We start from the raw sequence: 251,502 nt of genomic DNA, 5'->3' as shown, positions 1-251,502 counted from the left end.
TTCTAAACACTCCATGTGGAGGGGAGTCCCCCTGGAAATGCAGCTGTTTGGAACACACACACACACACAAACACCCCTTTCTGGTTCATCTCACAGGTGCCTCTCAGCATGAAGTTCATTGTGCTGCACCTGTATGGGCAGGAATTCGTAAATCCTTTCGGTGAACTCCAGATGGGTAGCAGACTTCCAGCTGCTGGGAAGTTGGAAACTTCGCCCGTAGAGGACAAGGGCTGGTTATTGCAGGGGAGGCGGCCATATGGGGAGCAGCACAGACACCCTTCCTAGTCCCACCCCAGCCCTGGCACTATTTGGGGATCCCTCCATCGTACTGGCCCTCAGTGGTTTGGGACCCTTCTCCCTCTCCTTCTAGAAAATTCACCGGAATGGCTTGAACCCTGAGGAAAATGTGAGAGGTTTCCTGCATAGATTTTTCTTCTTGCTTTATATATATTTTCATTGGAGTATAGTCAGTTTACAATATTTTGTCAGTTTCTGGTGTACAGTGCAATGCTTCAGTCATACGTGAACATACATATATTTGTTTTCATATTCTTTTTCACCATAAGTTACTGGAAGATATTGAATATAGTTCCCTGCACTGTACAGCATGAACTTGTTTATCTATTCTATATATATATATCAGTTAGTATCTGCAAATCTCTAAATTTCTTATCTTTGGAAGGACCCCAGGGCTTAGATAGCCAATCTGGGAGAATTTCAGTGCCCATAGGGCAAAACATACCATTTATTTACTATTCTTTTTTTTTTTTTTGGTTTGGCATCCACTGCGGGAAATTTGCAGTGTGATTTTTATGAGGTATTGCAGCTTCTGGATTTAATTTAAACTTTATTCCGATGTCATACACACTTGCCCAGAGACTCAGAGACAGCTGAATGAGGCTGACATGATTTATAGCAGGGACATTTGGGGGGGTGGCGATCTGGCAGACCCCTTGGGATCCTTAGCTGTCTGGAACAAAAGGCACTCCATCTACTGGAGTGTGGAGGCTCCCGTGGGTGGGCAGGAGGGATAAGCTAGCTGCACCTTGGCGTCAGCCTGGCAATTGTGTGGTGTTTCCAGTTTGTGAAACGTCTTGACTCCATCTCTCTTCTAAGCTAGTGGGCATTAGTGTCCCATTTTATCGATGTGGAAACTGAGGCTCAATAAGGTTAAATGAGGAGGTTAACATGTGGTCTGCCTATGGTCCCCTTTCCTTCATGTTTCTGAGGAAACTTCTGGAATGAAATATGGAGACATGGGGACTCCAAGGGGAGCAGGTGGAGGAGTGGGCAGGGGGGGCTTCCTGGAGTTGGTGAGGCCGTTCCTGAGAGTGGATATGGGTGAGCAGGAATGTAGGGGAGCCATGAGGATGGTGTGACTTCATCTCTGAGCCTGGACATCACTGGTGGGTGGAGAGGAGGGGAGAGAGTCGGGAGGTGGCCAGCTCATGCAGACCCTGGGGTTTGGACGTCATCCTCTGGATGGTGGGGCAGCACCCAAGGATATGAGCTTGCCCAGTGACAGAGATGGGGGAGAAGGCCAAGTTTCAGGGTGGAGAGTCTCAAAGCCAGATGAAATGGGGAGAGTTTGGGGATGGAAAGTTTGGAGGTGATGAAATGAGGGAAATTGCTAGGCAGGAGGGGCTGTGATGGTGGCTCACAGAGACGAGGAAGGGGTTGGCTGGGTGGAAATGAGGAACCGAATGTGATGGGCAAGGCAGGTGAGAAGCAAGTTGGGCCTCAGGGATCACAGGGGTGTCTAGAACTCAATGTATGGAGGTGGGCCATCTCTTGGTCACGGGCATCCTCTGCCCTGAACTGAAATCTTCAGGGGTCTGGTCTCTGTGCATCAGAAGGTCAGGGACTGAAGAGGGAGGAGGAGCCTCCAGGATCACCTGCCCAGCCCCCATGGGGCAACTGAGGCTTTGAACGGCTGTGGCACAGAGAGCGGTGTCCCTGCAGCCAAAGTGACCCTGGCGCAGTGCTCTCTCCCCATAGTGCTCTCTCTGGGACCAGGGCTTCATCACCAAGGTCACACCATCCTTACACTGGGAAACCCTTGGCTGCAAATGGCCCAGCTGTGTCTCATTCCTCATTATTCCTCTTCTTGCCTCTGCTTATTTTGAAGGGCCCACATCACTGCACGCGCCCACTAGAAATAGCCTTGCTCAGGGGAGCACAGGGCACTGCGAAGGCAAGCACCTATTAAGGCAGCTGCAGAGCCCTGCTCTGTCCTGGTCTTAGAGTCACTTCCCGGCATAGCTGCCACCTGCCCGGCCCAGAGCGTGGTCACTGGCTGCACTCCCAGGGGACTCCAGCTTCCCAAGGTGAGGAGGGATGCGTCCTCATGAGGAGGAAGGAGGGTGGAGGGACAGTGTTTGGGTGCTGCAGTGAGTGGGTGGGCTGGGGAGGGGGGAGGGGGGACACGCCCAGAAGGAGGGGTTGGACAGGTGGCACCAGAGGGGATAGCATTGGGGGAAGATGGGAGAGCCTAACGTGTGAATGCACAAGAGGGGACACAATCTAGGCTGAGAAGGGTTCATGAATCTTTTATCAGGGGTGAGTGTGAACACAGGTTAAGGCCAAGGTTGAGGGGAGCCCAGCCTTTCCTGACCACTTGCCCCGGGCCAGGAATGCTGCTCGGCCTGGTCATACCTCAATGAGTAAAGCGTATGAAGTGAACCGCGGGGATGATAAGAACGCAGTTTAGCCCTTCCCACGGTGAGGCCCTGATCCAAGCACTTTCTTCCCACAGGTCTGTGAGGGGGGCAGTGTTACCCCCATTTTCCAGATGAAGACACTGAGGCACAGAGGGACAGGGTGCTCTGCCCCAGGACACAGCTGCTGAGGGACTGAGCCAGACTCTGAACTCCAGCAACCTATCCAGGGTCCATCCTCTCAGCCACTGAACCAGCCAGTCTCTCTCAGACTCAGGCAACAGGGCCATCAGGAAAGAGTGGCCGAGGGTGGTGGGTGCTGTGAAGGAGAAGGATGCAGAGCCAGGAAATGAGGGCAGAAGGGGAAATCCTACATGAAAGAGAATTTTCCAGAAAGGGCTCTCTGAGGAAGTGCCATTTAAACTGAGACCTGAAGGCTGAAAGGGATTTTATTTATGTAACTATTAAGTGCAAAGGTTTCCTTTGAAAAAGAGAACGTTGTGTATTGATTTTAATTGTTAGGCTATTTTTATTTCACTTCATAGTCTCATTAATATTTTTCTCCAAAGAGGGAGCTGAGAGCTGCATTACCTGAGGTGGGTGGGCGGGGATGGGCAGGAGAGGTGCGGGTCCTGGCCAGGCTAACCCACCCCAGAGGCCGCGAGCTCCTCACCCCCGAAAATCTCCTATTTTAGTCAGGTTATAGCTACGCCTGGAAAACTTTGTTTAACTTGGATCTCTAGGGTGTTTAAAAAACTAATTGATTTGGCTCTGGCTTTTCCTTCTTTCCCTCTTTGAGAACAGATCCATTGTAAAATTTCAAGTGGCTGTGCCAGCTCTTGGCGTTTTGCAAAGTCCACTCCCCCAGGCTGCAGGCTCCATCACTGGGAGACGAGGAGGAGGGTCCCCTGGTCTCCTGGGAGTAGCCAGCTCTTCTTCCTCACTTCATGCACCTGTCGCTGGGAAGGCTTCACCCACATCAGGGCAGGCACCCTGAGGACTGGGTGATGATAAAGGCACAGAACAGGACAGGCCAGTGCCCCGGGTCCCGGACTGGATGGGCCACTTGAAGGAAAATGCAGTCCCGGTGAAATGGATCTTGAAAGTCAATTTCAATGCATGACTGTTTCTTGAGAACCTACTGTGTGCCAGGCATTGGGATAGGCGCTGAAGGGGGCACAGAGAGAAATAAGGCTGCTTAGTTCTTTTCATGCAGCCATGCAGCCGGCATTTACTGGGCACCTTCTGTGTGCAGGAGAGAAAACAGCTGCTTTCCAACACACTCTCCTCTGGAGGAGCTCCCCGGGTGGTGGGGAACTCACTGCCAGGCCCCCCCTCCAACGCTCTGAGGGTTGTGGGAGCCACGTGCAGGGTGCTGTGGGAGTCTGTGGCGGTGGAGAGAGGACCTGAGTCAGGGAGGGCTTCCCAGGAGGGGACTTTGATGCCCAGTGGGAGTTTGCCAAGAAAGAAAGGGCCAGAAAGCATCCAGGTAGTGACAACAATGTGTGTAAAAGTAGGGGGCGGGTGTTGGGAGGGCGACGAGCAAAGAAAGAAGGGCACAGTGTGGGATCTTATTCTTATACGAGGAGTGATGAGCTCAAGATATTTCCAACAGGTAACAAGAGCAGCCGCTAAGCTTCACTGAGCACCTGCTGTGTGGAAGTGTTAGGCTAAGCAGTGACCTGCATCATTTTTTTTCTTATGGGTGCATCATATTAGTAAAGTCTCATCTCTGTTAGGTCAGGGAGGGACTCTCCCACTTTACAGGTACATAAACTGAGGCTAGGATAGTGCAGTCAATCCCTGCTCCAGGCTGACAGCTAGTGAGGGGTAGAGTCAGCATGAGGGAGGCCCTCGGGCCCACGTTGGTCTGACTCTCATGGGTAATATCTGTGCACCGGCCGCACATCCTCAGATGGGCCACTCTCAGATCAGTAACTACGTTTGGAGGCTGTTTATATAGTAACATATAAAATTAAAACACTTCAATAATGAACAGCCCTCACCCCTACCTCCAGGATGGAGAATGGAAACAATAAACAAACACATTTTCTGTTTTACCCTTTGGAGTTTGGAAATGGGTTTAAAAAAGATTTAAGAATTTTATCCAGGTTGTTACAATGGTTGCCAGCTTTCGTTGGATACACAAAGCATCAGATTTTCAGCCTAGTTTGTAAGTCAGTCTTCTTAGAAATAGAAATGGATTCTTAACTACAGACTTTATACCTGGATATGACAGCTTACCTTCCTGTCCACATGAGGGAGAAAATGTGCTTGGGTGGAGGAAAGAAAGTATTTGCTGCTCCTGAGAAGGGGGCCTCCATCCTATATGCCTGAGTCCCTCTGAAGCACACTGCATTTTGGCATGTGATGTACAACTTGGAGGGGTCGTGAGGGAAATCCGGGTGTGAAGGAGTGAGCCAAGACTTAAAAAATATTATGTTTCCTGATTGTACCCCTAAGGTAATTAAATTGAATTTAAAAAATTATTGGGCCCTGCCTTTAGAATATATTCAGTATTGTGATCTAAGTCAGGTCATTGAAGTTTGAGAATAGGAGTCCATTTTTCTTACTATATAGAGTTATTTATATAATATACTCTCTCCATGGCAAAAAGGCGTATTACAAATGGTTTTAATAAGCTGCATTTGCTTATCTATTCCTACATCTATTACTTTCTAAAAGTAATCAGAAAGTTATGGAAAAATAAGATTAATTGGCAGTACCAAATAATTAATTTGGGCTGACTCTAGAAAGTAGTGCCATAAAACTGATTGGTTTACTCAACTCAGTGGAAAAGAAAAAAATCCGTGAAGCCGGTTGACTTCTGTTTGCAAATGGCAATGTGCAAATTGCTTCTGTGATTTGCATACTACATTCAAGTAATAAAGGTCTCTGTTGGCACAAGTGTTTAAGCAGAAAAAAAAAATACTTCTGAGTTAAGTTTTTCTGTTTTTTGGGGTTCATAATCTTTAAATTTTCTCTTATACAAATAATGAGCCCAGGCGTGGATGGACATGAGTTCACTAGGAGTGCACCAGGAAGCATTAAGTCTGCTTTCCAGATGGAAGTCACCCACCCCCGGGCCCACCAGCAATGGTGGGGGGTCTTATAACCCCAAATTGTCACCAACACTTGACACTATCCACCTTTCTCATTTCTGCCCAGCTAATAGTTGCCAGTTGATACCTCATCATTTAAATTTATATTTATCTAATTACTAAAGACTTTGATCATCTTTTTATACATCATTAGTCTTTTGAATTTTCTCTTCTGTAAGTATCCTGTTTATATCCTTTGCCTATTTTTCTGCTGGGGCTTCTTTTTCTTCCATACATATCATGGGTATTAATTTTTTTCTCAGATTTAAACATTGCTGGCTATCTTCTCCCGATATGTTATCTGCCTGTTCATGTCATCCTGGGTGTCCTTTGTGGAGCATAAATCGTTTATCTCAATACAAGCAACTTCTCATTTTGCCTTATGGTTGGTCCTTTTGAGGTTGTATTTCAGAAGTTTTTCCCCATCTCTTGGTCATGAAGATATTTTCCTCTATTATCTCTATGATTTTGCTTTTCACATTTAGCTCTTCAATCCATTTGAAGTTCACCTTTGTGAGTGGTCTTAGGTAAGACCCAGTTTTACTTTTCTCCATATAGAAAGCCAAATTTCCCAATGCCGTATTGTGAGGATTCTACCTTGATTGATAATGTCCTCACATTGTGTACGGTTCCCAGTTTAGTATATGTAAGTCTGTACCTAAGCTCTCTCTTTTGTGACATTAGTTTGTGGTCTGCTTTTGTGCCAATACCATGATTCCTATTTCTTTTTCTTTTTTCTTTTTTTTTTTTTTCAACTGTGACTTTGTAAGTTGTCTTAATACCTAGTTGGACAAGTTAAGGATATTTTAGCTATTTCAGGACTTTTTTCCTTCCATGTATATTTTATAATAAGTGTATTGAATGTCTCAAAAATCCAAATAGATTTTTATTGCATATATTTTACTGATATTTATAATTAATTTATTTGTATATTAACATGTGGGGGGAAGAACTGAATCTTTATATTAAGTTGTTCATGAAAGATTTTAGAATTCTATTTTGCCATTTATTCAGGATATCCTCTAAGCTCTTTATTAAAATTTCAAAGTTACCTTCTTACAAGTTTTCTGTATTCTTGGTTAGATAAATTCCAAAGTAATTCCAGCCATAATTAGCTACTGTTGTGAATTTATCTTATCTTGTGTTATATTTTCTGATTCGTTATTACTGGTGTACAGAAAAGTTATTGATTTTTTTTTAAATTATCTTTCATCCACGAATCTTGCAAAACTATGTTTTCTTTTGTCTGATGTTTCAATGGATATTTCTTGTATAAATGATCAGATTATTAATTTAATAATGAAGATTTTTTTCTCTTTCCTTCTTAAATTTACATCTTTTATGTCCTTTTTCTCCCCCTTTAACATTGGCCACAGCTTCTAGGACCATGTGAAACAATAACTGTGATAGTGGCCATCTGGCCTTGACTCCAGTCTTAAAGGGAAAGCATCTAAATTGACTCCATTAATTATAATGTTTGTTGTAGATTTTTGGTATATAGTATTTATCAAGACATGGAAGTTCCCTTTGATTTCTAGTTTGCTAAGAGATTCTTTCTTGATAAGTGTTGAATTTTAAGATATGCTTCTTTGATTCAGATGATTCATTGACAATTCATTGATCCAGATAACCATACAGTTTTTGACTTTTGGTCTGTTGCTGTGATGAACTACATAAGTAGATTTTCTTCTGCTGAACCATCCTTGCATTCCTAAAACAAAGCTGGCTGTCTTATATGATGTTTAAAAAATAAGCTGTTGAATTCAGGTAGCTAATATTTGACTTTGGATTTTTTACATCTATGTTCCTAATAAAATCAGCCCATTATATTTTTTTCATATATTTTCATTCTCTGGTCTTAGAATTAAGATTACACTAGCCACATATAGTGATCTGAACTGCTTTTACTCTTTTTCTGTTTCTAGAATACAACTGTTAATGAGATGGGAATTTTGACCTTTTAAAAAGTTTGGTCAACCCTTTTGTAAAACTATTGGAATGTCTTTGTGAAGACTGGCTGACTCCCATTTTAATTTCTTTAGTATTGTTGGTCTGTTTGAGTTCTCTCTTGCTGGGTCAACTTTGGCAGTTTGTATTTTTCCTAGGAATTTATTAGATTTTCAAATTTGTTGAGTTCGTAATACTTTCTTGTTATATTTTTGGTCTCTGTTCTATCAAGCTCAGTGTCTTCTGTGATGTGTGGAGGGGCAGGGATTTCTCTTGCAGAAACAGCAGTTAAGTACCCTGGTTTCAGGTTTGGTTGCCTGAGAATAGGCTATAGGCACAGGTGGTCCTTTCCATTCGTCAAACAAACCAAACAATGACATCAGAATTAAAGGGCTTCTGCCACCTCCTTTTTGTTATGCCATTGTTTTTCTTTTTCCATGATTCCTGGGGCCTCCCTGAGTTTGTGGACCAAGTGCATTTGGCATGTTTGTTTCAGAGAGCCCTGAACCCTGATAGTGGGGAGAGAAGGGGGAAGGCTTGAGCCTCAAACCTTCTAAACCCTTTCCTCTGATCTGGGCTAGAGTGTGGCAGCCCCATGTGCTCATGGTGGTGAGTTGGGGGACCGTGAAACATCTTCCTAGACTTTGCTTCCGGCTTCTCACAGTGAGTTCCTCTTCATTCAGTGATTCCTCGAAGATTAATGCTCCTTCTCTTTCAGGTTCCATGCATTAAGTGACCACAGGAGCAACTCCAGAATTTCTAAATTTCTAGATTTAGAATTTCTAAATTTCAGGACATCCTAAGCAGTTCCATTGGAAGGAGGGGCTAGAGATTTGCCAAAGGTTAAATCTACGCCCCAGAACCCTCATGACCAGCACTGGGGGCCCGTGCCTCAGTGCATCTTGGACTGTGTGATGGGCCAGGATTACCTTTGGCTTGAGATTGTAACGGTTATGATGGAGGCAGAAGTTTTGGAGCCATATAGTTTGGGATTAAACTTCTAAGCCAATCATTTGTTAAATCAATGACCTTCAGCTAACTATGTCTAGCTTCCTTAGCTGTAAGATGGGGGAGAATCACCCTAATATAGAAAAATGTGGGGTGAGCAGATGGCCCTATCCCAGATCTCAGCTGAGTCTCTGGGACGCACCCCGCTAAGTGTAGGTCCTTGGCTTTGCTCTGGAAAGAATTCAAAAGCGAGCAACAGCTGAGTAAAAGTAGATTTATTCAGAGAGATGCATACTCCATAGACAGCGTGCAGGCTGTCTTAGAAGGCAAGAGAAAGGCCACGAGCTGTGGCGTTGGGTGTTTAAAGTACAAGTAGATACATACTCCATAGACAGAGTATAGGCTGCTCACTCAGAAGGAAGAGAGGCCACTGACGTGTGGGATTGTTCGTTTTTATGGATTCAGTTATTTTATGTGTTAACAAGTGGGAGGATTATTCCAACTACTTTGGAAAAGGGGTGGGGATTCCCAAGAATTGGGCCACTGTCCACTTTTTGACCTTTGATGGTAGCCTTGGAACTGTCATGGTGCCTCTGGGAGTGTCATTTACCATGCTAATATAGTATATGAGGCTGTATTGGGCTTAAGGTCTACTGGAAGCCAAATCTCCCAACATCTTGGGCCTTAAAGTCTACTGGGAGTTGAATCTCCTGCCACCTTGGTGCTAATTGATGTGTCATTCCTTGAATGGATGTGCCCTGTCCCCTTCCTTCCTGTCTCAATCCTCCCCTCACAAAGCCTTAGGAGGGTTGTGTCAATCAGAGACCCAGCAGAAACAGAGGCACATACAGATGAACTGAAGTAAGCTGAATGATGCCCAGAGGCATGGGTGGGATTAAGGGGACAAATGGGGTATAGAGACACCAGAGACCAGTGGTAGCAGGCTTAGACCAGGAGGCAGTCATTACTGCTCATTGGTCTGCAGAATAGGAGTGGAGGAGGGGGGCTTTAGGTCAGCACAAAATGCAGCCACCGACAGGACCCCTGGGGCCGTCATAAGGAGGGATGTGGAAGGGTTGAGGGGAAGGGGAAGAAGTACCCAGATTCCTCTCTCTCCTGCTCTCCTATCTCCTGCTGGCGTCTCTCATTGACCACACCCAATCAGAGACCAGAGGGCAAGGACACTCATTCCACAAGGTTTAGCTTTCAGGACACAAATGACTGAGAGGAACAGAGATGGGAGGGGATGTACAGAGAGACACGAGCACAAAGTCAGATGTGATCATATCTAGACCTCGTCCTGCACGTACTAGGTGAACAAGAAATGCTGGATCTCCAGGGATGCTGAGCAGTCTCTGACTAAACTGAGTTCAGTGTCTCCCCAAGTGTCTGTTGGTGCGATTTCCTAACAGTTTTCACAACAGCATCTTACTGTTTACAAATGGAACATCTCAAGCCAAAGCAAGTTTCCCCAGGTTAAACTGAAAATGAAATCACAGAGCAGAGGAAAAAGTGAGGAGAGGAACTGAGTTGCAAGGTTGTGGGGTGGGGAACCCATGAACTAAGAATAAATCTCATCAGAAGATGCCAAATGCACAGAGTATAAGAGTAATAACAAACATGCTGAAAATTAAATATGAAATGGGCAATTATGTAGTAATGAGACTGAGGACATTACAAAGGACACTGCCATTTAAACCACCACATCCCAACGGAGTAATGAACAGGAAAAACCCTCCAGCTTTGTAATTATAATCATAGTTGCCATAACAACTTAGTATCTCACTCCGTGAGCATCTATCTCGAGACTCTATTTTTAGCAATGACTGTGCCTGAACATGTATTTTTCTTTATATAGCAGCTAATTTTTCAAATTACCAGTCTTAAAAAAAAACAATTCCATTTCGTTCTCTCTGAGCGTAAAAGTCTCGGGGATAATTAGGGAAATGAGCAGGTGTGAACGTTTGTTATGAAAAGTGCTATAAAAGTATTAATGTCTTGACAACATTTGTTCCAACAGAATGTTCTCTGGACCTGTACACGCTATTGTTTCTTGTCAAGCAGCTTAACATAATCTTCTCCATGGGGCTCATAAATATTTGAAAAATTATGAACTGTGTAAGGTGTTTGAGGATTATTTGGCAAGTACAGATTTATACTGTGTAACAGAAATTGGCTTAGCAGAATCCTGAGTGGCAGGAATGAATGACTGACTGAATGAATGAACGAACATTGACTTAACTTGCCTGACAGAAATGCACATAACAGATTCCCAACTGAAGCAAACAATAAGTTGACTTTTAAAAAAACACCATTTGAAGCCAGAAGGGATTCTGAGCTGCCATTCTGGTTTCCAAATTTGCCCCAGCTGCTACGCCCAAGGCAGAGGATTTGGTTTTACATAGCGTGGCAAATATCCAGGATAAGTTAGCACTTTACCAGGCTCCACTTACAGTACTGGGAGATGATAACAGCCCTTTGTTTGGGTCCTAGACTTTAGTTTAATACATGCATTATCAGGTTGAGAACAAAAAATTCTTTGCTGTTGCTGTGAGTGACCCTTAGCCAAGATTAGTCATGTAACAATGATTTATTGAGAATTTTCTGTCCATCTTTTACTATACTGTGTCTGTGGAGGATGTAAAATTAGCAGACTGGGTAATAATTATAAATAATAATTTATAAAGAGTTCGTAAAAATCATGCAAGGGGCAGTGAAGACTATGTCTTATCACTGGTGCTTGCTGGAGTACTGAGGAACTCAGTTTGGGCGAGTATGTGAGCTTGAGTCCTACGCAGAGGGGCTGGGCTCATGTGAGGTTGGTAAGTGCTTTGGGTTCTTCCATAGGAGAGCAACATCATAAATGGGTGTTTCAGGCAGAAAGCTGGAACTTCCTGTGTGATATGAACAGCAAATCACAGAGGCCAGAATTGGGGGTCCTGCTAAGCAAATGTTCCAGTAATCTGGCATGGGGATCTGAACAACGGACCAGGATACTGCCAGTGGGAAAGGAGGAAGAGGGGAATCACAGAATATGCCACAAGAAGCAACAAGACTTAAGAGACGTGTCGGGTATCTTAGACGGTAAAGTGTAAATGGGGCAGAGTCTTCATCTGGGAAGCTGGAGTTTGAGGGGGTCCTCCCTGGCAGGTGGGGTGCAGAAGCAGGACCAGGCTGGTGAACAAGAGAATGAGGTCAGCTCTGCCGTCCCATCTTCCTAAACTTCGTGAACTCTGGCTGTGCCCTGCAAATTTCCAGGCGAGCAGCCCCAGAGGGAGAGAATCGGAGGCAGACAAAGGCAGCTCCAGGAACCGTGCAGCAGGCTGCTTCGTGTTGGGAGAACTGGCATCAGTGCCCGCTCTCGTTCTATTTGTTCCACTTGCTTTAATTATGTGTCTCCACAGAAAACAAACAAGCCAGCAACAGCAGGGAGAAGAGTGATGAGTGGGATTCGTTTCCTGATTCGAGGGATGCGTTGAGAATCACGTTTGAGGGGGACATTTTCTGAACGTTTACCAGACACTACAGAGTAGCTGTGTGCTGTTTTATTCACCTAAGAGGTGCCAGGAATGTAAAATGTTTTTAGAACTTATGGATTTGGGGCCATCAAGATTGATGCAGGGTTTGGTCTGACTGCCACTAGTTTGCTTCATGTCCTTGGGTGAGTCTGAGCGCCCGTCTCCTCCCCTGTAAAGCAGGTTAGTCTCCAACTTTAACTGTATCAGAATTATGTGAGGAGCTTCTAGACATTTTGGTGTCCAACCTCACCCCTCGGGAGATCCTGTAGGTCTGGGGTGCGGCCTGGGCGGCTTCATGTTTAGCAGGATGGATAGTACAGGGTGCACCCCTGCCTGGATGGAGGGCCCTTCTGGCCCCGAGTCCAGGTGATCTCTTGCTTGCACTTTGTACAGCTAGCTGGGACTTCTGACTGTATGACTTGCTGCTTTTTTTTTTTTTTTTTGCCACTGAAGCCCTGTGCTGACTTCTTTTGTTGTCTGGAGGGCCTGGCTTTAGATCAAAGAGCCCTGTGTGTGAGCCTGGGGGATATATTCTGGGGAGGGGTGGGCAAGCATCCAGAAGAGGTCGTGGACCAGACTGGCCCAGCCTGCTTGGAGGGAGGGGAAGGGGGCCTCCTCCTCTCTCACTCTGGAGACCTCTGCTGGATTTGGGTTCCAAATGTTCTGGGGTGTTGACAGCCAGGTTCAAGGCCTCCTGGAGATAGAGAATCACCCCCCCTCAACCTGCCCTCCTTCTCTCACTGCTTTGGCTTGAGGCCCTGGAGCCCAGAAGACCTACCTTAGAAGATGGCCTGGTTAATCGGCCCGTGTGGGGACAATGAGAGAAAACGAGGTAGAAGATGAGGGAAATCAAAAGCCAAGGGTGGCCCAAGCCTGCCCTTTCTGTGGGCTCAGCAGTGGGACTCTAGGGAAGTGGGGAGGCCTTGCCTGGGTGCCCAGATCCAGCTCAGAGGCATCCTGGAAGGGTAGGGTCCAAAGGGACTGGGAAAGTGATAACCCAACCCAGGGTGGAAGGTCACTCCGTCCCGGTGGTCAGCAGAAAGGTCTCTTTTCAAAGCCCTCCTACCTGAATCCTGGGAACCTGTCAATCAACTTACGTGGCAAAATGGACTTTGTAGATGTGGCTGAGCTCACCACCTTAAGAGAGGGGTAGTGTCCGGGTGGGCCCATCCAATCAGAGGAGTGCTTACAAGCAGAGAATTTTCTCCAGCTGGGAAGAGAGACGATATGGCAGAAGGGAAGAGAGAGACTTTAAGCCGTTGGAGGGACACAGCATGCCGCTGCTGGCTCTGAGAGGTAGGGCCCACATGCAAGGACCAGAGAGAGAGGCTGCTGGGAACGCCTCATGGACAGCAAGAGAAGGAACCCAGGCAGCACCTGGGGGTAAAGGCTGGCCTGGCTGACAGCCAGCCAGTAAATGGGACCTCAGTGCTACCGCTTCTGGGAACTGAACTTGGCCAACATCCCTGTGAGCCTGGAAGATTCTTCCCCAGAGGCTCCACTAGGGAATGCAACCTGCTGATGGATGCCTGCATTTTAGCCTAGTGACACCTGCTCAGACTTCTAACCTGCAGACCTGTAAGATAAATACGTGTTGTTTTAAACCACTAAATTTGTATTAACTTGTTACAACAGCAATAGGAAACCAATGCAGGCCCTATTTCCCCAACATCCCAGCCTGAAGGAGGAACACAAAATTGTCCAAGGGAAGAAAGTACTTTTTCAAAAGGTAGTGAGCTCCCTGCCTGATCCCAGAGGGCCTTGGAGGTAGGAGCCTGCTCTTTGCATGAACCGAATGTGGCCGTGCCTCCTAGGACGGCTGCCCCAGGGTAACTCCACTTTCTCTCCCAGACCAACAGTGCCACGTCTCAGTCTGGAGCAGGGGCCCTCTAGGGTCACTAGGCCCTGCCCCTACGGAAACTTTACTCCTGGGAACCCTGGGGACTTAGGGGCTCAGGAATTCCTCATCCACAGTTCCTGAAACAGGATCACACTCAGGTAGCGAGAGAGGTTTGTACCTGCAGCGGGAACCCGTGTCTGGTGTGGAGCCAGCGACGGGGCAGGGGTCAGGAGGGCTGGAGGCGGAGCTTTGGATTCTAATTTGCTTTAGGACCTTGGGCGAATTCTTACTCATTGCGGGTCGTTACCCCAACCTGTAAAACTGCTCGACCTTCTTTCTAGATGGAAACTCCTTTGAGTCTCTTGGGAAGCAGGCGCCCACCACCGGCCAGCTTCAGGGGTGCGGGGAAGGGGGTAAGTTTGGAGACAGCTGATGGGATGGAAGGGGCCCCAATACCCCGCTCCAAGGGCGGCCTCTGCGGGGTCGACGGGGAAAGGGAGGCAAAGAGGAAGGAAGGAAGGGCGGGGCCGCCCCCCTGCGCCCGCCCCGCGCCTCGGCGCGCCCCTGCCCGCCCCTGTCGGTCCCGCCCGGCCCCTCCCAGCCCAGCCCGGCGGGCGGGTCACACGCGCCGCCGGCCGGCCGCCTCCACGCCCCGCGCGCCCCGCTGCCGTGCCCGGCGCCCCTGCCTCGCGCCGCCGTCCGCGCCCGCCGCCCGCCCGGGGCTCTCGGCCGCCGTGACCCTGCCGAGGGCGCGGGGCGGAGCGGGCATGGCCCGCCGGGGGGCCGCCGCGCTGGCGCTGTTCCTCGCGCTCCTGACGGTGGTCCTGGCCGGGGCCGGGGCCCAGCGCGCAGCCGTCGAGGACCCCGACTACTACGTGCAGGAGATCTGGAACCGGGAGCCTTATTACGCACGCCCGGAGCCCGAGCCCAAGCCCGAGCCCTTCTCGCCGCCGCTGCCCCCGGGGCCCGGGAAGGAGGAGCGGGAACCGCGCCCGCCCGAGCCCAGGCCGCCCAAGAAGGCGGCCAAGCCCAAAAAAGCTCCCAAGAAGAAGTTGGCTCCGGAGACGCCTCTCCCAGGTGAGTAACTTTCTGCGCTGAGCGGCCCGAGGGGGCGCCCGTGGCCGTGCGCCTCTCCCAGTGGTGGCCCGCTGGGTCCCAGACGACATCTGGCTTCCCTGTGCGTCCGTGTGCCTGGGATGAGAAAGGCCCGTGAACCTCCCATCACTGCCCTCCTCCCCCCCCGCCTCCCTAGGCACTGCACTGCGCATGGCCCGGGCCCCTCCGAGCGCCCCAGAACTTAAACCTGCTCAGCATTCCCCCCTCAGGTAGAGAGGGACCCTGCCCTTGGGAAGCTGCCTGGAGAACTAGTCCCTCTGCCCCAAGTTTGAAATTTACTGGGCACAAAATCTTTCTGCTGGACACTTCTTCCGACTCGGTCTACTTTTTCAGTCTTCTCACAGGGCGTTTTCTTGAGACTGAATTTCCGATTTGGCGATGTGACCGGCTGGTCTGTTTTGGCGCAGTGGTCTGGGGAGAACTCAGCAGTGGGCCTTCACCCAGCCGGTGTCCCCTCTCAGCTCCCTCCCTCCCGCTTTCTGTAGGTCCCTGGAATCCTCTGTCCACTTGGGGCAGGATGGCAAAGCTTCTGCTGGGGAGTCTTGGGCTGCAGCCGGACTCCCGTGCCTGCGGAGGGGTCGAGCGGCAGGATGCCAGGGAAGCCCAGTGGCACCTGGTGTGCCCGCCTTCTAGCCTTATCACTCACCCTCCTCAAATCTGTCCCCACTTTCTGCCTACCCTGTCTTGGGGACATGACTTCCATTCGGTTTCTTACACTCCTTGTGAAGAGGGAACTTTCTCTTAATTGGTCCAAGTGTTCTTTGCTTGAATTGCAAGGGGCTGGGTCCTAGGATTTCAAGACTGAGGAGTGAGCAGGATTAGGGCCAAATTCTCCCGCCTTGTAATGGCCCTTCCCTGAAAGGAGATACATGCCAGTGGCACCGTGACACGGCTCTCGGCTTGAAAGGCATCACCTTTGTTTGGTTAAACTGTTCATGAAAAACAGCAGTGAGGCGGCGGGAAAGGAGTGAAGATGGGGACACAGAAAGCTCGAGTGCGTGGGTCCAGCTCAGCAACCCCGTTGTGCTTCCCTGAGTGGTGGTGGGGGGCGTGTTGTGGCATATTTCACTTTGCGGGCAACTCTGTAAATCCCCAGGCAGTTCTGTGAGTTGTGTAACCGTGAACAGAACCATTCAGAATTTCCCGTATTTTCTGGGGAATCATGGATGTTAAGATTTGTAAAAACCATACTGATTTAATAACCGGAGTAGAAGTGGGAAAAGATCCATTTGCAGAACATCCACTGTGACTCTCTTAGGAGCTTTATGTACGAGTGTCTCATTTAATTCTTTCAGGGGCTCCGAGGGGTGGATATTCTTGTTACTTTACAGGTGAGGAAGCATGCTCAGACCATGTAAGCAAGCTGCTCGGAGTCCCTCACAGGCTTGGGAGATTTGAAAGCCTGTCTCCTGCGCTTTTAACCCAAGGCCTTTTTCGTTTGGTGGTTTGAATCAGGCTTGTGGGTTTTTGGTTTTCAGCATCTGCTGTGTGGTTAGCCTGGCACTGGGCATGGTGGGGCAGGGTGGGTGGGAGATACGCTTGTTAGGTTCTGGTGTTTACTGGGGGTGGGGGCTTGGCAGGGGGAACGTGAGAGAAGACTGAGGACTCCTAGACTGAGGGCTGCACTTAGCACCCGGGTTTGGGGCTCAGCGCTCAGCCTCCTGGACCTCAGCTTCTTCATCCGAGCAGGGTGACCCGCGCCTGCTACCTCACTTTGTCAACTGTTCTGCGAGGTTTTCAGCAAAAGCTCGCAGTAGTGTCAGCTCATGGTTGTGCTCGTCCTTCTGGGGCTGTTCATTAGTCCACAGGTGGTTACCAAGAACCTGTTCGACACCAGGTGCTGGGTGAGGTCCTGGGGGAGGGGAGAGCACGACAGCCCCGGCCCCGCCCTCCCGGAACACCCCAAAGTTGGCGGGCTTGGAGGAGGTAATTGCAGGTGTGTTGAGGGCTGCGTGGCTGAGCACCCAGACTGAAAACAGGTCCCTGGATCTGCTCCGGGAGCGCTGCCTTCAGGCCTGCTGCCATTTCAGTGTGTGCTTCTAATACTTGTGTGGGGCTTTTCTGAACCCCCAACTCCGACAAGGCAGGGGGCACTTTTATTATATTCTTTTAACTCTGGTTCCCCCCACCTTGCTTTTTTTGCATTTGACCAGAGGACCTGAAGTCCACCCTGGACCTGAAGTGAGGGAGCTTGGCTTAAGAATGATCTTGATTAGGGGAGTTGGTGATTGCTTTGTGCAGTTAAATTGTACTAAAAGAAAATGCATTTTCCCCTCCTAAGTGGTGACTTGATATATGTACTTCGCATGATGTAATAGAAATAGAAGCATTCATCGCAGCGCTGGACCATTCCATAAGAAGGTTGTCATAATGTCGCAGCAAAGCATTTATAGAGGAAGGACTGCTGGGCGTGTTTATTGTGAACTTCTGGGCTGGGTGGGTGGTGCCTGCTACACTCCAGGCACTGTCTTGGCACTGAGGTGGGAGTGAGGGGGTGGATTTAGAGAAAAATAAGAATGTAAAAGCATATATAACATCTCATCGATAAAATATTTTCTGGATAGGCTGTGTCTTGCATAAAGGCTGGGCTCAGGGGAAGATGGAAGACAGATGTTCTGTGCGCTGAGGAGGGAGTCCTACTGAATCCCATAGGAAGTCTGACTTAAGGAGTCAAGGGCACTGGGGATTTGATCTTGGTGTGAGTTTGGCTTTGACCCTTGGCTGTTTCTTCACGCCACCATAGAAATGCAAAGTGGATGTCATGGGCTGACATTTTCCTGGAAGTGGCGTGGACAGCTGAGTCCTTAGTTAATTGAGAACACTGCATTTTTCTATGAGTGGCTGACAGATTCCCGGAGAAGTAGTGCCCTGATACACTGCATAGAATGGAATCTTAAAAAAAAAATTGTTTGAGCTTTTATTTTGAAATAATTATAGGCCCACAGGAAACTGCAAAAATAGTACAATGAGGTCCTGTGTCCCCTTCCCCCAGTTTCCCCCAGTGATGGTAATGTTCTTCAGAACTATAGCACAGGATTTCTCAGCCTTGGCGGCATTGACGTTTTGGGGCTAGTTGTGTGTGGGGGGCGGGGAGGCTGTCCTGTGCGCTGCAGGGTGTTCGGCAGCATCCCTGGCCTTGACCCACCAGATGCTAGTAGCATCCTCCCCCTAGATGAAACAACTGAAAACGTCTCTATGGATGTTGCCACAGGTCTCCGATGGGTTGAGAATCACTGCTGTATACAATATCAAACCAGGAAATTGACGTTGGTCCAGTACTTCTAATTAGCTAACATACTCCACGTTTCCTCGGTTTTCACATGCACATGTGTGTGTGTGTGTAGTTCTCTGCACTGTCTCTCATCTGTGAATTTATGGAGCCACCACCACCATCAGGATGCAGAACTGTGGAATCCTTTTCTGAGGCTAAGTGGGACTTAGTATTACACAGTTTCTGAGGTCCTCACTGTGAGCATCAGTTCATCCCAGAATTTAAGAACTTGAAGGGACCCAAGTGTTCATGGCATGCAAATTCTTGTTCATTGCAAGATTCCGACAGTCAGCGCCCCCAGTATCAAAAAATGATTAAAGAAGGTAATTTAGGTGCTGCAAACTTTATTTAGTTCTTCATGAAGTGGACAGTCTCCTTGTGGAGAACTACAAAAGGGGGCAGAAGGCAGGAAACTTTTTCAGGATAAAGAATAAAGAACAAGGAAGAGAAAACTAGAAATTATCTGGTTGGCAAGGGCTACACAGTTAGCTTTGTTTGGGCTGAGAATGCCCAGGGTTGACTTGGCATTTGGGAATTGGCTGACTGTGTTTCTGGTCAAAAGAGGAGATTTTTAGGGACAGGAAGCTTATCTCAATTTTGGTTTGCTGATGTGGCACTTGGGCAGGAGCAGCTCCATCTTGGGCCTAGAAATTTATTTCGACACCAGTCTGGGCTCATACGCTTCCACTGACGGGCTGTCACCACCCCCCCCCTTGCCATCCATTCTGATTGCTAGAATATTCTTCCTCATGGGAACCTGACAAGCTGCTTCTCTCTAATTCCATTTGTTCAACAGTTTCCAGCCAAATTCAGTCATTTCTAGATCCCTGCTGTTGGAATGCTTTGAGGTCCAAAGAATGAATCTCCGAGCCCCAGTGTGCATCATCTCAGGGTGAAGAGTGAGAGGAGGGACCACATCTTGGGCATGCGAGTGGATGTGGGGTGGACTTTGCACGTCATCTCCAAATTAACAACCTTGGTTTGGGGCCATTTTCAGAGAATAAAATGGAACGGAGAAGTAAACCATGGTTACGTAACTGACTTGCCTTCTGCCTCCTGAGTGGCAGTCAAAAACAAACCAGTTGGTCAACAAGACTCTAAGTAGGTGAAGATGTTAAGGGTGTTTTGTCGGAGGTGTTCGGTTCTTCTCCCTCCATGGGGTTCGGAGTCGCCTGTAACTTTGGGGTTCCTACTTGTTTGCTGCTTTCCTCGCAGCCTGGAGAGAATCCGCCTCTGTTGGAGTGCGCGCCCGCCCGCATCGCGGCCACGGTTTTGGTCCATGGTCCTGAGCCCGTGGAATTTGCCGAGCGGGCAGCGAGCCACGTTTGTACATCTGTGCCCAGAATCGGCGAGTTTGCACTCTGTGCTGTGTTGTGTCCCGGCCTGGGCCGGGTCGGGAGGGGGGCGGCGATAACCGAAGAGTTGTTATTTAAGCATGTTTGGTTGTAAACAAAGCCCTTTCTGTTGTGCGCTGCAAGCCAGTGGCTGGAAAGAGCTTCACTTTTAAGCTTTTGCTTCAGCACTCTTCACGGCGTCTTGCAGGGTTTGGCCTTCACGTGAAAATAAATGCCTTTCTTGGGCAAAGCCGGAGCGCGAGGATTAGGAGAGTGTGTTTGTAAGTATTTCACTACGTATTTTAAAAACAATCACTCGGCTATCAGCACACCTAAACAAATAACAAGAAATCTTTATATTAGGATATTGTAAGCTCTCTTGAAGAGTTAAATCCAGAGTGTTTTTGCCCGGATCAACTCCCTGCAAAATTCCAAGGGAAAGGACTTTTTATTTAAAAAAAAAAAAGGTCTTCTCGTGTACATCAGCAAGCAGCTTTCTAAGACACCACCTCTGTTTCCAAAATGCTTTCCAAAGTCAACTCTTCGTGCTGGCAGTTCTCCTGCCGGTGCCCATGGTTCCAGGAGCCAGGGTTTATGTATGCGTGGGTGATGACGGGAGAAGCACTCGCATGTTTGGGGAAGCTGGGCTGGACACTGTGGTTCTTGAAAAGAGCCATTGCGTTTCCTGTGTGCCCTGAGCCTCCCTGGCTGCCACATCTCACAGGGGATGATGCCCTCAGTCCCATGACAATGGCAGCCTGGGCCCTTGAACCTGGATTTTTGAAGTGGGGGGTGTGCCTGCTGGATGTCCCTGAGGTGGCCGGGGAGCCTGAGCTCTCAGGCTTGGCATCTCCAGCAGCGGCTCTGCCCTCTGTGAACTTCTGAGGCCCCTGCCACCAACGCTGCGTCTCTGGAATCCTGAAACTCATAAAATTAGGGTGCCTTTGGATGGCTTCTGAAATGGCTAGTGTCTATTCTGGCTGGCATCTATTTGGCTACTGACCTGGGCATCATAGAATGAATGGTCCGAGTGGCACAAGACCTCGTCAGATGTTAATTTGAGACTCTATGTCAGATTTTTATGGAATACTTGGCACACACACGAGGCATGGGTAGGTGTTCGGTAAAGTTTGTTCAGGATTCAGAGAGATTCAAAATCTGGCTCTGCCACTCACGGGCACACGTGACTTCCCCATGCCTCGAATTCCTCTCTGTGACTCAGGAATAATAATAGACCAAGCTTCTGGAGATGGTGGGAGGTTAGAAGGGTCAGTGCACAGTCTTCCGAAGGATGTGTCAGAGGCAGCTTCAACCCTGGTCCCCAGGTCCAGCCACGTCGGTGTCGCTCGGTGACACAGCCTGGGTTATTGGCATTTCCTTCTCATTCCCTTCACTTCTTCACTTGTGCTTCAGAGAATCATCTCCCACATGCACCCTTGCACCCATGGCCTTGTCTCAAGCCAGTTCCAGGCAGAACCCACAGCGAGACAGGCAGGTACCCACAGTGCCCTGCTGCTGTGATGCCGGTGTCTCTTGAAAGGCAAAGAGCTTCTTGTTTGGTTGCAAATCAGGACGGTGGCTGCTTCTGCACAGAGGCTGGGAGTGGCTGTCCGTCCTGCTCCAGGGACCCTGGTGGAGACTAAGTCTTCTGCACTGGAGACCAGCCCAGAGGAGGACACAGGCTGACCAGCTCCTTTGCCAGGGAAGACACAGCTGACCAGGAGCAGGGGAGGATTTCTGATAGATTGATCGATTGATTGGTTGATGGATCAATTGATTTTGGTCCACCCCTGGTAAAAAGCACTTAGAAAATTGCACTGGTGCCTCCATCTCCAGCCCAGACCATTCAGGTCACTAATTAACAGAAGCGTGCGCATCATTCAGCCACTCAGCCCTTTTTTTTTGAGGCGTCACTTGATCCCTGAGAAACATGTTTCCACCAGGAGCTTGACTTCTCAGATTTGGGGACTGGATAAGGGCACCAGCTGTTCCTTCCTGGTGTCACAGCCCATTTTCCCGCTGACACCTGCAGGGAGCACACGTTTTGAACCACTTTTGTTTCGGCTTTTCGCATTCACCTGCAGAGCCCTCCTTGCTCCCCCAGTGTTCAGAAACCACGAGGCTGCCTTTCTGGGAGAGCCCGCAGTGTCTTGGGGCCAGAGCCTTCCTCCTTATGTGGGTTCCTTCACAAGAGCCAGGTAGAAGCTCAGATCCCAGGGCTGAGTCCTTCCCGAGCCGGAGTGCAGATGCCATTGGGCTGGAATTTCCTGGGGAAAATGCAAATATGCAGCAAAGAATTTTTTGAGTTTCTGGGGTTGCTACTGTAAGCAGCTTGTCTAGAGAGGGGGAAAAATAGTTTGCTATCAACCAGGAAGCCTGATATTTGTCACCAGAGACCGGAATAGATTATGTGGTCCGCCCTGGCAGTTCAGTTTGCTACTTGTAAGGAATTCAGTTTTGTCACGCCGCCCAGATGGAGATGTTGATTTGATTCTGGCTCTTTCTCTGGATGCTGTTGCCACTCTACTCTTTCTTTCATCTGTACAGGCCATATGTTGCCTTTCTTGCTGAAAGAGAAGCAGAGGCTGGGAAGGGCCCAGGCTTGGTGTCAGGCTCCTGCTCTGCTACCTCCTGGCTCTGTCTGTGAGCCTAGCTGGGTCTCTTCTCCTCTGAACCTCAGTGTCCCCAGCTGGAGGATAATGCTCCTAGCAAGCTTCCTGCCCCAGAGGGGCCTGGGCCAAGATCCAGTGTTTTTATCTATGCAGAAATGCCTCGTAAGTTGTGACCCATGCTCCCCTTGTTGGCTGTTCCAGCAGCTGGATGGTGCTGTGTGACGTGGGGGGATGCAGTACTAATATTAATGATGCGAAGGCGGAGGCTGTCTTTGTTTGGGGGTCCCTGCAGGTCAGGTGCTGCCCGACGTGCTGTGATAGGCGTTGTCTGTTTCCTCTTCCCAAGTCCCGCTGAGGCAGGTGCTGTGTCTCCTCGTCTTACTGGTGAGGGGGCGGAGCACAGAGGGGTGAAAGGACCCCCCGAGGACACACGTGGTCAGTGCGGTGGCAGAACCTGGCCGCGTCGGGCTGGCACCAGATGCAAATCCTGGACGTGGATCTCCCCTAGAGAAGGTGACAGGGCCTCTCCTGTTGTCTCTGCCACTCTGCAACTCCCCGGGAGGGTTCTGTTCCCCACATGTCAGCCTCGGGGTGATCGCACATCTGCCCCCAATCTGGGCCTTCATTGGATTCCCAGGGCTGAGCAGGGATGTTTTCCTTGTGGGCGTGGGTCTAGCCCAGGGGAAGGAGGCTGAGGGTGTTCGGGGGACCATGCCCCCCTTTTAAAAAAAAAATTATTTATTTATTTATTTATTTGGTAGGGGAGATAATTAGGTTTATTTATTTATTTATTTATTAGTTTATTTATTTAATGGTGGTACCGAGGATTGAACCCAGGACCACAACCATGCTAAACACACACTCTTCCACTGAGCTATACGCTCCCCCTGGACCATGCTCTTTGACTCTCTCTCTCCCATGATGTTCCTGGAGGCTCGTGGGGTTGCTCTGGCAGGGAGAAGGCCTGCAATCAGTGGCCGACTTCTGAGGAGGGTTGGGTGGAACATTCTTTTCCAGAACTTTGGCTTTTTCCTCTCATATTTTGTAAAACTTTTTCCCCCCATAACAGCTTATCTTTCTACCAAATCAGACTCTGCATTCTCAAAAGTTATGGCACCTGTTTCCCCTGACAATCAAGGTCTTTGCATTCCTTCCATCAGGCTCTTTCAGAAGAGGCTGTCTCTGGAGGTCACCCACAGGACCGGGCCAGAGGCCGAGGTGACCTCAGGCTGATGTCAGATGCACTCAGGTTGGCAGCCTTCCTCCTCTGGCCTTTCTGAGTGTTTTGGTTCATTGATTTCCTTGACCCGAGGAGACCATTGAACTTTGTGTTTTTTCTTAGCTTTCATGAAAAAAGAAAGGTACGCCCAGCAGGCCTCACCCAAGAATGTGGTGGAGGGGGGACTGGCCTTGGCTGGGCCCAGTGCACCCTCGAAATTGTTTTGAAGATTTAAGGCTTTCTTGAGAAATATCTCTTTTGGGTGACTCTAGTACTGTCTGAAATGATTTCATTAATTGGCACAATCCGCTGGATGCTTTTGGTATTCCAACTTGCCTATTAAAGTTGAAACTAAGTGTCTTTCTCCACAGACCTTCCCTGCTCTTATTTTTGTCTGGTGGTCATTCACTGACTCATCATCATTCATGGTCCTTCTTTCATCATGGCCCATTATGTAGGACTCAACCATTCTCTGGAGATGCAGCAGCGAGCAATAGCTAACAAGTTCCTGCCCGCACGAACAGAACACGTTACAGGTGTGTGATGGTGAGACACAAGACAAGGGTGTGGAGCTGTAGTGCGGGCTGCCGACACCCCACTGTGGGGACCCACCCTTCCCTCGGGCACACCTGTCCCACAGCTGCCGGGGTGTTGGCTGTGCTGGCTCATGGCTGCTCCTTTCTCTGGAACATTGCTTTGGAGGGTGATGTTTCCCACTCCCCAGTTGATCAGTCTGTAGCCAGAGGCTGACTGGCACAAGAAGGTGGCTCCTTATCTCAAGGTGGGGACAGCACTGTGTGCAATTCCTGCCCCAGAGCTCCCTGCGGGATCAGGCTGAGTGACCCTGGTGAGGAACACAGCCGAACTTAGCTCCTTCCTCTGCCCCATCCTGTTTCCTCCTTCCCTTTCCCCTTAGAGCCCTCCCTCAATAAACTACATGCACTGAACCCTTGCCTCAGGCTCCACATGGAGACAACCTGACCAAAGATGAGTGTTATCCCAGCCCATCAAAGGAGGTGTTCATTTAGTTAGGAAGTTCAGGAAAGCTATCTCAAAGAGGGTACGGCAGAGCTGGGATTTGCAAGATCAGTGGGAGTTAAATAGATGGAGAGTGAACGGAAGGGCGCTCCAGGAGGAGGAACAGCCCAGGCCAGGTTCTGGTGGGCAGGAAACGTGGACTGAAGGCTGAATGGTGGGCAGGAATCGTGGACTGAAGGCTGAAAGGAAGCCAGCTTTCATGGAGCAGAGAGAGAGGGAGAGCACAGTGTGAGAGGAAGTTGGAGGGGCCAGTGAGGCACGAGCAGGCAGTGTTCCTGGGCTCCAGTAAGGAGTCCCTCTGGGTGGTGGGCATCATCACCCTCCAGGTACCAGCCAGGGCCTTGGAGGGAATTAGGTGGGAGGAGCCCAGCAGGGTAGGAGGTCTAGCTCTGGGGTCAGAGTTCTGGAGTTCCAGCTCCATTTAATCAATTAGATGTGGTGTCACGCTCAGGCCCCCAGGAGGGCCACAGGTACTCCACAGAAGGTTTGGTGTCTGAGAACAGTAACCGCCTGCAAGTGTACATTGTTTTTATTAGGAGTGCTGTTTCCCTGGGCGTTCACAGTAACACGCTAACTTTCCTTCGACCACAGGGACCTCAGAGTCCAAGGTGCCATCACTGGGTTCAGAGGATGGAGACGGCTGCCTTGCAGGGGAAGACGTTGAGTCTTCACCATCCTGGGACGACCTGACATATGTGGAGATGAAGGCATCTGTCTTTTTTTTTTTTTTTTGTCTTTTTAGGTAAAAATAGCAACAGAAAAGGCATGAGAACCAAGAGCTCTGAGAAGGCTGCCAGTGATGATCACAGTGTCCCGGTGGCCCGTGATGTGGTCAGAGAGGGTGAGTGAGGCCCCGGCTCCGACACTGGTCCAGGGACGACCCAGGCTGCAGAGTCCCGAGCGTGGGGCCACGTGGGGGCTGCTGCCTCTTCTGTTTTTTTATATATTTATTTTTAATGGAGGCACTGGGGATTGAACCTAGGACCTCATGCCTGCTAGACACGCTCTCTGCCGCTGAGCTATATCCTCCTGACTCTTCTGAACCTGCCATGTACAGGGGAAAACATCCACGGCTGCACTCTTCTGCAGAGCAAGTAACTCACAGCCATCTTTTCCCAACTGACATGACGAAGGTCACTTCTGAACTTCCTGGGGCTCTCAGTTGCCTTCCCTTCCCTTCCCCCTTCCTCCTCAAAGATAGCATCATCCTGCTTCTCATGGGGTCTCACCACTGCCCACGGCCTTGTGCCTGCCTTTCTTATAGAGGGAGGGTGCTCCCCGGTCAGAGATCAAGTCTTGTACTTCCAAAGCATGTGCCGCTAGGCCTGGCGTTTCACCATCACGTAAAAAGATCGGTCCTTTAATTCCTTACCTTAAGATGGTCAAAGCCATTATTTCCACACTCATGGGCACACTCTGGCCCACTAGCTATGGCCATTACTAGTATTATTAACTACTACTCTTACCATCATTGTGTCTATTACTCTAAAACTGTGGTATCTAGGATGATGTTTCTGCTGAATTAGTAATAGTGAACATGTATTAAGCACTTAAGCTCTCAGTAATTGCCGGGCACTGGGCTTCACACTTGCCCTCTCCGGATGTCCCTCTGAGAATTGTGGATATTATTATTATTATTATTATTATTAGCAGCAGCAGCAGCAGCAGCAGCACATATGAGGAAAATGAGACTCGGTAACACGGGTCATTTGTCTGCCGTCCTGCAGCTCACCAGTTGTAAAACAGGGAATTGACCCCAAGATTTTCCGGTTCTAGACTTTCTGCTCCGCAGCTCAGCTGCTTGAAAGAAATAGAGCGTTTCAGAGATTTGCATTTATAGAGGCAGGCTCCCTTTTCAGCGGCCGCGTGAGCCCATAAAGCGTGTCACAGAGGTGATGGTCACAGAGGGAAGCGCACGTTCCCTGAGGCGCAGTGTAATGATTTGGGGCCGTGTTTCTTGCCGTGAACTTACCATCAAAGAAATCATCGATGTGACTCACAGTGCCTCCTAAAGTAAAAACACAAGCTCCACAACAATGAAGTTCAGAGTCACTTAATAAATGAGAGTTCTGCTCCACCGTAAAGTGGGCAGGCGGGCGCCGCACTGCTTGCCCTTGGGGGCCCCGCACGTCAGGGGGGTGTGTGGTGGATGCAGGAGAGGCTGGGGCTGTGCTTCTGCCGGTTCGCCCTGACGTTGTGGTCCTCTGGGGTTTCAGCGAATGGGTGGTAATGAGACTCTCCCCTCGGGTGGGCCTTGGGCATGACCATTGGTCCCCTTGCCCCACCAACTGTGTCTTCAGCATCACCAGCCAGAGGGCTGGCGCGGCTTCCAGTGCGGGCCGCGCCTCTCTGGGTTCTGCTGCTGTCAGGTCTGGGCCAGGGCGTTCTTTCCTACCTTGTTCATTCTTAGGTGCTTTCAAGCATATTTAAAAAAATATTTTTCCAGATTTTTTTTTAGTAGCTTTAGCACCAAGGCTGATTTGAATGATCTTACTTCTTCATTACCAGAACTGGAAGGTATTACAATTTGGGGAGGCATTTTCACAAAGATTTTTCCAGGCCCGTTTCTCTACACATGTGTGTACATGTGTGTACACACACGCATGCACATGCACACACTCTGAAGTCTAAACTTGCCTCCTTGCCACACGTACATCCCCCTCCCCCTACTCTGGCCCACTCAGGGTTGTCCCCCTGACTTTGGCCTCAGAGCCCTGTCTGAACAGGTTGGGCCCACCCGTCTCAAAGACAGCCATTCTGGCTTCGATTCCCTGGGTGCCGTGGAAGTGATTTTGGTCTGGAAAACTTGTCCACGTTGTTCTGCTATTAAAACAAAATTGAGGCATGGAGGACATGCTGGAGGGAAGGGAAACTGTGAAGGTCCTGATAGGCAGATGTGGCGGGGAGAGAGATGGTGACGGGGACGGGGTCAGGGTCAGGTGCAGGAGGCAGGTGGCACAGCATTTGGGAACACGGGTCTGGGTCAGGAGAGGGCACCAGTGGGGGGTGCCAGGCCGAGGAGGGCCTCTGGTGACAGCTGGTTATTCTTAGGTGCCTGCGTCCATTGTTCTCTCAATACTGGGGGCCTTTCTAGAGATGTGGCAGAATGAAGGTCAAGGTGGCAGGTGGAACAAATGTCACTTACATCATGAGCAAGGTGACAGGTGGAACAGATGTTACCTACTTCATTTTCAGGGTGGCGAGTGGTACAGATTTAACTACTTTGAGTTCTGTGAGTGGATGGCATCAAAGGGCTTGTGTTAGATGTGGATTCGCCCCTAGACAACCTTAGCTTTGAGGGAAAGGTTATGTACACGGCTGTCCCTTTGACTAAGGAGAGGTGTAGCTATGGCAAGTATCCAAAATACATCTTGGATATTGTTCCATAATATCCTAGTTCTTCATGGTTGAATCATTGGCCTAGTTCTTCACCTCTCCCTGTGTCCACACCCTTTGCCATATAACTTTTAAGTTCCCTTCACGAAAGGAGAAAGCCCCTTGACTTTAGGCGGGTCCATGTGCCTTGTTGAGGAATAAGGTGGGGTGACAAGGTGTAAGTTCTGCACTGAGGGCTTGCAAGACTTTGCCTGTTTCCATTTGCTCCTTCTGTTTTCACAAGAAGACTGTATGCACTTAGGTCACTGGTCCAAGGAGCCTGAGAGATGAGTAGAGCGGACACAGGCTCAGGCTGTAGCCTGGAGCCCCCAGCTGAGCCCAACTGATTTGTAGGAGACCAAGAAATCAGTGCTTACTGTGTGCCACTAGGAGTTGTGGTAGTTTGTTACACAGCAGTAGCTGACGAATACAGTGAAGATGAAGACTCTCTTTTTTTAAAACTTGCATCATGTTCTGTTGAATGGATGTTCCACAGTTTATTTAACCACCAAGTGATGGACATTTAGGTTGTTTTCAATATTTTGCTACTATAGTGTTGCAGTGAAATTACCATATACACTGTCATTTACCAAGCACTGGTTGCAGAAAATTCCCTACTTGGCATTCAGATCCCAGCATGAATTGACCTATTTCTGTCCTCTGCCTCCCTTTTTTAATTTTAATTTTTAAAAATATTTATTTATTTATTTAAACTTTTTTGGTGAGGGGAGATAATTAGGTTTATTTATTTATTTAGTTTAATGGTGGTACTGGGAATTGAACCCAGGACCTCCTGCATGTCAGGCAAGCACTTTACCAGTAAGCTATACCATCCCTTCTTCTGCCTCCCTTTTTTCACAGCCAGACCGGAGCTTGTTTCTCAGACATGCCCTGTGGTGAAAGCTGGCTCTCATGTTTCCTCCAAAGGGAGCTGGACAGAAGTCTCAGTCAGCGATGGGGAGGCAGCTTTGGGGTCAGGCACTACTCTCACTGGCTGTGAGGCTCTGGGCAAGTTACTGATGTCCCTATGACTCAGTTTCCGCCTCTCTAAAGAGGGGATAAAATCTCCTTTATAGGATTTTCGTGGACACAAAATAAAGTGTGTACAGTGGAGCACACACAGTACACAATAAGCTCTCGGCCAGCGTGAGCTATGATTTTCACATACTATCTGGGGATTGTTTTTGTGCCTCAGTTATAGGAGTTGGCAGATATTTCTAAAAGATCAGATTGTAAATATTATATACTTTACTGGCCAGAAAGCAAAGTTGAGGATATTATGTTGGTACTGAAATAACCATTAAAAATGTAAAAACTGTTCTTATCTCATGGGCCACACAGACACAGGCGGTGGGCTGGATTTGGCCCTCACTTGGGCTGTAGCTTGCCGACCCCTGTCTTAGAACTTCGTGGTTCTGCAGATGCTGCCTCCAGGAAGCCTGCCTTGATCATCTTTCTTTTGCTTTCCTGTATCTCTTCCTCATGGTCTTGGTCCCCTTCTCTCTCACATCACAGTGATTCTCTTGCATCCTGGGAGGTTCTGAATGTCTAGGGGCAGGGTCCCTGTCTGATCCAGCTCAAGATGTGCCCAGTGTTGGTAGCAGCACTTAACAAGAAAAATGAACCTGTTTATTGAGCACCTGCACTCTGCCAGAACTAATGTTCTGGGGTAGAGAATAGGTTTCCGTGTATGTTAAAGTGGGTTTTCCATGGCCCGGATGAGCAGGACTGGCCCTCCACAGGAAGTGGTCTCTCATCTGTAGGAAAGACGCTTGACTTCCCACCATCATGGAACTGGGATGGTTTTCCTGAAGCAGCTCATGCCCTCAGTGCTCTGCCTCATGCCTGGGTTGGGTGAGATTTGAAGCCTCTACCAACCAGATACCTCGTGGATTGACCTTAGTGTGTGTGTGTCTTTGAACCTGGAGGTTTGTCATTCTATCACAGACAGTGTGGTTTTTCATCCAAGCCCTTGCTGTGAGCCTGGCCCCATTGCTGCAAGGCCAGGCGGCTCTCTGGGGCTCCACCTGGTCATCACCCGATGTCTGGCACAGCTGTGGAGGGCAGTGGGGTGAAGCCCAGATTCCTGGCTCTGGAGGAGGTGGGGCGACATGGTCTCAGTGGCTGCTCAGGTGCTGTGATAAACAGTCACACCTGTATTTCAGACTCCTTTGGAAGTGAGAGGGGAGGCGAGGGTCCAGAATTGGGACAGAGTGACACTCCTCTTGGACAAACCTCGGTTAGGAAGCCTGAGACGTGGACACTGGGAAAACAAGGGCTGTTTTCTCTTCTTTTTGACTCCATCTCAAACGTGCCTATAAAGGTCTTCTTCAGTCTAAAATGAAGCATTTGTCCTGTGAGGTTTTTCTAGTCTCCCCTTGCGATTTGGAGAGATTTATTTTGTTCCTCCAATGGTTTTGTGGTGGCAGGGTCTTCACTAGGTCTCATCAGGGGTCCTGGCCTCGCTGCTGCCTACAGCAGACAGTACACTGAGTGTGTTGATTAATGCTGTGGGGGCCGGGTGGCCAGCCCAAGGCTGTGGGCTCCAGAAGCCTCGATCTGAAACCAGAGCCACAGTGGACTTGCTGGCCAGACCAGGGCAGCACTCCCCCAAGAGGAGCAGAGCCCCTGAGGAAGAGTGGGACACGTGCTCCCTGAGAGCATCCTGCTTCCAAGAGGGAGGAAGTCAGGGCAGAGCTGAACCACACGCACCATTTATTGGTGTCCGTGTGCCAATCAGACAGGCTACCCCCAGGGCGGAGTGAGTCGGGTGGCAGAGAGCTATACAAACACCCCTCAGGAACACCTCTCCTCACGGAAGCCAACAGCAAAGAAGTCTTCTCTTCGGCATATGCCTGCAAGTTTAAAATCATTCCATCTTCCTGGAGAATTTTTTTTTGCAATTGTGCATTGACTTTCTTTATGGACTAATACTACTCTTTGACTTAAAAAATCAAGTTTGTGTGGCATTAAAGAAGCTATACGGCAACTTAAAAACTAGGGTAGGCTTGGATGGTCTTTTTTAAAGGTCTGGGACGTGTAGGAACATAGAATGTCTATTCCTTGAAAGTTTGAATGAACTGGACTGTAAATTCATCTGAGCTGGACACTTTCCGTAGAAGAAATTCTTGCATAATTCTTTACTTTCTTTCATGGTTCCTGAACAATCAGATTTCCTGTTTTTGAGTATATATATTAATATATATATATATATATATATATATATATATATATATATATATATTGAGTTTATATATATATATATTTTAACTTCAGTATATCCTTTTTATGGCAAGTAGAGGCCATGTTTCTTGCACTATACTCAGGATGAATAGTTTATGAGAAAAACATTTTCCTGATTATTCAATCAAATCACCTTATTTCCCTGGGTCTTTTGGAAGGCATACCTCTATTCATGTTCTTCTTGTGGAATTTTTGTTCCTAGCAGACTAAACTTCAGTGTTTGTTCTTTACTCATCTTTGAATGAGGCAACATCTGGTCAGATTTTCTCCACTAGGGGCAGTCTAAGCCCTTCCTCAGATCTACAGGTGTTGACCAGGCCAATATGCAAACTAAAAGTAGAGCTACCATATGACTCAGCAGTTCCATTGCTGAGTATATATCTGAAAAAAACAAAAATGCTAATTGGCAAAGATACATGCCCCTCAATGTTTATAGCAGCATTATTTACCATTGCCAAGACATGGAAGCAACCTAACTGTCCATCAACAGATGAATGGATAAAGAAGATGTGGCATACACACACACACACACACACACACACACACACACACACACACACACACACACACACACACACTGGAATACTACTCAGCTATAGAAGAAGAATGAAATTTTGCCTTTTGCAGCAACATGAGTAGACTTGGAGGGCATTATACTAAGTGAAATAAGTCAGAGAAAGACAAATACTGTATGATATATCACTAATATGTGGAATCTAAAAAGTACAACAAACTAGTGGATATAACAAAAAAAAAAGCAGACTCCCAGATCTAGAGAACAAACTAGTGGTTACTGAGGAGGAGAGGCAAGGGAGAGGCAACACTGGTAGGGGATTAAGATGTTTGTATGAAATATGCTACAAGGCTATATTGTACAACATGAGGAATATAGCCAGTATTTTATGATAACCATAAATGGACTATAACCTTTAAAAATTGTGAATCACTATACTGTACACCTGAAACTTATATAATATTGTGCATCAACTATACTTCAATTAATAAGAAAACCCAGTACAGTTTCCAGTTTCTAGCAGCCTTTTATCTTTTACATGTTTTTTCTCTTCTGAGGTGCTCACTTCTTCCCTCCGTGCTGGTTCTTAGACATCCTGATTTGTGGGGGGCTGTGATTATCCTCTTGTGCTCCCATCAGTGTTCCTCTTGACCCCACACTCTCACACCTCCCCCTACTTCCTGTCCAGTTGTTTTTTAAGACTCTCTGATCCAAACAGGTGCAGGAACTTGGCTAGGGGGAGAGGTGAGCGCCTGACCACCTCAGAAAGCCCGGACGACATCTGGGCTCTAGAGGCGGGTGTCCAGTTTTCTAGCAGCTGCAGACCTTGGGTTTCAAAATGGAGGCATACCAGAGACATGAAGGGTTTTTTGGTCCCTCCTCTGGTCATCTCCATTTTTTTCCCCAACTATCTCCATCAGATTCGTAGGTGGTGAATATTCTTCCGCACCTGGCATGAGGTTGATTCATTGTTGACAGTCTTTCCTTACCTGCATCTTCGTAGGTTTTTAGGATGAGTTTGGGAGAGGTTGCAAAATCTTACACCAAAGTTCCCCCAAGTCTCCTGTCCCTCCGCACAGCTGGTGACTTTATGGGTTATGTTAAATAAACTTTCTTAGATTGTGAGTAAGTTTTTCCTTTTCACATCTCTTCAAAAAACTTTTTATTTTGAAATAAGAATAGATCCAGAGGAAGTTGCAGACAAATGGGGTCTTGTGCACCCTTCACCCTGCTTCCTCCAGTGCTGCATAACCGTGGTACAATAACAGTGTCAGGCCACTGGCATTAGTACAATGCACAGACCATCCTCAGATCCCACCAGTTATACCTGGGCACGTGTGTGTGTGTGTGTACACATTCCTGTGATTGTACCATGTGTGTAGTTTCATGGAACTACCGCCACAGACACAGAACAGTTCCATCACTCAAAGGCTTCCTTGTGCTGCCCCTTTATAGCCACACCCCCTCTCCTAGCCCCTTAACTCTCGGCAACCACTGACCTGTGCTCCGTTTCTCTCATTTTGTTATTTCAAGAATGTTCGATAAATGGAGTCATACAATATCCAGCTTTTGAAATTGACATTTTCCTCCCCTCAACATAATTCTCTTTCACTCTTCCTGAATTGGATAAATTGGCTTAGTTTGGTATTAATGTGATGTAATAGTCAGGAAACACCAAGCCTTTAAAAATTATCACGATTGAAGTGTAAGTACCACACACACACAAAAGTCTAGAGCTCATAAGGGGTGTGACTCATTGGGTTGTCACCTACACCGCTCCCATGTAATGTGAATGAACCATTATAACTGTGATTTGGATCAGAGATAGAACATGACCAGAACCTCCGATGCCTGCCTTCTGCTCTTCCTCAAAGATAACCACTGGCAGAGGTTCCTTTTGCCTCTTTTGAACTTAATCTTCATGGAATCATACACTGTATTCTCTTTGTGGCTGGTTTCTCTCACTCGGCAGTACGTTTATGAGATTCGTCCGTGTCACCATGGAGTGCTGTGGCTTATTTATTTTCATTGGTTTCTAGGATTCTACTACATCACTCTTCCACAGTTTATTAATTCATTCTCATATTAGTGGACATTTGAATCATTTTCAGTGTTTGGCTATTACACATCTAGTAATATGCTAGGATAATTCTTGCATGAGTCTTTTGGCATACGTGTGAATGCTTTTCTACCTAGAAGTAAGGTTGCTGGGTCACAGGGCGTGAGATCTGTAGTAAATAGTCCTAGACAGTTTTCCAGAGTGGTTGGACCTGTTAACACGTGTGTCGGCAGTGCTGCCTCGCTTCCTCACCAGCATCTGATACTGTGTCTTTCTAGCCGCATCCATGTTGCTGGATGTGGACTGGTATCTCGTGGTAGTCCTAATTGCAATTTCCTGAAGATTGATGACTAATGCTTACTCACCGTTAAGATATCTTCTTTGGTGAATGCCTCTTCATGTCTTTTGCTCATTGTTTTTCTTATTAATTTATAAGAGGGTTTTTTTGCTTATTTGCTTTTCTTAAAAATACTGTGGATATGAGTCCTTTGTTAGATATATGCATAGCAAATGCCTTCTCACACGCTTTGGCTTAACTTTTCATTCTGGAAATGTGTCTCCTGAGTAACAGATCTTACATTTAATATAGACCATCAGTATTTTCCTTTAGTACTTTTGTTTCACGTTTAAATTATTTTTTCTTATTTACCCCAAGATCATGTATCTTTTTACGTTATCTTCTAGTAAGGTTTCTTTTGACATTAACATATTTCTATTAAAATTACTTAGACTTAAATAAAAATTAAGTAATGAAGTAACAGTGCATGGAGATGATAAGCGAGTGATTGAGGTTTGAGAAATGCTATTTTTTTAAAAATATTTTTTATTGATTTATAATCATTTTACAATGTTGTATCACATTCCAGTGTAGAGCACAATTTTTCAGTTATACATGAACATATATATATTCCTTGTCATATTTTTTTCTCTGTGAGCTACCATAAGATCTCGTATATATGTCCCTGTGCTATACAGTATAATCTTGTTTATCTATTCTACAATTTTGAAATCCCATCTTTCCATTCCCACCCTCTGCCCCCTTGGCAACCACAAGTTTGTATTCTATGTCTATGAGTCTGTTTCTGTTTAGTATTTATGTTCTTTTTATTTTTTTAATTCCACATATGAGCGATCTCATATGGTATTTTTCTTTCTCTTTCTGGCTTACTTCACTTAGAATGACATTCTCCAGGAGCATCCATGTTGCTGCAAATGGCGTTATGTTGTCAGTTTTTATGGCTGAATAGTATTCCACTGTATAAATATACCACATCTTCTTTATCCAGTCATCCGTTGATGGACATTTAGGCTGTCTCCATGTCTTGGCTATTGTAAATAGTGCTGCTATGAACCAGTAATTCCTTTTTTGGCTTTACAGGCGATATGTAGGGAACAGACTTAATTTTCCATGATGCTGCTGGCATAGTGACATCAGTTATATGGGACTGTAGTACAAATTCATTCATTTACTTGGGAAACATCGATTGGGCTTTGGGAATTCAGTGACAAGAACTCATCGTTGCCACCCTGGGACATTGACAGTGTGGCTGGTACCTTTTTTAGGTGGGGGTGCGTAGGATGAGAGGGTGGGTGTTGGAGGAGGAAGCCTTGGGAAGCTCAGGGGTCAGAGCCTCCAGAGGACAGGCGGCTCTGGGCAAGAGCCACTTCTGCCAGCACAGACTGATATCCAGCTCCCTGAGTGTCCTCTGCCTGATCCCCTGAGGCCTGGGAAACAGAATCTCTAAGGTCGTGTAGCCATAGAGGTAAGAGACACCAGCTGGGTTCCGAAGGTCTCAGAAGATTGACTTGGGAGCTTTTGACTAGGGTGTGGCCCCTCTGCATCCCCATGGGTCTGAGTCTCCAGGGAGGGGTCTGGGCATTTTGTGTTTCTCCCCAGAATATTCTGACGTTGAGTCATGGTGAGAACTGTGGCCTGGAGGAGCCCAGAAGTGAGGGAGGAGCTATCTAGGGATTTAGATAAGGCTGGGATTAGCTCCTCTGCAAGGTCGCAGGGGTGGGGGGTTCCCCTCTGGGGAACCACTGACGTCTGAGACAGCAAAGAGCCACTGCAGACACTTTCCCCAGTGCACCAGGAAGCTGCTGCCACACTCTCACTGGTCAAAGGGAACACCAAGTTCAGAAAGGCGAAGGAAAGAATGTCCTAAAAGTCAGAGCTCTTCTGTTTATAGGCGACAGTGAAAGCTAAAGTTCAGGATGGCTGTGAGCTTGTCCCTGGCAGTGATCTTGAGGTCCTGGAGAATTCTTTGCTCTGTTTCCAGCAGACATCACAGCAGGCCACAAGGCCTCGGACTCCAAGCTCTCCTCTGCCAACTGGTGACGCCTGTCCCAGCGCCTCTTCCTTTCTTTGATGTGACCCCCAAATGCCACCATGCAACTTGCATCTGTGTCACACTGTTGGGTTTCCAAGGCACAAAGAGGTGGCGTAAAGATTGTGCCTGGGATTTTATGTCACGCTAGATTTTAAAATTCTAACTCAAGACACTTCGGTGCTGCTTAACTCCGTGTCAGCCTCTTTGAGTCTTCATTTGTTTATGTATAAAATGGCAATGGTAACGAGACAGGAGGGAAGGGGGCAGGGCGCAGCCAATAAGGAATGACAACAATTAGCACCAAGATGGCAGGAAATTCAACTCCCCGTAGACCTTGAGGCCCAGGATGATGAGAGGCTGACTGCCAGGAGACCTTGAGCTTCAGTATGCACTGACTGTAATATGTTAGCATAGTAAATGGCACTCCCACAGGCTTCATGACAGGTCTGTGGCTGACAATAGAAGGCCAAAAAGTGGGCAGTGGTCCAGTTTTTGGGACTCCCTGCCCCTTCCCCAAAATAGTTGGAATAATCCTCCCACTTGTTAGCATGTGAAGTTACTGAGCCCCTAGAACCCAACATCCCCGCACCTTGTGGCCTTTCTCTTGCCTTCTGAGACGGCCCGCGCGCTGTCTGTGGAGTGTGTGTCTGCTTTTACTTTAATGCTTCGTGGCCTCTCTGGCCTTCTGAGACGGCCGGCACTCCATCTGTGGTGTATGTATTTCTCTGAATAAATCGACTTTTACTCAACTATGGCTTGCTCTTGAATTCTTTCCTGCGTGAAGCCAAGGGCCCTCCCTCCTCTCACACCCCACATTTTCCTGTATCAGTACTGCCCATCTTTCATGGTCCTTATGAAGATTAAATGACAGGATGTCTTCAGAGGGTCTGGCTCATGCTTGCATTGCTCCCCAAATCACTACTCTTATAAAATCATTGTCATGACTTGACTGTCATAACAGCCTCCCCTCCAGGCAGATTTAGGGTACTGGGGCTGGAGTGTTGCCACTGATGCTCCAGATTCAGTATTCCAAGCTCTACCCTGTATTCTGACTGTGCCCTGTAACTTCTGGGTCACAAACTCCTTCATGATATGAAATGCAAAGAGCTGGTGTGCACACAGGGTCATTTATGGTGGTGATTGGAATCAATATATGCCATCGTGCTAATAACCATTTTGGAAAGTGGCCGCAATGCAGAGAATTTTGGCAGGGGACAGATTTAATTAAACGTGTGTGCGCTTGTCAAGGCGGAGCTGTGGAATGAGGCAGTGGGTCCCGTCTTTGCCTACCTCCTTGGGAACAGAGCACAGGCCTGGGAAGCCACGCCCCTTTCAGCACAGGGTGCCTGGAAGAGAAAGTCGCATCATCTCTGATGACTGTCACTCTTTCCTCCAGATTGTGACACATCGCCAGTCTCTAATTAATATTTTCCTGAAGTGTTCTTTTCACACCCACATGCTTCTCAGGATTAGAGTCTTTTTCCTCTTAGAAGTAACGCGAATTTGACTTGATGATAGAGGATTGCGTTTCTGTGTTTCTGTGGGAGGAGCAGGGAGCTGTCTCGAGGGCTGTTCAGTGGCTGCTGCTGGAACAAACTGGCCCAGGAGCCGAGTCCTTGCTGAGTTCCTGCCAGAGCCGCTTCAGAGCAGCCTGGCTGGGGACTGAGAACACAGAGGAGGGGTGAAGAGCTGGGAATGAGTTTCCTATTGATTTCAAGCACTCTTTAAACCTAGTAATTATCTCCTCAATTGACATTGCAATCTTGACTGTAGTACCAACATATTACATTCCAACCAGGATGCCGTTGCTCTGCGGTTCTGGCCTTTTGACTTTCCCATTGCGGATGTTTAAATTAAGCTTTGAAACACGTATGTCTCCTCCATTTTACTTGATCCTTGAGGCCACACCCCGACTTCCTCAATAATGTTTTCTAAAGATGGAGAAAAGTCCTGCTTGTTGGCAGGTGGTACAATGATTGACAGGTCCTTGGACAGGGGCTAGATGTACCTTTGAGGATTTGAAACCAAGGGAATTCTAGCTTCTAGATCAAGCTTTGCATTGCTTTTGGGGTTCTTTGGTGGGTAGAGCGTTCTGGGCTCTTTTTGGGGAGTCACTGCGCAGAACTCAGGTCTTACTGAACCACGTGCACATGCATGTCTGTGTCTGGTGCATTATTCCAGCAGTGCATCAGCAAGAATCTGAGGTTATGATGGAAGAGGGGTTAAATCTTCTAAGCATTTGTCTGAAGATGCCCTTTTGACTGTTGACAGACAGTTGGTTCTAGATTCTGATTTCTTTCCCTCAGCCCTTAGACGCAGGACTTGCCAGTGTTAGTGTGGTTGTCACTTCCTAATCTGCTGAAAGTCGTGGACAAAACGGGACTGTGGCTGGATGGGGCTGTTTGTCTCCTTTCTGTCTCCTCTGCCCTTGAGGAGTTTCCATTTCAAAGGTACGGAGGTGTCCTTGAGGGTGGCAGACTCATTCTGTGGGTTCAGTTTGGCCGCTCACCTAGTGCCTCTGGGGCTGTACTGTCAGCAGCCGTCCTCCGCTGTGTCCAAAGTCCAGGCAGCCAAGCGGCTGCGGCCCCACCCATGTCCCCTCACGGACCAGGAGGCGGCCTTGAGCACCAGCCGGGTATCTTAATCATCGTATGTGGTGTTCTTTCCCGTGTGGTTTTGTTCCATGTTGCCGGTGAGCCCGAGGGGGAGGAGCACCTCATTTTGCTCATTTGGGGCGTTGAGTAGACCTGCCAAAAATCTTGAGAATGATTTCCCAGGGTAGAAGAAAGAGGAGAAAGATGGGTCAGGTTGAAATACAGATGCACCTTGTTTTATTGCACTTCGTTTGACCGTGCTTTGCGGATAGTTTTTTTTGTTTTTTTTTTTTTTTGCAAATTGAAGGTTTGGGGCAATCCTGCATCTAGCAAGCCTGTCGGTGCCATTTTTTCCGACGGCGTTTGCTCAGTGCGTGTCTCTGTCACATTTTGGTAATTCTGTCGCTACTTCATGCTTTTTCATTATTATTATTATATTTGTTATGATGATCTGTGATCCATGACCTCTGTTGTTCTTCCTGTGACCTTCTGAAGGCACAGATGATAGCATTTTCAGCAATAAGGAATTTTTAAATTAAGGTACGTACATTGCTTTTTTAGACAATGCTATTGCACACTTAATAGACTAGTATAGTGTAAATACAGCTTTTATATGCACTGAGAAACCAGAATATTCTTGTGATTCACTTTACTGCAATATTTGCTTTACTGTGGTGGTCTGAAACTAAGGTCACAGTATCGCCGAGGTCTGCCTGTACTGAAATTCCTCGGAGTTAAGTGTTTAATACAGACATTTCAGTGCTCTGTATTTTTAGTTAATTTAGAATTTTTAAGTCAAAGGGTAATTTTTCTGTCCTTTGTTTTCCTGCCTTCGTAATAGGAAAACCCTTAATTGATCTAAACATGAGATGACTGTGTCAGACTTTCAGTATAAAGTCATTGAGATGAGCCTTGGAACTTCAGGCAGGGATCGTGTGATTCTGACCTGAGATTTTTGCCACATTGATCTTTGCATAAAGGAATGTGGGATAGAGAACTTGTATTTAAATGTTCTATAAGTTTAAAAAGTGTTTTAAACTGTGATTTGGGGAAGGTGGGTGGTGCCCAAATGATTTGGCTTGTAGTTTTTTCTGAGCCTAGCGGGATACCGCATCGTGGAACCAGGATGCAGTAAACGTTTGTTGAGCGGCATTGCATTGATGGTTACGGGACAGAGTGAAAGGCAGTGTCAAACAGATACGTGGTGGAAAGAAAGGAGTGGAGGCTCTCCAGGAGAAAATAAAGAATGGAGGATTGAGGAAATAGAGATAAACCTCCCGAGTGAAGGTCCGCTCGTGCTGTGCCTCCGTGACCCCCCGTGGCGCTGCAGCGGAGGGGGAGGTCGCGCAGCCCGGGAGCGCCGCTCCGGCAGGGGACCATGGAAGACGGTGGGAGCATCTCCTGCAGGTGCAGCATCACATCGCAGCTGAGAGGAGCCACCGGGGCTTCTGCTGCCAGCAGGCTTGACGTGTGGGAGGTTGTGGAATAGACTGACCTCCAAGTACTCTTGCTGGTGGGGTCCTGAGTTTAAACCTCATACGTGTGCTTCACCTCCTGCTGGTGTGGATGGCTTCTGGGAGCTCATGTGGATTGTTGCAGGGAGGGGAGGGAGGACCCTCAGTGATGAGTCTGAGGGCTACAGCCCTGCACTGCAGAGGAGGAAAAGGCTCCCCTCAAATGAGGAAGAAGGCAAGGGAGACCCAGAAAGCTGTCATGTCATGGAAACCTTGGGGTGGGGCTGGGGAAAAGCCAAGAGGGAGCAGACTGAAGGGAGCCCAAGAAGAGTCTGAAGAGTCCAAGAGGGTCGCCGACTGAGAAGAGCCACTGTGCTCTGAGATGGAAGCCAGAGCGCAGAATGCAAAAATTCAAGGAAGGGACGGATGGAGAGGAAGTCAAGACAGAGGTGCAGACCCTTGGGGTTGGGTAGAGAGGGAAGGTGGCCAGAGGAACTGGTACAGCATGGCTTCACAAGGCTGCACGTGGTTGGTATTTCCTGCCACGCTGGACTGGCAGCTCCACATGCCCATCGTGTACGTGAACTTGAAGCCCAAGCATCCATTCCCTCTGCTAACGGCACTCAGATCCCAGTGTGCAGACACGCGAAGAAGCGAGTCAGGCTTTCTTCAGAACGTGTAGAGTGTAGAGACCCCTGAGAGCTGTGGAGGAGCAGGAACATGTGGGGGGAACCCACCCGTTCCTCCCAGCACCTCCTCTGTGTCCCTGCACCTCCCCTGTGTCCCTGCACCTCCCCTGTGTTCCCGCACCTGCCCTGTGTCCCTGCACCTGCCCTGTGTCCCTGCCTTGGTCCCTTCTGTGAGTTTCCTGCCATCCCTGCAAAGATTCCTCTTCCTGTTTAAGTTAACTACCGTTGGTTTCTTACAACCAAAGGAGCTTCGCTAACCTGTGCATGTCAGTAACTTCACTTTTGTCTGTCAAGGACAGTGCCTTTTCTCTAGTTTTTTTATTAATGGCGTGGACGACAGAAAAGGCTTCCAGACAAAACTAAATTCTCTAAAGATAGTGTCTTCTGATCAGGAAAAAAGAATCCTTACTCAGTTTCCTGGAAGGCTACGTTTGTGAGCAGGCTGAGCGCGTGTGTTCGTCTGGGCGGGTAGCTGTGCTGTGGATGGAAGGAGTGGCTTTCCTGGCTTCTGCTGTCACACCATCTTGGGCGTGAACAGGAGTGGACATTCGTCTGATGGGGCAGCTGACGGCGCTGCCCCCTGCATGGGACTCCACTCTTGCCACGTGTACACCACGGTCCATCCCCTGGAGACGGAAGGCATTGTGATTTTGAGTTGTCAGATGTGGACCCAAGAATTATCCCACTTATGGGTGCTTTCTTTTCACCCCTTGGGTATCTCAGTGAGAGGATGTGGTGAAGCTTCCACATATCAGCAGAAGAGCAGTTTTGATGATGATGAAATTTTATTTAGGTAGCTCTTTTTTAAATGAACATATTCACATATATACAAGATTTTTTCTGGAAGAAATGCTTTGGACAACAATTACAGCTTTATTTAGCTAGTAAATAAAATATACATGTGTCCGTCCATCTATCTGTCTGTCTGTCAAGGAGCTGACTGTGTGCATGATACAAACAGAAGGCGTTAGCTGGATGCAGTAGGTGGGATTCGCCACCTGCCAGGTTTTCTGCCCAGAAGGAGGGACCTCAGGGATGGGAACATGTCCAGTGTGGCTATGAAACAGGTTCACCGCCAGGGCGGCGGATCCTTTCTGCATTTCTGATGCTTGGTTTATGTGGGAATGTTGGGGACAGTACCAGGCAGGAGGGGACAGAACCAGTGCCCTGTTCCCTGTTGGCTGTGAAACCAAAGCTGGCACGGCTGGCAGAACAGAGGTGTACAGAGGCTGCTACACGGCCATGGGGGTCGTCCAGCCACCACTGCCCGGGCAGCAGGGGTTCGGGGCCCTAGAAGTGCCTTTATTCTGCTGCTGTGTCTGGAGACAGGGTGACCAGGAGAAGAGGTTAGCTAGTAAGAGGCAGATGAGAGCTGGGGGCAGAGGAGCAGCAGCTCTGGCTGAGGGAACCTGCAAGCCTGGGTCAGAGCCAGGCCCTGAGGGGCAGGTAGAAGGACCTCTGGGAGGCCAGCCTCCGAGAGGATAGGCAGTGACCTTGACCCTTAGGCCTTGCCTTGAATCTTCACCGGGGCCTCTGGTGTGTGCCAGTGACCACTGGGGTCTGAGAGCCCGGAGGCCCCTGGCCCAGAGAGGCGAGCAGCAGCAGGCGGAGTTCTGTCCTGAGGCCGAGCGGGGCAGTGCTGGGGCTCGGGGCCCCGCGCCCGTCTGGGCTGGGCTGGCACTGAGCTGCGAGGCCGCAGGCCCCGAGGAGGGTATACGGTTTGGCTGCTGCCGAGTCCACATCACAGGGCCCAGGACCAGGCCGGCTAGTGGAGGCAGGCGGTATAGGTTTCTGAGTAAGTGACTCTGTCACCAGACACGGAATCCGTTTCTGGTGGGCACGATGAACAGCTCATAATTCAGTTAACCTTTGGAAGCAGCAAGTACATTCATGTGAGTCAGACCCACGTGACCTCCAGGCTGGGAAGCTGTCCAGGGTAGACCCAGTGAGGGAAGAGGGTTATGGGAACTAGATTGCCCTGTGTGGGGTCAGCCCCGCTGGCTACGTGCTCCTTCCCAGGCTCGCTGCCTAGACCCCCGTCTGCCCCACGGCCTGCCACTCACTGTGCAGGCTCCCCCTTCACTCTGTGGTCCCCACTCACTGCACACCCTCTGCCCCTGTTCACTGCATGGTCACTGCTCACCGGGCATGGCCCATCTCACGGAAGTCAGACGGAGCACCATTGCTCACGGTACCCCCTGGGGTCTTCCGAGTTCCCGGGCAGCATGAAGCAGGCGGCAGCAGACCCATTACCTCCCCCGTCGTGCTCCTCGCCAGTACCTCTGCCTCTCTGTAGGCAGCACAGATGGCTGGTAAATATTTACCAATCCAGGCAGCCTCCTGGCAGATGTGGGCAAGGCCGCAGTGTGGCATCGTCTGAAAGCCTGGAGACTGGGATCCGAGGTGCAGCTCTGCCGCTGGCGGGGACACCTTGGATGATTCACCTCAAGTCTTGGGGCCTCGGTTTCCTTTTCTGAGAACCCAAGGGGAGGACCAGAAGGCATCTCAGGTCCTGGAAGGTCTGAATTCCTCTACCTGCAGCACCTGGGCAGACTTTCTTACCTGGTGCCTGCAGAGCATCCCCTGCGACTGCTGTCTGGCCAGGCTCCTCCAGCCTCAGGACCAGAGGACCTCTCCCCTGCAGGGGTTTGTCATGGATGGACAGACACCCCCACGTCTCCAGGTGCCCCTGGGATGCCTGGGGCATTCCCATCTCAGCAGTGACCCACAGGGCTTTTCAAATTTGCTTTTCTTGCATTAGGGATGTCTGGTACTTTTAGTAGAAATATATCTGGTTCACTTCTATTCCCGAGTGTTTGTTTTCTTTCCCCAGGGTCAGATTTGAAGGAGATTGCATCATTTGGACATTTCTAGCCCCACTCCAGGGTGGGTATTGAGAACGGCAGCCCAGGAGTCAGGAGACCCGGGGCCCGGCCCCAGGGCTTCTGTTAAAGCTCTTATCCGCAGGGACAAAGGGCTGGACTAGGATAATCGCCAAGGGTCTGCCCAAGTGCCAACATCTTCTTCCAGGGCCGCTTGGACCAAACTGTGTGGAGTAGCCGTTCTCAACATTACTGATTTTGCCAAGAGTGGAAGACAAGACGCTTTTTCTGTTTATATTGCTCTGCTCATTAGTATGCACAATACAAAGCCCGAGTTGCTGAAGCAAAATCAACAAGTTCTGATTAATTTGCAGAACCCAAGCATGGGATCGCTCTGAAATTTCTAACTCATAATGCGCCCTGGCTCAGTCACTCTGTGGAAGGGTCCTTAATTGGAAACAGCCTCAGACAGTAGCGTGGACAGCATCAGAGACAAAGAATATCAGAACCAAAACACTCAGAAAGGAAATGCCGGCAGAAAAGAAAATTGGCATCACGTTGATAGTGGAGCTGAGAATATTTGTCCGGAAACACTGGGCATACCAGGGGGTGGGGCTGCGAGGCTGAGTGGGGACTTCAGGGGAAAAACAGAAAAGCAAGTGGCCAGATTTAGAAAGCCAGGAGTTCGTTTCTGTCCACATCTGTCCTTGTTTTTAACAAGCATTGTCCTTTCCAGGTTGCCCACCCCTTGGTCTGGAAACCTTAAAAATCACAGACTTCCAGCTCCATGCGTCCACTTCGAAGCGCTACGGCCTGGGGGCGCACCGAGGGAGGCTGAACATCCAGGTACCGGCGCCGTGGGGAGCATTCTCGGTGCACTGCTAGTTGCTCTGGTCACGGACACAGCGACGGTTCCCTGAGCACCGGGCCAGCCTGTGTCTGGCCTGTAACATGAATTAGCTCTGATTCTCACACCAGAAAGGGCATTGCTGCAGAATCCTCACTTGACAGAGAGAGCCCCGAGACTCAGGACACGTGCCTTGTCCAGAGACTAGTTAGTGACAAGGATGCTGCTGGTTCCTGGGCCCAGGTCGGTCCACCTCCACGTGATGTCTGTGGAAAGGGCAGGAGGGAAGTGGAACCCCTGTGGCCATGAGCAGGCAGTGGCCTTTGTCCTCCCTTGCCTCCCTGCTGGTGCTTCCTCGCTGCCGTCAAGGTTCTGCTCCGGGAAGGTGGGCTCCTCCTGGCATCCTCCATACACCGTGAGCTTCCGGGCTGTGGGCCTTTCCCCTAGTAGATCCCCTGCCCGCAGCTCCCTTCCCCTCCACGCTGCCCACGCAGTGTAAACCCTGGTCCACCGCTGGGGTCAGTGTCCTCGTGCCGCTCCAACAACATGTTGTAAATGTAGCCACTTAAGCAGCACCGGCTTACTCTCTAACAGTTCTGGAGGATAGACATCCAGTGGGGCTCGGATCAAGGTGTCAGCAGGGCTGCGTTCCTTCTGAAGGCTCTTGGGAGAATGTTTCTTTCCCTTTCCAGCTTCTAGAGGTGCCCTCATCCCTTTGCTTGTGGCCCCTTCCTTCTTATAGGCTGGCAATGGCAGCTTGAGCCCTTCTCACGCTGCCATCTCTCTGGTTCCCTCCTCTGCCTTCCTTTCCACTTTCAAGGACCTTGTGAGTGCGCTGGGCCCACCTGGATGATCTGGGATCACCTTTCCATCTCAAGCTGCCTTAACAGCACCTGCAGACTTCCATTCCCTTTGCCACATAACCACGCGTATTCACGGGCTGTGGGACTAGCATGCGGACACCTCTGTTGGGGTGGGGGTGCTGCTCTGCCCACCCACTTGGGATGCCTTTTCCCTCCTGCTCCAGCTCCTGCTGATCCACCCCTTCTCGGTTTAGCATTCGATCCTGCGCCGTCCCACGTGGTTCTCTAATAGTGTAGTTCTTGAATATTTTAGTTTTTTTTTTTTCCCAAAACTGATTCATGACTGTGTGTGGTTTCCAAACCCTTTCACACGTGCACCCTCTCATCCATCCTCCTGGGAGGGAGGTGGTCCTTTCACACCCACGACGTGGGGCCATCAAGGCTGCACTCAAGGCTCACAGCTTCCAAGCAGCAGAGCTCGTTCCCCCAGCGGTCACGTGCTGCGGGCGCTGCTGTGCTGGGAACCGGACAAGAGTGGGCGAGCTCCCCGTTCCCGGGGCGCCCGTGGGCTCAGGGACATCTAAACCGAGCTCCGACTCCAACCTCTTCTCTCCACGTGATCACATCAGATAAACTTTCAAACCACTCAGCCATCACCACTTTTCCATTCAGAAGAATTCAGGTAGAATGTTTCCAGAACTAACTTTAATGAGATCTAAAGTTTCTTTAAAAATATTCATTCTTCTTTTTATTTTTTGATAACAGCTGTTACGAAACATTTGGTTGTATAAAACTGTACAGTCTTTTACCAGAGGATGAACTCTCAGAGTTTGAACAAGGGTAACTGTTAACAATCCGAGGGCCTCCAGCAGCCTGCATGGGCTCCAGCCCTCCAAGCAGAGAGTCAGTGTCAAGCAGGGTGGGATCCGAATGTGTGCAGGGCTGCTTCCTGCACTGGTCAGAAGAGCTGTCATCTGATGCCTCAGACTCCTTCTCGATAACGGGAGTTATCCTTAACGAGAGAGGAAGTGTTCGTGTTTATCCACACTTCTGGTCAGAGATGGAGAGGCCCTGTTGTCCTAAATTGTGGGGTGGGGGTAGAGGGTGGGGGTCTGTGCTGCCAGTCGGGAATCCCATGGGCAGGGTGGGCAGGCTGGGTGCGGCACCTTGGCCATGACTCTTCTAGATTTTGGCACCCTTGGAACAGTTATCTCACTGAGTCTCAGTTGTCTTATCAGAAAAATGGGAGTCCCAGGCCCTCACAGGATTCCTTGACAGTGAAATTAGGTGATTTGTAATTTTAAAACATTTACTGAATCATCTCCTTCTTCTGCTCTAAGTGTTCGGTGGCTTTAAGGGCCTCTGTTTGCAGGTCCCACCTTCCAGAATCAGGGCCACGTGCTGCGTGATTCCACCACCACGGGTGCCCCAAAATGCATCTTCCCCCACATGCAGTTTGAATGCCATTTAAAAATAACCACATTTTGTCTCACATCTGAGTATTTGGTAGGCGTGTCAAGCTAATGGGATTTTATGTGTGAAAAACACCAAGGTCTCAGAATTAGAAACTGTATTTAAATGCATTTAGTGCAGGATGTGAGTGAGGTGAGCCCATCCCTTTGCTGGCCAGGCTCTGCAGGCATGAATGTGGTCCACTCAGAACGCAGGCTTGGCTCGCGTCCCGGTCCTTCTGCTAACGAGCTGAGAGGCTTAAGGCGAGAGGCCCACTTTTGCTACCTTTACAGAATGTGAGGATCCAAAGGAGGAAGAAAGAGAATCGTCCTCAGCAATTCTCAAATGCCACATTTGTGCCCATTAGAATTCAGTCATTCTCCTGACCATGGCGAAGTGCCCTTTATGTACCGAAAGAGCAAAGATGAAAAGCCCCCATTTACTCCCTTTCCTCCAAATGCCTCAGTCTTCAGCAGGAGAACGGGAATCAGCTCTGACAGTTACCGGTGCTGTGCTGAGCGCTTTACTTGCATTATTTCGTTTATTCCTCGACGCGAGACAAGGGCTATATTATTATTACCTCTGTCTCGTAGGAAACAGCCATGTGGATCAGTGGGATAACTTGGTTAAGATTTCCTGGGAGAGGCAGGATGTGAATCGAAGCTGCTTTAAACCTGGAGCCATTGCTCCAAATGACTCCATAAAACTGCCCCAGGCAACAGCTCCAAAAGTGTTCTAGGCCCCCCGGGAGGATTATTAAACCATGTGCGTGTCTCTTTTCTGACATTTATCTCACATGGATTTACGCAAGGGTCACCGTCCCCAGGTTCAGTGAATCTTGTTTTGCTGAGATTCCCACGCTGTCTCAGCACCGTGGCTGCACATGTGTCTGGGCCTCTTAGAAGTTCCCGGGGAGCTGCCGCGATGCCAAGGACACCGTGGCTGCCGTAACGAAGTCTCCTCAAAGGGAGGAGCGGTGCTGGCTGGTTGGCCACCTCGGCGTTTTATTATTGCAAATTTGCTCATACGTGATGGGCAGATATGGAATGATGTCATTATGACACAGAAGTCGGGTCAGTTCCTGTACCGTCTTAGCCAGGACATCAGTGTTTTCTGGGACCAGGTGCCAGCCCCTGACCCCAGGGAGCACCGACAGCTGACGCCTCAGAGGGACCCTGTCCACGGGGCCCGTCCCTCCGCACTGCTCTGCTCAGGGTGGCCACGTGCTCTGTTCTAGGGTGCTTACCGCTCAGGTCCTGGGTTCGTGTGCCCTGGTTCCCACGACAGCAGCTCCCACTCTTCCTTACACCCCATCTATTGCACCACCTTTGCCGTGTTTTTCTAAGGTCAACTTCTATCATTATAACAGTTTAACGTCTCCTTAAGTGTGCTGGTGTTTTTAGGATTAATTGCTTTTCTAGTCTTCTGATTACAGAGCTGCGTGGGTTTTGAACCTTGTTGTTCCTGTGAACTTGGTTTTCACAGTGCATGATTTCGCAGATGGTGAGACTTCACTGAATCGCGTTTACCGCGTTATGGCAAAAATACCTGTCTCTTTGTCTTGGTCCGTTCTGGCTGCTGTAACAGCGCCATAGACTGGGTGGCTTATAAGCAACACAGGTTTATTTCTCACAGTTTTGCTGGCCGAGATCAAGGCGCTGGTGAGAGCCTGCCTCCGATTTATAGATGGCTCTCTTCTCCTGGATCCTCATATGGTGAAAGGGGCAGAGGAGCTCTGTGGGGTCTCTTTTTTAACTGAAGTCGAGTTGATTCGCAGTGTTGTGTTAGTTTCTGATGTACAGCGTAGGGGTTCAGTTATACCTACATCAATATTCTTTTTCACATTTTTTTCCTTATAGGTTATTACGAGCTATTGGCTATAGTTCCCTGTGCTACACAGTAGGATCTTGTTGTTTATCCATTTTATTTATAGTATTTTGTATCTGCTAATCCCAAACTCTTACTTTACCCCATCCCCACTTTCCCCTTTGATAACCTTAAGTTTGTTTTCTATGTCTGCGAGTAGGTTTCTGTTTTGTAAATAAGTTCATTTATGTCAGTTTTTTTAGATTCCACATATAAGTGACATCATATGATGTTTGTCTTCCTCTGTCTGACTTCCTTCACTTTGTCTGATCACATCTAGGCCCACCCATGTTGCTACAAATGGCATTCTTTCATTTTTTTTTTTTTGTGGCTCAGTGGTGATAAGAGTGATAATTTCATTCAAGAGGGCTCTGCCCTTCTAACCTAATCACACCCCAAAGGCCTCACCTCCTGATGCCATCACTTTGGAGGTTAGGTTTCAAGATATAAATATTGATGGGACATAAACATTCCATTTGTAGCATTCTTTTCTCATCATTTTAAGCATAGGACTTTGAAAGAGTAAGAGCATCTTATAACTCAACTTACAACTTCTCTTTTTCACAAGTGGAATTTTGCTTATGTTAATTTAATAATATAAGTTTAGAGAAGAAACCCAGGTTTACACTTCGTCAGTACACTGGGACAAACGAGATCTTCAAGAATTCAAGGGAGAGACCCACTTCAGCCGGGAGCGAAGCTTTGTCCTGTCACCTAGGATCATTCTTCCAGTGCGCCCGGAATCCTTTTTCTTATAACACACTTGTGAGGCTGTGATCATATGAAGAAACACTCACTGGCTGCTTCTGTTCTGGGACCAATCACGGACAGATGGGAGATTAACATTGTAAGTCTCAAAGGGGAAGTTTCAGCAGTGACCTGTAAAATCACGATTTGAACGCTTGCCTGTGGTTGGTTTTAGGAGGTAACCTTGTATTCAGCTGGGTCATTAATGGCAGTTCATCATCTGTCTGTCCCAGCAGAGGCCTCTAAGGACCTCGAGAGATTTTCTGTTGCACATAAACTAAGCAAGGGAGATACGGAGACATCACTACACCTTGAGTGCCTTATCCCACCCTGATTGTTGTGTTGGATGCTTTTTTGGCTACAAGGCCTTGAGCAGATGACAGCAACGCTTGCCATTTCAAAGGGCTGGGTTTCAATTTCATTCTTCAGACTCAAAAGTCACGGTAAGTATAAGCCTGACCTGTGATCCAAAGAAATGAAATCGTGAGGGCGTGGCTGGACCGCAGGATCTCACCGTGATTCTTGCCTATAATCGGGAACGTAAGAGAGCTGATGAGCAGATCAGAGTTTTGAAGTCACAAGAAAAACAATGGGGCATTGGCACCCACAGATGTATTTGCGATGCCTGGTCACCGTCATTTGACTCTCTGTGGCCGAGGTCTCGTCTCACGGGTGTAGACCTCTTCCATGAAGAGAAGTCTGGTTATAAAAAAGGCATCTGTCTGAGCCATTTCTCAGCACCACTGGAATGAAACACAGCTCCTCTTGCAAGTCATCTCATTAAAGGAATTCTACAGAGCACCCGGATGCTGGTATTAGAATCCACTCCCAGCATTCTGATCATCTTTTTACAGGCAGTGAGGTCCCAACGTTCTGATCATCTTTTTATGGGCAGTGAAGTGTAAGCTGTGAAGATGCCCTTGGCTTCAGATACACCCACAGAGAGTTGGTCATAGAACATTGAACCAAGTGCTATCCTGGGTGTCAAAGTTCCTGAGCATGGGCACGTCCCACACGTCTGTCTTTCTGTCCCCTTTGACTCTGAGGCACCCGGCGCCCTAACCTGCCCAAATGTGGAGACCACGTTTATCCTGGCGGGAAGTGTATGGGGACCACCCAGGGAGGCACTGTTTTCTCAGGCATCACGTGTCTGTTCAGTCACACCATCCCAATTCTCTGGGTGTCCGCCTCCAGCCTCTTTCTGGCTACGTACAACCTTGCTGTAGCTCAGCATGTCCTCACTGGGGCCTGGTGTCCTAGGTGCTGCAGAGGCAAAAATAATCACAGTGGGTATAGTTTCCAAACCACGGAATGTCATGCTTGTTCTGATAAAGGGATTTTTGTTCTGCATCTGGCTTCAAGAAACAGTCTGGGAGACAGTGTTTGGAAGCCAAGATGCTGGAATTTGGGTTATTTGGGTTTTTATGGGAATAACAGGACTAAATATTTTAAGTCATGACTTTCGGAAAATTGAAAATGAGCATTTGCCATAATGAGGTTAAGGTGCTGCTTATTCTCAGAAGCTTGCATCACAAACACAAGTGCAGCAAGAAGTCGGAGTGGAACAGGGTAACTCGGAGTAGAAAACGGGAGCCCCGAGAAGCAGAGACGCCTGGCCTGTGCATCACAGGGCGTTCCGGAACCACCGGCCGCCCCGGTGCAGAAGACTCTGTTCCCCTGGCTCTGTGAATGTTTCTTTCCTATTTCACTAATTTCATTAAATTACTGTTTCATTTCATCCTCAGTATGCTCAGAGGGAAACTGTTTTAGAGAAAAGGAATTAAAGTCAGAGGCTAACTGACCTGCTCTAACCCGACAGGTAGTCAGCGCAGAGCTGAGACTCACGTGGAAGGTTTCTGGCTGCAGGTAAAGCCCGTGCTCTTTTCTTCACATTTTAGGGGCCCACTAGAAGGTTCGGTGTGTTCACCAGCTTGTGGTCTCCCCTGGCACCCACCTTCTGACTCATCTTTCTCACCATTGGCTTGAGTGGCCCCTCGTACCCTCAGGCCCCCATCCTAGCAGGGCCCAGAGAAGTTGGTGGGGTGTCAGCAGTCACCCCAGAGGGCCTCATGTCCATTCCGGTGGCACAACCAACTGTGCCTTCTCAAATGATGCCTCGTGGGGATGGGCCCTCCGGGCTGCCTGCCCAGCCGGACTGTCCCCTGGACACGTACTGCTGGGAGTCGGGTGTGCGGGTCATCCTGAGCTAGGGCCTCAGTGCACACGACACATGCTGCCCGAGCAGAGATGACAGTGTCGGGGTCAACGATGAAAGACAGGGAAAGGTGAGGAGGAGGGAAAGAGAGATCAGAGCAGATTCTTTCTTTGGTTTATTCATTTAATTAAAAACCCCACCACCTCCAGGGGACTTTACTGGTGTGAGGCAGGCCCTATCATAAGTCCTGGGGAGACGATGATTAGCTGAACCGGAAATGGTTCCTGATCTTTGAGCAGACATTTATGGGGGACTTCCTGTGTGCCGGGCCCTGTTCTAGGTACCGGGGGTGCCTTAGTGACCAAACAAAGAGCCTCGCCAAGTGGAAGCTTACAATCTAGTGGGAAGGAGGCATACAAAGCAGGAAATGTAATAAAATATCACTTTTATAGTATGTTAGAAGGTGATAAGTGCTATGGAGAGAAGAAAAACAAACTTGAAGCTGGCGGTAGGGTCGGGAGGGCCAGCTCTGGGGAGCGGGGCTGGTTTTAGTTAAAGGTGATTCAGGTAGGCTTCATTCAGGAGGTGATGTTTTGACCAGATTGGCTTGAGGATCAGCAGAGGGTTAAGTGGCTGTGGGAGGAGCATCCGGGCAGTGGGAGTGGCCTGAGCAGAGGTCCTGCGGTGACAGCAGGCCCGAATTATCAGGTACCTGATAATACGGAGGAGCAGCGGGAGGCAGGTGTGGCCGAGCCCAGTGTGTCTTGAGGGGAGGAGATGCTGGCCCAGAGGTAACACTGGGGAGACTGGCTTTTATTCTTAGGTCAGCTGAGGGACCTGGAAAGGTTTGGGGCACCAGAATGACATACTCTGCTTTACGGGTGCAAAGAAGCAGTCTAGTCACTGGGTTGACGTAGGGGAGCAAGTGTCCAAGCCGGGGGCCTGGGAGGGGGTGCCTTCAGCATCCCAGACCAGAGAGGGTGCTGGCTCCGGCCAAGACAGGGCTGTGGAGGTGGGGAGAAGCGGGTGAACTTGGGATGTATCGAAAGTAGAACTTTCTGATGAGGAGGTGGATGAGGTTTGGACGAGGGGCGTGAGAGATAAACAGAGGAGTCAAGGATGCTGCTGATGGTTTTCGGCCCCCATGACTTTGATAATCTCATGGGGAAATGAAGTTATTTTTGAAAAGCTCACCGGGGAATGCACAAGTATAAGCTATAATGAATACGCAGAAGGAGAGGACCAGGTGCATCAGATTCCTGGAGCTTCCATAGTAAAGCGCCATGAACTGGGCAGCTTGAAACAACAGGAGTTTATTTTCTCCTGATTCTGGAGGCTTGAAGTCTGAAACTGAAGTATGTGTAGGTCTGCGTTCCCTCTGAAGCCTCTAGGAAAGGCTTGCCTTTTCCGGCTTCTGGTCCCCAGGCATCCCATGCTGTTCCGTGGCTTGTAGTTGCATCCCTCTGTCTCCATGGTCACTGGGGGGTCTCCCTACATGCCCCTCCGTCATCTTCCCGCTCGGTGTGTCTGTCTCTGTATCCAAATTTCCCCTTCTTATAAGGACACCAGTCATCAGGTTCTTTAGGGCTGTCTTCTAAAATGAAGATACACCTTTAAAAATTTCAGAGGAAACATGCAGTTAAAATAAAGTAAACTGGTCGATATGTAAAGATAAAGCAAAAGCAAAAGAAGCAATAAAAGCAGACTAAGAAAAGTTGGTGATTCATTAAAACAAAGAACATCTGTCAATGAGCTAAAAACTTAGAAAACTGAGAAGTAGCATAAAGTGAATGCAATCACAGGTTCACAGGTGTGTTTAACATCCCTAAGACGAAGTGGGTCAAGCCTGTACCCGCAGTGGCTTCCCTTGACGGAGTGCTTACTGTGGGCCAGGCGTTACACGGTACTTCCCGTGTGGCTTGTCAAACAGTCCCATCAGTGGATACTGTTTCCACCCGTTTTACAGACAGGCTGACCTAACTGGGGGGGTACGTAGACAATGAGCTGTGGAACCTGGGCTTGAACGTAGCCTGGATGGGGCTGCAAAAGTGGTTCCACACTGTGCTGCCTCCCTGGATCCTGGGAGCACACCCTCTGTCTTTAAGTACATCACTGATAGGTGAATCAGTAATTGTTTATTTTGAGAATTAAGCTACATATTTAACAGACACCCAATAATAGTGACCCAAGTGCTTCCCAGGTGTTAGCTGAATTGAATTAGAATGTTGATATGAAAGACTTTTACTGTCTATTTCAATTAATGCATTTCTTTCCCAATCTTTTTATTTTTTTAAAAAAACTTAATACATGCTTTAAGGTGTACTTATTAGATTTTCTACATAATTTTTAAAATTTCAAACTCTGGATGCTTATTGGTTTCCTTGGCCAGTGCAAGGAAATGTTTAAAAACCGGTTTGGGGTTTTAAAAATGGCTTTCAAAACGAGTATTTCTTTTTAACCGACTTTGCTCATGATTAAGGTCTGAGCTGAGGAGGGCGCTCTGCTAATTTGCAGAAGGATCAGTTGATTTGCACCCAGGCCATTTTATGGGTTTATCATGTTTATCACAGAGGTTTCCCGAAGGTAGATTTTCAGACCACATTATAGCCTTTTATGGGAGATTAGTTACTTAACTATTAATCAGATGAACATCTAACATTTTAGGTAACCCCTCCCTCCAAGGGAGGTAACTTATTGGTAACTGTAAAGTTTCAGCCTCTGCTTCTAAGATTTTTTCTCCCTCAGAACTATTTAAAAATCACTCTTACTTTATTCTCTTTCTCTCTGAATAGCCCTGCGCTATGTCTGCAAAGTGGTAACTGTGTCAGTTACCCTGGAATTGCTAACTAGTTACATTCACTTGAATATAACTTTTTAATTTGTTTCCAGATGTTTCTGTGTAGAGGCAGCCCATGGTCACGAAATGTGCAGATCCGCGATTTTACAACAGCAGAGGTTTTAAGATTCCCAGTTTCCTATGTATGCTGTCAAGCAAAGCACTTTGCCGGATGCCTAGCATGTAGTAGGATCTCTATAGACACCTGGAAAATTAAAGAATAACAAAGTAGGTTTTATATCAGTTACCCTCTATATCTGGGCATCCCCTGTGCCTTTTTAAAATTAAAATGGATTTGAATCGGTTTTACAAGCAAGTGGTTAAAGAAGTCAAAGTATTAAGGGATTATAACAAATAAACAATAGAATGGTCCTTGCCAGGGGTTGATGGGGAGGGAAATGAGACATAGGTTAAAGGGTGTAAACTTTCAGTTATAAGAAGAAAAAGTTTAAAGGATCTAATGTACAGCATGGTCATTATAGTTAATAATACAACATTTTATAATACTTCAAAGTTGTTGAGAGTTAAATCTTAAGCATTCTCACCACGCAAACAAAAAATGAGTTAATACTTAAGGTGATGGATGTATTAATCATCTTGATCTTCGTAATCATTTCATAACGTATATGCATAGCAAATCATCACGTTGTCCACTTAAACAGGTACAACGGTATCTGTCAGTTATTCCTCAAAAAAGTTGGAAAAAACAAAAACAAAAACAGAGCAATGGTCCCTGTCAAGGTGTTCCACACCCCGTCCCACCCATGGATACCATGAAACGCTGTGAATGGGGCAACTACTTTCAACTTTTTTATTGTTTCTTTGGGCATTTAAATCTTAACTTCTAAATAATATGCACATATATATATGTATTGGTTTATAAATTTTCAACTTTATCTTTAGAAGATGAGAATTTAAGCTCAATTTTTTATTACCTCTTTATCCCTCTTTAATCTTCTCAATATGATTGTATCTCAAATTTTGGGTAAATCTACATTGGAGGTTTGTACTATTATGACTGTAAATATTGCTTACTACTGAGCAAGAATTATCATCATTTTGAACCAAGAAATAATTCCTTTTATATAATTTCTTGACAACTTTCTATTTTCCTGAAACTGCTCATGTTTTTGGAAACAATCTCCCATACCCTGCAATAGTCTGGGTCTGTAAAACACCCTCTGTGTGACTTTCTATACTGTCAGATCTGTACAATGGTTTTTAGTCTCACCTTTGTTTTTATATGTTTCTCTAGACATCCTTTCAAGAGCCCTTTGACCTGCTGAACGGGGTGCTTTCTACATCTTCCACAACATGACTGTCTTGGGACTTGCTTTTCCATCATTCTGAGAATCCTGTGTTGGAACCCTTGGTTGCTGGATCTGACATCATCCTCTTTTTGGTGTTCTGCCTCATTTTTTGTGGGGCACATCCTGTAGTAGCTTCATGGCAATGGTACCTGAGAAATTTTTTGAGGATCTGTGAAACTGAAAACTGTCTTAATTTTGCCATCACATTGATTGGTAGTCTGCATCAGTTTAAAATTCTAGGATGGAGAATCCTTTCCTACAGAATTTTGCAGTCATTATCTTCCCGTTCTTCAGCTTCAGAAGTTGCTGTTGAGAATTCCTCTCTTCTTACTTTTTTTTCTTTTCTTTCCTTTTTTTTTTAAAGTTGAGTTATGCTTTATTTGGTAGGAGGAATGGAGCCAAGATGACAGCCTCTCAGATCACTCTAAGGGATTACTCTGTTTTTCTTTGTTTTATTATTTGTTTCCTCTTTGGAAGCTTTTAGGATCTTCTCTTTATTTCTGATGTTTTGAAGTTCACCATAGTGTCTCTTGGTGTAGATCTTATTTTATTCATTGTATTGTATTCTTAGTTCTTCAGAGACTTAAATCTTAGAGATCTGGGATGTTATCACATAGTATTTTTTGTAATTACTTTCCCCGAAAAAATCTCTGATTTCTTCCTCTGCCCTTCTTATTTTTCTCTTATTGTCTATTGTTACTGGAATTTTCACATTCCAAGAGCTCTTTCTCACGCACGACCTTTTCCTTTCTAAGAACATCCTATTCTTGTTTCATGCAAGTAAGATCTTCTCTCTCAAGGGATATTAATTGTAGTTTCTTTGAGGTTTTCTCCTGTTCTCCATTATAGTTTTAGTTTATTTATTTTTTGTTTGTCCCGGCTGCGTTGTGTTCCAAAATTGCATGGAGGAAGGGAGGTGGGTCATCTGCGGATACCCACTGAACTCCCTGTTTTTATTTATTGTATCACACCTGCCCTCCTCTGTGTTTGGGGTCCCAAGTCCAGAGCATCTCTGGTTTGGTGTTTTTGTTCTTTTTTTAAAATATGTTTTTATTGAAGTACAGTTTACAATGTTGTGTCAATTTCTGGTGTACAGAACAATGCATCAGTCATGTAGGGATGCACATACATTTGTTCTCATATTCTTCTTCACCATATGTTACCACAAGATATTGAATATGGTTCCCTGTGTTATAAACTTGTTGTTTATCTATTTTATATGTATTAGTATCTGCGAATCTCAAACTCCCAATTTATCCCTTCCCACCCACTTCCTGCCTGCTCCGCCATAACCATAAGTTTGTTTTCTATCTCTGTGTGTCTGTTTCTATTTTGTAAATAAGTTTGTTTGTCTTTCTTTAATTTAGATTCCACACATAAGTGATATCATATGATATTTTTCTTTTTTTGTCTGACTTACTTAACATAGTATGACAACCTCCAGGTTCATCCATGTTGCTGCAAATGGCATTTTATTATTTTTTATGGCTGAGTAGTATTTCATTATATAAATGTACCGCAACTTCTTTATCCAGTCATCTGTCAATGGACATTCAGATTGTATCCATGTCTTGGCCGTTGTAAACAGTGCTGCTATGAACATTGGGATGCATGTGTCTTTTTGAATTTTTTTAAGAGAAAAAATTCAGGTCTTCTGCAGAGTGAGGATGGGGACATGAGAATCTAGATTTTTTAATACACAGTTTGAATCAATTCCCCGTTTTCAGCCCTGCCTGACTCTCACCTTCCAGGATGCCCGAGAATCTGGTTTCTGTGCTTTCTTGGGTTCTGTGTGGCTTCTCATTGGTGTGTTTGTCCTAAGTCAGCACTTCCTTCTCTTGCTGGGTCATTCAAGATTCCTCCATCTAATTTTTGCCTTCATATGTAGTAACTTGGGTATGACAAATGTCTCCTAGTCTTATCAGAGATCAGGGGTTGTATTTCTTTATCTTGTTTTCTTTGTTTGGCAGAATTTTTGAGAAAAAACATAAACAAATCAACATATTTACTCCATCATTTTGAAACAGAAATATCCTATTTGATTGATCTTAAATGGGTAGTGTCAGGTTTTCTGTTTGTTATAGAATTAATAATTCCCACGTTTATCTTACGTCAAATGTAGTCTGTTAGATTCATTGGTGTGGACTTTTAAAGGTAAAGAAATGATGCCTGTAACAATTGCCTTGAGAAAATTACGTTAATTCTTAATATATTTGGTACTGTAGTACAAGTAATCATTCCATGTGAGTGGGGTTTTCAAGACTAGACTATACTTTAAGGAATCAAGCCTTTTATTTCAACAACTTCTGATTGAAATTCCTCCAAAATTTATGAAGTATTTCTCTGCATTATTAGACAGAAAAGGATATATGTTTCTTGGTTTCTCAGACATTTTACTAATATCATTTTTGGCACCCTGGTGTAATTTGGTGACGTCTCTAGGGCTGGCGCCTCCTCTTTTATTGAATTCTCCCGGACGCTTGCTTTATAAATTCATAATTGATTTTGCAGAGGTGGATGTCATTTCCCAAAGAGTCAGCTTCAGCTCTTCAATCCCCTGACACCTTATTACATTTAATTGTCTGTCTAGTATGCTCAGAAAGAACTGAGATTGGAGCAGAAGCTAAATATCCAGGCTGGCAAAACCAGGAACTGTAAATTGAATTCCAGATCCCAGTTTGTAGACTTGGGTCAAATGGCACGAGACCACCTGCTCGAAGCTTCCATGATCCCGCAGGGTAAACATCCTGGGCTGCGTGGCAGCTCTTTCTTGTCCGCTTAGCCCATGAGCCGGCTTTTGCAACCTCGGCATGATCGGCATTTTGGGCTGGACAACTCTTTGTGAGGGGGCTGCCCTGTGCATTGTAGAATGTTCAGCAGCATCTCTGGCCTCTGCCTGTTAGTTGCCAGTTGCACACACCTCCCTGGGTTGTGACAGCCCCAAACCCTTCCAAACATTGTCAGATATCCCCTGGGGAGGGAGGGGGTGCAATATGGATTCCTGTTGAGAACTTTAGACAGCGGGCCTCCCCGTTTTTTAGATTTTATAACTCTATTCTGGATATTTGGGGTGGTAGAAAATGTGACATCAATTAACTGGAATAGTATTGCAATTCCCTAGCATTTTGTAAAATGTGAATTAATTCGAAAACACCCATATTTCCGTGATGTACCAAATATTCACTGTTTCAGATGTACTGATAACTAACGTGTTGAGTATTCTTTTTGAGCCCATGCGAACTAAGTGCCAGGCCTTGTTGAAAGTAGAAGTGATCACTGCGCCCACTTTGAACAGATGAGGAAACAGAGGCACAGAGCATGTCAGCAAACTGCCTGAGTTTATGCAGGATGGGGGCTTTAGAGCTGAAATTCACACCCAGACGGGACCTGGGAGCACAAGCTGTTAATGGGCACACTGTGCAGTGGGTGATCTGGAGATGCCAAGACCGAGACACGAGACCACAGGAGGGCCTCAGTCCGTCTGCCCGTCCCGAGCTCCGGGAAGGCAGGGCGGCCCGTGGTGTCTACCTTTGTATTCCTATTGCCTGGGCCATCACTTGACATTTATCAGAGGCAAGGTGAAGGTTAATTTCGGTAAATGAATGGGACTATCCTAAGCACCAGTCTCATGGGCGACTTACGAGAAAAGAGGAAACACAACAAAAACGCAGCGTGTGTTACGGTTTCTTGAAAGAAGATGAACTGTGATGTTGTAGGTCATTACTGTGCTGCACGTCTCCTCCCTTGCGGGGGATAAGTGCCTTAGGTGAAGGAAGGGAGCAGTGGTGTAATGATAGCCTTTAGGCTGGGATGGTGAGCTCCCTGCTGACTAGCCGTGTTGGGAAATGAGAGGTTATACTTAAGAGTCGCCATCACTTTAACAAAACGCACTGAAGCGCAGGTAAGGACCATAACACACACTTGCAGAATTTAGCCTTTCTTTGATGGCTCTAGAAGGCGGAACCTTGCAGCACCTCTAGGTCCTTATTACAGACACCTCGTGCACCACCAGACACGGAGGTGCTGGTTAATCGAGAGCTTGGGTTTCTGGAGAATGTTGACTGACAGCTTTTTTATTCACCTGTATTTGAAACGGCAGTGTTGCTTTCAGAAGACCGTATGAGTTAGCATTCTGACATTTGCTTTCAAAGCTCTTTCAAGATTGTTTCCAGAGTGGACTGGGAATGCATACCCTGTGTTGGTCTTGATGCAAGCCTTCTGTTAGCTGGTGCAGTGGTGGGTGAGTTCTGCTTAGTGGGACGCTCAACCCAGCTGTTCCTCTCCTATAGCTGGGCTCTGAGTTTCTCATCGCTGTTGGCCATTCAAAGTAAAGCTGTCACAGAATTTAAGCTGAAAGTACTCAGAACTAGGGAAGATGGGCTGGCCTATCATTTTTTTAAATTAATCTTTTATTATTTTATTAATTTATTTTTAATCAGTCTTTTTTGGGGGGGGTAATTAGGTTTTTATTTAATTTATTTTAATGGAGGTACTGGGGACTGAATCCAGGATCTCGTGCGTGCTAAGCATGTGCTTTACCACTGAGCTACACCCACTCCGCTGGCCTGTTACTTTTATTTCTTGAATATCGTTTAGACTTTTTCTCATCTGATGACGTACTTGTAAAGTAGCCTTGAGGAAAATGGGATTAATGCAGAAAGGGTCTTAGTAAATTAGGAAGTTTCTCTGCTCACATTTGGTTTCCTAAGATCAGGGAAATGTCTCTTCAGATGGTGATAATATAGGGAAAATTCCAGAGCAGAAACTTCACCTCCCTTGTCAATTCAGATCAAGAGAATCTTTGGTGACAATAGCAGCTGATATGCAAACCCATGAAATGACTTAAATGCTAATAAATAGATTTTTAGTAGAAAAATGCAGCCTTCGACACCCAGTTCAAATATCGCCTCTGCCTTGGGGCTTTCTGTCTGTGCTCTCCCCCGGCCCAAGCTCTGTGCTCTGCCTGAACGCTCCCGGAGCAGCTTGCTCCTATTCCTGAAATAACACGTGCCCTGTTGTGTTCTATTTTCATGTCTTTCTTCCTGCCTGGATCTTGAGGTTCCAGGAGGGAACGATTCACCTTGTACTCCCAGCACCTGGCGTGTGTAGGCTGGTACGGCGGAGACGGTCTGTGTCTGTTGGATGAATGAGTAATGGGAGAACTCATTAAATCTCATCTTTCACATGGGGCAAGAGGAGGACACATCATATCGGAACATTTCCAACTTGTTAATAATAAGCAACTCCTTTCTATGACTTAGAATCAGGAATTCAGGGCACAGAGATTTTTTTCTTTATCTCCTTCCTCATTCTCTTCTATCCCCTCCATCCCCCTCCCTCAAAGTCTCATAAAAATTTTGTCTTAATTTTCTTCTATTCTGGGTCTTTCTGAAGAACACCCCTCTCTTTCTTTCCAGGCAGGTATTAATGAAAATGATTTTTACGACGGGGCCTGGTGCGCAGGGAGGAATGACCTCCGTCAGTGGATTGAAGTGGACGCCAGACGTCTGACCAGATTCACTGGTGTCATCACTCAAGGGAGGAACTCACTCTGGCTGTAAGTGTGGCTGAACCTGGGCTTCCTAGACTCTGGGCCTTGGGTCTAAAGTCCCAGGGTTTAGACAGAGTCAGGGAAGTTGCAGAGAGGCATCTGGTGATGGGCAGTGGAAGGGAAGAAGGTGCAGTGAGGATGCGAGCCTGGGTTTGCTGCAGACATGCCAGGAAGGCACATGTTTTGGAATAACACCTTCCCCTGGTGCAGGAACAGGGAGAGGGGGCCACAGGTTAGGCTCAGTAGACGAAGGTGCTGTCAAAACAATGAGGTTTAGGCCGGGAGCTGCCGTCTTGGATATGGGGCGAGTTCTTGGTGCCCTGAGTGGTGGACTGAACATGGCTCAAGGTAGGAGCTCTGTGCAAGCAGTGAGCGACAGGTAACAGGCTCCAGCCACTGTCCTGGCCTAGAAGGTATGAATCTTTCTCTAGACTCTGGGAGGAAAGATGACGTCTAAGCAGGTTCCCAAGTAATGACCTACTAGAGGAGTGGTAGAATCAAAGGATAAGCCAATGTGGGCCTGAGAGTGAGATGGAAACATGTTTTTCAGATTTGAGCTTGAAGCAGGACTGAGTCAGTCACCATTGTAATCTCAAGAGAGATGGACTGTAGCCCCTTAGAACTTTCCATCTCATGGTGCATACATACAATGGAATATTATTCAGCCTTAAAAAGGAAGGAAATTCTGAGACGTGCTACAACCTGGATGAGCTCTGAGGACAGTATGCTGAGTGCAGTAAGCCAGACACAAAAGGACAAGCACTGTAGGATCCACTTACGTGAGGTTCCAAGAACAGTCAAACTCAGAGACAGAGTAGAACAGGGGCTTCCAGGGTCTGGGGGAGGGAGCATAGGGTGTTTTTGTTCAGTGGATGTGGAGTTTAGTTTGGAATGGTGAAAGTGTCTGGAGACGGATGGAGATGATGGTTGTACAACAGTGTGAATGCACTTGATGCCCCAGAGTTGTGCACTTACCAATGATGAAAATGATGTATTTTATGTTATGTACATTTTAGTATAATAAGCAAGAAATGTATATGTAAACAAAACAAAACCTTTCCACCTCAGCCCAGGGCCGGTGGTGGAGACAGAGGCAGGGCTGCCTCTGCAGGGTGGTCCTGTGGCTCGAGCCATGCGAACAGCAATCATGCAGAGGCGGGGCCGAGGCAAAGACTGGGATGGGCTGCAGGACCTTGGGAGTTTTCTAAATTTAGACAAGAAATTTTCAGTTCTGCTAACGTCTGTCTACCCTGAGAAGCCAAGAGCACCGATGCCCTGCACTTAGACATTGGGAAACTGACCGTGGATCTGGTCAGCTAAGCATCCTCCTGCCCCCCACCCTTCCCCCACCCCGCCCCGTCTACACTGCACTTGCAAATCCCATGTCTTGGTCCCGTTCAGGTTTTACTAATCACCTGTTGACACCCAAGTACAACTGTCTGTAATGTGTTGATGAGATTAATTTTAACTCCTGGAAATCAATAAGTAAACTGGAACACGAAAAGGGAACCTGGCATCTGTGCTCGCATTTAACTGCCTGTCGTTGTGACCATAAAGGGGACTTTCTTACAAAACGACAGTTGTCAGGCAATGACTCATCATCTGTTTTCCTCGGGACCTTTTTTTTTTTATTGTAAAGACAACACTGTAACATCTAATGACGTTTAAAAACATTGCCCAGGAACCCGCTGTCCTTACGCAGACATAATTTTTCTGTGTATCGGTAATCATAGTACATACGCCATTGTTATTTTTAACCTAGAGACGTATCCATAACATTTTTCATGCTGTTACTCAGACTTCGTAATGATCGTTTTTAATAGCCTGTAATTTACTCAGCCATGCCTCTATCACCGTCTCCGGTTTCTACGATCATACCTCATTTGGTAGGAAAGCTTTTACCTGCTTTTTTTCTTCCTTTGAATTATTTCCGTCAAATACATTTCCAGAGCTGGGATAACGTGTGCACACTGACGTCGTTTGGTTATGTGTTTGTGCTGCTTTGTGTGTCACATCTCATTCACTTTACTTTTCAGTAGCACTTATGGATGTGTTCCTAGAGGCTGAGTTTTGCTCTGTGGTCTGCAGTTTTGCTTCAATCAGAGCCTTATTACCATAACAATTGTTTTTGCTGTTTAGATTCTGAAAGGCAAGAATTTTAGAAGGAAAAAAGTTGAATTGCTCGAGGAGAACAGAAACTTGGAAAGAAAGACTGAGCTGAGATTATCCATGGCATGAGAGCAGGAATTTCACCTTAGTGCTTGGATATTAACCTCTGTAATCGCTATCATTAGGGATTCAGCGGTTGGGTTATTACTGGATTAGAAAGACAGAGCAGGGTAGGAGTACCGCTCACATTTTGTTTCTGCTAGAAGCACAAGAGGGCTTGGGGTGAATAAGAAATTGCAGTGGAACAGTATCTTTCTTTGACTTAACCCAGGAAGGGAGCATCTAAGAGGGAGACAAGGGATAGAATTGCTTGTAAGAGTCAGGTTTTTTTTTTTTTTTTAATGTCTAAATGTATTTCAAGTCAAGGACAATGAAAAGAAACGTGATGAGTTTCACTTTATCTCACCTCCTGGAATAGGACTGTCTGCACTAAGGAGGAAGAGGAAATGGACCAGGGTGCATTTTGGTACCTGAGTCCTTTTCCCCAGAGGATGACTAACACTGAGGGCACTAGGGTCTCTTCCCGTCTGACCAGAAAACATGCCAACAACAGATATCACCAAATACTAATAGTAAAGATAGGAGCCGTCCCTCTTCGCCTCTCCCGTGGCCTCTGTCCCCGCGCTGTTCCCGGTTCAGCCATCTGTGGTACCATTTTTAGTATTCCTATTTGTTGCTTTCTGTAGTTTTCTGCACTAGCCTGTGAGTATTTGATACAGACAATGCCTTGATAGTCTGTGTTTCTGGGCCCTTGTCCAGTAAATACCAGGCATCTAATACATTGTCAATCAATGATTCTTTAATGAATGAAAATTGTTAGGAAGTAAAACTTGACAAAGAGTCATTGACACTGAATGGTGACGAGTGAATTTAAGAGTGTTAATGACTGAGAGCAGGTTTCAGTTGTAAGGGGAAGAAGGAAGGGGTCGTGGAAAGAGGTTGAGAAGTGAAAAGGATTTCTAGAGATGGAGACACGTAGAGCAGTGTGGCTTTGGAACCACACCATGGCTGACTCACTGTCTATGAGATTTCTCTTCCCCGAATCTCAATTTGCTCTTCTCTAAAGTGGGTTAACTACAATCCATCTCAAAAAGATGTGCTGAAAGTTAAATGCAGTTACGTTATGATGTTTTAAAATTGCCCAACACATAATAAGTGCTCAACAAATGGTACTTTCTTCCCTCTGCACCTCCTTGGGTTTATCTAGAAACAGCGGCTTTCAGGCTTTGTTTTTGTCTACAGATCTTCCTTCATATAAAGTCTTTCCTGGAAAGATTTGGAGCATACGGACAGGTGAGGCTGCTTCGTGTGAATCTGGTGGCAGGGGTAGGGGAGCACTGCCTGCCTGGCCCTCCCCTCTCCCCATCACAGGGGCATCCCCAGAGGACGCGTTCATCCAAGTATCTCTGTGTAACGAACACATTAATCAGCAGAAAAGTGCCTCTCTGCAGGTTACAATCCTGCCAGCTCCAGGTTCTGATTGCTTCTTCCTGAATCCTGCGTGGAATTTAGGCAGACGTGGAATTCAAACCAAGCAAGCAATAGCAAGAGCTGGAATTAAGAGTTTGATTTTTCTGGTTAAATGGGCAGAACATACCCGCATCTCAGCATGCTGCGTTTTGGTTGGCGATATTGTAGAAATAGAAGGGAAATGGGGCGATGACTCCTTAGGGTTGGCCAAATGGTTATTGCTTTTTATGAATATTGTCTGTCTGGTTTTTAGAATGTACAGGCACTTTGGAGTTACAATGTATATATTTAAGAACGCTATTAATATTTTTCATTTCTGAAACCTTTGTAGTTGGTACTTTTCAATGAATATCCATCGTCTAATTTGTTCTGGACATCCTTTTCATTTGTTTAACCCTTGAGCACTCTGTACAGGAAGTGGCCTGCCTGCAGGGATCTCTCAGTCTGGTGGAAGATTGCACTGTGTTGACAGGTCCACTAGAATTAGCACAGAACACATGTGGGATGGCAACAGGAGGGCTGTTGTCAGGTGTAAAGGATGTGATGATCTGAAGGCAGGTCATGACACTTAGCCGTGGTCTATGACTAGTTAATAACCAAGTTTATGAAAACCTCTGTCTTCTAGTTTTAATAATTTTCAAATAACTCATGCTGTTTGAAAGTAATAAAATGTAATTGTTTTCATGATATTGAATAGCTTGTGTTTCTCACTAATATAAATGATCCTTCGCCACTGCGCTGCAATTTAGTGAAACGTTAACATACTAGTAAAAGCCAGTCTTTCACTTTCCTGATTTCAGAAAGTATGCTAGATCTGTGAGCGTTACAATTATAACCAACGTGATGATTGAAAAGTTCATTATTCTGCCTGGGATGAACAGATGCTTCTAATGACGTGGGCAAAATACAGGCGATTTAAAGTAACCAAATGTTTGAAATTTTAATTATGTGATAAACAGAACAATTCTCATCCTCTCTTGAGAGTCCGTAAATGTGTCCTTAAAGAGAAGCAGCGATTTGGTCGACGGGTTTGTAAGGTGAGGGCTGGGGAAAGTTTGACTGGTTGGCTGGATTTTGTAAAAGCAGTTAGGCTAACGAGAGCAAGATGAATGGCGTGAGCTGTGAGCCGGGCTCGTGGCTGAGGACACAGAGATGGAGATGAGACAGCCCCAGCCTGCAGAGGCTTGGTTTTCTGTTGGTCAAGTGCAAAGTCTTAGCCGAGACTCCGAATGTAGGCTTCCCCTTTGGGAATTCTGATGGTGAAGCAAAGGAGCAGATGCGGTTCCCAAACCAGAGGGAAACAAGGTCAAGGAAAGGCCATTCTCCTGCTCTTTTCCTGGAGACAGCTGTGCTCATAGGAGGGGCAGGTGGCTGATGGGGCTGGTCCCTGAGGGGCGCTGGCGGTGGTGAGGAGTGGGGCTGACATGGTGCAGGGGCTCATCCTGGAAGGTGGAGCATCTCCTGGTCCTGAGACGGTAGAGTAGGGCAGTAAGGGTTTTCTATTTTTGGTGAAGTAGGGGGCAGGTCCTCTGCCGACAGTGAGTATGGCAGATTTAGGGGTTGGAAACTTCAAGAAAAAGGACAGGGAGATTATTGGAGATTATCTGTGCTGTTGCTGGGAGGGCTTGGCTGGCGTCCTGAGCTCACGGAATTGTAAGGGTCCCATTTGGCACCCAGTTCTCCACTGAGGGGGCGGTAGAGTTGATGGCAGTGCAGCTGGAGGGGGTCCAGGGACAAGGGCGTCAGGGGACCTTTTAGGACACACAGTGTTCGGAGTGAAGGGCTCTGATGTTGAAATCCAGAGCTGGTCAGGAAGGAGCCAGAGCCAGAGGCCTGATTCCCTGGAAGCTGAGGTCAAGTTAAAAGAGCCCGTGGGGGAGATGAGGCTTCAGAAGGGATAGAAACTTGGAAGCAGAGGACACTGGCCATCTGGGGACTCCGCGGGGGGCAGCAGAGGTGATGACTGGGGTCAGGGAGGGATGGGGAGAGGGTTGGAGAGGAGCAGATGTCGGAATCTTGAGGTTGTGGGGTTGGCTGCTCAGTGCTGCTCCTGTTGGAAGAATCTCCAAGTCATGCTGGACCCAAGCTCGGGAGAAGGGGTGGGAGGCAGCTGAGGAGCTGTGGGGTCTGTGTGAGAAGAGGCAGAGGCACATACAGAAGCGGCTGGAGGAGGTTGATCTGGAGACGGCAGCTGGAGATGGAACCTGCCCGGAACCTGCCCAGCACCTTCCTGGCCAGGGGTTCTGCCCAGTCCCTGGACCTCTGGTTTCCACAGTGAGAAGTGTGCACTCGGTCCCTCCCTTTCTCTTCAGCTTCATCTGGTTTTCCACTCCCAGAGGACTGATCCATTGCATTCTGGGCTCCCGGACCGCAGCAGCCTGCCAGGGCGCAGAGGGGAGGGGCGCCGGGGCCCGGCTGGGAGCGCCGAGGACGCCGGCAGCCCCTGGAGTCAGGGCTCAGAGGGAGGCCCTGGGGCCCCATCTGCTCATCTCCTCGGGAGGGACTGTGCCTGTTTGCAGAACACGTCCTTCTGTGTCTACTCGCTTATTGGCAAAAGGGAGTGTTCGGCACCTGTGGGGGACGGCGGAGATAAGTTTCCAAACTCCTTTCTAACCTCTTTGAAAACTGTCAGTTTTTGAACCTCTGAGTTTGGCTGAAATGGAGGGGTTTCAATGAAAACATCTCCAAGTTCAAGTAGAAGGCCAGACATGCAGTCATTTCTTCACTTTGTGTTATTTCCGCCGTGCAGGGAGTTATCTGGAATTAAATAAAGCTCTGCCTTACGGCTCTATGGCTCATACTTGGTCCTCTGGGTGCCAGAGACTAAGGAATAAGTTCTCTGAAGGGAAAATCTCTGAAAAGGAAACAACTCTGAAACTCTTTCCTGGAGATGAATCTTCCACTCTACTTTATTAAGGGTCCTTGTCCTCTGTCTCTGACTCCCCAGGAGACCCTCCAGAAGGTTGCTGGGCACACCCACCTTTTCTGTCATCTGTTCCTGGTGGAGAAAGAACATTCCTTCAGTGGGTGCCTTCCCCTGCTTAGCTCACATAATGCTCCCACACCTGCACCCACAGGGTCCTGTGTGGACTGGCTCCCACTGTCTGTCTGACCTCCTTCCCTTTGCTCGATCACTCTTAGCCCAGGAGGTTCCTCTTTGTTCTGAAGATACTGCAAGCATGCTTCTGCCTCAGGGCCTTTGCACCTGCTATTTCCTCTGCCCGAAGGCTCAGCCCTCCCTGCATTCCGTGGCTTTCTGTGACCATCCTTCTGCAGCTCACTCTCGATCGCCCTGTGTCTTCACTTGGCTTTATTCGATTCCCTGTTTATTTGTTTGTGCTTGCACTGATGTCACTCTCAGGAAGCAGACAGGGCGGGCTCTTGTTTGCCACTGAATCCCCAGTGCTAGATCAGTGCCCTGCCCCGGGAAGGTGTCTGTGACTGCCCTGCCACCCCTGCCCGTCATTCAGAGCGGCTCAGATCATGTCCTGATCCTCTCCTCTCCTGAGTCCGGACAGCCCCCACCAGCCCAGAGTCGCCCACCGGAGGGGGCTCTTTAGTGAGTGCATAAAACACTGAGAGGAAGCAAGCCACACCCTGTGGGGACACAGCTTCGTATTTCTTCCGTGTCCCTCTTTTTCAGATTTCCGAGTCTTCACCTGGAATAGGAGAGTGGATGAGAGCTCAGATTCCAGAGTGAGGCTGGGACTGCAGACTCCCTTGTTGTATCCCCTTGGGTGTGTTTTTGAGCCCTTCTGTGCCTCAGTTTCTTCATCTAGAAAATCAAGATAATAGTGCCAGCCTCATGGGATCTCCGTGAGGATTATGTGAGTCAATACATGTCAGGCACTTAAGACAGTCCTGGGCCCGTGGTGAGTGCTCTACAGGGTCTGCCCTTGCTGCTGTTTTCGTAGGATTCCTTCCCTTCTTTGGTGGAGGGTCCTGCTCACATCCTCCCCCCCGCCCCCCCCCCCCGTCCCTCTCTCTTCTCTCCAGCCAACCCTCTTGGAGCGCTCAGACCACGGTCTCTCCTCTCCCTGGTGGCCCTCGCTCCCTCTGTGTGGTCTTAGGAGACCCGAGGAGGTGGGTGGTCAGTTTGCTGGTCGGTAAGCAGAGCCTGTGAGCGGTCAGTGGGATGCGGATGGAAAGCACTGGCACGTTCCGGACACAGCAGCTGCGCAATGAACCGGGGCTGCTGGTGTTCGTGAGCTGGCCTCATCTCCCCCCTGCCTGCCTCCGAGCCCCCCAGTGCCTCTGAGGGCACCCAAGAAAGACTTCAGAACCGAATCGGTCACGCTGACATTTTGCGAAAGTCTTCCTCTGACACATCTGTCTTTTGCTGGACACATTCAGCCAACAGGAAATTCCTCTAAATAAGAAGTCCAGACTGGGGCTGCTGAGCGTTCTGTGTTAGCTCACATGGGGTCCCAGTGACTCTGCCAGGAATGTCCTTTCTTGTCCCCATTGTGTGGATGAGGAAACTGAGGCTTGGAGAGCCCGAGGAACTTGGTTCTCTCTTTGCGTCAGAGTGAAAGCGCTTGTCCCTTCCGCCCCCTCCTCCCCCCGCTCTCACTCAGTTTTCTCCTCACGCCCGTGAATGGGCTCGTGTGCACGTCATCTCAGCGCTTCCTGAGGGACACTGTGCGGCTGTCCCCAGAGCTGACCTGTCCGTCAGACACAGCAGGCACAGAGCCTTGGGCCTTGCGACCTTTAGGGGCCCAAGAAAGTGTTGAACTTTCATAATCTGGAGAAAGTAAATGAACTTTTGGGTCAAAAGAAATGTTTTAATATATAACATTAATGTATTCATCTTTATACCAACAGAGTCATAAAATGTGATTTTTAATTTTTTTAAATGTTGGAACGGGGGCTCTTCTTCCTCCATGGAGAGGTCCTAGTCCCAAGAAACTGTGAATATGTTAGATTTTATAGCAAAGGAGCCTCAAGGTTGCGGGTGAAATTAAGGTTGCTAATCAGCTGACCTCAAAGTTGAGAGAGGACCCGGATGATGTGGGGCGGCCCCAGGTGATCACAAGGATCCTTCAAAGTGGAGGAGGGAGAAGAGAGAACTGGAGGGAGGGCAGCGTGAGAAGGATGCCGCTGCTGCTGGCTTTGAAGGTGGGGGAAGGGGCTGTGAGCAGGGAACGCGGGCAGCTTCTGGAAGCCGAGGAAGCAGCTTCTGCCCAGGAGCCTCCAGAGGAAACACAGCCCTGCCGACACCTTGATTTCAGGACTTCTGACCTCCAGAACCATAAGATAGTAAATCTGTGCTGTTTTGTTTAAATCACCAAGTTTGCAGTAATTTTACAGCAGCCACAGACAACTAATAGCCCCACAGAGGCAAAAGGCCCAGAGGCCACGAGGGCGCGCAGGTGGCCTGGCTGCCCCACCTCTGCTCCCTTATGCAAGGCCCTGCCACGCTGGACACTTCGGGCTGCAGCCCGGGCCTGCCAGGCAGCGCCAGGCTCCACGCATCGCAGCTGAGCGGCCTCGGGCCAGTCCTCTCCTCTCCATTCTTTAGGATTCCAGTGAGCCATTTCTTTGGGTTTTTCTCTCCCCCTCATCTTTCAAGTGTCTCCTTCAGATTTGGAGGGCTTTAAATACCATTTTTTAAAAAAAATCTTTTAGTTCTCTGCAGTGGGACTTCTTAACTGGGAACTGCCTCGCCCTTTACCCAAATTTATTGGACTTGGCCCCCAAACTGGCGTTTTTTTCCCCTCTCTTTTCCTGGTAGACAATTTTTACTGGAGGTAATGGAAAATAGATAATATTTCTAAGTTTATAGCATTCCCTCCTATGGTCTGAATTCTCAAATAGCCATGGTAACCAGTCCAAAGTGAAAAATCCAGTAAATCAATGGGCTGACTTTTCAGTGTCCAACATTTGTCTGCACTGAGAGTGTGGCAGAACCATTTAACTGGGTGATTGTGGTTCCAGGAGCCGGGAGGGGGGGCGGGGGGGGGAGAGAAGGAGAGCCAGCATCACTTACGCTCTTGCGCGTCAGGCGTGCGGTGCTTACTGAAGCGCAAAGGGAAACCTCCCCCCACCCCCCATATTGTTTCTAGAAGCTACAGAAGGCAAGTTTAGGCCTCTGGGGAGTGGTGGTCTTGCCCAGAGTTGTAACTCAGCCACCGCCAGGATCTGAGCCTGCTAAGCTCTGTCAAGGAGGTGATGGACAGGAAGAGGAAGCTGCCAGCTTCCAGCAGAAAACTGGGCTAAAAAGCAGGAGCGACTGTTGGATGCTTCTTCCTCTGACTGAAAGGGATCCAATAGTGCTTTTCCTCCTTGTACGAGGAAGTGGACGCCACCCAGCGCTATTCACAATGGGGGCTGTGGGTTAGGAGCGGGCTTCCAGTTGATGCATGCTCACTTGCCGCATCCAGTGGTTTGTCCCGAAGCTGATGGTGATTATTTTCGAGGATTTGGGGAGGGAGATTCTCCCTCTTGTGAGGTGGAGGGAGAGAAGAACTTGACCAGCAAGGCCAATTGCCATGAAACTCCAGTTTGCTAGACCCCCCAGTAGGTGTCGCTAGGTCTTACCCTATATCCGCTCAAAATTGATTGTGATTTGAGCTACTCATGTTTTCCCCAGTTCTTCTCTTTCTTGCCACTTTGCTTAGAGTACTTTTGGTGTACAAATTTTTTGAATTTTTATATGATTACCATCATCAGTCTCTCAAGGTTTATGTCCTGCCTCAAAAGACCTTGTCCCTTCTGAAGATATAAGTAAATTTCCCCATGTTTTCTTCTAGTACTTTCATGATTTCAAATTTTACATTGAAATCTTTGAACCATATGGAATGCATTTTGGTGCAGGATATATGTAACAGATCAAACTCTTTTTACCCTGAAGTGGCTGTTAGGATGTCCCAACGTTATTTGTTTTTCATGTTTTCTCCGACTGCTATGGTCTGGAAGTTTGTGTCCTTCCAAAATTCACATGTTTATATCTGTAAAAACAATCTTCCAAAATTCACATGTTTATATCTGTAAAAACCGTCTCCCTGGGATTTAAAAAGAATCACATTAAATTGTGTATCAGCTTGGGGAGAGCTGACAACTTTACCTTGTTAAGTCTTCCAGTCCATAAACACAGAATGTTTTCCTGTTTTTTCAGATCTTCTTCAGTCTCTTACATCAGCGTTTTGTAGTTTTTAGTCCATGAGTCCTGCACATGTTTTGTTAGATTTATACCTAAGAATTCCATTTCTTTTGAGTAACTGTGAATGCTATTGTTTGATAATGTTATATTTAGGATTTTTGTATCAGTATTCAGATGTGACATTAAGCTAATGTTTCCTTTCTGTGAACAATCTTTGTTACTTTTTGGTATCAAATCTTCCAAATGAGGGAAGACTTCCTTCTTTTTCTGTGCTTTGAACACATCCAGGCATTAGGTTTCAGTGGGGCTGGTGGGGAGCTCTTTGATGACTGGCCCTTTTTCTGCTCTGGTACTCAGGCTGTTCAGATTTTCTGTCCCTTCACTTGGTTTTGATAAATCCTATTGTCCTAGAAAATGTGTACTTTTAAATATGCTTTACTGGATTCAGCCAAATTGTCTTATCGATTCTTTTAATTTCTTCTGATCAATGATTATTTTATCCAATTATTTTAAAGTATTTTGTGAACTTCCTCTTTTTCTTCATTAAGTTCACTTCATTAAGTGGTTCATCTCTCTCATCATTTTAAAGAACAAGCATTCCTTGGAGTTATTTATTACTTCTGCTGTTTTTCTGTTTTTGAATTTGTTAATCTCTTTGTGAGATTGATTCTTTCCTTTTGCTTCTTTAAGATTTATTTTATTGTTCTGTTGGCTTCCTGAGTTGAATTCTTAATTTATTTTTCTCACTCTTATTTAGTGATGTAAGTTTGTAAGGTGGAAAATGTGTGCTGAACACTGCTTTATCTTCATCTTGTGGGTTCTGACATACAGCGTTTTTATCATTGATTTCTAGACATTCTGTGGTTTCAATTTTTGATTTTCTCTTTCATCAAAGAGTGTTTAGGACACTGGTTTAAATTGCCTGGGGCAAAAGGGTTTTGGATTTTCAATTTTATACATTTTCCACTGTGTCAGATAATATTATCTCTATTTTCTAATTTCATATTTTGGAAGTTTCTTTTGAGATCTAAAATAGGGACAGTTTTTTTTTTTAATGCTCCATGAATGTTTGAATAGAAAGACTACTTTTGTTTCCAGACTACAGAACTCCATGCCTAGTAATTAGATTTACCTTATTGATTATGGCATTTAGTCTCCTTTATACTAATTAATGATCCATCATGGCCTGGAGGGACCCTCTCTCTTGCCTTGTGTCTTCTGTAGTTTGTTTTGTTAATGTTGATGCCGTGTTTTAGTGCATAGACGTTCATGACTGTTTAATGCCTTATTGTGGTCTGTGTCTTTTGGAATCCTGTATTGCCACTGTTTGTCTGGTTTAATGTCTCTTCCCCCTGAATTCCACCTTCAGATTTTACATTTGCCGTCTCAGTTTTCTCTGTATTTGCCTTGGCTGCTATCTAGGTGCCCATTCTTCCATTTCAACCTTTCTGAACCACTTTGTGTGTTCCTTGTGTGTATCCGTGGAGTTGTGTGTCCTCACATAATCAGGAAGGGCTGTAATTAGGCTCTCTCTCTGACTGCAATTTTACACAACATTCCTAACACAGTATTTCTTCAGAGACTATCTATTAACACCCTATTATGAACCAATGATTAAATTTATGTTCTTCTTTGAATCCTATCCTCTCCCTCAACTCCTTCCAATTTTAGCTAATTAGCTAATTATCTTTCTTAGTGTTTACCTTTGCATATTAAATATTCCTAAACTCTATCTAATCCTTTACCTTTGGTATCTTTTAACCACTCTTCCTCTTCTTCGGCTATTAAGGACAGATTAAATGGAACCAGGGTGTCCAGGCATGGGGTCCCATTCCTCCTCTAATGGCTGGGGAAGCATCTTAAACTGTCTGTGTCCAGTGGCATCATCTCGCAGAGGAGAGGCAGGAGAGCGCTCTGCTTTCCCAGAGCAAGTGATTTGACTTCACGTGCTTCTGCTTCCTTCCCAGTAAAATGAGAGTAATAACAGCGCTTACCTCATGGTGTTGATTAAATGGAATAAAGTAGATAACATGGTGAGAGCTGTGTCCGGTCCACAGTCAGCATCCCATAGGTGTTCACAGTGACACTCTGATGGTCCTGATTCCTGGAACCAGATGAAGCTTTATGATGTGGAGTGAGGGTCACAGAAGATGTTCACCCCAGATGCAGCTGAAGGCTGTGAAGAAAACCATGGTGCCCTTCTCGCCCCGTAGAGCCCCTTCTGCGGAACACACCAGTCTGTAAAGACCTCACATTCTACAAAATTGTGCGCTAAAAATAACAGAGCTTATTTGGGCAGACCTCACTAAACCCACGCAACTTGGAATCAAAACATAACTAAAACTGACAACAATCCTAACAAAAAGTGCCTGAAGCTAAAGACATGCTGCATCTGTATTCAGATGCACAAAGGGCACTATTAACGACAGGATGAAGTGAGCTTGGAAGGCTCGAGGCTGCTGTGTTACGCTTGTGGAGACAGGGATACGCAGGCATCACCGTCTAAAGGCAAGGAGTGGGTGAGCAGCTGCAAACTCTGGTGAAATATTGTGATGCCAGAGATGAGGGCTCTGGCTGCATGTCTTTTGTACATCCTTTCTGCACTGACATAGTAAATAACCAAGCAATCAACACATCCAAGTCAGAGCATGTGGCCAAACTGAGTGGAGAGGAAGGTGGGACCATGAGCATTGAGCACGATGCTGGAATCTTCCGTGGCCTGTGTGTTCAGCTGAGTTAGTGTGTCTTCCATTTGGCCGCTGTGACTTGGTGGTACAAGCATTAACATGGTGGGAAACCATCATATATGAACCAAGGTGACTTGGGCCTTATATGGCATTATTCCTCCCTCTCTTTCTGCTGAGTGTATTATACACACACTGAATATCTGTGTGGAACACATGGTGTGAGAGGCCTGTGTGAAGTCTAGCCAGTGGATTCTTCACATTGTGAAATCCATTGTGGATTGTGGTTAAGTCACAATGACGGTCCAGGAGACGAAGGTTTTCCTGTCATCATCCTCTACCCAGAAGCCTCTGGTCTTCCTGGAATTTCTGGTAGGTGTCCAATCCATGTCAGCAGAAATTTCCAAACCATGTTTGGTAATTTTGACGTGGGAGCAAAGGAGGCTTTCAGACAGGGAAAGACAAGATTCCTCTGGGCGCATCTTCCTCTGTCTTGGCCCCGCCCCTTCCACTCATCTGGCCAATGGCAGTCAGTTGGGTGCCGAGCCTTTGATGCCTCGGGTCACTCAGTGCTGGAAGATGTCTCATTTGTCTCATTACAAAACCAGGCACTATGGAAATATCTACCACGTGTTGAGCTGCCTCAGTACTAAGTGCACTGAATGTGTTAACTTTGTTCCTCGCAGCATCCCTGGCAGGTAGCATTTAGCAACTTACTCTCGGAGACAAGTGCAAGGGGCCAGAGGAGGCATGGTTAGTACGTGGCAGAGGGAGTCTTTGAGCCTGGTTCTCCTGTGCGTTTCCAGGATGCCGTCCAGTACCAGGAATTGTCTGTAGCAGCTCTGCCTGCTCCCTCCGGATGCTCCAGCTGGAACTGAGAGCACACGACTCTCCTGGTGTGGGACCTCCTCCCAGTGGACTTTGCTTCCTTGAGTCTGTCTTTCGTGCCTGCTGGGAAGCATCCTCTTCTCCATCAAGATCTGTCTGTTTAGGGGGACACCTTATACAGCAGTAGCCCCAGTCCAGGTGGAGGGAGTGCTGAACCCATGATTTTTCTAAGCATTTTCAAACGTTGAAATCTTTGCTAAGTTTCATAGATGTCGCTATTTTTCTTCTTTTGAAATAACCTTCCGATCTCCGGTTTTTCTTTAAAGTCTGTCTGAAAAATAACATGAGCGATGCCAACAGAGCAGTCAGTTGGCAATACCTTTAGAACACAAGACGGGCAATGGGAAGTAAAAAGCAAAATGCTTTCCAGTTTTACTCACATAAGACTCCACTGGTTTTCTCTCCAGAGTAACATAGTAAAATGCGAACTCTTAAAAGAAAAAGAAAAAAGAAACTCTGCTTTTCAACCCTGCCTTCAGTTTACAGCTGAGATATAAGTTGGCCTCTGTTCATGCATGCATTGGAAGAAAATGGCCTTGAGCTGGGTGGAAAATTTGAGAAGGTGCCAGGGAGGTGAGGCAGAAAAGAGAAAGAGAGAAATCTGGGGGTTTGTTTTCTAATTAACAAATGGTGTGTGTAGTTTAAGAAGTCAAATAGCTCTACTTATCATTAAAAATAGTAGCCCGTGTCCCATCCCCGCAGTCCTGATTCCTGGTGTCCCAAGGTGACTACAGCAGGACTTTTAGCTGTTCTTCTATTTTACTTTCTTAAGCTCTGTATTTCTGAGCAAAATGCTCTTAGTACTCTTTCTTGATTTTTTTAAAAAATTATTTATTATCTGTTGACTTTCCACTATGAAAGGAGAGAATTTGTCTCTTACTGATGTACGTCTAACACACACACACACACACACACACACACACACACACACTGTCTCTCTTTTTTTCTGTCTCTGTCTCTCCTCCCACCCTCTCAAAGGAGTTACATGATCAGTTTTAGCTAAATCAGCATTTAAGTTTTGCATCATGAATTGTACATGTTGCATTGTAATCTATAGCGGGGTCACATAGTATACAGTAATTACATTTCATTTCCAGTGCAGCTTTTTTTGCTTTTACTGGAGGTAACAGTCACTGCTTTTGAATGGTTTCCTTGGTTTTCTAGGTGCTTCTCATGAATTCATTCCAAAGCCTTCTGGTACATGTGAAAATCTCTGAATGTATCTCAAATATGAACCATTCCCTCTTGCATTTTCTTCCTGGAGCTGTCCCTCCTGGGGCCGCCGGGCCTCTGCTGGCATCTGAATTTGTTTGGTCTCCAGGCCTGTTGCATAGCTCTTGTCCCATCTCCACGCCTGTGGGAACGCCCTCCCCATCGCGCCTGGGTCGTGCGCTCCTTAGATCCCATGTCTCTGTTTTTTCTGGTTGTTTTCGTGGTACATAGCTTCTGGAAAAGGAGCTTAAGAGATCGAATTTGGGTTCCTTGAATGTCTGAAAATGCATTTTGTTGACCTCACCCTTGGATGGTAGCTTAGAAATAATTTTCCCAAGGAATTTTTAACAGATTTATTGAGATGTAATTCCCATACCCAGTTCATCGTGTCTAATATATTCACACAGTTGTGGCTGCATCACGATAATCAGTTTATCTTTCCTCATTCCCCAGGCACCACGCTTCTTATCCCGTACAATTGGGAACCATTTTCCATGGCCTCTTTAGCTTCAGTTTTACCATATGAATATCTGAGTGTATTTATAATTACAAACTTCTGAGTTATTTTTCCTAAATAAAGTTTCAGCGTCATTTCTATATCCCTTGTACTAAAAATCGCCCAGTGTTATACCTTGTTGTCACTGGCGCGTGATGTGACCTTGAAATATGGAAACTCATTTTTCAGGTCTGGGAAGTTCTAATTACTATTATTATTCTGCTTTCATTATCTCCTGCTCATTTTTTTTGAAATTGTTATTATTTGCATGTTGAATCTCTTGTACTAATTTTTTTCTGCCTTAAAATGCTAACCAACTCTCACCTTCATCCTTCACATTTCAGCTCAGACCTCACCTGTCCAGGAACATCTTCCCTACCCAGCCCTAGACTAAGTCAGCACCACCCCCTCCATTTATAAGCTCTCTGTATTGCTCCTCTGAACGATATCCCAGTTTCAGTTTGATCATTAATTGTATAAGTAATTATGCAGTCTCTCTTGTCCCACTGGACTGTAAGCTCCCTGAGGCCAGGGCTCGGTTTGAGAGCCACTCTGTCCCTGGCGCACTCCCTCCCCCTGGTGCGTGAGTGAACCCAGGCGGCGGCCGTGTTAGGACAAGCACCTTGTGAGCCGAGGTTGTCACCGTCGACAAAGACACGTTTTGATAAGCAAAGGCACGGTGTTAGCCTCGTTCTGGAGCTGTCAGAACACGTGGGAGAAAACCAACTTCTGTTCACTGAACGGCTGTGTTGCATGTTGCCTTCTGTGAAGACACTCAGCCGCCACCCCCTTTGCTGGTCACCTGTCTGTTTTCTGAGTCCTTCTTGTTATTTAGGCAAATAAATTAGAGAACGTTGAGGAAGTTTGCATTATCTAATATTCCTCCTGGTATTTAAAATGTCACAAACCTCTGAAAACTCTGTGTCTTGGTTTCCTCACTAAGAAATTGCCAGGAATATTTGCCTTAAATTAGTTTGAACAGGTCAAATGGAGAATTAACATCTTGTGTTGGAATTGTTTGGAGTGGGGTTTCTCAGCCTCAGCACTCTTGGCATTTTGGGCTGGATAACCCTGAGCCGTGGGAAGGCTGTCCTGGCATCCCTGGCCTCTGTGTACCAGGTGGCCCTGTTGTAGTGCCCAGCTTAGCACCCTGCCCCAGTCGTGGTAATCAGAAGTGCCCCAGACACTGCTAACTGTCCCCGGGGGTGAAATCACCCCCAGCTGAGAACCACTGTGGTAGGTGCAGACTTGGGGTCTCTTCCCAGTCACATACAGTTGGCAGTGCGGCCAAGGCTGTTGGCCCTCCACGGTGCAGGGCGGGTACACTCACGTGGTTGGTGAAGTGCTCAGAAGAGCATATCGGGTCTTGGGCTGGAACTGGAAGTGTTTTCAGGAGCCTCCAGTGGCCGATACAATGACCCACTTGTTTCTGCCAGTTGACTCATGATGGGTCAAAAAGCAGAGGGCACCTCTTCCTGGCACATGGCTTCTAACATCACATAGAAGGAACCAGATGTTTTGAAAAACACCAGGAGCTTCAGCTATGAGAAGTAGACCATGCAGTCAAACACTGATTTGTCCGATGGGAAGGAATTTCTTGAATGTTTCTTTGAACTCTAATTCCACCTTGGGAGAGGGACTGGTGTGTTGGGGCAGGTGGGGTGACAGATTTGTGTGGCTCTGATTTGCTAGCTAAGCTCTAAGCTTCCTATTCTTTGAACAGAATTAGGGAACCATTGTTTTATCCTGCTGGGATGGAAGCAGAAGGGAATATCTGGACCCACAAGCCTGGGGAAAGGGAGAACGGGTCTGGAACAAGCCTAAGAGTGGAGCTGGAGTCTGAGTGCACAGTGGGCAGTGTCCTCCCACAAGATGTCCACATGCTAACCCCGGACCCTGTGAATATATGACCTTAAATGACAAAAGGGACTTTGCAGTTGTGATTAAGTCTGAGATGGAGAGAGGGTCCCGGACTACACAGATGGGCCCAATCTAATCATGTGGGTAAAAGGGAGAACCTTGTCCATCTGTGCAGAGGAGACGTGACTGCTGAAGAATGGTTAGAGAGACGCAACGCCACTGGCTTTGAAGATGGAGAAAGGGGACCACTAGACAAGGAGTGTGGGGGCGGGGGCTGTAGAGGATGAAAAAGGCCAGGAAGCAGATCCTTCCCTAGACCTCCAGAAAGGAACCAGCCCTGCTAACACCTTGACCTTAGACCAGTGAGACTTCCGTTCTACAGGACTGCACAATGATGAAGTTAGCTTGCTTTAAGCCACTAGATGTTTGGTAATTTCTTATAGCCATAGAAAACTCACACAGCTCTCAAAGTCCAGAGGTCAGAAGGAGAGTCCAGTGATCATAAAGCCCAAAGCGGGGGCACTTGGGAGCAGACACTGCAGAGCGAGCACTGAGCCCTTGCTTCATTTGGTAACCCTGAGCCTCCTAGACGTGTGCATGTGTGTGCGCGTGCGCGTGCGTGTGCATGCTTGAACTGGCCAGAGTACAGAGCTTTGCAGGCTGGAGAGACATGACTTGCTCTGGGCAGAAACCAAAATTCCAGATGACTTGGAAAGCTTTGTATCCTATTACTTACAGTGCCACCATCCACACATGTCTGTTCCAGTTTGGTGTTTACATATTCCTTGTCTGGTCCTATTATTTTCATCGGGAGGTTGGAAAGAGGGTGGGATTATAGTGACAGTGCCTCTGCTTTGTTCCTGAGTGCCAGAGCTGATGCACACATTATATACTTGAGCTCATTTAATCTTCCGCAAATGGCAGTTGTTGGAGTCTGGTAATAAAGCTGATCTGTTCTCTGACTGCAGTCAGTTCTGCTCAGAACCACAGAGAAAGGTGTGGGGGAGGATTTGGGAGACCAGGCTTCTCTGATTCTTCTGGCTCTTCTCAAATGTCCTCGTTGTAAAGGTCGTGATCTCCGTTTTCTAGTCCACGTGCTTTCCTCAAGCTGCAGTGGGAAATCTGGCTGACGCTGTCTGGCCGGGCCCTCGGTTACCTGGCCCTCGGTTACCTGGCCCTCAGCAGGCTCAGATATGCTTGGTGGGGCCCACAGGGCTTTCTAACAGCAACCTGTCCTTGCCTGGCTGTTCCTTACCTGCTTCCAAGGGCATCAGCCCATCAGCCTGGACTGAACATTGCCCCCCCCCTTACAATAACTTTATTGAAGCTACAAGATGTAGCCAACCCACTCCAATATCCTGACCTTTTCTGTGTTATCCTAGCCTGGAGGTGGAGTTGGCTCCCCTGCGGGAACCTGGGGTCAGAACACTGCTGGGACCGGCTGGGGGTCTCTCCCGTGAGCTTCTCGGTGCTTCCGGCTGACTCTCCTCTCTCTGTAGCCTGGCCTCTGCTTCTCTAGTCACATGATGGGGAGTGTCACAGCTGTCAGCACCCAAGGTTTACAGCTTACAATCACAGCTATCCTTAGGTCCCACACCCAAAATCCCAGGGAAGAATGTATGGGCCCCTCTTGGGTCAAGTGTCAACTGTAGGCAAATCAGCTGGGGTCACGTTGTCAAAGTGGTGGCCTAGTGCTTACCGTTAGGCCACTCAGCTGTGGCCGAGGTGCAGGTCCTGCTGCCTGAAACACCTGCTCCGAAGGTAACCATGTAGAAGGGTACAGGTGGAAAGATACAGGCTGAACACACAACACAGTGTGTCCAGACGGATAGAGTTAGAGCTGGTTGTATCTGCTAGGCTGCTACCACTTGGGGCCCATATTTTCAAACATTTGAATGTCTCATCTCTACGTATGGAAAACAATTGATGTTACACAGCATTCATTAGAAAAGTTAATGAAGATCTAGTTTTCATGTTTAGTTTATGTTTTTGATGCTCGATTTTTTTTTCAGTTCTAAATGTTGTTTTTGTGATAATGCGATCAATGTTTGTGTTTGTAGAAGGTGAGATGATTGGCAAGTGATTAAGAGGTGCTGATTAGAGGTTTAAGTTGTAAGTAGTTTCTGACTGAGAACAATGACTACCCCTCATGTGCAGCCCCAGAGAACTTGTTTAAATACCCTCAAAGGTGGGTGATTGTTCTGGGGAAACTGAAATCCTGCACCCAGAGCTGAGGGAAAAGAGGAGTATGATGAGAACCGAAGGATGGGAGACTGGAGCATCCAGCTATGGAGAAACAGGAATAAAAGTAATCTGACCCCTTCCTCCTACCGGCCCAGCTCACGGCCACATCCTTAATGAGAAGCTTGACATGTTTTAAGATAAAGTAAGATCACGTGGGTGGAAGCATTTCATAAACTGAAGGCCGTATGAATTGTTATTAGGAAATGTTAGTATAGTTGCTCTTCCAAAGAAAGAAAAAATCGTGTATTTATAAGACGTTACGAGGGCAAAGATTTTGTTTTTTCCTTAAATTATGTCTCTAAGGATGAATGTAGTATCTTCACATACATCCTGTCACGAGAGATGACTGGAACATTTCCCTGTGCAGAAAGAAGTCTATTCCTCACCATTCAAATAAATATTTTATCTTTCTCATTGTGTAATACTTGATGGAAACAAAAGCATTGATGTAATATACCCGTAAGGCAGTTAGCGTTGCGTTAAAACCACGCCTCCTGAACCCCCTGCACACCTGAGGAGCTGCGGCATTGCCGGTACTGTCGAAGCCGTGTGTTCTTTCCTCATCCCGCCTATTTGCCTCTTCGGAGGTGAAACCACTTTCCTTTTTAGGGGCTTGTTATTCCGTTGCCTTTTACACACAGTCTTATCATGTCTGTATCACACATGCAAAAAAATGTCTTTCCTTTGGGCTTTATAAAGCTGATTCTGTGCCCTAGTGTTTCCGGCTTGTTTTCCACTCAACGTCATGCTTCAGAAGATCGTTTGTGTCGCCTGTAGGTGTAGTTTGTTCCTTTGTGCTGCCATTTCACCTTGTGAATAGGCTACCGTTTATCCACTCTTCCTTCTGGAAATTGGATTGATCCCTTTTCAGTTTTCACTGTTTTATTTTAGTATACTCTTTTTGGTCTTAAGAATAATGCTGCCAGGAACATTCTCGTATCTGTCTTTTGGAGCATGGGTACAAGGGAATCTCCGTGGTCTGCCCTTGGAGCAGAATGGCTGAGCTGGAGGGCACACAGATGTTGAGTTTAATGGAATGATGACAAGTCATTTTCCAGAGCAGTTGTCCAAGCACCCTCTCTTTCTCCAGTGGTGTTTTCTCCTCATCCTCACCAATATTTGATATTTCCATTCTCTTTAATTTTCAGTACAAAGAGTGTCTTTTCAATGTAAGGCAGTTATCTTTTGTTGTAGTCCAAACTTGCATTTCCCTAACGACTGGCAGGACTGAATCTTTTCCTGTGTTTACTGGCCATTTGTGTTGCGTTTACTGTGAAATACTTGTCATGTTTCTCCATGTTTATATTGTGTGTTTTGCTTTGTCTCATTGATTTACAGAATTTTTAAAATACATTTTGAATATTAATCCTTTTGTCAGTTAAATATGCTCAAAATACATTTTCCCAGCTTAAGGTTTCTCTTACTGGTTTATGATGTCTTTTGAAAAGTGAAAGTTCTTATTTTTTAGTGTGGTTCAATTTATTTGTCTTTTATGATTAGACTGTGTCTTATATGTAAAACCTTTTCACACCTCATGGTCATGAAGTAACTCTCATATATTCTTTAATTTTTTTAAGTTTAAGTTTTACTTGTCACATTTAGGTAGTTAATCCAGCTGGTTATGGTTTTTGTAAAAGATGTGAAATATAGGGTCCAACTTCAATTTCTTTTTATATTACTATCCAATTGCCTTCAGACAAATTATCTAATAGTTTATTTTCTATTGATAGCCAAGACTTCTCTATTGAGTTTATATATGTGCATGGGTCTGTTTCTGGGCTCTCACTTTTGTTCCACTTATAAATTTGTCTATTTGTCCACCAATATCACAGTGTCTTAATTACTGAATCTTTCAAATACATTCTAATATCTTGATAGGGCAATTCCCTCCACTCCCTTTCATCTCATGAAGTATTTTGATTATTTTATTCTGTGTAAATGTTAGTTATCAGTTTGTCAAGTTTCTTTAATATGTTATTGGGATTTTGAGTGAGTGTTGACTCACTCAAAATTACAGTATTTTTCTATCCATGGACATGGTATAGAGCCCCGCTTATTTGTGTCTTTTAAGATGTCTTTCAATGAAGTTTTCTCCATAAATATCTTGCACATCTTTTGTTCGTTTTATTTCTAAGTATTTTATTTTTATCTGTTGGTGTATAGAACTGTCATTAATTTTTGAACAGTGGCCTTGTGTCCAGTCCTCTTGCTGAATTCTATCAAGTCTAATAATTTTCTAGTTTTTTTTTCTTTTTTTTTAGTTTCTTTGTAGACAGTTACAGTCTTTGGAATCTAAATTTGTTGCTTTTTGTCTCTGCTGTTTCTTTCTTATGGAGAATATTTTCCTCTGTGTTTAGTGATTTTTTTTTAATTGTGAGCTCCTATGTGATTGAACTTAGTGAAACCTCTGAGAACCTAAATTGAAGACACTCTTCATTAGAGGGGATTTGTGTGTGCTGCTTTTGGAAGCCAGCTGGATGCTACTGTTCTGAAACCATGTCAGCCTCCTTTGAGGGTCCAGGAAAAAGTCCCTGGTTCAGCTTTCCTACCTCTCCTTGTCTCCAGGCTTAGTGTTTTGATCCCAGCACTGATACGTGCATTTTTCCCTAGGGCAGCTCTGCCCTTTTTCTTTGCTCACTGTTCATGTTTTTTTTTTTCGGTTCACAGCTCTTTTTTTTTTTTTTCCTCTTGGAGATTTCCTTTACTCGCTTGCAAGCCCACTGATGGTTTAAAACATTTATTTGTTTTAATGTAACCAGGATCTAGTTGTACAAAAATAGAAGACTCTGTAAGCGTTTAGTCTACCATTTTGTTGATGGTGGACATTCTGGGTTTTTATTCACATCAGGTAGTGAAATATTTGAATGTGTTCCAGTTTTCCCCTTTGTAGCCCACCTTCTCTGTTTTCCTATTCTGAAGGAGGGCGGGATTTGTGGGAAGTGTGGTAATCTCATACAAAGGCAGGGGGTTTTTTGGAGGTAGGGTGGTTGTTTTTTATTTCTGTTTTTGTTTCAAGTTGGGGAGGTGGCTGGAGCCCAGAGGAAAGCCAGCATGGCCCCTTCACTTTCTGCAGTCAGGAGATCTTTGACACAAACACTTCTTTACTTAGGCTGCAATGCTTTCAGTTGAAATCTCCAGTCACAGAGGATTAAATGTCAAGGTGGTTTTGTGATGTGGAAAATCTCTTTGTGGGAAGTGGAAAAAAGCCACAAAGTGCTGTGAATTTCAGACCTTCCCCAAGGATTAGGAGACCAGGAAACATGGACATTATAGCTCCGATCTTTGAATCTGGCTCTTTAATAACAATAGATGTGTCTGTCACAGAAGAATAAAAATATGCAGCTTTTATGTTGGAGAAGGAGTATGTTGCACTCATTAACCTGCCCCCTGCCTCTGAGCCGCACACCTTTTCTCTCCCCTCCTACAACTTCTTGCCTTGGCCTGTTAACTGCACTTAATCATATTCACCAGAAATTTCCAGTTTACTTCCCTGAATTCCTCATTAACCTGTAAAAATCTTGAGTAAATAGATCCTATAGAATTTATGTTCGTATTTTCAGAGGCTGGCATAGTGTTTGTAATTTAGTAGCTACGGGGTTAGGAACAGGACTTAACACTCTCCATGGCCTTAATCTTTTCATGCAGATAGAACTTTCCTACACAAGTCAACCCCATTGCAGCATTGCTGGCTGGCAACTATCTCTTCTGTCACCCTCGATGATCAGCCATCTTAAGCTTATTTTAAAATTAATGAATTAATTCTTAATTTCTTTATGGCTATGACAGATTGTTATTATTACTAGGGCACAAAGGGTTAAGCTTGAAGCTCAGTCTCTCTCTGAAAGTGTCTGAATGGAGCGTCTGAATTATGGTACTCCTGTATGTTGGTATAGCATTCGACGTTGTCTTAATTGTGACATTATTCTTATTAAGAGCTCAGATTTATGGAGCAGTTATTGTGTTCCAGGCACTAGGCTCAGAATCTACGTGCATTACCTCCTTCAATCCTGATTCACTGTGCAAAGACTTAAGAGTTGTTACCTTAAGTTGTAAGACAGATGTTGTCTTGAAGCTAGAGCTCAGAGGTCACATGACTCTCACACAGGCTGCAACTAATCAGTGGAAGAACTCAAAGTTAACTTTGAGCTTCTTGACCTCAAAGCCTGAGGTCTTAGCCAATATACTATAGAATCTCTTAATTCATGAATTAATATATAACATCCTTGTAGGTACTCTTATTATTTTCGGAAGGGTTAGGCAGTTTGTCAAGTTCATGTAGTTAGCAAACAATGAAGCTGGATTCAAGTTCAAATGCTTAGCACTCTTTACTCATACTATTATTAGGCATTTACTAAACGTCACAACAGTGGTTTCAAAATGTGTGTGTGTGTGTATGTGTAAAACAATGCCTCAAAAGCCAATAAAATTAAAACTTTAAAGTCCTAAAAGAAAATAAATGTTAACCTAGAATTCCCAGAAAAAATATCATTCAAAAATAAGGATGAAAGTAAGCCTATTCAGACAGTAAGCATGGGAAAAATGTATTGTCAAAATATCTGCTTTAAAAAAAAACTAAGGGAGGAGTTCTTCAACCAGAAAAATTATTCCAGATGGAAATATGAAAATGCAACAATAAATGAAGAATACCAAAAAAGTTAAATAAGTTTATGAATATTAAATGTACAAAACAATAATAGTAATGTCTTAGAAATTTAAAATGTATATAGAAATAAAAATAAATTCCAAAATAATGCAAAAGATAGAGAGATAAATGAACTTAAAGTGATATATGGTTCTAGTATTATCATGGAAGTGGTAGAAATTACAATTTGAATAAGACTAGTAACTCAAGGATACATATTATGATCTTTAGGGTAATTATGAAACTATTAGTGGGAAGATATGATTAGTAAGTTAATAAAGAGAAGATAGAATAATAAGAATATTTGATTATAAAATAAAAACTCAGAAAGAAGAAAAAAGGAAAATGAACTAAATGGGTCAAATAGAAAACAAATAGTAAGATGGTGGATAAAAATCCAAATATAACACTAATTGCATTACATTTAAATGAACTATATTCTCCAATAGAAGAATAATGTCATATTGTACCTGAGGAAAAAACCCAGAAAAATGAACTATATGTTGTTTACAAGAGACACGGTTTAAATTTAAGGAGTCAGAAAGTTAAAAGTAAAAGGATGGGAAGAAATATATCATAATCCTAACCAAAACCAAGCAAGGTTAGCTCTCCTAATATCAGACAGAAATGACTTTAAGGTAAGAGATATTGATAGAAATAAAAAAGGATATTTCATAATCATAAAAGAGTCAATCTACCAGTAACATGTCACAGCTTTAAATCTGAATGCACTGAACAACACAGCTTCCTAATATATAGAGCAAAGCTTGAGAGAGCTAGAAGGAGAAACAGATAATTTCACAATCAGCTTGGTATTATTTTTACACACCTCTTTCTGTAGCTGAATAAGCAAACAAAAAACCATTAAGGATACAGAAGGTCTGAACAATACAATAATTTGTTTAAAATTATACATGTGGAACACTGCATACAACAGTTGTAGAACTGTGACTAGTTTAAATGCACATAGAATATTAGCCAAAATTGACCATATGCTGAGCCATGGAGGAAGTCTCAACAAATGTCAAAGGATTAACATGATTCAGAGTGTGTCCTCTGTCCACAATGGAATTAAACCAGAAATCAGTAATAAGTAGATAACTGGAAAGTCCCTAGTACCTGGAAATATAAAATTATACTCCTAAATAGGCCACAATCAAAGAAGAAAACACTGCTGGAATTCTTATTTTGAACTGAATCATAATGAAGATATGACATATCAGAATTATGGCATGTAGTGAAAGCAGTGCTCGGACAGAGCTTTATAACCTTAAATGCACGTATTAGAAATACAGAAAGGCTGAAAATCAGTGATGTCAAGAAACTATGCAAAAAGAACATCAACTCAAAGCTAAAGAATTACCAAGAAAAAAAAATAAAGACAAGAGTAGAAGTTAATAGAATATTAGTTTGAGCCGTGGGAATTTGCTGATACTCAACCATTTTGGTGTATAAAAATGGGAGTTTCATATGGTTCCTAATAGGAAAAAAATAATAGAGAGAGTAAATAAAGCAAAAAGTTGATTCTTTGAAAAGGTTAATAAAATTATTAAGTTCATGGCTGATCAGGAATAGAGGGAAAAAATCAACTACCAATGTCAAGATTGGAAAAAGAAGCATCTTTAAAAATCTTACAGACATTGTAAAGACAATAAAATGATACAAGAACAAGTTTGTGTCAATAACATCGAAAATAGCTGAAATGCAATAATTCTTCAAAAAACAAGTTACTAAAACTGACAGAAGGAGAAATAAAATATCATAGTGGTCTGATATCTACTAAAAAAGTCAATTCATTATTAAATATTGTCCCACAAAGAAAGCTCCCAATTTCAGAAAGTTTGATAAAATTCTCCCAGACATTTGAGAAAGATATAGTACTCAAAAGTCCAGAAAAAGGAAAAGGAGAAGCATTTCCCAGCCATGAGTTGGCTTTGATATCAAAATCTGATTAGGACATTAAAAAAGCAAAATTATGAAAAAATTTCTTTCATGAACATAGATACAAAAAATTTTAAGCAGTATATTGCCAGATTGAATCCAGCAATATGCACAACACCCCAAGTGGGATTTATTCCAGGAATATAAGGGGGGTTTAACCACAGTTGTAACCAATCACTATAATTTATCACATAAACAGAACTAAAGAGAAAAATTATTTGATCACTCTGATAGATGCAGCAAAGTTATTTGTGAAAATCCAGTAACCATTTGTGTTTAAAAGAAAAATGATCCTTTTAAACTAGGAATAAAGAGGAAACTTCTTAATCTGAAGAAAAGTATCTACTAAAAACCCATGGCAGAGTGTAGCCAAGCCCTTGCAGGAGAGGCCCCGGGGCTCACACTGCAGAATCTGCTTGGAGCTCCTGCTGTGATTCCAGAGCTTGTCTGTACTGACTCATTTTAAGAACTAAAAAATTTTTATAACGTGAAAACCACAGGAATTGCACTTCCTCCTGTTATAACATTAGAAAGTGTTTCAATAAAAGCTGAAAGACTTTATTCAATATTTTCTGAACACAAACATGATATGGAGCTGCAGCAACTATCTGCAACCCAAAGACAAGAAGTGTGAAAAATGAATATATGTTAACATTTTCTTAGAACTTTGAGACAAGTATGATAAATGAATAGATAAGGATGTCTTCTTAGAACTTGGAGACAATGAGTATGAAAAATGAATGTCTACTGATGTTGACTCTGAAACAGTCATCCAGCTGAATGAATTCCAACAGCTGCAAACATCCAGATTCTCTTGTTATGTGAAAAAGAATGAACTCACAGTTGGTTAAAATAAAAACAAATAAACATATAAACAAAGGAAAGAAAACCCTATGGGAAACATGGTGAAATACTCAAACCTTTCCTTCAAGGAGAGACAAAGATGTCTATTATTACCACTTCTTTCAGCACTAAACTGGAGATCCTAGCCAGTATAATAAATAAGATGAGAAAAAAAAATAAAATCCCTAACAATTAGATATAGAAATAGAACTATCATTGTTCTCTGATGACATAACATGTCTATAACAACATCCAAAGGAATCCCAAACTATTAGAATTAATCAATGAATTAGTAAAGTGGCTGGATATACAGTCAACATACAAAAAGCCTTTATGTTTCTACATACCAGCAACAAACAAGGAGAAAATAAAATTTGAGGTGATATCATTTTTGAAATCACCAAAACATCAACTATCTAGGAATAAATCTAACAAAAGATAAATAAAATAAAACCTAAATAAATAGAAGGCTATGCCATGTTTGTGGATTGGAAGAGTTAATACTGAAAGATGTTAATTCCTTTAAAACTGACCTATATATTCAATGACATTCCAATTAAAATCCAAAAAGGCTTTGTTTTGGAAATCGACAAGCTGATTCTAAAAGTTATATAGGAATGCAAAGGGCCAAGAATAGTCAAGGCGAACGTGAAAAGCAAAAAACAAAGTGGGAAAATGTACATAACCAGATATAAAGACCTGTCATAAAGCTACAGAAATTAAGACAGGGTGGGTTTAGCATAAGATAGGGAACAATGGAACAGAGTAAAGCATCCAGAAACATACCCACATGATTTGTAGCAATGGTGTCATTGATGTGCAACAGTCACATGATTTGTAGCAATGATGTCATTGATGTGCAATAAGAAAGTAATCATATAAATGGTTCTGGGTCAATTGGAAGCCCATGTAGAAAACAGTGTATCTTAACCCTTATCTCACACCATGCAATAATCAATTCCATGTAGATTGCAGATCTAAATGTGAAAGGCAAAGCAATAAAGCTTTTAGAAGAAAGCACAGGAAAATATCTTTATGATCTTGGAGTAAGCAAAAATTTATTGGAAAAGGCTTAAATACTGCAAACTGTAAAGGGAAAAACAGTTAACTGGACTATATAAAGATTAAGAAGTTCTCTTCATCAGAAGATACCTCAAAGAGAATAAAAAGGCACAAACTGGAGAAAATATTAGCAATCCACCTATTCAACAAAATAGCTCATATCTAGAAGATATAAAAAACTCTTATGAGTCAATGTGAGAAAGACAAACAACTTCATTGAAAAAAAGGAGAAAACTTGAGTAAGCATTTCACCAAAAGATGATAACGCAAATGCCCGATTAACCTGCAAGATATTGAACTTTATTAGTCATCCAGTAAGTTAAAATTTACAAAAATACAATGAGGTAACAGAACACACTCACCAGGATGGCTAAAATGAAAAAGACAATACCAAGTGTTGTCAAGAATGTGGAGCAACTGGAACTCTCATACTCTGCTGGTATGACTATAAATAGATACAGTTAATTTGGAAAACTACTATAGCCAAGCAAATGTATATCCTAGGACCTATGATCCAGCAGTTCTTTTCCTAATTTTACACCAAGCACAGTTTGTATAAATTCATCAAAAGATACACACAAGACTCTCCATAGAACTACTGCTGTTCATTATGGTCCAACTTGGAAACCATTCAAGTGCTCATTAGCAATAAAGTGGACAAATAAATTGTCCATTCTCAGAAAGCAATGAGAATGAAAAAACGATAATTATGGGCAATAATATGAATTGTCAAAGTCAAAACTAAGCCTGAGACAAAATGAACAAAGGCTGCTTATTGGTAAACTTGTGGCAAGAGGACCCTCTGCTGTCACTTACATTTCATCGGTGAAATCACCATTACCCTCACTTTCAGAGATGGTAGAAAGAAGAGTTGGTTTCATGAACAGAGGAAACACTGAAGTAGTCTCCGATTTCTAAGTGTTCTATTAAGGTAGAAGTTTTAGAAGGGAAGAGACTTTCTAATTTGTCTTAAAGTACTATTAACAAATACATGCTAGGTGGGCAGCAAAAGGGCCAGTTCCCTACTGCCTGGCAGAAGTTCCACCTCTATTAAATGGCCTGTGGATCCCACGGAGCCCCCGTTCTGCTGCCCTGTCCCTCACCCTGCCCTCCAGGACATCAACTTCCTTTCACATCCGCCAAAGCACCACAGCCTCATCTTCAACCATCTGTGAGGTGCTTATGCTCCAGTGGAGGATAAAGACACTACCAGATAAATCTAGAAAGATGTAAAAATTACAAATGGAATTAAACTGTGAAGGAAAGGAACATGTAAGAAAAGAAACTGGCTAGATTGGAGGATTAGAACAGGCTTATCTGATAGCCTGAGGTGTGAGTAATTCAGAGACAGATGGGAGACAGGAGAGGAGGAGGAGTCCAGACAAATGGAGCAGTACATGCAAAGGCCCTGAGGTAAGAGAGAGCATAATCAGTATCAGAAATTGAAAGAGCCTGGAAAATGAGAGATAATCAAGGGTCTTGTAGAATGTGATGAGGAATTTGGTCTAATACTAAATGATATCTTAAGCTGGGGGTGGGGGGCAGCAGTGACAATATTTCATTAGAAAAGTAAGCCTCTGGCTGCAGAATACATTGGGGGGCAGTTTAAAGGCCAGAAGACCAGTTGGAGGCAACTGTAATAATCCTGGCCAGAGAGAACGGGCTGGATGGTGGCAGTGGAGATGAAGGGAATTAGATTCTAGTAAGACATGGGAGGTAAAACTGACACAACTTGGTGATGGATTCACCATAGGGGAGGGAGGGAAAGTGGGGTGCCAAGGATGGCTCTGGGATTTTGTTGCCGTGGGTGGGTGGCAGTAACTTTTCTGAGGTAGGGGCTCCGTTAGACCCCAGGTTGGGGCACAGAGTGAAAGAAATGATTCAATTTGGGTGAGTTAAATTCGAGACATTCAGCAGAGAGGTCAAACAGGCAGAAGGATGCAATGTAGGTGTGCAGTTCAGGAGAGAGGGCTGAGCCACGTAAACAGTTCATTTCCCTTCAGACGTAAGTGTTGAATTTCTTCTCATTTGGGTTGTTTTTTTTTTTTAAGTTTGAGAAACTGTCACCTGGTTTTCATTTCCTTTTTTCTCTCTCCCCTTTTCTTTGGAGAACTTATTTTAACTTTTCTTCCCACCCCTCTCATTGTTTGTGTGCTGCTTCTGACCGAGAGGCTTCCTAAACTCACCCCATCCACCCCTGCAGGAGACCCCCCTCACCTCTGCAGACTGTCTGCTTGGATCCCTGTGGGGCATTATCAGGGGAAAACAGATGGCAAACGAACTGCAGATGCAAGTCATTTGGAAATGATTTGAATGTGGGAAACAGGTTGCTATTTTGGGTGAGGATAATTTTCCAGTGCAAAGGACATGAGCTTTTGCTGAGGCGCCTTTCAAAAGGCATGCTTCCTGCGTCGCAACCTGCAGGCGTGGGCTCGAGCCCGCGGCCTCCCAGGCAGGAACTGTTGTTTGCTAGATCCTGGCCCCCGGCAGGTCCTCACCCAAAGCTGGTGGGCAGGCGAGAGAAGAAGAGAGAAGGTTCAGCCCAGGGTTTGTTTGCAAGCGCGTGTGAAAGCACCTAAGAGTGATTTGTCCAACTAGTCAGACGAACCAGAATGAATAGAACCAGCTACTCTTTCTAAACAAACTTTACAAGACACTGTTGATTTGGACTAGAAACTGGGAACCTTACGGGGATCTGTCTGGATCCTGAGTCCGAGGAGATTTTGCAGGAGGAAAACATGGCTCCCAAAAGCTACAGCTGGTTGCATGTTCTAGAAGATTAGTACACTGGCACTTAGTCCTACTATTTAAAAAATTTAACAGGAAGATGCTGGGGAGACTTTTCTATATTGCTTAACAATTCAAGTTATGAAAAACTGAGGCAAAAGGGAAAAATGTGTTTTCCACAGGAAAGTTGTTTTTTTGCCAAGTCTATCAAATTGACCTCCACTCTGGGAAGTTGAATTACGGCTTTTTTACCCTCAGTGATTTCTGTGCAGTAGGAGGTGATGACAGGGGTCTGGCCTCAGGCCCAGCTGTCACTGGATTATTGTTACCGCTGGGGGCGGGGGCGGGGGAATTATCTGTGTGGCTGTGACAGCCAAGGAGAAGCCGACTGTCTCTTAGAGACTCGCGCTGCTATTTTGGGGGTTGGTGGGATCGACTTTGCCGGATTCCCAAATCAGTTTTCCAAATGAAACTTCTAAACCGACTTGCCTCTTTTACGGAGATTACTTTTCCACGTGGACTTCTCGTACTATGTGTGATGTAAGTGTTCAGTGTCAACAGATAGTAATTATTTGTGTATCTGTGTGTGGAATCAATACTTTGTGCTGACTGGGGGCCAGGCATTGTCCAAAGTGTTTAAAGGGTATTAAACCATTTAGCACTTACATCAGTCCTCTAAGCTTTTATGATTCCCATTGTTTGGATGAATAAACTATAGCCTAGATGGGTCAGGGACCTGGCCAAGGCCACAGGGAGGGTGAGCGAGCAGTGGGGCCAAGGTGTGACCCAGTGCCATCCGCCTCTGGGGTCTACTCTGCATGTTGCCACACCTCTGCATGAAAGAGGTAAACTTTTTTCTTTTGGGAAGTAATTAGGTTTGTTTGTTTGTTTGTTTGTTTGTTTATGTATTTAATGGAGATACTGGGGATTGAACCCAGGACCTTGTGCATGCTAAGCACACACTCTACCTCTGAGCTATACCCCCGCCTCCCACCAAGAGGTAAACATTTTTAAGTGTGTGGTCCCACTGGTGTTTTGTTTTCCCTTAGGAGTGACTGGGTGACCTCCTATAAGGTCATGGTGAGCAATGACAGTCATACGTGGGTCACGGTTAAGAACGGATCCGGAGACATGGTGAGTGTCTTCTCTCCTCTGAGCAGCCCCCAGTGGCTGCCTGCGCAGGGCTCTGCCAGCTTGGGCAGCGTTTGTACCTGGATGTTTGCTGATTCTGTGTGAACTCAAACCAGCCATCCAGTTGGATCGAGAATGGCCCCCTTTCCATGCTCTGAAGCTCAGAACCAAGTGGCCCACGTTTAGGGCTTATGTAGAACTCAGAGCTGCTGGGAGGTGGTCCCTTCCACGAGTCCCAGGTCAGCCCTGGAAGGTAAGTGGCCCATGGGTATGCTGGGGCCCGCACAGCTACTCAGTGTAATAGTTCCCTGACTTTCTTTAATGACCCCGATCTTTCAGCTCCATGATCCTTCCTGGTTGGTCAGTTCTGATCCTTTCACCCTCTTCCTCGGGTTCTGAAGTATAAGGTCCTCACGTGGTATCCAGCGCCCCCCACAGTCGGACTGCAGCCTCCGTTGCAACCTCCTTTCTCATTCTTCCCCCCTCACACACTGCTTCGTGTTCCAGTAAAAGCGAGTCAGTTGCTCTTCTCCCCCTGAATCCCATCTCCGGGCTTCTCCAGCCCTTGCTTCCTTTCCCCTAGAATCACTCCCATCCCTACCCATCTAAATCGTTTTCCTTCAAAGCCAGTTCAAATGGCGCCTCATCCCCGAAGCTTCACCTGGTCCTCTCCTTCTTCCGAAATCCCAAAGCTCTGTGGCTATCTCTCTGCCACGGCACTAATGGATTTCATCTGTGGTCTCGAAGTATTCCCTTTCTCCTCCTCCCTGCCCCCCACCACTAGATGGGGGCTTCCTGGGGTCAGGGTCCCGACCGGATCCATTTCTCTTCCCCCCTCAATGCCCAGCTCACATTAGGGGTCCTCAGTGAGATTTGTGGAATGAGTGAGTTACTGAGTCTTCCATCCCTTGATAACCAAGCTCTAAAAGATTCTCCTTCTCCCCCCTCATGCGTAAATAGATATTTGAAGGAAACAGTGAAAAGGAGATCCCTGTCCTCAACGAGCTGCCCGTCCCCATGGTGGCGCGCTACATTCGCATAAACCCGCAGTCCTGGTTCGACAACGGGAGCATCTGCATGAGGATGGAGATCCTCGGCTGCCCGCTGCCGGGTGAGTTTGCCCTTCCGACGTCCTGCAGGACGGGAGAGCCGATGGAGGACGGGGCCTCGCCAAGGGGAATGACAAACAGCCACCCGATCTTGTTCTCGTGCGAAAAAATACCGCATCAATCGCAGAATATTTAGAAAACGTAGGTACACAAAAAGAGGATAAATAACAGTATCCCATAATCCCACTCAGAGCACCACAGACACTGGGGGTGTCAGAGTCCAGTAATGCCCGCTGCGGTTTTGCCCACTGGGACTTGAAGATGCTGCATGTTTTTAGATTGAAAACTCACTCGATGCTACGACTCAGAAGCAGGTGAAAAAATGACCTAACATTACTTTGATAACATGTTCAATCGTCCTCGAGTGCTCCGCTCCACTAGGCAGAAGAGGTGTTTGTTAGTTCATTTTAAACTTGACCGTGTCCATAGTCTCTTTCTGTTTAAGTAGCTTCATTTGGATGCTTGTGACTTTGGGTGGGTGCTTGTCCCTTTAGGCTGTATTCTCCTTGCCCTATTTTCACAGGACGGTATCTGGGTGTGACCCCAGGGTGGGCAGGAAGAAGGGGGCTTGAATTCACACGTGGATCCTTGCTGGTGTCTGCTCGAGAGAGGCTGATGTGGTCTGGCTTGTGGCTGGCTCTGTCGGCCATTCAGAACTCCTGGGTTTGTGCCCATACGGAGCCTTAGGGAGCCTCTTCATCCTGGCCAGACATCTCCAGGGCAGGAAGCTGGCCTCCAGAACATTCCTAAGGCCCCTTACTAGAGCCTGTAGGAATTTCTACCTTCCTGTCCACCCACAGTCAGGCCACAGGGAGCAAGGAGCACGGCTCTGGGTCATCTCTCCTGTACTTTCTTGTCCAGTGAAGCCTCACCACTCTTGTCCAGCATGAGATTCAGGTCTTGCTCCCTCAGGGATTCCCCCTTTTGTGGGGAGGGTACCACCAGCTCTGATGCTCTCAAGTGCCGCTGTATCCATCACGCTGTTTCTATAGCAGTCCCACCCCGCACCATGAACTTCCACTTAACTGCATTTTCAAAGTATGTGTAATGTCATTTATTGCTTTTCTCTCAATCCAATAATATCCCTGATCTTGCCTTTTCAAGTATGAATTTTTACTACACAAACCCTCTATGAGTGAGAAAAATGGGTCTATCTGTTTACCTCCTTACCCTCACGCCAGACAGATTCTTTGTTATATATGTGTACTTACTAGATTGCAGACTTTTTTCATGTCATTAAAACTACTAGAGACCATCTGTCTTCTGGCTGCCTTTATTCTCGTCTGTGGACAAGATCCTGTATCTTCAAACTGCCTCTTACAGTTGGAAGTTCGGTGGTTTCCAGTGTTTTGACTCTAAAGGACCCCACAGCGAGCACCTTTTTTCCTACATCATGGTGTGTGTCCAGAATTATTGTGCAAATTATGGGATTATTCAATTATGAGATTATTGCTTAAATTAAACTGTGATAGGTGGGATTGCTGGTGCAAAGGATGTGTGTGTTTTCAAGGCTGATCCAGAGAGAATGTTGAAGGCCTCCTGATCGGGGATTTGGACCTCCTTTTGTGGCTGGTTCATCCTGGGAGCGGCCCGCCAGTCACAGGTCCTTCTGCTGCCGCCCAAGGCCTGCTGGGCTTTTCTGAGCACCCTGCGTCTGTGAGGCCCTCTTTGTGCCAAGTCGCTCAGCGCAGCCTCTGTCTGCTTGCTTTAAAGAGCAGGGTCACGGTTTCTCTCTGAGGGCAGGAATTCATCTATTGTTGGTAAAGGGCAAAGGGCAGCCCGTGAGAGTCTCATGAAATAAATATTTCCCTGTGAAGTTATTCTTGGTGTGTGTGTGTGTGTATGTGTTTGAAGATCGGTCCTGGGGGCAATTTAAACACAAAGACAGAGTTACAGTGTGAAATCTGGATGGGTTTCAAGTATGGACTTGGAATGGTTCTATTTTCCAACCTGGAATATTTAGGGCCATTTTTCTTCTAGAAATGACTTAGCAGTCTGCCCAGAGGGGAGCTGGCCCTGGTGCACGCCACCCGGTGGTGGTCACATCTGAGGCCCTGGGGCGGCACAGGGGCCCCCACAGCCGTGTGGGCAAATGAGTCTTGCTCAGCTGCCTTGTTGTGTGCACAGTTCTTTTGTGCAAGTTAATGAGGCCAAAGGCAGAGGTGACCCAACCAACTTAGCCACTCAAACCCAAGGTGACTTTGTGGTCTAAGTGGAACCGCCTGGAGTCTCTTCTTCCTGGAACTCCTGTTTATGAAAAATTCATTTACCTTTGCTTTTCTTCTGCTTCTCTTTGTTCGGCCCTTACTGTCATCCTCTGAACTCTCAGGTCGGGGCAGAGGAAGGTGGTGATTACTTGTAAGTCTTCGTGAATAATGTTTCCAGGAATTTTTGAATTGGAAAATGAATTACTCTATAACGTGGTCTAGTAATAGGATTTTTAAAGCTCAAAACTAACAGAAAATGAGGAGAATTTTTGTTCTGTTTTTTGGGGGGAGGGGAGATAATTAAGTTTATTTATTTATTTTATTTTATTTTTAATGGGTTCAAACCCAGGACCTTGTGCATGCTAAACACACACTCTACCACTGAGCGCTACCCTCCCCACCCACCTCGGGAGCGTTATTTAATGGCTATAGTTTCAGTTTTGTTAGATGAGAAAATTATAGAGATCTGTTTCTACAACAGTGTGGATATAATCAACACCACTCAACTGGACTCTAAAAAATGGTTAAGATGGTAAATTATAAGTCTTGTGTATTTTACCATGATTAAAAATTTTTTGAATTTGAAAAGATCTTATTAAATGTGGTTTGTTTTTTAAAAAGCAAAAGAAAATCCTTTCCCCCACATTTGAATGGTCCTGTCCATTTTGGGCTAAGGATCTCTGCATATCAGAAGCTAGGGAGAGCTTCTTAAGATAAATTTTCAATAATGAAGAATTCAGACCCACACCAGCTGACTCCAAGATCATAGTGTCGGTGGTTTTCAGATACTTCGCTGTTGCAAACAACTCTGCAGTGTGCTCTGCCTGGTGCTGAAAAGGGCCCCCCTGTTCTGCAGACGATTCCCCACAGGGTGACAGGACTGTGCCCAGGGTCCTGGGAAATGACCCACGGTGCAGGGGGTGGCAGTGCTGGGGCCCCGGGTGCTGTCTGCAGCTTCTGTTATGAGTGCGTGACTCCGCCCTCCCTGGGGTAAGCCATCACTGCCCCCACCTCGTCTTCCTGGCCACCGGGTCGGAGCCGCTGCCCTCCCTCTGCACGGTGCTGAGGGGCCCCGGGTCTTGAGTTCGGCTCAGAGGAGCTTGCGGTGTGTGGGAAGGAGCTTGTGTCCCTCAAGCGTGGACGAGCTGGTAAAGGGCAGTGTCCCCAAGTCACTCCTTCGGGTGGGCCAGGACCAGCTGAGAAGCTGTGTCCTTCCTCCGAATACATACACACTCCAGTCATAAGTCACTGAGAAAATGTTTCCATTCTAAGACCGCCACCAATCCTGCTGAGTCGTAATGATGTCACAGCCCGTCCCACCCCGTCTCATCGGTACGTACAGACCCGGGGGAGCTTGGGCTCTGCGGGGCCAGCAGAGCTGCGAGGACTTTTTAAGTCTGCTTGCTCTGCTACCTTCCACTTTTCTTTACTGCGTTTGAACACCCTCTTGTCCTGTGGAATCGAGCATTAACTTGCAGGCCTGGGCTGTGGAAAGATAGGAATCAGACAGCTGAGCCAGAGTTGCTCCATGTCCCCCTTATTTATCCCATCCTTTTGCTAAGGGTGATGTTGGCAGCCGCTTTTTGGCAAGGATGGAAGGGCTCGCTGGAACCATGTGTACCAGCCGCAAGCTCTCCATCGTCACCAGTGGCCCAGGCCTTGTCGGATCTGAAAAAGGAGATGAACTCACATTCTGTGCAGGGGAGCCTGGTGGACAGAAAGGGCATGAGCTTTGATTTAGGTCACACCTGGGTTCCAATTCCACTTGGCAGCTGTGGTCTCAGGCAGCTTGTGGAAATACTCTCTGCCTTGCTTTTCTCATCTCTGAAATGGGGACAATACCTTCCCTGTAGAATTGAGATTAGGTCTTTCAATTCCTGTATCACCTTTCCTAAAACATCCCAGTGAAGTAAGTGAGGTCCTCATGTACCTACAGGAGGTCCTGAGACTCCCTCCCCAACCCCAGTAGTGCCGGGGGCGCCTGGGGCGGCTGCCTGCCTCCTGCTTCAGCTGCCGTCTCCCAGGGCTGCTCCTGGTCACCCGAGGCCACTCCTGCCAGTTGCCCTCGATTTGGGAACAGCATTCTCCACGATGCTGATCCGTCTGAGGGGTTATTGCTAAAGGTTGGGGAATAGAAAAGGGGCTTTATTACCTGTAACACCGAGAGCCCCACGGACCTGACAGTCAACGTTTCTGTCTCAAAGGCTCCTGCTCATCCCAGCAAAGGGGACCCAAAGCTTGCCCCCTTCTCCCCGAGACCAGCTGCTGCCATGTTGCTCTCCCTCTGCCTCCCATCTCCTGTCTGGCTGTGTCTTCCTCTGACTTCCTGTCTCTTGGGCATCCAGGTTAGAGGGTGAGGCGAGTGGGACTGAAACATCTGTTTCTTTCTGAGACAGAGACCGTGAACTCCCATCTTCCCCCTTCTCCCACCCTGGCTGGATGGAGCCTTGTTTTCTGAAACCACGAGCTCCACGAGGACTCCACTTCGCCCCGAGCACATGCCTGGGCTGCCCTCGTTCTTAGCTGTACGTTTTCAGCTGCTCTCCTACCCCCGATTCGCAGACATTGTGAAGGCTGACTGTGATCAGTCTGAGGGCTGCCAGCACATGGTAAGTGCAGAACACGTGTTGTTTCTCCACCCTCCCTCCTTCCTTCTTTCACTGCCCTTGGTTTGACCATTTGGTGCTGTGGCTGGCTCCAGACCCCTCGGATGGTGGGTGGATGAGAGAGGATGTGTCATTTCTTCTCATCCTGATGCTGCCTCGTCCTCTCTGTGTCGTGTGTTCAGGCCACTGGCCGCTCTTGGGACTTGCTGATGAGGCTAAACTGCTGCTTTTCCAGAAACCAGAACGCCTCTCTCTCAAGTCTCAGGATGCTGAGATGGAGGATGAGAGGGCAGGTCCCACAGGGAACCACAGATTCCCCCCGCCCTGGGTTCGACTACACAGCAAGAAACCCACCTCTCACCGTGCAGACGTAGCTCAGTTCAGAAAGTGGGGGTGGCCCTCTCCCAGTGGACTTCAATGCAAGGCGTGCCATGGCTGACCGCATTGGGTTGAATAGTGTCCCCCCAGAATTCCTGTCCACCTGGAACCTCAGAGTGTGGCTTCATTTAGAAAGAGAGGCTTTGCAGGTGTGGTTAGTTAAGATGAGGTCATGCTGGGTTAGGGTGGGCCCTAAATCCAATGACTGGTGTCCTTAAAAAGAGACAACAGAGACACAGAGACACACAGGAAGAAGGCCTTGCGATGACACAGCCGGACATTAGTGATGTGGCTATGAGCCAAGGGTGGCCGGCGACCACCGGAAGCTAAGAAGACACAGGAAGGATCTTCCGCTAGAGCCTTGACGGAGCACGGCCCTGCTGGCACCTTGATTTCAGACGTCTGTCCTTCCGAACTGTGAGGGAATGCACTTCTGGTTCAAGCCCCCTAGTTTATGTTGCTTCGTCATGGAGGCCCCAGGAAGCCAGCACACTAACAAACCCGAAGATGGCAGAACACTCTGTAATGATCCTCAGTCCTGAGGACGCGGCTTTCCTTTACCACCCCCCCCCCCGCCCTACCCTCCATCCCCTGGTCTGCTATGGAGGTAGGGTAACAGCATTGCAGCATAAAGTGGCCTCTTCTCAGAGGTCCCCTGCGCCCTAGAAAGCGTTAGCTTTTTTTTTGTAACTCCCTGCCTAAATAACTTGATTGGAATATCCATCCATCCACCCATCCATCCGTCCGTCCGTTCATTCCTCACTCCTTCATTCATATATTACGCATGTAGGGGGTGCCTGTTCTGAGGCAGGACCCAAGGATTCCGAGGTAAGATGCTGCAGCTGCTGCGCCCAGGTCTCTCACAGTGCAGCGGGGGGACCTGTCGGCATCTTTTCCCCAGTGAATCCCTCTTGGTCCAACTGCCTGATGCTGATTATCTTAGGAAACTGTCAAAACAGCAACATTCTTGAAAACTGTCTTTCCTGACAGTTCCTCCTGTCAGTCTGGCTGCAGATTGGCCCTGGGACTGTCTGGAGAAGCAGCATCAGCCAAGAAACCAGAGTTTCCTGGACGTCTGTGAGCAGCACGGTGGAGATGCCACGTGGCAGGGTTACGTGAGATGAGGCAGAAAGGAAATAAGCACGAATGATGTACTGCTCCCTCTCTGGAGCCACGCGAAGCTGTGGGTTTGATGCTTTTACTGACAGTGATGATGTAGGGTCAAAATGGGCTCTGCCAGGGGGTCCACTTCTCCGGTGCCCCTCTTAGGGTGACCGGGTCATAAGAACAGTCAGATGGGGCTGGACAAGTGTGACTTCTTTTCACTGGGGAGCGAGCTCTTTGCAGAAGAGGTTTGCATATGGTGCCAGGTCAGCTGTGCTCAGGGATGTCCATGCTTAGGGAGGTCACCAGGCCACAGTGGCGGGCATTTCCTTGGGTGAGGGTCTGACCTCATGGCAGGTAAAGAAAGATCTGTGGTGGCTGTGGTTCCGATGTAAGAGAACACTTCAAGGCCAGCAATTTGTTTTTGTTTTTGTTTTTGTTTTTGTTTTTTAATAAAGTGAAACTCACGTAACATACAGTTAAGCATTTTCAAGTATAAAGTTCAGTGCGATTTAGTGTCTTTACAAGGTTGTGCAGTCAGTAGCTCTCTCTAGTTTCAGAACTTTGTCATGGACCCAAAAACATCCTGGACCCCCTGAGTAATCACTTCCAGATCTCCCTCCACCATCGGCTGGTAGCCTCTAGTCCGCAGTGTCTCTGTGGGTTTGCCTGCTCTGGGTAAAAGCACATCATGAGCCCAGTGATTCCAGATGGCAGTGAGTCCCCTTTCCAGCAAAGAGAGCCTTTCCCTTCCAGCTGAGCACTTGCTCCTGCCCAGCAAGAGCCCGACCCCCAAAGCAGCAAACAGCAAAGCAGAAGGGTCCAAGAATGTTGCTATGCCCTCGGATGTCCAGTGGTGGGCTTTGGTCCAGGATCATTGCCGTCCTGGGTAGGGAGCTGGTGCCTGATTTGGGATGCGAGGGGCGTGTCCATAGCAGTGAGGAGGCAGGGATGTTTGGGGTGTGTAGTTTTTCTAGGAACTGCGGTGACAAAGTACCAAAATTGGAGGGCTTTAGAATTTGAGGGAGTTATCGTCTGACAGTTCTGGAGAAGTCGGAGATCAAGGTGTAGCAGGGCTGGTTCCTTCTGAGGCTGTGAGGGAGACTCTGTTCCTTGCCTCTCCCCTGGCCTCCGGGGGTTTGCTGCCTAACTTGGTCTTCCTTGGCTTGTAGATTCATCACCCTGACCTCTGCCTCCATCGTCACATGGTGGTCCCCAGCGTGCTTCTCTGTGTTCACACTTCCCCTGCTCACAGTCCTATTGGAATGGGGTCCACCCTAATGACCTCACTGAAAGTTGATTACCTCTGTAGAAATCTCTCCAAATAAGGTCACGTTCTAAGCTGCTGGGGGTTAGGATTCCAACATAACCATGTGGGGGGAGTGGACATAATTCAACCTGAAATAGGCTCCATGAGTAGCCCCACTGGGGCAGAGCAGGACTGTGAGTGGCTGAATAAGAGAAGTAACATTGGGAGGATAGTGTTAGTCTCTGTGTGCCTCGTCTGAAGTTTGTCTGTTCCCGTAACGAAGGTGTCCAGAAGGAGTCAGCTGGTTTTCAGGACATCTGACGTATGAAGCCAACTACATGAAAGGAAGCATCCAGAGCTCCATCTGGGAGGATAAAGGCCTTGCAGACTGAGTCAGTCAGGACTTCTGCTGTTTCAAATGTCAGAAGATCTACTCATATTAGCTTAAAGGGTGGGCTGGTGGGAGTGTCGGGAGAGGGATATTGTGGCTCACAGAAATGAAAGCTCTGGGGGGCAGATCTGACTCTGGCTTCAGGCAGGAATAGGTCTGTCATCTCGGGGCCTCTGGTGCAGTCAGGGCTCCCTTACCTTGCAGGCAGGGAGAAGGCCATTCACACCCCAAACTCATCCTCCGTGTGAGTGACTCCCGCAGGAGAGAGACCCGCCTCTGTAGCTCTGGGAGGAAAGTCATCTGTCAGCCCAGCTTGCATCCTGGGATCCCGGGGTCATCTCTGAGTCAGCGACTGTGGTTAATTGGCTGGACTTGGGTTACACGCCCACACCTAGGAGTGCTGGCCAAGCCAATTCTGTCGGAACCATCTGGGATAGAGTCCCCACAGGAGAAAAAGATTCTTTTGCCTACAGAAGAAGGAGGGACAGTGGGTTTGACTGTGTCTGTTGGGCTGTGTCTGTTGACTCTGGCCCTGGCGGGAGCGAGCCAGCAGGCCTGGCTGGGCTTGGTTCTCAGTCTTTCCCTGCAGTGCTGGGCTCCTGACAGGTTCTGAGTGAGACATTATCCAATCCGAGTAAGTGGACAAGTAAATAAGTACTTACTCCAAAGGTGGGAGACTGAGAGTGGTGGAAAATGCTCACCTGCGGTTCTGAGACTGTGCTGGAACTTCTTCCCCTGACCTTGGACAAATTAATTAGTCTCAAGGAAGGAGGGATGTTGCCACACCTGGAGCTCTTTTGTACACAGACATCTGAGTTTTCCTTCAGTCCTTCTTAAGAACCTTCAAACACATACCTTGTGTGTGAAGACAAAAGGGGCTTTCCATAAAGAGTTTGGAAAGACACCCCTGGGGTTTGGGGGTGTTAAATAGGTCTTAGGAAAGAGCAGGTAGGCAAATTAAGTGTAAATTAATGGGAAAAAGCTCTTTACCTTGGCTTTGAAACATACAGGTTTGGAGATCAAAGGGCAGGAGGCTTGCCCGAGGGTGTGGTCAGCCCACGCTCCACAAAGGAGAGAACCTGAGATATAACTGGGGGTCTCTGCCAAACCCGAATGGCTTTTGCCTTCTTTCCTGAACAGAAAGCCAGTCTGCCCGCCCACATGATTTCTCTTTCAATGGCGGTTATTTGTTTCTAACGGTGTCGCTGGCAACCCTCTTGTGAATATTAAAGTTTTCTTGATGTTTGGTGCTACATGTGATTTTCAGCTTCTTGCACGTGGCCCCCTTTTCTCAAGGGTGAAGCCAGTCTTTACGTGAACCCTGGCAGGCAGGTTCTGTGGTGGCATGAGCTAGGACTCCCTGCTCCCGATACCACTGGGAGCAAGTGTTCATACGTCCATCACCTGCCACTGCCACCACCTCCAGAATTGTCCTTCAAGCCGCTTGGATCAAACTGACAGCTGCTGTGGTTCCAACCTTACTTTGTTGATTCCTGGGTTAGTACGTCCCCCCGTCTAAAGCACCACGTCCTCCCTGCGCTGAGGGGAGCTCTGGGCTGGCCAGGGTTTCTGGCTGCATGGAGGCGGAGCTGGTATGCCTGTTACTGAACCAGACTTGGGTCTGCTTACCCGTGCGAAGTAAAGCCAATCCACTGACACCGGGTTGTAGTGAAGGAAAGTGCAACGTTTACTGCAGGTGCCAAGCAAGGAGTCCAGGGAGCTAGTGCTCAAAAGGTCCGGACTAGTCAGCATCATCAACCTTCTGGTTCCAGTATCACCCACCTTCTGGGGTCTCTGTGCTTGTGGGCAGCATGTAGTTAACGTCTTCCCCCTGGTGGGGGTTCCAGTATCTGCAAAACCACTCAAAGGATATGGTGCAGAATATTATCTATAGCTCTTGAGGAGAAACTAAAATGTCCTTGACTTTTTTTAATGGCTAAACTGTCATTATTTTGTCTTGCTTGGCTGTTTTCCTTTCTTTCTGCATTTTCTCACTTCTCTGATTCAATGTACTCTTTGGAACCAGGGGAAGGCCTAGGGGACTGAAGAGGCAGGCAGAGGACATCGGGGTGGGGGTTCTGTCCTGGAAAGATCCCATCGGGTCCTGCTCGGTTATAAGCCTGGCTGAGGCTCTCTAAGCCTCGCTACTTTTTGTCAGGGCAGGAGAAAGTCCTCAGGGCCCACTGAATTGTCCCTTCCCCCTAATCCTCTTCCTGTTCCCAGTCCCCTCCTTTCTTTTGAGTGCTGTTTGTTTTTGTAATTCTATAAATAATATAGGCTTATAAGAATTCAGAAAAGTTCATTTTATATGGAAGAGAATCAAATCAAGAGTGGACATCTCCTCCCCAGTCCCCACTGTTAATACATCCTACTTATGTCTGTGAGGGTGGCTCGGCTCCAGCGAGGGCCAGCCCAGCTCCCGCTGGCTTAACAGTCCAGGGAATTCCTTATCTCATGTGACTGCAGGTCCCAAGGGAAGTCGGTGGGGGTCCAGGGTTGGTTAACTTCATAGCTCCTGATTTGGGGTTCTCTCTGTCCTCTACACTGAAGAAATTCTCACTCACTCCTCTGCACTGTTAAAGTCCTTCCCTTCAACCTGGACCAGTAAGAGTGGCCAGGAGATGCTGTGCTCTGACTGGCTTAGATCAGTCATGTTGAACCCCTGGAGCTGCGGGCATGAGGTTGGTTACCGGAAGTGGAGCAGCAGGGCCCCCCACACAACACAGGGCTTCTGTTAAGACGGATAAAAGTGGACTGGGTGCTGGGTGAGCAACTAATAGTGTGCACCACACTTCTGGAGATTTCCATTTATCCGAGTGGTTGTGATACTCATTCATTCATTCATTCATTTATTCATTCATTCATTATTCCTTCATTCATTTAGTGTGATAGTTTGCCAGGCACGTAATACTAACAGTAAACCAGCAACGGAGGTACCAGGGTCTCCCTGTTTTGGGTGAAGACACCAAGGCAGAGATGGCCCCAGTGACTTACCCAAGGTCACACAGCACATGAGTAGGCGAGCAGAGATTGGAGCCAGGCAAACTGGCTCCAGGCTCATGCTCCCCACATTGGGGAGTTCTGACTCTTACGATGCTTCTCGAAAGTTGGCTCTCTCACCTCTGTGCAAATGTTAGAAGCTGGAGGTAGGGCTGTGTTCCCACACAAATCGGCACCTCACAGAACCACCACAAGTGACAGAATGGTGCGAATGAGTTCAAAACCATATTTCTGTCCCTAGATCCAAATAACTATTATCACCGACGGAACGAAATGACCACCACCGACGACCTGGATTTTAAGCATCACAGCTATAAGGAAATGCGTCAGGTAAGGTCCGGATGTGTCAGAGAAATTTATCCCTCACCCAGAGGCACACAGGCATTGGTTTTTGTGTTTTTATGATTTGCTGAAGCCACAGTAAGTGCTTGTAGTTTTGAAGTTGAGGATGCCTCGTTGGGGTTCAGGTGATAAGAGGAAGCCTCCCTCACCAGTAAATGATTGAAGCAGAATTCGGATCAGACTTTCTGATTTAATACTGTAGTTCTTCCTCCTGCGTGGTTAGTGGGAATGTAAATGGGTGCAGCCACTGTGGAAAACAGTATGGAGTTTCCTTAAAAAACTAAAAATAAAGCTACTGAATGGTCCAGCAATCCCACTCCTGGGTATATATCTGGAAAAAATAAAAACTCTAATTTGAAAAGACACATGAAGCTCAGTGTTCATAGCAGCACCATTTACAATAGCCAAGATGTAGAAATAACCCAAGTGCCCATCAACAGACTATTGGCTTAAGAGAATGTGTATATATGCACAGTGGAATATCATTCAGCCATAAAAAGGATAAATATTGCCATTCATAGCAACATGGATGGACCTAGAGAATAGTATACTTATTGAAGTAAGTCAGATAGAGAAAGACAAATACATGACATCACTTATATGTGGAATCTAAAAAATAATACACATGAATGTATGTACAAAATAGAAACAGACTCACGGACATAGAAAACAAACTTATGGTTACCAAAGGGGAAGGGACAAATTAGGATTAACAAACTACTATACATAAAATAGATAAGCAACAAGGATTTACTGTAGAGCACAGGGAATTATATTCAGTAGCTTATAGTAACCTATAATGGAAAATCATCTGAAAAAGTATATGTGTAACTGAATCACTTTGCTGTACACCTGAAACTAACACAATATCGTAAATCAACTATAATTTAAAACAATACTGTAGTTCTGAAGAATCACCGTATGTTTGAGTGGTGTCACTGATGTAGGACGTTAGTGTCATATGCAGAGTTGAAGAAGAAAAAGAAGCCAGAATACCACTGGTAATAGTAACTGCAGGAAGCCCTCACACGGGACGTACATCAGCTTCCCCACATTAGCAATTTCCCGGCATTAACGTGGTCAGTCCCTCTAACCACCCTAGGAGTGCGGAGCTGTTCTTGTCCTTACCTTCCTGGTGGGGAAACTGAGTCACCAGGGGACTGTACAGCACTCTGCTTGTTACTCTGATTCTCTAATTCTCAGTATTAGAATCCCTGGGGGGCGTTTGGAAAAGTACCTGTACTTGAACTCTGCCTTGCATCCGTTAAAGCAGCAGCCTTGGGAGAAGGGTCTGGGGAAATAAATTTTTTAAAGCTCTCCTTGTGATTCTAAGGCATAGGCAGATCTGAGACCAGGTGGTTGATACCTTATTAGAGCTCTTAGTGCTTTAGTACTAACAGGAGGAAGAGATATCCCAAATGAGATGGTCCCCAGACTTAATTACAGAAGCCAAGTGATGCTGAGCTGTTGACAGCATTTGCATACTGGAGGGAGGGAGGGGACCTCGCGTTTAGGAGGAGGAGCTAAAGGAGCAGCCCCTATGCTGAGCGCTCTGCCTGTGAAATCCTGTTCAGTGTTTGCCCTCGGCCTGGTGGGAGCAGGGACCACGCGTTTAGGAGGAGGAGCTAAAGGAGCAGCCCCTGTGCTGAGCGCTCTGCCTGTGAAATCCTGTTCAGTGTTTGCCCTCGGCCTGGTGCTGGAAAGCACAGGGAAGTGCTGGCAAATGAGAAATCCTTAGATGGCTAAGACTCTGTTTGAAGAGACAGAACAAACAAAGAAATGTACTCATCAAATATGTTTGATGAACAAGGGTTCACCACAGCCAAATAACTGTGACTCAAACGAGGGCTCAGAGGTGCTAAGGGAAGGGACCAGCCACGTGGTACAAGGACAGGAGATGTGCCTGAGGTCGGAGCAATTAGGCTGAGCCGTGAGGGCTCTCTGCCTCCTCCCAGGCAGTCAACAAAGCCAGTTAGTCTCGGTGTCATTTAATCTGATATCCTCACACACAGCTTTCCAGACACCTGTCAGCACAGACTTGGAGGTGGGATGTGCTAAAGAAATTGTCTTGCTGTCTCGCCCTGCAGAAATCAGGATAATGTGCTTGGACTTGAGGTCTGTGAGTCATCCCTGCCACTCCCCACTGTCGGGCCTTGATGTGACTCTGCTCACCATGCCATTTGATGAAGCACTTGTGTCTTAGCTTTGCTCAGTGGACATCCCGGGACATCTTCTTTGCCCAGAAATTAGAGAAATAGCAACTCAGTTGGTGCAGTTAATGTCAAAAGCAGTGTGTCTAAATGCATTTGAAATGAGCTAACTGCACAACTGCATATCTGGGTCGCTGATATCTTTAAATAGTTGTCCCGCGTGGAGAATGGGGCTCTTCCCACACAGGGAGAGCTAGCGGATGGGCTTCATGACCCCGGGGACTCTGGTCACCCCCACTTGGTAGATGTGGGAGCTCAGAGGAACTTGGGGGTGATGGATGCAGCCCCTGCAGGTGACGTTGATTGGGTGAGCTCTCTGAGGTCCCAGGACCCCACAACACTCCATTGGAAACTGTCCGGAGTGGGGTGGGAGGGGCTCTGTCAATCCTGAAGAGTGTTCAAACCAGAAGTGATTTGCCATTTGGCTTCCTGGCTCCTGGGGATGGCGGTGAAGCCAGCACTTTTAATAATTCCCTGTATGGAGTCTGCTAGATTGCTGTAGAAATCTTTCTGCTTTGGGAAGAAAATGTGAGTTAATCCTAGGATTGAGAGAGACATTCACAAAAAACAACAAAATGAGAAGCAGACGCAGGAGCAGGAAGTGAGAAGAGAAAACAGAACAGCTATTGCATTGGAGGGGAAATCGTGAGAATGTGAGTGACTCTTGTGTGCAAGAAATATTTCAAGAGCGTCGACTTATATGACACTCTTCTCCCGGTAAGGGGAGCCCCGGGGGCTGGGGGGTGGGGGTGGGGGTGGGGGCAGGAGACAGTGGCACAAACTCTGGTGATGTGAGGCAGAGAGAGTTAATTGTTCTGCATGCCCAAGGCCTCCACAGCGTGTCACCGCTTCTCATGGCTTCATCATCTCTGTGTCCGCGTGTGCCGTGCATTTCTTCCTCACCTGGGACCACAAGGGCAGAAGCTCTGTCATTTTACCTTAAATTCATGATGTGTCCTGGATACCTGTGTACATCTGAGGTCGTTACAAGGGAGATATTTGGGGAACAGGAGGGAGAAGTGAGTGGCATGGTTGGCCACGGTTGGGAAGACTTGGGGGTGCAGACGAGGTCAGCTGTCACCCAGGGCCTGCAGCGGGCAGAGACGGACAGAGGCGTGCTCTGAGCAGCGAGGACCGGGAGGGCCAGCGTGTGTCGGTGGAGGGAGTGCGTGTTTCTGGGGCAGCTGGCAGTGCCGGGAGAGGAGGCTGGCTGCGTGCTGGGAGAGCATCTTGTCCTGAGTCTGAGAACTGGGGGGTTCCCTCTGTGAGCAGAGCTGTGTTTGGGGACCTCCATCTGGAAGTTGTATGACCTGTAGACTGGTGACCTCTGGCTCTGTCCCCAGGAGAGGGATGGGGTGGACTGGCCAGTCCCAGGTCTCCCCGATGAGTAGGGACGAGAGGGGGGCCTAGTGTGCTTCCCGGGGGGTGGAATACCATCCACAGTGGGAGAAAAGAAGCGGCTCTGAGGAGAGGGTAGAGATTTGACTTTGGCTGGGGGCCTGGCAGTGTCAGGTCCCAAGTGCTCAGGAAGTCTGGTTGGCTGGTTGATAAGCAGTGTGGATGCAGTGGAAAGAAGTCAAGTAAAGACGTGGATTGGAAGGCAGGCAGCCAGTGGTTCTGACTTGCAGGCAGCTAAGGCTGCTCGTGGGCAGTGGGCTGTGTTGCCGCTGAGCTCCTGACCTTGCGCGTGGGTGACGGGCAGGAAGCCAGGGCAGGACCATAGGCTTGCGGATCCAGACAAGCCAGCTCCTCGCCCCTGGGATGCCTCCTACCTCGGCTCTCTCCCTCCCTGCTCTGTTTGAAATTCCTTTTGACCTGATCAGATGCGTTGTCTGTTTCTCAGGCAAATGAGTCAAGGTGTTGGAAGAGGAGTTTTTCTCTTCTCCCCTCTTTATTTTATTAAACATTTTCATTCATTGGATGAACAACCTTTTATCCATATCAAATGCAAAGCAAAAGTCTCAAGGTTAATCCTCCATGAACTCACTGCCCTCAAGAATCAGCAGTTTACATGTTCCCCTATTTCTAGCCACGGTTTGAATTTCTCTGTTCACAGAATTCATACGATTTTGATCAGAGGATGGTTACAGCTTTGCCCCAGGTTTTCTCAGTTAACCTGGGATCAGTAGCCAGGGCTCATGCTGTCTTCATAATTGTCATTATAAGGCTACAGGATGCTCCAGTGAGCGGGTGCATCATGGTTTTCTCAGCTACTTTTCTGCTCTGGAGCATCTGGGTAGCTCCCCATTCTTCATGACTACTGAGAGAGGATGAAGCATGCCACAGCAAGTATCCTTGTGCATGTAATTGACCGTTCTTTATGAAAAATGTCCCTGATGTGTAGCTAGAAACTGAATTACTAAGCAAGGAGCTCTTTCCTCTGTCTCCTTCAGGACAGGAGGGACGCAACAAAGCCTGGAATCCAGTAGCTCCCAGGATGGGATTTACTCCCACCTCAGAGATGAGGAACCAGTCCTAAGGATGCTCAGAGTCTTACAAACCTCTCTACTCTGTAGGGCAGTGTTTCTCAACCATGTTTCCTTACTGGCCCTTTTTAGATACTTTTTTAAATTACCCATTATACTCACTATATTAAATGCTAGGGCTTAAGATTTTGTAGGGTAGGGCTGAGCTTTGGAGGATCACAAAGCATTGTAATATCCAAGATTAGGAGCCCCCAAGAACCAATTTTCGCCTCCTTTAGGGTGATGTCACCCCTGTTGAGAAAGCATGCTTTCAGGCCATAAAGAAAATTCTGTTCCTTTCTCTCACTTTAAACATCAAGACCCAAACATTTACTGCTAAGACCTAAACTCCAAAAAATCCTTTTTGACTCTTTTCGGGAATAAGCAAAGTGGATCACCACCTCGGTCTTTGACGGTGCTGGTGGCCACCAGAGAAACCCTGCCTGGCACACCTTCCTAACGGGGGTCTTCAAATGCCCGTGTTCTTGTTCTTATGAATGGAAAAGATGCTTGTGATATCACAACACAAGGAAAACGTGACTGGTATAAAAATACCACAAGAGTATAAACAGGTGACTCCGATGACTCATGGCCAAGAGTCACCGCATCCCAAGAGACTGTATCCATGGCTAACTGTGCATCCAAGGGAAGATGCTATGTATCCTTTTCCAGTGTCAAGGTCATGATCTCTGGCATTTTTCCAGCAGCTCATTGAAAAGGGAAGGAGGGTAGGTATTCAATGACAGCCAGGCTCTGTGCTGAATGCTTGTGTTGATCCCTGAGTTAAGGATGAGCTGAGCTCTGTGTCTGCAGAACTGGTCATTGATCTGACTTGCTGATCAGGATTTGCCGAAGTCCAGGCTGGCAGCTGAGGATGACTGTGCGATCAGCAGGGACTGGTATGCGAGGCCCCAGATCAGATGGTGATTGTGCTGTGGCCGTCTTTCAGAACAGTCACCCTGTGCAGCAGACCAGAGAGGCAGCTGGGTGTGCTGGTTCTCACTGCTTTGCTGCGCCTTCATGGACAGATAAGAACCCCAAGAGTCCAAAGCCCTGGCTCCACCTGGTACCAGTTGGGTATCCCTCAGAACCTCAGTCTCCATACCTGTAGAATGGGGACAGTACCCTCTGCCTTATCTGCCTCAGTGGTGAGATTCAGTAGAGAAATAGAACTATTGCTGCCACAGTCAACATTACTAGTGACATTATTACTGGTCTCTTGTTGAAACATGGCGCCTCTCATAGGTGGCTCCACGTCAGCCCCACAGCAGGTCTCCCTTGCGGTGAGAGGGGTGGAAGCTGTGTTCATCTTGCTTGCATGTGGTTTCTCCACTGATGGTGGGTTTCTGCCTCTGCCCTCTTGTGAATGAGAGTCTTTTAGAGTCAGCTTTCTTTTTCTCTCACCTGGACAGTGTAACACACAGTGAGTTATCCTAAAATGAAGCATGTTTCCCCTCCCTGGAGCCATAGGAGAATGAGACCCCGCATGCCTGAGCAGGGCTGCAGCTGTCACACCTTGTAGGTGTGTCCTAAGGGCAAAGTGCCAGCAGCAAGAAGTCCCACTGTTCCTTTAGAAATACTCCTGGCTGCTCCGAGAACACATCTCCCGCCAGGCAGTGCAGGAGGCTGTGTTAGGAAGGATGCACGGCCATGTGATTTCGCTCCATCAGAAATTCTTCATGATACCAAGTTTCCAGTTCTCATAGATTTTAAACCTAACCATAAACATTTGTGACAGATTTGTTTGTTTACAATTTACAAGGACATTTTGTGGATCATTCAGTTGATGGAGAATGTTTTGAAAGGTGGTTAGAGTCTGCCCAGGCCCACGCCATCCCTCTGTGGGCCACGACCTTCCTCTCGGCACCACCAGCCCAGCTCCAGCTCATCTTGCAAAAGGATGAAGCCCTCCCTACTGGGCACCTGCCCGCCCACTGCGCTGGCTGGGATGTCCTTTCCCGCTGCTTCTGTATCATTGAGATTCCCTCCTGGTCTCTGACACAGTCACGAAGGTGTCTTCTGAACGTTCCCACCCCCACCGCGGGGAAGTGTGGCTAAGCTGGTGCCTGGCTGAGACAGCCTTGGAACCAGAGCTAGACAGTTTCATGCAGAAACTCAAGGCGACTCAAAAGCTCACTCACAGGCACCTGCTTAGAGATGGGAGGCACGGCAGCCTCTGGCGAGGGTGTCTCTGTCCTCCCCCGCCAGGGTGACATATGCTCCTACAGCTGGCAGACCCTCCTCCCCTCCTCTGGCCGCTTGTCTGATGAGCTTGACCGAGCATCAAAGCAAAATTCAGGAACCGACACCTGCATGTTTTACTTCCTCGTGGAAGCCTGCTCCCCTGCCCTCTCCCTGTACAACTCCCATCACCCTGGCCTCCTGGGCCCCGTGTGCAGCATCAGTGCAGCGGTGATGGGATGTCTCTGCCGCTGTGCTGCAAGCTCCAGGGCGGGGGGGGGGGGGGCAGTGGGTGTCTCCTCAGCCTGCCATCATACATGCTCATTCAGTTGTAAGAAAAAAGTGATATTCAGGAATAAATGTTTATTTAGGCAAAGATACAGAGAGAAAAGGCTCAGTCTGTCTCTTATAAGACCTGCAGTCTAATGAGGGGACAGTAGGAAGGTGGGAAACTGAAGTGAAAAGGTAATACAGCCATCCAGGGAGGTGATACCACAGCCAAGGGAGGTGACACCACCACAAAGGGAGGTGATACCACAGCCAAGGGAGGTGATTCCAGCACCAAGGGAAGTCATGCTATCACCAAGGGATATGAGACCAAGGAGTTGTCACTCCCACCAAGGGAGGTGATACCACCCAGGGAGGTGATACTGCAGCCCAGGAGGTGATAAACACAAGCAGGAGGCGCTGGAGGACGGGGCAGAGGGGGCACCAGGCGGGCATTCCAGGCAGCGGGCCAGCACTGGTGTGCGGGAGGGTGGGGACAGGCAGGGGCTTGTGGGAGGGGGCTGTCTTCCTGAGAGCTCCGCCCTCTTCAGTGCACAGCCATCATTGCCTACAGCCTTAAATCTTGTCTGTGTCTCAGTTGATGAAGGTGGTGAATGAAATGTGCCCCAACATCACCAGGATTTACAACATCGGCAAGAGCCACCAGGGCCTGAAGTTGTACGCCGTGGAGATCTCCGACCACCCTGGGGAGCATGAAGTCGGTGAGGCTGCCCCTCGGCAGTGCCCCTGGCCCTTCATGTCCGGTGCTTTCTTAAAGAGCACGGAGGTGGCTCACCCTGTGAGAACATTCACAAAATAGAGTGGGAGCTGTCCACGCACCCACTCTCACAGACGGGTTCTGCAGGTTTTGGCTCGGTGAACCCTCACTTTATGATATGGGCTGTCAAGTTATTTAAGCTAGAAATACCCTCCTTTTCTCCAAATGGACCATACTTAATTCTGTTCTCCATCTCTGAGACCAGTCACACTAACCCAAGAAGAAAATGCCTGGTGATGGTTAGGACAGAGTTCTTTTCCAGGAGAAAATTCTGGGCTCCCTGGTCATTAATGGCTCAAGTTTGAGGTGGTTCCCTTAATTTTTTTTTTAAATCCAATCCTGTTTTCAGCCATTTCTCTTTTAATCGCTCCCCAAAATATGTTAGCCTACAGGTCTTGGAGGGGTGGGTAGTACTCAAAGATATTTCTTTTTGGTAAAATTTAGAAATCCACTGAAATTTAAATGCAGAGATTTGTCTGATTCTCTCAACGTTAACATTCATCAGAGTTTCAGGAGTTGCTCTTGGGAGATTCTTTTAAAGGGTAAGGGCTTTATATCTGCAGGTAAAATCACATTTCCTCAAAAGCAGTAGGTTTGCCAGCCAGGAAAGCGGAAGTGGCAGCTCATGCCCAGCACTGAGAAGTCCAGCACTGAAAAAGCTGAGCTTCGAAGACAAGCGGAAAGGCAGCCCCTGCTGCACAATTCCACCATTGCCGACCTGCCCTGACTCTAATATCTGCTCATATTTATTCATCTTCGTGTCCTTGTCAAATTGAACACCAAGTTCTTTTTGAGAAAAATAGTTGCCTCCCCAAAGAGAAAAGTAATTGCTGTGACTTGTGTTTTTGTTTGTTTTTGCTATGCCTCGTGTTTAATTTGCAAATTTTAAACTAAACACTGTGTTATTTTATCTGCTCATACTAAGATAAGAGAAAACCGCCCTACCCTGTGGTTGGTGTCATCTGAGATTTTTCTAGCTGACTCTCTGCGAATTAATAAAAACGGTAGTGATATAGTCGTGTTGATTTGAAAGAACAGCTAGGGCTAAAATTGTAAGTTTCTATTATTCAGAGAATTTTTTCCCCCCTAATACAATGCGATTAGGACTGTTTTGCTGTAGGCATCCGTGTGATCCTGTGTTTTTTCCCTTCTCCGAGTAAAGGTGAGCCCGAGTTCCACTACATCGCGGGGGCCCACGGCAACGAGGTGCTGGGCCGGGAGCTGATGCTTCTGCTGATGCAGTTCCTGTGCCAGGAGTACCTGGCGGGGAACGAGCGCATCGTCCACCTGGTGGAGGAGACCCGCATCCACATCCTCCCCTCCCTCAACCCCGACGGCTACGAGAAGGCCTACGAGGGGGTAATGGCCCGCTCCTCCCGCCCCGCCCGGCAGCTCGGCCCGCCGGTGCAGCGCGCTGCGCCGGGAGCTGATCTGAATCCCGCGTGACCAGTTAGTTATCTTTCTGAGTGCCTTTCTGCTGAGCCAGGGAAGCCCACGAGGCTTATGAGAGGTGCACAGCAGTAACTGAGCACTATGGGGACCCTGGGAGCTGGACGCACTAACAGACTGAAGAAAATGACCGCGAACAGCGATATTGCTATAGACATACAATAGGATCAATAGAATGGAATAGTAATGCCACCCAACGCTGACGGAGTGCTTCATTAAGGCGTGTTCTAACCTCGATTATTACCTGCGGTCCTCTAAGCAGTTCTCTGAGGACAGCTGTGTTTATTATTCTGGTATATTGTTTATAGTTCATATTCTAATTATGACATCGAATTTTTAAAGGTTATACTTTTGTCTAGAATATACTTATGTATAAAACTGTGTATGGAATACAGCTAGTATAAGGCTGTATTGTGTATTCATAATTACACATATCGCAATATCTGCGAATAAAATAGAAAACTGTACTTAACGGCACCTATCGAGTGCAAGTTTTACAACGCAGAATTCTGGTTGTGTTTATTGGTGCCAGCAGTTGCTTGGGGATTTGCCGTGCTAAGCAGCGAGCCCAGACTGCAGGGAGAACGCATCAATGCGGTGGCTTTTGTTTATTTGCAGTGACGAAGTCTTAGACTCGTCACAACTTGGAGTTTCATTTGACCAGGGTAGGGGAGATGAGGGAAGAGGGGGAAGGAGGGATCCGATACTTTTTTAGCACTGTCACGTGGCAGGAGTGATTCTGTGCGTTCCCTCTTGGGAGCGATTTAGGCTGTATCACCCATCACCCATCACCCACCAAGTTTTAATAGAAGCTGTTTCAGTGTCCTCCTTTGGATGTCATCTTTGGGGCAGAGGATGTGTAGAGACTTAGAGATACGCCCCAGATGGAGATGGAGATGATGGAGACAGAATGATCCAGAAGTCTGTGGATTCCTCATGTTCTAAATTGTTTCCCAGGGCTCGGAGCTGGGAGGCTGGTCCCTGGGACGCTGGACCCACGATGGAATTGACATCAACAACAACTTTCCAGACTTAAACACGCTGCTCTGGGAGGCCGAGGACCGGCAGGGCATCCCCAGGAAAGTTCCCAATCACTATATTGCAATCCCTGAGTGGTTTCTGTCTGAAAATGCCACGGTGAGTAGAAATACCCCAGAATCGGTCGAGCAGCGGAGGCCAAAGTTAACACCCACTGGTATTTGCAGAGGATGCAACATTTAAAAACAAAACAAAAATCATTTTTTTCTTTCATGTGTTCCCTGAAAGTAAGGAAGTGTGCTAGATTACAACTACTTTTTAGATTGACATTTGAGGAGATTCTTTCTAGAAATCATTTAATTATCTCTCTTTACAACTACACAGTGCTTCAAAAAAAAAAAAAACTTTGCCCGAATTGTGTGTGTCTGTTGCTATTACCCTCCCCTTTGGCAGTGTTAGGAGATTGCAATGAAATGGTCCTCCTTAGACCTCACTGACTACTTGAGATATGTTATTTTTATTTTAATAAGTTCCCATGGATTTATTACATGTGGTGCATCTTCAGAAAGAAAAATGCAATTGGATGAGAAATGTTTCCACCAAATTTCTTAAGTCCAGTTTCACAAAGAGTTTCTTGCAGAAGAAATAATTTTCACAGAATGTCCCATGCCTCTTATTGCCTCCTTTGCCCACAGTAAGCTCGCTTTACCCTTAGTCTTTGACCTTATATGTCCTTCAAGAGGTCTGTCTTGATTGCTGTATAAGTGAGGGTCAGGTTTAGCTACAACAACAGAAAAAAGCACAAAATAGCAGTGGCTTCACGAGATAGAAGTTTCTTTCTTTTCTCTCATCAAAGGACCCTGGAGGCAGATCGTTCCGAGCCAGCTAAATAGAAGCCCCTCGATCATCAGGAACCCAGACATCACCTGTCTTTCTGCCTCCACTTGTTAGCATGTGGAGTTTCACCCTCAAGGTCAAAGTCCAAGATGGCAGATCCATCTTGATGCTCCAGCTGTCATGTTTTTGAAGGAAGAGAAGAGAAAAGGTTAAAAAAAAAGTCCTCCTCTCTGATAAGTCAGTTAACTCCAAGAGGCATTCCTAGAATTCCTACATAAGACTTCTGTTTAAATCTTATTGGCCAGAATTTAGTCAAAACATGGCATCAACCTACCACACGGAAGGCTGGGTAATGCTATATTTTAGGCAAGCACATTGCAAGCTCAAAATAATAACAACAACAATAATAATTGGCTTCTCTTCTTGGAGAATCAAGGGAGAAAGGATGACTGGATAGAAGGCAGCTCTCCTGCGCTGTCTCAGAGCTCCAGCTCACGGCACACGTGGGTACCCCTTCCTGGAGGAGGGCCATCATGGTTGCCTCATTTAGTGTTGCACAGGATGGTGTTATCCAGGCTCTCAAGAAGCAACCAGTCAAATGATGGGGATGGATGTCAAATGATGGGGTGGACAGTGGCAATACTGTGTGGCTGCTTTAGGGTGCTTGAGTTAGGATGCCCTGGGGCAGTTGATGGGGGTGTAAAGGATTCGGGGCCTCTGGGTATTCTGAATCCTTTCTCACATTGCTAACTCCATCCTACAGAATCCACCCCCCCTTTTTTTTTCAAGTTAACATACTAATGACATTTGGCAAAGCTGAGGATTCAAGTGATGTTATAATTTGGGAATCCTTGGACCAAAATTGGAGTACGGTTGCCAATTTCCTAAGCTCTTTTTGAGGCTCTAAGAGAGAAGTAATTATTTTAGCCCAGTGAGAGAAAGTCCCTGGCTTTCAGTCTTTGCTTTAAGACTGGAATTTAGTTTTTTGAGCTTGTTCTTTAGAAACACAGCATAGGGATCTAGAAGAATTCTACAGCCAACAAGTAGAGAATACATATTCTTCTGAATTATCTCTGGAGCATTTTCAAAAATTGATGATGCTCTGACCTGTAAAGGAAATCTCAACGCAGTTCAGGAAACAGGAGTCAGGCGGACTGGGGTTGTTTCACCACCATACAGTTAAACTAGCCGACAATAATAGCATCAAGGTAAGATCAGGCAAGATGAAAACATCGCCAGGTATTTAGAAAATTTAAAAAACAACTTCTAAGTAGTGAGCCAAAGAAAAGTTCATACTGGCAACTAAAAAATTATTAGAAATAGTGATAATGAGAACATTAAATATCAAAATTTGTGGAGAACAGCAAAAAAAAAAAAAAAAACCCCAAAAAACCCAGTGCTTTCAGGAATGTATGCCTTTGAACGACTATGTTCCAGCAGAAGAAAGGCTGAACGTTAACTACAGAAGCTATCAAAAGAATAATGGAAGAACTCCTTAGAATGTAGAAAGATTGTTATTAAAAAGAGCAGAAATCAATGAAGTGGTTAAAAAAAAAAGAAAAGAAATAATTTGCAGAAAGAAGCATTTGATAAAATTTAACAACCATTTACAAGGATTCTTCAGGGTGAGGAAAGCTATTTTAAATGGCATTAATTATAAAATGAAAGATTAATAAATTCAACTGCATCAAAACAAGAAATCCTGTTCATCAAAAGATTTTGAAAACTATCATGAGAGAAGCTGGAAACTGAGGGAAGTTATTTGAAAATTGTATAATTGGAAAAGAAATAGATTTTTTAAATATAAAAAATAACAAATGAGAAAAATAACAACTTAGGAGAAAAATGGGTAAAAGATACAAAGAGGCAATTCATGGAGGAGGAAACATATGGTTAACAGACAAGACAAGATGTTAAGCGTTACTAGTACTAAGGAAATGCTGATAAGAGAACATTTTATACATATTGATTGGCAAAATTAACAGTAACTGAGCATTGGAGAGGATATGGGACAGCGAATCTCTTATATATCGTGGGTGAGAGCATAAATTAGCATAGTGACTTTGAAAATAATTTATCTCATAAAGTGGAATATGTATATATCTATGACTGCAATTACACTTCTGGTGTTTTATGCAAGATAAATTTCAGCACATGTGTACCAGAAGATAGGACAAGTTAAAAAAAAAAGTTCATTATAGCCAAGACTTGAAAATTTCCTATGTGCCCATCACCAGAAGGACAGATACATTAAATGAGATCTTCATATTTAAGTGAAAAAGACTGAACTATATAGCTTTATGCAACAACACGGATAAGTCTTAAAAATTAAGAGGAAAAGATTATAGAAGACAATGATCAGTATGGGTGCTCCTCCTTTTCTTAGATCAAAAGAAAGTAAAGCCAAATAACATATTTCTAGGCATACACATACAGATTTAAACAAACGAGAATCAGAATCATATCTGATTGTACGTTTAGGTTATAGTTGTTACCTCCGTGTGAGAAGCAGGATGGGACAGAGGGCATCACACATTATGCAGAAATTGTCAATAAAAGCTGGTTCTTGGGATGGATGGTGGGTTCACAGGTGCTTGTTAGGCCAACAAATATGAAAGAAGAGGGCCAAGTGTGGACCAATAATGATCCTGTGTTCTATGATCAGTCTAATCCAGGGCTCCTGATGTGTTTAGAAACAAACACAAAACCAAGCCTAATGAATCCATCAAGTCACCTTCATTCTTTGATCAATTTTTTATATTGCACAGTTAAGCCATTTCCAATGTTTATTTCTATTCCGTTATTATTTTTTTTTCTACTGGTAATATTATCTTCAAAGAGATCAGTGACTTAGAATAAATATTTGATTCATTGATCAGTATTTGACCGTATCAAGCTTTCCAATTTTGGCTCCTAACATTGTCAGTTCCTCTTCTTTCTCTCTCTTTCCTTCGTTCTTTCCTTCCTTCCTTCCTCTCTTTGTCTTTCTCTTTCTCCCCCCCCACCTCTCTCTTTCTTCCTCTCCCTCCCTCTCTTCCTTTCTTTTTCTCTCTTAACTTTTTATCATTAAAAAAGTCAGGCATACAAAATTAGCAAGAAAGCTGTAAAGGACCCTCCCCTCCACCATGTGCCCATCGCAACTTCAGCACTTATCAACTATGTTTCTTCTGTATCCTCAGCCACTTTCTCTTCCTCCACAAGGTTATTGAAGCAAATGCCAGGTACAGTGTCATTTCATTTGTAGATTTTTCAGTAAGTACCTTGAAAAGATCAGACTCCCTTTTAAAGCCATAAATTATTACCATTATCATATCAAAATAAATTATTTCTTAATATTGTAAGATATCCAGTCAGTGTTCGCACTTCTCCTTTAACCATTCTCCATCTCTCTCTCTTTTACAGTTTATTTTAATTGGGATCCAGCTAAAGCCCATTTGTTTTGATGGGTTTATAAGTCTTTCAAGTCTCCTTTAACCTGTACGTTTCTCCTGTATCCCTTTCTCCCTTTTTTCTTACAATTCTGTTGTTGTTGCTTATCTTGTAACAACTAGGTTGTAAGCAACTAGGTTGCCTTCTAGCATTTTCCACCGTCTGGGTTCTGCTAACTGTATTCTTGTGACGTCATGTATCGTATTCTTCCATGTTCCCTGTAAGCTGGCAGTGGGATTCAGACCACTGGGCTGGACAGAACCGGGAGGGGCTGGTAAATTCCAGCCGCTGGGTCATGTCCCGCCCAGTTTCTGTAGCTGGTGTTTCACTGGAACAGAGCCGTGTTCATTCAGCTGCATGTTGTGCATGGTTCCGCCCTACTGCAATGGCAGAGCTGAGCAGTTGCTACAGACAGCGTGGCTCTCATAGCCTGAAATATTCCCCATCTGGCCCTTAATAGAAAAAGTTTGCTGACCCCTGGTCTAGCAGCTTGGTCAGATTCAGGGTTGATTTGTTTTTTTTAAAGATGTGTGTGTTCTTTCATCAGGAGATACATCATGTTTGGTCATATCTCTTTCTGTGCTCTTTGTAACCACTGGTGAGCATTCATTCATCCACCTGATCCATGAATTCAGTGGAATGGCAAAATGTTGATATTCTAATTCTGCCATTCCTGCTTTGTGCATTAGCTGCGATATTCCTACAAAAAGAAACTTCTCTGGTTTTCTCTTTTTTAACCCATTATTTCTACAATGTCCAGTTTTCCCAGGACAGATTTTGAAACTCTAAATTTTGCCAAGATTATTCCTTAAAATGATTGCCTTTTCAACGATGTCCCTATTTGGAAAGTCAGGGAGAGAAAGCAGTTTCCTTCTTACTTTATTTCTCAAGTTTGTTTAAATTTGGAATGTTGACAGGTGGCGGTGGAGACCCGGGCCGTCATAGCCTGGATGGAAAAAATCCCCTTTGTGCTGGGCGGCAACCTGCAGGGGGGCGAGCTGGTGGTGGCCTACCCCTATGACATGGTGCGGTCACTGTGGAAGACGCAGGAGCGCAGCCCCACGCCCGACGACCACGTGTTCCGCTGGCTGGCCTACTCGTACGCCTCCACCCACCGCCTCATGACGGACGCCAGGAGGAGGGTGTGCCACACGGAAGACTTCCAGAAAGAGGATGGGACTGTCAACGGGGCTTCCTGGCACACTGTGGCCGGAAGTAAGTCTTGCATGGCCCTGCTGTCCTCGTGGGGCCAAATGACAATGGACTGCTGGGAAGGGGGTACCCTGGGGACCACCTCCTCCCCAGCATCCTTTTATCATTGTTATCAGCATAATAGCTACCGTAGTTAACCATGCACAAGGTGCCAGCACTCTGCATAGACTCCTCTTTAATCCTTACAGTAGCCTTTGAGCGGGGTGTGGCTTACTCCCCATTTTATAAATGAGAGAACAGGGGTTTGGAGACTGGAAAGGATTCGTCCAAGTTCCCACGGGAAGAGCTGGGGTCTGTGTGACCCTGCGGTCTGTTCTTAACCACTGAGCTATCTGGATGTTACAGGGTCACAGATGGTAAAGGTAGATTTACGGGAAATATTGGACCAAAAAGCAAACCCGGCAAAGAGGCAGAGGGCACCCTGGTGCTGGCGCTGGAGCCAGGGCTTTTAGCTGTCAGCCCCGGGAGGGGGCAGGGCTTTGATCCCACGCTCAAGAGTGAAGTGACTCGGAGCAACAGGTGTGTCTGGAGGCCCAGCACATGGAGAAGACTGTCACAAATCTCCTGTTCACTGGCATACCAGAGCAACCAGCTGAAGTCCCACTGTTGTGATGCAGGGAGTATGTGGTACTGTTCCCAGCATCCACTTAGCACAGAGAGGCTTCCAGCAGAGATTTTGGGATTTCCTTCGCAACAGCCAGAGGACCCTGTGATCCAAGTTCCAGGACAAGCCCTTTATTTCCTATGTCAGGACTGCTCCTGACCTAGGGCCCCAAAATGAGGAGAGTTGAGGATGTCACATTCCCTAAGGTCACTCTGCATTGGGATGGCAAGATCCCAAACATAGTGTTCATTGCTTGTTTTCTTGACTTTGTGAAGATTGGTCAAACCACTGATGTATTTGAAAAATACCCCATGTCAGACAGACCTGGGTTCAAATTCTAGCTCACCACTTAATTGCTGTGTGACTCTGGGCAAGTTACTTTGCCTCTCTGAACCCCTATAGTTTCCATTTGTAAGATGGGCTTGATGATTATGATGATGATGATAATGATTCATCTGGGACTGTTGTAAGGATTGTGTAGATGATGGAGGTGTATGTTCCATGTCTAGCTTATCAGAAACACTCAGTTATGATCAGTTCCCACCCCCTATCCTCCCCTCTCTTCCAGGAGCACGCTCACCATGAAACCTCTTTTATGAGCATATCCTTATTCTCTGTTTTACTGTACTAATTAACTTTATTTTACTTTGCTAGAGATTCCAGTCTTCACATACTTTTAAGGTACATTCCTGCCCTTGGGAAAGAAACATTAAAAAGCTGTAGACATATTGGTTCCTGTGACCATTTTAAAACATGTACAGAAAGCTTGCCACTTTTTTTCTTGGTTATATACCAAGCAGAGGTGTTATATTTATCTCCATCATGGTTTTGCTCTGTACAAAATAAAAAAGAAAGAAATGCAAATTCCTATCTAGCAAGAAAATGTGCTAAGAGCCAAAAGCGCCCATTCTTTTTCAGTTCTAGCCCTAAAACCCCACAATAATCTTGATGCAAAATGTCTGTTTCTTTTTTTTAACATTTTTTATTGATTTATAATTATTTTACAATGTTGTGTCAAATTCCAGTGTAAAGCACAATTTTTCAGTTATACATGAACATATATATATATATATTCATTGTCACATTTTTTTCTCTGTGAGCTACCATAAGATCTTGTGTATATTTCCCTGTGCTATGCAGTATAATCTTGTTTATCTATTCTACAATTTTGAAATCCCGTCTATCCCTTCCCATCCTCCGCCCCCTTGGCAACCACAAGTTTGTATTCTATGTCTGTGAGTCTATTTCTGTTTTGTATTTATGCTTTGTTTTTTTGTTTGTTTTTGTTTTTTAGATTCCACATATGAGTGATCTCATATAGTATTTTTCTTTCTCTTTCTGGCTTACTTCACTTAGAATGACATTCTCCAGGAGCATCCATGTTGCTGCAAATGGCGTTACGTTGTCGGTTTTTATGACTGAGTAGTATTCCACTGTATAAATATACCACATCTTCTTTATCCAGTCATCCTTTGATGGACATTTAGGCTGTTTCCATGTCTTGGCTATTGTAAATAGTGCTGTTATGAACATTGGGGTGCAGGTGTTATCCTGAAGTAGGGTTCCCACTCCTGTCTGTTTCTTCTTTATGGCTGCTTTGACTAAATTGGGTCTGGATGCTGCTGGATTTGTCAGCAGCGGGTCAGTAGCAATGTCTTGAAAACTTGGGGCCACATAATCACATCAGCAGCATTTGATTTGTTTCTATCAATTATATTTTCCACAATTTCAAGGACTTTCATGGCCGAGCCATGTGGTGGTGACTCGAGCCTTTTTAATCATTCTCCCTCCTGGCGGTGTGATGAAGTCTGCAGATTCATTTCTTTGTAGATGAATGACATGCGATTTCTAATTTCCTTCCCTCCTCCTTTGTGCTTGGGACTTGCTCACTCATTACCAGCGCACTGACAGGCCTGAGTTAATGGGGAGTGTGGGCAGCGAACAGCCAGGCTCAGTCTAGCTCAAAAGGCACATCATTTGTAGTGTGTGTGCTTCAACTCCAAAGGGATGCGGGACCTTCTTGGTGTCGGCTGCCATCCCACGTCCTCTCCCCACCAAGGAAGGCAGATGTCGTGATAGCACTGGGCGCACAGAGCTTCAAGGAAGGCACGGCCCCGAGTTGCATGTTGAAGCTGTGACAAGAGCAGGACTCCAGGCGAAGAGAGAACACAAAGCAAGCCCCGCGGTCCCTGCCAGGACCCAAGGCCAGGCAAGAGCTATCTGGGTCACCCCATGGCTCCTGCCCACACGGTTCGCTTTTGAAGCCACTTCTCACTAAGGATTCTCAGCTGCATGACATTCACCAAAGGGCTGGAATTCAGCTTTAAAGACAGCCTGGCCCAAGCTTTCCCACTGCTCTTCTGCTGTCTCATCATTTTGCCGATTCTTCTAGCCCTCGTGGTCTTTGAAGATACAGACACGCTGCGAAATGGCAGGACTGCTCCAGGGATTTTAATATCACATTTATTTATCCAGTAGTAGCAGGGCCTCAAAGGTTGGGGTCATGAGAATTGTGCATGTGCAGAGGAGTCCAGCCCTCCCAGGAGGTCCGGGCGCACAGACCTTTTTTTTTTCACATGTATATAGTTTGATATCCTTTGTTATCTACCACTCTTAAAGCAAATGGCGCATGTCTGTGGTCTTCCCCTGGCTCTCCATCATTCCACACCTCGGGTTCCACTGGATGACTTAACCTGGCATTTTGACCTACCTACTTCAACCAGACCAGGCCCTGGAAGGATTTTCCATTAACTTGGCACCATCCCACCCCTGGTATCCCACTGCCGTCACTGGCCTTACTGTATCACAGATGTGATCAAAGGCCAGTGGCTGATGACAGGCGAATTGTTCAAGTCTGGAACCTGGTAGACAGAGGGGCCGTGAATTTTGGACCATTCTGTCTGTGGCTTTATCCATTAGGTGGAAGATTGATACAGAATTGCCCTTGACACCCAAAGCTGTGACTTTCGTGCTGAGGAACGCATCGCTGAGCACAGTGGGGAGGGACAGAGGACAGCACGGGCGAGCACCGAGGCCGGCGGACGTGCAGGAGGACCTGCTCTTTCTCGCAGTCAACACAGGGAAACCGGCCCACCTGACTCCCTCTACCCCTGATCTTCAGAGCCCATGGAGGGATGCTGGAGGCGCCTTCTGCTGGGGGAGTACCTCCTGGCCGTTACACAGAAGTACCAGCAGCGTGTTCTTGCTAATCACCCTGTTCTCCAAAAACAAAACTGTTGGGAAGACAGCCACTGGAACTTTATGCCATCAGACATCCATTTATTCATTCTGCAAACACTGGGCGCTGTAGTGAGTTGAAGGGGACCCTCAAAAGCTACGTCCACTTCCTGGTCTTCAGAACCTATGAGTGTGGCCTTATGTGGAAAGTGGTCTTTGTAGCTGTAAGTTAGGGTCTCAAGAAGAGGTCATTATGGGTGACCCAGATGGGCCCTAAAATCAGGGACAAATGTCTTTATAAGGGACAGAAGGGAAGACACTGATGCTGAGGAGAAGGTCCTGTGAAGACAGAGACAGAGATGAGAGTGATGTGGCCACAAGCCAAGAAGGCCAGGGGCCACCAGAAGCCGGAAGAGACAAGAAAGGCTCCTCCCCTGGAGGCTTTGGAGGGAGCGTGGCCTTACCCACACCTGAATTTTGGACTTCTGGCCTCTGGAACTAGGAGGGGATAATTCTCTGTTATTTTAAACCACCCAGTGTGTGGTCACTGGTAACAGCAGCTCTAAGAAACTGACACAGGGACCAACTCCTGTTGTGGTCATGTCAGGATGCTGGAGGCCGGCTGCTTCTGAGCTGAGCGGTGAGCGGATCTGCCCTTCAGTCCCCCGAGCAGTGATGAGACAGGTGCAGGCGTTACACACACGTGGGTTCAGACACTGACTCTTTCCAGACGCGTGATTCTGGATACATTCCTTCAGCATTCTCTGCCTCAATTCTCGTATTTGTAAAACCTCTCTGCTGTGTTTGTGATGAAGAGTGAGTGACCTGGGATGCAGAGAGCTAAGGATGGCTTCTGGCTTATGGAAGGCACTCAGTAAATGGTGGTATGGGTAGCAGTTTTTATGAACTAGAATAGAAAACTATACAGTTTTTATTCTACAGTTGCAGAGCTATTGCTGAGAGCAGCTTAACTACTGAGCTCAATTTAATTAAACACAAAACATCGATACTATTAATGATGCCTTTATTCTAAACATAGGATTAAAACTGAGTTTAATAAAATAAAAATAATTTTATCTGAAAAAACACTTATTTCTGCCTTCCTTTTGTCAAAGAATTTCTCATACATAGGCTTCCCCCTAAACCATTTCACCTGCATCTTCTCTCTCTCTCAGCCCCCGTTCCATCCCCGAACGGCTACTCTAAATTGATTTTTTTTGTCTAAAGGAGATACTTGAGACCTCCTTGTTCCGATGAAGTCTTCTGAATCACATTCTTGAATGTTCTTGCTGTCTCCCAGGGCCACTTTGAGCACCGTTTCGGTTAAAACATTCTCCGGTTGGCTTGGCAGGTCTCAACGATTTCAGCTACCTTCACACAAACTGCTTCGAGCTGTCCATCTACGTGGGATGTGATAAATACCCGCACGAGAGCCAGCTGCCCGAGGAGTGGGAGAATAACCGGGAGTCCTTAATCGTGTTCATGGAGCAGGTACGACGCGGGCACGGCTGTGATGGGGGCTGGCTAAGGAATGACGTTAGTGCTTCAGACTGTGGCCGTCATCCTGGGCCGGCGCCTCCAGTGCTGGAAGGAACCGTGAGCTCTTAGGTCAATGTCTGTTGCTCCCAGTGCTTCATGATGAGCGAGACTCCTTCCAGGGTGTTAGGGTGCTGCTCTGTGGGGAGGGGTGATATGTGTCCAGCCACCATGCCCAGGCCCCTTGTATTAGTCTGCTAGGGCTGCGTAACACACAGGCTGGGGGAACTTAAACAATGGAAATTATAGTTCTGGAGGCTGGAAGTCCAAAATTAAAGTATCAGTAGGTTGGTTTCATTCTGAAGCCTCGCTCCTTGGCTTGCAGATGCCCACCTTCTCTCTATGTCCTCACCTGGTCTGTGTGCATACAGTTCTGGTGTCCCTGTGTCCAAGTTTCCTCTTATAAGGACACCAGTCAGATTATAAGGCCCACTCTAATGGCTCATTTTAACTTCATCAGCCCTTTAGAGATGCTATGTCCAAATACAGTCACATTCTAAGGTACTGGGGGTAAGGACTTCAACATTTAAATTTTGTGGGGGACACAGTTCAGTCCATAAAAACCCTGAGGCTGAAGAGTCACCACTGCAGGTGGCAGGTGGTCACCTGGGACCAGTTCTAACAAGTGCCCACTAACGTTCTGCTTGTAGCCGGCGAGGAAGCCCTGCTGTGTTCACTAGGAACCTCACGCGCCCTCCTTTCCTCCTGTTCTCAAGGACACGCCCGTCTTGTAACATTGAGTAAACTGGTTCTATTTTGGTGCTAAAACTAACCAAATAACATCCACGCCCTGCTAAGGAATAGACTCACAGAAACAAGAGAAATAAACAAAAATGAATGTTGAACTTCCTGTGATTCTACTGTGACTCCCATCCGTTAGGAAGCAAGATGCTGAGGCTGTACCTGGAGGCTGCCCCTTCTTCCCCAGGTTTTTGCAGATGAGTCAGAAGAAGCATTCAGCCGGTGGCTTGGGCTGCCAGCTTCCTGTACCTGTACCTCCATCCGGGTGGCAGACATCAGCCCTGGGATTTAGCATCCAAGTCTGATCCATGAGGGTCCCGGGGGAGGAGTCAGTGCAGCCCACCACGCACTTCCCTTGCACAGAAGGGTGTGACCTTGTTTCTCCCTCTTGGGAAGCCGTGAGCACACTTTCCATCCCCACTCTGGAATTTTGTGCAGGAAGTCTCTTTCTTTGTTTCATATTTGCAGAGAGAGAATGCCCTAGTCATTCTAAAGTGACAATCCCAGTTAACCAAAGAGCCTCTGATGGATAAAATGCCCAGGCACAGTAGTATGTGTAAAGAGTGCACTGGAATTGATGGTTTGTCACCTTGGATCTTTAGATGGGGAGCAGGCACGAGGTTCCGCACTGGTGTGTGTCGTGTGACACAGCTCATCAGAGGACGGGCCCTCCAGACTGAGCTGTACTTTGCAGGAATGTCTCTGAGTCTTTTCTCTCCTCTTCGAATATTAAGTCGTTAAGTGCAGGTATTGTGTCTATACAGTACTGGAAAGTCAAAATAAATGTGCCTATAAAAATTAAATTCCATTTTTACTGAATGCGGTTTTTATGAACCATCTTGGATCCTAATACTTTCTAAACCTCTGGAATGTTTTAACTCCAGTAGAAGACTTTCCAGTAGACAGGCCCAAAAGGAATACAGAAATTCACGCACCAAATCCACTCAGAGGCAGGGAGCTTTCGAGTCAGACGTGGCTTCATGGGGGTTCTCGGTGGCACTGGGCTGGTGTTAGGTTTATAGTCCTATTCACGGTGTGGTTGGTCGAGCCAGTCAGTTGGTGAGCTTACCTGTTTCTCCCCATGTTTGCTGAACAGGTTCACCGCGGCATTAAAGGCTTGGTGAGGGATTTGCACGGAAAAGGAATTCCAAATGCCATTATCTCGGTAGAAGGCATTAACCATGACATCCGAACAGGTAACTGCGAATGTGTGTGCACTGTTTCTCGGGAGGAAATACCATTTTCTCAAAGTGTTTTACTTGGGGGAAAACTACAAGCTGAGGCCTGGAAACTTCTTACTCAGACCTGACGTGTCTCTTTCCTCTGACTTTCCACGGAGACCCTAGAAACAGCAAGGTTTTCAGCCTGTGCTTTCTGGCTACCCTCTGGCCCTTATTTGGATGAAAACCAGAAGCTCAGAGAGGCTGGAGGACCCACTGGAGGTTTAGGATCCGAGTGGGGCTGGGGTCCGGGAGTCTGAACAGCTGTGCATGGTTTCCCTGCTCCCTCCAGGGCTGCCATGCTGGCTGGGAAGCAGCCCGCAGACACTCTGAGCTGCCATATTCTCTGCCGATTAGAAAGTGATGTGAAAACAAGCCTGGATTTCCCTTGTGCCCCTGGGATGGCCCTTGGTGTGCTCAGGGGAAAGGAAGAAATGCTGACCTTCGCTTTCGTGGACGATGTTTGCAGCACGATGCAGTGACAAATGCACGAGGAAGAGAACTGGTTGGATGCTGAAGTCCGATTATCAGCAAGGGTTCTGGTGGAGATGGTGTGCCTGCAGGCATGTTTAAGCCTACACGTGGGGGCTTTCTTGCACAGAGGATGGGGAGGCTTTGGGGAGCTCTGTGTCAGTAGCGGGTACTTGGCTTTGCTATCAGCTGCGACGAGCCCTGCATCAGTTTCCGATGGGTGTCACAAACTGAGTGGCTTAAAGAAACAGAAACTTATTCTCTCCCAGTTAGAAGGCCAGGAGTCCAAAATCAAGGTGTCGGCATGGCAGTGCTCCCCCTGGAGCCCCTGGAGAGGATCCCTACTTGGCTCTTCCGGCTCCTGGTGGCTTCTGGCGTTCCTGAGCTTCCTTGGCTGCATCACTTAGTCTCTGCTTCTGTCTTCTTGTGGCTCCTCCTGTGTCTCCTCCTCTCCTGTCTCTGATGAGGATACACATCATTGGATTTAAGACCCACCTGCATAATCCAGGAAAATCTCATCCTCAAGATCCTTAATTACATCTGCAGAAGCCCTTTTTCCAAATAAGGTCAATTCATAGGTTCTGGGTAGTAGGATGTGGACCATTTCAGGGGGTTGGGGATCGGGGCCTCATTTAACCCAGGGCAGATCCCCGCCAGGCGCGGAGAACAGACTCATGAGCAAGAGGAAGGAAAAAGGAAATTGTGATTGCCGTAAGTAAGACCTCTTCAGCCCGCAGACACACTCGAACTTGACACTGACTTGATCAGACCTGTACCTTATTGATTTAAGAGCCTACGCTGTGCTGGGGCAGCCAACTGCCCTGGTCATTACATGGTGTTTCCAGAAGTGCACAGTGAGAGGCTGAGCTGGGATTTGAGCCAAGGGCTCGACACTCTCAATGCAGTGCCCTCCCCTTGTCCCATGCTGTTCCCCCTGAAGGAGAGAAGGGGCCTTTTCTCTGCAAGCTGTTCACATGCACGAAGACACTGTCCTCCCCAAATGATCCCTCGTGACCTGCGAGGAAGCAGAGACTCTGGGACATTAGGACAGGGGGAGCCTGGGATGCAGACCTGGCCCAGGTGTTCTTCAGGGCCGGGCCGCCTGCCCGCGTGCCTGGCAGAGAAGGCCAGTTAACTGTGTAAACGGGTGAAATGCATCTGAAATGCCGCACGACGGTAGACGGCGGTGTGATGCCATGAATTGCCTTCTTTTAAGGTAGTTGCCTGTTTCCTCACTCAGCCATACTTCCTGAACATCCATCTGTACCACTTGTCCTCAGGGTCTTACAGCCACTGACCACGAGGCTTCACACCAGGTAGCGTGGCATTGGGGACATAGTAGCCCTTCAGAGGCATACAGTGATTTGTCCGTTCATTCACTTGTTCATTCCTTGATTCAGCAAATGCAGATTGCAAAACTTGTCATGGGCCCGACACGCGAGTTGCCGGTGATCATTATGAAGGAAACGGGCCATTTGAGCTGGTTCTGCACGGGATGTGTATTCTAAACATTATGAATGAGCTCCTGTGAAAGAGTGACTTGTAAAAGAGCCTGAAAGATTCCTTGGACTGTTAGTGCCTTGTATGTCATGTGAGAAAATGAACGGAGTCAGGGGGGAAAAAGGCCCCCAGGGCCCCACAAGCCTGCCGAGCGCGGCTTTGCCTAATGAGCTTGGAATTTCAAGCCCCTGGAATCAAGGAGACAGTTTTGATGAGCTAATGGGAAACGCAGCTCCCTCTGCCTTTATTCCCCCATAAATAGTCTCCCAGCGCGCTCTCATCACAGAGGAGTCCCCAGCTTCACACGTGGCTCTTTATCTTGTTGGCTTCAGCGGCCTTCAGTGCTCGACATAAGCTCTGAATTTGCCTTGATTTCTGTCTGAGGCTTATGTGATCTGACAAGTTTTATTCCAGGAGGGATTTTGCGTAAAATAAACAGGGGTATTCAGCGGAATTCCACAGGGAGAGACACTAGCAAGGATGCTTTCTAAACGCACATAAATATGTTGGCCAGACACCTGGCTGAGATCACATGACTGTCCTTCGTCTGGGGGACACTCACCTGACCTGCTAATGAATGGACATTCTTTAGGGTCTCGGTTGTCCCTTTGCCCACCAGTGCCGGGTGGTGCCAGCTCCATGGACCACCTCCCCTCGGACACACACGTGACAGGTGCACGGCATAGGAGGGTTGATTGGGGAGGAGCTGGGAGGAACCTTCTGCTGTGATGAGAAGAAAAAGAATTACAAAGCTTTCTTATCAATGTAAACTGGCATCCGTGGTGCTGAAAAACATTTCCTAATTATGGATTTCTTTCACTCCTCTGGCTCCCTAAGCACCTCCCTGGGTGAGACCCCAGGCGGCGCCTTCCCTGGGGGGTTTCAAACTGCCCTCAGTGTGCCCTTGGGGTGGGTGCTTACACCGGGGTCTCAGCTCCAGGGGCGTCCAGCAGATGGACAGCCTTTGGCAGGTGGCCTTAACTAACCCTCTGCGGTGTTCGTGGGGAAATGTTCAACTCGTGCTGATAAAGCATCGGGACTGATATTTGCATGTTTGTCTGTCTTCATCCTGCTCAGTCTAACTGGCATTAATGGAGGACGTACTGTTGAAACACACAGTGAACTGGAGGCATTGAGGAGCCTAAGGGCCGGCCCGGGACGAGGAGGCCGCTCACACCCAGGCCGCCAGCCTGGAGCGTGAAGGGGCATTTCCTGCAGGTCTGCCCCCGAGTTGGGACCCCGGAGAGAGGTCTCAGGGGGTGCCTGCCCCAGGAGGCCTAGGCCGTCTGATTGCAGATCAAAGACTGCTGGACGTGGCTCTCGGCTTCTGAAAAGCCACCAAGTGGCCCTTTATTTAGCTGAGAAGCTTGCATTTCCCCTGCAGGGAGACACACGGGGCAGTGCTGAGAAATACAGGGAGCCACTGCCTGTGCTGTGTTCCGGGTCTCCTGCGTTGAGGCCTGCTGACCAGGTCGCGGACTGTGTGACCGTGTGGCACACAGCCACCTACGTGTTTCGTGTTCATGACACCTTGTGCTCTCGTGAGCTCACCGCATTGCCTGGGGTGTCTCAGACGAATAAAGATTGGGACGTGAATTTACACATGGTGTGTCAGAGTGTTATATACGAGTACGTGCGAGATACACATTCTCTCTCTCTCTCACAAACACACACACACACAGAGTTCACTTCCATCCCTTCAAAGCCTTCAGGACTCGTTTAGATAAGCCCACCTTGCCCCGGCCTACGTAGCACCTCATCAAATCCTTTCAGGACTGATCGTGATGAGAGAAAACACACCTGGCACTGGAAGACCAGCTAATTAACCGGCCATGTGACCTTCTGCAGGATGTCACCCTTCCCTGAGCATCCGATTCCTCACGTAGGAAAGGGGACCATGGTGCAGCCCACATCAGAGCTCAGCTTGGAGGGTTCAGTGGACCCGTGCCTGCCTCCCCTGTCCGTGTGCTATGTCCTCGGTGGGGGTCAATCTCTCCTTTTCTTCCTTACAGCCTCTTTAATGTCAGGGGTCCAAGTGCTCTCAGCAGATATAAGCCCCCTGGGAAGGAACGGCCTTGGCTTAGAGCCCCGCCTTGTGCAACAAGGACCTAACCTTGAGCTAAGGATGGACACGGGTCCCACGAGGGGCCTGCTGGGTGACTGACCAGTGGTGTAACTGGGGGGGGGGGAGTTGCGGGGGGCTCTGCTGGCAGCATCTACTTGCAGCTGCTCCTGCAGTTCCGTTTCTTCATGGAAGACCATAGAGCGGTGTGGTCACCAGGGCCTCCTCTCAGGTCATTTGGCCCTCGTCTTATGTTGTCTTTTCCTTCTCTTTTTCGGAAGGGAAGAGCCCCTCCCCTAAATTACAATTCTGTATTTATAGCCAAGCTAAGGAAAGCCGGGAAGCCAGGCACAGATGGCTTTTCAAGATGGCATTCTTTGGAGAGGGCATAGCGTTTAGGAGTTCAAGTTCTTAATGAATGGTGTGTATTGTCACGGAGAAAGGAATGTTAGCGATCATTTCTCCATCTCTCCTCATGTGTATTAACACTGCGGGGAGCCTACACCCCAATCCCCTTCCTGTTAAAACCATTAAGGCGGCTTCCAAAAAGGAAAACATCTTGGCTTCCAAAATGCACTAAGAATTTGCATCTGCAGGGGCTTAAATTCCACACTGCCTGCCTACGAGTCTCTCTCTGGCCAGGAGGCTGGTCTTGGAATAACAGGGCTGGTGGTATCTGTGTTAGAAAAGAGCTGCTCTGAATTCCACTGCTTTCTTTTCACAGCCAATGACGGGGATTACTGGCGCCTCCTGAACCCCGGAGAGTATGTGGTCACAGCCAAGGCAGAAGGTTTCACTTCATCCACCAAGAACTGCATGGTCGGCTATGACATGGGGGCCACGAGGTGCGACTTCACACTCAGCAAAACCAACATGGCCAGGATCAGAGAGATCATGGAGAAGTTCCGGAAGCAGCCCGTCAGCTTGCCAGCCAGGCGGCTGAAGCTGCGGGGGCGGAAGAGACGACAGCGCGGGTGACTTCCCAACTCTTGAGTCGTGTCCTGGACCCCTGCAAATTAAACCACCCTGGTTGTAGCTCCGTAGAGGACTCACTCCTTGTTGTTTTCTCTGTAATTCAAGAAGGCCTGGGGGAATGTGTGCATTGCAAGGCTGGTCCTGAGGGGAGGCTTAGGATATTTTCTTTGTTCCCATTTACCCAAATAACTTGGACGCAGCAGCAGAGGAGGGCTGGTGAGGGTGAGAGAATTCAGCAAGTCAGCTTGGGAGTCGAGAGAGAGAGAGAGGAGCTTGCCAGTTGAGGTGTCCTGGCTGCACAAGGGAAACTGATGCTTCTCCTGTTTGCGTGACAGCAAGAGTTGCCTATTCATTTGCAATTTGCACGGCTACAATGGCAGCAGCGTTCCCAGGGCTCTGCTGTCCCAAATGTGACCATTTGAGATGCCCGTGGGCATTCTAAGAGAATCTACCCTCTCTGGCCCCGGGACATTCCAAGCTGCTGCAAATAAATCCTGCACTCTGTTGACAATAGAGACATTACCAAGTGAGCATCAGTCAGCCTCTCGAATCAGCTTAGTTTCCCTTTCAACAAAGGATCATGCTCATAAAAGGAGAGAAAGGCTGAAATAATTCAAGGGTGAGAGTGGGCAGCAAGCGGGCACTGGGGCTTGTGGCATGCATGCTGGGTCCACGGAGAACCCCCCAAACTCCCTGCTGCTACAGTAGCTCTAGGGGTCCCCTGGACGGGGAGAGCAGGAGATGCAAGCCTTCTTAAGGAACCAGATCAGTTAGCCCGGCTCTCCTCTTTGACCTGAGAGGACTTGGAAAGAGCTGGAAGGAGGCTGGAACAATACATTCCTCCTTTCCTGGAAACGAGCACCCCTAAGCTGGCCTGACATCACTCTGGGAGTTATTTTTGGTGTGTGGGATGCCAGACCCTCTAGATTCGGCTCCATTTGATGAAAAGCTCTTAGAATTATCTGCGAGCATCAGTGTGGGAGGGGTTATTGCATCGCCGAGCAAGAAAACAGTTTGTCTCACTTTTTATTCGTGTTGCTGCCTCACTGACCTGGGAAGACTAGAAAAATAAAGAAAGCAAACAATAAGAGCCTTGTAGTGTGTGGTTTTCCTGGGTAGACTTGCAGCCACCCCAACGCCACGCCCACCGCCTCTCTCTGCCATCAGTCGCCCTAGAGAAGGCACCTGCTTGGGGAGGAGCATCCTGCCTCCCCGTCAGGCTCCGCAGTGGTGCTGACAGCTGCTCGTTCCCGGCCTCCTTCCCTGGAAAAGCGTGTGCTGGGGTGAAATCGTCCCGACACCTGGGACCCGCCAGTAACTCCTGCGGATGCCAGTGAGCATCTTCCCAGGAAAGAGCCTCGTGCCACTTTTCGGCACTCTACGCTAGAGATCGGCCAACTTTTCTTATAAAGGGTCAGATAAGAGATATTTTAGGCTTTTCAGGCTATAAAGTCTCTGTCGTAAGTACTCAGCTCTGCTGCTGTAGCCCCAAAGCAGACATTACACGTTAACGAATGGACGTGGCTGTGTGCCAGTAACACTTTATTTGTAAAAACACATGGCAGCTGGATTTGTCCCCCTGCCCCAGGCTGGGGCGTCATTAGCTGACCCCTGCTATATACTGGTGCTACCCAACAGAACTTTCTGCAGTGAGGAATGTTTCTTCAGGGTGAAATCAGTCCAGAACCTCTGTTTCCAGCAGGGAAGCCTCCATCTGTTTATCCGTATACTCCCACTCAAGGCCCCGGTGGCCACTGCAGCATTACTCTTTTTGATGCCACCTGAGTTTTCTGTTAAAAGACAGTTCGGAAGCTGCTCAAATCAGGATCCTTTGGTGAGCACAGCTCAGCTTCTATGACTTTAATGGAAACCCCAAGATTGGTTCAGTCTTTGTATAACAAAGGCATTAAGAACAGCTTTAAAACTGCATGTGTTTGTAACGTATAAATCATGATGTGGTATGAATGATGTTGTGTCTATGTGGTATTGTGGGTGGCTGGGCCAGGGAAGTATCCCAGGTTTGCAGATTCAGAATTGGCGCTGGTGGTCACCACCCTGCCAGGAGCAGCTCAAATTTCCATGCCACTTCGTGTTGGTGTCCCCATACCCAGTGCGGGAGTCACAGTGGTTGGGGTCACTGCCACCGACAAAGCTGCATCCAACAGGACTGGCCAGAAAGCTGCCAGAGACAGGCCCCCCACAGCCTGATTCTGCGGCTGAGCTCTGGGTACCAGACAACCTCTCTTGAGGCCATGGACTTCCTCTGCCAGTCTATCTCCTGCTGCATAAACACAGCTCCAAGTTCCCAGCCAAGGCACAAGGAGTCCAGGCAAAATTAGAAAAAAAGAAATCAGAGCTGCAGCCCATGGGAAAGTCTTCCAGTGCCTTCTGGTATGTACAGAGGGGAGTGACAGGTCTTTAGAGCTGAGGGGCACCTCAAGATCAATGAGTCCAAGGACGGAAACCAGGTTTCTGTTTGCAGGCCAATTCTGATGTATTGGTAGTGGTTGCTTGGAGCTCTGTGTTAAGAAGGATTCTGAGGCAGAGTCCTGGGTCAATGGGAAATGATGTCACAATTGATTAGCTATGTCTGCTGTGCATATGGGAAGGGGTGACAGCAGTGATGCGTCAAGCTTCCATCCTCGAGCTAGTCCAATCCCCTGGGTTTAGAGATTGAAAAACTGACGCCCAGGGAGGTGCACTAAGTATCCAAAGTTGTTCAGTTCACGGTAGAGGCAGGACTCTCAGGGCAATGCTCTTTTTCCTCTGCCCTCCTGGAACACTGTCAATAGTTCCTGGAGCAGCCCTGCAGTCTTGCCCTGACTCTGTTGGGAGCAGATCCTGCCCCCAGGCACTGATGGAAGTATTGGGAGCCAAGGGTACATTTCAGAAATCGGAGGAAAAAAGATGGGGGGAATCTCTTAGTAAGGAACTTAGTAAGAAACGTAAGATAGAATGTGTCACAAAGCCCCAAAGAAGCTCTTGGGCTTGATTCTGGATGCTTTTTTTGCCGTCAAAGCTCTTTGTCCTCTTCAGATAACCTAACAGCTGGGTGCTGCCCAGGCAGGGGATTCTTTGGGTCAAGAAGAAGAGGGAAACCTTTCAACCCCATGGAGAAAGTTCCCCTGGCACCCACAGGCCTGCAGAGGAGGGAAAGAGCCCACTGGTCTCTGCATCTCCTGGAGGGGGTGTGGCGCAGTGGGATGGAGAGGGAAGGGATGGAGCTTTGGGGAGAGGGGCTTAAGTTTGATCCCACTACTCTTACTGTCTGAGTGATGCTGAACAAGGTGCCTCATCGCTCTGAGATTTCCCATCTCTAAAATGGGTTTAGTAATCCCTGCCTCTTAGAGTTGTTGTGGAGATTCGATCAATGTTAATGTATTTAAAATGCTTAGAATCTTTAGCATCAAAAAGATCTAGAAACAAAAGTGGACTATGCTTAGAGAAAAGTGCAACCACTTTAGAAAACAATCTGGTAGTTTCTCAAAATGTTAAACCTGGAGTTACCATATGATCCAGCAGCTCTTCTCCTGGGTAAACACTCAAGAGAAATGAAAACATGTCAGCACGAAACTTGTGTGGGAATGTTCACAGCAGCATTATTCAGAGCAGCCAAAAGGTGGAGACCATCCAAAGGGTCCATCAACTGCTAAATGAGTAAATGACATGTGATCTATCCATACAATGGAATATTATTCAGCCATAAAAAGGAATGAAATCCTGATACATGCTACAGCCTGGATGAACTTGCAAAATATGATGCTAAGTGAAAAAAGTTGGTCGCAAAAGACCACATATTGTAGGCCTCCTGTTTATATGAACTGTCTGGAATAGGCAAATCCACAGAATGGTGGGTGATCCACAGCAACAGAAAGTGTATGAGTGGTTGCTGGGGGGCTGGGGAGATGGGGTGGAGGTGATGGCTAAGGGGTATGGAGTTTCATCTGGTGGGTAATGAAAATGTTCTAAAATTGACTGGGGTGATGGCTGAACATCTCTGATAAAATATTGCACTATACACTTGCAATGAGTGAATTGCATGGTGTAGATTATACCTCAATAAAGCGTTAAAAAAAACATAGTCACACGGGGTTAAAAAAGCATCATTTTCAAATATGACATTCCAGATGAGACCTTGGTTGCTTTAGCAATTTTTCCAATTATATCCTAAGTGAAAAGGTGGCCAGGTTCCTACTGAACGTATGCAAATAACTATATAGCCATTCAAAGCGGGGAGACTCAGTCAGAGTTCCTGAATTCAACTATTAAAAACCAAGACAAATAAAACTCACTTTTTAAAGTTTATCCTTCATTAGCTCCTTCATGTTCTGGAATAAGCTGACACTTAAGGACAGATATCAGAGGTCTGTGAGGGCAGGACTAATTTAATAATAATACTAGATGTTATTAGCGTGCGATGCCTTCATTGTTCTCTTCAAATGTTTCCATAAATAAGCATTTAAAAAATCCTCAGTTTCGATTTCCAATTCGGAAAACATCAATAGTTATAGCTCTAAAATCAAAAGCTTTTGGGGGTCCTCTGTTACTTTTATGAGGATAAAGGTATCTGGAGACAAAAAAAATTGAGAAATGCTGCTTTAGGGCAGAACTACTGTTTTCCTTGAAAAAAGAAGAGTTTGCTCATACCTGTATTTTCCTATCACTGTTGCTTCTAATATAGACCCAACCAATTACATCAGTTATGATTTTTAAGCAAAGTAAATAACTTCTCTTTCATCCAAAAAACAAACCGCAGGATGGATAATTGAGAACTGTGTCACATCCCAGCATTTTAGCAAACAGTGGGGCTCATAAGTTAACCTAGCAACTTTCTCTAACCATTCATATCCTTAAAGAATCTCTAAAAGTAGCAGAGAGGTACACGTTCATGAATATGGCCCAATGAATATTAAAATACGAAGCAGAGGTCTATAGGTTTCAAAACTATGCTTAGTTATCAATGTTTCAGCATTCATCTGCCTTAGAAATGGTCTAGGCACACAGTGATTATCCATTAGTCAATGCAATTTAAAATCAGTCCAAGGGTTTAAATTACTTAAAGAGCCAAGAAATTATTTACAAGCTGACATGCTACAAAACACAATTGTTGTTGACATACAGTTTGTCAGAATAATGACTCAATTTAGTTGAACACAAATTCACATTTTTCATAGCCTTAAACATTAACTAGGGACAATGTTAGCTTATTTGACAAGTAAATGGGAATCAGTCTAAGAAAAAAAATACCTTGTAGAATAAAATGTAGCTCCTATTATATATAGTGTTAATCAATTAGAGAAGACATAGCTGTTTTTATTAAATCAAAATTATTGGACTAGTCTCATTTGCCAAAGATTCATCTTAATTATACGGATTCCTAAAATGCTTCTAAGTTAGCTTCAGCCAATATATCTAAAGCATTATGAGTTTAAGGTCCTTATTTCCTAGTAACTACAGGAAATAATTTCTTAAAAAAATTTTTTTTTAAATGGAGGTACTGGTGATTGAACCCAGGACCTCGTGCATGCTAAGCACACACTGTACCACTGAGCTATACCCTCCCCCCACCAGAAAATAATTTCTGTAAGTGTTTATCTCTATAAACCAATCAGATCCTTACTCCTTAAATTTCAGAGACTTTGTAATTTAGTTTATTAATACGTGCAGAGATAGGAAAACATCAAATGCACAATGAAAGATAAAGTTCTTTCTGAACTACAGACACACAGGCATAGGTCTCCATAGATGGCTTATGGCTTCAACACTGCCATCTGAGCCCCGGTTCACAGACGCTCACAGGTCCAAATATCAAACTATTCTCTTTCCTGGTAGGCAGACAATTCCTACTCGATTTGAGTTCAGAATATACAAATGGACAAACAAAAATTGCTCATAGATGAGCTCTTACTTCTAACAGCCAGCAATGGTCTTTCTAGGTAGACGGCTGCTCTCAAGCTTTGGGGCTCACTTTGCTTGTTCTTGCAGAGCCACAATGCCTGGGGCACGTGCTGCCCTGGAGCATCCCCTCCCCACTGAGTGATGGGTGTGCATGCGAAACACTCTTCAACTCCCTGAACCCGGAGCAGGACATTTCTGAGTTGATGATACACTCTCCCCGGGAGTCCTAGTGGGACTGGTCAAGGTCGTCCTTGGTGGGACTACGTCACACCCTGGCTTAGACTCCTTCATTCCTGATCCAAGGTCTCTGCATTTTTGCTGGTTTTCCTAGACCCACTTCCCAATAAATCCCTTCCACACCAGTCCTCATCTCTGAAGCTGCTTCTGGTGAGCTCAACCTAAAGGTCTACCTGATGGTCCCTTCATGTTTCAGCAACCGAACCCTGGGTACATTCAAAGGTTATTTTCAAGGTTTAATAATAGGGACAAGGAAAAGGCTATATTTCTAAGTTGTCCACGTTTATAAACTTCGGACAACAGGATGTAAGTGAGAATTCCAGGAAATGAGATTAAAAGGAGGGCTTTCCTTTTTGTTCTTTCCCCTTCCTTCTTCTGTCAGCCTGGAACAGAGACATGAAGGCTGGCACTCCAGCAGCCATCTTTGATACTGACCTTGAAGATGGAAACCAAGCACTGAGAATGGCCAAGCCTAGAGCCTGTAGATACCGAAATGCTGCCATATCAGTTCCCAGCTGTCTTTTTCTGGATGTTTCCAACCCACCACACTTCAGCCTCAGTTATTGGGGGTTTAGGTTATACACAGCAGATCATTCTCCTAACTGATGCAAGGCTCAAATTCAGGTCTCCGGGATGCAAAAGTTAGCATCTCCAACCCATCAGCAATACTGAACTCGGGAACATTTTTGCATATATTTTTTCTATTTTAGTCTGTCTTGGAACTTTAGAAACCAAAAGGCAAAATGCTAAATGGTGACTAAAAAGAATAACCGTGTTGCTGGGGTATTTTCAGCTCCAGTTTTCAGATGTTCCATTATGCACTGAGGTCCTTTGTGGACAGCCTCACCAAATGGTCTGCTATTTCTAATACTTCTCAAGCTGTCACTGGGCTCCACCTCCTAACTCAGCAGTCATTGTCAAGGATTCTAAAGTGAGGATAAAACGCTTCAGTACGCTGACCTTGGGGACCCATGGACGCTGCTGTGTTCACACTTTTGAGTGGGAACTGTCAGCGTGGTGAGTCCGTATCAGTAACCCTGGATAATTTTGCCTTTGCAGAAAACAGAAGCATACTATTTCAAAACATTGCTTCACACCTTCTAGCTGATCAATAAAGAACTTTTCAAGATACTTCTTTAGGGGAACAGAAAGTTAAGAACTATCCAAGGATGTTTGCTGGCTTGTTCAGTTACTTCAATTAATGAAGTTAAATTATGTGATCTAAAACCCTAGTAAAGGAATGTGTCCTGTTGTGAAGGTCTGGGTTTTGAGTCAGGTGGTAAAAGGGAGTGAGAAGCTGAATATACAAATAGACGGCAGCCAGATCATATATAAAAATAGGATTCTGACCCACACTCTGCAGCAACCAGTCCAGAAACCAGCCTGCTCTCTGTGAGTCAGACTTGCACGAAGTCAGACTGCTCTCTCTTATAATAATTCAGAAGCCAAACAATAACCCCTGTTAACCATCAACCCAAAATGGCCAAGACTTGATCAATAACTGACACCTTCCCTAATTTATGTCTGTGCTTCCTGGTTAGGGCTAACCAGAGACAGTCCAACGTGCCCAATCACATAGGATGCTCGGTTTCTCACTAGTCTGCCTCCAGTCTGCCCAGGCCAACAGCCTCCCATCGGGGCACAGCTGAGGCCTCCCCTTTTCCCACTGGAAAGCTTTCTGCTTCTCTGCCTGCCTTTGAATCTCTGCCAAAATGCGAGAGACGGTGGCTGACTCCCTGCTATGGCCAGCCCCGAATGAACAGCCTCTGCTTGTCCTCGCTTGAGTGGTCTTCACTGATTCCAAGGAGAGAGCTCAGGCACTGGAAGGAGAAAGAAATAGACTTGACTTCAGACTCCATCACTTGCTTCCTGTGTGACACCAGGCAAGTCGCTTGATCTTGCTCAGACTCAGTGGCCTCACCTACGTCTTGGACACCTGTGTCACAGCGACGATGATCTCCGAAAGGAGGTGGTTAAGCGAAGCATCCTCCCAGGGGCTGCCTCGGACAGAACAGGCTCACGGGAGGTGAGTGGCCCTTCTGCTTTACTGAAGTCACTTCCTGGTAATCAGTTCTATTCCCTTCTGTTTTTTTTTTTTTTAAAGGAATACTGGGTAAAAAAGAAATGTTTTTCATTTACATGGCACTTGGTAATTTACAGAAGATTTGCATAGCCATTATTTTATTTGTACCTCCCAGCAACCCCCGAGGGAAGTTCTCATCTGCTCCATTATGCAGATGAGGAAGCCAGGTGTGAGCCTGTTAGGGTTAACTTGGTTGGGCTGTGAGGGGCAGCTGTGCAAGGCTCTCGTACAAAGAGGCAAACCAGACATGCTTGCTTGGCTTATGGGAGTGTCTGTTTAGGATTTACAGCCTTGGGAGAATGGAATGTGACTCTGATTCAGATTAGAGCCTCCCTCCACCGGGCTGCCAATCCAGGCTTCTTCCTCTTCCACGTGCAGCCCTTGGTTTGGTTCTTAAGGCCGCTATCAAGTTTATCCTCTGTGTCTGTTGTGCTGACACTCAGTGTTATTAGTGCAACAGGGATCATTCGGCTCAAGATGGGCTGCGGGTGCTTTTGTGTATTGTAAGGCCAGAGATACAGAAATGCCCAGGTCTTTCCCTGCCAATCACCTCTCCTCCTTCCCTGGAGTCTCCGAGAGGCTCCACACAAGGGAGAATGGTAGTGGAGCAGGAGGCAAGGCCATTTTATAAAGAACCGAGCCGATGAAGGCTTCTCTGGTCACAAGCCAAGCCCCTCCCCACCCCAGTGGTGGGATTGGACCCGGGAATTTCACAAGGACTCACAGCCCTGCACAGTGAACAGGGAACCCACGTGAGGGCCTGCCAGTCCCAGAGCAGTGGGCCTGCTGAGGTCTGAGTAGGAGCTCACTAGGGAGAGAGAACAAGGGTTCTTGCCTTGGAGCGTCATTACTGCACCCAGTGGAAGCCCAGACTGATGGCTTGTTGTGGGTTCTGGCCAGTCGAGTGCCAGCGAAGGGGGAACTGGGAAAGGGGAAGTTTGGCCTTGAACTGTGTGAGATTGAGGTACCCACTGGACCTCCTGGCATCCTGTGCAGAAACAGAAGCCAACCGTTCCAATGGCCACGTGGAATCAGCTTACCTTCCCCCACGAAGGAATCTTGTCTCCTACCCTAAGCAGTGTACTGGGGATTCTCTTGAAATGAAGGTTTGTCCTAAGATAAGCTTTGTTGTCAAAAGCCTTTACTGAGTGTCTTCTGTGGTCCCATCCTGACAGGCACTGAGACTTAGGATGGAAAAAACCCCAGTCTCATGGCTGGAACACAGGCAAAAAGACAGGCATGCCAATGCACTTGGATGGCCGTTTTCAGAGGCAGGTTAATTCTCTCTGATGACGTGGGCTGGTGTAGGGCAGGAAAGGTGACCTCCAGACCAAGAGAGAAAGAGGAAGAGCGGGCCTCTCCGGGGAGAGGGGACAGTCTGTGCAACGGCACAGAGACACACAGGTGTGTTGTATTTGAGGAACTAGCAAAGGATCCCACGTTAGAGAGTGGGAAAAAATCAGGTAAGGAAGGGCAGATGACGGCAAAGAGGGAAGCAGAGCAAGACGGTGCCAGGCCTCAGGTGATGGGTTTGGTTTTGAGCAGAGCCATGTGGGGGCTCCAGGCCCATGGAAAGTGCAGCAGAGGCCACACGCACAATTCTAAGAAATGCAAGGGAGCAGGAACATCGTTTCTTGCTGAGAAGCAACGGAACCATTTCAAAGAGTGGTTTCCTCAGTCTAAAAATATGCATGATAAAAATCTTTCTTTTAATAAATGGAGTGGGAAAATGCTTTAGTTCTTAAGAAAGGGGGATAAATAGGCTTTTTTTTTTAAATCAAGAAACTGCAGGACAAGCTGTAGGATTTAATTGCAAACCTAATTGTAGCAAATCTGGTACCTTTGTGAGCATTTCTCAAGCATCGGCCTGCCCAGTGCTGTCCCCTGAGACTACGGTGCAACGGGTAATCATTTCTGTTTTACTGAGGGGAAAAGGAGGCCTGGGAACGGTCAGTAACTTGCCTAAGCTCTTTTCAGTTTATCAAGAAACAGGAAATTTGACAGAATAACATTTAGTAAAAGGATAGATAATTAAAAGGTTTGCAAGACGGGAATTTGGAGCAGGAAAATGTCCCCAGTGGGCTGTTTTGTCTAACAGACAGCCTTGGTTCCGGGCTCCCTGAAAGTAAAGTCTGAGACAAGAACCTGGGTGCAGGGAGTTTATTAGGGAGGTGATCCCAGGAAACGGGAGTGTGGGGACTGGGTAAGGGATGCAAGGAAGGAGAGGCCAAGATAAGGTGGCTGCTGTGGGCCATGGCAGTCCATGCCCCCAGCATCTTTGAGAAGCAGTGAATGCCTTCTGCTATTACCCACTGAGGGACAGGAGGCTGGAGACTGTGGGCTCCTGGGTGTCAAGAAAGACCTGAATGTGAGGTACAAGCCGTGCAGAGCCTTGAGGGGGCACTGCCAGCAGGAAGTGTGAAGCTCAGATGACAGGTGGACCTAGGGGCCCTGGCGCTGGTCACCGAGTGCATCTGCAACCCCAAGAAAGGCACATATGAGAGGTGGGCCCAGGAAGCTGACTCCTGCATGGGAGGGCTGAAAGGAAGATGCTCTGGATTCACCACCTGTGTCCTGTGCTAGTGAAGACCCCAGTAATCTCTGTGCCCTCGGCTCCCCAATACACTGTTGGGTAGCAGGAATCCTAGACCGCTGGTAACTAGAGGGCAGCACATGAACTGGAAGCTGGGCTCAGTGTTTCTATTCATTGACTCATTTACTTAACAGATTTACCGAAACCTACTGTTCACCAGCGCTGAGTCCCAGGGGTCCGGCAGGGAAGGAGAGAGGAAACGCCTGTGTCCACATGGAAATGGCACTTTCCAGGTGCTCTTAGTGGTGCCCCGGTGGGCTTGCTGTGGATTGTAGGAGACCATCCAGGAGCTCACAGGCGGAGAGAATCCGGTGAGGCACTTCCTGGTCAAATGGACTGATGTGCTCAGCTAGTCTGTAGGTTAAAGTCATCCAGGAAGGGCACATGGAAAAAGGTCTGCAGGATGTAAACATCTTCATCCAAGAAAATGGATTTCTGGAGGGAGACAGAGGGAGAAAGGAGGCCAGGAGTAAATCTCAAGCCTTCCTGATGGGATGAGGGGGTGGGATTGGGAGATGGATGTCCTCTTACTGCCAGGGAATGAGATGTTCCGGGGTAAATACACACCCCACCCCTGTGAGGTCCAGCTAAGCTGTTGGTGTCTGGGAGGAAGACATTTTCCTCTACCCTACTAGGTTCTCATGGCTGGTCTAAGAATTAAATTGACATAAGCCAGATTAACAAAAGAAAATTATACAAGTTTAATAACATGTGTACATGGGAGAGACCCAGGAAACTGAGTAACTCACCAGATGGCTGAAACCATCTCCTTAAATACCATCTTCAGCTAAAGACAAAAGAGGATGTTGTGGGTAGTGGTTTGGGACTTCAAAGGGGAGGAAGACAATTTATGTGGAGCTGGAAAAGCGAATGTTTGGTAAAGAAATGTTTGCAGGGCCCTGCAGGGACGATGGGACACAGAGTGGACGCTGGTCCCCAGGCCCTGTTCCCCCACGACCCCCAGCCCATATTCTCTGCAGATGTCTCTGGTGGTAGCTTTATTCTGGGAACAGCCCCTCCATCTAAATTACTTTAAGTAGTGAAGGGGAAGGTCAGAGTTTCTTCCTGAGTGGTTTGGGCTTTGATTGTTTTCAGCTTGGAATAATCCGCATACCAAAAAGATATTTTGGGGTGGCAACTTTCACTCCCCTACAGGGATCTGTTCATGTCTTCACACGTATGGTTGAGTAACACTGAAGAATGCTATAGTGCCAACGATGAGTGGTCTTTCCCAATTCATTTGTTTCATATTTTAGGAAGAAAGTGTTGACATCAGCCAGAAGGATGAAGTTGGCAGGGGAAAAGATTGGGGAAAGGAGGAGCCAACTGGAAGCTATGGCACCAGTCCAGGTGAGGGATGATGAAGGTCTGGGGCAGGACAGTGGCGGTGCGGGTGGTGACATCACATGTCAGACACTCCAGGGCTTCCTCAAAGGGACTCCGTGCTTCAGGCTCCAGTGGGAAGGTCAAGTCTCAAGTCCAGCACATCTAATTCGTGCAGTGAGTGCTTAAAAATGTTGAAGTTAGTCACAGCCCCTGGTGCTCCCAAGCCAATCCCTCCTTTCCACTCATCAGACAGGACTGAAGTCAAGGGCATGACTCCTCAAGGCTGCCATGGCTCTTCCGCATTTATCCCACCCATTTTCAGGCCATGTTTCTTTGAGTTTCTTTGAACTGAGCTGATTAAACCCATTAGCTTTAGCCAAAAAAAAAAGAACCCAGGGTGCTGTGACCATATTTGAAAAGCTTGTCTTTAGGCAGGATTCTCTCGAACTCATGAAAGTCTTCACGAATAAAACCCTTCTACCTCCCCTTTGTACTAGTGGGAAGGAAACATGTTATCATTTTCCCAGAAGAGGAGCTATGCTACCATGTTATTAACTGGTGCTACTTTTTGGAGATAAACATGGTATTTTTTTATACATTGGAAATGGATTCAAAGATTTGCCAATCATTTCATCACTGATGCCTGTCAGTGCAGAGGATTTGTCCAGTGTGGTTTAACCAACCAGAGGCTAGAATTAGTTAAGTTTTATAGCCCCTGCCTGTTCAAGTATCTTTACATCCCATGCGTCATGTAATGTTTATACCCTAATGTCCTCATGATCTTTATGAAAAAGAATTGTATCTTCTGTGGGAAGGAAAATGTCAACAGTAGCTGTGTCCTGCAGACAAACTGTGTGTTCTCCTGGGCCTGCGTCCATCTACTGAAAAATTAACGTATCAGCTTACACATTTAAGTTACTGAGTATCAGTCATCCCACTCAGCATAAATGCCAGAGGCTGATTTACATTCCTGTTCCTGATGGGAGCTCTGGATGGAACATTGATCAGGCAATAGAAACATTACCGTAGGCGAGAGAAATGGGAGGTTCCTCCTAGCGGTGTCCTTCCGTTGGCCCTACTTGCCAATTCCCAGCCTCCGCACCATGAGGAGTTGCCCCTGGAGAAGTAGGTATCAGTGCGAGGCCAGGTCAGAGAGTCATTTCTACAAATCCCCGGGCACTCCCGGAAAGGTGAACCATCAGCAGGTTTCCCCGGCCAGGCAGTGTTTGGGAGAGGAGACGACATCTTGCTCTTATTCAAGCCAAGACTCAGGCACAGGGGCAGCAAAAAGTGTCATGCCAGCCCAGGCCCGGGGTGAGCGACAGCCTGCGGGCCCAGCCCCTGCGGGCAACCAGCATCACGCAGCCGCCTGCAGAAATGCAGCCATCCCATCTTCTGATGGTAGGCTGTTCTCAGGGCCATGGGGCTTCCTTTCCTTCAGCTTTTTTTTAAAGAATGACTTGAATTAGGACTTCCCAGTCTCCATATTTTAATTGAAATGCTTCCTTAGGAGAAGTGGTACCTGAGTCAGCCCCAGACCTTCTCCCCAGTGGTCTGGGGTCAATCGGGCACATGCAGACCTACCTTTTCGAGCCCGAGTGGGGTGGAGGGGACAGTAGACCTAGAAGGGGGCCGGGAAATCCCTCAAGACAGAAAGAGATTAGGGGGGAGGCAGGACCTTGCTGGGACAGCTGCCACCCTTCTCCTGCCAGTGCCAAGGCTGTGGTCACTCCTCCTCGGACCCACGTGCCCTAACCGGCTGGCTTCCCAGGCCCAGCCGTGTTTTGTAAGAGGAGACTCCATCTTGCTTTCATTCAAGTTGAGACTCAGGACAAGGGTAGCCACCAGGTGGGCCGGGCCAGGGACAGGGCATCCAGTGTGCATGCCCAGCCCGGCGTCACCGAGCACCACACCAAAAGGCGGCCCAGAGCTACCAGATCTGCTAGACTTTCCAGAGACATCAGAAATCGGGATTTTTATGGGATTTATATATTGATCATCAATTCAAATAAAAACACTGGCTGGGGCCAGATTCAATTTGTGAGCAAGCGTCTGTGACCTCTGATTAGAAAGAACTCTGCAATTTCCCCTTTCCGTTCCTTCTCCCCCCACCCACCCCCAAAGAACGAGTGCAGTCAACCTAGCCTGCTAAGATTCTACCAATAACTCAGAAAACAAGGGACATCTTTATTGGGACTTTTAGAGTCTGATTCAATCTTTTCAAAGCCTTTAACTCAATTACAGCTTAAGCCAGTCCCCAAAAAACATTGTCAGTGGGAAATATGAGCTCTAGGAGGAGGTGAGGTGACCAAGATCACTTTTTGGGTGATTTTTATTAACCTTTTAGGGGAACAACTAATCTTGCCCCCAAGTAATTCAAATAAAGGAGCTTTTGTGTTCAAACTTGTTTGTAACACCCACTGTGTCTCAGTCTTCGAAAGGAAAAGCTGGATTCTATATTTCTTGGGATTTTTTTCCCTTTCTGTCCTGGAAGAGCTCCATAAGATGCTCCATGTTGCTTCTGCCTGGTTCTCCTCTCCTGGCAGGGATGCAGGGAGGAAACCGGGGTCCCCTGGGCCTGGGGAAGGGCATAGGAGGAACCAGAGTTGTGGTTCCCGGCACCGAAAATGATTGTGAGGGAAAGGGACGGAGATGGGGGTGGCTACCCAAAATGGGCTGGCAAAGAAGAAAGACCTGGGATATTGAGGTGAGGTGCAGGTGGGGGAGGGGAAGCAGTGTTGGCTATGAGGCTGGAGAAGAGGGGAGAACCAATAGCTGGGTGTGGTCTGAGTGTACATGGAGGTCCAGTGGAGGAAAGGGATTTAATTTGTTCCTTGATTTTGCTTCTCAAGGGTTGCTCTATTTGAAGGGAGTGCATAGGGTCATCCTCATTATAGAATTTAGGGCTCTTTCAATTGAAAATGATGGAAAGGCAACTGAAGTCAGCTTACTATACAAGGGAATTCATTGACTAATACAAACGAAACTTCAACGAGTAAGTGGACATCAGGCATAGCTGGATCTGGGTACAGATGATGTCTTACGGAAACTCTCTTCCTACCATGTCTCTGAGTTTCTCTGAAGTTGCTTCATGGTGGGAGGGTTCTCAACATCTTTCGTTAGAGATAAATTTTAGCAGTGCCAGATCTTCATCCTACCAGCTTAACAACACCAGGAGAGGAGAGCTCCTTTCCCCTAACATTTCCAAGAAAGTTTTCGGGTTGACCATGATTCTTCACATTTGGCTTGTGTCTAGCAAAAACACACTGTTTCCCTTTACCTTCACACTGAACACTTCTGACACCAAATATGGGTTTTTTTCCCCCATGCCAACCAATTCTCTGACACCAGCTACGTGTGCTACAAGTCAGTTCAATTCTGACACTATCTACCTAGAGCTAAGGGCTCAGTCTCACAAAATTGCCTCCACTTCAGATGCCAGTTGCAAGTCCCAGGTTGTCAACTGTACTTCTGACTGGCTGGCTATCAACTGGAGTTCCCATGACCTCCTCTTTGGGTTTGATAATTTCCTAGAATAACTCACAGAACTCAGGGAAACATTTAGTTACACTTACCAGTTTTTTATGTCATAAAATACATAATAAAGGATACGGATAAACAACTGAATGAAGACATACATAAAGAGAGGTCTGGAAGGGTCCCCAGCACAGGAGCTTCTGTCCTGCAGAGTTGGGGACTGCCACCCTTCCAGCACGGGGATGACTCAGAAGCTCTCTGAACCCCAAACTTCAGGGAATTTTGTGGAGGCTTCACCATGCAGACATGATCAATTATTAACTCAATTTCCAGCCCTTCTCTGCACTCTGGAGAACTGGGGGTGGGGCTGAAAGTTCCAAGCTTCTAACATAGCTTCATCTTTCTGGTGACCAGCCTCCTCCAGGAGCCCACACAGAGTCACCTTATAAAAACAAAAGATGCTCCTATCGCCCAGGAAATTCCAAGGGATTTAGGAGCTCTGTGTCAGGAACCAGGGTCAGAGACCAAGTATTAGCAGGAACTGAGAGCAAGGACTAATATATATATATTTCTTATTATTTCACAAGAAGCATGCCCATCTCTGACCCAATGTCTCTGGCACAAGGGATGCAGGCTTGGGTCACATGTCCACCTCCAGGGCCAAGGGAAAGGGATCATGCTCATCCTAAGAACATGGTTGGAGAATGGGGGAGAGGGCGGTTCTACAAAGGGATGCTGGATGCTGTTCCCAGCAAAAGAGGATGGCTGGGCTACAGGAGCAGCAGGTTAGCCCCGTGCAGACAGGGATTCTTGCTGCTCTGTGCCACTGGTGTGCGTGGAACATATGTGCGCTCTGCTGACCGTGCACTTGCCTGGAAGCAGAGCACCATGATCTGGTCTTTGCTGCATCAGGTTCTTGTAGACGGTCTTCATAAAACCTTCTTGTATCGTAATCGGGCCTCTATGTCCCCTTCAAGCACTAGGATTGCCTTTGAATCTAATTAATAAGATTCCACAAACCCCATGAGGAAATTTCTCTCCTTCCCTGATGGGTGGACCCCATGCCTGTGTTGTGTTTAAGGTGGGGGTGTGGAGGAGGCAAGGGGACTACATGTATGAGTCCCCAGGTTAACTGCACTCTCTGAATTAGAAGAGCCCCCATGTTGGGTCTACGGGAACAGCATCTGTGGGCAGTTACCCTCCCCCCTTTTCTCTCTGCTAGCCCCGTTTGCGGTCTGGGGACCTTTTCTCTTTGACATTTAAGGACCCTAAAGAACGTGCTATTTGGGGAGAAGAGGGTGGGGGGACTTGAGGACAACTGGATGTGAAGGGGGCAAGCTCAGACGACACATTTCTTTGGTTTTGGTCTTGCTTACAAAGCCACTTCCCAGATGGACCTTATTTGCTTGTATTTTCCAAATCCCATCAACCTATTTAACGTATTCAGCCTTTGCTTTTGGGGTTGAATGTCCTTCCTGTCTTTCTGAGAAAATGAGAGGAAGAGAAGAAACTCTTGGACTGATAATAGTATGATTCTGGCACCAAAACTCAGGCTGGAGGTTTTCTTTTTTAATTGAAGATTTCTGTATGAAAGTGGACTTTGCAATGTCAAGATGTGTCTAATGCTGGATTGAGGTACAGAAGGGCCTGAATGAGGATGTTATCTGAGGGACTTGTGAAGGGTAAAATCACTGTCCTGAGTGGTAACGTAGGTCATCCCGTCCTCTCTGTCCACTTGATGCTTTCTTGTCTCATTTTCTGACCCTGAACCTGACCAAGGTTAGACTCAGTTTTAGAAACCAGGAACCCAAGAGTTTGCACAATCCCCATGGAAATGTCTTGGCAGTGTTATGGAATTCCTGGAGTCAGATATTCTAGGGCAGGGAGACCTGGCACTACCTGTGTTTGAAACCAGCTGATCTCCAGGTGAACCCGGGGCTCAGGTAGGTTTTGGTGACCACAAGACAGTCTGGGTGCCATGTTTGTTTGCAACAAGAAGCCATGGTCCAGGAAGACCAGAGAGAAGATACCCACTGGGCCAGAGTTCTCAGGAGCAAACTGGCCTAACTTGGGGTCCCCAAGCAGGAGAGCCTGACCACCTGGTGGACTGAGCACCTGGAGGACACCCACCCCCTCCTATGCCCTTGGCTGGCTTGAAATGACTGCAGAAGAGAGCCAGCCCCTAGATAAATCTCCCCGATCACCAGTCCATTAACATACTCTAGCAGGTCAGACACAGGCACCATGACCAAAGCCCTAGGCTCTTTGCTGTGCCCCTAAATTCCTGCTGCTCTTTTCCTACAGAAGACTCTCCACCAGCTTTCAGCCACCACTCACTCATATCCTCCGCTCCTGCCTCCTTTGGTCTTCTCCCATGAAACGACCTCCTTTTTTTGTGTTAATCAGGGTTGTGTCTGCATGACCCCTAGGGAGAATTTGGTTTATACCAGTGACTTTTATCCATTTTATAACACAAACTTCCCCGAGGTATCATGGAATAGTTGACTTTGAATCTGGATCTGCCACTTAGTAAGTTTAAGAGCCTCACCTCTATGAGCTGAAATTTTTTTTCATCTTTTAAGTGGGGATCATAATGTCAACACTACCAGGATGCTAAAAGATTAAATCCAATAGTGTTTATAAAGTGCTTGACCCATACAAAATACTCAGTAATGACTGTGAATTCTTTTCTAACAAAACTGTATCTACAGGAAATTCATCAGTACTGGTGTAATAGTGACTGGGATGCTGGTGTCTGTATAAGTACGGGTGCTGGCAGTGGTGGCCCCCTCACCCCCTTCACCTCCTATGGTACTTGTGTTTATCCACGATCCCTCCTGACAGTTCTGGCCTCAGGGAACTTTTGTTACCTTTCTCATCTCTTCCACCAGCTTCTTCTGTGAGCACCCAGCTGCATCCTCTTTTTCCCTTCAAAATTGCCTTTGATTCGTATTTTAACTTTGGTTCATGCATGCAGGAGCTGTGTGGGGAGGACGGTGGTGGGCACGTGCTAGGGTTTGTTTTATTTATCTTAGCCTGCATCCCTGTGGGGCCAACCCTGGAAGACCTAGAAAGTAATGTAAGAGAAGTCGCCCTCAGTGTGGACTTTGCAAGCACAAGGAGATCAAGGGATGAGAAGAAGAGTGAAGGATGCGGAGACGGGCTGGTTCCTCCTAACATCAGTCCAGGGAGCCTCGTTGTTGGTACCGCCATGGAGTTGGCAAACTTTATTCAGACAAGTTCTTGGGTAAGGAGATTTGGTCTCCTCCACAAACCAACCCCGTGGGGTCCTTGAGTGCCTGTGAAGGAAGGACTGCCTTTGGAGTCTTGGCTGGAAACCATTTTTCTAAAATAAACTTCCCCATTTCCTCCTAAGAGGCTGAAGGGATTATCATTTCATAGACCTCTTGGATGGAATGCTGAATATATTGATGGAGCTGTTCTGAATATATAAGTAATTGAGATTTTTTTCTAAACATATGTGTCTTCTTTTTTCTTCCCTTTTTGGATTTTGAAAATGTTTTAGAGAGTTTCACCCTCTCCGAATTGCTGGAAAGTGGTTTAAAGCATTGCACTCATTTTCTAAAGGGAAAATGGAAACATAGTATGTTCCCAGGGAATACTAGAGGATAACAATTTAAGAGGGTGCATCTGGAATGACTCACACTCTGGTTCAAAGTCTGGATCCTCCTATTCTAGATGACTGACCTCAGGCAAGTCGCTTAATCTTTATAAGACTCAACATACTCATCTATAAAATGAAATAAAAATAGCTTCAACCTTTTCATTCTCTTACAATTGTCTTCTGAACAGGAGTTTTAATTGTATGATGCCCTGTTTATCAGTTTGTTGTTTTTGGATCATGCTTTTGATTTTGTATCTAAGAAATATTTAACAAACCTGAGCTCACAGATATTTCTTCCTTTGTGTTCTTCTACAAGTCTTACAGTTTTGGGTTTTATATTAGGATCCTATATATCAAAGAAGATATGTGGAGGGCAAACCAGACATGAAAATAAAATCAACATCTTAGTTATTGGGGAAATGCAAATTGAAACCATAATGAGATACCATGACACGTCGAAGAGAATGATTTAAAATTTGGAAAACAACCACACTAAGTATTGGTGAGGAATGTGGAGGGCCTAGAATTCTCGTATCTTACTAGTGGGAATATACAATGGAAACAGTTGGATATTTTCTTAAGAAGTTAAACTGAGACCTACAAAATAATCCAACAATTCCACTCACAGGTATTTATCCAGGAGAAACAAAAGCATATGTTTATACAACCACATGTATATGAAAGTTCATAGCAGCTTTGTTTGTAATGAAACTGGAAGCAATCTAAATATCCATCAACAAATGAATAGATTAAAACACTGTGATGCATCCCTACCATGGAATATTACTCAGAAATATAAAAGGATGAACTACTGAGAACGTACCACAACCTGGGTGGACCTCAGGGTCATTATGTGAATGAAAAAAAGCCAAGCTCAAAAAGTTACAATACTGCATGATTTTGTTTATATGCCAACCACGACATGACAAGCAGATGTTTGATAAGTGCTTGCACCCTGGGCTCGTCCCTTTGGAACACTTGTTTGACATACTCTGAAGCCTGAACATGGGTAGAGGCTGTGAGGAGAGCAGAGACCCTCTGGTCAGCAGCCCCAGCTCAGCTCCCAGCCAACAGCCAGCATCGACTGCCACCTTGGATGCTTCAGCCCAGTAGAGCCCAAACCTCATCACGTGGCACCGAAGAACCTCCCACATGATCCTAGTCAAGCCACAAAATCATGAGAGGTAATAATATGGTTGTTGCTTTAAGCCACTAAGTTTTCGAGTGGCTTGTGAAACAGATAACCCACGTAGGTGCCTCCCAGCTCCAAACTTACATCCTCACAGGACTGACTCAGGCCAAGCGTCCTTCCATGGACTGGTGTGACCATGGCCAAGGAAGGTGAGGGTCAACCAGACGGGGGTCACATGTGCAGCCCTGGAGCTGGGACGTGGTCGACTCTCAAACAGTGCGACGCAGACGGAGAGTGGGGAAGAGCCTTCTCCATAGGGAGACTAAAGTGCGGTTACCAGCAGAAGGGCAGTGGTGCAGGGCAGAGCAGACCCGAGCAAGAGCCCGCCACCGCTGGACCACAGGGAACCCCAGCAGAGGGCGAGAACGAGCTGATTTGGGACTCTGAGGGTGTTTCTATAATTGTAGTGAGATAATTTGTGCAGACTACAGGAGATGATTTTAGGTAACACATTTCACCCAGTGTCTGGCAAATAGTAAGTGTTCAGCTGTCGATAGCCATTTTTTTGCATTATTAATAAACTCTAGCTATATAATACCATAGATATTCCTTCCTCTGTAGACATTAGCCTGTGGTGGTCCGGGGACAGGCTGTACTCACACAGAAGTACATTTGGCTCTATTTGAAGGACTGTCCCTGGTGTACGTGGCCCCAGTATTTAGAGGCGGAGAAGTGTAGTGCTTGTCGATTTGAAAGGTTGTTGTCTTATTAACTCTTAGCCGCAGGGACTAGACTCTGCTGTAGCGCCTCATTTAGGAGACAAATAACTCAGCCTGACCAAGTCCTGTCTGGTTTCAAGGTTTCCATGGAGACTGGGATGGAGACAGAGGCTCTTCGGAAGCCTCGACATCCTCCCGTGCCTTCAGGAGTCCCATGGTCCTGGGGGCTCTTCTGTGAGATCAGAGGTAGGTGATGATGGGTGTGTGTGTGTCTGTGTGTATGGATGTTTGCATGTTAGAGACTTGACATTCTATATCCACATGTGCACAAGCAGTCCCTTCTTATGAGAGACATGTACCCCTGGAAATCACAGTGAAAAGCCACCATGCGTACCCTGGACGCGTAGGAGAAATCTCCAGGGCAGCAGAGCACACATCTTCCTGTTCACGGGACCTCACTGCTGAAGGCTTGCTGGGCTACTTGGCAGCTAACATGTGTTCATCTTTGAGGTCAGAGGCTGGACTGCATAATAGTTTCAGTTATGTGACTGTGAATAGCTTGGACAGGCACTTGGTCTGCCCCAGAGGTGAAGGTAGGAGCTGTGACTTTGGTCTCTTGGAGCCTGGACTTCTGTGGCTTGGGCGCGGAGATGAGAGTGGGGAGGCGTCTGTGTGTCTCTGGCCCACATGCTCCATCTAGGAGTCTGTCTACTGCTTCACTGTAGACTCTTTACTGAGCACCTATGTCTTACTGGGCACTGTTCCACGCGCTGCTGAATAAGATGCAGCCCTTTTCATCAAGAAGCTCACAGTCTACGAGGGGGCGGGGCACGGGGTGGGACTGAGCAGCAACTGAGATGGGAAGCCCCGTGAAAAAGACCAGCAGGACCCTCAGGCAGGGCCACTACTCTCCTGCCAGCACCATCCGGTTCCCTGGCCCAGTGGCATTCTCTCTCTTTTTAAACTCTGAAACGGCTTACTTCTAAGAAAGCAGAACTTACCCCTAAGATTCTGTTGGTTCCCTGAGCTAACTCCTGATTGATCCGTTTGTAGTGCTTCTTTGCATGGAGCTCACTCCTGATTGGTCCATTTCTACAAAGCTTGTTCCTAATTAGTCACCTTTGTTATACCTTATTTGCACATGACGTTACAAAGCATTGCAGAGTCTAGACTGGTAGCCTATAAAAGGCTGTGTAAACCTACAGGCGGGGTCCAGAGCTTGGAGTGTTAACTCCTCTAGGCCCGCTGGCATAATAAACCTGAGTTCTCCAACCCTCTGAGTGCTGCTTGGTCTCTTGCCCAGATCCAGGTTGCTGTCACAACTGAGCTGTAACACTGAGCTATAACACACAACAAGCGATCCAGGGACAGAGCTCACGTGCTGCAAAGGGCTGGACAGCCAGAGAATAGAGCCACCTCCACGCGCTGGGGCCAGGAAAGTCTTGTGCTGTTTGGAGAGACTCAGTTAGCTCCCTTTTCTCCTTCAACTACACAGGGAATAGGGTGGGCACCTTCTCACAGACCCTACACCTTATCCCAGCTGTTGGCCACGTGATCTACCACTCGAGCCTGGCCCCTCTCCTCCCACCTGCGGATTGTTGACTTAAACCCATAACAGCCCCACTCATATTCCTAACCTAGATTAGTCTCTTTTCCTGATATTTGTAGCTCCCTAAAATGCAGCTAATCCAGGAGGTTCCTAAATGAGGCAGCACTTGTCAGTAGGGGGAAGAGCTCTTCAAAGAGAGGGAAGTGTGTGGGAGGAGGAGGAGCAGGTGAGATCAGGAGTCGGCTTGGCAGGGGTGGGTGCAAACTGAACTGTGGAGCCTTTGTAATCAGACATATAAAAAGTAGCCACTCTGTGTCTGCCAGGACAACAGATGTGGAAGATCACTGAGGGGTTTTAAAAGAGCACACCGATGTCCAGGCGTTGCTGGTGCATCACACACTCATTGCTGAGAGTGGAGGCTGGGGGAGGGGGCAGGACTCAGAGCTTGGACCCCTTCTCTTCTCTGACACTACCCGATCTCATAACATTGATGCCTCCAAAATTAGTAACCATGCCCAGACTGCTCCCCTCAGGCTGTCCACCCCTCTGCCTACCAGACAGCTCCACTTAGAAGTTGCTTGGGTATCTCAGACTCAGTAAGCTGATCCTTTGATCTCGCCTCGCCCACCTGCCTCTCCTACAGTTCTCCCCACATCAAAGTGGTGGGAATTCCATCCTTCTCGTTGCTCTGGCCAAAAATCCTGGGATTATTCAATTTGACTCCCTCTTTCTCTCCCAGCCAGTTCATCCCATTGATGCTTCTTTCCAAATGTTTCCAGATCTGATGGGTAAGCCTCACCTCATTTCTAGCCGTGCTTGTTATGCACTGTTCTCCCTGCTTCTGCCCCACTTTCGTCTACTTCTCAACTTGACATTCTGTAAAACCTAAACCATACTGTATCAGTCTTCTGCCCCAAGCTCTCCAGTGGCTCCCATGTCACATGGAGTAAAAGTCAGTATCCTTACTGTGATCCACGGGGGCTTCAGGGTCTGGCCTCCTCTAACTTCTCTGCCCTCCTGCCCTCACACTTGCCCTCTCACTCCTCTACTCCAGCCTCAGAGATACCAGATCTACTCCCACCACAGGGCCTTTGCACATGCTGTTGTTCCCTCAGGTATTAGCAGTGCCCATTGCCTCATTATCTTCAAGTTTTTGCTTAAGTGTCATCTTCTCAGTAACTTCTCCCCAAACACCTAGTTGGAAATTTGTGCCCTCCCCCAAGCAACCCTGAGTTCCTTCTCTACTTTGGTTTTTTCTTATAACCGCCTATAAAAGTCCTCTATTTTCTCTTTCCCCTCCCTCTGGAAAGTAAGCCCTACAAGAACAGAGATTCTTGGAGGGTTTGTTCACTGATATATTGATTTATGTCTCGAACATGTGCCTGTATATTGCAGGTGCCTGATATATTCATGTTGACTAAATGAATTGTACCCAAAGAAGCAGTCATGGTTGATATGTCCCAGCTCAGTTTCAAACCTCTTGAACACTTTGTAGTAACAAACAGTAGAGGGAGATATTCATTTCTGCAGCTGGATGAGCTTGCTTCACCTACAAATATGGTGTTGCAACAGACTGGAGGTCCTAAGATGCTCTAGCTATGGCCCAGCTAAAAACTCTATATTCAGAAAACCCTTTATAAATGACCAGACAGCCCCTAAGAATGTAAAAGGAACCCTCTGAGGCCAGGGATGAGGTGGGAGCTGGAGACCAGGCAGACAAGAGAACACAGCATCACTGCTAACTCTTATCCAGGGTCATCAAATGCTGTGGGTGGCCCAGAGCCACCCTGCTTCATGCAGGGCAGGGCTCAGGCTGAGACCCCCATCTTCAGCATGAAGCTTGGGTTCATTCTGAAATAAAGTGTAAACTAGAAGGAAATTCACTCAATGGTACCAAACACCATGGAAATGTGCCTACTTCATACTAGGTTCCAAAAAGGGATATTCTCAAAAAACTCCCCTAAAATGTTATCACCATAAGCTGGCCCTTGGAACCAGAAATGTCATGTGTGAAACTTGAAAGACCTAAGGGAGAATGGTTTATGTAAAGTGGACCCAGCTCTGAAATGTCCCCAGGAGCCTGGCAGAAGCAAACACAAATCCTCACTGGAAAACACACCCTCTGTCCAAGCGCTCAGAAATCCCACAGAGAGAGTTCCATTTATCTGAGTAGCAGTCAGATGAAATGGCAAATGGTGAAGCAAACCTACATTGATTTTGAACAGTGAAATTCTTGAGTCTAGAGTGTACAGTTAATATGTTGAATATTGTTAAAGAAACCTAGAGGAAACTGTAAACCAGTATAAGAAACAAGAGACTATCAAAAGTGACCGGGAGCAAGTATATGCTTTGGACATTGAAACTATAGGAACAGAAATTAAGAACATGACCAAGAGGTTCAAGATCAGGATGGACACAGCAGAAGACAGAGTTAGAAACTGGAAGTTAAATCTAAAGAATTTACTCAGAAATCATCACAGAGACAAAATGAGATTTGAAAAATATGAAGGAGAAGTTTAGGAGGGATGGAAGGGAAAGTAAGACCAGTCAACATATGTGTTTGAAGTTCCAGAAGAGGTAATGGAGAGACTAGGGGAAAGTCAATATTCAGTGACATCATTGCTAAGCATTTTCCACAAATATTGCAGGGGGAATTGGTCTTCAGATCAGTAAGCCCTCCAAAACTAAGCTAGTTAGTTGAAAGGAATCCACATCTAGACACATGGTACTTAAACAGCAGAGCACCAAAATCAAATAGAGTGGTTTAAACAGCCTGAGAGAAAAGACAAATTACTTACAAAAGAAAAAATATACCATTTGGGGAGCATATTTCTCAGTAGCAACAATGGACACAAAAAGGCAGGGGAATACTGTCTTCAGATAAATAAAAGGAAATCATTGTTAACTTGGTATGGCCAGTTAAACTATCCCTCAAGAATAAGAGTGACCTATAATTCTCTGTTTTGGTAGTGTCTTTGCCTGGTTTTGGTATCAGGGTGATGGTGGCTTCATAGAATGAGTTTGGGAGTATTCTCTCCTTTTCAATCTTCTGGAAGAGTTTGAGAAGGACTATTATGAGTTCTTCTTTGTATATTTGGTAGAATTCCCCGGTGAAGTTGTCCAGTCCTGGACTTTCATTTGTGGGGAAGTTTTTTTATTGCTAATTCAATTTCATTTCTGGTGATCAGTTTATTCAAGTGGTCAGTTTCTTCTTGGTTCAGTCTTGGTGGACTGCATGCTTCCAGAAATTTGTCCATCTCCCCTAGGTTATCCATTTTGGTTCCATATAGTTTTTCATAATATTCTCGTATGATATTCTGTATTTCTACTTTATTTGTTGTAATTTCTCCATTTTCCTTTCTTATTTTGCTTATTTGTTCTCTCTCTTTTTCCTTCTTTGTGAGTTTGGCCAGAGGATTGTCGATTTTATTTGCTTTTTCAAAAAACCAGCTTTTGGTTTGATTGATTTTTTCTATGGGTTTTTAAATCTCTATTTTGTTTATTTCCTCCCTGATCTTTATTATTTCCTTCTGCTGCTTTTTTGGGTTTTTTGCTCTTCTTTTTCTAATTCTTTTAGCTGGTGGGTTAGATTGTTTATTTGAGATTGTTCTTCTTTTTTGAGGAAGGCCTGTATGCTATGTGATTGCTCATATGTGGAATCTAAAAAAAAAAAAAAGCAACAAACAAACAAAACATAAATACAAAACAGAAACAGACTTATAGACATAGAATACAAACTTGTGGTTGCCAAGGGGGTGTTGGCGGGGGGGTGGGAAAGGACAGGCTGGGAGTTCAAAATGTAGAATAGATAAACAAGATTATACTGTATAGCACAGGGAAATATATACAAGATCTTATGGTAACTCACAGAGAAAAAAATGTGACAATGAATATATATATATGTTCATGAATAACTGAAAAATTGTGCTCTACACTGGAATTTGACACAACATTGTAAAATGATTATAAATCAATAAAAAACGTTAAAAAAAGAATAAGAGTGAAATAAATACATTTAGATAAATAAAAATAGCAAGTTTACCGAAGGTGAGACAAGTGAGATGTCAAGGGCATGGAATTTAAGGAGGTGCTTGCTCTCAGGGCTATGACAGTTTAGAATTAGCACCTGAGAGTGAGTGCTTCCTTAAAATTTATACCCTAGGTGCCTCACTCTGGTCTCTATTGGCTCTGATACCACCAGAAATCCCCACTGGGGAACTTCTACATTTTTTTAATTGAAGTATAGTTGGTTTACAACGTTGTGTTAATTTTTGGTATACAGCACGGTGATTCAGATACACACACACACACATATATATACACACACACACACACACACATTCTTCTTATATTCCTTTTTATTATAGGCTATTACAAGATATTGAATATAGTTCCCTGGGCTGCATAGTAGGACCTGTTGTTTATTTTATATAAGTAGTTTGTATCTGCAAATCCTGAACTGCTAATTTCTCTCTCCATCACTTCCCCCTCTAGTAACCATAAGTTTGTTTTCAATGTCTGAGAATCTGTTTCTGTTTTGTAAATAAGTTCATTTGTGTCATTTTTTTAAGCTACCACATAGAAGTGATATCATATGGTGTATTTCTTTCTCTTTCTGGCTTACCCACTGGGGAACTTCTAAAGGATATATTTCAGGAAGAAGGGAAATAATTCCAGGAGGAAGATATGAGGTGTAAAAAAATGACGAATTCGTGAAATAGACAATATCTAGATAAGTCTAGATAGTTTGAATGTCTAAAAAAATTAATAAAAGTGTAATATGTAGGCCTGAAAGAAAAAGATGGAGCCTGACAGCCAGATGACAGTCCCTGAGCTGGGAGGTAGGGAGATGATTGTGGTTAAAGCAGTCAACCATTCTTGTGTTGTTCAAGAAGGTTGTGATTAACCCAAGACAGGCGCTTGTTGGAATTTCTTTGATAACCACCCAATACCTGCTTCCTGCTAGACCATCCTCCTGGCTTCTAGCATACTTGGCCCTGAGTTATAGCCTCGTGTAAACTTACTTCTTCTCACATCAGAGTCCAGTGGGCTGTCCCCAGAAGAGCCACATGAGCCTCAACTCAAGACCTTCTTGGGGTTGTCAGAACAAATATGTACCCAGCAAATATGTGTTAAACATCTTAAACTCACTCGATTTGTGTGTATGTATGTGTGTGTAGCAAAATTAATATAGTTCATGCTGCTAGACTAAAGGTGAAACCGTAGACTATTCACTACTGGAACTCCAGCAACACAGCACACGCCCCAGCACATGGTCAAAACTCAAAAGATATTTCTTGAATGGTTTTCTAGCCATGTTGGACGATGATGTGTATCATACAGATGGTTCCTACCCTGTGCATTTTTTGCTTCATTTTGTAGATAACTGACAAGCACCTGGTAACTCAAAGCATTGTCTTCAGTCCTGGAGAGATGAGAAATGCTGGGCTAAACATGGACATGAACCCGTCCTTGCAAGTGTTGCCATCTGGAGCTGTGATTTTCAAACTTCAACTACAAGCACACTAAGACATGTATTTTATTTTGTGAAGTGGCACACACAGGCCACACAATGATAAATGTCTGATATATCTTTAGCACACATGATGGACTCTGATATTTTCTATTTTATTCATTTTTCTTAAAGAAGGATGCCAGTTGTCACCCACTAAATTGATTTTCTGACCCATGACAGCTTGGATCATACCTGTGGTTTGAAAACCATTGATCTAGTACAGGAGTTCTGAATCTTTTCCTCTGCCATGACTTCCTCAGAATCATGTTTTACAGCACACAAAACAATGGACATTGGGTTACAATGGAAACTTTATTACATTGAAATGCAATTATAAACATGTCGAAAAAACACATAATATAGTGATATGTGTGCTTTGTTATTAACGCATTACGTCAAGATCTGGCAACCAACTCACATTGGTGTCATTTTGAAGTAGTGATGAGGAGAAACGCTATCTTGAGAATTCTGCCACGACTATCATGTAATCTGGAAATATCTGTGACTACCACTGGTGACAACGTCACAAGTGCTGAGGTGACTGCTCTGGAGTATCACCGACATGCGCAACTGAAGGAATGTTACATTTGAGAAGTTAGTGAAAACAAAGGAGCATTTTCCCCCTGAACCCTGCAATGGGAATGCCTGGTCTAGTGGGGCCACACTTTATCCCAATAGTCTGAGTCTTATTGGTCAGTTGGAGAAATGTTGATCCATGTCTACAACCGCACCTTTCCAGGGTGCTGGTCGCTGTGGGTCTACCAGTTTAAAAGTTGGGAGAGAAATGAGAGCTACAAAGAGCTAAGGCAGCAAGTGCACCAACAAGGGGCAGGTGGCAGGAATCCCAGGGTCCCCCAGCCCGCTTTCCACCCCCTGCGCCCTCCACCCTGGTCTACAGCGAGTGACGCACAGTGCAGACCAATGCTGCAGTCTGATTCGTTTCTGGTCGTCAGCTGTATTCTGTTGGGACGAAGAGCATCGTTCAGGGGTGACTGCGTGGGTGTCTCCGTGGCTTCTCATTCCCATTGTGACAGTAGAGCTGTGGCCCTCGAGGATCATCTGCTCACGTTGCTGACAGGTTGACATTAGAAGAAGGGAGGAAAAAAACCAGCCAGCGCGGAGGACCGATTTAGCTTTGTTAGATTCACCTGGAAGAGTGGGGTGTGGGAGGGAGCGCTGTATCAGCTCCCCAGCTGTTTGTCAGGGTCAAGGCGCCTGCTTGCCAACACGCCTGGAGAAAGCCACCTTGCGACTACACTGTTGGATAAATAATGAGACGGTTCCTTGTATCTCACAGGCCATGTGGGGGGAACTCCAAAGGAGCTGAAAACGGTCTGAAAAAGTGGAATTGCAGCTGCCTCTGATTTTCATGCCTTATTGAGGGGCCATTGGCGGACCCCCACTTCCATTTTCTGATATTTTATTAAACGGATACAATCCTCTGTCAGTGGTCTGGCTGGAGCAGGAGACTAGCAGCTTGCAGGATTTAGGAGGTGAGATGGTTAGTTTTATGTATCAACTTGGCTAGAAGACAGTAGCCAGCTATTTAATCAAAAGCTAATCTCGGTGTTGCAGTGCAGCTGCTTTGCAGATGTGACTAACATCTATAATCATCAGATTATAAAGGAGACCATTGCCCTCAGTAATGGCAGGGGATGCTCATCCAATCAGTGCGAGGCTTTAAAAGCAAAGGTTGAGTTTTCCTGGAGTAGAACAAATTCTGTATCAAGGCTGTCACATCATCTCCTGCCTGAGTCCTCAGTCTGCCAGCCCTAAGAATGTCAGCTAGCCCCCAAAATCACAGGAGCTAATTTCTACATAAATCACTTAATGTATTTTGTTTTATTTCCCTGGAGAATCCTGACTGATATGAGGTGCATTTAAAATTTTTGTTTTGTTTCAAATAGCTTAAAGGCAAGAATCTGAAAGCAAAGTGACTTAAGCACAGTCCTCTGCCCCCAACACACCGCAGTCTGTGAGTTTGGAAGAAGACTTTGGGCCAGTGGGAGGTTGGAAAACAGGGACACTAGTCTTTCTTCTTTTTTTTAAACTTTATTTAGTGTGCAGAGGGGAGCAGCCACTCCTCATCTGTCTGTCCAGGCCCTCCCTCACCCCCTGTTCACAGCTCTGTGTTCTGTGCTCTGACCCCCACCTCCATTCTGCTCCTCACCTCACACCTGACCTGGTCCCCACAGACTCCTCACTCTTCTGGCCTAGGTATAGAGATGGCTTCATCTTACTGGTCCTTTTTGCCACATTGTCTCTCTTTCTGAAACTTCTTCACTCCTTGCTTTCTGCCCTTAGTGTCCCTTTCTCTGCCCTTCTCTTGGTCTCCATCCTTCTCTCCACCTGCCCCAGAAACACTGGGGTTTTCTGGGTCTCATTCACTGAACAACCAGTTTCTGGGTGACCTCTTCACTTACATAGTTTGAAGCACCTCCTGAATCTTGCTGCTTCCCAAACTTTGTCTCCATCCTAGAACTCTCCTTCTTCAAAATCATCCAACCAACCGTGCTCTGGACATCCCCCTAGAGACCCTCACGACATCTCAGACTCAACATTTTCCCAATGGACCCATCATTCCCACCCCCACTTTCTTGATCTCAGTTGGCAGAATTTCCATCCACCAACTCCAGAGCTGTATCTCCCCTAATAACAAGCCAGTCATTCTTGTTCATGCCTGATTTCCTTAAGAGCAGCAGAAACACTTTTACTCTATCCAAGTGATGAAACTGATTACTCTGAGGCATAATAATTATTCTAGGTACACGATTTCAGTAATGGGCTAATTGGCTGCCTCTACCCCTAGATGATACTTGAAATAAGTAATGTGTACACCTGTGTTTTTAATCAAAGTAAAAAATAATAACCAGGGGCAGTCGAGAGGCACAGTCAACGTGTTAGTGGTGCTTCTGGTAAGTTCATGGCAGTCCAGGGCCGTACCACGCTGAACGCCCCTGACCTCGTCTGATAAGTTCCTGGTGGTGAGTAGGGGTATGCATACTTGCTGGTGAATGAGAGGGCAAGATGGAGAACAGAACTCAGAGGGACATCAGGCCTTGACAAAGACATAATCTTTGTCCTGAGTACAGTGGGAAACCACTGGAAGGTTCTGGGCTGGGGATGGGGGTTGTGAAATGATCAGATTAGTGTTTTAGCTGATTTGGACAGGATTAGATAAGGCCAGAATGGCACTGAGACTCCTTATTCGGATTCAGTTGGCCTGGGGTGGGGCCCCGGCATCAGGGAGATTTCAAAGTCCCCCATGTGGTTCCAACATGGAGCCGTGGTCCTGGAGGCAAAGCTGCAGAAGTGTGGGCCCTCTGCACCCCGAACTGCATCCCAGAGTTTCTCAGTCTCACTCCAGTGCACACCCAGCCTCCAGCACTAGGTTGCGTCTCCAGCAGCTTCTGCTCCAGGAAATTGAAAACCGCCCTTCAGCTACACTGGGTCTATAGAGGGAAGTGGTGTCACTGTTTGATACTTGTTAAGGGTGCCTTCTTACATCTGCAGCCTGGATAGTTTTGCTTTTTGTTCATTTCAACCTCAGCAAAGTGACTCAACCACTTAAGAATGTGCTCATCAAGGGGTCTGGACCCCCTGGACCATTCCCCCCACCCCCAAATTCTACCCCTGTTTCACTCGAGGTCCAAGTCAAGGATTAGAACCACAGTTCAAAGCACACAAAATTGATGGGATAGATAACCTTATTGAAGATTCAGGAAAAGATGACGTGAAACACGAAATTCTCTTCTGAACTGGGTATGATATTTAATGACAGTGATCAGGCTCCGAGAGACTTGAAGTGTGAGAAACGTGCCTTCAGCGTGCGTCTTGGGCTCCCAGAGAGATGTGCTGGACACCAGGATGCAGCGGATAAAGACGCGTCTGACTTGACGGACTTGCTCGTGGCTGGTGGTGCTAGTTGTTTCTACAGCGAAGCCTGGTGAGCCTTGCTCGGCCTGTGCCCAGCCTCCTAGATCGCACACTTCTTTATGAAATCAGGCTCATGGAGAACGATTTTAAAGGAAAACTAGATGAATATGTCCAACAATACCTCCTTTAATTTAAAAAATTAAAGTAGTAAGAAATTCAAAGAAAGAGGGGTTGATTCGAGGAAGAACAACCAGAGCAGCCCTGGCTGCGGGAGAAGTCCTGGTGCTCCTGGATGGCCACCATGGAGGGAGTGTGATGGCGGAGCCCTTGCTGGCTGTCATCCAGGAGGGCGCCCGGTGACGGACACCATCAGTGCTGACCCTCGCCTACAGCTCCTCCCCTGTGTTGCAAGGAGGATTCAACTGGGGGCTGCACTTCATGCGGGATCTTGTTCCCTTTTCTGAGCCTGGAGAACCAAAAGGAGCTACTGCACCAATAAAGTCACCTGGAATTGCTGGAGAATTGTTTGCCATGAACAGAAACTATTTCACTGAACTTGGACAGTATGACAGTGGCATGGGTATGGGGAAGGGGGGAAAATTTAGAGTTATCATTTCAGATTTGGATGTGTGGCAGTAAACTCTTCATCATCCTTGCCCTAGAGTCGGACACAGTTTTGGAAAAAGGTGACCACGTGATTCTCCTGAAGTCCAGGATGTCATGACATACCTGATGAGTGTGTCATCATATGTTCCATTGAGTGAATAGAAGAAGCAGTGTTTTTCCTTAAGACCTGATCTGAGATCCAAAAGCTATGGAAGCATCAACGAGCATGTTGAACTGAGGAAGAAGTTGGGTTGTAAATCATTTAAATGGTATTCGGATAATACTTACCAAGAGATACACTATCTGAGCCCAATGCCAAACTCTAGCAAACCATTTTTATCACCAGAGGGTCAAAATACCCCGGAGTCCTTCAGTGGGAAAGGCTTTATCACCACCAGATCAACAAGTGTCTGGTGGCCCAAGGCTGCTCAGGTCAGAAGGTGGGTCTAAGAGTGCTTAAAGGCTATGGCCACGGTGCCCCAAATCAGATCTGAATTTATAATGAAGGGCATGGATTGGTTTTAAATAATCTCCTCTGCCTTGATACGTCAGAAATTCATTCATCAAGTGGCTCATGAAGGGTCATGGGTCAGGAGGATCCCAGCAGTGGACTTTCAGGAAGAAAATTCAGCTGCACCAGGTGTCAGTTGGACAGTGCCTGAGAGTGGGTGAGCCACTGAGTCACCAAGGCTGTGTTGCTGTGGCGACCTGTGATGGCTCCTCCTCACAAGGTGGCCTTGGGAATGTTCAGGTGAACGCCGTGGCTGGAGTGTGGTGCATCACACTTGCCCTCCCATGGAGATGCCTGAGCAGAGGGGAGACAGCAGGTACACTAGACATGGGGGCACCGAGAGACCGTCAGGAGGTGAAGTGTGTTTCACCAGGACATTAAGGTCGTTTCTGAGCTTCTGTTGAGGAACTTTTTGCTTATGGCAGGAAACCAGAATACAAGTTTAACTCTATAAAGAGTCACGTTTGTACAGAAGGACAAAACCCAGGAAACCGACGTGTCTATTCAAATCTATTTATGCGTCTTGTTAATCCATTTTAATAATGGAATGGTGTTTATCTAATCAGGAACTTGTTATGACTTCCTTTCTTAGAAGACCTCAGAGGAGACAGTTAATTATTGTTTTTTACTTCTGTTTCCATAGGTAATTGTAAAGTAACTGATTGAATCCACTTTGCTTTTAACCTCTAGAAGGCATCATTTATAAGATTGTATTTGAGAGGTAGTTAACTATTATAAAGTGTTTTGATGAATTGTGGTACCAGCTACATTTAAAATAAAGTACCCTTTTTATTGTTAAAAATAATAATATGGAGCCAGGGTGAGGCTGTCTGCACTATAGTAAGTCCTCTAAAGCTTGAGACCTGGTTGTGGCCCCGCAGGAAGGATTCATGCAGCCTCTGCTTCTCAGCCCAGCAGCCAAGAGACTTCACTCCTCACTCGGCAGCCTGGCTTTCCTTCAGGCAGCTCTGATGGTTGGAAAATCCTTCCTTATTTCAAAGTCCAAATCTCCTCCATTGGCTCCAGCCTTGTCCTCCGCAGAGTAAACATTTCAGTTCTTTTAACAGCCCCACACATAAGCTGGTTTCAGGGACTTCTGTTTTCTTCCCTTTTCTCTTCCTTTAATGTGTCATTGCAGGCACGTGGAAGGAGAAAGTATAAACCTAAGATGAAGGACAAATCAAACCTCACATGTCAGACCTCCAGGCTCGCGAATCCTGCTCCCAGAGTCAATCATGTTACCACTTTCTATCTTTTCAAGGGAGTTCTATGCATTTGCAAAGTCTACGCATTTTTATTTTGGACAAAAATATTACATACACTCTTCTGCCCCCTGCTTTTCTTAAACCCAGTAATAAATTTTGGAGATGATGCCACATCAGTATTTAAAGTCCCACTTGATTCTTTCAAGAACTACATAAGCAGTTCAGTAAATTGCATTTCATTAAACCAGTCCCTTATTGGTGGACACAGGTAGCTTCCAGTCTTTTGCTACCACAAACAAAGCAATCATTAATATCCTTGCATTGTATATACCTCTTTGTAGAGATTATCTGTGCCATAAATTTAGAGCAATGCAATTGCTAGTTTGAAAGATACGTGCATTAAGATTTTAATACATTTTTCCAAATTGCTATCCAATGAAGCAATACTGGCAAGGTACGAGACTTACTGCTCTCTCTCACACTTAGGAAAGATGCCGCTTTATAATGTCCTCTTGGAAATGTTTTGCCCTGAAATTAACCCACTATTTCTGTGTGACCCACTGGCCTCAGTGAATGTAGAGCATCCCTTCTCATTCCAGTCGCTCTGCTTCTCATAAAACAACTCAACACAGAAGCTGCCATTGCGACCACGGCCACATCACTGACAGTTAGTCACTGAGCTCTGTTCCGAAGTGTGACTGCTGAACCAGGTGTCTCCCATTCTGCACCCGGGCTATGGGACTTTTGTATGCAAGCTGCAGAGTTTCCATTTATCTGTGTATTTGTTTCTTTTTGCTGCTCTAACAAGTTACGCAAATTTGACATCTTAAAGTACACACGGATTTATTGTTATCTTTCAGCTTTGTTGTTCAGAAATCCGAAATGAATCTCAGTAGGCTCAGATCAAGGTATCTGCAGGGATGTGTTCCTTCTGGAGGCTCCAGGGGAAATCCACTTGCCTTGTCCAGCTTCCAGAGGTTGCCTGCATCCCTCAGCTCCTTCCTCCACCCCAAAGCCAGCATCGCAGCATCTTCCAGCCTCTCTCTGTCTCTGACCCCTGCTTCCATTGTCACGTCTCCTTCTCTGACTCTCCTGCTTTTGTCTTCTATGTTTTTAGAGCCCCGTGATTCCATTGGGCCCACCTAGATAATCCAGGATGATATTCCTGTCTTAAGATCCTTAACTCAATTACATCTGCAAAGTCGCTTTTGCCATGTAAGGTAACATATTCACAGGCTCCGGGGATTATCTTTAGAAAGCCACTATTCCACAGATCCCCCTCTGTGTTAAACATCATCTTGTTAAGGCTAATTGCTTCAAATGCTGCTTAAACATAAACCGGCTTTCAGTGAGGGTCTGGGTAGCTTCCCTTCTACAGGGATTTTAAATGAAGTACCAACCAGCACGTAATGTTGAGCTGAGCATCCTTGGGGCTAGAGTGAAGAATCACAAAACAGCTAACATGTGGATCTGTGCTCTACATTTTATAAAGAGCATTTACATCCATCATGGTAAACGATGGAAATTCACAATTCCACTTCCCACAGTCAGGTAAGGAATCTACTGGGAGTCACATGGCAGGTGCAGATCTGTAAGATTCTTCCGGCTCCACAGTGGAAGATCTTTCCACTGAATTAGCTGCACAAAAGCTGTGGTACCGGCCCACATGGGTCCTCCAGTATTAGTCCTTGGGAACTCTTTTCTTCTGTGGCTTTCCAAAGCTGCCTGTTCCCATAAGCTACCAATTTGAGTTGGAGTAAATTTTCCTTTTTCCCAGTTTACAGAGCTTGGTCCCATGCCTTAACCACCTAGAACTCAGGACAGCCTTGTCAGCCAAGCAGGGCAGGCCCGGGACAGTGTCTGCACATCCCAGATGCCATAGGGGAGACGGGAGGCCCAGAAGGATGGGGGCCACCGCCAAGGGCACAGGAGATTCAAACCCATGGGGCTCTTCTCACCGAGCCACCCTGTCTCTTCCAGAGAGGCTGCCCTGAAAAGCTAGAAATTTCAAAACCCTCAAATAGCCTGACCTTCACTCCAGAGAACATGATGGATTTCTCAGAAATCGGAGGCTGAATAAGGAACTAATATAAATGGGTACCTACTATGTGCCAGCGCTGTCCAAAGAGAGCTGATGTAACCCTTCTAACAGTTTGGGGGCCATTGTCATCATTTTGCTGACAGCAGTTCTGAGAGGTTAAGGTCACAAAGACGACAATCAATGGATTCCATAGCAGGACACTCCGATTCCCTGACTTGTCCTCTCGCCCCTGCTGGAGGAGGCGCTCAGCAGCATTCTAGGTTTAAAACAAAAATCCAGCCCCTGCTTGGTAAGAGTACAAAGCCCCCAGGTGGCTGGGTTAGGTATGCAGGGGGCTGGATTAAAGTGAGTGCGGCGGGTGCGAGAGGCAGGGGGGAAAGTGCAGGCCAACTGTCCCCTGGCTGATGCCCAGTGACCTGCAGCCCTGGAAGCAGGTGCCAGAACCCTCCCCCAGCCAACAGCAGAGAGAGGAGGTCCAGGTGGTGCGGTCAGGGGTCAGGGGGAAATGTCAGAGCCGATTACCAGGCAAAGTCACCAAGCAAACAACGAGCTGGAGAGCCAGAGGCTTGTCCAGAAGTGCTCTCGTGGCTGGCTTTGATCACCATTGGTCTGAGCTGAGCTTCTTTTCCATTTTTCCTTCAATTTAGACCCCATCTGCTGCTCCGTTTGACTGAGCCCACCACTAGAGACACAGGCATGCAATTATCCAACTCCCACGCCTTCTCTTGTTCTCTTTCTCTTTGGGTTTAATTTCCATCAGAGGCTCTGCCTTCAGCTTGCTTTAAAACCTGCAATTAGGAGAAGGCAGCTAATGAGACCAGGAGCAAACTTCTGCCCTGTGCAGTTATTCTTTATAATGAGATAAACAGGGGAAAATGTCAAACAGAGGGCGCTCTATGTTGCTCTGATGACTGAAAGGGTCCCCAGCATTGCAGTTAAACATACTGCAGTTACCACGTGTCTGGGAGGTTGTGGTCCCCGGGGTCCTGGATCTCAGCTGGCTGAAGACCCACTGGCCAGGGCTCCCAGGTCTGGAATCCCTCCGTGTCATGGCCCACAGAGAAGTGCCCCCGGAAGGGCCACCGAGTGTGGCATCCAATCTCTGACCTTGGCGACTGCACGGCTGTCTTTCTAAGAGCGGTTTGTTTTCCTCCCCAAGCACATTATGGGGTAATGACTGGGAGTGTGGAAATTGGTGTGGAAATTGCAAACAGCATGTGTCATAATGAATATTTTGACTTGGAATACAGCCTTCTCAGCAACTCCTGGTGTCTGCAGGAACTCAAGAGGTGGCAGAAAAATCTACTGTGAAAGCACCACTCACACAGTGTAGCTAATAATGGGAATTCAACTGCAGAAGCATTTATTTAGTGCCTGCTCTGGACCTGGCTCTGGGCTGAGCAGCTGGGATACGGAAGTGAATAAGATGTAGCCTCTGTCCTTCTTTGGAGCTAATGGAGAGGATCGCGGAGTTGAAATGATGTTGTACCTAATGAAATTCCCCCTCCCACCCCCACTCGGCCCCTTAGGTCTAGATTTACTCGACAAAAAGGAAGGAGTGACTCAAGGCTGAAGGTTGTTTTTGAACCAACACCTATTTCAGGTCCCGAGGGGAGAACACTCTCCTCCCTCTCCCTCCAGCCCGACCCCGCCTGCCCATGGCTAGAGCCCAGTGCAGGGGCCAGAGGTCGGTCCCAGCCCAGCCCCCTCCGGAGGCACACTCAGGAGTGCTCAGTGCTATGAACCCTGACCCTGGCCACACCCTGGAGCTGCCTGGGTTGCTCAGCAGCAGAGCAGATGCCAGACCTTGCAGCAGAGGTGCTAATGTGCAGGTTTGGGACTGGTCCCAGGAGCTGTGTTTGAAATAATCGTTCTAGATGATTCTGGTGCCTGATCGGGCTTGGGAACCACTAACCCAGGACCCAAGTACCATTTTACCATCTTCAGCTGCTGGTGTTGGCAGGTGACTCCTCCCTTTTCGGGGACACATTTCCCCCATCTGTGAAATACACTTGACAGTGTCGGAGGCATTCTGCCTCTGTGCACCTGCATATTCATGAGCTGGGTGCCCAGGCACCCGCCCAGGAGGCCGCCCCCACTTCCATCCCCACGTCGCAGGGGAGAAGACGGCCAGCCAGCCGAGACCCGGCACTGGTCCCAGCCTCTCTACCTGCTTCCTGGTGACCAAAGCTGGGCCCCCTCCCTCTCTGGGCCTCAGTTCAGGGTAGCTCTATGAGGAATTTCAGCAGGTAATCACTGCTTTGTATCTTCTTTCAAGGCAGAGAGCAAAGCACCTTGAAGGCAAAGTCAGGGGCCCTGGGTGGAAGCTGGCCTTCGTGGCCGCGACATCCAGAGGGGCAGCTGTGGGGTGGGCTCTGGGGATTACTAGCTGTGTGATCCCGGGCGAGTTACTTAACCTCTCTGAGCTCAGTCTCTGCAGCTGCTAAATGAGAAAGCCACCTCCAGAGCTCTTCAAGGAGGAATTGTGGCTGAGTCCATTTAGGCTGTTAAAACAAAAATACCATAGACTGGATGGCTTACAAACGACAGAAATTTCTTTCTTCTCATTCTGGAGGTTGGGAAGTCTCAGTGTCTGGGCAGATTCAGTGTCTGGTGAGAGCTCACCTCTCTGGTTCACAGATTCTGTCTTCTTACCATGTCCCTTGATGGCTGAGCAACAAAGGAGCTCACTGGGGCCTCCTTTATCAAGGCTCTAATCCCATTCATTCTGGTGGCCACCAGCAGAGTGAAGGCAGCTGGCCAGGGCTCAGGCCAGCACGTTGTGGGCTAAAAGCCCCCTTGGTCTTGGAAAGAAAGTGGGAGCCTGCTGGGAACTTACAAGCCACACTGCTGTCAGCCGATTTTCTCCTCTGAACCTCTAAGAGCAAACCACGGAGGCCAGCCCCATCCACCCTCTTCCCCCAGCCGCCAGCTCAGCACACGGTCCTCCCTGTTAACCCTCCTGGCATCAGGGTCAGGCACTGCAGTGTTGGACTGATGCTCATAATGGCTCATGGCCCAGAGTTTCGGGAAAATTCTGCAGACAATGAGCCCGCAGGCACCTATAACTCCTTTAGTCAGGAAGATTCCCTGTAGGTGAAAAGGACTCGTGAACCATAAATTCTGTACAGAGGTTGCTGAATTCCCCAAGAAGCACATACAGAGAAGGACAAGGCCAGAAGGGTCCTCTCCCAGTCAGCAGTGGTCGTGATGGGAGAGGCCCAAGGCCCCCCTGGTGGGCGTGTGTGTTGGCTCAGGAGCTGCGAGCAAGGGGCTCCTTGAACTGCCCAGAGTTGGGTGCAGCTGGGGGCTTCCCATCGGTACTAACCTGCCTTTCTGGAGACCACTGCCCTGTTCTGTGCGGGCCCTCAAACTTCCCCCCCTTCTGCCCGAGGACTTACAGATCCTCCCATATCTGTAAAAAGGAGACAGTGATCTTATTGTGGGGATTTATGGAAACACTATCGCAAAACACTCAGCATGGTGCCTGGTGTCTAGGCTTCATGCATAACACACCAGCTGTTGAGACCATTGTCATTTTTACAAACTGCTCCTGGGGGACCTGGCGGGGTTGGCCATGCTGGATGAGGTGGGGAACCAACAGAAAATCCACATCCAAGGGCCGGCATCCAGCATCGGCTCTCTCTGGCCCCACCCCAGCCTGGCTCAGCTCCCCGTATCTGAGGCTGGGTGGGAAGGGAGTGGGGTGGGCTCTGGTTCGGTGGCAGAGGGGCTAGACGCTGTCATCCCCCCAAGTCAGGCCGCCCAGGCAGAGTTTGCGCTGAGACCCAAGCAAGCATCTCTGGGGCCTTCTGATGCTGGTCCCTCTTCTCTAACAAAGTGTCTGAGCGAGCCAGTGGTGCCCCTCCGCCAACACCCCAGCACATCTGGTGTTCCACCTGGGAGCTCCACGGAGACAAAGGAGGCTGCTTTGCAAATGCCTTGAGAGGTGATGGAGGGGTGGGGGCAGCTTCTGCTGTTCCACCAGAGTCTTGTGGAAACAGGTTTATAACAGTTTTCATGGCGTGATCAGTGTTGTCCCTCTGAGAACAAAATGACTCAGCCTTGAATAAGGCTGGAGATAGAACTGTTTGGATCTCAGGAAATGATGTCAGACAGTTGAAACTTAGGTATTTAGAAGGACCCAGTTTTCCATAGAGTTTATCCAAGTGTCTAAGATTTCCTTCCTCAGGGAGTACTTTGAAGTCCACTGACAGCAGTCACCTGGGCACTGACGTTTGAAAATGCAGAACCCCACGTCTTGCCCGGACCTCCTTAAAGTGATCTCTGAGGAAGGGGCACAGGAATCTGCATTTTAAACAACCTCTCTTGGTGATCCTTGTGGATAGTAAAGTTCAAGAGCCAATGGCATCATTCCAGATGCCTTAGACCTTCCACAAAGGTTGTGGGAGCCCCAAACATATCCAGGACCTCTTTCTTCCCCGTGGTGCACACAGTCCAAAGGATGTGAGCTGATACAAGGAATTTCAGGCATCTGATGAAATATCCTCATTAAAATCGTAGGCAAGTTAGTTTATCCTGAATTGGGGTAAATTCTAAAAATGTACAGCCCATGGTCCCCCCAAGGATTACACTGCAACCCTGTGAAGGCACTGTCCACCTGAACCCAAGTATGTAACAAGGCTAGCGCCCCGGAGATGGACGTGGCCCGCTCTTTCCATCTTCTCTCAGAAAGAAAGGCGTCATGAGAAAGAAAACTAGTTTCACAATCATGAGGAGAGAGGTTTATTGCTCGTGGTGACAGGAGACTGAGCTGAGTCCTAGAAGGAATGGACAGTTGGTATGAGATGACTCAAGGCCACTTCCCCTCCTCCCCCCACCGACTTCTAAGTAAAAACAGGCGTAACATCTTTAGTGACACATCTTTGGGAGGTCAGCTGACCATGAGACGCACAAACCCCAGATGCCGTGACTCTCTTCCCTTAGTGGGTCCCGCCGCTCGGAAATCCCCTCTTCAAGAAGCAGCAGAAAGAGAAGCTGGAGTTGCAGAGTGACTGAAAACAGGCGTCACGGGCTGGGTTTAAACCTACAAGTGCTGATCGAGCAGGGAGAGAATCTGAGCTCTGTGTGGGGGGTTTGGAATCGGAGAGCCTCTCCAACCCAGGCTTTATTTTCGAGCTTCTTAAAGTGCCTTCACGCCGCGTCCAGCTGTCCACCAGAGTTTGCGCCTTCGGCTTCCAGCCTCACGCTAGACTGAAGTCACGTGAGTCATCCCAGGCCCTTGGCATAGAGGCCAGCCTTGACACTTCTAAGTGTTTTACCTGAGATAGCCACGTTCCGCCTGATAAATTACCAAATGAGGTAGATATTCTCCGGGGATAATGAAGCCGGGGGAAATGTTACAGACTGTATGTAGATAAATATAAACATTTACCTAAAGGTAATTCTAGCTGAGTTGGTTGATGCGGATCACGAATGCTGTGATCTGCTTCTCACTTCTCCTTGGGTTCTAATGCCTGCGTCTAAATAAAATGAAAATACCCAATCAACTGGCATATCCAGGCTTTTGTCTCCATGATGTCAGCACAACTGGTTTTATTGGGTTTGGGGCCATCCTGGAGATTTAGTGTAAATTATGCATCTTTTTCAAGGTATGTGGCAAAGAATTTGAAAAATTATATATATATATATATAAATAATATATATGTATATGTATGACTGAATCACTTCTGTACACCTGAAACATTGTAAATCAACTATATGTCAATGAAAAAAAAAGCTATGTAGCACTTGTGGGTGGCAGGTCTTGTTTCTTAGTTAAAGAAGAGGTAAAAGAGATCTGGTTGCCTTTGGGGGTACAAATGCTGCCTACACAGTGCGAGCAGGAAGAGGATTGGACAGTTATTCCTCTAATCTGACATTGATGAAAACACACTTTGTTGCTTGAATTTGACTGTCTGTTGACCTCATCCCCTGGGTCACTACTCGTCTGCTTCCCAAAGAGTATTTGTGTGAAAGGGTTAGATTGTCAGATCCCGGGCGGCGCGTTTTCCTGGCTCTGTGCTTGTCCCCGACCTCACTGGTATTTTTGAGGCTGGGACAGTGGAGGGTGAACAGCTGCTTGTCTCGAGGAAAGTGCCACAAAAACAAATGTCTGTTGTGAGTTGAACTTGAGCGGCCAAATGCACTGTGAATCAGAGCCATTTTGTTTCAGTAACACACACAGTCACGTCTGGGCAGTGATGTGCTGATGGATGTATAACAGCCAGCTCTCAGTGGAGAAAAAGGCCAGATTCATAGCCTTTACTGACTTTCTTGGTATAAATATGCCTATCAAGGCTGATTTCAAGCTACTGACGTGATGTTCCAGAGCGTGGAGCTGGGAAGGGACGTGCACCATTGGCTCCTCCAAGCAGGTGTGAGCACACCTCCAACTGCAAAGGGAAGGTGTCAAGGTCTTGGAAGCTGTGTCTGTCTCCATGGAAACTTAGAAACTAGACAGGAGTCAGCCAGGCTCAGTTATTCGTTTTCTAAATGAGGAACTAAGGGTGATAAGACAACATCTTTTCAAACATGCACACGCTCCTCTGTTTTTCAAAACTGGGCACTGGCACTGAAAGGCAATAGGCTCTTCCTGGTTGGTCCCTGTTGAGCTGTGTCCTCCCTTCCACATCTCCAAAGTGAGGATGTGCAGGGCTGGAAGGAGATAAGGAGCCCCCTGGATCTGTCGCTCCCATCCTTCCCACCCTGGAGGAATCACTTATGGTGGAGGATGGAGAAATAACTGCTCTCAGCATTCACGCATCATTTGAAATGGTAAACAGAGACGGATGGGCAGAAAGCATGGTCCACTCACCTGGGTTTTTAATGAAATCAGGATGGTGGCTGCTAGCGGATTGACATATGTGTTAAGAGTTATGGTTTTCAATAAAAATTTCACTCCCCCGTCACGGGCGCAGGGCACTTCCTGGATCGCCTTGGGAAGCCTCTATTTTCTGTTGATGACTTACAGAAACAAGGATACTGAACCATTAGGATAATGGAATCCTGTGCCTTAAAATCAAAGCAAAAACCCTGCTCAGGTCAGCTCTTGTCCAGTCACCTCAGCGGACATGCCCGGCAAGATGCACGACACAAGGTGAAAGGCTTCCTGCAAATTCAGGTCACAAACTGGGGTCGGGGGACCTGCCAGTCACTCCCCTCCTGCCTCTGCTTGGCTCCAACAGTTACGACGTGTGAATCAGAAGATGTTGACTTCAGGGTCAGACTTCAAAGAACATTATTATATGTAGGACCTGCCTATTTAAACCATTTTCATGCTAAGAATGTCTACACACACAAACGTTAGCTTTGACGGGGAGGTGGGGGAAGAGAGGTTTAAAAAGTTGAATCCAGTATAACCACTTCTAAGACAACTTGCCAGCCAACAGTTGGGTAACCACTGGCTGTCTTCCCCTTGGGCACGGGGGCCCAAGAGTCCCAGCTGAGCACAGTTTAGTTAGTACCAGCTGAGTAATATTAGGGTTAAAGCAGCCACCACTACGTGTGAAGAGTGGCCGTGCTCGATGGGGGCCAGGTGGCCACTGCCAGCCTCATTCTCAGCGTGACTCATGTCCCATGGAGGTGACCACTTTCCTTCAGCATGGAGCCCAGCGTCTAGGGGTTAGTAAGCAAGTGGACACCATGCTTCCCCACCTGCCACCAGTGCTGTGTGTCCTTGATCGTGACAGGACTAGGTGTGGCGCCTGGGGAGCCTCTGGTGAGTCTATGAACTTGAAGGAGCTTCTCAGAAAGAAAGGCCAGAACACAGCATGTCCGTCGGTCATCCTTTGGTGATAAATAGGGACAGTCCAACTCCTGCCCTTGAGGAAGCAGGAAGCAGGCTTCAGAGCCCCTCCAAGCCAGGGAACCGGAATCCCTGGGCTTGCCAGGTGAGTGGCGGCCGGTGGTCCCCGCCCAGGCACCCCAAGCCCTCCCTCCCCTTCTCACCAGCCGCCTCCTTCCGAGCCCTCCAGCAGGAGCAGCGGCCTTCACTCGGAGACCGGCAGGATGTTCTGGCTGTGGGAGTCGCCCGAGAGGCCGGAGGAGCGGAGGGAACGCCTGTGGAGGACCCTGTTCAGAATCTCTTTGCAGCTCTGGCGGTACTGGTGTCGCAGCAAGGAGTACACGAAGGGGTCGGACGCGGCCTTGCTGTAGGCCAAGCACTTGGACAGCACCCCCCAGTGGGAGCTGATGGGCACCGCGGAGGACAGCTCCAGCAGCCTGCGGAGAGAGACCCCCGTTAGGAGCGCACGGCTGACCCCCGCTCCCTGGCCACACTGCCGTTTCTCTGAGGCTGCCTCCTCCAGTGCCAATGACGACAGCAATTTACACCCAGAACAACGGTGGACACTCACCTGGCACTTCCTTTATTCCAGGTACTATGCTAACAATGCACGTTACACGTTGTTTCATGGACCCTTGGGAGACACGACTGTGTCCATTTTACATGTGAGGAAATAGATATCCCAGGAGGCTAAGTGATGCGCTAGTAAACTGCAAAGACGCGATTGGAACCCAGGTTTGTCTGACTCTGGAACCCAAGCTGACCTAAGGAATGCTACTAGCTAATTTGGTCCTGGCCATTGGCTCCAACTCTGCTTGCTGGCCTGCTCTGTGACCCTGGGGAAATCATTTCCCTTCCTGGGGCCTGGATGTTTCATATAAAAAATAAAGAGTTGTATTCGACCATGTCTATGATCATTGCAACTACAAAAGACTAATTCTTTGCTTCAGATCCTAGCTCTGCCTTCCATGGGAGGTTGCCTGGGAGGAAGGGCTGAGAATCATTTTGCAAATATTCAGCAAAGCTCGAAGTGTGTCTTGCATCAGGAAGGAATCTGCTGGTGGTGAAGGCTTCTTCCCAGAGTCGGGATTCTGGTGGCGCCTGGCAAGAGCAGCAGTCAGGGTACCCTGCAGAGACCCTCATCCTTTGGGAGGCGGTGAGGGAAGATGCAGCTCACGTGTCAAAGGGGCCCTCCTGGTACCCAGCGAACAACTCCACTCAGTGGTGCTAACACCAGGCTACAAGGTAATAAAAGCCTTCCTTTGGCTATAAGTGGAATTCTCCCCCCGCCCCAAATCAGGCCGTTTTTCCTCCTGTCCCGAGTGTGTCCAGCATCCCTGGCCATATTTGGATGTTGCCAGCATTAATATAGGATAGAAAAGGCCACAGAACTGGGGGAGAGCTTAGAGATGATGAATTTTCCTCTCCTTACTCACTGTCAGGTAAGGAGACTGAGGCCCAGAGAGGGGAAGGGGGTGCCCAGCATCACACAGCAAGTCACTGGCTGAGGACGTTCCAGCCTCTGTGCTCAGACTGGGATCTGCAAGATGGAAGGCAAAGGTGGCTCTCAGCCCTGCGGGCTGCCCAGGTGAGAACCAGGTTCAAGAAGGATTGAGCTTGGGCTGTAACTGCGCTGCCAACTTTAGTGATGTTTCTGAAGCTTCTTTGGGCTGAGGTTGTGAGGACGAGCCTGTGAAGGGAAAGGGGAGGAAGCTGGTGGGGTGAGCTCCTCCACTGGCAAGCCCCGCTGTTCAAATAGATCCTTAATGGGTCCATTATGAGGTCCTCCATTTGGCATCTTGTTTCCAGTACCGTTATCTGCCCTTGCCCTCTGATCCTGTGGGAAAAGGTGGCCACGTTTCTGTTCCTGTCCGTAGGAGCTCGAATGGGGAAGTGGAGCTGGTGGAATTTGGGAAATCTGTACTTTTAAGAAATCTATTTTGGGAAGTGATGAATTTAAGGGAACAAAAACCCCGAGTTTAGAATTCATACCTAATAATAACAATGAAATAGCTGAATGCCAACACATTGTTGCTACGCAATGCCAAACTGCCCTTCCAAAATGTCTAGTCTTCCCAGCATTGCTAAATTCAGTCTGAGCATTTGGGCTCTCCCAAGAGGATTTACTAAGAGCCAAATATCATCAAACCATCCAGCAAGATCCAAATTATTATTTGCAGGTTCTGTAGATTTCACAGAATAAAATTATTTGGGACTATTTAAAATTTTACCATTTAGGTCATTAAGAGGTAAAATCTATTGCATTTGCTTCTCAAAGATTTTATGTAAATTCTGAACCTGCCTGGCTCAGTAATAATAATTCCCAGTTGAGTATCTCCTTTGGGCCAGCTCCTTGATGTGCAGAGTCTCCAATCTGACAATTATCCTCTTCAGAATGGGTATCACTAGTCCCATTTTACAGATGAGGAAATCAAGGCTCAGGGAGACCGAGCAGCAAGCCAGCGTCTCCTACATGGGAAAGCTGGTTGCATGTTCTGACTTGGCGCTACACTTGGAGTTCAAGTCTCAGCATTGCAGACTGGACAGGATGAATTCTGGGTTCCTCTCCAGCTCTGGGGACCTCTGTTCCGTGAAGTTATTATGGGCTATGCAGCACTTTTGTCACTTGCCCCTGTCTGCTGGGCACATGACTTCTGCTTGAAAAGCCAGCATCTGGCTTCCTTAAGGCCCCCAGGCACAGAGATGCTTTGGCTCAATCCAGGCCTGGGCGCTGCTCTCATGTGGCCATTGGGCCAGGCTGAAGCTGGGATGCCCACTCTGACCAGATGTGGCTGGCCGACCTGCTTTCTGATTTTCCTGTGCACGTGGACCCCTGCCCGCTGCCATGAGCCTGCCCTGGCTGGCTTTGCTCCCTTCCAGCTCTGACAGTTCCTGGTCCCCACTTGGGGACTGGGAAGGGGAGGGGCTTCCATACTGCTACAACTGCTTCTTTCCAATTCTAGATGTGGGCAGGGAATGACCACGTGGTCACCTCCAGATGACCTTTCAGAAAGGGAGCACGCCAGCCCGTTTCTCACGCCAGTCTGGCTCTGCTCACCTCCTCCAAACGCCCTTCCCTCTGGGGGAGGGACATTATTACCCTGATCAGTCACGTTTTCCCCACGAGCTGGATCCCTGTGGTGCTAAAAGGTGCCACCACGCTCTCCTCTTCCTTCCCTGCTGCTGCACTGGGTGGGTCACTGAAGCCCCCTCTCCTGCCCCCGCCCCCAGGTCTGGCCCGAGAGCCCTGCATTTAGGGGCTATTGGGCTCAGGTGTTAATTAAATGAGACTTTGTTTCCTTTTGCTACAGCCCCCTGTTGTGGGTTGAATTGTGTCTCCTCAGATTCATATGTTGAGGTCCTAACCCGCAGCACCTCCGAATGTGACCTTATTCGGAAATAGGGTTGTTGCGGGTGCAAATTAGTTAAGGTGAGGTCCTACTGGGGAAGGGTGGGCCCCAGTCCAATATAACTGCGTCCTTATAAAGGCGGGAATTCAGACACAGACACACGCAGAGAGAATGCCACTAGAAGATGAAGGCAGAGACGGGGTGACGCTTATACAAGCCAAGAAACACCACAGGTTGCAAGTAAACCACCAGGAGCTCCCTCGCAGCCTCAGAAGGACCCACCCGCCCCTCCGACACCTGGATCTCCCACTTCCACCCTCCGGAACTGAGACTGGACGTTTCTATTGTTTAAGCCACTCAGTTAGTGATAGCGCGTGACGGTGGCAGTGCTGGGAAATGCATCCACGTCCACTGAGCAACCCCGTGGGGATGCGGGGGGGTCAGGCAGGATTGGGGGGTTCATGGGCCCCTGGTCACATCGTCAACGTGGCGCCAAGCCCCTCGGAGGTCCTGGAGCCCATGGGCGCCGAGGGACGACCCTGAGGTTTGCAGAGGTCAGCAGCCCCCCGGGCGGGGCGTCACCTCCCGCCCCGCCCTTTGGGAAGCAGAGTCTTTCCCACAAGCTGCGCTCGCTGACCCCTGACCCGCACCTTCCTTTAAGCACCAAGGTGACTTTCCACATGCCGCCCGAGGTGTGGACCGGGAAAACCTCTGCCATCGGGCTCCGTTCAGAGGAAAAGATTTATGCTTCTGTGCCCAAAATGCACACATCCCTGGCCCAGACAGCCCTGACAGGGCTCCCCCGAGAATCCCCTGGGCTGAGAGCCCACAGGATGGGTGACGGGTGGGGTTGAGGGGGGAGGGGGAGGGGGAGGGGAGGTGGCAGCAGGAGTCTGCTTTCTCAAGCATTTCAGGTGACTCTGAGGCAGGTGGTTCAGAGACATGCTGGGAGCTGGGAGTTCCTGGTGAGCAGGGAGCGGGGGTTTGGGCAGAGCCTGGCAGGCCTGGGAGGTGTCAAATGCTGATGGAGGTGGCCTGCTACCACGGCAGAAGCAAAGCCCAGAGGTGCGTATTTTTCTGACTCAGGGTGACACAGCAGATACCTGCAGTCACCCCATCCCAAGTCCGACAGGCCTGGCCCCACCGCTGCAACCCTTTGCTCTGTATCTGTTGGGGGCACTCCTCCGGGGAGCCATCTCCTCTCTCTTGGCTCAAAGCCCTCTGATCTGGGCAGGTCTCTGTGCTGGCTGTCACTGCAGAGGGCTGACAGGCCAGGAAGCCTGCCCCTCACCCTTCACCCACAGGGATCTCGCACCCTCACTCAGCAGCCTGGCAGTCCTGGTCCCTAGGAGGAAAAAGGGGGTACACTTGCCAGAACTCTAAGGCATTCTTTGAACCAGAGGAGAAACCAGTGTCTCAGGTCTGCTTGACAATGAGACTCTCCAAGGAAACTAAATTCTAGGGGGAAAACAAGACCAGTAACACGAGTAGCCATAGACCCAGCTCCTCCTCTGGCCTCTGGGGCTCAGCGCTTCGATAGTCACTTCACAAACACTATCTCAAGACCCCTGAGAGTGTTCTTTGTTCTTCACACTACAAGGAAGAACCAAGGCAAAGTGACGTGCCAAGGCCACGTGGTCTGGATGTGGAAAAGCCAGGGGATTTGAACCCTGGACTGTGGGCACCAGAGACCACATGGCTCCCTGGTGCCAGGCTGCCCTCCCAGCTCCTTGACTCAGTTCCAGGGTGTAGTCAAGGACATTTGCTATCAACTCTTGGACTTAAAATGGTAAATCTGTGCCCCATCTTTACACCTGTGCCTGCATCATCTCTCCCCGCTGTCTCACACACACACACACACATACAACATGGGTCACAGACCACCCTTTGGGAAGCAAGACTGATGTCTTTCCAAGACTTCTGGAGAAGCTGGTCTGCATATTTGAAGACCTGTAAGTAATAAGCTGGTGCTTTAAATGTTCATGAGACATTAGCATGGGAAAGGCATTTTATTAATAGAACATTAACACTGGACAGCCACATGCACATTAAAGCCTCTGCCTCTGCATAATTCTGTGGCTCTGAAAAGCCACAACAGTGGGGCTGTCAGATCTGCAAATGCCTCAGTGCCCTACTCTGATGATCTGGGACAACCATAATTATTTGTAAGCATATATTGCTGCGGAGATAATAGCCTTACACATGCTTTGAGACATGTGAATTTTAATTCAGAAAAATTTAATTAGAGCTTTTGGATGAGAATCTGTGGCAGATCTTGAGACCCTGCTCAAACACTCTGGAAAGAGTCAGATGTGACCCACGAGGGCTTTGGGAACCTGGGAGCCGTTGAGTGTGTGAATAGAAGGCAGTGACGCCTGTGAAGAGTGAGGGTGGAGGTTCCAGGGTTTCCCTCTGTCATCTGACACGCTCCAAAGCACAGATGCCAGCGGCTGTTTGGTGCAGTTGGTGGAACTGTCTTTCTGAGAGGTATCTGCTGCATGGCCAGCGTTGGGCCACCCAAGTCTGACGTCGGCTCAAGCGGCCAGCACTGATGGTCTGCACAAGTTGCTGTCAGCCAGGTGGGGGATCTGAGGTGACTCCGTGCAAACCCACTGCTTCTTCTAGTGGAAGGACTCACTCGCCTACCTGCCTTTACCCACGAGAGTCTGGATACCATGGGTTCGCACCAAGATGCTCGGGCATAGGAAGTTGAATCAAAAACCTGAAGATGAGCATTTCTGTATTTTCAGGGCCTTGTCCGCAGGCTTGGAGTTGTAACATGGCCGCAAGGTGGCATTAATGCCAAGAGGCCTGGCGCTGGCCTTTAACCCTTGGTCCTGTCAGCCGCTACTTTTATGGCCTTGGGCCACTCATCTGCCCTCTCTGACCCTCTGTAAGAGGAGGGTTCTAGCACTCCCCTTGCAGGAGGGCTGTACTAGGTGCAGGCAGGTGTGTACCCGTACCTCCTGGGTGCTTTCCAGGTGTCTGGGAAGTGACAGGCATGACCATAAAGTCTCCATGTTCTCCAGCAAGGGAGGCCAAGAATCTCTTTGAAGATTTGAACGGTTCTTGACCCAAGAATGATGCTTCCCTATCCGAGAAAGTTATCAGATTGGGGACAAAGAGAAGGGACCCCCTCCCTGCCAGTGGGATCTTCTTGACCAGCTCAGACAGGTGGCAGATGTCACCGCAGAAGCCCCTTCTCTTCCTCAGTGTTCCGAGTCTGCCAGCTCCCAGCGTTCCCCACGGTTGTCCTGACGGTAACCCACAGACCTGCACGTGCCTCCGCTCACCAGGCTCCCGGCGGGGAGCAGTAAGGCGGGTTGCTTGGACAGAGGTTGTCACCGTGGAGCTGCGGGAAATCAGAGCTTCTGCACTGACAGTTCAACGAGGGGTTTAAGTGACACTCGAACAACCTGATCTTAATCACCTCGGAAGCTGCAGCTTTCTGGTTCTGAGGGGGTCATGGCGCAAAATGCCTTCCTCCATCCTCTGCGAGGAAAGAGGGAGCCTCCGAGCTCTCAGAGACGTAGCGTAGCGCAGGGCGAGAGCCCCGTGCATGGGCTTTGGCTCCAGGCAGACCTGGCCTGAAACCCTGGCTGAGTCACTCCTGGTTTGGCTTCAGAATCCCTCTTAACACGTGCGCTGGCTTGCCGCTAGCAGTGGGGCCCGGCTGGCCTGCAAGGTGCAACCAGCTCGCCCTCTCTGGGCGAGACAGCTGCTCAGGAAATTGCCACGTCCAGAACCCCTGGCTCTAGGTTCTCCGTAAGGAGTCACTTCCTGAAGGAAGTGAAGTTCTCAATTACATTTCCCGAGCAGAGTCTGACTTCAGCTTCTTCTGCGACTGGGGCGGTTGTGTCTGCACTCGGAAACCAGCTTGAGAAGAGCAGCAGAAGGATCAGCTGCCACCAAAGGTGTGAGTCGTCGCGATCCCAGTGCTGGTGACAGCGGGGCAGCTGAATGCCCGGCATGGATTATTTCGCGTTTTCCTCACTGGAGGTGAATTTCTCTCCACAATCAATGTGCGATTCTCAGCTCTCTGGAAGAGTTTGGGTCAGGCTCCTTGAGGGCGGGTGTCAGAACAAACCCTCCTCCATCCCCACCCACCCCGCCCTGCGTGGTTTGGCAGTTTTGATGCCCTGGCAGAAGAAGTGTAGCTCTGATGCCGTCCTGGCTGTGCCCAGCACACACCTGGAGCCTAGAGTGCCCCCTGCGTGTGGTGAGCAAGTTCACATGTCCTCATCTCCCTGGGGTCCTCCTGGGGGCTCCCAGCTGTTGCAAAGACTAGGCATCTCATCAGAATCTTGTCTCCTCTCAATCACAGAAGGGGTGCGGACAAGGGGAGGTGGCTCAAGAGGGGTGCAATCTCTAGAGGACTAACCACAATGACCTGCCTGCCACCAACTCCCTCTCTGTCACCCTGGGTTGGGACCTGAAGTCCCAGCCTTCAGGCCTTCCGAGGACTCCTGCCTCAATGCACCTGACCTCACAGAGGAAGACAGTGATTTGGCCACTGCTTATACCCTCCCGTATAAACTCTGACATCCAGCAGGGCACTGGGCAGGGAAGGAAGGGAGGAGGGAAATTCTGAGTACTCCTGTAGCGCAGCTGGAATGGCGATCCCAGGAATCAATGGCAACCAATATAAAAGGTATTAATTACATACATAATTAATACTTTACATATACCTATTGTCAGCCTTGGCAACCTAGTGTGCCTGTGACACCTACAGCACATCTCAATTTGGACAAGCCAAGCTCAAATTCTTCAAAGGGACCTGTAGCCGGAGGCTCCCATGCAGGGCTCTAGATCCGGCTCATGCTGTCCCTTCTGCTGGGACTGTCCCCACGCAGAGCCCAGCCCCCTTCACTCGCTCCTGCCTCAGAACCTAGGACGTGGTGCTCCGTTCAGGTGAGAGGGCCGTATCCACAGGGTCATGCTGCCCTCATGGGGGGTCTCCTGCAGGACCCCACCAGGCCACGCCTCCCCTGCAGGGTCTCCTTCACACTTCGCACAGAGAAGGTGCTGGGAGAAATGTGTGCTGAAATGAAACAAGGGTATTTTGCATATTTTCTGAGATTTGCTTGAGACAGCTCCTTCGTCCATACGGGAAAGTCAAAGCAGGCGCTGAGCGGATGGTGGCAGTGGGGGGCGGGGCGGGGGGCGGTTTCACCAGACCCCTGTTCTGTGTTTATGAGATTTCCTGGCCATAGCTTTTTCTCCTTAATAAGTTGCCATTTGTCCCCATAAAAGATGAACCGTTTTGTGAATGTTTTTTAAAACTCAAAATGCATTAAATCCATTTGGAGAGAACATATTGAGTTGTGAAGCTACCATCAATTTTGCTGAAACATTTTTTTCTGGGCACCATTAGAGGGAACCAAGTTACAATCAGAAAAAAGGAAAAACTGGTTGGAAAATGAGATCAAGCCAGAGAGAAGTCCAATCGTTTCAAGGTGGAATTGATTCCCGATTCCCCTCGGAGGGCTCAGGTTCACCTCATTAGCCCGCAAGTCTGCTTTACTGTGGGATTTAAGAGGAAGGGTGTCTGCGTGCCCTCCCTGCTCGATGCGTCTTTCTTCGCTGGATTTAATCCCGGTTAGTTCACGCACCCGCCAGTCTCGGGCCAGGCACCGTGGGTGATGCTGTAAGTGTAGGAAGGAGGGAGGATGCTGAGCACAGATGTCACCCAGGCCAGGCCTGCGCTACACCCACGTGCCCTGTGCTCAAATCCCTTTAACCCTCACAACAGCCCTAAGAGGCAAGCACTGCTCACTTCTGGTTTACAGATGAGAGGCTGGAGGCTCAGAGAGGGGACATCGCTGGCCCAAGGTCACACAGCAGCCCAGAGCACACCCCCTGGACCTGGGGTCTGAACTCAGGTTGGCCGGTGCTCATAACCAATCTGCTGCCCCACCCTCGGAGAGCAACGGAAACCCACTCTCTTCTGTTCCTGCCTGGGCTTCGTGTCCCATGGAAAACCCAGACCTATGCAAGTTCCAGCGTCCTGGCTGGATGTGGCCGGCCTAGACCAGGGGTGCTCACCCGGGGGTGATTCTGGTCCCCAGGTTGCCAAAGTTTGGCAATGTCTGGAGACATTCCTAATTGTCAAACCCAGGGAGCAGGAGGGAAGAGGTGCTGGGGACGGATAGTAGGCAGATGGCAGTTCTAGAAGGAAGAAGATGGCCCTGCTCTGCCCGGGGCAGAGCCATCCAGAGACCTGCAGACAGGCCTACGTCCCATGTTTAGAGTGAGATGCAGGCCCGCTAGCTTTCCACCCACCCCGGCCCCGAGGGAGAGGTGTGCTGCGGTAAAGACAGTGAAAGGTGCCCTGGGCTTGTGCTGTCTGGAGAAGGGATGGTGGGGGCTGCTGTGGGGGCGCCCAGCTCACTGTCTGCAAATCGGCAGTGCGCCTGGGAGCAGAGGACAGATGTTCTCCTGGGAGGTAGGAAGCGGGACTGGGAACATGGGTGGAGCCCCAGGGAGCCAGGCTTCAGCTCTGTATGAGGAGGGAAGGGAGAGTGGACAGGGAGACATGGACACAGTGGGCTCCTCTTCCCTAAGCGCAACTCTGGGGTCGATAAGGCAGGGCGTCCCTTCCAGGTCCCTGACAACTGAGGATGTTGGGGGATGGGCTGCGTGTGCTCGCTCTCTTTCACACACACACACGCACACACATGCATGCACATGTACACACAAAACCCTGCATAGATTCTCCTTCCCAGGCTCAACATCCACCTCCTAAAAGACTTTCTATCATCACCTTCCCAAACAGTTCAGCCCTTTTGGATACAAATTTGCAGGATTCCTTTCCCCTCCAGTGAGCAAAACTGAGCGGGTGATGCATTTCTTTTCCTTCTGGCTGCAGCGTGTAGGGGAAATGCTGCAGCTGGAGCAGGTTGGCTTCTGGAATGCACAGCCCTGAGGCCAGCGCACCGCGTGGGGGCACGGGGCTGGCCATTGAGAGAGTACGTGACAAGCTCACAACGCCTTGACTAACGTGGCAGATCCCTGGAGCCATGGGACAGGTGGGTCCACCCAGATGGGCACAGAGCACGCTTCCTGCTCCCTGTACAGGTGGCAGGTGGCAGGTGGCCCCTGCTGTGCAGGGTGTCTGGGCTGAGGGTACCAGGTTGGGGTCTCCTGGGCTGAGGGTACCAGGCTGGGCAGTAAGAACCCAACCCCTGCAGGGTGTTCTCCCCTGTCCTCTCTACCCTGTCCTTTCCTTTTGGGCCTCCTAAGGGTCGGAGGCTGAGGCTAAAGGGTTAGAATGATGTTTGGAAACCAAGTGGGGCAGTCTCATCACCTTTCGGTCCTGAGTCTAATCCAAAAGAATTCAAGGCAGAAGACAAAAAGCCTGTGCCTTCCTTCTCACTCGACTTGTCAAGTTTACTCTCATCCCTTAATCCACCCTCTGGAAAACACGTGGCCAAGAGAGGCCGGCCATGGCTAAAGGTCATGCGGACCCTGCTTTGCTCTCCTGAGCCCCGTGCCCACCCCACTGGCCCCCAGCTCGTGTCCCACCGGCCATGCTCACCTGGTGATCACGTAGGGGGCAAAGCACACGAGGAAGGTGCCCACGAATGTGCTGATCTTCTTGGTGGCGCGCTGCCGCCTCCTCTTCTGCTCCTCCAGACAGCGCTCCCGCACACTGCGCGTGAGAGAGGGAAAGGGTGACTCGCGGGCCGGGCCTGCCAGGTCACAGTGAGCGGCGATTTGTACACGCAGCCAGTGGCCACAAGCGTAGGAACTTGGCCATGGAGCCAGAAAGACCTGAGGCCACGTCTGGGCTGTAGGCATGTGACCTTGGGCCCCTGTGTGACCTCACTAAACCTCAGGGCCATTATCTGTAAAACGCAGATAGGGCTATAATAAAACGGCCCAAAGAACTGTTTTGAGAATTAAATGTGTGAAGCACATAAAGCAATTAGCACAGTGATCCAGCAAGTGTAAATGAATATAAACTCGCAACCTTCACTGAACTCCTCCTATGTGCCAGCCCCAGAGCCCACACTCCCTAAGTAGCACCCCTAACTCTTAACTTCACTGTAGTTGATTCTGCCAGGTGGGTGTTACCTGCCCTGTTTTAGCAATGATGACCATGAGTTCTGTGAATTCAAATGATCTACTCAGCTGGTAAGCGGAGGAGGGATTTGAACCCGTGTCCATGTGACTCAAAGCTGGTCCTCACCAGCTGGGGCAGCCTGGACTCTGTGCAGTGTGGCCGGGGCTTCCTTTCCTCCACACCTTTAGCCCTGTTTCTTCCATCCCAAAGTCTCAGCTCTGCCCGGAGCTACAGACAACACATTATGAGGTGATAGAAGGAGAAGTTGCTCGATGCATTCAGAGACCAAGCTCGGTGAAGCTACAGGACCTTCAAGTCCCTGGAGAACTGGGGATGCAGTTCTGAGGATGGCCACCAATGTCCCTAACCACACCCTTTTCCTGACTGCCCTCTGCTCTGGAGCCTTTCAAGAACTGACATCTGATGCCAGCCAAGAGCGGTGGTTTTTGCACAGCATTTCCTGCAGCCACAGAGAAATGCACAGGCAACAGGTACAGGGAAAGATGCACCTTTGGAGCTGTAGGTCTCCGGTGCTCCAGACCAGGGGGCCCAGCACGGGCACATGTTTCTACTGTTTCCGGTTAACGTAAGTCACGTGATCCTAACAATGGACAGGGAGGAAGACTGTGGACAGAGCTGCCTGGGAGGAACGATAACTTGGCAGAGGCAGGCCTGGGTTGTGATGACCTGGCTCTGAAATTAGGCCAGTCTGTCCAATGACAGCAGGGAGGGGCGAGAACACTCATGAGCCAGGGTCGTGAGCAGCATGACCGCCAGGGCAGCTTCCCCTTCCTTCCACCAGAACCATCATTTTCATACTTAATTCAGACTCTTCCTCATCGGATTTTTGATCACAGGTGGACAATTCCATGTGTTTGGATTGAAGGTCCCTGCAATTCTTGTAGGACTTTTTTTTCCCCTTGACTTGCATCTTTCCAGGAATTTAGAGAGTTAAGAACTGGAGTCTGGCCTGGTACAGACAGATCTACTGACTGAAAATGTATCACTCATGATTGATATTGCTAATTAATTTTTAATAACTAATATTAATAACAATCCACATTTCTAGTGTCTTTCATGTGTGGCATCTTAGATACTGTGATGGGGTTCAGAGGCATTCATGGATTTGATACAACTCTATAAGCTAAGGACTGAAACAATTGTAATCTTCATTTTTTCAGATAAGGAGATTGAGGCAGAGGAGTTAAGCAACTTGCTCAAGGTCACACAGTGATCTGCTGAGGGGAGGAGGCTGACCAACCTGTCCCGGATAACCGGGGCTGTCCTGGTTTTAGCACTTAAAGTCTCACAGCCTGGCAGTTTACATAGGACTGTCTGGTTTCAAAATGGAAAAGTCCTGCATCTGAGAACCCTGGTCATCTTGGGCAACCCAGGATGGTTGGTTGTCCCACGTGATGGCAAGATCTGAACCCAGGCCGTCTGACTCTGGAGCCTTGAGTGTCGCCTCTCAACTCGTCGGGGTTATTACACATCCCTGGGGAGACACTGGGGCATCATCTCATTCAGAAAATCTTAAGAATACAGCTGAGGGGGCGAGGGATAGAGGGGTAACTTTGTCTGAGCCCACACAGCAAGAGTCAGTCTTAAATCTCCTCATTTTCCACTTATGTGTGAGTGTCTGCAGAATTTTCCACCAAAGTCCTCTGACTCGTGTCACGTGCACAGGATACGGGTGGACCTGGAGAGAAGGTACAAGTCCAGATCCTGGATATCTGGGTCTAGTGAGGTGTCCAGATTGTCTCGGTTTGTCCGAGACTGTCTTGGCTTTACAACTCAAGGTCCCGCATCCTGGGAGCCCTCTCAGTCCCAGGCAAATCAGGACAATGGTCACCCCAGCGGTGTGTTTGGCACGTTCTCCACAACACAGGACTGTTCATTTTAGTATTAAAATTTCTGCCCCCAAACTGTCAGGGCAATTGATGTAAGAATTGCTGGAGATTTGGGGTATGAGGTGGGTGTCCTGAGCCATCACATACACTCACCCCACAAGAGGAGTGAAGTTTTTGCACATCTCCTAAAAAATGAACACAAGGTTCGTATCATAAATGACTCATCAAGGGGGCACCAGAGAAACTGGTGGTGGCACTGGGGCCAGGCCCTCCTCCAATCTGTGACCCTGACAATATTGTCCATTTCTCAGGTGTTTTAGAATAACCCTGATGAGTGAGCAAGCTCTGGCTATGTGTCTAGTCCCAGTTGTGCCCTAATAGCTGTGTGGCCTCAGGAAAGTCACTCAACCTCTCTGAATCTGGTTCCTCATTTATCGGAGGGAGATTTCATAATAACTATAACTAGAGCTAACATTTATCAGGACAGAAGCGACTCACCAGCTCCCAAGCTCCCACCCACTAGGAGGGACCTGGGTTCCTGCTGTGGGTCTGAGGACCCAGCTCTTTCCCCAGGAGCAGAAGCCCCCTCACCATGCCGCATCACACAATCTTTTGCCAAAGCCCTGAAGACTATTTAAAGGCAGATGCTGCTTGAAGCTTTGGAGGTCTTCAGAAGGATAAACAGAAACATTTCAGTGACTCCACAGGAACACAATGGACACTGTACAGGCTTGAATGATCAATGTCACTCCTCTCCTGTAAAAACCTATGGGGAATTAATTTCATTTGTTCCTGCAAAGCTTTGTACAGGAGAGAAGAATGAGCTAGCAAGCACTTTGCAGGTACATGATTTCTTTGGGTGTCCAGAGTACAAAGCTCAACATCTTACACCCAGAAGACACCTCATGAGTGCACGTCATTTGAATTAATGAACAATTCTTAAAAGCCTCTTAGGAAAATTAAGTCTCAGTCATTTTTAAGTGACCTTCTCCAAAGAGACATAGCAGAAATCTTAATAGGAGAAAGATAGAAATCTGCTCGAGAATATATTTTTCAAAGTGAGACTTTAAAACCTTTAGCCTTTCAGACAAAGCAAAGCTCATCAATGGATGTCAGGCCATGAACACTTCCGTGGCCCGGTGTCCTTTCTAGCTAAGTGTGGTGGTAAACACTCGGCGGCGGAGCCAGACATCTGGGTTCAAATCCAGGCTTCCCCACTTTATTGCTGTGTGGCCTAAGGCGAGTCACACAGCCTCTCTGTGCATCAGCATCATCATCTCTAAACTGAGGGTAATACAGGTACCTATCTGGTAGGGGCCTATTGAGAGCAACTGAGTTAACACCCAAAAAGTACCCAGGACAGGGCTCGACTCAGAGTAAGTACTCAGTCAGTGCAAATCACAAGTATTATTCACTTAACATGTTTTTATGAAACAATTACTATGTTTCGGTACTACCCTGAACCCCCAGACCACAGGGATCCCTCTTGCTGCAAAAATGTGCTTTCATGAGAGAGAGGGAGAGAGAGAGCACTGCAGCCAGGGACGGTGCCAGCTGGAGCCTGGGCTCCCGGGCTGGCTCTGGGACCCTCTCAGGGGCTCAGGGATGTGGTGGACGCTGCTCCCTAATCTTTCTGGCACCTGGCATGCTGCGGGAGCACAGCGGGGTGTGCGCTGGATGCTGTGTCTGGGGTTAACAGCCGTGTGGGCCTGGTCATGAGTCTGCTCTGGGACAGACTGGCTAGCCTCTACAGTCATGTGTAACACGAGGGATCCCAGCTCACAGATGGGAAACTGAGGCTCAGAGAAGACAGGGACTTGCCCGAGCAGGGTGCAGGCAGGGCCAGCATCAGTTACTGACACCCAGTCTGGAACCATGTGGTGCTTCCCTGAACTCCTGCAAAGGAAGAGAATGGGTCCCACTTCTCCGCCCAGGGTCCCCCAGGTTTCCAGGTGGGAACAGGGAGGCGGCAGGAAGAGAAGGCAGGGCAGTCTCCCAGGCTCCGAGGGGAGCAGGGTGGCCCTCGGGCTTGCCATTATTACTGTTTAAGCCTACAATGAGGTCTGCCCCCCAGCTCCCCAAACAACATAATAAGAAGATCACTTCGCTCTTGCTGTCATTTTTTTTCTCATCATAGCTTTGCGAAACTGAGCTCCTTGAAATCTTGCAGCCCTACAAGCTGTCACTTTCCTCATTCGCAGGAGAGCAGACTGAGGGCCAGGAAAGTAGACCCCACGCCCAGGGTCCACAGTAAGCTCAAAACAGACCAGATCTCATTCCAGCTCTCCTGACTCCAAGACCTGGGGTGTCCCCCAGACTCCACTGCCTCCCACAGGACCAGTGAGCAACGAGCCAGCTGTGTCTAGCCACATTCACGTCCAGATACTCCTGGGCCTGGTGGTGGCGGCTGGAGTCCTCGGACTCCCAAGCAGAACCCGCAGCTCAGAGGGCGAGAGCCGAAGGCTCTCCTGGCCAGGTCCGCTTGCCCAGAGTGTGACCTTGTGCCACTGCCAGCGAGGGTCCCAGGGGCTGTGCCAAGACAGGGAGTTTCCTTCAGCCAAGAGGAGAAGGGCTCTCCAGCACTATGATGTGTGGGGCCAAAGAGACATCCCCAGGAGGCTTCAGTGATAGGGCAGAGGGGTGGTTAGTACTGGGAACATCCGAAAAGTCAAGAAATGAGGCGATCGTGGCTAAAACACAGTGGATCTGGGTCCTGACTGATGCCCAGAGGACTTCAGCCAGGCCAGAGCTCACACTCTGAGTACTCAGAGAGACATCCAGATTTGCTTTCTGGCTTTTAAGAAAATGGAACAAAAGGCGAGGGAAGGAGCTGACCGATGGTGGAGAAGAGGTTTGTGTTTTGGGTCAATTCAACATTGTAAGCAGTCCTGCCTTCAGACCTGACAAGAGGGGGTCCTGTCCTGGGTCCAGGACATTAAGGGGCCCACATCTCCCCATGAAATGAAGTGCTCATGGGGCGAAGGGGATGCACCCACCCAGAGCCCACATCCTCCATTCTCGACCAAGTTCTAGGTACCTGCCCAAATGCCCTGATCTTGCTTCCAGAACGTGCACAGGCATCTTCCTCAGAGCTTATCCTCCTGAGGGTGGCCTGTGCCACCTGGGTGCCTGCCTGGAGGCCAGAGGGGTGACATTTGTGAACAACACGTAGATACACAACCTACAGTGTCCACTCTGTGAGGGAGGAGGCCCCTTTCAGGGCTGGGGGAGCCAGGCTGGGGAGGTGAGGCCGGCGGGCTGTGTGCATGGAATCAGCTCAATTCTTCCCATCAGGTACGAGGCTGAACTCCAGGGAGCCTAAGAACGCTAAACTTGAACCCAGCCTCGCAAAGTGTTATAAATGTATATTTCTCAGGGTAGGAAGATAGAACATATTTCCTTTAACAGTTTGTAAGCTGAATTTAGAAAGTCTAAATATTCATGTAGATGGTTTGTGAAACTCCATTTGCACCCTTGTTGCCCCATCCACACAACTTAGGGGTGCACCTGAGCTTGAATCTTGGATGGAGCCACATTCTAGATCTGTTAAATATGGCAAGCACCCCCTTCCCTGGGGCTCCCAATTTCCTCATCTGCAAAATCAAGAGCACAGTGAGGGCCCTTCCTTTTACTGTGGCACAGTTCTGACATGCTCAGCCAGCCCTCTGTAGCCCCTGATCACAAGCTTGCATGTGCTTCACCAGCTGTCTACTCTGAAGTCACTAACTCGTGCTGGCAAGAGTGCCCTCCAGCTGAATGGGGAGAGCAGGGCTGCGGCCTCAACACCCCGGCTCCCTACCTGTGTCTCCATGTCTCTGGCAGCACCAAGGAGAGGATCTGGCTATAAGTGGTCCAGAGCTGTGATGTGGGAGAACTGAGTCACGCAAACTGAACAGTTGGAAACCAGGTGGGTAATAAATCTTAGGAATTCCCAATTTCTTTATGATTGTAGAAACTAGAGAAACCACCCTAGAAAGGCAGGAGTTGGTGACAATTCTCAGGGTCAAAGATTTAATTTAAAACAGGAAGTCACTGTCCTTTTGGTGGTATTGAAGCAAAGGAGTCCAACCTGTCACTCCCTGTGTTAAACGCTCTGCAGGAAGAGCAGGCATCGCCAGGGAGCTCCCTGACAGATAGACCTCAGGGAGCTCAGAACGAGTTCCTTTTAATTAAGTCCCAGGAGGCCAGGAGTGTGGTGGCTGTTAAGTGAATCTTCCAGTGAGCATTCTCCTTCGCCTGCTGCCCTGACTGTCCAGGTAAGGGAGCTTGGCTTCTGCTGTTCTGGGACTGGACCCCCAGGCCCCCCCCAGCTCTCAGCACTGGCGCCTCAGGGCCTAAGGCTTGGGGGGTCTAGGGGGCGGTCCCCCTTTCCGAGATAGCTGGGCAGTTTCTCCTTTGTGGCGAGGGAGAGTTTGGAGCCTCCAAGAAGGAAGCCGGAGGATCTGCTGTCAGGGAGCTGGTGCCCTCCTGTGTGGCGCACCAGCCACCCTCTCACTTTGGGTACTTTCCCCACAGGGAGAGGTAGGTTGGTTCCCCAAAGGGGCATCTGCCCACTATTCCACAACCCCAGGCCAGCCCTCGGCCAGTGGGGCCTGTCTGAACTGACCGAGGACAAGCCTCCTCCCAGAAGACCCTCCTGTCCCCAGTGCAGACTGGCATTGCTCCTTGGCCCTGCAGGGCCCCGTGGCACTGGGAAAGTGTCTCTTCAGAGCATCCTGGGGCTTGGAAGAGGTCAAAGTTCCCCTGGAGGGGATTGGCAGAGAGAAGAAGGGACTGGAGGCCACCAGAGCAGCTGCCTCTTCTCCTGAGACCCCGGGGGATTTACTCTGCCATGTCTGGCCTGGAGTCTGGATGCGATTTGCAAGACTGGCACCAGCCCTACATCCTAAATGGGCTGAAGAGGAGCCGCTGCCCTCTAGTTCTGGAAGTTGGAGGAAGAGCAGGGATGGGGTTCGTACGGGTCTCAATAAGAACTGATTCCTTTCCCAGCTCAGTCCCTCCTCCGCTGTTAGACTCATGGCGAGTGGGCCCCTCTGAAGGAATCATTCAAGTTCTGAGAGTTCAACAACATTGCCTACAGCTTCCAGAGCACTCGCAGCCCAAGCCCTAGGAATAGTGCACCTTCTAAAGTGAAGTCCTCTCGCCCCAGGGTGATGGGAAGGAGAAGAGTTCTGCAATTGTGGCTGCAGAATAGTTCCTTAAACAACACTGCACCGTGCGTGGCCACATGCAGTGAGTCGGCTCATGTCTTTGGGTCAGTGTTGCATGATTGCCACACCTGTGATCTGTCTGTCACACATGCTGTTGCTACATGAACACACAAAATTGTGTGTGTGAAGCTCACACATGTCCACACACGGTTCACATGCCCTGGTGTCTATGTGCCCTCAGTCATCCCCATGTACATCCTGAATGTGATTCTGGGAGGAAGATTCTGTGACTAGAAGCTTTGGTCCAGCACATAATCTAGAAGGACCGTTCTGTGGGGAACGATGAACACAGGCATACATGTCCATCTATGCGCAGTGAAGTTCAAGGCCTCTTTTTGTTGCTTATAGGCAGGGAAAACACAGACTTGAAGGAGCCCTTGCACAGACTGATGCCCCCGGTCTATCCCCCTCAGCCACGGGCTTGTTTCTCCCTGGGCAGGGAGGCATTCACACCCTAGGGACCGAGCTCCCTGCCCTGCCCCCAGGCCCCCCACACTGCTTTCTCAGTCTGCCTCACTGTTCATGCCATCTTGACACTTAAGCCCCCTTTCCAGGGTCCAGGGCATCAGGCTATAAAATCGCAGAGTCCGTAGGGACACCAGCAGCAGGTTCCCCCTTCCTCTCCTCTTCTCTGAAGGAAAGCCGAGGTGAGCCCAGGACATCTCAGCTAAGAGTTTCCCCCTTCTCCCCCTGAGCAGCTCTGGGGGATGGCTGGACTTCCCAGGGAGTACCTGTACCCAACTGCCTGTCCTGAGCTGCCTTCCTGGGAAACAGCAGCCAGGTGAGGATGGAGGTGGGTGGGCAGGTTTTGTCGGGAAGCCTCAGGATGACCCTTTCCCTCTGCAAGGGCTCCAGGCTCCAAGTGCAGGAGACAAGGGACAGTGCTGTCTGGGAAGGGCACCCCAGTCTCCTCGGAGCCCCTCAGATGCTCCATTAAGGACCCACAGAGGAAGGTGCAGCCACAGGACTCACACTTACAGGAGCAGGACACAGAAGCAGCACCAGACACCAGAGAAAGGAAAAGAGGGAGGAGAGAAGCACATCCGCGTCTGAAGATCTCTTAGGGAGCTCTCTAAGCACCCAGGCCATGCTCTCAGCGCCTGATTAGAATCACGTAAAGGCCTTAAGCAGTGAACAGACATCACTGCCTTCCCATAGGCTGTTTAAAGTGAAAACTAAAAACATAAAATAAGTTCAACAAAGTTCTGATTCTCTGTGGTTTCTACCCTGACGCTTCAAAAGTAGTACATATTGTTTCGCCCACATGTTTGGCGGTCTAGCTTTACCTGTCATGAGACGGGCAACACTGGCCCTTCCCCCCCCCCCCCCCCCCACACACACCTCAGTTTTCCAAAGAGGAAATGGAGGCTAGGTGGAAAAGGGGCTTGCCCAAGACTGCACATTGGAGCGTGGAGAGACAAGGATCCCCTTCTCCCCAAAGAGACCCCCTCCCCCACCGAGTCCCCCGCAGCCCTTCCCTGATCCCGCACCTGGCGGTGCCCTCACCTGGGGTGGATGTCCACGAGGAGCACGAGCGTCTGCATGGTGATCACGTCGATGCGCTTGCAGTGGAAGCGGGCCACTTTGAGCACCTTGAAGTATGTGCAGCAGAGCACGACGAAGGAGAGCAGGAAGCTGAGCGCGTGGAAGGCGCCGGTGAAGACCGCGAAACGCAGGCGCTCGTCCGGCCGCCGGCTGCACAGCGTGCACGACGCATAGAGCTGGTGGAAGCCCAGCCAGGACAGGGCGAGCGCGGCGGCGGGGAAGGTGAGCGCGTGCAGCCACGTGTAGGCCACCATGAGCGCGGCGTCGCGGAGGCGCATCTTGGCGCGGTAGCTCAGCGGGAAGACCACGGCCACCCAGCGGTCGATGCTGAGCGCGGCCATGCTGAGCATGGAGTTGGTGGCCAGGAAGGTGTCGAGGAAGGCGGCCAGGCGGCACAGGCGGTCGCTGGCCGGCTGCCGCTGGGCCACGACGCCGGCCAGCGTGAGCGGCATGTTGACCACGGTGCACAGCAGGTTGCCGCACGTGAGGTTCAGGGTGAAGAGCGCCGGCGCCTGGCGGCGGATGTCGGCGCTGTGCAGGAGGCAGAGCAGCACCAGCGCGTTGGACAGCAGCGAGACGCCCATCGTGCCCACCAGCAGCCCCGCCAGGCCCGCGTCCCACGAGTTCATGGTGCGCGCCCGCCGCCGGCGGCGCTCAGGGCCGGCAACCCGGCGCCGCCATGGCGCAGCCCGCCGCCCGCTCAGCCCCTCGGCGGCGCCGCCGCCGCCGCCGCCCCGCGACCCCCGGCCCCCGCTGCCATGGCTCCCCGGAGGGCGCGCGGCCACCCCGGAGCCCCGCGCCACCTCCCGGGCAGGCACCTGGGCACGCGGCTGAGCCCCGGAGCCCCGCGCCACCTCCCGGGCAAGCGCCGATGCGCCGCCGAACCGGGAGCTTTGAGCGCCCTCGGATCCTGGATTGCAGGCGCCCGTGCCCGACTCTGCCTTTGCTCCTTCCGCTCTCACCCCATCCCTCCACGCTCAGTCTCCGCTTCGCACACCCTCCCGCTCCCTTCCTTTCTCTTCCTCCCCTCTCTCTGCTCGCTCTTTTCGCTCGATCTCCCTTTCAGCTCTCCCCTCCACTTTCTCTCGCTCTCTCTCCCCTCCTCTCTCCCTCTCTCTCCCTCTCTCTCTCCTCTGCCGTGCTTCTCTTCTCTCTCCCACTGCTGTTCTCTCCGTCTGTCTCTCCCACCCCCAATTTTCTCCACCCTTCGTTATTCCCTCTCCTCTTCTCTCTCTCTCTCTCTCCAGAATCTGGCTGCTTCTATCAGAAATTCCCGTTGATGCGCGCGCACACTCACACACACTCTCACACACACACGCGCGCGCGCGCGCGCACACACACACACACACACACACACACTAACAGAGAACTAGCCCTGAAAGGCTGCGGTGCAGGGTGATTGGCTCCTTGAGCTTCCTGTCCCCGACCTCCCAATCCTCCCTTATGTGTGTCAAAGGCTGAGTCAAGGAAGTCTGCCTGAGAAAAGGGAGGCATGCCTGGGCACCTTCATGCCTCAGGGCCACCTGTCCCAGCCTGAGCACCAGCCTGGCCAAACCTGGACATGGAGGTCCTACCCCACCTGTCCTGGCTGAGCCCCCCAGGGCTGATGCTTCTCCGACTCTGAGCTGAGCTGGGGGTCTTAGATAGGCTCTGTCTGCTGAGAGGGGAAGGAAACCACATCTCTCCATCCTGCATGATCAGGGGCCTGGCCCTTGGTATCTCCCCAGGCCTCCCCAGCCTGTTCCCAGGGCAGCTGCTGCACTTCTGGGGGCGCTCGGTTCACGTTGCCCTCTTTCCATCACTCTTCAGCTGGGGCTTCAGCATCATCCGCAAGCCAGGTAGGGTGACCCTGAGACACACTGTGACACCCTCTAGGTGTTCCCTCAGCCAGGAGAGGGCTTTATCTGACCCTGAGCGCTCACAGGCGGACAAGTCTGCCTGTGCACACCCCGCGTCAGCAGAGCCCCAGCGTGGCCAATACTCAGCACTCCTGGCCTCGGTTCCACAATCAGCCCCCACACCACCTGCTCTGGGTCTGATGAGGCAGGAAGCTCCAGTTTGTGAGGGACCTGAATGACATACCACATGCAGCTCTTTAGAAAAGGGAGAAGATGGTGGCTGGCGTGGCTTGGTGGAGACCCCAGGAGCTCTGGGTAGGCGGGGTCCCAGCTCCCCCTCAGAAAAGTGCACAGTGACTGTGGCCCTTTCGTCCTCTGTCAAGATCCTTGGGGGAAGGTGTGTGGATCAGGGCTCCCCTTCCCACCCAGAGCCTGAGATTCAACATTTACCAACACACCACTGACTTCACAGAACACTGGCAAGTTACTGAACCTCACTGTGCCTCAGTGTCTTCCTTAACTTTCAGAGCTCCAGTGAGAAATAACTCAGATATTGTATGTACAGAGCTTTGCCCCCAGCCTACCTGGAGGAGGAAATGGAACAGAAAGCAACAATCTCCTCATCACTTGGCCCATCACGTGGCCTATAGATTTCAGGGTTGGATATGTCTTCATTAGATATTTAGCATGTGACATCAGAGTAAGATGTTAACCTGTGTATCATCCCTGTTCCCAAAGACTTTGTCCCCACAAATAACCCCTGGCATGAGGGCATGAGGTAGGTGCCCAGGGCCTGTTTGTGGATTAAATGAGGACATGAATATGTGAGCACCACTGGACCCACGATCCTCATACTTCAGTGTTTTTCAGAATCACCTAATAAACTTGGGATGCTGATTAAAGAGTTAGATTCCTGGGCCATGCTCCTGGGGTCTAGGGATCTGCATTCTCAGTGAGTTGTTCAGGTGACTCTGATAAGGGTGGTCCATGATCACGCCCTGAGGAGCAAACTATGAGAAGTGGTCAGGTTGGGCAGCTGGATGCAAATTCATCATGTGAGTGCATACTCCACCAGTGGCCTGATGCTCTGCCCTGGAGGCTCTTGTTGGAGAGTGATGGGATATTCATGACAATGTTAACATGAGTCATTAAATGCTGTGACTGGGCCCTGAGGGAGGGCTCAGAAACAGGACTGAGTCTCATGCCTTTAGATGCTTTAATATAGTTCCTCTTACAGGCAGGTACATGCACACATCATGGGGAGTCCTTGCCCCAAACCTTCAACATAGATATCATGATTCCATCTTGACAAATTAAGGAGCTGAGACCCAGAAAGTTCCTTGCTTTGCTCTAGGTCACTCCAAATAGTCATCAATAAATAAGGTAGAATGAATTGACTAAAATGGTAGAATCATCATGTGAGTTGGGATCCACATCTATCAGACATTAAAACTCCAGTTCTTTCCACTGTGCCGTTGTATTTATCATGCACAATTTATTACACACATGGGTTTGAACACACATGAACATACAACACATAAACTACCAATGATTTGGTGGAGGCTAAAGTAGTCCTCTTCACAGCTATCTTTAGAAAGAGATGAAAGATTGTGAACTGAACAAAAACCAGAATGTCACCCATGCCCCAAGAGAGGTCTCACCAAAGCAGATACAGAGAACTTATCTCCATAGGGATGTAGATACAGAGAATACATCCCTTTGGGGAATGGAAGGATTCTGGATTTCTGCAAGTGGAAGGGGAGCCTGGGAACTGGTCTTCCAGGGGAGGGAGGTGCCTGAGCAAATGCCTGGAGGCCAGAGCCTGGTGTATATTTGTGGTTCTGGAGACAAGGTGGGCCTGCAGAAAGGTTGAAAAGCAAAGTGATGGTAGATAAATCTTGCTTGCCAGCCCAATGCCAGACTGAAGGACAGAAAGGTCAGTCCCTTTCAGATGACAACTTCCAAGACCTGGAGGATCCAACCATCCTATGGATACATCCCTGTCAGCCTCCACCTGAGCCTATCAGTAAGTCTCCATTTTCAAGGCACTTACACACCTGCTGTTTCATGCGACCCTATAGAACTCTGGGAGTTCTAGGAATGACACATTGCCCATGGCCCTGACTCACTGTCCAGTGCTCTCTCTGCTGCTGGCTGCTGCCCACTCCCCTGGTGGTTCCTTTCCAGGCAGGCTGTTTATGCATACCTCCTGGTCCAGCCCTCAAGCTGGGCAAGCAGAATCAACTGAACAGAATCTTTCCAACAGGACCTTTGGGCCTCTGGCTCACTTGCTCATTGTTGTCCCAGGTCCCACGGACCCGGCACAGAAGGAAGTGGGCCCAGTGAAGGCAAGAGGCCGGCTGCCTGGCAGTCTCTGCTTGTGATCTCCTGGGAAGCGCTGAGCCACCTCTGATGGGATTCAGGATGCAAGGAACACTTGTCAAAGGCTGGCTATGATCCAGACACTCTGCCAATCTGATCTCATTTAATTTTCACAGCAGCCTTATATGAGAGAGACTGTAGTTACCTGCATTGTTCAGATGAGGAAACTGAGGCTGAAAAGCTTAAGCAACTGCTCAGGGTGTCAGAACTAATGAGGGAGGCGATGTAGACCCAGGCCCATCTGACTCAGTGCTTATGTGTATTATCACCATGGCTCTGGTCTGATGCCCAGATTGCCCCCCTCCCCTGGTGATCAACCATCACTCCCATTCTTCCCTCTTCTACTTCCTTTCCCAAACTGGATCCTTGAGTTGAATGCCAGCTGGGTGGTGCTGGAGGTCAGTATGTGATATGTGTATACTTGTCTGAGAGCTCCCTGTGGGCCAGGCCTTATGCTTCATAGGACTGCTGTCCCATTATTTACAAATGGGGTGACAGAGGCTTGTAGCTAAGCAGGTTACCCAAGAGCTCATTGCCTGTGGCAGAGCTGAGATTGGAATGCTCAAACCCCCATCCCTGCCCCAGCCCAGGGCTCCATCACCTACACCGCAGTTGCCCCCACAGCCAGAAAAACAGGAGTTGCAGTCCAGCTAGAAGTCTAGCCCAGATATGGAGCCATTCCTGTCCACTGAACTCACCATGCCGACACAGCCAGCCAGTGAGGTTTGCACTTTGCCTTGAAAATCCATTAAACCTGTTCGTGGCAGCAGCAGCTTCTTTATTTGCAAACTGTACCAGCTCCAGGAGGACAAAAGCATGCGACTGATCTTCCTGAGCATTAGACTGTGAGACATTGAACTGGTCCATGAACAATGGCTTCTCTGAGTTTGGACTGACTTCTAAGAATGTCTAGCCTCTTCATTTCCTGTCTCTGAGCTGCAGTGGAGCAGTGGATCTTGTCGTGTTTCTCCGGGAATAGAATCTTCAGAAAGAGCTATTTCTCCCAGCTTCTTGTCCCACTCCTGTCTCTACTCCCCTACAACCGCTGCCTGGAACCAGGGGTCCTGAGCAGTTGGAAGCCACTAGGTTCCTGCCGAAGAATGAGTTCCAGAAAGATCAGCACTGAGACAGTGGACAGCTCCTCTCTTCTGCATCTCCTCCCCTCCTCTGATCACTTTCAAGGAACACTAACTGTGGAGCCCAGGGCTGGCCTCCAGGTACTGTGTCTATTGAGTTCTGAAACCAGATCTTTAAAAGTGAGTCAGCTTCAGCTACCATTTATTGAGCAAATTCTGTTCTGTTTCCTCCCATTAAGCATATTCAGAAACTAAGGCTCGTGGCCCCACATCTAGTGAGGGGCAATAACCAGGTCTGTTGCATTCCAAAGCTCATGCTTGTAATGATATTGCCCAATCATTGTGGGAAGTGGAACGTTTTGAAACCATCTCACTTCCTCTGTCCAACCCATAGCTCCTGTAACATATACAACACAGCACATCCCAGGCTGCTCCCTGTCCTGTGTGTGGCCTGCCTCGGCTTCCCCTGGGCTTCCTGGGGGCTGTTTCCAGGGTCTGTACCGCTGTGAGTGTGTTCCTAGTGGCCTGAAAGGGAGACACCCTTTTGCTGGAGATTCTGAAGTCGCCCTCGTTGTGTTCCCACCCCGGGACTGAGGCAGCAGTCACATGACCCCCTCAGCATGGGAGGAGCCCCTGACCTGAGTACAACTTTCCAGGAATTTCTAATGGAAATGAGCCCAGTCCTCTGACTGAGAAAGAGACCTTGGAACTGGCAGCATCATGCAGCAGATGGTACCCTGAACTGGAAGGGAGGAGTTCAGGATTCTGGTTTTGTTATTGCCCCTAACTGACTATGCACAGGGGCAGTTTAGTCCTCTCTTATAATTCAGATTCCCCATCCGTGAAGAAAATTGGGTAGATAAGGCAATCTCACATGGGAATTTAGGCTGCTTGAGAATGCTACCAGGGACCTGATAAGGGGAGAGGATGTAGGAAAAGGAGGCAGAGACAGGTATGATGGAGACTTTCTTCCCTATTTGGCTGGAATTCAATCCCTTCTGCTGCAGTGGCAGCTAAAGCCCATGCAATCACTTCAGCTTCAAGGCTCAGTGTGGGGTTAGGGGGCAGGATTTACTCCTCCTTAACTGTGCACTGCTCAGAACAGTCACGGGGCTCAGCTCACCACACTGAAGGGGCCTGTGTATGCTTATCAGGCCCTTTCCTGTATATGCGTTCAGGGAGAAAGCCTGCTTGTGAGTCTAATGGGGATACAGGCAGTGCCCGTGCATGTGTGTGTGCGTGTGTGTGTATATGTGTGTGTGTGTGAGAGAGACAAAGACAGAGAGAGAAAGAGAAAGATTGGCTAGAGACATCAAGGTGATTTTTTTCTTATGGAAATTGGTTTGGAAACAGAGGGAAACTAAGGCAGGCATAAATCTCTTTTACTAAGTGGCAATTCTTTTCTAGGCTTAGCAAGATTTAAAAAGCACAGAAATCAATTCTTTATTTTGCATGAATACTGAGTGGTACTTTATGAAAAACCAAACTTTGCTCAGGGCAGGGAGGTAGAGGAGGAGCTGTTACAGAAAGGGAAGTATCTCTGTCACGCCCAAGGCTGACCACACATTCCCAAACACCGCTTGTCAGCATCAGAAGTCAGTCTCCCAACAAGATGTTGAAGCTCTGGCATCTGAGGATCCTACCAAGGGCTGTCACACCAGCCTGACCCACCCAGGTGGGAGTGAAAGATTTGGTCCTTCCCCCACCTCATCTCCCACTGATGAAGCGGTCTGCCTGAGTCATTCTGTTCTGTATGCTCTGACTCCAATACTAGAAGCATCTTTTTTTTCTGCACAGATCCACTTTTTTCTTTTTTATTATAAGAATTTTTTTCCTACTGAGGTTTGCTTTACATAGTGAGAAGTACAAATCATAAGTATGCCACTGATGAGTTTTGATAAATGTATCATCCACACACTTATGAAGATGCACAATGTTTCTATCATCCTAGAAAGTTTCCTCATGTCCTTTTCCAGACAATCCACCCCCCAGTGAACTACTGTTCTGCATTCTATCACCATAGATTAATTTTTTAAGTTCTAGAACCTCATGTGAATGGAACCATACAAAGTTCCTCTTTTACATCAAGCGTCTTTCTCTCAGCGTAATATTTTTTAAGGTTTATCCATGCTGTTCTGTATTTCAGTAGTTCATTCCTTTCTGTTGTTGAATGGAAATCTATTGTATGAATACATCACATTTTGTTTTGCCATTTTCCTATTAATAAGCATCTGTCTTATACACAGTTTGGAGATATTCTGAATAAAACAGCCATGGACATTTTTGTACTCTTTTTTAGTACACATATGTTGTAGTTTTCTTTGGTAAATACCTACATTTATATTTAACTTAAGAAGAAACTAGAAGTTTTCCAAATGCCTGTACAATTTTACAGTGCAGCTAACATTAAAGCAGGCTGCTTATCTTTTTCCTCCTGAGATGTAGGAGTTTTCACATACACTGTGGACATAAGACATTTGTTATATTTATGTGCTGCAACTGCTCTCCTAATCTGTGTCTTGTCTATTCTTTTTTCTTAATGGTGTCCTTTGATGACACATAAGTTTTGGAGTTGGCTTGCCAACTTATTTTTAAAAATCATGCTGGAAAGTCGTTACTTTAGTGGGATGGCTTATGGAGGGAGGTGAGGGAACAATTGATATTTGAATCACACTGCAATTTTTTGCTTGCATTAGAAATGCCTACATAAGTTCATATAATTGGACAATTTAATTTCGTGTTTTCTCATGGCACATGTGTCTTCACAAGTGAATAAGAAGTTGAATTGCTGACTATGTTTCAAAAAAAGTCTGCTATTCCTCTGTTCTTTAGAGTTCACTTTACTTCCTAGTAGCCTAACTATAGTTAATAATTCTTTATATTGAACTTACTCTGTTCAGAAACAAAAACAAACAAAAAACCATGCGGGGTTTTTGACTAGGATGGCATTAAATCCACAGATGAACCTGGGGAGAGTGCCAATCTTTGCATTTTCTCTGTTGTAATGTTAATCTACTAAAGTACATTAATTTTCTTTTTTTATTCTTATTTTTATCTAATTTTTACAGTGTTGTGTCAACTTCTGGTGTACAGCACACCATTAATTTTCTAATGCTACACCAACTCCGCGTTCTTAGCCATTCTTTTTCCTTCCATTTTAAGGTTTTTTGCACCTGTGTTTTTGAAGAATGTCAGCCTACGGTTTGGTTTTCCTCTGCTGGCTTTGTCTGCTTCTGATACCAGGGTTATGCTGCCTCGTAGCAAGGCTTGTGAAATGTCCCCTTTATAGAAAACCACATTGTTTTTCAAAGTGGTTCTGACATTTTCACACTACTATCGGAAAGTCCTCGAGCTCAAGTTTCTCTGCATGCTCGTTGGCACGTGCCATTGTCAGTGATTTTAACATAACCATTCGACTAGTGAGTAGAGTTATCTCGCTGTACTTTTTAACTTGCATTTTAATATTGAATAATTATACTGACTATGTTTTTATTCCTTATGTATCTACTAAAGATATCCACTTTGGTGAAGAGTCTGTTCAGATCCCACACTCTTCTGAAATTGGAAGTTTTGTTTCTTATTGTTGAGTTTTGAGACTGTTTTTATAAATTCTAGGCATAAGTCTTGTGTGAAACATTTGACTTACAAGTATTTTCTCCCAATCTGTGGCTGTCTCTTGGTGATGTGTTTCACAGAGCAAGCATATTTAACTTTGATAAGATCAGATTTCTCATTTTCTTTCTTTTATGCATTTATTCTTATACCCAAGAGCTCTTCATCGAACCTAAAGTCACAGAGACTTTTCTCATGTTTTCTCTTTAAAGTTTCATATCTCACATGAGGCATAAAATTCATTCGAGTTAATGTTTATAAGGTATGAGGGGTAAGGCAAGGTTCTTTCTGCTGTATGTGGATGTCCAGTTGTTCAAGGACCAATTTGGTCGAAAGACCATCCTTTCTTATGGCTTTTGTGTGTCTTATTTTTGGACACCATATTCTATTTCATTGATCTTTGCGTATCTGTCCTTCCTCCAATATTACACTTCCTTGCTACTGTGGCTTTATTGTAAGCCTTCGACTGTCTTTTTCTTGCTTTTCAAAATTGTTTAGGCTGGTGTGGCTACTTTTCCTTCTCATACAAATGTAGGCATTAGCTTGTCAACTCAACAAAAAAAATCCTACTGGGGACTTGATTGGGAACGTGTTGAATCTACAAACAATTTGAGGGGAATTGCTGTCTTAGCAATACTGGGCTTTGTAATTCATGAACGTGATACATCGCTGTATTCAGATCTTTGATTTCCTTCATCAGTGTTGTGGAGTTTTAAGCATACAGATACCGAACATATTTTGTTAGATTTGTACCTAAACAGTTTGTAGTTTTATGCTACTGTATGTTGTCCCACTTTGTCTATTCTAATTTCAAATTATTCATTGCTCATATTTATAATTGATTTTGTATACTCTCTCTGGCTTTGAGAACTCACTAAATTCCTTTATTGCTTCCAGGAGTTTTTCTGTAGATTCCATGAGATTTTCTGTGCAAGCAATTGTGTCATCCTTAACACGTATGCCTTTTTATTTATTTTTGGTTGCTTTATTTCACTGGTCTGAACTTGTGGTGTGACAGAAGTGGTGAAAGCAGTCACACTTGCCTTGCTCCCGATCTTAGGTAAAAGCATTCTGTCTTTCAAGTTAACTATGTTTAGCTGTAAGTGATTTGTAGATGCCTTGGCTCGGGTTAAGAAGGTTCCCATTTGCTTGTAGTTTACCAGTAGTTTGTGTCACGAATGGCTGTTGAATTGTGTCACATCTTGTTGCTGCATCTATGGAGATAATCATGAGGTTTTTCTTCTTTAATCACAATATAGTAAATTACATTGATTTCAAATATTGAACCAGCCCTGCTTTCCTAGGGAAGAAAAACCACCTTGTCTTGATGTAGTATCCCCTTCGTATATTGCTGAATTCTGTTTGCTCATGGTTTTGGGGGGATTTTTGCATCTTTGTTCATGAAGGATATTGGTCTAGTATTTTTGTTTTCCTTCGTAATGTCTTTGCCTGGCTTTGTTATTGAGGTGACGTGGGCCCAGAAAAGTCAGTTGCACAGTGTTCCTTCCTCTTCTAGCCTCTGAAAGCTATTGCATAGAATCAGTGTTATTTATTGCTTTAATGTCTGGGAGAATTCACTAATGAACCCATCTGGGCATGTTGTTTTCCTTCAGGTTTTAGACTACAGATTCAATTTGATTCATATATTATAAGACTATTCGGGTGCTTTCAGTATGTAATCTCGTTAACCCTTTCCAATGTTCTTTGTGGTGGGGGGGTGGGAGAGACAGCCCGGATGGGCAGGGGAGGTGGGGGGAAGCAGCAAGTCTGTGTTCGTTCTGGGACTTGTGTAAGGGAAATGCTTGTATGGCTCAGCACACAAACTGCTTTGCCGGGCTAAGCCCTTTATGAAAGCTGTATAGAGAATGTGTCTGTCTCCGTTACTGGAGCCATGGTGTTGGGAGCTGGGCTGGGACTGGACGAATGGCTGATCTGGCCAGAAAGGAGCACCATGATGGTATAAAATTAAGAATGAAAGAGGAGAGTTGGGGTAAAACATAGCAGCCAGGGGCAGGCATCCCTCATGCCAGGCTGGAACAACTCAGACTTTGTTTGCTGAGCAGCTCCTGGACCACAGAAGCAAAGCTCAGGACTGAGGGCACCTGCTGCATAAGGAGGCAGATGGGCCACATAGGGTGCCAGGTCCTCCTGCCTCACACTCAGATTTTCCAAATACTGACCTTCTGATCATTGCATTCTTTAATAAGATTAAATATTTTAAAATATTACTAGTAACTCTGCAAGGATTGTTTTCACCCCAATGGCTGAGCAAAAGACAGTTTGGCCTTATTATGCCCATTTTACAGATGAGTGGGCTACTGGTCAGAGAGTTTAAATGACAAAAGAAGCAAAGAGGCAGAGGTAGGATTTGAACCTCTATCTGCTCTTCCCACCCTGCCATCATCACCTCCTGCGAGAGTTTGATCCAAGATGCCAGCAACGATGGGTCTTGATCTAGGGAAATGCGGGTTCACCAGCCAGGTTTGGGGCAGGGGCAGAGGGTGGGGAGTGGGCCTCAGGAGACAACACAGTTCTTGTCAAAACCCCACCGTGCTTTGAGAGAGGGATTTTGGAGAAATCAAGCAACTGGCCCAGGTTCTATAATAAGAATTGGCTGTCCCAGCATTAGAACCAGAGTCTGTTTAATTCCAAAGCCCACATTCTTTGCCACCTCAAGTGGTGTCTAGGCTGGGCCATCTTTTTGGTCAATTAAAAGAGGGAAGGGAAAGGTTGCTGTGAATTTGGGAGAGCAGACTCTCTGCTTCCGCCTCCGCTTCTGGGGAGTTTTCCACTCACTCTGTCCGGGTTCAGGTGACTTGGGTCCAGGTGGACTTGACAGCGGATTCAGACATTATATCCTTTCCATCGGAGGGCACAGTGCCCACAACAGAAAAACAGGCAAATGGCCAACGGACGTCAACTGGATAGTCCTGAAACCCTAAAAAATGGCCCTGGGCCGGCCCCACCCTATCACTGAAGCTTCCAATGATTGGAACGCAGAACCCTAACACTGAGCCACACGGTGCTGAGGCAAGACCCAGGTTCCTGGTTCCCCCGGGAACTTTTTTTTTTTTATGAGGCTTATTGTATAAATCCATCATGGAATCAAGAGGCTTTTTTCTTGTGGAAGGAACTCAGCTCCTGTGGGAAGGTCCATGTAGGCTGGGGTCTGTTCCTCAGGGCATGGGGCTCTGGGATCAATCCTGGAGAATCTGCGAAAGGCTTGCCCTATAAGGATGTGTCTGTCACTTGACAAGCTCACAGTGAGTTTTCGCTGATGATTTAGGACATCAGTTCTGTGCCCATAAGCTAACTCTAAGCCATCTTAAAGCAGTCACATTTACTTTCCCACATGGCATCCATCCATCCATCCATCCATCCTTTCATTCAACAAAGTAGAGAGGGCCTCTGGACCTCGCCAAAGGCACAGGGACAAAGATGTTCCAGGCCTGGCCCTCAAGGTGAGTGCCTGCAATTAGTAGGTGCTTGCTGAGGATGTGTTGGCTTGGAAGAGGTAACGTCTGGACTAAGTCCCGAACCTTTCCTATGAGGAAGGGCATCCTTCCTGGAAGGAAGAGTTCATGCAAACGCACGGAGTGAGAACACCTAAAGCCCCTGAGGAATTGCCAGCACTCCAGATGGGAAGAGCCATCTTTAGCCTTGCTTCAGATTTGAGGTGGAAGGTGCCACTAACCACACACATAGCACAGACACTCTGCTTCTGTTGAAATGAAGGTCATCTGCCAGGACACAGTTCCGCTGTGTGGGCCACAAGACATGTGGCAGTGCCTGCAGGCACAAGCCCCTCCAGTCAGCGGGTGACACCCTGGAGGCCACCGTCCCCCCATCCCCTCCCCACCTCCCATTCCTCCACTTCCTGCCGGTAGGGGCTCACGTGATATGGGGCATGGGGCACAGTCCAAAAAGGAATGAAAACCATTGCAGCCCTAGGGGAACAGCAACGGCAGTAAAATTAGGGGAATGTTTATGCCTGGACTGTTTCTTCTGCTGCTTTGAATATCTGCCTGTGTGTGGGGAAGATTCCAGAAGGCAGCTTCAGATTCCAGCTGAAGAAAAATCATCATCATCACTTAGATGGTGCTTTGCACACGTCAGGCATCGTTCCGAGTGCTTTACCTGTACTGACTCATTTAAAGCTCAAACAACTGCTCAAGGTAGGCGACTGGTTTCCCCACCTGTATGGGACACCTAAATGGTGCCCCCCCAACTCATGTCCACACTGAACCTCAGAATGTGACCTTATTTGGAAATAGGTTCTTAGCAGATCTAATTAGTTACGAGGAGGTCATACTGGATCAAGGTGGGCCCTAATCCAATGTCTGGTGTCCTTGGAAGTAGAGGGAAGTTTGGACACAGAGATACAGACATGGGAAAGAGGGACATGGAGACAGAAGCAGAGACTGGTGATGCTACCACAGCTCAGGAGCACAGAGGATGCCCGCACTGCACCGTCAGAAGCCGGAAAGGTGCGAGGAAGAATTCTTGCCTAGAGCCTTTGGAGGTACCATGGCTCTGCTCACACCATGAACTTAAATTTCTTCCTTCTAGAACTGTGCAAGAACAAACCTCTGATGTTTCAGTCCCCCTGTTCGTGGTAATGTGCAACAGCAGCCCTCGGAGAAGAATGCACTCCTCACAGAGGAGTAAACCACAGCACGGGGAGGTTAAAACCCCGCGCCCAAGACACCCTCCAGAGAGGTGAAGACAGGCTCTGTGAGGGAGGCTGAGGCAGAGACTCGAGCCTGGGGCGGGCGGCAGGGATGCAGCTTGGCGACTCAGTCCTGCCTTCCAGGCTGCTCTGGCCCTGCTCGAGAGCCCAGGCGTCCTGCTGCACGGGTGTCTACTTCTGGCAGGGGGCTGACTTCAGTCGGACAGCTGGACCACGCCTTCACCTCCCTGAAGGCCTCTGCTGGGAGTCCACTGTCCAGCCTGGGGCTTCCCTTGGCCCTGCCTCCTTTCCCTCTGTTGCCAGGTCCCTTTCTGGACACAGAGGGTCCGCCCATCCCCAGGAGGAACTGGCCAGCTTGTGGGCGCTGCCATTCATTCCCTGGCTGGGCTGATTTTCCTACACTCGGAGTTTTCCCAACTCTCCCAAAGCCCCCAAAGGCTTCATGACCAGCTCTTTACTTTTTTTTTTCTAGTTCCTCATTAGAAAAGTGGTGAGCATTCATCAACATTGGAAAATATGGACACGCAGGGACAGAGCCAAACAAGTCTCGCCTCCTCCATGCAATAGTGCTAAGATTTCGGTGCCTTCTATTGGCCTTGCCTATGCTTCTTTTCATCTTTTTGTTTCCCTCCATTGGGACCATATTGTTAATTGCCCCCTTTTTAAAAAATTATTTTATTTCTCATTTTTTATTGAAGTGTAGTCGATTTACAATGTTAGTTTCAGGAATACAGCAAAGCAATTCAGTTGTGTTTTAAAGGGGAAGAGCAAAGAAGCTGCAATTAATCATTTTGTGACTTTTTTGTGGGGGGGCAATTGGGTTTATTTATTTATTCAATGGAGGTACTGGGGATTGAACCCAGGAATTCGTGCATGCTAGGCACACACTCTACCACTGAGCTCTACCCTTCCCTCTAATTGGCCTTTTAATTTAACATTGTAACAACGCTAGTCCCTACGCGTCTCAGCTGCCTTAGGACATGACTTCAACTACCTCCTAGTGTTGCCTCCCATGAATTCGTCACCGTCTACTTGTCGGTTCTCCAAATGTCGGATGATTGGAGGATTATAATTTTCAGGATGATAAATAACGTTGTGAGCATCCCATTGTTTACATTAGAGTTTCTTTTCTAAAGAAAGCTCTGCAGGAGTGGAACTGGCGAGTGCGGACATCTTCAGGGGTCTTGGCGTTTATGGCCAAATGACTCTCCACAGTGGAGGTCCAGGTGGATGTTCCCCAGCATCCCTTCTTATGCAGCACAGGGCATTTTTTTTTTTATTGAAGTGTAGTTGATTTACCATGTTAGTTTCAGTTGTACAGCAAGGTGATTCAGTTATCCACATACGTACATATTTTTTTTTCAGATTTTTTTTCAGTTCTATGTTATTACAAGACATTGAATATAGTTCCCTAGCTTTTCCTTTCCAATGCCTATTAGTTTGATGTGGAGAAATTCGGTTCCTTGTTCTAATTTACATTTCCTTGATTACTAATGAGGCTGGACATTTTCAAATGCACTGGCAGTCATTTACATTTCCTTGTTTATGAATCTTCTATTTGCATCAGGGCCTGTTTCTCCATTCTCTTCCTGGTATTTTCTTATTACTCTATTGGAATGCTTTCCTTGGGGCTATTAACCCTTTGTCTGCCACGCAAACTTAGTAGCATTGCCCCGATTATTTAGTTTTTTAATTAATCTCTCACTGTTTCAGAAAGGACCACTCAGAGCGTATTGTTCTATTCCTTCATCCCTGTCAACTTAGCAAAACAGCATAGACTTGTTGAAGAGCCAGGCCAGGCTCTCTGTGTGTGCATTGCAGAAAATGGAAAATACAGTCAAGCCAAAGTAAAAACGAGAATTATTACGTCATACCACCCAGAGCTTCCCACCGTTAACACCTCAGTACACAGTCTTCCTTTTTTACTTCACCCAAATGAGATCATTCTGCACAAAATGTTTCATAATCTGATATTTTCCCAGTAAACAATCCCCACCTTGCTGTTGGTTTGGGAATGTTTTTACACCATCTAACACCCAGCCTGTTTTCTTGTTTCCCTTATTGGCCCAACAATGTTCTCTAGAGCTGACTAGCCCAAAGCAGCCTTTGATGCAGGACCACTCAGAGCATATGGCTCTGTCCCCAGGTCCCTGTTAACTCAGCAAAGTCCCAGTTAAGTGAGGCAGACTTGTTGGGGAAACCGGGCCAGGCTCCCTGCCGACAGTCCACCAGCTGGACTCCCGCTGCTTCCTTCCTCATGGCGTCAGTAACCCACTCCCTTCTCTCCTGCCTTTCCTAGAACCACATTTTCCCCTTGGGTTTTGGTTATTGTTCCTTGACAAATCTAGTCACTTTCTTCTTTAATTTTATCCCTCTTTCCTTTGAGATTTGATAGTCTCTCTCTGTCTTCTGGTTCCCTCCAATATGCACGTTAGACACTGCCATCCAGCGCCTTCCAGAATATGGAGGTATCTCTGCATTACTCTAACATTTGAACCACTTATGAAGAACGGGCATTTGCTGCCCTGAAACTCACTGCACATCCCCTGGTAAGATGCTGAGCAGGCTATCAGCTGAGCGACTCAGAGGTGCACCTGTCTCAGGCAGGAAGTCTTCCTCCAAGAAGAGTTTAAAGCATACATTTTACACATTTCTCTAAATTTAGGGATTACCCTGCCTCAGCCACCTGCCTCAAAATCAAAAATATCCCAGTCCCCGAGCACTCAATCTGCTTTAGCCACACGGACCCTTCCACAAGGGCAGCGGGTCTCTTCCTGGGGACTGTGTGTTCCTGGGAACAATTACTCACAGGGCCTGTTCCAGAGAAGCTTGGCAGAGAACGTGGCAGAGGAGACAGGAAGCTGGATTCTAGGAGAGGGAAAGGGAAGTAGAGTTGGTGTAAGCGGTTATGTCTGCACCAGGAGACAGGGACCTCCTGAGCCTGCGGGCGCATTGTTCCTCCTTCCAAGTTCCAACTTCCATTGTCCAGTCTTACGTTGGATAATAAGAGCCGCATCTCAGGAATGCATCCCTGCGAAACAGTGTTAAACGCAACGCCAAGGATGCTGGGACGAGACATGCGTAGACAGGAAGCCCTCAAACGGTCCTGCTGGTCCTGATGTTACGGAACCACCAGCATCAGGTGGACGGGCCAGCGAAGTCGGAAGGCTGGCTTACCCAGCTCTTTGCTGGTAGCTGTGCTGCGCGGTGCTGGTCCTCTCAGTACCTAGGTTCAGGGAGGTTCTCATTGTGTGACCACATTTCCGTGTGCTCAGGTTTCTTTCCTTGGGAGGAGGCGGTCCCACAGCACCACCTGAGCTGTTGTGAATATTCCATACTTCGTGGCCCCTAAACACAATCTGTCTTCAAATATGCAACATTCACAACCACCGGGGTGCCCATGTCTGAAGACATCTTCAGTGGCGACCCTTCTGGATAGCTCTATCTCTCTTTCTTGGCCTTTTTCCTTTGTCTCTTCCCCTTCCATGGAGGGAAACCCTGAGCCTCTGGCTACTCTAGCAGCAGAAATAACACCAGCTGAAGTGGCCCAGTTCTGTGCATCCATATCTCTCTGGAGACACTGGGAGTGGCCTCGTGTGAAAGTGTCAGTGCTCCGGAGTGTCCAATGTCTCCCCGGCTACTGAAGGTACCAGGCTGGGAGCAGAGTGTGGTCTGGATTGGATGCATGTATCCCCTCACTGAATCCACAAATGTGTAGTCATTACCAGGCTGACACCACTCCGGGGCACATACCAGTAAACACGGCAGAAGCACCTGTCCTTTGGCGCAGCTCCCAGCCTGGTGTGAGACAAACAGATACAGAGAGTTGCCGACCAGGGTGGAAAAGTCTGTGAAGGACACCAGGAGGTTTCTTGGGGGAGGTAATGGGTCAAAGTGACCTGAGAGCTTATGGGCATTGACCAGGTGAGGCGGCAGCATAGGGAAGGAAGGTCAAGGACCACAGCCCTGCAGTGGTGTGGGACAGCCCCAGGGAACGCGGAAGAGGACGGCACGGCTGCTCCCAAGGGGATGGAGAGTCGGGGAAGCACTGGAGGAATGGTGGGTCACGTGGGCTTCAGGTGTAGCTGGGAGGAGTGAACTCCAGGCTGAGGACAGTGGGGACCAGGAGCAAAATTAAGCAGGCAATGCTGCATCGTAAGGACTCACTCTCACTGCCGTGTGTGGGGGATGATTTGAGGAGGAAGGACGAGTGGTCAGAACGCATTGTGGCAATGAGGGTTGCTCCCTCGGTGCAAGTCCTAGAATTCTCCTCTTTGTGCTCCGAAGAACGGAGCATCGAGGGAAGATCATGGTCACCCATGATTTGGTCCCAGCAAATTCCTTCACCTCATCTTGCCTCATTTTCTTCACCTCATCTTGCCTCATTTTCTTCATCTGTAAAATGGGTGTAATGCAGAAATTTTTGTGCAGATGCACAAAGACCAGTGCCTAGAATGCTCATTACAACATTATTTAAAATACAAAAAAAAATGGAAACAATCTAAATGTCTGTCACAGGGGAACTAGTCAGATGGAGATCAGCCACACACTGGATCATTCTATAGGCCTCCCATGCCTCCAGGGCAAGTGTCAACACCTGTTTCTGGGTTGGTGGATGACAGTGCCTGGATGCCAGGATCCTGGGGTCCCCACACATGGGTGTTCAGTAGAAGGTCTCCTCACCCCTTGGGCAACGCCAGCCCACTCCCACTGCCTCCCAGGTCCTGGGGCACAGGAAACAGACTCACCGGGATAAAAAACCTCCCCACTGCCCACCCCCCACCCCAGTTGCCAAACCCCAAACCCATCTCACCCATGAGTTTCCCATCCCCCAGCATCTAGACTCAGCACCTGCCTTTTGAAAGCACAAGTGTGCTCTCACGTGTGCTAAATACAAGAGCGTTCCGGCTCCCTGGGTGCCTGTTGGAGGGGGATTTGCACTTAGCACAGAGCATTTGGGTTTTCACTGGAAGGCACTGAAAAGGTCCCGGAGGGGTCTGTGGGGATGTTGGCCACACACTTGAAGACACATCAGTACCACCCTGTCATTTCCGTTGCTGAGGGGAGGAAGTGAACTCTCAGTCTTTTCATCCAGAGTGTTAATTAGTGGCCTGACCTTCAGTTAATTGAATCGGTTTCTCCCTCTTCCACTCTCGAAACAAAGTTCTGAAAAACAGCAGGTCCGAGGCCTTGGCCGCAGGCCAGCCCCTCTGGCTGCTCTGGAATAATTCTGCTGCTAGGCGGTGGGCTGCACCTTCCAAAGGTTCTTGGTATCTGTGATTTCCCCCTTTTTACCTGAAAACAGCTGGAAATCTCTGTGTGGAGAAGCAAAAAGGCCCACAGGCAGCCCCCGGAGTCTATTAAGGGAGAATTAATGGGAGCAGAAGGGGTGGGTGACATTTAAACATTTCAGCTCTCCTCTGCAAGAACTTCCGGCCTTGCCCGCCTGCAGCACCTGGCTCTAGCCCGTCACCCTCCAAAAGCTTATCTCATTGTCCAGGGCTCTGGACCAAACCCGTCTCCCAGGAGCACAGATGCCTGCTTCCTCCCATGCAGATTTGCTTACTTTCATTGTCTCCCCTCCAGTCTCCTGTCTCTGTAACCTCTTGATCTGTGTTTCTTTAATCAGGTCTCAGATTTCTCTACAACGAACATGTACGCGTAGATATGCGACAATCACACACATGCATGCGATTTCTAGAAGGACTGTCCAATGGCCTGTTCCTACCCTAGAATTTCAGGGTCACCATTTCTATTTACAATCAAAGTTAGACCAAGCCATCATCAAAGGAAGTCAGTGTACCATCCATAGAAGGTTCTCCTGGTGGAGAAAAGGGGGGGCATCACACGGCACCCGGTGGAGATGGGGTTTAACTGCAAAGAACGGGGCTCTTTCCAGCCTTGGGGTGAGAGGGTATCGCCAGGAAGCCAGGCCCACCAACTGCCGACTACAACAGTAAACAAACCACCAGAAAAGGTTTTGTTCCCAATTCCAGCAATAATTAGATTAGGTGTCATTTAAGACTTAAGTAACTCCCCAACACTATCTTCAATGCCGTGAGTCAGATATTTAGCGTTATCCAGGGAGACCTCATTCAAAGCGGCATTTGTGGATCGTTCATGGAAAGTTTCATTTCCACACAGGGTCTCAGTATCCAGCCCTAGGAAACAGTGCCTTGGCATAACTAATACTGTGGATTCCACACCTTTATTTTTTTTTCAGGACCTCCAAGCATGTGTTTTCTTTTCCTTTTTAAGCAGTTTTAATGAGATACAGTTAACATACCATGGAAGTCACACATTTCGAGCATATAATTTAAACAGAGGCAGACTCACAGACATAGAAAACAGACTTATGGTTACCAACGGCGAAAGGGGATGGGGAGGGATAGGTTGGGAGTTGGGATTTGCAGATTCAAACTACTTTATATAAAACAGATAAACAGCAAGGTCCTACTATATAGCACAGGGAGCTATATTCAGTACCCTGTAATGGCCTATAATGAAAAAGAATATGACAAAGAATATATACTTACATGTAACTGAATCACTATGCTGTACGCCAGAAATTAACACAACGTTCTAAATCGACCATACCTCAATAAGAAACAATAAAGTGTATGATTTAATGTTTTTTAGTATATCCATGTTTGTACAAGCATCACATCTATTTTAAGAAGCTTCTGGTCCCTGTCCCACCCCAACACACACACACATGCAGTTTGGAAATCTCATACTCTAAGAATTATTCCCCTCCCCCACCGCACTCCGTATGGATACGCCTATTCTGGACATTTCATATAAATGAAGTCAGATAATATGTGGTCTTTTGTGACTAACTTCTTCTGCTATATAACACAACGTTTTTAAGGTCCACTCATGTTGTAGCATCCACCAGTATTTCCATTCCTTTTTATTGACAAATAATATTCAATGGAATATTATATAATATACCATTGTACCCACACAGTCCATACACTGTATGGGCAAACACGTTTTGTTTATTTACTCATCAGTTGATGGGCAGTTGGACATTTTTATATTGGGTCCATTATGAATAGCGCTTCTCTGAACTTTTGCGACAAGCTTTTGTGTGGACATATGCTTTCCATTCTCTGGGTTGTATATAATTCAGAATGGAATTGCTGGGTTATATGGTAAACCCTGTGTTTCATATTTTTTGCAAATTTTGCCCGTTTGCAAATTTGCCCACACCGTTTTGAATTCCCACCAGCTGGGCATGAGAGTTCCAATTTCTCCACATTTCTGCCAAAATGTGTTATTATCTGACTTTTAGATGACAGCCATCCTAGTGGGTGCAAAGTGGTATCTCATTGCAGTGTTGACTCATTTTTCTCTGATGGCTAATGAAGGTGAGCATCTTTCCATGCATTTGTTGGTCACTTGGACCTCTTCTCTGGAGAAATGTCTATTCAAGTTCTTTTCCTGTTTTTCTTTTTTTTAATTGGGCTATTCGACTTCTTATTATTGAGTTGTAAGGCTTCTTTACATATTCTGGATACAAGTCCCTTAGCAGATATATGATTTGCAAATATTCTCCCATTCTGTGGGTACATGCATTTCATTAAAGTTAAATTTTAGATTAAATACAGAACTAGAAATGACGCAACATCCTTCTGTGTTTAAATCCCGAATTGCACATTCAGTTTCTACAAAACAGCAACTTCTGTCGCACCAAATGGTGACAATTTAAATGTATTGATTTTATGATTTTATTTACATTTTATTTGTAAATTTGCTTTATCGCCCTAGTTGTGTGAAAGTCACCTAAAAAATTAAGGAATTGATATATAGTTTTATATACGAACACATTTAAATAACATTATAAAAGTAACTTAAATCAACACTTTCCTTTAAGAAGTAGCCCTTTATTTTTCAAATACTGCCTTAGCTTGCAAATCCCATGAGGCTGGTTAGCATCTGTCTTACTCCATTGTGTTCCCTGAGCTACCATTGCAGCTGGCACATAAAAGGTGCTCATTAAATAGCAATTCAGTGAATAAATGAGTACCCCTAATTCCAGAGCATGACTCAAGGCCCCCAGAGCTGCTCTCCTCCATTGGGTGGCTATCACCAGTCCTGAATGATACCAGTTTGGCCTGCCCCTCTGTCCCCAGCACTTGGGGCACCATGTTCCGACCCCAGGGAGCTGGCTCCCAGTTCTGATCCAGGCTTTGCCAGGGAAGAGCAGAAACTAACCTTAACTGAGCTCTTCCTCGATTCCATGGCTTTTCACATCATCCTCTCCAGAACCCTGCAAGAGAGGTATTAACATCTCGTTTTGCTGATGTGGAAACTAAAGTTGGGAGAGGTCACATCTCCTGCCCAAGGTCACTTCCAAGAGTGAGCGTGGAGCTGGGATTGCATCTCAGATAAAATAACTCAAAAACCCACTCCTGCCTCTTTGTCCTGCTGCCCCCAGATAGTGGTGCGCTCTGTCCATTTGTTTGAGTTGTCTGTAAGTTTACTTTGAGTGACTCAGAGAGACTGGAATTGATCCCAAAGGTCTATCAGCCTTGACCCCAGCAAAGGGTCTGTATCCCACAGTCTGCTCCTGTTCTTTTTAGAGGAGAGCTGGCTTTCCATTAAGACCTGAAAGGGTTGACACAACACTGTAAAGTGATTATGAATCAATAAAAAATGTAAAAAAAAAAAAAAGACCTGAAAGGCAAGGAGCCTTTATGATGTCACCAGTTGCGTGGTGTGGGTCCACCATGAGTCCAGTGGCTGGAGCACAGCACATACACACGTTGAGAGCTGTCTCCCTGGGGCTCCCATTTTCCTCTTTATACTGGGGGCTTGCTGGTGAATCGCAATGCCACTATTTCTTCCCTTGCTTCTTTAAAGCAGTTTCTTTTTGTTTTGTTTTGTTTTGTTTTAATGGATGCACTGGGGATTTAACCCAGGACCTCGTGCATGCTAAGCATACACTCTACCACTAAGATATAAACTCCCCTCTTCTTCCTTTGCTTCTGAAGGCTCTGGATGCCACATGGAGCCACCTCGAGTACCCATCCACGTCCCCCAAGAGAGCTTTCCCCAGGGTTGGAAGTCACCTGATATAGCAGTTTCATTTAAAGGAAAGTTGGTGGCAGAACCTCACGTCAGACTAGAGATTAGGGAAATCCAGAGAAAACCTCCTAATATTTAATGCTGATCCATCCTGCATGCCCAGCAATCTGAGGGCATAAATTGGACAGACAGCATGGCCAACCCAATTAAATTTGCAGAAATTGGCTGTTAAAGCAGCTGAAACTTCCCTCATCAAGGGTAAAAAAATCCAACAACTTGATCCCTGTGTTTTGCACAGGCCAAATCTCTTTTAAAGGGATGGGAACTCAGCAGTCACTACCGAGAGGAGCCTGTCCGGAACAATGGGGGAGGAGCCATCTTGGATTCTGTAAATGTCAGTCTTTCTCTCTCTCCTGGATGGCAAAGTGGCAGAAGCTCAGATCATGGAGGCAAAGCCGCCTGCAAGGAGAGTGGCCTCTGCCCTGGCTGGTAACAGCATCCTACCTCAAGTGTCCCTTGTTGACCGAAATAAACGCACAACCTAAAAGCCGAGAATTATGTTTCATTCGCTGGACAGCTCTGAGGACGCAGCCTGGGATGACAGCCTCTCAGATCGCTCTGAGAAACTGCTCTGAAGTGGTAGGGGAGGAGCTAGGATATAGAGGAGCTTTACAACAAAGACCAGGTAGTTGGAACATTAAAAGATTACTTGTTAACTGAAGACAAACAGATATCTCAAGTTAAAGAATTTAGCACTTTTCTATATATGGGAGGGAGCAGACATTTGGGCTCATTGAATTCATGCCTTTGACAAGCACTTAGCTATCTAGGGCCAGTATCCTGTCCTTTCTTATTCTGAGTCGCTTCAGAGGGCACCACTGTGAGTGGCTGCAGAGGCTGGGCTGCAGGCTTGTCTTCAGTAGGGGGTGGCAGCAGCCGCTGATAACTTGATGGCTTCAGCATTCTTTGTTTACTGATGTGGTTTGCAGTATTTTTTGTTCACACCTTGGATAACCAGAGGAAAGCTCAGGGCTGTGGTTCTCAAACTTCGCCAAGTACAACACGCTGGGGGCTGACTGCACATGCACGTCCCAGCCCCACCTCAGAAGACCTGGCCTGCAGCCCCAGGAGGATGCTGATTTGGGTGATTCTCACACCTCCTGGGGAGGAAGCAAGGCTTCCGTCTGAGAAGAAGCAAAGTAACTCCGGGGAGAAGACTTCAGATTTGTAGCCCAAGATGGTAAGAAAGCTGTTGCAGACATCCTTTATATTTCATTTTTCTGTGGCTGACTGAACTGCTTGATTCTACTCTTTGTCCATTGCAGGCAAATTCTTCTTTTTGCCTTCTGGTTTTCAATCATTTTCCATTTTTAATGCCAGGGGAAAAAATACCAACTTCGTGCACCGTTTGGCATCCTTAACTATCCTGTGTTTTATTTGTGCTGGATTTTGCCGTGGCTCTTGGGACAGAAAACATTTGGTTAGACCTATAAAAATTTAGTCAATTATATTTTCAAATACTTAGGCAAATTCTCAATGTGCAGACAATTGGCAGACTGTTTCCATTTTCATTAGGCTGTTTATTTTTGTCAATTAGAGGCAAAAGGCCTGGAGCACGTGGGCTGAAGTGTATGCAGAGCGAGTGCCAGCCCAGAGGTGTTCACGATGACTTTCCTACCATATTTATTTCCCTTGAGTGCATACCATCTTTAAATGGATTTTTCATGACGTGAAAGGAAAAATGAATTTTTCATAAACTTGAAAGGACACTCGTCTTGATAGTATTTGTAGAGGAATTTTAAACTCCATGCCTGTGTATAAATACTGCAGTCTGCTCATGACCACAGTGGTAAACCCACTGTAACTTTGAAGGGAGCTGTCCAGGGGTCATGTATGTCCCTAACAGAACGTTCTGGTCCCCAGAGGGATCAGAGGCATGCCACAATCCTTAATGAAGTCTCTACCATATACTTGGTACCATTCTTGGAGCTAGAGACATCAACGTGGATAAGATTTTGTTTATGATCCCAGGGAGTTTGTGATATAGATACAGGACATGTATCTGGGTCACTGTAATATGGACAGAAATGCATCACTGCATCATTTTTGTAGAACATGTTATAAAAGCCTCAAAGAAAGTTTCATTTCAGTGGAGGATTAGGAAAAGGCTTCTTCTTGGAGGAGGCAGCATTCCAGGGGGCTTCAAAGAGGGGCAGAGTTCAATCGTATGAACTGGGGGCAGCACTGAAGGCTCAATGCAAAGAAGGACAAAAGCAGGAAGGTCTGGTGCATGAAGGTCTGGGGAAAGGAGACAAACTCTGAGTTGGCTGAATTTTTGAGAAATTGACAGCCAAGGAAGCCAAGTCTCAGAGGCTGGGGAGTGCTGGGGGTGTGAGTGGAACAGCAATGGCCACATTTGATGGGAGCACTGGCCCCAGGAAAGGAATAACAGAGAGATGGGGCAGGTTGTAGAGAACACTTGGGGACAAGCATGGCAGGTGCACAAAGGTGATGAAGCAGCCCGCTCCAGGTCCTTGCATTGACTCCTGGTTGTGGACCCAAAAGTCAGGACGAGGGTTTTGAGAATCATCTGAGATTATTCTGCTCTATCCTGGGTCACACTGTGGAGCCCAGAAAACACGGAACCCCAGGCAAGTCGACCTTGCCGCCAATGGGGAGGGAATCTTGATTCTTCCCCATTTGGCTTCCAAGCAGTTTTCTATTCAACTGACCCAAAACCTCTTTCCTATGTGCAGAGGCATCACCCAGGTGTTTCAGAGGAATAGTCCTGCCCCGCATCATGCTGGTGATGTTGCAGACGCCTCAAGCCCCACCGGGAGTTCCTGCCTCATTTCAGAAAAGAATGACCCTCAGGGGATGCTGACAAAGGCAAGAATATGTCAAAAATGGAACAGAGAAAACTGAAGCTGCTTTCAACAGATTCTCCCCTGCCTAGTTTCTCCTTCTGGGTGGTGAACAGTGTGTCTCATGCTTGAGTTCCTGTGGCTTAGAAAGATGTTTCAATAAGGTGAGTCACTAGCAGCACTGGTTTCCTCTTGGAAGTTTTTCATGTATAGTCATATAATCTAGATAAAATTTTTTCAAAAACTCTACTTTGCCCTGTAGCCACAAGTTAAAGCCTTTGGAATATGAGCACTTCAAGGGCAGGGTTTTTCTATCATCTGTCTGGACAATAGAATCACAGAATATTAGATTTTAAAGATTTAACATTCATCCAGTTTAGCATCCACTAGTGGAAAAAACTCTCCAGTGTCCCTCAAATTGCTAGTTATCATTTTTGCTCAAACTTCCAGCCATGAGTAACTTACTAAATTAATCACCCATTATGGGGCCAGCCTGCTGTGAAGTCAACACAGAGCCCAAGTGTTTATCTTTCCAAAGCCACCTATCCAGCTAAGTCAATGACTACAATTTTCATCTTTTAAGTTAATGCAATCTGGGGTCAACTGACCAGCCTAAGTTTGTAGTTGAAGAGGTTAAGGGAGTTAAAGAGATGGGTAACCCTTCAGTGTGGCCTCTTGATGGCCACAGCTGACCAGAGCATCTTTCCCTTTTGTTGCAGCTGCGCATCACTGCTCTGAACTCCATCAAGCCTCGATGTGTGCAATGATCCCCTGATTTCTCTCCTTTACCCTATCCTTCCTATTCCTGACCACCGCCCACACCATCATTGGATTGAGTCCCTCCTCCTCTATAACCATAAAACTTTACTGCCACCATTGTCCATGCAATGGAGTCCAACATCCTCAGTATTGCATCTGCGGCTCCAACCCAAGAGCCCAAAGCCCCAGCCTTGTCTCCCCATCCAGCCTCTCCTCCCTCCAACCCAGGCACCCATCCTGTGTTCCACTCACATGGAAGCACTTGTTCACTAACTAATGATCTCACATATGTCTCTGTAATTCCACTGTCTTGTCCTCTCTTCCCATGGCCATCTTTCAAGACCCAGCTCAAATGTACTTTCATTTTAAAGCCTTTCTCAGGGTAAAGGAGAGAAATCAGGAGATCACTGCTCACATCGTAGTTGGAAAGTTCCATGCAATTATGATGACTTCTCCTCTCTTTTCAGCTGTGCTGAAAGCTCCTTGAAGATAGACTGGATCTTACAAGTCTTTATACTTATTACTCTTTTTGCAGCATCCACTCAGTACATGATGCAGGCTCTGCCAATGCGGTGGAAAGGATTTTAGATTCTAACCCACAAGGATGTGAGAGAAGCTCCACCAGTCACTTACTTGTGATTTTAGCCAAGTCATGCCAATTCTCTGAATTTCTGTGTATTCACCTCTGAAATGGAGACAATTGTCTCATGTCAAAGAGAAGAAGATGCACAGAGAAAACCCAGGGTTCAAAAGCAACGAGTTTCCATCCAGCAGTGTCTTCACTTTCAAAAGTAGGGTTCCAGGAAGGGGCTCTCATGCAGTGATTACCCACTGGGGTGCACATTTCCTCTTTCCACTCTTCTCCCCAAGCTCCAACCCTCACCTCCTCAATTTCGAAAGGGACTGCGGCTGGGGGCCACTGGCACTGGAGTCCCAGCTGCAGGGAGTATCGGTGGGTCAGAAAGGACTGCAAACTTGAGACCCACAGATTGAGGAAGAAATGATTGAATGCCCTAACGTTTGAGAAATACCAGAATTCAGTGGGCTTATCCATCCTTGCTCCAGGCTCTGAGGAATCTAGAGTAAAGCCCACATCACTTATACAGCTATGCACAGAAATTCTGGTCAGTTTGTCAGATCAGAGCCATTAACATTGCGGAAACCCAGTTAAATGACAGCAGTGGGAGAAACCAATCAAGAAGGCAGTCGGTTGACTCTGACTCTACACACACACCCAGGCCTGACATTAAAACAGGCAGGTGGATTTCAGAGACTGATGCTCACCCAAATGTCCTTACAGCTGAGCTGGGGACAACTGTCCAGCCCTGATGGCCAGTAGTGCAAAGAATTTCTATATTCCCAAGAAAGTACAGGCACTTCTGAGTTAGCTCATCACAGCTTTTGCTCCCTCTGGGATTTTCCTCAGTTGTGTTTTTCTGGATGCTACCATCCAGGGTGAGAACCGTAACTTGTCAAGTGTCTCCTGCCAAGCCAGCATCTTCCTAAGATCCCTTGGGGAGATTGTGCAGTTCCTGCTGGTCCCAGCACATGGCTTACTGTTTGAAATCTCTTCCTTGAGTGGGAGGCTGATGGCACAGACTCCCGGCTCTGGATTGTGTTATCACCATGTTCACCTGACCCCCAGCGCCACCCCAGTCAAAAGCAGGGTTCCATGGCAATAGTACCCAGAGATGTGGTCAGAGACGGTGGGCAGTGAGGGAGCCACTGGGTTCCAGAGGTCCCTACCCCAGTACCATCAGGGACCAGACTCCCTGCCCACTCCCCACCTCTGAGGGAAACAAGGACACTCCCAGGAACCTCTTCACTGACTATGACACAGGTGAGTGGACGGAGAGGGGACACAGAGCTGCTGATTCTGCTGACTTCCCTACTATATCCACTGTATCCCTTCTACTCATTGCCTAGATCAACGTGCAAGGAGGCTCATGTTCATGTGATATTCTCTCTACCTGGAATGCAGCTCCCGCCCCTCCCTCACTGTATAAACCCCTCAACTCCAGGGTGACCTATCCTCTGAATTCTTTGCTGGACATCCCAGCCCTGGGACGAGGGGAGAGCTCACCCCTCTCTTCTTACCCCGGAGAGACATCTGTCACATTTCTGGTTCCGACTTGTTGACAATATGGCTCTTCTACTGGGAGAAAGGACAGAGTGAGTTCCTGTGCCCAGAACTTGGCCTCACCTGACCATGAGCGTCCAGACATGCTGCTCACAGATCTGATGATACAAACCGTGTGGCATTTGTTGGTCTCAGGGGGATCCTCTCCAGGCCTTCTTTCTCTGCCTGCAGAATGGGAGTGGGTTCACTGGATGATTTAAAACGTCTCTTCCAGATGCCCTCTGTGACTCTCCCAGGGGAAACTTCTCCAAGAACCTACTATGGCCATCCCCACCAGAAGTGCCTGCTCCCAGGCTGCTGTGTTCAGGGCACTCTGGAGAGAGGGGGTGCACTGCCCAATAGAGGCATGACTCCAGGGGGCACACTGGTAACACCTGCTGTGCGCCCACATGCCCAGGCCCCGATCAAGGCACCTGGGAAGCCAGGCATCAGGAAATGTCATCAGGGAAAGCAACGCAATAAACAAGGATGGATTTTTGTTGCGGTTTGACATTACGTTTTTGAGGTTCCTCCACCTTGTTACTGCAGCCTCATTCATTCATTTTAGCTGCCGTATGTTACCTAGTCATACAAATACTCCAGTTGATCCATTCTTTTGTCGAGGTACACTTAGGCATTTTGCATTTTTTTCCCCATTTCAAGCAAAGTTTTAGTGAATGAATACCCTTGTCCTTGACCGTGTGCAGAGGTGGGCAGGGTCTTTGCAAGGAGCCCAGGAGCAGAACGCGGGCTGCAGGGCTTCTCTGCATCAGCTTTAGTGCATGATGCGGATTTGTCTCCAAAGTTAGTGCAACTTATGCTTCCTTCAGTCATGCTCCATCCACATAGAGAAAAATAATAAAAACTTTTGCCAAATTAATGGATGATTTCTTATTCTTTCAGTTTTTTATTGCACATTTTGAGATTATATGACTGGATATGTACCAATTTAGAATTGTTATTCCGTCTCAGGGGACTCTTTCTTTCACCATTATACATTGATCTTTTTTATCCTTAATGTGCTTTTTTGGCCTTAAAGTTAATTTTGTTTAAAACTATTATAGCTACTCCAGCCTGTATATATATATCTTAATCTATTACTTTCACCTTTTTTGGTAACCTTATGTTTTATTTCCCACTGAAGTCTCCTTAATAGTTTAAAAAAAATCTCATTAAATCATTCCACTCAGTCATAACACTCAGCTGATATGGAGAAAAAAACCTCACATATTCTTTTTCCATTTAGCTTATGTAAGCAGTTTGGCTACATAATGCTTTCCTAAAGTAACTTTTTTCTATACTCAGGAAAAAGAGCTTAATAAAGTCCATCTTTCTAAAATGGAGATGATTCTTAAAAAGCACCCAGCAAGAGACAGAAATATGGGAACAATTAAGCCTTAACTACCATGGACACAGAAACTCCACTATTACAGGACATTTAAATAGAAAAATTATAAAACTATAAATAAATGCCTGCAACAAAAGTATCGTTTCTACTTTGCTAATGAACTTTTGTGAGATTAAAAAATCTAAATCACACAGTTCTATGCATTTCAAATGTATATTTATTAAAAGCAAAATATTAATTCTGCTTATGTTGACATATATTACAATATAAATTTGAAGTTATGGAAGTAGAATTAGTGAACAGAATCAAATTTCTCAATATTTTGAAGATTTAAGTCACTTACCTTTTAATCAACCATTTTTAGAAAAATTTAAGAAAACCGGAACAGTTTTGACTCATCTTCCTTTTTTGTAAAAGACAAAAACTGCCGGGAAAAGGCAGGTGTTACATTCACACTAGCTACAAAGTACAGTTCAAATCTCACTGATGTGCAGCAATTTTTAAAACACATATATCTAATATCTTGCAGTAATAGAATAGAAAAGCAAAGTAAGGGTTATAACTACACCATAGAAAATACGATGCATTTCCTGTTGAGTAAATGGATATCTAATGCTAAAAAATAATCTAATTTTAAAAGTAACTTCTAGGAATTTAAAGTTTAAAATATAAAAGTGGTAAACATTTTTGCTTTCTTAATACACATCTTTTCTATATCAGAAAAGCAGTAGTATCCACATGTCTTAAAGAGCAAAAACAAAAACAAAATAAACAAAACACAGAGCAGCATATACAAGGAAAGGTAGGCATTTTCCTATGCGCACACTTTCAACTTTTATTTACATTAATTTTTTTCTAGTCTTACTTAAAACATACAATGGCATAGAAAAGGAAAAATATGAGGTAACTGTCCCAAACTTACATGGAAGCACTTAATATTGCTTAGCTATTTCCCATCCCTAGGACAGTGCTTAAATAAGTCCTCTGCAAGTGGTGATTATCATAATGAAACATATCTGAACCATAAAGTGCAGAGCAGGTGTCACAGTCCTTTTGTTACCAAACCAAACTTGGGTCCGCTTGCCCTAGTGCAGTAAAGTTAAGCTACTGACACCAGGAGATGATGAAAGAAAGTGCAGCATTTATTGCAAGGCACCAAGCAAGGAGCCCAGGTAGCTAGTGCTTAAAAGGCCCAAACTTCCTGAAGGATTTTGAAAGGAAAGGATTTTAAAGACAGGGTGAGGGAGGGGGGTTGTGGGGTGTGTGGTCAGCTCATGGACGTTCTTCTGACTGGTTGATGGTGAGGTAATCAGGAGTCAACCTCATCAACCCTCTGACTCCAACCAATCTGGGGTCTACATGCTTGTGGGCAACACACAGTTAACTTCTTCCACTTGGTGGGGGTGTCAGTATCTGCAAAACAGCTCAAAGGACGTGACTCAGAATATTATCTGTAGCCCTTGAGGAGGAACTAAATGTCCTTGACTTTGTTTAATGGCTATTTGTTTTGTTTTCCTTGAATGTTTTCCTTTCTTTCTGCATTTTCTCACTTCTCTGATTAAATGTACTTTTTGGAACTCAGGGAAGCCTAGGGAACTAAAGTTGTCCTACAGACCAGAGGCAGGTGGAGGATAGGTGGGGAGGTGTCTGTTCTGGGAAGGCCCCACAGGGTCCTGCTTGGCTACACTCTGAAAATGGTAGTGATGTTCTTCAGTGTCATTACAAAATAATCATGACTACTTTTTTGGTAGAAAATGTTTTGCCAGCAATTTGGCTTCATTATGGATTTTATGAGGCACTAAACGACAGCAAAAGCATCTGTAATCTGTTTAAAGTTGCCAGGGTTCAGCTCATGTAGAAATAATGTACACTCAGGTTCCATTTCTTTTTGCCTCTGATTCCTTCCAGGAGCATCCTGCCTCCATCTGAGCTCACTTGATTAAAGGCTGAAGAATGATCATTAGCATTTCTTAAATTTTTGAATTTTCTCAGCTGTTGCTTTGTATTTCCTCTTTATGTTAGAAGGGTTCTTCACTGGGCATAAAATCCTAGGTGGTTAGTTTATGTTTGTTCTCCTCTCAGCATTTAAATATGTCATTCCTTCATCCTCCGGCTTCCTGTCTACGGCTGAGTCCTCAGTCTTTGCTGTCCTTTTTTTTCTTCTTTGAAGGTAATCAGTCTTTTTTCTCTAGCTGCTTTTAATATTTTCTCTTTGTCTTCGTTTGTCAGCAGTTTTACCCTGATGTACTTGAGTAAATTTTTCTTAGAATTTATTCTGTTTGGGGTTTATCAAGCTTCTTGGACCTGTAGGTTAATGTTTTTCATCAATTTTTGACTAGTCTCAGATATCATCTCTTTAGATATTGCTTCTACCTCAATTCCCTTCATCTTCTTGGCTTCTACTATGTTGTATGTTATGTTATTCTGTGTTGTAATTCTATGTTGCAGTCTATGTTGTAAGAATCTTGTTGGATTCTTAGATGTATCTTAGAGTATGTCTCTCATGCTTTGTTTTTTTGTCATTATTTTATTTATTGTTACAGTTAATACTATTTTATTGTATTTCCTATTGCAAATATGCCAAATATTTGGAAATTAACCAACAAATTTCTAAATAATCTATGGGTTGAAGAACAAATAACAAGGGAAACTCATAAAAATTTTGAACATGATGAAAATTAAAAATGTCAAAATTGTAGGATTTAACTAAAGCAGTGTTTGTAGGGAAATTTATAGTGTTAAATATATACAGTAATAGAAAAGAAGCACCTCAAATCCATAATCTAAGGTTCTACCTTAAGAATCTAGAAAAAAACCCACAAAGTAAACCCAAAGTAAGTCAGAGGAAGCAAACAATAAAGTTGAGAAGATAAATCAATTTTTAAAAACTAGCAATAGCGTAAAGTAACAAAACCCAAGACAATCTTTAAAATTTTTTTTAATTTTTAAAAAGATTGATAAACCTCTAATTAGTTAAAATTCTGACTGATCAGAAGGAAAAGAGAGAAGACCAGATTTCTAGTATCAGAAAGTACAGACTGGACATCACTACAGATGTTACAGACATTATCAGCTGCTATGGGAATGTTTAAATAAATCTACGCCAATAAATTGACAATATGTATGAAATGAACATATTCCTTGAAAGACAAAATTTACTAAAATAGAATCAAGAAGAAATAAAAAATCTAAATGAGTCAATATCTTTAAAGAAATTAAATTCATAATTTAAAATCCTTCCACAAAGGAAATTCCTATCACATATATCTTCACTGATAACTTTTTTTAACAGTTCAGTAAAAAATAATGCCATCTCTATACAAACTTTGGAGAAAACAGAGTGGAGGGTATTGTACCGGCTTAATTGATTAAGTCAAATATTATCCTGATGCCAAAGCAGAGACAGAGATATTACAAGGAGACTACAGACCAACATCTCTCATGCATCCCTCAGACACAAAAGTCTTTGACAAATACTAGCAAATCAAATCCAGCAATATATTGAAAAAGGTAGTCCCTGATGACTAAATGGAGTTTATCCAAAGTAGCAAGGTTAGTTTAATATTTGGAAATCAGTGAATGTAATTTCTCATACTTACAAACTAAAAAAATGGTGAACTGTGTTATTATCTCAATAGGTGCTCAAAAATCATTGTGAAAATAAGACATCTATTTATAATTTTAAAAAAAAAGACTCTCAGCAAACTAGGACTAGAAGGAAATTCCTTTAGCCTGAAAAATTATTTTTAAAAATCCAGCCAGCATGACATCTAATGGTGAAGGACAAAATGTTTTCCAAGATCGGGAACAAAGCAAGAATGCCTGTTCTCATATCTTTTGTTCAGCATTGTCCCAGTATCCCAGTGCCTTAGCGCAATTAAGGCAAGGGGGAAAGAAGTACTATAGACTGAAAGGAAAAAGTAAAATTATCCATGATATTACATGTTTGTAAAAAGTTCTATGCATCTTATCTATAGAAAAAATAACTATAACTCTGAAGGGAGTTTAGACTAGTCACAAGATAAGAGGTCAATGTTTTAAAAGTCAATTCTAATTCTGTGTACTAGCAGCAAAGGAGTATCCTACATGCTAGTAACAAAGAGCTGGAAATACTATTTACATGGTATTAACCTCAAAAAATATGAAATACTTTGGGATAAACTTATCAAAATATGTACATGATCTGTACACTAAAAACTATAAAACATCACTGAGGCAAATTAAATAACCTACATAAATGGAGAAATATTCTATGTTTATGGATCAGATGAATTCATACTGTTAAGATGCCAATTCTCCAAAAATTAATCTTTGGATGCAACACAATCCCACCCAAAATCTGAGTAGCATTTTTGTAGAAGTCGGCAATATAAATCAGTATCTGTTAAAGAACTGAATTAATAATTAAGAATATCTTCACAAAGGGAACTCCAGTCCTAGATGTCTTTACTGATGATGTTTTTAAACATTTATTAAATTCCAGTTTATTTGGTAAAGGACCTAGATTAGCCAAAACAATTTTGGAAAAATTAGAGAATTTGCATTGATTTCAAGGCTCACCATAAGCTACAATGATCAAGTAATTAAGATACTGTGTTATTCACATAAGCATAGAAGAATAAAATACAGATTCCTGAAATATATTTACATGTATGTGATTGATTAAAGTTTGACAAATCTTCCAAGATTGTTCAATGGGGCAAGGATAGTCATTTCAATATATTGTATGGGAAAAAACCAGATATACTTATGGAGGAAAATGTACTTTGACTTTTACTTCACGCCAAGTACAAAGATTAGACTTGAACTATATAACTGACCTACATTTAAAAGCAAGCGCTATACATCTTCACAAAAAAACCAACAAGATGAAATATTTACCACTTTGGAGTAGGCAGAAGTTTCTTAAACAGAACACAGAAGCACAAACCATTTTAAAAAATGGATGAGGTGGATGCCATCAAAATTAAAAGCTCTTTTTCTAAAGACATCTTTAAGAACATTTTAAAAAAGAAAGCCACATGCTGAGAGAAAATTTATACAGTGATATTTCTGACAAAATTTTTGTACCCAGAATACTTAAAACTTGATAATAAAATACAACCCCCAATTTTTTAAATGGGCATAATATTTAAAGAGATATTTTATAAGAAAAGATATATGAATGGCTAATAAATGATGAAAAGATGGTCAATAGTATTGGTTATCAGAAAAATAGAAATTAAGCCACACTCACATACCACTTTGGACCTACTAGCATGGAAAAAATTAAGAAGATTGCCAATATCAAGTGTTGACAAGGTTGAGGAGCAACTGGATTTCTCACATATTGCTGGTAGAAATGCAAAATGGTAACATTCACTTTGGGACACAATTTAACATTTTCCTTAAAAACTTAAAAATATCTCAGGTGGGGGGAGTTGTAGCTCAAGTGGTAGAGCTCATGCTTAGGATGCACGAGGTCCTGGGTTCAATCTCCAGTACCTCCTCTAAAAATAAACGAACCTAATTACCCCCCCAACCAAAATAAAATAAATAATACAGTAATAAATAAATAAATAATTTTAAAAATATATCCTTATTGTAGGACCCAGTCATTTCAATCCTAGGTATTTACTCCAAAGTAACGAAAGCCTATCTCCCCACAGAGATTTTTACGCAACATTCCTGGCAGCTTTATTCATAATAGCCCCAAACCAGAAACATTGCAAATGCTCATCAACAGACAGATGGATAAGCAAATTGTGCTATACGTGCTCAATGGAATATTACCAAGGAATAAAAAGGAGTGAACTCCTGATACACAATAACATGGATGAATCTTAAAAACATTATAAGGAGAAAAATAGAATAAAAGAAGCCAAAGAACACAACTCTATGATTCTCTTTATATGAAACTCCAGAAAAAAATCAAAACTATAGTGACAGAAAGCACGCAGGTGTTGGCTAGGGCTGGGGCTTGGAATACAATTTATTGGGAAGGAAGTTTCACAAAGGAACTTTTGAGGTTGGAAATGTTCTTTATATTGATTGTGGTGGTGGCTACATGGGTATATTCAGTTGTCAAAAAGCATTGAACTTTACACTATACCTTTGTGGTACGTAAATGATACTTTCAGCAAAACTGATTTTAAAATATGCCATATGAATCCCATGCTATTAAAAATAAATTTGTTCAATTTTACCAATGAGAAACTGAGGTACAGAGAAGTTGCTTAAGGGCACAAGGTCACAGAGCTAATAAATGATAAAGCTGGGGCTGAAAGTGACATTTGTGAGACAATGCATTGGTGTTGTTTAAGCCATCTAGCCTGCAGTATTTTGGTATGGCATCCTGAGCAGACTGAGACAGACTCAAAGATGCAAGGTGCTTTTGAGGGACGATCAGATTCTATCAAGGCAGTCAGATGAGGAATAACCCTGGTCTGCTAAGGGGGTGGTCCTGTCTGCCGCCATCCAGAGACTGGTTCAGTGGAGCTTGGCCAGGGGTGACCCCTGCTGCCTACAACAGCAGAGCTGATTGAACTACGAGGCATCTCCATTCTCTTTCTGGAGTGGAGCAACACCCGTGGCCACTCATCTTCCCCATCATCCCATCAAGATAAGGTCCAGGTTCCGGAGCATCTTCTGCCCGGCCCTCTGAGCTTCCCCCCTTGCCTTGTATTTTCTGTTCCAACCATGTTGAGCTACCTGCCCTTCCAGGCAGGTTATGCACTTTTCCTTCTGACTTGTGCCTGGAATGCCCTTCTTTCTGCTCCTCATGTCCTCCACTAACTTACCCTTGTCCTTTATAACCAGGACAAATGATTCTCAGTGATGGCTACCATCACAACATGGGAGAAAACCAACTTTAGGTTCTTTCTGGTGGAAGAACACAAAGCTTCCAGTGAATCAGACTTGCTCCCTCCCCCCACAAAAAAACCAAACAGAATGAAACCAGAATCTGATGAATGCTCTAGTTTTAACCACCAATTTAACAGAAAAATATGTATTTGAATCCACAGGGATTTGATTAGCAAAACCCAAATAATGGGAAATTCCATAGGACAAATTACCTGGATGAGTTCTTCAACAAAGTAATTGTAAGGGGAAAAAAGTTAGATGGAGGGGCCATCTGACAATTATAATATATAGACTTTATTTGGATCTCAAGTCAGATTACAAAAATTTAAAAGCTTTATGACAACAAAGGATATATAAGCATTGATTGGATATTTGATGACAATGGGATTATTGTAAATTCTTGTTCCTGTGTATGCCCCAAGATCTGAAACAGCCTTAGTAGACCGCTGAAATCCAGCTCTGACAAGCAGCCCTGCCACCCTGGATGAGCTCAGGACCATGAGCAGACTGTCAAGGCTCAGGCGTGTGCATTAATTATGACACTATGGTTATCTGGAGGAAAAAAGAGTTCCTATTTTTTGGAGGTACATGCTGAAATATTTACAGATGAAATCATATCCTGTCTCCAACCAGGAGAGGTGGTTGAGAGACAAGTGGGCAGGAGATTTTCAAATGGGTTTCCCACCAGCTCAAGAGGCTACCAGCTGAGAGCATCTCCACATCCCACGTGGTGGGGAGGTGGGCAGCCCATTTGACTCCTCATTGCTGGCACCTCTGAGGGAGAGCAATGTGGCAGGCAGACTGCATTTTCTGCCATCTGCCCATTAACTCCCATTGCTGGCCACCTGTCTCTTCTCTACTGGATTTTGAGGGAGCAGTTCAAACAACCAACTCTTCTTGGCTTCATTAATAAGTCATGAAAGGCAGCCTCTAGACTGATGACTGAAAACGGAAGATGGGACGCTTGAGACCAACCCTACAGATACGCTCTGAACCTGCTTTAAAAACCATTTGATGTGTTAGGGCTTCATTAGTCACCCCTCATCCTGTGTTTCCGAGGCCACACAGATGGAGCTCTCACCCAGCTCTTTTCCTAGCTCCTCCTCCTCTTCCTTCTCATTTCCCACGGACTTGGTCACCTTGTCCGTAGATACAAATTCCTGAGTGTTTGTTTATTTCTTCTTTGTGGCCGGCCCCAGCTATGAGCCCAATGGGTTTGTGTGTGTGTGTGTGTGTGAGAGAGAGAGAGAGAGAGAGAGAGAGAGAAAGAGAGAGGCTATGAAGTCTTCTGGCTTCAGGATAACTTCTGGGTCTGGATGACAGTTACTTTCTTCTTGGCCTCTGAGTAGGTATGAGGTGAACTATGCCCTCTAGACCTGATATTACATGAGGAGGAACTTACAGATGCATGCAAAGTTGGCAGGAGTGGGGCTGAGCTGCGATCTCTTCTGGGGACAGAGAAGAATGCCAGCGCCCCCAAGCCTTGCAACGGTGTGTCCCAGTTATCATCAAAGCAGGCATTTGGTTGTGGTCCTGTGGTTCTCACAGGCAGGTCGTAGAACATAGAAGGTATTTAGATGAGTTAAAGTGGTTTCCCAGGAATGATCAAGAACTCACTCTGCTTTGGCTGTTCTGTTTACCTGTAAGTGTTCTATAGATAGCCTTCTTGTTTACCGAAAACGGCTGTAATAGAACTCCAGTGAACTCAGGAAAAGCAAAATGCTCTGTATTACACTAGGCCTCATGTGTTTTGTTAGTGATTAGTGAAATGCAAGATGCAAAAGATGCAAGAAACAGGATTTGGAGTCGGAAAATATCAAAGATCTAATTTTTTCACTTAAAAGCCTTGAACAGCTCACTTATCCTTGCCTCAATTTCCCCACCTGCAAAATGGGATCACCCTAGCTGCTTTACCCAGTTGTTGAGAGAATACAATAATGTAAATGATGGTGTTTTTCGTAAACTCTAAAGTCTTCATCATCACCACCATTATTAGTTCTTACTATTGCCACCATCCCTTTCAGCCTCATTCTTCCCTCCTTATGTTCACTAGCACCGTCTTCAGCATCGTGATCATTGCCAGGGTCATTATCACCTTTACTATCTGCATAGCTAATACTGCTGTGACCCTCACCACCATCATCATTATCTCCTTCTCCATTTTCAGTATTTGTCCCTTCAGCTTCATTATCATCATCGTCACCATTGTCTTCTTCATCATCCTCGCCTTCTTCATCACCATCGTCTCTGGCGTCATCATTCCCTTTCCTCTTCCTTTACAATCACCACACCCCAACTAACAGTGGTTTGGCCAGCAGGCTGGCCACCTCCTCCCTGTTAAAGGTTCACCGTAAATCAGACAGCCACGCAGCAAAGATTAAAGTGTTATATTTGTGTTAATTAATATGGAAGATTGGTTTCCGTAAAACCATTCCATTCCTGATAATGCTGAGTGAAAACGGTCAGTCTCAAAAGGCTGTATCTTGTACAATTCCAATTATATCACTTTCTCAAAATAACAAAATTATAAAAGTAGAGAGTGGTTGCTGAGGGGAGGCAGGTGGAAATGGTTCTAAAGGGTAGCCCAAGGGAGCCTTGCGGCGAAGAACGGTTGTATATCTCCACTGTGATGGTGGTTACACAAATCCATGTGTGTGATAAAATTGCACAGAACTACACACACATACACACACAAACAAGTGCTTGTAAAACTGGTGGAGTCCAGATGTGTTCTGTGGGTTGTACCAGCGTCAGTTACCTGACTGTGGGATTACAGTTACATAAGATACCCACATTGGAGGCATTGGTTGAAGGGAACTGGGACGTCACTACACATTTTTTGCAACTTCCTGTGAATCTATAAAGACTTCAAAAAAAAAAAGGTTTTGAAAAAAAGCATTCCTTTTCTGATTCACCAGGGATGTCTGCCTCTGACCACTGGTTTAACTCAGGCACCAGTGGGTCCCACTGCCTCACCCACCACTTACCTTGGTCTCTTTCTGCCAAAATGGCACCAGTTCCTTTTGGACTTACTCCTCAGCCATCTCTTGTTACTTTGCCAGGAGGCAAAGAAAGGAGAATAATGTCCAATCTGGGAGCCCAGAGAAAGTGCCCAGGATCTAAGCCAGCCTCAGCACACGAAAGGTTGTGTCCCGATGGGGCTGATGGGGCAACTATTTGAGCAAATGAATTTAACAATTTGAATAACATGATTCTTGAATGACTTGGATTCAACTCTCCCAATAAATCATTTGTTTCAACATTGTGTAGACCCAGGCTGGGGCAAGGGCAGGGTGAAGACAGGTTTAAGAAAAGAGCAATTCTTGACCTCATATGACTATGTTTTTGTTTGTGTGTTAATCTAATTTTCAACTTAATTTTTTAATTTCACATTTTAAAGGTGACATATACACACACATATTAAAAATTGAAACAGTGCAGAAAGGTACTTAGTGGAAAGAATCTCTCTCCCATCTCTTTGCAAAGGATTCTGTTGAAAAGGTATACCGTCATTTCTTTCAGTGGACTCCTCAGCCCTGGGGACATTCAGGCCTTTTCAGTCTTTTGCTCTTGTGAACAATTGCTGTTAAGCTGTGGAATATGGTGGTGATGCTGTCCTTGTCTGTCAGTCCCAGGTACTGAAGCAGTTGGGTTTAGGGTTTGAGCCACAGGGGCCATCTGTGAATCCCAGTTAGTGGGTTCCTCTCCTGTTGGCCCCGAGTTTTCTACCTGCCAGGTATTGGCTCCAAGTTCACAGAAAGAAGCCTAGACATTGTGTCTGGTACCTTCTCTTTACTCATCGCTCTTCTGACCCGACACCGCGGACACTGTTAGTCAACGTGAATGACCTTTCTCAGCAGCACTGGCCCCGCCGGGTACAACTGGGTGGGGGGAATCGTGATCGCTTCCCTCTGTATTTTACCTTTTGGGCCAAAATAATATACATATGCCCTGAAAACCTCCTGTGACATTTTACAAAGGCTCAGCATTCACTTGGATTTGATAATTTGACATTTGCATTTTCTTCTGCCGCTTCATCTTAAATTGATCAGCCGGATGAAACTCAAGATCACCGGTCCTGTTTCAATATTTAATCATTTGGCTCAGTCTGGAATGTCATTAAGCTAAAATAGGAAACTTATTTTCAAAGAGCACTTTGCAGAGGACCTGTTACTTTGCTAAGGCTGTCTGTCTCGAGACACAAAAATAGACATTTTGTCCCCTTCCCTCTCTTTCTTTTTTAACTGTTCTTAACCTTTACAGCTTACAGGTTAACTAGAAGCTGTGATTCCTGGAATGTGATTTTCTTCACGTCACCAAGCTGCCCAGTTCGGTAAAGCACACCTTGGAGATGTGGTGATGGGCTTTCTGATGTCTGTATCCAGCTGGTGAGGCCGGAACAGGCCGGATCCATAGAACTGCCAACAGCAGCAGCAAGAATACTAACAACCACCTCACCAGCAGCAGAATGTACCATGTACCTGCTCTGTGTCAGATGCTAGAATAAGCGCTTTACACACATCGTTTTACTTCACGTGGACTGAGTATTTATTGATAAGGAGACTGTCCGTTAATGTACCAAATTCACACGGGATAGAGCGGGAGAATCCCAGTGAGTGTCGGGCTGCATCTAAGATGGTGCTGGGGTCAGAGAGAAGCTGGGCTGCAGGCGGCAGAGACAAGCTGAGCATTGAGCTGAGGGCTGGTAGGGAAGGGGATTTGGGCTGAAAGAGAGTGAGATTTGGAGGCAGCCACACCTTGATCAAGTTCTTACTCAGCCACTTACTGTCCATGTGGCTCCTGGTGTGACCTGTGTCTCTTTTGACTATCAGTTTCTTAATCTTTAAAATAGTCGCCCTACAAGTAGTCCTGAGGCTTAAGTGATCTGATGAGCTGCAATTGCCTGGCATGAGAATGACTGGGAGACAGGGCTGGGAGAGCTGGGATCCTGACCCTCTCATGGCTATAGGAGTCTCCACCCCAGAGCGTGGCCCTGATGGTTAATATGACAAATCCAGGCAAGGAGTTAACACCAAATCTGAAAAGTAACCCCTTGTAAGAAATGTAAGCAGCCCCTCTGCTGTTGTTAGAGTGCAGAGGAAACGCTGACTGTAGCAGAGGTCCCTCGCTGGTCTCCAACTCTAGCGAGGGGGGCTGGGTCACCAGAGCTGCGTGGACCCTCCCAACCAGCTTGAACAGCATCTCTTTTCCTCTGGGCTATCAACCAGCCCCTTCCTGTCTTTCTAAGGAAAAGGTGAGCCTCTGCTCCCAAACCAAGGGAAGCACTGGAAGTAAAGAAGCAATCCAGAGGGAGATGATGCTAAGGAGGGAGTGCTTCCAGGTGTGGGTATCAGTTGAGGATGCAATAGGAGAGGTTCAAAAGCCTTCATCCTGAATCTGTAGCCTCTGTCTCCCAGGACCATGTCCAACAGGCCTCTTGCCTTGACCACTGACTTTGACTTTCCTCAGTGGAGGATGGGATATAGGCCAGGGAAAGGATGAAGAGTTCCAGGAGAGATGGAGAAAGAGCTCTCCTTTCCTAACCTTAGCAGCTTTCTCCAAAGGTCCACTACCACCAAGGATGGGCGGAGTTGCATTTGTCCATTTTTTTTTCCTGGAGAGATAAGCCATTTTTAATCAGTTTATCCAGACTGCCAACTATTCGAGAGCTCCCACACCTCTCTGCACCTCTCAACCGTGTAATGAGAAGAACAGTTTCCCAATTACTTCCCGGTAAGTACTAGATGCCGAAATGATGGATGTGCCCTGATGCAAAAATCCTGGTGACACCCAGACACCCAGACACCCAGATACCACGTGCTCCTTTTACTGTTATGAGACATCACTGGAGACTACAGCTCCACAGATCAGCAGACGGGTGAGGCACAGGGGAGGTGGCTCTGACATACTCGCAGGTCGCCAGGCCCCTGCTCCCCTCTTCCATTCTCCTTCTCTCCTACAGGGCCACACTCCCATGTCAGCAGCCTAGGAACCATCTCAGAAGCTGTTCAGAAACACTAGAATTTATATTACGATTTCTAATATGCTTCCTGAGAAGGAGGCAAGGCTGGCCTCTGCTGCAGATGACACTCCCACAGCATCCCATCCTGGTCCAGGGAAGGGTAGCTCCAGTGTGTCCTGGCCTTTCCAAGGGGACCCTGCCAGGGGCACATCTTGCATCTAGAGTTTCTTCTGTGTAAATATCTACAAGGACTGTCTTGCCCAATCTTTTCCTTCAGGGAGCTCAAAGAGATAGTTAATGCAGTGGAAAACCCCCAAAGCCAGTAGTTGCAATTATTTAGGTCTGTCTGGAAATCTTTGTCCTCAGGAATTAATCCCAGCCAACTTTAATATGCACACTCCAAGCACCTGGCCATGTACAACTCAGAAAACAAGAGAAATCATGGGGCAGGCAACATTGCTTCCAGCTGGTGTTCTGGCTAACCATTGAATAGTAAATTAGCTTGCTACTTAAAGATTTTAACTTGAACTAATTTGCTCTGTGATCATCATAAATGATGCTACGACCTAAATGTAGTCTCTAAAGTCTTGATTTTTTTGTGGTATGTGTGATGTTTGTGATGTATGGGGTGTGTGTAATGTGTGTGTATGGGGGTGTGTGTAATGTGTGGTGTGTGTGTGCAATGTGTGGTATGTGTATGAGGTGTGTGCGTGGTGTGTGTGTGCATGGTTTGTGTGGTATATGGTGCGAGGGTATGTGGAGTATATGTAATGTGTGTGTGGTGTGTGTGGTATGTGTGGGTGGATGTGTGTGACGTATGGGGGGTGTGTGTAATGTGTGCACATGTGTGGTTTGTGTGTAGTGTGTCGGGGTGTGCAGCGTGGCAACTGTCAGTGATCTGCTTTTCCATTAGGCAAAGCCTGGTTAGATTTTGCTGTCTGAGCTCCGGCTGCCTTACAGAGAGTGGCAGAGTTTAGCCTCAGTTCACACATCATCAATCTTAGTTTTCAATGCTATTGTGACTGGTCGTCTTTTTCTAAATCTCGTGGGTATTTGAGGGAGAGGTTTGGGGATGCTGTTTAAGGAACAGATACCACTTTTTGGTCTGGGAATTTAAAGTTTCATTTGTTACTTATCCCACATTTCCAATCAATTTGACATTTCCCTGGAGATCCTGACACTCTGTGTGCCAAGATCTTGGCTAAGCAGCTTTCGGTTGGGATCCTTGCCTGGACCAAGAAAGGCCCTGGAGGAAGTGGAAGCCACTGGGGAGAGTCCAGGGGACTGTGTGGGTGAGAACACCAAACATCTCGACCAGTCTGCAGGCTTCCAAATAACCCAGCGAAGCCCATCAGCCCTGAAGTACAGACATCACCAGTCTTCAGTGATACTTGATTAGTTCACTCCCCAGGAAGCCTGGAGCTGGGTTTCTACCAGTCTTTTTCATCAGAGCCCACTCAGGACAGTTATCCAGGGATTGGAGCTGGCCAGGATCCCAAGACAGCAGCTCCCTGACATTCTGTCAGTAGGACGTGCTTGGGAGCTGTCCATGGTACTGACCGCGACCCCCCTCCCCCTGTTAATGCTTCCCAGTTTACCCTGGATTCCCTTCACTCACCAAGCTTGCTGCTGGCTTGTTTAAATAGTTCTTGGCCCTGATTCCTGGTACCAGCTTTGTCCTGTTTCAATCCCTGCCTGGCCCACCCCTGCTCTGAACTGTGGGTTAGCTAATCAATGCCGACCAATGCTGATCCTGTCACTGACATGGGGCACTACATGGTAGAGTAAGATTTTTGGACTCACCTCAATGGTTATCAAATGCTAGTCTGCCACTTTCTATCTGTGTGACCTTAAATAAATTGCTTAGCTTTCTGAAGCTCTAGTTTCTATGTCTGAAAAATGGGAATAACAACACGGTTTTAAAGATTGAAATGAGTAACAAATGTGAAAGAAACTGACATGTACAGTGTTCAGAACAGAATAGAAAATCATTTAGTATGCATTTCCTTTCTCTTTCCTGATCTTTTCCAAATTCTTAGAATAACATCTTGGGCCACTGTCCAAGTACTTCCCAGAAAAAAAAAGAGAGGAGAAAAACCCCATTGAGAGCTTTTCTTTTTAAGTATCAGGAACCAGATGTGCTTACAGCTAAAGCGTTTATGATCAGTCATGAAATTTCTGTGGAGAAGGCATACCTGCCACGTTGAAGAGCAGATGAAAGCATCATTTCATTATCAATTGATAATTCACTCTCTGATGCAGCAAGCTGTCACTGAATGTCTGCTAAGAGCAAGGCACATTGATAGGCATTGCATTATGGGATGGAAGCCAAGTTAACAAGCTGTGGTCTATGCTTTAAGGCAATCACAACCTCATAGTGATGACCAGCATGCATTGAGTGTCTACTTCACGCCCCTCCGCGTTCTAAGTCTTCACAAGTGTATTTATATCATTCAACCTCACAAAATCCCTAGGAAGTCAGTATTCTTGTTATTCCCCTGTATTAGTCAGTTCTGGCTGGTATAACAAAATATCACAGATTTGGTGGCTTAAATAATAGAAATTTGTTCTCACAGTCCTGGAAGCTGAAGAGTCCAAGATAAAGGTACTGGATGATTCTGTTCCTGGTGAGGGTCTTCTTCCTGGCTTGTAGACAGCTGTTTTCTCACTGTGTCTTCACATGGGGGATAGAAAGTGAGCTAGCTCTCTGGCCTCTTCTTATAAGGGCACTCATCCTATCATGGGGGCCCCCATCCTCATGGCCTCATCTACATCTAATTACCTCCCAAGACCCCACTTCCTAATAGCATCGCATTGGTGGTAAGCTCTTCAACATGAGTTTGGTAGAGGGGGACACAAATATTCAGTCCATAACACTCCATTTCACAGAAGAAGAAACTGAGACATAAAGTAAAAGTATACCCAAAGTCCAGCCACTCTGCAGTGAAGCCAGGATCTCATCCCAGGTCTGTCTAACTACAAAGTTACTGCAATGCTTTAAAATAGTATGTTGATCTATGATTCTATTAGAGAACATACAACCTATATAGAGATAAATTGTGTTGGAGTTGTCAGATCTAAAAATAGAAATAGCAAGCATCCAGTTAAATTTGACTTTCAGAGAGAGAGAGGAATGCTTGATTATGGGAATTCAAAGGAGAAATACACGATCTCTCCTTAGAGCAATCATAGTAGGTTTCTTGGAAGAAGTCACATCTCAGTCGAGGTGGCTTAGTTTGGGAGGTAACACTTCCAAAATAGTCCAGGCACAGGAATCCCTCACCCAAGGACAGGCCCTGAGGCTGACGGGGGAAGCAGGAGCAAAGCTCAGAAGGGCACATGGAATCCTTGAAGATGTTGATGATGAGGTTGGCTCAACTAAAAAGGTCCTGGGAAGCTAGTGAGGTTGACTCTATATACGTTCCCTAAAGATATGGTTTGGAGAACTGCTTTCATTGTTTCGCCAAGATCTTAGGTGACTAGGTCTAATTTTCCCCAAATTTCATTTTATTTTAATATATCAACTGCCCCTTTCCAATTCTTCAGACTACTGAAGAATTAAGAGTCAGCTGAGGAAGGGAGAAAGACTTCCTTCTGTCCCTTGACTCTTGTCTCCCACTGATGTGGTCTAGACTCAGGCATCTGGCCCCAGCCATCCTTGTCCTGGCCCCTCCCCATCCAGGGTAGGGCCCTGAACTGCATCCCAGGCCTGCCTCTCCTCTGGAGGTCTGTCCTCCAAGACAACCAGCCGGCTGGGGGCAATCAACCACAGTCTCGGCCCAGGTGAAGCTTCAGGAGGAGAATGTTCCCTGATAGAATTCAGAGCAAGGGGCCAAGTCAGCTGGAGTCAGGCAAACATCTGAATTGGTGCCATCTAATGATACCAGAAAGCTAGCAATTACTTACATTTTAAAATCTTCCACTTCAACTCAACTTTGTAAAATTATTCAAGCGAAACTCCTGACCTTCCTCAACCCCGTCGCCGCATTCCAATGAGGAAGACTCTTTCCCTACATTCATGAACGTGAGTTCAGACACTGACTGGCCTGGGGGTTTGCTTGGCTATTAGAAAAGTGTATACAGCTCAGCAGCAAATAAACAAAACTTTGTAAATGGACTTAAATGTCTCTCACCTGCCAAGATTCATCTCATTCAATAGAGTGGAGCTTGAAATCCTTCTGAGTGAATGCCATTTTCTAAACATTTAAAAACAGAGGACTTAATAAGGTTATTTTTGTCCCACTCTTGTCAAAGGCCTATAGGTAATCACAGATAACATTTCAGGTTACGAATAAAACTCAGAGTTGGAGGTGGGTATGAAAGGGCAGCACATTGACTAAGAGATGTGAAAAATAGGGCTGATCTCCTTCAGAAGCATCAGGATGGTAGGGGAGCGAGCCCCCCGTGGGCGTCCTGACTGAGTGCCCCTCTGAGACCTGTGTCCTGCAGCACAGCAGCCTCATGCAGCTGAGTCATCCGTCTGATGTTGGGCACCAGGCAGAGGGTGTGTGGGAGGAAGTGCGAGCAGTCACCCCTGAACATCTCCTGGGACCATTCTTGCCCAAAGCTGGGGAACAAAATCAGGGATGTTGCTAGCTTGCTGTCCTTACTTTTCCACAGGCACGTCCCCTTGGGGCCTGGGGGACAACCCCAAAGCTTCCTTCCTGTGGCGACGGCGTTGAGAGGAATCTCTTCTGACAAGGGGCTTGTTGTGTCTGGCGGCTACATGACATCGGCTGGATCTCTGGGGACATCCACGGTGTCTGTTTTTTTGGGGGGTGACTTCATTTTGCACCTGTCAGTCACACCTGTAGCTGTCTGTTCTGACCTAGAATCTTTGCTAATCCTCAAAACCAACAGCCAATGAAAGTGCAAATCATGTTGAACCGTCTACACATCCAGTTTCTCAACATCTGCACAGGAACATCTTGGGAGTTTGTTCAATACGTGTTCATCTGGCCAGAGGTTCTAGTTCAGAGGGTCCAGGCTGAAGCCCTGGGGGCCGCATGGTTAGCAAATGCACCAGGTGACCTTAATGAGGGAGTTCTTCCTACTGAGTCCGCTCATCTGATGGAGGGCATGAGTCTGCCAGTCAAGAGACTGCTGACCACGCAAGAGCAAAACAAGCATGCCGGGAGCCCATCGGCAGGCCCGGAGGATGGAGCTTTGAAAGCTTGAATTTTCTGACTGTGAGGTGTGGAGCCAGGCGGCTCAGTTAGTGCCAATTTGGCAGGAGCCCAGGGAGTTAAAAGTGAAGGTAATGGCTTTGCAGAATCCTAAGAGGGCAGGAGCCACTGGCTGACTCTCAAGATGGATGGGTTTTCTTTCTGGTCCAGTGATGGCAAGTTTGCTTCCCTCAACATTTTATTTTTCAAAATTCAAGACCACCAGGAAAGTTGGAAGCCTGGAACAAAAATATTACAGTAAACACCTATAATCTGTCTAAATACACATTGCTCTGCATATTCAAATATTCACCACAGTTGTGTGTATATATCTCATTATATGTATATATCTTTTGCTATGTATGTCCATTCATATACATCACTTTAAAAATACCGTATTTATCTTACTCTTTCATTTATAACAGCTTTATTGAAAAATAACTCACGTACCATAAAATTCATCCATTTAAAGTGTACAGTTCAGTTGTTTATAGTATATTCAGAGTTGTGCCGCCATCAACACAATCTGATCTTAGAACCTTTCATCACCCCCAAAAGAAACCCTGTGCCCATTAGCAATTACCCTCCATTCCCTGGAGGGAGAAAGTAGCAGGAACTGATCCACTGCTTCCTGCTTGCCCCACAGTGGGCTGACTTTTTCATACTTCCGGATCATGTCTTCTGGCCCCACAGTAAGCCATCCCAAGCCCACGAAGTGATCTTCCATTCAAATCCAGAGCAGAGGTCCATGCAGTGTGGATAAAGCTCAGCATGTGGGGAGTAAGGGCTGTGCAGGCCCGAGGCTTCAAATGGGCCCCTGGCAAGCTCAGGAGCTCGGCAAGGCTGCCAGCCAAGGCGCCCCAGCAGTGTGGTCCAGGGCCCGCTGCAGCTTCAAGCAGAAGGAGGGCTCCACAGGAATCTGAGGTTTGCATGCAAATGTGTGTGATCCAGGATCAGCCAGGGTCATTCAACTTGTGAAGGTCAAAGCCAAGATGAGATCTGGTATGTCTGGTCCAGGGTCCAGCTCTTCCACTCTGTCCACTGCCTTGCTTAGTCAGCACTGCCAACAGCAAGGCCTCCTAGGATAGTCGGGAGCTTCTGATCTCTGGAGGAGCAACAGCAGGGATGAGAAAACCACATCACAGGGACATGATGGAAGTGGGTCAAGCATGGCATGAAGCCTGGACAAGATGAGCTGTGAAGTCCCTGGGGTCCAAGGTTCCGTTTGATGAGAGTGAAAAAAGGTGCAGCCAAGAGACATTGAGGATGACCTGCCACCCAGGTTTGTCCAGGACTGAGGAGGGTCTCTTGGGATGCGAGACTTTCAGGACTAACACCTGGAAAGTCCTTGGCTAACCAGGATGAGCTGGTCAGGAGGTTGTGTCGTAAGTCATTTTGGTGTGAATGTGGTTTTCTTCCACCACATGCAAGACTTCTCAGACTAACAGTTAAGACTGAGACCTGGGTCAGGTAGCCTCAGTTTAAGCCCTGGCCCCCAAACCTACTCTTTCTTCATCTGTAAAGTGGAGTTAATAATAGCACACACCCCTGGATGGTCACAAGGCGAGGATCACGTGACACAGTGCTTACAGTGCACGAGGGAGAGTGCCTAGGACAAAGTCAGCTCTCAGTGACTTCTGGCCAGTGCTGGGCACGTGCACTGTGCTGGCCACACAATGGCTGCCCAGTGAATGCATGTGGATGACAATGGACATGTAGAAACTTGTTTAGCAGCGGCCTCTGATGCCCCAGGAAACTGTACGTTGTGCCTGTTGCACCCAGAGATGCCTGATCTGAGTTTGGACTGGAGGGAACGCCTTATGCACTTGAAGCTCTATTTGGCTTCAGACACCACGTCAAATAGAGACGCTGCCTAAATAGCTTGCTGAGGGTTTGGCCCCTGTGTTTTTATCAGTCAGCACCGTGGACACGCCACCCAGGGCTATGTTTGGGCTTCAGAGGGTGGGCAGGCACGACTGTCATAGGCAGCTTGGGAAATGCCTCGTTTTCTGGAACAGTTGGTGTCCTATCAGTTGTAGCCGTAAAACTGCACTTGCTTTGAATAGAGCCCCCAGAAGGCACACCCTCCATGCAATGTATCCTAGGACAATAACACAGCAAGCAGAAATCACAGGTTTGCTGTTGGTAGTGGCAATAATGTCGTAAGTCTGAGACTATTTGATGTATATTATGGAATGCAGCAAATGAACACAGTGACACTCTTGACAACCAAGGTTCTCACTGTGGAAGAAGGGAGCATCAAATTTGGGATAGTGAAGAACACCGTGGCATTGACTTTGAATGGAGGTATCAGGATGAATGCATGATTTAATACATCCAATATGGCCCATGGCTTAGCAGTAATGGTATTGCAGTAGTGATGAAATCTATTGCAGATGCCCAGCTAGCAGCAGGAAGGGGAGGGCACGCTGTGTTAGGGATGGGAGGGAAGACTGGCTTCCTGGCAGCTTTCTGCTGGTTCCAGCACGTGAGAGACCTGGCTGCACTTGATTTTCTGCCCTTGGAGTTGTGGTACCTTAACAGGACTGCCCTCTGGTCACTTTTACATCTTTTTACTTGAACTTATGGTTCCCGTCCCTCACAACCTAACTGTCTCTACTGGAATTCTCTGAAAAACCTCGCTTTGCTGAATCGGGCGCCCTTTCTGCTCCAGTTGGCTAGAACAGAACCAGGAGTCCTGCTTGGTGGAGGTCATGAGCCAAAGAGGTGAGGGATGGGAACAAAGGCGGGGGAGTGCCAGAACAGATGCTGTGGGCTGAGCTCAAGGCATTGGAGTCCAATCACATGATCTCTGGGAAAGCTGGCAAAACCCCAGAGACAGTCTCTCTGAGAATTTGAACTTCAGTTCCCTTTCATGGAAAGAGGCATCTCTAACCATACCCCATCTTGGGCTGCTGCCAAGGAAAGCTTGGGTCCCTTGGGCACTGGAGCTGGGCATGGGAGTCGGGGAGGAGCTACAGATGGGCACAGCTCAGCTGTGTATATCAAGAAGTGCACACCAAAGGTGCCATAAAACCAGCCCAGAGCCTGTCCTGGGTCCAAAAGACCCAGGCTTGACCTTGGGGGAGAGTCCAGTTGCAGCTAGAGGATGCCACACAGAGATTCCTACAGAGGGAGGAGGGAGTTGGGGAGGAAGAGCAGACAAGGCAGTACTCTTCAATTGTCCCTTCCCATCTTACCTTTTCACATCCCAGTACCTCCCTCTCATCCAGAGACTCTTAAATAACAGCCGTGACAATGGTGGTGATGATGGTGGTGAAGACATGATAACTGCAATTTGCTGAGCACTTAGTCTGTAGCAGGCAGCACCCAAATCCATGTTTATGCCTTATCTCATTTGACCCTCACAATACCACTGCAGGGCAGGTGTCTACCTATCTCTTTTTTGCAGAGAAGGAAACAGAGGCTTTTAAAATCTAAACAACCTGCCCAAGGTCATACAGCTAGTAATGGGTGGAACGGAGACTTAAATCAGGTAGCTTGACTCGCCTGCCTCTGTTTTTCTAGTTCATGTGTTTCTCCAAGCATGAAATGTTTGTTGAAATGCTATTGAATATATAAATCCCTCTTAAACTGTGGCATAATGTATTAGTTTTCTATTGATGCTGCAATAAATGATCACAAATTTAGTGGTTTAAATAGTACAAACTTATTTTCTTACAGTTCTGAATATCAGAAATCTAACACAGGTCTTCCTGGGCCAAAGCCAAGGTGTCATCAGGGCTGTATTCCTTCTGGAGGCTCTAGGGGACAATTCATTTCCTCACCTTTTCCAGCTTCCAGAGTCTGTCTGCTCTCCCTGCTCAAAGCCAGCAATGGCAGTTTGAGTCCTTCTCAAGCTGCCACCTGTCTGGTCCTCTCTCATTAGCCTCCCTCTTCCACTTACAAGGACCCTTGTTTTTGCACTGGGTCTGCCTGGCTAATCTGGGAGACTTGGCATCTCAGAGTCTGCTGATTAGCAACCTTAATTCCATCTGCACCCTTCATTCCCCTTTGTCATGCAACCTTACATATTCACAGGTTCCAGAGAGTAGGATGTGGGCATCCTTGTGTGGCCATTTTTCTGCCCACCACATATAATAGCTTTGGAAAAGATAAACTTGAGCCTGACTCTTGACTTGGGTACTTTGTTTACTCTCTTGGAACCTTCTCTTCTTCATCTACAAGCTGGATGGTGCCATCCGTTTTGCAGAGATGTTTTGAGAACTGAATGGAGTACCTTACAAGAAGCCCTTCCACCAACCTCTGGAGGATCGCTGGTGCTCCAGATGTGAGTTGCCTCTGCTCCTCCCGGACTTCCCAGTTGACCCCTTATCATCTCTTCCCCAGTCTCCTCCCTGCAGATTGCATCTTACCCCTTTCACCTTCAGCATTCAGCCATGTCTGATCATTCTGTCAGCATTCTAGGGATTTCTTGAAAAATCCCTGCAGCCCATCACACCTGTGTCCCCGTAGCACCTGGCTGGTGCCAGACACGAAGACAGCCCTCCAAACAAACTGTCAGGAGTCCTGGAACTCGGAGTGAGAAAGCTCGGCAGGAAACACAAATTCATCTTTTTAATTCAGATGGGCTCTCTCTCTGTCTCTGTCACCATCTCTGTCTCTCTCTGTATCTCTCTCTGTACCTCTTTCTCTCTCTCCCCCTCTCTCTTTCTCTCAACTTACCTGTGACTGTTTCTGGCTGAACACGAGAGACATACAGAATAAATGTCTTATTGGAAAGAGCAGCACCCGATCTTTTTTCAGACACAATGAATTTCAAAGAGAGTTGTTTAGGAATGTTCTTCCTGGTGCTACTATAAGCCAGAAAGGCTTTCTGAAGGACAAAGTATTGCAATCACCTTCTATAAATTGAATGAGTGTGTGTGACTTTTCACCAGAGGGAAAATGAACCCATTTTTGACCTTGAAAGCATGCCAATTTTACAGCTGAAATGTTTGACTGGAGTGGAAGGCAGACTGGGAACAAAGGATGTTGAAGAGGGAGAGAGGGAAAGAAAAGATGTCTTTTGTGTCTTGGGGAACCTCTCTGACTAAGTTCAAGAGAAAAGTGAAAGACGATAGCCTCTTTATCAAAATTCCAATGACACGATTTTCTTGCCAGTTTCCCCAGCAGTGAAAATTTCTGCAGCATGAAATCCGAGGCTGCCTTACAGTCATGGCTGAGATGCAAGCTGCAGAAAATGGCTGCATTTTTGTTACAAGGTGCTGGATTTTTTTTCTGAGAAGTAAGTTTATTGCTATTTTGTACGTTCTTAAATCCCTTCATTTCGTGTACCTTTCACTTTTGGACTCCGTGAAGAGTTAAAAGAAGTTCAGTGAGGTCCCAGCTAGATGTTTAAAGGCCTCCACTTAGATTTGCCTTTGTGATTTTCCTAAGTGGGGAAGCCAATCC

At 47.0% G+C, this 251,502-nt stretch overlaps 2 protein-coding genes, 1 long non-coding RNA gene, 1 other non-coding gene and 1 pseudogene across 5 annotated transcripts; 2 read left to right on the top strand and 3 right to left on the bottom strand.

Moving 5' to 3' along the window:
* The first annotated feature begins 14,614 nt into the window (after positions 1-14,614).
* On the top strand, positions 14,615-135,287 carry CPXM2 (carboxypeptidase X, M14 family member 2). Of its 2 annotated transcripts, XM_006220436.4 has the most exons (14): positions 14,615-15,088; positions 25,344-25,442; positions 44,418-44,527; positions 61,115-61,254; positions 93,638-93,722; positions 94,680-94,830; positions 106,005-106,093; positions 113,827-113,950; positions 115,169-115,365; positions 116,413-116,592; positions 121,617-121,914; positions 127,044-127,183; positions 129,066-129,165; positions 133,947-135,287. In XM_006220436.4, the coding sequence occupies exons 1-14, from the start codon at positions 14,779-14,781 to the stop codon at positions 134,198-134,200; spliced, it is 2,277 nt and encodes a 758-aa protein (XP_006220498.2). In that variant the 5' UTR covers positions 14,615-14,778; the 3' UTR covers positions 134,201-135,287. The 2 variants fall into 2 exon arrangements, with proteins under 2 accessions (XP_006220498.2, XP_072828173.1); XM_072972072.1 differs by lacking the exon at positions 25,344-25,442.
* TRNAV-GAC (transfer RNA valine (anticodon GAC)) lies at positions 28,739-28,811 on the bottom strand. Its single transcript has one exon. It is a non-coding gene; the product is annotated as a tRNA-Val (tRNA).
* Positions 135,288-135,709: 422 nt separating the features above from the next.
* Positions 135,710-136,710, bottom strand: LOC140699456 (uncharacterized). The gene is made up of 2 exons (XR_012077640.1): positions 136,633-136,710; positions 135,710-135,987 (listed from the first exon to the last, which is right to left on the bottom strand). It is a non-coding gene; the product is annotated as an uncharacterized lncRNA (long non-coding RNA).
* An 18,054-nt stretch (positions 136,711-154,764) lies between these two features.
* On the top strand, positions 154,765-175,609 carry LOC140699923 (polypeptide N-acetylgalactosaminyltransferase 11-like; annotated as a pseudogene).
* Positions 175,610-176,883: 1,274 nt separating this feature from the next.
* GPR26 (G protein-coupled receptor 26) lies at positions 176,884-199,085 on the bottom strand. Its single transcript, XM_006220292.4, has 3 exons — positions 198,358-199,085; positions 189,264-189,377; positions 176,884-178,813 (listed from the first exon to the last, which is right to left on the bottom strand). Exons 1-3 carry the CDS (start codon positions 199,023-199,025, stop codon positions 178,582-178,584), a joined length of 1,014 nt encoding a protein of 337 aa, XP_006220354.3. The 5' UTR covers positions 199,026-199,085; the 3' UTR covers positions 176,884-178,581.
* Positions 199,086-251,502: the final 52,417 nt, after the last annotated feature.

Source organism: Vicugna pacos, chromosome 11 (genome assembly GCF_048564905.1).
Source record: "Vicugna pacos chromosome 11, VicPac4, whole genome shotgun sequence".
NCBI classification, from domain to species: Eukaryota; Metazoa; Chordata; class Mammalia; order Artiodactyla; family Camelidae; genus Vicugna; species Vicugna pacos.
This window is presented reverse-complemented; position numbering and strand designations above follow the sequence as displayed.

Coding starts and splice junctions, on each gene's coding strand:
- CPXM2 (XM_006220436.4), top strand. CDS start 14,779: ATGGCCCGCCGGGGGGCCGCCGCGCTGGCGCTGTTCCTCGCGCTCCTG. Junction 15,089..25,343: donor TCCGGAGACGCCTCTCCCAG/GTGAGTAACTTT, acceptor TTGTCTTTTTAG/GTAAAAATAGCAACAGAAAA. Junction 116,593..121,616: donor TTCTGTCTGAAAATGCCACG/GTGAGTAGAAAT, acceptor GAATGTTGACAG/GTGGCGGTGGAGACCCGGGC.
- GPR26 (XM_006220292.4), bottom strand. CDS start 199,025: ATGAACTCGTGGGACGCGGGCCTGGCGGGGCTGCTGGTGGGCACGATG. Junction 189,378..198,357: donor CTCGTGGACATCCACCCCAG/GTGAGGGCACCG, acceptor TCTCACGCGCAG/TGTGCGGGAGCGCTGTCTGG. Junction 178,814..189,263: donor GCCCCCTACGTGATCACCAG/GTGAGCATGGCC, acceptor CTCTCTCCGCAG/GCTGCTGGAGCTGTCCTCCG.